This window comes from Saimiri boliviensis, chromosome 4 (assembly GCF_048565385.1).
Source record: "Saimiri boliviensis isolate mSaiBol1 chromosome 4, mSaiBol1.pri, whole genome shotgun sequence".
NCBI classification, from domain to species: Eukaryota; Metazoa; Chordata; class Mammalia; order Primates; family Cebidae; genus Saimiri; species Saimiri boliviensis.
This window is the reverse complement of record NC_133452.1, coordinates 75,493,164-75,781,521: the sequence shown is the minus strand read 5'-3', so window position 1 is coordinate 75,781,521 and position 288,358 is coordinate 75,493,164. Positions and strand designations below refer to the sequence as shown.

The 288,358-nt window shown below is 33.8% G+C and overlaps 1 protein-coding gene across 5 annotated transcripts; it reads right to left on the bottom strand.

Moving 5' to 3' along the window:
• Positions 1-57,305: 57,305 nt before the first annotated feature.
• EPHA7 (EPH receptor A7) lies at positions 57,306-242,152 on the bottom strand. Of its 5 annotated transcripts, none has more exons than XM_039467843.2 (17): positions 241,806-242,152; positions 237,290-237,354; positions 233,055-233,724; positions 179,059-179,214; positions 177,507-177,842; positions 92,961-93,085; positions 90,188-90,356; positions 85,285-85,393; positions 84,508-84,563; positions 80,002-80,115; positions 78,745-78,930; positions 78,108-78,169; positions 76,476-76,685; positions 75,306-75,455; positions 63,643-63,836; positions 62,389-62,544; positions 57,306-60,595 (listed from the first exon to the last, which is right to left on the bottom strand). In XM_039467843.2, the coding sequence occupies exons 1-17, from the start codon at positions 241,900-241,902 to the stop codon at positions 60,481-60,483; spliced, it is 2,970 nt and encodes a 989-aa protein (XP_039323777.1). In that variant the 5' UTR covers positions 241,903-242,152; the 3' UTR covers positions 57,306-60,480. The 5 variants fall into 5 exon arrangements, with proteins under 5 accessions (XP_039323777.1, XP_003922974.1, XP_010332079.1 ...); XM_003922925.3 differs by having other exon boundaries at positions 80,002-80,127; positions 90,173-90,356; positions 241,806-242,151; XM_010333777.3 differs by having other exon boundaries at positions 90,173-90,356; positions 241,806-242,151.
• Between the last annotated feature and the right edge of the window lie 46,206 nt (positions 242,153-288,358).

Here is a 288,358-nt window from a genome sequence, read left to right as displayed (position 1 = left end):
AGCCCCGTCTCCACACCGAACACTAGTGTGAGATACAAAGAAATGTCTTTGCCTTTGAGATTTCCCTATTGAAAAATAGGACAAAACACGCACACACACACACACACACACACAAACACAAAGCTTTTCAATTATGCTCTAGGGTATTCTAATATTTTTCACAGATTTAGAGCGATCAGCCACATTTATAAAAGGTTTGGACTTCTTTCCTCAGAAAAAAAATTCAATAAAATACCCAAAGCCAATTTTATTTTTTCCCGTCAGGCTTTTATAAAACAGGGTCAACACCTCACATGAGTACACATGCAGAAACTGGGAAACAAACCACACGTTTACACAGATATCTGGTGATTTCCATGCTTTCCTGAGTTATTTATTTAACTCAAACCACAACTGTGGTCATTGGCTTTGTTTGACTTTATGATTATTGCAACTCTAAGAACTGGGTACAAACACTTATGACAAAAATCCTCATTTTCTGTGGCTAATTAATGTTAAAATTCTGCCCCCACATCTCTTGGTCTAAACATAGTTTTAAAGGTCTCTCTACACAAATAGTTACATATTTTTTTGCATAACATAAACAATAGCATCTTAAACTACAAAAGTACCTATGAAGAAATACTAAATAAGTGTCCAAGACAAATTTTCTATATTATCTCAAGTGCCTGTGGTAGTTGCTTTAAATCGTGCAGGTGACATAAAGAGTTATGTACACTAAACAATTTGACAGTGACTTGTCAAACTGCCTGGCTATGGACTCACTTGACCTATCAAAGAAATAAAATTTTATGCTTTTTATTGCTATCTCTGTCAAATTCCTCTTACAAACACACATTATTCTTGAGCACAACCTCTCAGAGTGTCTTGTACACACCACTTTTGAGCAGCTGTACCCTGATCTTCACCTACGATCTGTCTTAATAAATCCTCTCTATATATCAATAGCCTGTGTCTATGGATCAACCACTATTATCAGTGCAACGAATATATTTTAAAAATAAGATGCATTTTTAGGCTCAAGGAAATCAGAATCTGTTTATGAAGAAAAAAATCACATATATAAAACAATTAAAGAGTGATAATTAAAATAGTATGTGGCCAATCCTCAATTATGTAGTTCAAACAGAAAATGTGTTGAGAATTTGGAAATGTGAGAGTTCTATAAAGAGCTTTTAACAATCTTTTCATTGATCCTAAGGGATCCAAAGTTGAGGTAGAGAAAAATTTCAATGTAAGTAGTTATGTGTATTGTTTAATGTAAATAACTGTCTGACTTATTCATCTAGGTCATGTTAAATAGAATATGCAAATTCCATGCTTTTCCTTTACAAACTTGCCTCTCTTCTTTTTTCTCTTCTCTTCTCCTCCTCCTCCCTTTCTCTTTCTCTTTCATTCCTTTCAGCTAACAGAAATTTGTCTAAGAATAGTTTAGAAACTTTGCTAGGCTGGATAATAAGGGTAGCACATTCTTTCAGAAAAATAATTTCAAAACCTTAAATGCTTAACTTTTCTCATATTAAGATGAAGTTTTATTTCATATACTTAAGACTTTACTATTGCATAAGGAACAAATTTCATAGAAAAAAACATTTTGAAGCATCTCTCTCATAAGGTCCATATGTGAAATATTAATCAAGCAAGGCAGTTTGAAAAGCCACATCTGTGGGAAAGAGAAGGGCAGAGGGAAAGGTATCAGAGACGGAGGGGAAAAACAGCTTTGCATGAAAGATGAAGAGAGAGACAATGGTGATTGAGAGCAAAGGTGGTACACTAAAGCAATCCTTTACAAACAAACAAAAAACTAAGAATAACCTCCCAAATTGCACAACTTGGGATTTTATAACTCCTTTAAGCTTAATTTATTTTATTGTGTTTGTTTCCTATTCTTACAAAAAATAATCATTATCAGCAAGAAGGCAGATCATTCTGTTTTCATTTGTTTATTTAATATTTTGTTTGTGTTTTGTTTTGGTTTTATGTTCAATGAAGGGAATGATATCCACTAGGACTCTGGCATAGAGCAGTTGGTTAAGAGCTGTGACACATAAAATTACTAAAAGTGTTTTTAATGTTAGCGAATAATTGACTGGAGATGAAAAAACATATGCTTACACTCCTTAATGCCTCAATGTCAGGTAATTTCAAACTCTTGCACATCAAAACCAAATAAATTGGCAGATATTTTATTTCTAAAATCAAATACTGACTTTCTTTTGATATCACAATTACTTGTGCCATAAAACGACAAGTGCTTTTGTTCTTCCCTTTCTTTGAAAGTTTCATTTCAGGTTTAGAGAAGCAAAAAAATCTAATAATTCTGCTTAATTATTTCTGTGTATTTATATTAAGAGTAATAAGTTATATTACCGTAGGCCTGGATACCAGTAAAACCAGGTAAAATTTCAGAGTGGGAGTCTGCTGGCACCTGAGAAATTTGAAATTTGTATTCAAAACATGCTGTTAAACAAAATAATAAAAATAAAACAAAATAAAATAAAAACAGAACTTGCTATTTCAAAAATAATATACCTACTGATAAATATAAAATAGAAAATGAAGTATATATTGGTGGTTAATGATTTAGTGTTTATCTTCATGATATCTACTAATAAATTAAACCTCATCTAATATTCAGTTTTAAGTAGTTCTTGGAATAGCATGCATCTACTCATCAATATATATTTTTAATTGTGTTGCCTTAGAAGAAAAAGTTAAGAAGGTTTTCTATATACAAGTTTAAAATACAGAAACTTGTCTTTTAAGAAAAGAAACTTTCACATTTGTCAGAGTAAGTTTTATGAGCATTTCATTTTCAAGTTAAAATATTGAAACACATATTCCTATAGAAGAATCAAGAAGCCATTTGGGAAGCCACCTACATAAATACTTTACACTGAAATATACCCAGAAAAAAGAATTGCAGAAGTTATAATGTTAGATATTTTTCTTTTCCATCATTTCTGCCAGCAGCATTAGCTTAGGGAGAAAACCTTTAACTAGAATTAAAAATATCAAATGTTCTATTAGGTGACATTAAGTGTAATGGAATATCAAGGTTGAATTAATTTTGTAGCTTCCTTTATCACTTTGAAGATTACTATCTCAATAATTGACATCAATAGTCAACAAAAGAAGACGTGAATAATTGGTGATCAATCATGACAATTGGGTGACCTCATCCTTTCCAAACTTTGGAAACTTAGAGATCTTATTGGGAAAAAATAAATTGGAAAACACACTACATGTGAGTTTAATTTGTCGGTTTGAAGGTACAGTCCAACCTTGCATTTCAAATTTTCATTATACTATGCTAATAAGCACATGAGAATTTTATGGGCTTGATAGTTACTCATTTAGGAATGTTTCATATCACCGAAAAGTAATATATTTAACTACTAGTCAAACAACCTCATAAAATTCTCAGAGATAAGATTTCATAAAACTTGGACAGCATTAAGGGATGAAAAAAATTATCTTAATGACTTTCCAAGACAGGCATCATATTTCCATGTGAAAGTTTCACATAGATTATACTTTATATCAAGTAATCTAAATTAGGATGAGTGCATCTTGGATCAGGAGCCCACCACTGAGGGGGCTTCAACAAATTCTCTTCTCAAGACCAGCCCTCTATGAAAATAAAAATATTTACACATCTATTTAGTCAGTGACAAACAGAGAGGAAACCATCTGGCCATTTGAATCAATGTAAATTGCCCAACCACTCTTGTGAAAAGAGAAAGCTAGTCAAATTAAATGCTTATTTTGTTTTGGAGCTAAACAATTGTCCTAAACTGTAATCATAAAATCCACATTTGCAGTATCAAATAAACAAAAGCAAATCAGTGAAGAAAACTTGTTTTTGTGTAGTAATTGGCAGGAGGATTAGCATTTCAGTGGATCCGATTTCCTAAACCTCCTCATTCCTGATAACAGCTTCAGCAGTGAGGTGACACACCAAAAAGCATAAATTATCTAAAGCTGGAGATAAGCAGAGGCCATTTGGGGGTTCTGAGTGTAATATAAATAGATGCAAAACAGTAGGAGAACCAGCCCATTCAAAATCTCTGAAGGATTAGCCGTGTGAGCTCTAACTTCTTTGCTGTTGTTAGCTGCGATTTATCATCAGACAGTAAGGAAGACTCAGCCTTATCTGTGATAATTCAATGGCTTAATGGCAGTACCTTTATCTGGAGGTCATAATTAAGCTTGTTTGATCAGGCTGAGAACAAGCACCTATGCTGTGCTGTAGCCCTAACTATTGCTTTTGGTGTCAGGGTTATAAATAATAAGAACATCGTTGGAAATGGCATTAGTAATTTTGTTCAAGTGCTGTAGCAAGTTATGACTTATCTATAAAACAGAATCATCCAAATGAGAGGAGAACAACAAGTTCCAAATTTAGAAACTTCTGTATAATATAAAGTTTACGAACACTAGGTAGCTTTGGTCTCAGGTGCTTGAACCTAAAACAAATTTGAATATAAAACTGAAAATAAAGAAATACTGTAACATTACTTTCTACTAATAAAAATTAATACTATTAAAAGCAAAAATGAACATTTATTTTACCCTACGATTGAAACATCTTAACTTATGTCACATTTCTTCAAAAGTAGAAAAAATTGTAGGCACTGACTAAAATAGATATAATAAATTCTCACAAATCTGGAACGATCGTATGGAAATTTTCTTTAATGCATTTTAGGTTTGGGGGTACATGTGAAGAACATGCAAGATTGTTGCATAGATACACTCGTGGCAGTGTGATTTGCTGCCTTCTTCCCCATCACCTATACCTGGCATTTCTCCCCATGCTATCTCTCTCCAACTCCCCAGCCCCTGCTGTCCCTCCCCCATTTCCCCCCAACAGACCCCAGTGTGTAGTGCTCCCCTCTCTGTGTCCACGTGTTCTCATTGTTCAATACCCACCTATGAGTGAGAACATGCGGTGTTTGATTTTCTGCTCTTGTGTCAGTTTGCTGAGAATGATGGTTTCCAGGTTCATCCATGTCCCTACAAAGGACACGAACTCATCGTTTTTGATGGCTGCATAGTATTCCATATGAGAATATTACTTGACTTTAGGAAATATCTACCATTAAATATTTTTAATGAATTACATTTTATTCCTTTAAAATCTTAACATCGTTTGAACTAGTTATGATATATTTCTATAAGGAGGTCAGGCATAAATTTATCAAAATTTGTTTGGATTTAGCAGTACCATTTGATAGTAAATAACGAGTAACGTCACAAAACACATGAAAGTTTATTCTTCAGTTTTGTAAAAGATATCACCTATGGTTATTTTACACACAATGCTCTTTTCTTATAAATGTGCATAGGTAAACTTTACCTAAACGAAATATAATTAACTACATATTCTAAATTAAAGAATTTTAAATTTATGATGTCTTTCAATATTTGATTTCACATTTTTGTCACTTCGGATTATTTTATGATATTAAATAAAAAAAAAAAACTTCTTAGGCTGGGCAGGGTGGCTTAAGCCTGTAATCCCAGCACTTTGAGAGGCCAAAGCAGGCAGATCACGAGGTCAAGAGATTGAGACCATCCTTGCTGACATGGTGAAAACACGTCTCTACTAAAATTATAAAAATTAGCTGGGCATAGTAGCAGGTGCCTGTAGTCCCAGTTGCTTGGGAAGCTGAGGCAGGAGAATCGCTTGAACCAGGGAGGGGGAGGTTATAGTGAGCCGAGATCCCACCACTGCACTCCAGCCTGATGACAGAGTGAGACTATTTCTCAAACAACAACAACAGCAACAACAACAAACAAAAAAACTTCTAAAGAATTTTCACATAAAACTGATTTGTTTTGACAGGTATGTGGTCCTAGCTCTCTTTAAATGTAATATGAACTTTTAAAAATGTTTTCCCCTACCAATGTTTAACAAACTCACATACACCCATACACACATGGCAAAGTCAGATGCTCAGAGTTCAAATCATAGTTCTATCTCACAGTATGTAATCTTGGGCAAATTATTTAATTGCTGTAAGTTTCAATTTTCTCTTCTGTAAAAGAAAGGTAACTGGAACATCTGATGGAAGTGTTCTGTGGCTTCTGTAAGAAAATTCATGTGGGTATTTTGTGCAGTGCCTGGCACATCGTAATTCACAATGAATGATAATTCTTAAATCACTCCTCCTTGTCCTGGTTATATTCACCTAGCCAAGAATATGGGACTAATTTCTTTAAAAACAAGGACAACAGGAACTTGGGAAAACTAGACGGTAAGACTGGGCGTACAGATGAGATAGTCAAGAAACAGTTAAAAGTAACTAACTACCATCTATTCTGCTGCTTAATAACCTATTTTAAGACTTTGAGTTTTCCTTTGATAGTCACAGATACCTCATTTTTTCCTGTCAATAATTACTTTTATAACTTTCTGGAGGAAATTATGTATATGAAATTTATATGTGCAGGGTATGTTAATATACATGCATATATGTGGATAGAATTTAGCCTGCTTTTTTTTAAACTAAATTTTATAAGGAGTTGTCCATGTCCTTAATAGAAGGTTGTAATTCATTATATATAATAGTTGTATACACACATATATGTATGTGTGTATGGGTGCCAGTATATGTAATACAGAGAAGTTGTTTGAATGGTGATATATGATTATTTGCTTTGAAAACTCCATTCTTGTCAGACTCCAAGTAAGCGTTCCAAAGTATAGTATCAGAGGGTTTTGTTATCTTTGTTCTTAGCAAAATACTTAAGTGTCATATGTATTCCTTTTTTGTGGACACATTGTCAAACCTCAGATCCTGTGCACCACTGTTCTCCAGTGTTCCAAAGGTTCTGAAGAGCCAAATAATCGCCTTTAGGAAGAGGTGTGATCTCTGAAGCAGGAGCCCAGTTGCCATATACTGAATGTCACAGCCACCTTCTGGGTTGTGCCTTTTTTGTGCCCCAGGACAGAGGCTGAGTCAGGAATACTGGAAAACAAAAAGAAGCAGGGGGGAGGTGAAAGGGAGATTCAGCTTGCACTATAACCAGTGTTTCAAGTCTCACATTTATAAGTATGATTTTAAGGTCATCTGTTCTATCTACCAGTCTAATAACCTGAATTTTTCTCTGCAAACCCCACCAGGTTACTATGCAACATGTTCTTGAACACTTCCAGTGATGTGTAGTTTTCCATCAAGTAAAGAAAGTCCTTCTCTCTTTGGACATTATTGCTAAAAATTTTTCCTATTTTTTTTCTGCAACTTCCATTTATTAGTACTGGTGTTCCCATAGAAGTCACAATATAATATCCCATCTAACATCTCTTTGAATATTTGAAATTATACAGCATGTTACACATGATATTTATCTGAGCAAGTCTAAATCATAGGCACAGTTTTGAAAGCCCATACAAAGTAAATCTGACAGATGAAAAATAACATTCTATTAAGTTTTAAAAATTAAGACGTCTAATTTAATATTAACTTTAAATATCACTAAATAGCTTAGATAAATTATTAAAATGTTTTAATTTTTAAAGTTTTAGTATGCTTATTGTCATTCTAATATTGTCTTCTGTGATTGCTTGTTCATATTTTTTCACCATATTTTTGGCTTACTTTAAAAAAAAATTGCCTGTAATCCCAGCACTTTGGGAGGCCGAGGCGGGTGGATCACAAGGTCAAGAGATCGAGACCAACATTATCAACATGGTGAAACCCCGTCTCTACTAAAAATACAAAAAATTAGCTGGGCATGGTGGTGCGTGCCTGTAATCCCAGCTACTCAGGAGGCTGAGGCAGGAGAATTGCCTGAACCCAGGAGGCGGAGGTTGCGGTGAGCCGAGATCGCGCCATTGCACTCCAGCCTGGGTAACAAGAGCGAAACTCCGTCTCAAAAAAAAAAAAAAAAAAAAAAAAAAAAAAAAAAAATTTGAAAATTCTACATTTTATTGATGTTGATTCTTTGATTATTTATATTACTAAAATTTTCTAGTTGTTACCTAATTTCAAATTTTTATTTTAAATGAAGTGCTTGATTTGTTATTGTAAAGTAAACTCAGATTTTTATTGCTTATGCTCTTGTGGCTTGTTTTAAAATTCCTTCTCTATTTCTAAAGAAAATTCACTTCTTCATGTTGTTGTTGGCCAATTTCTGAACATTAAATAACTCTCTATTTATCCAGCTCTTATATTGTGTCCCTTAATAGAATGTTAAATTAATTCTCAAACATTTATTGCACTTTTTCTATTACATTTTCTTTGATTGTTGCTGGTGTAGAGACATACCAAAATCAGCTGCTGCTGATTTGGAGTGACTTTTTTTGAATCCCGCAATCCGGCTGAAGTCTATTATTGGTTTTAAAAGCTTTTGTGTTTATCCTTCACACTTTTTTAAGATAAATTACCAAATTAGCTAGAAATAATGACAATATTGTCTTTTCTATCCATACAGCTTATTGTATTACTGTTGCCAGGACTTTCATAATATATTGTACAATACAGGCAACACCAATAAGTCATGCCCTCTTCCAGACTTTCAAGATGGTATCCCTATAGTTCCTCATACATTTGCTTTAGATTTTTCAGAGACAACTTTTATCAGGTTAAGAAATTTCCTGTCTATTCTTGGTTTGTGTGAGCTTTTAAGTGTTGAAGCTTTTCAAATTACTTTTCTGAGTGTATGGAGAAGTATATGATTTTCCCCCCATTACTGTGGTGGAAAATATTGAGTGGTATTCTTTTATTTAACTGTCCTTACACTTTCAAAGTAAAATTTTACTCAATTACAATGAATTGTTTTGTTAGTACCTTGCACTTTCTGATCAGCTAATATTAATTAAAAATTTTACACCTCTATTTATTTAAAATTTGCATATAATTTTGTTTTTTAGTTTAAGGATCAAGGTAATACTTAACATAGTTAAATGAATTGGACACTTTGCCTAATTTAATATATTGATTTAATTTGCAGAAGCATGTTTGGAAAGAGAAATAGAATCGGTTCCTCGACATTTTGATAATATTTACCTGTAATACCCTCTAGGCCTAGAACTATTTGAAGAGAATGCCTTTTTATTACACTCAAATTTCTTTATTGGTTATCAATCTTTTCAAATTTCTTACTTCCTTTTGAACCAACTTGGGCATTTCATTATTTGCCTCATATTTACCCACATTTTCAAGTTTATTGACATGTAATTGTACATAATATTCTTTGTGATTTTTATATATCTGTTTTACCTAAGGTTATTTCTCCTTTTTATTCAATATTTGGTCTATTAAGTCTGCTTTATGAGGTGCTTAGTGTATTAAATCTGCTTCATGGGGCATTCCATGGAATTTTTAATGTCTTTTTCATGATATTGACCTTCTTTGTGAGGCTGATTCTTGATTATAGGCTAATGTTCTGCAACAGTGTTATCCTATCCTGGCCTTTGGCCAACACATAAATGGCACATTAAGGAACAGGTTCGCTTTTAGGATACTGAAATTCCTTTGCTTTGGCAGCTAGTTCTCAGGAACGCTGCAATAAGGAAACCAACTTTCATCTGGTTTCTCCAAAGGCTTTGTAGTGTCCAACAGACATTTTACTTGCTGTGAATAATAGTAGCTTTGTCTGGCACATCCTGAGTTACTACTTGTTAAATAACCTTAGCATGGATCCAATGGCCAGTAGATATGAGCAATTCCTTCTCCTCTCTTTCCTTTAATGGTGTCAGTGGTTAAAAGTGGAGGGTGGGATCCTTGTACTCAGAGAACACTTGAGCACAGAACAGGACTTTACCTAGACCCTGTCAAACCTGTTAGAAATTAACCAGAACAAAATTATCTGAAATTGGCCAATGGATTCTAGACCAAAATATCTAGCCTCAGTAAGAATGTAGGCACTTTATTACATTTTTCTTTTTTCTTAATCAGTCTTCTGGTAAGTGCTTAGGGCTTTTTTTTCTGAAAAAATATTTTTCTTTCTTTTATGCTTATAAATCTTTTTAAAATTTATAAACCATTGATCCACAATTGCTAAGTTACAACTTATTTTATGAACGCATTCCCTAAGACTGTGCTGCTTAGGTCACATTCCATTAAGTAGGACAAATTTAGGTGTTGACCTTTGCTACAGCATCCCTACAATGTTGGCTCAGTTTAAATATCTTTTCTTTATGGCAGAAGTTACACTTTCAGAATATAGTCTATGCCAAATTGTACGTATATTTCCAAAACATCACTGTTTCCATTATAGTGTTAGCTTATGCCAAAACCTAGCTCAGGAGAAAGTCTGAGCTTTCTTAGATGATGTGTTCAGGAAATAGGGATAATCATATTTCACAGAACTCTGACAGTATTAGCATGTAACATTACAGAGCTTCAGCATTTTTAATAGCCTGAACTTTGGGCCATTGCCTTCTATACCACCCCTTTTTTAGTTGCTCTTCAATAATAACTGAAAATTTAATGTTGCAGAAAAATTCTAACAGATCTCTATTTTTGTTATATACCTATCACAGTTTATATGCCCAAGTGTTTTAAAGGTTTTTTTTTTTCATTTTCATGTTTATGTCTATATTCATTATAGTATTTCCAAGTCGATAGTTACTTCTGAAAATTTACAGTTGTCACTGCATAGTGAGAGGGTGATAATTGATTATCATCAAGGACGTGCAATCCAGGAGGATCACTAGAAAATCCCAAGTATGCCTAACATGGTAGCTTCTCAGTCCACAGTCATAGGTGTGCACCAGAATGTGTACTCCATGGAGCCAACAATTTTTGCCTCGTTTTGCATACACCTTTCTTTCTGGCATTTTCAACCATGCCTATAACAGAGTAGACATTCAACAAATATTTGCTGATAAAGCATCACTTTACTCTCTCTAATTCCACTTAAATGCTGATTTCAAATGAGATGGTTGAAAATTGAGCCTCATTCATGGTTAGCACTTCTCTACCTCTGTATTTTTATCGTGGGGCTGAGATCTATGCAGAGCCAAGTCATAAGTTGTTTCCTCTGAACTAATATTTTTTAAATGTTTAAAATATGCACATGGTCACAATGGAACTCAACTAAAGCTGAATACTTGTCAAGTTGAAATCTAGAAGATCTCTCTCTCCTCTCTGTGAATGCATGAGAAGAACTTTGGTGGAGCCTAGAATTAATGGGATTTAAAAAATGGGGAAGTCTTGGATCTATATCTAAAGAATGGGACAAAGAGGCCCTCCCCATGTAGACTGATATGGATGTCTACACAATTACTGCAACAGGAATGTGCTTATCACACAGATGATTGCATATCTTTTTAAAAATTATATTTGTCTATTTCTTTATAATAGGCAGAATAAAGAAACCTATGTGGTAGTTAACTGCTTCTTAAAGTTGAAAGATACAGTCTTGACCCAGTGAAAGTCAAAGAAGGTGATTTTTGACAGCTCTTTTTTTTTTTTTTTTTTTTTTTTCATTGCAAAATGTAGAAAGGAACAAGAACAAAGTGCTCTGGCACCTCTGAGAGAATAAAACATTCACAATTTACAAAATAAGTGCTTCAAGTGACCTATGACCAAACTGACAGCCTCTTTAAAAGATGATATAACTTGCTAAGATAGACAGAAAAGTTATGACCTGTTCAGAAAGATACAGGTCTCTAGCAGGAGGAGATGACATTTTTGACACCAGCAACATCAAAGGCATTGCCCTGAGAAAGGACCAGTTAGTTTCTCTAGAACATATCTAAATTCAAGTGAAATAATTGATTCACATCAGAACTTTCATTTTACATTAGAAATGCTGATATTTCATGAGTCAAAAATTTTAAAAAAGGAAAAGACAGGAATATATGGTTGAGATATTGCTGGGGACACTGAAATCGAGGGTGTTCTTTCCAAAGATTTTCTTTCTTTCTTTTTTTTTCTTTAAAGTTTTGTTTTGTTTTGTTTTGTTTTTTGAGACAGAATCTCTTTTATTTATTTATTTATTATTTTTTTAAGATGGTGTTTCTCCATGATGGCCAGGCTGGTCTTGAACTCCTGACCTCAGGTGATCCACCCACCTCGGCCTCCCAAAGTGCTAGGATTACAGGCGTGAGCCACCTTGCCCCGCCCCGAAGATTTTCTTGAGAAGAATGTTTAAAAATGTTTTCCCTGATGCTCGGTCAGTTAATGTGGGTAACACGTAAATCCATTCGACATATTCCAATTTGGTGGAATATCCGTATTCAATGAATAAGGGAAGTGCCATTTGAAGAAAAAGACGTAGAAGGAGGAGGAAAGAAAGGAAGACAAGGAGAAGGAAGAAAGGAAAGCAGGGAGGAATAAGAGGTGACAAATGAGAATACCACAATTACAATAAGATTAGGTTTTGAATTCGCTTTGTAAATATTAAAAGTAGAAGATGAGCTGTTACTCTGTTTTGAGGATCAATCTAGACAAATTAATTAAAATGGTAATATAAAATAAAATTAATGAATCTTCCATTTTTATATTGTTGGCTTAGATCTTTTCCTGTGAAATGATAGTAGAAAAGAAATTATGCTAATTATATTTGCTCCTATTATTTAAAGAAGACTAATTGCAAATGGCAAAATTGCTTCTTTGTATAGTCAAATTAGACTTTTGAAGAAAATTTTAATCATGAGAGTATTATTTCATTATTCTTTTCAAACAATGAATTCATAATTTGGATTTGAGTCCATGATTATTCTCCTTGTAGTCATGTACTCTGCAAGACCTGGCTTAAACGATTCTTCTCTTGACCAAAAATTCCAAATATTGGTATTCTTTTACATAAAAATCTTGGTAAGTAATATCAGTGCTATTTTCATTATTTTATACTAGAAATTCAAGCATGCATTTTTCTATAAAAGTTTTTTTTTTTCTTTTTTTTTTTTTCTCATGGAGTTTTACTCTACCACCTAGGCTGGAGTGCAATGGTGCAATCTCGGCTCACTTCAGGCTGTGAGTCCTGGACTCAAGCAGTTCTCATGCCTTGGCTTCCTAAGTACCAGGGATTACAGGTATCTGCCACCATGTCTAACTAATTTTTTCGTAGAGACAGGATTTCGCCATGTCGGCCAGGCTGATCTCAAACTCCTGACCTCAAGTAATCCACCCACCTCAGCCTCTGAAAGTGCTGGGATTACAGATGTGAGCCACTGTGCCTGGCCTAAGATGTGATCCATATAGAAGAAACGAAGAAAATATAAATGCCCCATTCGCTTCTACCATGCTGATTCCTTCGTACTCGTCAGAGGTAACCAATTCAAAATGGTTAAGTACCACCTTCTAGCACCTCTTCCTTTACTTTAATGCCTGCATACATGTGCAAACACACACACACACACACACACACACACACACAGATGTACATAAGTCTTTTTGCTTTTTTACACTATTTGGAAATACACTGTACTGTGTTAAGACGTTTCCATAGTTTTCTTGAGATCACTCCATATCAATATTTATAGATTCACATTCTTACTGTTTATTGTTTTCTATAATTCATTGTATAAATGTACTAAAATTTACATAACCATGCCCGTAAAGTCACAATTTTTTTTTCTGACATCAATGCTTCAAAGAGCATTTTTTTTTACACACATTTTTAGGAACACATTATTTAGGTTTTAACATTCAGAGAAAAGAGAAACCAAAGATGTAGATTTTGATGAAAACATGACTAAGTATATTTTCTCTTTTAATTTTATGAGAAAATGTAAGTATTTTAAAGTGAATTATTTATATATTTTGAACTCAATTTTGTAAAAAAATTATTACATGCTAATAAGTTATCTGTGTTTTAAAATAAGTATACAAACAACATTTAAAATTTAAATAATTTCATCTACTATAGTATGTAAAGAGTGCCCATACATCATTTTTAAACTAGTAGAACACCAGATATTATAAAAATTCAAGTTACAGGTTGAATAACTCTAATTCTGAAATCCAAAATCCTTAAAAATTAGAAACTTTCTGAGTGCATACATGAGACCAGGAGTGGAAAATATCATACCTGATCTCATATGACAAATGCACACAATTATTTAAAATACTGTATAAAATTACCTTTAGGCTAAATGTATAAGTTTCATATGAAACATAAATGAATTCACATTTAAATATGTGTTCCATCCCTATGATACTTCATTATGTATATACAAATATTTTAAATTTTTTTTACAAATATCTAAAATTTGAAACACTTCTGCTCCCAAGCATTTTGGATAAGGAATACTCAACCTGTCTTCTTATATTTTGCATTAATAATTGTAATATGTAAGCACATATTCAGGAACAGGCTGAAAGCAAATATTATTTTTTCAGCCAAAGAGTGAAGGATCAGAGTTATATTTATAAAGTTCCTGTTATGTGACAAGCACAGAACTCTTAATCTTCATATAAACGGTGCAATGTAGACATTTTTATACTGCTACATACCTGTGCCGGTTTTTCACTATTAAGTTTATTCTTATATCAAGAGTCCCTGATAGATTAAGAGAAAATATATTTGTATCACCTAAAATTTTTTAAATCTCCTTCCAACTTGGTATTAATCCATTAAATCTAGATTCTTAAGGAGTGTTTATTCAGTCAGTCTATATCCTTCTGATCTAGTTTCAAAGTAATGTGGAATACTGTGAAAAGCCCTGCTGAAATCAAGGTGTACTTTGCACATAGAATTCTCCTGATTTTCTTGTATCATAACTCAATGATAAAATGAACAAAGGCTGTTAACATGACTAGTCTAATTAGACATGTGTTAAGTATTTCCTTACTCTTAAGGACTGAAATCTAATCTCTAATTTTTCCCAGGGTTGTCACGGAGGGTGCAGAGTTTCTAAATTCTGCTGATGCCATTTTCTTTTGAATATTAAGAAGGAAGTTGGCATCTTTAGTCATCTGGCAGATTCCCATTCCCTATGACACTTCAAAGAGTAAAGATAATAATTTTGCAATCAAAATTACAAATAAAAGTACTTTGAGGGCAGGATCTTTATCTGCTTTACTCCTTGCTGTATGAGCAAACATTTACAGCAGTTCTTACACTTGGTAGGCACTCAATAAATATGTACTTAATAAATGAATTGTTACACTAAACTGGAATTTAATTTGTTTGTGCCTAAAGACATGAATTTAAAATATTTAATTGTTGTCTTATCATCATGCCTAACATTTTTTCTCTCCTAGCCTGAACTTAAATTCACTCTTAACCTGTTTTTCTATTTTAGTTTGAAGATTTCTTTTGTAGAAAAGACATGACACAGATGTTAATGACAACATGAAATCATGTGAGGAAGCTTTTAGGAAGACAACTTTTCCTAAAAGAATTTGCCTTCTCAGGTATTCTTCTAAGCAAAGCTTTCTCAGCCTCACATCTACACATGACTGGTTACTCTGAGCATTCTTTTAACTCTGCTTAGTTCAGTCGTAGAGATCAGGCCAGGGCCATTTATTTCAGACTTTCAAGAGGGGGTAAACTTAAATCTTCCCCTGCAGACTCTTGTCTAACCTTTAAACTAAAAGATTGTGGTGGCCCTGAATACAGGTGCAGCTTTCCCAGGAAGGGCGATCCTAGGGGAAAATATGCAGTGGCTCTTCAGGGCCCCTCCCTTCTTGTTATGTCACACAGAGATATTTCCTGTCATTTCAGGTCTTCTGTTCTCTATAAATGCCTTTAGAACCACATAGAAGGATTTGAAGTCATATAACCCAAAACAACTTTCAGATTTTTAAAGCTGGAAGGGATCTTAATCCAGGAAACCAGGATCAGACAGAAGAGCTATTTGTCTAATTATGAGGGTGATTAATTAACTCTATTATTTTCTAGGTAGAAGATTACGACAAATATAAAGAAAAATTAAAATGTACATGCTCACAATCTTTCCTCTTTCACACAAACACATGAACACACATATACATACACACAGCACTTTATTACATTGGAATTTTTACTGTTTTTGAAGGCAGAACCTTTTAGTCTATACCTATGAATCTGGTGGTGAGAAAATTTGAAAGAAGGCTGGAAAATCTCTATTGATTTCCATTAGAAGGCAGATACATCAAACCATATAGACAGAAAAAAGAGAAGAAAAGTTGGGGAGAAAAAGAGACACTCCTGCTCAGGATTTGTCTGGGGATAGTTCCAGGGCGGAGTGAGTGCTAGGTGGCTGGAACTGAGCTGAGCTACAAGAAGAGATTTGGAGAGATACATCAGTAGCGAATGGAATTCCTCTGTGGCATCTTTTATGTTTCTCTGTTAAATTTTCAGAATGGTTTTACATTCTGTTTTAAACACTAGATAATTTTTAGGTTTATATATGTTCATTTGTTTTGTTTTCTTAATCTAAAACAGATAAGAGACACTTTACCTAGACTAGTTAGAGGTGGGTGTTGTTTTCTAACATTAAGAGAAAAAGCCAAAATTTCCATTTCAAACCAAAATGGAATAACAGGAGACAAACTTATATATCTGCTGAAACAAAACCATTTTAAAAAGAAGAAATTTGAAACAACGAACTGCAAGATACTGGATGTTGGGCAGCAAAGAGCGATGATCCCTGAGGGACGGAAAACGAATAAGGTTATCCCTATAATTGCCTTAGCTTTAGGCTTCAGAGAGTTTCCAGGTTGTGGTTCAGCAAGGGGGATGTGAAGGAACCCCTCGGACTTTCTGATTTGCAAAGACAAAGCTGACAGTTTTGGGAGACCAAGGTGCTAGAGACTGTGGAAGAGAGTACTGGACAAGAGAGTGCTACACAGCCAGAGAACCATGGAGACTGGTGCTTCTTGATTATGCAGCCTAGTATAGCACATCTAAAAATGAGAAAGCTACCCAACACCAGGGAAAGAACTACCCGAAAAGGATTAGAGAGAACAGTTCTAGGAGCTCATCCAAGGCTGGGAAGAGTGCCTACTCCTATCAATCAAACTGGATATTCTTATAATTCATGAGGCATTGGGTGCAGTGGTCAGAGTGTTTTGTTTCGGCAATGAGGGAAAATTAAACTAAATACAGATCTGGTCCCTCTCAAAAAACTTAAAACCAAAAAATGAAAAAAAAATAGATTGTTTTCAGATAACTTAATTATATTCCAGCACAAAACTGAAATATATTCACAGGAATACAAAAGTATTCACAACCTTACCAAGAAAGTTTACAATGTTTGGCATTCAATCAGAAAATATGAGGATTGAAACAGGATTGTAGGATGTATAATGAGGAAAAAAATTAATCGATTGAAAACAACCCAGAATTGAAATATGTTAGAAATAGCAGACCAAATACATTAAAACAGCTATTACAACTGTTATCCACATTTGTATTGTCTGTGTCTCTACTTAACGTTCTGTAGTTCAAAAACTAAAGTAGAGACACGGACAATAAAAAAAGACTCTTCAAAATTTTGATGTGAAAACTATAACACCTGAAATTTAAAAATATATCAGATCAGATTAACAGCAGATTAGACATTACAGAAAAAATGATTAGTCATCTGACGACACCATAATAGGACCTATTCAAAATGAAACAAAGCCAAAACAGAATTTTTTAAAAAATGAATGAAGCATAAGAAAGCTATGGGCAGCACTAAATACAGCTTAACACATGTGTACCTAAAAGAGGAAGATGTGGACAAGAAAAATTTGAAGAGATAATGAATAAACATTTTCCAAATTTGGTAGAAACTATTACCCGCACAAAAATCCAAGCACAAGAAAGATAAGGAAAATTACACCAAGTCAACCATAATCAAATTGCTTAAAACCAATGATAAAGAGAAAACCTTGAGAACAAGCAGAGAAGAAACAACATATAACAGACATAGTAAGAACCGTGATTGAAACAATGCAAGTGAGAAGGGAAAGGAGAACCAGCTTTAAAGTAATGAAAGAAAAAGTTTTGTCCACTATAATTCAACATCTAGTGAAAATACATTTCAAAAATGAAGGAAAAAAAAGACATTTTTTGTTCTATAAAAGCTGAAAGAATTCATCATCAAAGATTTGCAGTCCAACAAAATTAAAGGCAGACGAAAGAAAAATAACACCATATGGAAATATTGTTCCTCAAAAGTAACAAAGAGCACCTGAAATTGTAACTATGAGAGCAAATATATAAGATTTCTATTGCTTTAAATATCTTTAAAAGATAGCTTTTTAAACAAATATAATGATAATAAGGTAATGTGGGGATCATAACATATTCAAAAGTGAATTATATAATCATAGCACAAAGACTGGGACAGGTAATAAAGTATACTAATGTTTTTTATAATAAATGTGAAGTAAAAGTTGAAAAGCTGAGTGTAAAATTCATATGGAAATGCAAATGAGTATCCAAAACACGTTTGTAGAGAAAGGACAAACTTGGAATACTAACGTTATCAAATTAAGACAATTATCAAGACAATATATTGTCTTGGCATAGAGATAGACAAATAGATCAATAGAACTAAATGAATAGTTTAGATACTGACCCATATAGATGGATGACTGAGTTTTGACAAAGGTTCAAACAAATTGAGTGAAGAAGATGGTCTTTTCAAAAGACATTATTGAAGTAATTATATATCTATATTAAAAAATTGAGACATAACTTCAACCACATAAAGTGTTAACGCAAAATGTGTTACCAACCTAAATGTAAAGCCCAAACTATAAAACATCTAGAAGAAAACACAAGAGAAAAATCTTTGTGACCTTGGGTTAAGCAACAATTTCTTAGCTATAACATCAAATAGAGTAATACATAAAAGAAAAACTTATAAATGGAACTTTATCAAAATTTAAAACTTCTGCTCTTCAAAAGACACTGTTAAGAGAATGATAAAACTGGGGAAAATATTTGCAAAATATGTAGCTGATAAAGGACTTTTATGTAGAATATATAAAGAACTTTCAAAACTGAACAAGAATGTTTTCCAATAAACAGGTGCAAAATTAGTTTGGAAGAATAAGTTCTGGTGTTCTATTTCACAGTACAGCGACTAAAACAAATGCAGCATATTTGTTAACAATGTGGTTATATTTCAAGATAGCTAGAAGAGAAGATTTTGAACGTTATCACCACAAAGAAATGATAAAATTTGTAAATCCTGGATATGGAAATTAGTCTGATTTTATTACTACAAAATGTATGCATATGTTGCAAATCCCCTTGTACCAGACAATTGTGTACAATTATGTATCAATTATAAAAAATTATTTTTAATTTATAATGAAATTTTTTTTTTTTTTTTTTTTTTTTTTTTTTTTTTTTTTGAGACGGAGTTTTGCTCTTGTTACCCAGGCTGGAGTGCAATGGCACGATCTCGGCTCACCGCAACCTCCGCCTCCTGGGTTCAGGCAATTCTCCTGCCTCAGCCTCCTGAGTAGCTGGGATTACAGGCACGCACCACCATGCCCAGCTAATTTTTTTTGTATTTTTAGTAGAGACGGGGTTTCACCATGTTGACCAGGATGGTCTCGATCTCTTGATCTCGTGATCCACCCGCCTCGGCCTCCCAAAGTGCTGGGATTACAGGCTTGAGCCACCGCGCCCGGCCATGAAAATTATTTTTAAAGTGAATAGTCTCAATACATTAAATAGGGCAAAGTTTTGAACAAATACTTCTTCAAAAAAGATTTATGGATGGCGAATATGCATACAAAATAAGCTACTACTACTACACACATATTACAATGTCTAAAATTTAAAAGGCTGATTATATTAAGTGTTTATGAGAATGTGAAGGGCCTAGAACTCTAATACATGGCTGTCAGTAACGTGAAATTGTACAAGCACTTTGAAAGACAATTTGATACTTTCTTGAAAAGTTAAACGTACTCTGACCATATGACCCATCTATTCTACTCTTGCTATTTACCCAAAGAAAAAGAAGGCTTACATTCATACAAATAATTGTATTCAATTATGCATAGTGCTTTATTTGCAATAGTAAAAACCTAGACAACTCAAATATCCCTAAACAAGCAAGTGAATAAAAAATTATGTTATATCCATCAATGAAATATTACATAAAAATAAACAGAAATGAACTATTGATATATTCAATATTATGGGTGAAAATCAAAAGAATTATGCTGAGTGATAGAAGCCAGACAAAAAGGAGTGCATCTTATATGTTTCCATTTTTATGAACTGCTAGAAAATGTGAATTTTTCTGTAGTGAAAACAGATAAGTGGTTGTCCGAAGACGACAGGTTGGGTGAGATTTTGAAGAGATTACAAAGATATATGAAAAAGCTTTTTGGAGTGAAGTGATGTTCATTATTTTTATTGTGGTGATGGTTTTGTGGATATATGTCACATTTCAAAACTCATCAAATTTTTACTTTAAGTAAGTACAATTTATTAGATGTAAATATTCTTTAATACAGCTGTTTTAAAAGAAATTATTATAAACTTTTAAAGCCTTCAAGCAATGTTAAAAAGAGGAGGAGGAGGAGGAGGAGGAAGAGGAGAAGGAGGAGGAGGAGGAGGAAGAGGGGGAGGAGGAACTAGAGGAGGAAGAGAAAGGAGGCCTAGAAACATAACACTTCAAACTCATTAAGGTCAATAATAGAATTTCTGACATTGTGCCTTCCAAATCCCAGGTGTCCTCCATTTATGCTAAACATACACTCTCTGCTCTCATAGTCTCATATTAGTAGTGCATCCCACAAGCTACTGAATCTTTGTGAGGTTTCACTCTGTAGAATTATCATAGCCTAGTCTTTTACCAGACCAAGGTAAAATGAGGATTGCTTTTAGATGGTATGCACATCAGTCTAGCATAGCAATATATAAAGTAGTCTTCATTTTTTCCTATTAATGGATGACATGGTGGAAAAGAAAATTCCAGTCAATACATCTTACACATTCTGATTTACTTTAGATAATAATAAACAATGCAGTTTTCAGAAGAAAATGACACAAAATAATATTAGGTTATAGAATTATCTAGTACAAAATAAAGAAAACAATTCATGCTATTTAGACGTTGAGCAACTGTGAATGAATCTTGTTCAACAGGGTTAAAAGACAAAAGCTTAAAACAGATTTTCTTTCATTCTCTGGTTGCTATAAAATGTTATCAAAATATTATCATTCCAAACAGAGGAAAGTGTTAACTTACTTGTGGCCATTTCATAGAAATATTCTCTTTAAACCCAAAATTGTGTTTTGTTTCTATGGTAAGTTTATACCATTGTATAAAGACATTATTCTAAATGTTACAAGTTGAGAAAAATTAAAAATCATGATGTGAAGTTACAAAATATATGTAGATATATGCTGAATACTGTGCATTTCACAGATTACTTGGCAATCTTCTGATTGTTAAAGTTTTGTCAGAAGTAAATGCAGATGGCTAAATTGTATAAAAAAACTTTTGGATCTCTCTTTTCATACAGAAGCTTGTAAATATTGTTTTACATCTTAGGATAACACTGTATACATTTTAGGTCAAGAAAAGACTTGAACTCATCTGCTTTAATCTGGTAATTCTTGTAGAATTTACCAGGTTTTTATTACATATCTTATTTCTAATATTTTATTACATTTGAGAGAAATTACAGAGGAGTAAGTTTTTGATGGAGCATTAAGCCGGCTTTTAGCATCTAAATTTTTTTCTTAAAAATAAGGTTCTCAGTATAATAAAAGTATCTCTTTTTAGATCGAGACCATCCTGGTCAACATGGTGAAACCCTGTCTCTACTAAAAATACAAAAAAGTTAGCTGGGCATGGTGGTGCGTGCCTGTAATCCCAGCTACTCAGGAGGCTGAGGCAGGAGAATTGCCTGAACCCAGGAGGTGGAGGTTGCGGTGAGCCGAGATCGCGCCATTGCACTCCAGCCTGGGTAACGAGAGTGAAACTCCGTCTCAAAATAAATAAATAAATAAATAAATAAATAAATAAATAAATAAATATAAATAAAAATAAAGTATCTTTTTTATTAAGAGCTAATTTTATGTCAATTGAAATAAGATATCATGAACTTTTTGGTAAGGCATTAAATAGCTTTGATATGTGGTAGAATTCAGGTATGAGGCACTATGGAGTGAAGGTTTTGGCCGGAACATCAAAGAGAGAGTGGCAGACTGTACTTTTCAAAGATGCTCACATCTCTATCTCCGAACTTCACTAGTCTTCTGCAGTGACACCTTGGCATTCTCATATTAAAAAAAAAAATGGTATCTATTTCTCCACTTCATTACCCACCAGAATGGTGGTCTTTGTGATTTCTTTGACTGATAGAATGCAGCAGATAATGCTGAGCCAGTTCTGAACATGGACCTGGAGCTTCTGCTTCTCTCCTTTTGGAAGCCATGTGTCATGCAAATAAGTGGTACTACCTGAGAACACCATGCTGTCAAAAGCCCAAGGCATGTGGGAAGTCCTTGGAGGAGGAGAAACCACAAGTGAAAGGGCGAGGAAAATTGAGACACCAGACAGATGAGTGAAGAGGCCATCTTGGAAGTTCATCTTCTGGCCCAGATGCTCCAAATGATCACATATAAATCAGTGACAAATCTCCCAATCAACTTTTTCCCAAGTTCCTGACATGCAAAGTTGTGAGCAAAGTAAACTGGGTGTTACAAGTCACTGATCTTTCACATAATTCTTTTTTTCCCAGCAATACATAATTAAAGCAGAATGTATGTCTCAAAATTAGGTCCCGCTGTAACAAAAAATGGAAACCAGTTAGCATTGCTTTGAGGCTGGAAGTTAGGTAGAAGACAGAAGAACCTCGAGAAGACTATTAGTAAAGAATGAAGGACATCATTATCAGAACTGTAAAAGAGGTGTCCTCTGTTATATCAAAGAAAGTTGGGTAATACTTATCTATGGAAAATAGAGTATGCCAACCTGCTGCTTTGGTTAAGGAGATTTCTAGGCAGAATGATGAAAGTAACACCTTTTTTTTTTTTTTCAAGGCAGATAAAGAGATTGGGAAAGGAGTTTAAGCTGGAATTGTAGAAGGCCCAGGATTGTTTTTCTAGCCAGTTAAAATTTCTCAAAGTAAGAAACAGACTCATGGTAAAGACAAAGTCAAGGGTGCAACTCTAAAATCCTTTATTGAGAGCTTAGAAAAATTTAAGGATGTGTTCAAAGACCCTCTAAGAAATAAACAATGAAACATCCATGAATCTTGAAGATGTATCTTTTCCAATTTCTTATTTTTTTTTTCTGAGTAGTCTTGAATGACCAAATTTTTAACTTGTTAGATATGTAATAGTTGTACATATTTATGCAATACATGTGATATTTTGATGTATACAATGTTCAATGATCAAATCCGGGTAATTGGAATATTCATCACCTTAAAGATTTCTTATTTCTTAGTATTACAATCTAATCCAATCTAACAACAATCTAAGTTCACTTTTCTAGTTCTTTTAAAATATACACAAATATTTATTAATATATACATAAATTGTTGTTAACTATAATTGTCCTATACTTAACAAACACTGTATCTTATATCTTCTAATTGTTTTTGTGTACCTATTAGTCAATCCTTCTTTCTCTCCCCATACCCACCATCCTTCCCAGTCTCTGGTAACCATCATTACACTCTCCGTCTCCGTGAGATCAATTTTTAGCTTTCACAGATGTGTGAGAACATGATATTTGTTTTCTGTACCTGGCTTACTTCATTTAACATATTGTCCTCTAGTTTCATTACATTGTTGCAAATCACACGATTTCATTCTTACTTAAGGCTAAATATTATTCCACTGTGTATATGTACCACTTTTTAAACTCGTTCATCTACTGATGTACATATACATTGATTTCATATCTTTGACATTGTGAACAGTGCTGCAATAAACATAGGAGTGTAAGTATCCCTTTAATATATTGATTCCTTTCCCTTTGGATATATATCCAGTAATAGATTGCTGGATCATATGGTAGTTCTATTTTTAATTTAGTGTTTTGTTTGGTTTGGTTTTGAGAAATTTTCATACTGTTTTCCATAGTGGCAATACTAATTTATGTTCCCACCAACAGCATATAACAGTTACCATTCCTCTCCATCCTCACCAGCATCTATTACTTTTTTGTTTTTCAGATAAGATGATATCTCATTATGGTTTTGATTTGCATTTCCCTGATGTGATGTCAAACATTTTTTCATGTACCTGTTGGCAATTTATATGTATTCTTTTGGGAAATACCTATTCAGAACGTTTAACCATTTTCTAACTGGATGCTTATTTTTTCTGCTATTGAGTTGTTTGAGTTCCTTATGTGCTCTGTTTGTTAATCCTTTGCCGATTGAATAATTTCCAAATAATTTCCTTCATTCTGTAGGTTGTAATGGCCATATAGAACAAACACACAGCTAGTATCACACTAAATAGGGGAAAAATGAAAGCCTTTCCTCTAAGATCTGGAACAAGACAAGTACACCCACTTTTACCATTTCTATTCAACATAGTACTAGAAGTCCTAGCCAGAACAATTAGACAAAAGAAGGAAATTGAATGCATCCAAATTGGAAATAAATAAATAAATTCATTCTTGCTTGCAGATGATACAATCTTAGATTTATAAAAACCTAAAGATGTCACCAAAAAATTGTTAACTGGATGAAGTTAGTAAAACTGCAGGATATGAAATCCACATACAAAAAAAATTAGCAGTGTTTCTGTATGCCAATAGGGAACAATGTGAAAAAGAAGCCAAACATATAATCCTATTGAAAATAGTTAATAATACAACAAAATTGTTTGGTTAAGGAATAAACTTAGCCAAAGAAGTGAAAGATCTCTACAATGAAAACCATAACATGTTAATGAAAGAAATTGAAGAGGACTCACAAAAATATTTTACGTTCATGGATTAGAAGGATTAATATTAAAATGTCCATAGTACCCAAAGCTATCTACAGATTCAATGAAATCCCTATCAAAATATCAATGACATTATTCACAGAAATAGAAAAAAATAACCTAAAATTTGTGTGGAACCACAAAGGACTCAGAACAGACAAATAAATCCTGAACAAAAAGAATGAAGATGGAGGCTTCACATTACCTGACTTCAAATTATGCTACAAAGCTGTAGTAACAAAAACGGCATGGTAGCTAAATGTGGGGACATGTGCCAATAGTCCTAGCTACTTGAGAGCCTGAAGGAGGAGAACCCCTTGAGCTCAGGAGTTTGAGACCAGCCTTGGCAATGTAGTGAGACTCACCTAGAAATAAATTTTTGAAACCCAGTATAGTACTGGCATAAACCCTGACACTGACCAAGGGAGAAAATAGAGAAGCCAGAAATAATTCCACACATTTATGGTCAACTTATTTTTGACAAAGCTACCAAGAACACATCAGGGAAAGGCCAGTCTCTTCCTTCGATAAATGGTGCTGGGTAAACTGGATATCCACATGCAGATGAAGGATGTGCTTTTTAGACATTCTGCTAGAGAAAATGACTTTTAAAAATTCTAAGGATGTTGTCCTTTAGCACCTTAACTGTCAGGGTAAAGAGGAAATTGGATCTAAGAGATCAACAGTCTGGCTTGTGTTTAATAGAGTGAACACTAATGTGATTGATAAGAAACTTATGAAGTTTGTAAGGAAATTTTACTTGCTAGCTTGGATTATAAAAGAAACAGTTTGTGGTTTCACTTATAAGTGGAAGCTAAATGATGAGAACACACAGACGCAAGGAGAACAAGGCACACTGGGGTCTTTCAGAGGGTGGAAGGTAGGAGGAGGGACAGGATGAGGAAAAATAATTAATGGGTACCACGCTTCATACCTAAGTGATGAAATAATCTGTACAACAAACCCCCACGACACAAGTTTACCTATGTCACAAACTTGTACTTATATCCCTGAACGTAAAATAAAAATTAAAAAAAGAGACAGTTTGACCAGGCACAATGGCTCATGCATGTAATCCCAGCACTCTGGGAGGCTGAGGCAGGTGGATCACCAGATCTGCAGATCGAGACCATCCTGGCAAACATGGAAAAACTCTGTCTCTACTAAAGTACAAAAAGTTAGTCGGGCATGGCGGTGGGCACCTGTAGTCACAGCTACTTGGGAGGCTGAGGCTGAGGCAGAGGACTCACTTGAACCTGGGAGGCAGAGGTTGCAGTAAGCCGAGATTGCACCACTGCACTCCAACCTGGTGACAGAGCAAGACTCAAAAAATAAATAAATAAATAAAATAAAGAGACAGTTCAAGTAGAGCAAAAACGAAATATATAATAGGAAGTAGGCTGAGAAAGCCACAAATACAGACCAAAAGTCCAAAGGACAGAGCCTAAAACATAGCATATCACTTCCATGGAACCGAATCAGGGGCAGATTTTTTTAAAAAAAGACATTATGTGCTTACCTAGAATTCAGAAATGCTTTGGACTGGTGACTGCTACATCCTTCCCATTACATATCATACTCATTAACTTTTTTCACTGAAGAGCTTATTGCATTTGTCCTATTTTTGCAATAAACTAATTGTATGGTGGGGTGAAGGAGCCAGCTAACTTGTCTCCTTAGTTCACAGGTTTCACAGAAAATAACTACACTTGAGAAACCTCTGTCCCACCAGGACCTGATTTAGATGATGAGCTGCTGGACTTTGAGCTCATGCTCTACTGGAATGAGAACATGTGGGTCTTGAAATGGAGATAAGCATATTTAGTATGTGGGAGAAATATGAACTGTAACAGCCACAGGCAAACTGTTTGGTACTCTTAGTCCCTATGCACATAGTGAGTCTCATATCAAGAGGTGGAGCCTAATGCACTTCTCTGTGCATAGGGACTTTCCTGGTAAATTACTTGACTAACAGAGTATAGTGAAAATAACTTTTGGGATTTTGAAGGCTGCATCATAAGAAGTCTTTTAGTTCTATCTGAGCCTCTTAGAATGCTTACTCTGGGGACATCTCTTTTGAAATCTCGGAGCCACATTGGCTAAAGCCCAAAGACACACGCAAAGTTCACATGCATGTGTTTCACTCACAGTCCTAAGGAAGCTCTCGGCTAGCAGCCTGCCCATACTGCCAGCCTTCTGAATGAGCCATCCTCAGTATTCAACCCAGTTGAGCCTTCATATGACTCTAGCTTCAACCAGCATCTGTCTGCAACACGGCAGACTCTGAGTAAGAGCTGCTCAGTCAATCCATGAATCATGAGACAGTAGAATGAATTGTTCTTTTAGGCCACTAAAGTTTAGGGTTGTTTGTGACACAACAGTAGGTAACCTATACAAAGTTTTGTATTTTGTCAGAAGAAAGGAGTTATTGCTACAGAGATGTGGCAGCTAAAACATGTCTACTTCTCAAGTTATCACTCGACATTCCTCCACTTCCTTTTCTAAATATAATTGACTAAGGAGTCAAATTCTTTGCAGTATGGAAGATAACACTCTCTCCAATAGAAAACAAAAAGATAACTAGTGAATTATTCACATGACTTGTAGTCTGGGTTGTGCAAATATTTGCATATTTAAAAAATAACAATGATAATATATTTTAAGGTCATCTCCTTGATTTTTATTTTAAAGTGAAATATGTATGGAAAACACATGGGGAAAATATTTGCAGTATAAGTTGTTGGAAAGGCAAATATTTTAATGCATACATTTTAAAAGAAACACCTTCCATTATCTACTTTTGAAATATGATAGATAAAAGGTTTTAGCATCTGTCCCACAGGGTGTTTCCAGCATATGAAAACTCTCCCAAGATGATTGCAGTTCTTTAGGAGTAAATCCAAACCAGCCTGAGGTAAAACATTTACTTTTTGTTTTCGGGATTCTTAGCAATTCTCGTGCTCCTAAAACTCCTGCTATCTTGGCAGTGCTCACATACACCGTCTATCCCATTACCTTTCCTTGTATTCGTCGCTATGCCCAACACTACGCTTCCTGCAGGCCACGGAACAGTGAGGAATCTGCTTCTTTGTATTCTTCACAGAAACTGGCCTAGTGATACGCTCAAAATAGCTGCTCAGATGGCTGCCGAATGACAACATATCTTCAAAGTACAGAGAATGGAAAGCCACACTGCATTTCATTTCTACCTTGGGCAAGGGTACTTTAGTTGTGCTATACCTGTCAGTCTCTGTTCCCAGAGAAGCATTTCACATTAGCAAGCATCATTACTTTCAAAGCAAATCCCCCGTGTTCATGACATAGTTCCACCTAAAGAACACAAATGAAGGTTACGAAGGAAAGTGACAGGAAGATGGCTGTTTGAGAGAAAGATTGGTTTGGCCACTGAGCTTAGAAGTCACACTTGTAATAAAAAAAAAAAAAAGCCTAGGAAGCAGAGATCCTGGAAGCAGAGATCAGAGTGTTAAGACACTGGCAGGAATGAGAAGTTAAGGAAAGCAAAGAGCCAGAACCTGGAGGATCATCCAGAGCCAGAGGAGGCATAGCAATAGAGGAAACCAGTACAGGAAGCTGGTTATGCAGGGAGGTTCCAAATTCATCATTCCACACTGCACGTATATCAACATTGCTGTGTATCCCATATTTATATACAATTATAATGTCAAAAATTAAATTAAAAATTAAAATAAACAAAACAAACACAGGAAAAAAAAAAGAAGCCAGAGTTGAGGAGTCTCAAATGGATCTCACAAGAAGTTCATGACAGATTTTGAAGTAGCATATCATGTGGCTAATGCCAATCAGCCAACCAACAAAAATGAACAACAACAAAATACCTTTCATTTCATCTCATCTATTCATATAAGCTATTTATCTATCAGCTATGATGGCCTTAGTGGGAGGGTGCTGGGGATAAAGACCTGTCTAGAAAGACCCAGTTACTCCTTTTACAGAGCTTACATTCTAGAGTGGAGATAATGAGTTGAGTGCATATCACCGGCCACACAGAGGTTGCACAGTTTCTTACAGGTAGCCAAAGAGAGTTCTTCTAGGGCAGTGACTTAGTTCCCCCCAAGTCAGGGGGCCATGCCACCTGCCTTTGTTCTCTCTAGAGATGACTGCTAAGAGACTTTCTAATTATGGAATTGGAATCCTCGTTTCCTGTAGCAGGAGCAAACTGAGGAGCCAGTGGAAGCCAAATAAAGATCCCTGGTTCCTGAGAGCTCGCACTGCACAATTTCAGAAAGTCACAAACATCTTAGTACATGCGGTTCTGCACCATCTGGCAGGAAGCACCCAATGCATGCTGACCTGGATTCAAATGGATGTTCTTATTAGAGTGTCAAAGAAGAACATTTTTTAGGAATTTTTAAACATGGAGCAGGAACATAAACATGGCGATGCCAAGTAATTTTGCCAAGTATGAGGAGAGCAGAGTTTGTTACCCTCTGTGAAAAGTGAACTAGGACTCTGCCTGATTCAGAGGTTCATTTTGTGGACCAAGTGTGCTTCCTAAGTCTCCTTTAAGCTCTTCACTCTGGTTTCAGAGCCTTCAGACAATAGCATTGCCCTCAGCATGTTACCATGCAGGCAGAGGCTGCTTCTACAGGAAGGAAAAAGGAGGGAGGCAGGGAAGGAAGGAAGAAAGGAAGGAAAGGAGGGAGGGAGGAAGGGACAGAGGGGGAGAGGGAGGGAGAGAGGGAGGGAGGCAGGGAGGGAGGGAGCTTATGAGCAACCAGCATTCACTGGCGTTTCTCACATACTCAGTTTATAATGACAGCCTTGCCTTCTTCCTGTGCATCATTTGGTAGCATCCTCTCATTGTCATCTGAATACTAATAAGAAATTTGTTCTCAACTTCACAGCAATAAAGAGAGAGTTTTTGAAATACAAATAGGGCACAGAAAGGGTAGCTGCCCGTAGTAAACAACATGTAAAATAATGAAATTGAAAGAAAGTTACTAAACAAAAATAAATGTGTACATTCTCATATTCTGTGTATGAAAAAGTGATGCTCTTCTTTCTATTTTTGTGTAACAATATATTAGCAAGCTGTTAAAGTTCTCATTGTGAGAAATAATTAGAATACGCTTGAATATGAAATCTGGAATCAGACCTGGATTTGAATCTGAGCTCTGCCAAATGCTAGCTGCATGAGTTTGAGCAAGATATTTAATCTTTTATGTCACAGATTTGCCATCTATAAAATAGAGGAAATCATCTTACTCTTCTTAGAGCAATTAATAATCATAATGTACAAAAGCCTCTGATACATATTAAGCCTTCAATAAACGGTAGTTAAGTTGCCATTTTAAGAGCAATTTGAGCTAGAACTAAAGGTAGCACTACCTGAATTGCATGTATTTTGCCTGATATCAGCAGCTGGCAGATGCAATGTGCAGAATCCCTCACAGAATACTGCCTTCAAAAGGCCTGCAGACCTGTCTGTGCTCTTACGCATCTTCTCATTACATGTCACACACTATCACCGTTCCCCAAACAGGCTATGAAGGAAATATTAGCATTTCCAGTTCCATATGTGTGCGTCTTAATAAACAAGCTGGAACATTTTAAAAAATAAATGCTGCTAATATTAATAGAGACTTGAATTGGCAGCTTTACTCCACAACTGCGTGCAGGACAGCCATGTGTCATGGAAGGTCGACAAGGAATTTGAGAAAAGGATAGGAGGTAGGATGTTGCACCCGCTGCTGCTCCGTTTGCTTTTAGCAATTTACAGTGTTTTCAGTTTACCTGTAGCCAATGACACGGATTTTTTATTCGTACAATCTACTTTTAACAAAACCAAGACTCACAAAGTAGACAAAGTCGACAGAGGACTTACTTTTTTATTTTATTTTTTTACAAAAGGAGATTGATTGTTGATAAAGATATTAACACCAGCACCAGAGAGAACATCAAGAAGGGTAGAGGTGAGGCCTCTATTGTGAGTCCCCTGCATGCCACCCAGTTTGACATCATAGCTGTTTCCTCTTCTGTGAGTGTGTCATGCATGGAGCTGCCCTTCTCTGGTCTTCCTTCAAGGAAGAGCTTGCTGTCAGGCTGCAAAAAGCACAGTGAGCTGACAGCTTGCGGGTATTCCTGCTGCATCATTTGCCTCTGTTCTACTCTGGCAGCCCGCAGCAAATGACTGATCATGGCCAGGTGCCTGGCCATTTCTAACCAACGTGGGTCTCCTCTAAGGGCAATCTTTTCTCTGGAGCTCCCTGCTGAGTTGGTGGAGACATTTTCAGATCTGCAGCTCAACCTGAGGCACCCTATGCCTAATCCTGCTTCTCCTCTCCTCTGTCCCTAGCTCTGTCTTCCCTTTACAACTGTCAGTGCTGCATTGCGTTGAGACCTAAAGATTTTTTTTCTTTCTTTTCTGTCTTGCTTTCTTCCTTTTTCATTGTTTACAGGTGTTATCATCCAATAAAACTCTTGAACTCCTAACTTCATCCCAGCATCTGCTTCCCACACAGCCTAAACAGCATAGTCAGGCCCAGAAAAATGTTTAAAAGCTGAAACGTGGGTTTCCACAGAAACTAAATTTTTATGGAGTGACTTCCTTTTTCTTTTGTTTATTTAGCTGTCTATTTTTGTTTCCTTGTACATTTAAGAATCAACATTCCACTTAAAATTTCAGTGCATATTTTCCACTGCTTAATAATACTTGTTGAACCTGTTTTCACATCACTGCTTAGAAAGAATCTTGATAGATTTATTATTAAAATATGTTTGTATGCTGCATTTTTATAATTCTTCCCTAACTTATCACCAAACTAATTTTTCGAAAGATAAATATTTTAAAAACTGATTCAATTCAATACTTACACGGAATTTTTACTCTGGACCAGGCACTGTGGGCTGTGATACGTGCAGTTAGCATGATAAGTGAGGTTTCCTGAATGTGTAATGCTTATATTCTGAGGGAGCCAGACAGGCAACAAACAAACCAATTGCCCTCCTGGAGTACTCCTTGTCAAACCCTCCCAAGGCTTGGGCCCTCACTTTGCTCTGGTCTTTGCTGCAATGTCACCTTTTGGGGGCCTTCGGTGGACACTCCATCTCAAATAGGTCTTTTCCTTTATATTGCTGGTTGTTTCTTCCTTGAACTTACTGTGTTTGAAATGACATTTGTGTATTGCTTCATTTGTATCCCCCACTATAATGTAAGCTTCATGAAGCCAGCGACGTTGAATCTCCAAGGCCTGGAACAGCATCTTTCACCTGTAGCAAAGCTCTTCCGCAGCATGTTAAGAGATAAAAATAGTGTCCATTTAGCTAGGTAAATGATTCTTAGAGCAAATAATAATAATATATAAGAAGCCTTTGATACATATTGGCTTCTGTAGCTGCTTCTGAAATGGAAGCTACTTAGGAAGCTGAGGCAAGAGAATTGCTTGAGCCCAGGAGTTTAAGACCAGCCTGGGCAACAACATAGCAAGACTCTGTCTAAAGAGAAAAGGAGAAGAGACAATTTGAGTAGAAGTTGTTTCATCCAAAATAAAATAGATTACTTGAAATATAAAATTGCTTTCATTATTAATATGCTAAGACTCTTTTTTTTTTAATTGTACTTCAAGTTCTGGACTACATGTGCAGATCTTGCAGGATTGTTGCATAGGTGCCATGCACACATGCCATGGTGGTGGCTAAGCCTCTTGCTAAGTGTGTGTTATATCTTGAGAAATTAGACAGTAGCAGTATAAAGCCATGACAAAGAGAAAATAATTATTATATCTTTGGGTCATTCCTTAAACTGCACACATTTGTCTGTGTTTCAGATGTCTCAATATTTTGAATCCAATCATCCACTAACGGGCACTTAGTTTAATCCCATGACTTTGCTATTGCAAACAGTACTGCAATAAACATACGAGTGTAGATGTCTTTTTTTATATAATGACTTTTGTTCGTTTGGGAAGGTACATAATAAAGGGATTGTGGAGTCAAACGGTAATTCTATTTTCAGTTCTTTGAGAAATCTCCATACTGTTTTCCATAAGGTTGTACTAATTTTCACAAACATTTCACAGTGAATAAGTGCTCCCTTCAAATCTTTCCCAACATTCATTGTTTTTAGACTTTTTAGTAATAGCCATTCTAACCGGTGTAAAATGGTATCTTATTGTGGTTTTAATTTGCATTTCTCTCATGATTGCTGATGTTGAGCATTTTTTCTATGTTTGTTGATAATTTGTGTATTTTCTTTTGAGAAATGTCTGTTCACATCCTTTGTCCACTTTTTAATGGGATTATTTGTTTTTTCTTGTGCAGTTGAGTTTCTTGAAGGTTCTGGATATTATTTCTTTGCCAGATGCACAGTTTGTAAATATTTTTTCTCATTCCATAGGATGTTTGTTTATTCTGTTGATTATTTCTTTCGTTGTTCAGAAACTTTTAGTTTAATTAAGTCTCATTTGTCTATTTTTATTTTTGTGCATTTGCTTTTATGGTCTTATTTACAAATTTTTTACTGAGGCCAATGTCCAGTAGAGTTTTCATGAGGCTTGCCTAGGCTTTTAAATGACATTTATAGTTTCAGGTCTCACATTTAAATTTTTAATTAATCTTGAGTTAATTTTTGCATATGATGAGAGATAGAAGCTCAGCTTCATTCTTCTATATATGACTGTCCAATTTTCCCAGCATCATTTATTGAATAGATTGTCTTTGTCCATTATTTAGTTTCGTTGACTGGGTCAAAGATAAGTTGGTTGTAGGTGTGTGGCTTTATTTCTGGGTTCTCTATTATGTTCAGTGATCTATGATTTCTGTATGAGTGGCATGCTGCTTTGCTTACTATACCCTTGTAGTACAACTTAAAGCCAAGTAATGTGATGCTTCCAGCTTTTTACTTTTTTAGGCTAATTGGGCTCAATTGTGATTCCCTATGAATTTCAGGATTGTTTTTTCAATTCTGTGAAAAATGACTGGTAATTTGATAGGAATTCCATTGAATCTGTAGATTGTTCGGGGCAGTGTAAAATTTTAATGATACTGATTTTCCCAATCCATGAGCCTGGGATGTTTTCCCCATTCATTACTTTCTTTCATCAGTGTTATGTAGTTCTCCTTGTAGAACTCTTTTTCCTCCTTTCTGTGTATTCACATTTTTTTTTTGTAGCTATTGTAAATGTGATTGTGCTCTTGATTTGGTTTTCAGCCTGAATGCTTTTGGTGTATAGAAATGCTGGTTTTTGTACATTGATTCTGTCTCTTGAAAGTTTACTGAAGTCATCAATCAATGCTAAGTCTTTTGCAGGAGGCTTTAGCATTTTCTAGGTTTCATATCATGTCATCAGCAAACAGAGATAATTTGACTTCCTTTTTTCCAAGATGGATGCATTTTATTTCTTTCTCTTGCTTAATTGCTCTGGTAAGGACTTCCAGTTCTATGTTGAATAGGATTGGTGAGAGTGGACATCCTTGTCTTGTTCTAGATCTTAGGGGGAATGCTTTCAACTTGTTTTCATTCAGTATGATGTTGACTGTGGGTTTATTACATGCGGCTATGTTCCTTCGATGCCTGGTTTGTGGAGGGTTTTCATCCGGAAGGGACGTTGAATTGCATCTAATGTTTATTCTGCATCTTTTAAAGGTAATCACATGGTTTTTGTTTTTCATTTTTTTTGTGTGATGAACCATATTTGTTGATACGCATATGTTGAACTATCTTTGCATCCCTGAAATAAAACCCCTACTTGATGGCATGTTATCTTTTTGATGTGCTGTTGGAGTTGGATTGCTCGTATTTTGTAAAGGATTTTTTTATTTCTGCTCATCAGGGATATTGAGCTGTAGTTTTCTTCTTTTGTTTTGTCTTTGGCTGATTTTTGTATAAGAGTGATACTGGTTCCGTAGAATGATTTATGGAAGAATCCCTCTTCTTTGACTTTTTGGAATAGTTTAGTAAGACAGGTATCAGCTGGGTTTTGTTTTTGTTGTGGTGGTTGTTTTTGAAAATCTGGTAAAATTCAGCTGTTAATCCTTCTGGTCCTGGGCTTTTTTGTTGTTGTTGGGAGATTTTAAATTATTGATTCAATTTCATTACTTGATATTGGTCTTTTCATAATATATTTCTTCCTGGCTCAGATTTATTTTCAGGAATTTATTCATTTCTTTTATGTTTTCTAGTTTGTACACATAGAGATGTTCATAGTAGTCACAGTGGTTTTAAATAAGATATTAAAAATCTGATATTTTAAAATTGTGCTGTGGCAATAATATATATGTATTTAAATTATCTATGTTTGCATCTATAAATTTCAGAAATACATAATGAAGTTATCATATAGCTTAATATCACCAGATATTTATGTTTTAAAATGTCTCTGTTAAAATTCCTGTAACCTATGTAATCGTAAATTTGTCTCCTCTTATAATTACTCTATGTGGAAAAATTCAAAACTTAAATGGAACAGTTTTGTGAAAAAAGTAAATATTCTTTCCCAAATTGCAGGGTTTGTTTTGTGTATGTTATTGAAATCCATCTGCTTGTACTAAAGTTAAAACCAAGTAGATTTCTAGGGACACATTGCTCAGAATAAATAGCCAACCTTCATTTGTCTGTCTGGTGATACATTGAACTCAAGCTTATGAATGTGTGTTACCAAAAATGCTCAACAATGGCTCGTTCTCAGCCATGACCCAACATTAGACATCTTGTAGATGCTATTGAAATACTAGCATTGCCAAATGAAACTGATACCCAGAAACCACAAAAAAGATTAGATTTTGTTCTACTTTATGAGACAAACCAGTCATGAAATCTGTAAAACAATACATCTCCAGAACTGATGGAATCTGGCCAGGATTTAATAAAAAATATATATACATATGGGTAGAAATGTTCCAACTAAATTATTTGCAAATTCCTGGGTGAAAAGCAATTTACCAGAGACGTTGAGATGAGCCAAGTAAGCACTAATACCAAAGAAAAATAAACCAGCCAAGGAATGTTCTTCTTACCCACCAATATTTTTAGGAACCAATCCAATGTATTGGCTAACATTTTGGCTCACAGATTAGAAGGTTATTTAATGGTGTGAATCAAAGAGTAGATTCTCATTCAGAAGGATAACATTATTAATAATTTTATTGCATGCCATACATCTCAATCATTGCAGGGGACGAAAAGACACAGATGTTTCATTAGATGTTATGAAGGAATTTATTAAATTAATTGCCATGTATGTTTTATATTTAGTAAAATGTCAAATAGCAAGTAAATCCTTTCAAAAGGGTAAAATATAACTTTCAAGGAGGAAACCTAACATCAGTACTCACTCTCCCCAATTTGTTTCTTCTAATTCTTCCTTGAATCTACTCCAATAAATATTTCACCTCACCACTCTGCTAGAGCTGCTGCTGTCAAGGGCTCATTGATTGATTCCCAGTCCGCATCTTATTCGACTCATCAGTGACCTTTGCCAAAGTTGATCCCTCTTTCCTATGAGAACACCCCCCTTTCCCCAATCTTCTAGAGCAACACTCTCTTCTGGCTTTCTTCCTACCCTCAGGAGCTGTACCTCTTTGCTTTCCATTGGTGGCTCCCCTTCCTCTGTTTGCACTCTGGAGTTTGTCTCTGTCTGCACTCATTCTTGATTATCACATTTAGTTTCCTGGCTTTACTTGTCGACCACATGCTGATAGTTTCCAAACTTGAATTCTAGCCTCAGCCTCTTTCCTAAACTCTGGGTCCACTTACCAAACTATTTCTTCTCACCTTCATAAGGATATCTAATAGCCGTGCAAAGTTACATTCTCCTAATAGAAACTGATTTCCACCTAGCTCCAAACTGATGTCTTTTCCGGGTTTCTCCCTCTGTTAATAGAACCCTTCTTTTCTTCCAGTTGTTCAGTCCTGACATCGAGCACTCTTTACTGCTCTGCCTCTTTAACTCACACTCCATTTTCAATCAGTATAAATTACATGGTCTCTACCTTTAACATATATCTGTAATCTAACTCTTTTCACCAAATCCACTACTACAACCTGCTTCAGTGTACTTCATCTCCCTCCTGGATGATAATTGTTTCATTGGGTTTTCATGCTGCCCTGCAGTATAGGATGTAGCAAGAATGGGACCAATGTCAAAAGGCAGGTAAGCAGTACCCAGAACTGTGCATGTTTTGAGGTTGCTGAGAACAGACAGCACATACACCAGGCTGAAGTGGTGTAGTATTTACTCACAGCAAGAGAAAAGAGTACTCAAAACACAGCCCCTTGCAATGAGTCGGCTCTGCATGGCTAGAGGATTCATTCCACAGCTAATAAGGTAGTGTGGCTGAATGCCCCCTACTTCATGCAGCAGAAAAGGGCCCCAACCCTTGCCTTACATGGCGGGGAATACAGAAAGTTGGGGGCATGTGTGAGAGCCACTGACATACACATGGCTAACAAATTCCAAGGAAGTTTTGCATGTACCTTCTACAGAGGAAACAGAGACATACAGACTGTGCTGTGAGTTTGTTGCACATAATATAATTTCTGAGCTTCCCAGCATATTCCGTACAGAGCACAAGGTTGTTAAAAACACAGCGGAGGTGTCAGGCTGTGCTCGGATCCTTTCCTCACAAAATTTTTGACTTTCTCATCTTCTTGATTCTCTTCTCCACAGAGCAGCGAAGTAGCCCTACAACACGGTATATAGGACCACACTTCTCTGTTCAACCCTCCAGTACCTCACTATCTTGCTCAAAATAAAAGCCAGTGCTGTTGCAATGGTCCAGAAAATTCTACTCACATTCACTTACAGTAGCCAGGTAGGTAGTTTGCCATGATTCCTCAGGCAGGAGCCACATACTCATCCTTGTGGCTAGTTGCATGGAGTTTTTGGATTGGTAGATCACTACAATCACAGAATAAGCAGCGATCAGCTACTCAAAGGAGGGACTCTTGTCCAGTATCACATATTTTACCAGGTGGGCAGGATGTGATGCCTGTATCTATTTGACCTTTGGCAAAAACATATGAATGATAATGACCAACATAATAACAGATTTAGTTAGGCTTTGAGATGCTTGGTTCATGGGTTCTCATGACAGTTTTAAACTGAGTGTATGTGTATTAATTGGATTATAGCGACATGGATGCAGCTGGAGGCCATTATCCTGAGTGAATTAATGCAGGAACAGAAAACTGAATGCCACAGTTTCTCACTTGTAAGTGGGAGCTAAATATTGAGTACACATGAGCATAAAAGGGGAACAAGACCTCAGTGGCCTTCATGAGTGGGAGGAAGATAAGGGTTAAAAGACCTATTATTGGCTGCTATGGCCACTACCTAAGTGACAAAATCATTTGTACACCAAAACCCAGAACCATGCAATTTACTCATGTAACAAATCGTCATGTGTCCCCTAAACCTAAAATAAAAGTTGAAAATAAAAAATTAAATTAAACTAACTAATTATAGAAAAGTGGGCCATGCTTGGGAGAATAAAATAAGTATATCAAAAGCCAAAGATCACAAGTAATCCAAACCTGTGTACCTAAGGTTCAAATAACACAATTAAATAAAAAAGTTTAGGTGAATAGAGCCTTATTCTTAGATGCCAACTTGAAGGGCATTCACTGCAGGGGTGGCTACTTGTCTGAAAGTGAGAGTATTTAAAAAAAATTTTTTTTTGAGATGGAGTCTCGCTCCATCACCCAGACCGGAGTACGCTGGCATGATCTCAGCTCACTGCAGCCTCCATCTCCCGGGTTCAAGTGATTCTTTTGCCTCAGCCTCCCAAGTAGCTGGGACTACAGGTGCCATGCCACCACACCTGGTTAATTTTTGTATTTTTAGTAGAGACAGATTTCACCATATTGGCCAGGCTGGTCTCGAACTCCTGACCTCGTGATCCACCCACTTCAGCGCCCAAAATGCTGGGATTACAGGCATGAGCCACTGTTTCTGGCCAAAAGTGAGATGGGTGGCCAATGAATGGTGGGTAGGCAATTGACAAATATTTACCATGGCAGGCTGTCACCAAGTGTTCCTCACTAGGGAAATTGGGCCATTCATAGTCAAAATATGTTTTTCTAAAACTGTGTTTTTCTTGCTGTGCTCTTGTCTTTACCTGTCCCAGGCCTAGGTATACTCTGAGCCACCATGCCTTCACTCACTGCTCTCTCTCTGGGTTGCTCAGGAGAACGCTCTACATAATGAGCCACATGTACACCTGTGTCTGTTAACTTTTGGTCTTTGAACCATACACATTATTTGCAGTTCTAAACTGAATATCTACACCATCTTAAATTAAGTCGATGACTATTCACAAAAATATGGGACAGCAAACTTTTCAGATATTTTTTTTTCCCTTTAACAGTAAAAAATCATAAAAACACATGCACACACAACTAGATTTACATTTTGACATATATGATTGACTAAAATGTGTGGCACTTTCCAAACTAGTCTAGTCTAGTTTAGAGGAATCTGCAAAAGGTTTTAAATTAGAAAGCACTCTTCTGATTCTCTACTTTGTTTAGTGTAAATTTGTTCTATGATAATTCTTACAATCGAGCCTTACAGTGTTTTGCCTCATGTGATGATAATTTAATAGTACATAAAATAGACACTGAGCAAGAGCAGAACTGTCATTACTCCTGCTACTCTTTGCTACTCGTACCACTGTACAGAGGTCAAAACCTACTGGTAACCAAGGGACATTTAAATAACTATGAGTCTGCCAACCTCTATCCTCATATCTGAAATTCACCAGAAATGAAACAATTCTTTTTTATGTCCTTTCATGATTTGTGGTACCATTGTTTGTAATAAGGAATTTCACTAACTACCTAGAAGAGGACGATTTAATGTCAAAGGCCGGAGGCAACACTATGATACCGAACTGTAAGAATCAGTGTCGAAGTCGGTACCCAGGGGTAAGAGTAGAGTACTGGAACGCCAAATCAAGCAGAAGGACATAAAACTGTGGTCGAGTGAGCATGGCTTTTTTAACTCTCTGACTTCCTACGAGGGTAGCATAGTTTACCACCCCACCCTGCTGGCTTGGCCAACCCAGCAAAAGACCAGATCAGTGAAAGTGTCACACCTGCCTCATGACATTAGGAAATTAAAACAAAACAAAACAAAACACTCTTATCCTGATGAGAAAGTGTTTTTGTTCCCCATATAGGGAAGACATGGTCTGAATTCAGGCACTGATAGGTGGTAGGGATTGAGTGAAAAGTGGGGAAAAGGGATGTAATATTTTCATATTGTGTATGTATGGAAAGATGACTTTGAATCTGCTGTGAGGAAACTGACCACAGCAATCTGAGCCCATAGCTGTTATGAGACAATAACCCTCTCCTATGTAAGTCTGCCCTTGGATTCCTCCTCTGGCTCTTTGCTGACAATTACTTGCTAAGTATAGCAGTAAGAGCTGGGTGACAGGAGAGCGCCTGAGATATCAGACAACTATATAACCTTGTCCCAGCCTCATGACTGCTAAAGAGCTCTTGTTGAACTTGTCTGTTTGAAAGGAAAAAAAGCATTATGGAACTGATATGTATACCCAGAACTCATATCAAAGCTGACACATCAGATACACATTCAAACTACTATGCTGTACTGTGATAATAATTATTCTGACTGTTGGTATCATTGTGTTCACACTATTACCCAGAAAAATTGCACCTTGAGATTGTTGTGTTGATTCAGATTTGAATCTATTCATGTCTAGAGCATAGAGAGATACCAAAATAATTTCAAAATCCATCCTCAGTAGAAGATACAATATCAGGCACATCTCTAAAGCAAGATTGAACTAAAGCATGATTGAACTGAAGCATAATTTAGTGACCCTGGGGGGTGGGGAAAAGAACTTAAGTTAAACTTGGGTTTTTTCCACTGCTCACTTTTTGAGGAAGTTATTTAATTTCTCAGTCTGCATTTCTGTTAATGTTAATAACAAGGACATTAGACACAAAACAGTAGGTTAGGTATTGGTTTCATTTTTCTAACAAGGTGTTGGAAAAGACTGAAGCTTCTCTATTAGGGTCCTTAGACTCTGTTTATATGATATGTTGCTACTATTATTTGTGCAATAAAAATGTAAAAATGTCATTTATTAGCTATATGGTTGGAGGAAAAATTAGGGAAATATTTTGAAATCTTCACTTAGAAAAAATTAGAATGTTAGACATAATAGCAAATGTAGAGATCATCTAATTTAGTGTTTCTTAAAGTGTAGTCCCTACCAGCAACACAGCCTCACTCAGCAACTTTTTAGACACATAATTCCTCCATCCAGCCTCAAACCCAGTGAAGCAGGAACTCTGGGTATGGAGTCTAGCAGTCTGTGCTTTAACAAGCCCTTCTGGTGATAGGGATGCCCACTAGAACTTGAAATCCACTGACCTGATTCAAGGTCTTCACTTGACAGATGAGGAAACCAGCCTCAGATGTTACCACATTCATGATATGGGTACTTAGATAAGATTAAAAACAAAGTCTTCTTTGTTTGTGTTATTCATTAATTTTGCCCCTAAGCATTTCCTTAAATTATCTGCTTAAGTCATGAATTAAGTAATCAGTTTCTTTAAAGACTAGCAGTGAGAATTTAGAGGCGTGACTAGCCTGCAGGGTGGAAGTAGAGAGGTGGAGCCACAGCTTCAGGACCACATGTTTCTTGAGAACTGTGGCTTAAATCATTATCAGATCACCTTATAGACCCAGGTATTACAGTGCAACCTTAGGGCACTAATAAGATAAATTTTAGATGTGTGTAATTCAGGACTTTAAAATTAATCTAGTCTTTTCTACTCTCCAACAATTTGTTTTTAAGTTGCATGGAGATTTTCTCATATTTTATGTCATTTATGCTCTTTTTTCTAAACAGTGTGAAGCGTCATGGCTCCCAGCACCTGAAAATTAGGCTTAGAAGTTTTTTACAGCACACACTGAGAAGATAGTTATTTTTATTGATTATTCGCAATTCTAAATTTTAAAAGATTGTCTATTACATTTTACTGATGTACTTATTTCAGTACCTTAAAACGGTTTTTTTTTTTAAATTGGAGAACTGCATTATGTTAATAATATTCTTTTCCTTTTTTTAATTGAAAGCTATTTTAAAAAATTAAGCCTGTCACTAGAAAAGCCTGAAATAAAGATCATATTGAATACAAGTATTTCTTAATTTAAACAGTTTTTATTTTTGGCTCTTTAATGAATGATGTAAAACATTCACATTTTATGGTTCTAGGAAACTATATGAAAAGATTCTGGAAATATATACTTGTATTTCTCTCCTGCTTAGATAGGAGACCATTTAGAACCAGGAAGGCAGAAATAAGCAAATAATTTTAGTTAATGTGGTATGCAGAGAAGAGTGTGGTGTTTCAGAGTCCAATATAGCCACTAAGGATATGTGACCTTGGATATGTTATAAACTGCTCTAGAACTTGGCTTTCCCATCTGTAGTCTGAGAAATCTGCCTCTTAAGTATATATATATATGTATATATACTTAAGAGGCAGATTATATATATATATATATATATATATATGTATATATACTTAAGAGGCAGATTTTATATATATATATATATATATATATGGAGAGAGAGAGAGAGAGAGAGAGTCTAGCAGTTAAACTCCTCTACAGATGGCTACAATGTAATAGCGTCATCAATAAATATCCTTCTCAGTTTAGCTATTAGCTTTATACATTTCTTTATTTTCTCATCAAAAGACTCTATAACCCTATGCTGTGTGTTTCTAATATGTGGATTTGTATGTGTGTGTTTGTATTTTCTGCACCCGTAACTATTCCCGCATCCTCTCTGGATTGGAGATAGTGGGATAGCTCATATCCCTGAAATTTAGCTTATGTTCATCAACAGTTCTGATATAGGTTTCTTTTCTTTTAGTTTTTTTGAGACAGAGTTTCACTCTGTCTCCCAGGCTGGAGTGCAGTGGCACAGTCATGGGTCACTGCAATCTCAAGCTCCTGTGCTCTCATTTCAGCCTCCTGAGTATCTGGGAGCACTGGTGTGCTCAAGCATGCTCAGCTAACTTTTAAAATGTTTTTGTGGAGACAGGGTCTTGCTATGCTGCCCAGGCTGGTCTTGAACTTCTGGCCTCAAGCAGTTCTTCCACCTCAGCCTCCCAAAGTGCTGAGATTACAGGCAACAGCAACCATGATTGGCCCTGATATAGCTTTTCAACCTGTACCAAAATGTAATGTATTGTTTTTAAAGGGTAACTCTTCTTAGAATTTATATACAGTTAGCTTATTAGACATTTCATCTAAAAATTATGTAATTTCTGTCTGCATTTATGAAATGACAATAATTTACAAAAGGAACTGCTGAGTTTTAGGCATTGCCTTAACACATCAGAGCATATATCACCTTGTCAATATTGCTGCTAGAAAACCCTCAAGGCTAGCTTGGGTTAATTATTTAAAGAATGTCCTTCAAAGGAAGCAGTTATGGGTTATTCTATTTGAGTTTGATGTGCTAAAGAGCCTGGCCCCTAATACTAGTGTGATTTTCAGATAATAAGAGGGTAAAGGGTAAAGAAGGAATATAAAGTTTATACTTCAAATGGGCAATGAGTATCCCCCTCCTATTTAATGTGTAAGCTCAGATAATATTTTAGAAAGAAAGCTTTACTAATTCATATCCAGATAGTTAACTCCAATTGAGTATTTAGTCTGCAAAATATTTATGGGTCTATTGTTAGTTGTCATCTCAAATTATATAAAAGGTAAGATTGCATGTGAGTGACACCTAGTATTTGGTTAACAATAAAATAAAATCAACATGCATTCATGTTCCTAAATATCTGGATAACAGATCTCATTGGCCAATAAAGAGTGGCCAATAAAGAGTGGCCAACAAAAGTTATAAAACTTTTCTGCAAAATATTTAAATGTTACATACCCAGCCATGATTTGGTATTAGTTTCATTACAATATATTAAACATGGATTCTGGAAATGATTCACCTTGTGGATCATTTTTAAAAATTTAAAAAATTTTAAATTTTATTTAAATTTAATTATTTTAAAAAATTTCAGTACTATGAAATCTCTGTGTGAATGCTGGATATCAGTTTACTTTCTCTATAATCTGGGAAAACCATTTAGCATCTCTAATTCTATATCCATATTTAGAAATTGAGTTAAAAATTTTTTTACCTTATTTAGTCTTAGAACACATAACTGAAATAATTCACATACCAGATTTAGCATATTCCTGGCAAAATGTTGTGATTCTGTTTATCAGTAACATTATTATTTAATAACACAAATTAACCATTATTATTTTTATTATAGCATGTTTAAATACATTTGAAAATAATATTTAGTTATTGCTAGTTAAATGAAGAAATCCAATAAGATCTAGAGCACCTGATATATTCAATAAATTAAGCCTACAATATTGATTATATATATCCAAGGAATATTTCAACTATTTAAACATCTAACATTATGTATGTAAAACATCTAATATTAAGATGTAAGACTGTTATTTTAAAAAATTTCAGTACTATGAAATCTCTGGAAATAACTATTTTTTGTTTTATTTTTAGCCTATGTAAAATGGACCTAACCATATTTACTTACCTCACCACTGTCCATTAAAAATTAAACTTCATAAACACCTTTTATATTTTGTTTTGTAAAGATGTTACAAAGTGCTATTATTATATGTTTGAAAATAACCAATTATTTTTAAGTCCCTCTGAGGCACTATAGTAAAAAATACTATCCATGAAGAAACCAAATCATGATTACTTTAACTAGAGTTAAATTGGTGTGCTCATATAGAATCACTTAAGATTCTGAAATAATACCATTCGGAAAAATAAAGTTTTAGCTTTTAGTATTCTACATAGTATAAAGTGACCCACAGGGAAATATACTGTTATTTCATGAATCTTTTACAAACCCGAAGGATATATTCAGATTACCCAAAACAATGTTATGGCAATGACAAACATATCTCTGTTGATGCAGAGGGAGGATCTCAACTTCCCATTTCTTGGCTAAGGAAGATTAACATAATTAAGATGAATAGTCTCTCTCAAACATTTCCTCATTGTAGACATGTCTAAAGTTTTATAAAAAATATGACACAGAGGTAACTGTTTTATTTTTTCCTGAGGTTATGAGGGGTGGGAGTGGAAAAGAGATTTGCAAGCAATTATCATTTATAAAATTTTCTTTAAGTGAGAAAAGAGCTGGAAGAGTGTTATTTAGTTCTGACCCAAAGCCTGTACACCATAGTCAAAATCAATGGTTTCTAAACTTTGCTACACAATAAAATCAACTGAATTAAAAAAAAAATCTTAATGTGCAGGTTGTACCCCAGACCAGTTGTGACACAATGTTCATGGTAGTAGCAAGACACGTATATTTTTTGAAGACACTTGGTTGATTCTAATGTGCATCAACTTTGGGACTCATCAGTATAAGTGTTCGCTTGTAGATTTGAATCCTAGATGTAGCTCTTTCTCTTCTTGTTTATAATATCAATTCACAAACTAAAGATTTTTACACTGGACGATGTCATAATACATTTTATAAGGCTTTCAAAAAATATTTTTACACTAAAGAAAACATTTAGGTGAAATCATTTGAGGCTGGCTGCTTTCAGTGATATCTAGCTTTTGAAGAAGTAATAAGAAAGTTGGAAATAATAATAATAATTAAAAGGATACTAGTATTAGACAAGATTTCAAACTTTGTGAACAAGATGATCAGGGCTAGTACAGAGGGTGTGGAGTACTAATATTTATAGGACCAACAAGATAATTAGAATGAATAGGTTTAGATTGCTCCTAAGAAAAGTAGGCTCTACATTGATAATCATATAAATATTTAACTTATACTTTATTAGGCAATGGAAACGTTGTTTTGAAATATAAATATGAAAGCTATTTTACTTAGAATTCTTTGAAGTAAAATTATTTCTTGTTTTAACTTCCAAGGTCTCTCAAGGTTTTTGACAAACGATTTCCAATCTGCTGATGGTGTGAGAAAGTGCTAGTTCTCATAGGAATTTGGACCAATTGTGCTTCTATTTATTTGTAAAGACTGATAAGAAATTTACAAATGATTCTTCATAGTACCATAAAAATTATGTGAGGAAAAGGTGGAAAGTGTACTTTTCTCAAGATGATCTTACGTTATTTAATACTAAGTTATGGGTTTATGTGATTATTTTTGTTTATTTAAGGGCCAACTTGCCCTCGTTTTCCTTTAAGATCCCTATAAGTAAATTAGTGGGGACTTTATCTGAGAAATAGATAAGACGCTAAACATTTTAAAAACAACAGTTATTGCAACTACTGTCCTCCAAATGAAAGAAATAAATTAGAAAATATTCAGCAGTGAAGTCTTGAAAAATCAGTGAAAATACTTCTAAATATAATGAAACTCATTATTGGAATTGGAATTTTACAATACAGAAGTCATGAAAACACTTAGTTTCAAATCCCTCCATAAAACAGAGAAGTCCAGCTCGTGGAAGTTGAAGACAACTTTTAAGCTTTCATAATATTTTAAATATCAGGCAAATGTGGATTTTGCCTGGTATACTAATTAGGCTAGGATTTAAATTCAATGACTGACTGTTATCTATTTAATAACTAGAGGTTTACATGCTCCTATTTTTAAAACCTTTCACATAAGGATGGGGGTATATATACTTTCTTGACTTGCTTTTGGTTACTTAAGTGTAGCTTTTTGCCTAGTTATTCAAATAGTTATCTTTTACATGCTGAACTAGGCATGAAGGCAAGATACTATTTTTCCTACCAGTGACACAATATAGAATGCATATGAAGATGAAGTCGAGGAAGAGTGTGCTTTTCTGTAATTTTCACGAATCTCTCGGTAGCTATTTAGAAAATAGGAAAGAAATGTGTTTTGTAAACCTGTGCAGTTTTAGAAAGGCAGATATACTTTCTTAAAAACTAGTCGCTAATAGGTCATGATAGTGAAAGGAAAGGGCATTTGGGCAAAAGGATAAATTAGGTTGTACAAATGGTAACTAGATATCTTTCTTTGGCTTATGTTTCTTCATTATTAAATTACATTGAGTTTGAGGCACACACTATTGCCTTATTCACACTAACTGAGGTATTGAATTGCATTATGATTACAAATGCTAGGGCATCATATATGCTCACAAACACCCCATTTTTATTTCCTGTATATGTGTGTTGCCGGGTGTATTACATCAACTCTTGGCTCATTTTTTGATTATTCTACTAATCTTACCTCTGATCCAACAACTAAATGACTTCTTATCTCTCTTTCTTTCTTCTTCCTTTTTTTTTTTTTTTACTTTTTTTTCTACTTAGATATGGTATATTTGTAATGTTAGTTAAGTTTTAGAATAACTTACTGTTAATTCTGAGTGATGTTAAATTTTAAAATTAAATTCTTAAAAAGTTGACATTCAAATTATATTCTGGGCTTGGAGGCCATTGGTAGAGACAAAAGGCTTTGCTTCTTAGATGTGGTGACAATAAAGGACAGCGGCTGCTTCATACCCTGGCTGCTCCTTTCTAAGGAGGCAATTTGAGGTGGGTCTAGATTGAAAAAAATCTCAGCTTTCTTGGGCAAAAGAGACTAACTGTGTTTCCATGTGCACTGTGAAGATACATGGTCACTACTACACTTGTCTTTGCTGCCAGGAGTTCTGTCCTTGGAAACAGATCCTGGTAGACCAAGGAAAAGGCGAACTGTATACCTCTGTGTGTCCTGTCAATCCCTTGGTTTGGTCAAGGGGAGGAAATTAAACATTTTATTATATTAGTAGACAGTGTGCTATATCTATTTTTTTTCTTCTTCTTAAAGCAGCAGTTCGAAGAGATACTTTAGGTCGATTTGGCTGGTGATGATACAGGTTCAAAATGTTTGAGAGGTAGCCTCAAAGTCACATTTATTGAATGGTCAAGGCTTCACTTAAGCAAAATGTGTCTTACTCTAATAAATGTGCAGCCACTGCAGGGGGAGATTTAAGAAATGTGTATTTCACATCTATGCACTAAGACAGTACATAAGCAGGCTTTCTTCCCTTTTCCTAGAATCCATGATTTGCTCTGGAAATCTCCATATTCAGGTAGATAGCCTTCTTTTAAAAGTTCTCTAAAAGATATTTTCTGGGTTCCCTACATCTTCCCTCATTTAGACCACCATAATCATACGGCGCTGAGGCCTAGTAAAATCCTTGACATTTAAGTTGTTCTCAGTGACTCTATTTGAATGCTTATAATGAACATATCCTTCGATAGGCTCCTGCCCTCTTAACTTATGAGGAATCTTTAGTCACAGAGCTTAATGATTAAAATAATTATACCCAGGCAGTCTTCTAAGAGCTTTCCTTATGTTAATTAGTTTATTTCTATCAGCACCCTTATGAAATGGGTACTACTTACCATTCTCATTTTTACAGAGGAGAAAATGAGGCAAGAATGTGGTTATAAAGCTAGTCTAAGGTCGTACCACCAGTAATTGGTGAACTGGGATTTGAAAGTAGAAACAAAGAGTTTCATATCTTTTTTATGGAAAAACATTACTAACCTTTTCCTCTAGCCAAGCTCAAGTATTTATGGATGTCTAGCTTGCTCAAACTGCCATCATTTGACTGAGAACTTAAGTGTCATATCTTGGATTCTTATGAAGGTAACAATTATACACATCTACTTTTGAAATTAAAACAAGGACTACCATAACCTTTGTCAACAAATTTTGTAAAGTTAAGTTGAGAAAAGATTCTGCTAACTTGATAAACAAAGATAAGAGGTTTAAGAACCAGAATTGCAATCTCTTTAGGAATCAGCAACATGTAAATCAAGATACAATATGCCATATATTATGAGAAATTATATGGATTTACACATATCAATAGTTATAACTTTATTGTCATAGTTGGAAAAACTACCAAGTAAGTCAAAGAGTTTATTTTAATAACTCTGAAATGCATTTCTTTTATGTCAATAGTGTTTATGTGCTTATTTATTCAGTTGCAATAGTTTTGAAATGGTTAGTTTCAAAGCATCGATATTTATACATACACATACACTTTTATCTTTGTCTGAAATACATTGAAATTAAAAAATCATTTTTCTTTTAAATGCAGTGAGACACCTGAAAAATCCAGAGTAACAAAAAAGTCTCAAAAATGTCATTTACCTTACATAATTCAAATAATCTGAGACCTGGAGAGAAGGGTCAGAACAGACCTGCCATGGCTGAATCTGATGTGATTATTTACATCCCAGTTAGAAGTTTCTAAAACTATATGGAGTCTAAAAGCAGTAGTGACCAAACCTCAGGCACGTGGCTTCAACTCTAGATGTTCTGCTCTAGTCCTATGGCTGACATTTCAAGATTAGCAAACCACTGATAATAGCATTACCTAACAGTCTGTGCAGTGCTAAACCAAACAAGCATAATTAGATATGCACATAAACAAGAATAAAATAGAGAAATCAAAATTTACCATACCCTGGAGCACTAGTGAATAAGCAAATATTATTTATTCATGCAGGAATTATAGTTGTTAAATCCAGACAGCTTACACAAGTACTGAGTAACACCCACATCCTGTAACCGAGGGGCCAACACGTAGAATTCATCATGGCCTAGAAACTGGAGGTAGGCTGTAAGGGTACATAAATAGTATGTAGTTTGGAGAGTAGAGAACATGACTCTAGAGTTTGTGGGATTAAGAGATCTTGCAGATTACATGTTGCAAGATCTCTAGAAGCTTTAGAAGCTACAAAGAAACATTTTGAATGGGGAGCCTGTGCTGGAGTGGAAGCAGTTGAAGCACCACAAAACAGTGGGTAGTGGGAAATTCTTGGGCTACGTAACATCCAAGTCATGAAGGTTGAGAAACCACAGGAAGTTAGAAAATATCATTCTAGATACAAAGAAAAGATACCAAAATGATTACTACATAAGAAAACATCAATATCTTTTCTTACAAACATATACTGGGATTTATCAGGGTAAACTGAAACGTATAAGAAGGCAATTGCCAAAGATCTCTTTTTTCCCAAAGAGAGAAAATCATCACAATGTTATTTTAATGTGCTTTATATTATTTTAAATGCAGTCATCTAATTTCATGTGATTTTCTTAAAGTCACTTGAGAAAAATAAGTCAAGACAAATGTCTCCAATCTCATGGATGCAGAAACTGAGTTTTATAGTTAAATTGTTCTCCCCAATATCAAGAAATCAGTAAATGGTTGAACCAGGACTAATATTTCTATTATTAAAATCTTCTAATTTTGAGAGCTTCTAACTTTTTTCTCTGTCTTCATTGTTTTTATGCTGTGTGAAGATTCTTTGTTGATATCAAACTTATATGAATTTATGCATGATGATAGTTCTAATGAATAGTCAAAACTAAGTTAGTATATTAAGTAAGTGAAAATTGTATTTCAGTTGCATTTGAAATGTATTGTATATTTTAGCCTCAAAGACAGATACGTAATTGTTTATTCACCAAAATCATTGATTATGTACCTACCATGTGTAAAGCAGTGTTTATTCAGCCTATATGCAGTGCCGAGTAAGTATATGAAACTGAAGATTCCTTATAGTAAGTCCATGGCCATAGCTCATGCAGAAAGACTCTCTGCAATACTATAATGGAAAGTTAAATCTTTATGCAAAACAAGCACATAGGAAACATGAAGATCCATTTAGTCCTAAATGGTACCAAAATTATGTCAATAATGCAAGTACTAGGATCAGACTTTGGTTCTTATTATTAGCACATGGAATGTATGAAGACTGTAGATGCAAACTTCTTTGGCTATCTTTTCAAATACATGGCAGATAGGAGTGTCTGCTACTGCTTTTGGGGCAGAGAATCAAGGTAGACTGAGAATTATAGCTGCACATGTTGATCTTATTTAACTGAAAATGCATAAATGAATAAAGTATAGAGGTGTGCACTTTAAGAATATTAAACTCAAGAAAAATGGGCTAAATAGTGAGTGTGACATTGCCTTATGTTAAGGATGTATAGACATTTCGCCAAAGGAGAGACGTGGCTACAAGGCTGGGAAAATACATACAGTATTTACCTTTATTATTTGGAAAAAGAGGGGGAGAAGAAATATATAGATGTTATGGCAGGGGCCATGTTTTTCTAGTATTGCTGTTTTGAACTGATGATGTCAAGTGCAGCTGAGTAATAAATGAAGAATGGCACAGTGCAGTATCTGGAAATCTTTTCTATTGTTGAGAAGAGACACTTCAGGAGTACAAGAGTGACGAAAATTCTCAGTTCTAGAAAATAGTCTTTTTGTATTAGGTTTGTATCTACTGCTAGAGTAGCAGAGAGTCCCTGGCTTGGAGAATCATGTGACAAATTCAGTTGTTCAATGCACACATATTAGGAATCTATAAGGTGACAGTCACTGTTCCAGGCGTTGGAATATAAATACGAGTTGAACAAAATGCTACTCACTATCCATGAGGCAACATAATTGACAGAGAAAGAAAACAATGTAAAGTATTATATAATTTGGTAATGGGAAATTAGGGGTTTTCTAACTTCCTGACAAGATAGCAGAATAAAGTCACGCAGAAATCTCCCCAGCACTTCTCCAACAATTAGCAATGAAAGATAAAATTTAAAACACATATTAAGATGAAAGAAAATATAAATTAGCATGCAATAGTTACAACTTTCTATTATACCTAAAATGTAATGTTTATTTAAAAAACAATGTTTTGTTTTATCACTTCTAGAGGTACATTCAAGTCATTGAAGGAGATATGAGAAAGTGAAGAAAAATAACATGGTGAAATCAACTATAAATTGAGTAGGAATTGTGTGTTTTTTCTCAAATGTAACCTTTTTTGTTCAGTAGAATGTTCCAAATAAAAGACATGTTTTAAAGATAATTACCTATTCTTGCATTAGGGGATAGGAATAGAAACCAACTTAGCCTTTAATTCTGTGTTGGGCATGGTGTTGGGCTCAGCATATACTAAAAGGAATAAAATACATTTGCTAATTCACCTCAGAGAACTCATAATTACAAGGGAATATAAAAGGACTATGCTGCAGGAGACGCCAGTAATTCAGTCCAGCAGGAGCATGGGTAAGAGAGGAGAATGGTTGAAGATCATGCCTGGGCAGGGTCCCAATTGCTGATGCTATGTTACATAATTGAGTGTGACTCTCTGATCTGTGAGGGGCCATCAAAGTCTTAAATGAGGCAATGGCATGATCAGATAAGTGTTAGAGAAATTACTCAGGAAGTCATAAGTAAAAAGGATTAGATAGAGGTAGAGAAACAGGTTTAGAGGATGTGACATTAATCTAGGTGAGAGATGATGAAAACCTAATTTAGGTCAGTGTCTGTGGGAATGGTGATAGACTCAAGGGATACTGAAGAGCCCAAATCAGCTGGCTGTGGTGAACAATTGTTTCGGGCCAGATTAATGAAGTTTGACTCTGTGTACTGAATTCAGAGTTGTGATTAATGATATTAAAAAACAAAACAAAACAAAAACTGAGTAAAGGATAAGGAAGAGGTTTGGAACAAAAACATAATTTACATTCTAAAATTTATTTGTGAGTTAGTTCTTCAGAATTCACAGCAGTGTATTTATAACTGTTTGCTAAAGAGATAGAAATGTAGACAAAAACATTACCGAAAGCAATAATTAGAGCTAACATGTGTTTCAGCACTCAATATTGTTACAAATACTTTCTGAGTATCAAGTAACAAATTAAAAACTCGTAAAGTAGGTAGGATTTTTGCCCATTTTACAGATAAGAGGAAGGATATGAAGAATTGAAATCATTTTCCCTGTATGACAAATGTAGTAATAAGAATAAATCAGACAGTGTCCGGCTTCGAAACTTCTGCAATCTCCCCACCACCCGATGCTACCTTTTTCATGATATAAATGCTAAGTAGACTCATAGGCTGGCCAACAACATTCTATTTCATTATATTTTTCTTAACTATAGAATTACTGATATTACCTTGAGTTTGGAAGATAGAGTGAGGGCAGTTTTTTCATTATAATAGAAGAAAAACCATTCGTCTTCATCTTGTCTAAATTTTAAAGTGGCCAAAGTCACATTTCACATAATTTTGCATATTACTGTTTACGCAAAAACATTCTTACCATGTCTCCACCTCATCAAAAGAAATATTGGTAAATAATACTTTATTGTTTCTCTCGTCAAGTCCAATTTCCTCCAGTTGATTTCAAATTATTTAATTATTCAATCTGGCCTTGCTGTTTGCATTGATACCACCTATTCTTTTTCAGTATCTAGAAGGTGCTGCTATTTGGTACATTCTGGTCTTGTTTACTAATCAGTTCCTTCCACCATCCTTTCTCTAGCAGGTTCACACCTCTGCTCCTCCTCTCAGTCCCCCTGGGCGTTCCTGCTTCCCCAGTCCATCACAGAAGCATCCATCCATGCTCTGAAATTAGTTTTCTCCCTCAACACCCATTTTCCTACCACCTTTACTGCACTTTGTTCATCCTTCAGAGCACCTGATCCTCGCTACTTTTTAAGAAGAAAACAATTTGAATTAATTTACACTTCAAGGATTCTAAAATATTTAGAGTGTCTACTGAGTGCCAGAAACTGCTAAGTCCCTAAGGACATAAAACAAAGATTTCCATTTGGCTTCTACCCTCGAAGAGCACTTGATCTAGTGGGAGAGACACACACAAATAATCTAACAGAACCAGGTAGGATAATAGTAGCACTAGCAGTGTAAGCAAAGCGCCAAAGAGAATTAATTCCGGGTTCCTGATGTCAGTGAAGACTTTCAGGAAATAACTTTTGAGTTATATCTTGGAGAGGGGGATTTCTCTCGTTTAAAAATGTGGGAGGGAGGCCAGGCGCAGTGGCCCACGCTTGTAATGCCAGCACACTTTGGGAGGTGGAAGCGGGCAGATCACCTGATGTCAGAAGTGTCAGAGCAGCCTGGCCAATATGGTGAAATCCTGTCTCTACTAAAAATACACAAATTAGCTGGATATTGTGGCCCATGCCTGTAATCCCAGCTACTCAGGAGGCTGAGGCGAGAGAATTGCTTGAGTCTGGGAGGTGGAGAGTGGGCTTAGATCAGACCACTACACTCCAGTTTGGATGAAAGAGTGAGATACTGTCTAAAAAAAAAAAGAGGAAGAAGAAAAAAAAGAAATGAAAGAAATGTGGGAGAAAATGTGAAGCTGTAGAGGAAAAGAATGGCAGCATGGAAGTACAGCCTGTTTCCAATTTTCCAATTTAGAATAGTTTCACTTATGATTTGTGGAGCTGACCATGGTGTAAAAGCCATTTGCATTCAGTAGAAGCCATAACGTCATCCTAAATTGTAAGGAGCTCCTCCACTTAGGGTGAGACTGTATCCTGATAACCCCAAACTAAAGTCAAAAAATTAAGCTGGGGACCCTCTGCTGTGTTGCTGGCATCAAATGCATTTCCTACTTACTATACTTTCAACTTACTATAGGTTTATGGGGATGTAACCCTATCATAAGTGAAGGAGCATATAATCTATTGATCTGATCCAGAAGCAGTCAGTAGTTAAGTTAACCTGTACTTCAGACACTATTGCTTTAAACTTCATTTCCACCAGATCTTTTTTCTGGCCAAAGTTGCCAATAGCTTTGTGATGCCTCTCCTATTAAACTCAATTTCTCCTACTTGACTTCCAAATTTTATGTAATTCATCTCTGCCTTTTCTATACAAATTTCTACACAATATTCCTTACTCATATTTAGTGTTTGCAGGTCTTGTTTTGTAAGCAGAGCAGAAGAGATTTAATTGCACCTTGTTCTGCTGGCTCCACGACAAACCTAACCAAACAGGGACTCCTTTATTATGAGAGAAGCCATCACGACAACAGCAGTAACTCAAGCATTAACCACATTCATTTCTCAGGTAAAACTAAGCATGACTGTTTGAAGTGTCAGGTTCCTGTAATTTCTATTAAGTGGGGTCCTGGTGAATTTGTGTGGAGCTCAGTGTGTAACTGGTGAGGCTCTAAGTGAAAACAAAGAATTACAATGGGCTGGAGATCCCAGCAGATCCCTGAAAACACTCCTGCAAATGTCAGGAATGAAGAAAGGCTTGGGTTTCTGTCATCTGGAAGGAATACATTTTAGTTTCATATTCTGTCTGGTTTTTAATGTAAACGGTGCGTATTTCTAGCAAATTGTAATTTGCTGTGGAGTCCATGTTATCAGTGTAATAAGTGTCTGCAGATTCATGTTGCATTTTAAAAGTGTTCTTAAATTGTTTCATTTCTATGAATTGATGTTTTAAAAATCCTATGATTTATTTCAACACATTCTGCATATGCAGTTTAATATTTTCTATTTGTTTTTCTATTGTTTGTTTTCTATTCATTTTATTTAGCTTCAGTTATGTGAAACGGTGAGATTTGAACAGTGTATTTGTCCTTTGCTAAACTAAAACCAGGCTTCTTAAGACAAAATTGCTCATTTTTTTTTCCTCTGAGCATCTTCAAATAAGATCTGTAATTAAACACACATTGAAAAACATATTGTACCTTCTTTAGTTATATATAAAATCTACAAATATGGCTAATTTGAATTTCAAGAGGGAGATAAAAATAATCTTCAGCAGTAGATAACTAGGACATTTAAAATAATGAAATGCAAGGTGCAGGTTATATCCGATGGAGCTTTATTTGCCATTAATGGAGGTTTAGAATAGACAACACCCCACTAATTTTTGTTGCCAAATTTATCAGATTTAGAAATTCCTACTACTGTTACATATCTACAAAACAGTTGGCCAGTGCATCACTACTTACTAAACTTTGTGTGATAGGTCCAATTAAATTGGATCAATTAATTACATTTATTTTAACCTCAAGGTCAATCAGAAGAGGTCTTTTATTGTTTTTAATTACAGATTTAATTACATTCAATCACTGAACTTGAAAAAAAATCCACCCCCTTACTGCACTTAACTCTAATGAGGCTCACAGAAGCATTCCTATTGAAATATTTTATTCTCTTGCCCATATTCTTCAAGCTATGCTTGAGATGCACTAGACAGAAGAATAAGAACAGCTGGTGGGAGTATCTAAGATACTGCAGGGACAGCAACACAAGGCCAAGAGGATGCTGTTCCCCAGCTTGAAAATTTGCCAGTCACCATGTTGTCTTTATACTTTTCTATCTGTAGTTACAGTTTTTGCATTTAGGAATTAGATAATCTCCTTGATTTGTGTGTTTCTTTCAGCAGCTTTCTTCAGAATTGACACTGAGTTTTCATTGCAGATAACAATATACAACAAAGGGTAAAAGTAGGAGATAAGTACTTCAACAAAAACATTGTTACTGATGACTACCATATTTAAATTTTAATTAAACATCTTAAATAATGGCTTATGATAGCTTATTTTTATAGAAGTTATAAATCGAATAGTTTAGAGATAATTTTATAATTTCTGGGATCTCCCTTACTGTTCCAGGATATATAATTATCACTGTATGAACTTAACAAGAATGTTGGTTTATGTCTTGACTCTTTGAGCAGCATTTTGTTCATATGCGTATCAGGTATGGGCAGGGGCAGGCCAGTATTTTAATTTGAATTTCAATCTGGTGTAGCCTGAGCCTCAGCACTTCAAGTATGAAAGCTAGCAACAGCACCTCATCTGACATTTGCCTATTATTCTCATTTTGGGGCGAATTTAAGAGGGTGATGCTTTAAGATAGGGAGTGCTTAGTTTTCATCATTTTAGGTGCAAGTTAAAATGATCACTGAGTCACTTTCTATGTTAAACAACTCAATCATTCAATCAAATCACTTTTTTTTTGATTTAACGTTTGCATTATCCAGTAGACTGAATGCAAAAACAATTCCAAGCTGATCAATCGTATCAAATGTTTAAAATATGAGAACATCCAACAACAAAGTGTTTCCTTTCTCATGGAAGTATTACTGTTAGTATTATGTAATAGTAGTTTCAGGAAGGAGCAAAAAAGATTTTAACTAAAATGTTTGGCAGTGTGGCTTTTAAGGCATCATCTTGTTATTTTGTAATAATTAGAGTGGAATTAAGTTAGTGTGCAAGAGAACAAAAGGAAGCAATGACTATTCATTTTTCTTCATATTCTGATTGGTCCACTGAACTATTTCAATAAAACCGTATCTCTTCTTATAATATTACATAGGAAAATAAGGAAAGGGTAAAGAATATAAAGGAATCCACCAATGATTGGAGACAGAATTTTCTTTACATTGTCTAATAGACTTGTTTATTATTTTAAGCTGGTAAAAAGAGACTTATGATTCGTGTTGAAGAAAGAGTTATTTGTGCTTGATACATTGAAGACACTGTTCAAAAGCAGTTTGTCCTTATAAAAGGATGACCCCTGTAGTATTTCTTAGGCAAGGAGGGACAAATTCATCCAACAAAAAGCACATCTCGCCCCGAGTTCCCCATGATTTCTCCACATATAGCAAAAAAAATACACATCAGTAATTTATTTGAACATGCACATCAGTGAGTAGCATAGTTCTAGGCTACTCAGGAAACAAAAGGGAGAATATCAGCATTACCTAAATAAAAAAAGAGAGGTGAATTACACCATTTTAATTGTCTTAAAAACACGGATAAGAAGAGCAATTAAAATATAGTCCTAAACAGTACTAGCTAATGTAGATTACATAAGTATACAATATGATTCAACTAATAGTGCTCTGACAAGCATAAACCACCAGTTCTAGGAAACAAGGCCCAGATCAGTTGCTGAGAAAATGTTAGATTCAAATGTAGTACAAGTTACTTTTATTTCAGTACTGAATGCAAAACACAGGTCAAGTGTGAGGACAGCGTTCTAAAAAAGGTGGCTCTATTAAAGCAAGGAGGCCATTTCCGTTTTCATTTTTTATAATTTTGGAATTCTATTTTTGACGTTCACTTTCTCTACTTTTCCTCCCCTGAGCACTAATTTATTTAAAAAAAAAAAAAAAGAGATTTCAAGGTGCAAGTTGTACATTCTTATCATTATACCATCTCATCTCTTTCTGGAAGAGAGTATTACAATCAGCATTACAATGTTAATTCTTTTTCTCTTAATATTTGTTTCACATACATGTATTTCAAAATCATAATGTTGATTAGGAAAAGAAACTTACAAACGAGAGAGTGATGTAATCATACACTTCCTATTGTGCTGTGTGTCTTTCCCATCCCTTCTCCCCTTTCCCTGTAAAGAGCTGTAAAAAATTTAAGGCAGATGAGGTATATTGCTGAAGGAAAAAGTCATTTTTGAAAAAAACTCAAAAAAACTTTTATTCTGCCCTTCTACTCAAGAAAGACTACTCAACTATAAATCTAGTGCTAGAAAAAAGCAGGAAAGACACCATTTGCATGTACCATACTATGTCTTCTATTTCTAGAATGGCTTTTTGTTAATTTAATTTTAATAGAAAAAATAAGCACCTTAAGCTATGAACAAGAAAAGAACTTCATTATTAGTGAGTCTAGAATCCAAAAGGAATTAAGAACACTCACTCAAACTCTTTCACTCATTCTCACAAAGGCCAATGCTACTGATTAGAATTGTAAAGTGCTGTACTTAGTATAAACACTTGTATACACTGCAGACACTGAAAAATAACCCTCAAGCACATTGTGTTATAGTTCCAAAAATATATTTACAGTCTATTACAAAGATTACAAATGGAAGTGTCTAGGTGACTGTATTATGCTAATTAAAATTATTTTTACAGATTACTTTTCCTTAGGGACAAAAAACATTTTAGTGAAATTAAAATGATTTTTCTAGTCAATCAAAAAATAAATTAAAATATCAAATAACACTGTACAGTGATTTAAAAGAAAAAAAAGGGTGGGGAGGGGTTTGGGAAGCAATCCATTTGAGTTTTTCTGTAGCCATCTTTGGTCCTAAATGTGGGAAAACACATTATGTAGCACTGAAAATACCTGTTCTTTTGTGATGCTCTGCAAGTAAAATAGAAAAATATAGTGCATTTTCAATGTATTCAGAGCCCACTACAGAGAAATGTGTGTACAAAACAAGACAGTATAAATAAAATTTACAAGTTTTACAAAGGAACATTTACAGATTTTGTTTCTGTTATTTGTTTGTTTGTGGATGCCCACATTACCAAACAAGACCAATTATGACCGATCCCTGGGATCTTTCTCTATTAAAATCATTATAAACAGCCCAATTCTCTTTGGAAGTACAACAGTTCAATTCTGGGGTAGTTCATGATTTTCATAACTTTTGAAAGCATTACTCACAATATGTATACATTCCTGCAATATCTATAAAGACACATTTAATTATTGCTTATGAAATTCTAACACAGTAATCAAATAATATGGTTTAATAAATAAAGCTTAAAAAACAAGCCAGATCCTTCACCTCTTCCTTCTAGGGTAAAGAGTCCTTTCATTTAACAAGTTTCTTGCATCAGTGTTCACAAATAAAAGACTTTTTGTTTTGTTTTGAACTGCAATGGTGATATTCTGTGCAGCAAATTTGTGTTTAAATGGTGAAAATTGTGAACTGCCCCTTTATCATGCTTCAGAGTTATAATATAAAACAATTATTTCCTTTCATGTTTGGACTGCATTGAACAGAAGAGGATATAAAATATATGTCAACTATTTATCCTAGATTTCCTAATGTCACGAGACTGAAAAAATCTTGATGTGCTCAGATTGAATTTTAGATAACACTGGATAGTTAGTTCTGCTTTCAGAGACTTGCCTTCACCAACATTCTTCAGATGAAGTGCCTCATCTTTTTTACATAGTCATAAACCTAAAATTCGAGTTTATTAAATTCTGTCTAGTAAAATCACTCTATAAACAATCTGTTAAAAGTGCCTTATAGTATTTATGGATCATTATTGCTTTTTTCATTGAAAAGATAGTGTGTTGTCTGATCTTTACAAAAAATTTCTTTTTAAAAAATATCAGAGCTCTTGGCAACTTGCATTTTCTTGACTACCTGCCAATTAGCAAACAATATCAAAACAGCACTGATTAAACAGAATAAAATGGCACAAAAAGGATACCAATGTTCTGACAGAGATGTATCTTCAATCATGCTATTTCTTTTGAAATCTGAGATTCTCTCAAAGGTACCCAGTGTAGTAATGTGTTACAGATTTAACACTAAAAAGGTCCAAAGTTATAAACAACTTTCTAAAACAAAGTCCTTATGAAGAATAAACACAAATGATTTTAAAAAGGAATAGTCTGAAATCACATATTCAAGGAAAATATTTCATTGATTTTAACAATAAGATCATGATTTTATTTGACAAATATATTCTTTCTTAAATTCTTTATGTACATTTTAAAAAGTCTATAAGACAAAAAGGAGGTTAGAGAGCTCAAGGTGTTTGGATGTTTTTCAGGTAGTACTTTGTTTATTGTCACTGCTATTTTCCTGGCCACCGATGGTGGATCCTAAATTCCCTTTTTATATATTCTGGTGGCACTTAGGAGTTCAAGTCTATAGGTGCTTCTTAAAATTTCTCTTCACTGTTGGAAGGACCCAGGACATCATCAACTGTCTTCTAGCAGCATTCTATGCATATACTGAAGGCCAGTACTGTTCTCTTGCAGTTTGTAATCTCCCCTACAAGGGAGAAATGCACATCACACTTGAATGCCAGTTCCATGTAAATGTAGCATTTGTGCTCTCATAGTCTGAATGCTGCTCATGATTTTCTTTTGATGGCCAACCAGTGTGATCCCTAAACTCATCACATCCCTGAAAAAGACAAATGCATTTTTTATTAGGTACCTTACAAAGAATTAATGTGGTATGAAACTGTCATCAACTGTTTCATTAAATATGTTATCTTAGCCAAACTGATCTTATCTTAGTGTTCTTGGGTATTATGATCATACTCTGGCATTGGAGCAGAATAGTAACTTACATCAACATTTTCCTTTGTAAAAACCTAACTGCTAAGGCTCTCAATTTACTCTCAATTTATTTTAAAGTGATTTAATATTTTATATAAGAAATTATTTAAGTCTTAAAATTATTATTAACTTAAGGAAAGGTTAGGAAATGTTATTTGAAATGTATTCTAGAACACAATAGAGGCTTAGAAACCTTTAACTGGAAGCTGGATATAGTATAATGAAAACATGTGCTGGGATCTGGTAGAAAAATTGGAAATCATCGATGATCATGCATAATTTTATCCTGAGTTTAATTAACATATGGTAGCTCTGAGCATATTATTGGTTACATACTTACTCCATTCAGTTCAATAATCTGATTATATGTTATAAAAACAATCTTTTAAAATATACAATCTCTATGTTTAATATATTAAATTTAAAATAAGAATTAAATTTGTGGTTTTTTTGCCTTTCCTAAGAGCTATATACATTGAGCTTATGTCTTTATAAGAAGCTAAAATATTGTAAAACTACAGAACTGCAGTTTTTCACTGGTGACTAAGAAACATGGTTTTTGAGGGGTATAGATTGCTTTTTGGACCCAAGTGTAAAATGCCAACTCCACCCACATAGTGACTAGGTGGACAAGACACTGAACAAGACAGTATGCACTGTCACTGAACAAGACGGCATGCACATACTTAAATTGATGTACATGACATTTCCTGGTATGTATTAGAAAAGAATATTTTTGATTGTTGGTCTTCATCTCATTGGAAAAATAATGACAGTACATAGTTTCCCCAAAATGGAAACTTGATTATTGTTTTCCATTTTCAAATACACTGACTGAGAGGAACTATGTCACCCATGAAAGTCATGCCACAGCCAAGTCAACTGAGATTCAGAGATTTTTACATTGTCCAGGACCCCATAATTAGTGATGGAGCCAGAGAGAAAAAGTGAGTTCCTTTAACTTCACGTTCATAGCAATTTCAAAAGTTCTTTTATCAGGTCATTTTTTTTTTCAGGTTAAAAAAAATCAATCAATAATACATCTTCCAAAAACTAAGTTAAACTCTTACTTTTCAGCTATGGTTAACTGAATTAAACTTCTTTTGATCTCTTCAGAAAGTAATAATCATATTGGATGCTCTAATGCATTTAGTATTGAGTATAAAATTCTGAGATTTTTCATGGTCAATACAACCACGGTGAAAGAAATTCTCCCTTGTTATGCATAAAGTTTCCTCAATGAATAGAATCTAAATAACACAGAGGTTAACTACAGAGGAAGCCTCATTGGATGGTGTTTAGAACACCAGCTATGGAGCCATATTAGTTATTACTTACTAGTTAAGTTGGCTTAGGGGAAATAGTTAAATTTTCTGAACTTTAGCCTTGTTAACCACAAAATAGGCATAAAACTATAGACTTAATAAAGATGTTGTGAAGGTTAAAAAGATAATGTGTTTAAATGTCTATTTAGTGTAATGCCTGGTACACAGTAAAAACTTGTTGAAGAAACATTTTTTTTTTTTTTTGATTTGGGGATTCAAATTAGTTTAATATAAAGAAGATAACCTAATGCATAAAGTATGGATTATACCTAATAAATCCTTAAATATAATTTTAAGAGTTTAAGCTTACTCAATAGTCATCCTGGCTACTGATTCAAGGGAATTGTAGCCAGCTGCCGTGAAGTTATCTTTGTATCTTTCCATCTTAATAGCTTGTAGCCATTCTCCAACTGAACAAAAGGTAGTGAAATCTGGAGTGTTTTGATCCAGAAGAGGACTTATTGGCCTAGATAAACATGAAACAGAAAAGCGATTATTATCATGAACTACCAAAGAAGTAATGCATTGGCCCATATAAAATTAGTGTAGAAAAAACAAAATTGGATGTTTTAATTGGTGTATATAATTAAAAATATACATAGATAAGCTAATAAAATCCTAAAGCATCTACATGTTTTAATTGATGTATATAATAAAAAATACATAGATATGCTAATAAAATCCTAAAGCACCCAGGTGGCCAGTAACTACAAACTCCTAAATTTATATTTTATTTAGATGTGATGACCACCTGGTTTTGTCCTCCATTATGTTTTTAAAAGTACAGCCAACAATATTTGGAATCAGCAAATAATTGTTCATTTGCTTTTCCAAAAGTAACTGGGAGTCAATGAAGCACATTTGCCTGTGTTCTAACTTGTTCAGGATCACAAGTGCGCTACAGAGATACTGCGCATCTGCTTTGCTAATGGCACTCTTGTGAAGGCCTGGGGAGTTAGCATACCTCCAAAAGAGCCTAACTTACTACCAGTATAAACCAGAGCAGCAGACTTACCTGGCATCTGAAGCTGAATAACTACTAATATGCATTACAATCAAGCAAGCCAAGTGCAAATAATGAATAGACTCTTTTTAATGAGTACACTTCTTTAATCATGTATTGAATTTCTTTTATCAACTTTAACATCATTGAATCATTTATTAAAAGGCTTGAAGGAAAACAACTAAATAGGTAATATGCATATAACACAAAACAAGGACAACAGTAATAAAAACTCATGTAATAATAATAATATTGGTCTGAAAATATGAACTGCTATCTTATCACAAAAATCCAGTTTATAAAGTGTTTTTGACAAAAGCAGCTAGTGATATATTTATAACTTAAAAAAATACAATATAACTAATACATTCTCTTTAAACACTAATTAAAGTAAGCTTAACTGAAAAGAAAAAAATATACTTCTGTAAATACAATACATTTAATATGAGTTTATACTTCAACACACAAGTCAATTTGCCATTGGGGTGTGGTTGAAGAGATAAAAGGTTTCTGTGACTGTTTTAATTTCTCCCAGATTCCATTCCCTTAGGCATTTCTTACCTACTACAAGTTCCCAGGGGAGTTTTCAGACTATTTGGGTTTCGAATCATTTTGTCTAGAATTCCAACTATCTGTTCAAATTTTGGCCTTTCAGCACGCTCTTTTTGCCAACAGTCCAACATGAGCTGGTGAAGACCAGCTGGGCAGTCCATGGGTGCTGGTAAACGATAACCTTCTTCTATTGCTTTTATAACCTAATAGCCAAAAGGACATTACAAATATTACTGATTTAGGTTCAATTATAATAACAAATTTACTGGTAGGTGAAATTATTTATCCTGACAAGAATAAGGCACACTGCTTCACAAAAGACTTACTTTTTTTCCAAAATTTCCATGAATATTAAGCCTGCTATTAAGGAGTACATGAAGTGCAGGATATGATGACATTTCCTAGTTAATTCAGCAATAGGGAACAGCAATTAAGTTCATCCAGGATGCAATAGATGGAAACACTTTTAACATCATCCCAAAAGTTTTCAAAAGGGAGTATGTTATGGAACTATCTTCCTTGTATATAATTGTGAGTATACATATAGTCCATACATTTAAAAATTCTGTAAGTTGTAAAAGGAAACTGAGTTACCCAGAATCAGCCAAAAATGATTCACTATTAAACAGGATATCAAAATAATGTGAATGTACTATGATGAAAAATATTACCAAGCACACGACTCTTTTAAATAACAGGAAGCTTACTGTTAGTGTTATAAGACAGTGGTGTGCTGGAATGAGGTTGTACTGGTTTATGAGTGGCGGCTGCCTCCCTTCCTGACTCCAAGCTCCATTATCTCACACTGGGAGATTGAAATCAGCCTGGAGGAAAGGTTACAGTAGGAAATTGGGAAAAGTTACAAATTAGGGCTTTCCCAGTCAGAGAGCTGGTTTTTATTTTATTTTTTTAATCAGCATACCACTGCCTATTTATATCTAATAACAGTCACAAATACTGTTTATATGAAGATTTGAATGTTAATGAAAATAGTCCCCTATAAACATTTGTATATGGCAATCAGAAAAATTATTTATCATGTAGACTTGGGTTTTTTATATGAAAGGCAAAAATAGATCTTAAAAACTCAAAAAAGTTCCAAATCTGAGCAGCAAAGAGAAGAGAACAAGAAGGCAAACAGCAGAAATAAGAAGGGCTTGGAAAATATAAAAATAGTATTCAAGCGGGAAGAACAAGTCATTTGATACTGACTGATATAATGGTAGAAATGTTAGAAAAAATGACCCTATGGGAGAAAAAAAGTATCTTTGAGTTTTTGAAGAAAATAAGGCCAAAGGTAGGCAGACAAAAAGCTGACTTTACAAAATGTTGATGACCTTAATACTTTTAGGGAAACACATCCTTAAGATGCATACTGACATTCAAAAATAGCATCTTAATATGTAAAAGTTTGTAGGATAGGGTGTAATGAGTACAGTGCCTGGCATCACCAATGTTTGAAAGAAAAATTCTTTTGTATAAGAGAAAAAAAATAAAAGTCTACATTTTTTCTTTAAGAAAAATCTCTAAGTCAAATTAAGTTTAGAAAGTAAATAGATGGACTTAGTTATAGTAACTTTTGAAAATTTATATAAGTATAAAATGTAAGACCAAACTGTCTCCTAATCACTAGATTGTATTTCCATCAGTTTATTAAACTCTTGATCTGAATTTTCCATAGTTACCTTCACTCTATATGTTTAAAACTGAATGTATCACATCCCATCCTAATCTTTTATTATTCAATTAACAGCACTTACAGTCGCAGTCAAAAAGCTGAAAAGTGTCACAGACTCTTTCATTCTCTCTCTCTCTCCCTCTCTCTCTCTCTCTCTCTCTCTCTCTCTCTCTCTCGTTTATTTATTTATTTATTTTTATTTTAAAGACAGAGCCTTGCTCTGTCATCCAGGCTGGAGTGCAGTGACACAATCACAGTTCACTGCAGTGCTGAACTCCAGGGCTCACCTGATCCTACTGCCTCACATCCTCTTATACACACTATTAGTCACCACTTTCTGATGACTACTTCCTGAATACACTATATGCTAAAATACTAGAAAAAGTATTTTTCCATATCTATATCCACATTTATATCGCTCTCTCTATATATACATCTCCCTGAAGTGACGGAGTAATTATTTCATAATTAAGTCTTTACAAAGTTTCACACTGAGGTGTTTCTTTAAGTACTTCCTTTTGAACAACAATTATGGAGAAAATACCTTGGCCTTCAGTGGCCTTAATCAGTGTTGGTACTGAATGCAGTGGATGTCATATGACAGAACTTAAAAATTTCCTTTTATGATCCTATAATTACAAATGTTGGATATCACTGAAAACATTCCTCTAAAATATCCCTGTTGGAAGCTATACATCAAACAAACATACACAAATGGTAACTCTGTAAAGATCATAAATTTATAAGTATAGATTTTATAGATATATGAAATATACACACACACACATATATATACACATACATATACATACACACATATATATGGTATATATAATTTTTTACTTGAGATGAAGCCTCACTCTGTTGTCCAGGCTGAGTGCAGTGGCACGATCTCCACCACCTCTGCCTCCCTGGTTAAAGCAATTCCCTGCCTCAGCCTTGCAAGTAGCAGGGATTACAGGCGCCCACCAGCATGCCTGGTTAATTATTCTATTATTAGTAGAGACGAGGTTTCATCATCTTGGCCAGGCTGGTCTTAAATTCCTGACCTCCTCTTCCACCCACCTCGGCCTCCCAAAGTGCTGGGATTATAGGCATGAGCCACTGTGCCTGGCTGAAATTATATTTTTAAAAAATCATTTTAAATGCAAAAAATTTCCAGTGGTTTTGTACAATATTCCACTAATAGCACTGTACTTGAATTAGAAAATGCTATGTTATAGAAATAAAGGGTATTCAATTAGCAAAGGAGGAAGTCAAGTTGTCTCTATTTGCAGACGACGTGATTGTATATTTAGAAGACCCCATCGTCTCAGCCCCAAATCTTCTGAAACTGATAAGCAACTTCAACAAAGTCTCAGAATACAAAATCAATATGCAGAAATCACAAGCATTACTATACACCAATAACAGACTTACAGAGAGCCAAATCAAGAACTGCCATTCACAACTGCTACAAAGAGAGTAAAATACCTAGGAATACAACTAACAAAGGATGTAAAGGACTCTTCAAGGAGAACTACAAACCACTGCTCAAGGAAATAAGAGAGGACACAAACAGATGGAAAAGCATTCCATGGTCATGGTTAGGAAGAATCAATATTGTGAAAATGGCCATACTGCCCAAAGCAATTTACAGATTCAACACTATCCCCATCATGTTACCTGTGACCCTCTTCACAGAACTGGAAAAAAACACTTTAAACTTCATATGGAACCAAAAGAGAGCCCGCAATGTGGGCCCTTTTTGAATTTTTTTTTTCTCTTTTTGAGTTTTTAAGATCTATTTTTGCCTTTCATATAAAAAACCCAAGTCAATTCTAAGCAAAAAGAACAAAGCTGGAGGCATCATGCTACCTGACTTCAAATTATACTACAAGGCTACAGTAATCAAAATAGCATGGTACTGGTACCAAAACAGAGATATAGACCAATGAAACAGAACAGAGGCCTTGGAGGCAACGCCACACATCTACAACCATCTGATCTTTGACAAACCTGACAAAAACAAGCAATGGGGAAAAGGTTCCCTGTTTAATAAATGGTGCTGGGAAAACTGGCCAGCGATGTGCAGAAAGCAGAAACTGGATCCCTTCCAGACACCTTACACTAAAATTAACTCCAGATGGATTAAAGCAGGGGTCCCCAAACTTTTTACACAGGGGGCCAGTTCACTGTCCCTCAGACTGTTGGAGGGCTGGACTATGCAAGGTGTGGCACCCTTCACACCAGCACCGCTGCCTCCACTATCCCAGACAGCGGTACACAGGGTCACAGGCCCAGCACCGCCTCCAGTGCTGTATACAGGGATGGCGGTGATCAGCCTGTGACACTGTGTATACAGCATCCTGGACATCTGCAGCAGCGCTGGGCCTCTTCTGTGGGAAGCCTGCTGCTGCATGTTTCCCCTATTATAAGACACCTCCTAACAATAAGACAGCCCCCGTCTTTTGGGGGTAAAATTAATATAAGACAGGGTCTTATAATAGGGTAAACAGGGTGTGTAGTAATGTGGGGAGAGACTTTTGGGCAAAGGGAGGTTATAGGGGCCATTATGTTGTTGTACATTTTGGGGAGTATGGGGGCCATCGTACTGTGTAGTAATGGTTATAGTGCTTTGCCTTTCTTCCTACTTCTGTTATCTAACACTGCTTCCGGTGATGTGGGGCGCTGCAGCCGCAGACCGGATGTGCGTCATATGACGTGCTTCCGGAGCCGTTACGCATGTGTCCCGCATCACTGGAAGTAGTATTGTACATGAGGGACGCTGCGCTTTGCGGCGCTGCCACATACAGTAGTCCAGGAGCACAGGATGCATCTGCATCCTGTGCTCCTCTCACTGACCACCAATGAAAGAGGTGCCCCTTCCTGAAGTGCAGCGGGGGCTGGATAAATAGCCTCAGGGGGCCGCATGCGGCCTGCGGGCCATAGTTTGGGGACCCTTGGATTAAAGACTTAAACATAAGACCTAACATCATAGAAACCCTAGAAGAAAACCTAGGCAAAACCATTCAGGACATAGGCATAGGTAAGGACTTCATGACTAAAACACCAAAAGCATTGGAAACAAAAGCCAAAATAGACAAATAGGATCTAATTAAACTCCAGAGCTTCTGCACAGCAAAGGAAACAATCATTAGAGTGATCTTGCAACCAACAGAATGGGAAAAAATTTTAGCTATCTACCCATCTGACAAAGGGCTAATATTCAGAATCTGCAAAGAACTAAAACAGATTTACAAGAAAGAAACAAACAAACCCATTCAAAAGTGGGTGAAGGATATGAACAGACACTTTTCAAAAGAAGACATATATGAGGCCAACAAACATATGAAAAAATGTTCATTATCACTGGTCATTAGAGAAATGCAAATCAAAACCACACTGAGATATCACCTCACGCCAGTTTGAATGGTGAACATTAAAAAATCTGGAGACAGCAGATGCTGGAGAGTATGTGGAGAAATAGGAACACTTTCACACTGTTGGTGGGAATGTAAATTAGTTCAACCATTGTGGAAGACAGTGTGGCGATTCCTCAAGGATCTAGAAATAGAATTTGTCCCAGCAACCCCATTACTGGGTATATATCCAAAGATTATAAATCATTCTATTATAAAGACACATGCACATGTATGCTCATTGTGGCACTGTTTACAATAGCAAAGACTTGGAACCAACCCAAATGCCCATCGATGATAGACTGGACAAGGAAAATGTGGCACAAATATACCATGGAATACTATGCAGCCATAAAAAACAATGAGTTTGTGTCCCTTCTAGGGACATGGATGAATCTGAAAACCATCATTATCAGCAAACTGACACAAGAACAGAAAATCAAACACAGCATGTTGTCACTCATAGGCAGTGTTGAACAATGAGAACACATGGGCACAGGGAGGGGAGCATCACATATTGGGATCTGTTGGCCAGGGGTGGGGGGACTATGGGAGGGCTAGTTGTGGGTAGGGAGTTGGGGAGGGATAACATGGGGAGAAATGCCAGATATAGGTTACGGGGGGATGGAGGCAGCAAACCACCTTGCTGTGTATGTACCTATGCAACAATCCTACATGTTCTGCATATGTAACCCAAAACCTAAAGTGCAATAAAAAAAAAAATGTGGATAAAAGTAAAAGTAATGTACGTTTAGAAACGTGGGTTAAATTATTTAAATAGAAGGTCAATCTGTGAATAAATAAATAACTTCTAACATTTTAAATATTCCAAGTGACCACACAATAAGCAATTACATATGTTTGTTTCATTGATAAATGACTGGCTTTTTGTATTTGAGGTTGCTTCTATTTAAACATGTGCAGTTTATTTCTGATTTGACATGACTCCATTCTAATACTCCTAACATCCATTCAGTCCTCATGATTTCCCACCACCTCCTCAATTATTTCCCTGCTTATAGCTTATCTTCAGGTGTCCTGAAAGGAACAATGTAAGTAGAGTGAACTTTCCTTTTTTCTTTCCCTCCAAATAATGTTTTAAAATGTAAATTTAAATCTTATCATGCCCTCTTGACATAATACTCTTCAATAGCACTCCAAGCTTTCAGAAGAACACTTACAATTCTTGATTCATTAGCTTTCAACACAATATATTCCTAAGTCTTTATATCAGTGAACACAGAAGCATTAAAGAATTATTACAAAAAAATGAGTTAATGAACCTCTGTAGTAGTTGTCCTACTGCATTATAGAAATTTAGTGATTCCTATTGTTTCTGCAGAGAAATAACACTGATCTCACTTCAAAGTGAAACTCTCAGCTATATTCAAAAATACTGTGGTTTACATATTTATAAAGGAATACCAAGATATAACATTCAAAATAAGAAACACTGGTACTTTAATACTCTCATTAATAGTCACACCCCTATGGATATAAACACTTAAGGTACTTGCTGGAAACTCTTCGACCTTTATAGAGCAGTTTGGCATAATCCAAGATACACCCTTTGAAAGGAAACCAGCCAATAGGAGCTAATTTAGGCACAAACTGAACCTTGAGGTTCTGCAGTTTTCATTTATTAACCTAGCAGTAAAACAGTTTCTCTGTTAAAGATGCAACTAATAATCATTGTTAATATTTAATAAATGCTTACAATATGATTGGCATGATTTTAAACTTGAATTATCTTATTTGATTCTTACAAAAACCTTATGAGATTAAGTATCATTATTACACTTTTTCTAGAGATAAACAATGTGTGGCACACAGAAATAAAAGGAAGAGCCCATCACTATCACATAGCTGTTGGTAGAAAAGGCAGAATTTGACATAGGCTATTGGACCAGAGCCCATGCTATTAAGAATGGCATTATACTTCCAATGCAACAATAGGTACCACCTTCAAATAAATTTTCTTGGAAAAACAATGAACAGAGGTAGGATTGCTGACCCTCCACTTCTTAGAGGATTATATAATTGTTCACTGAATTCATTTAAAATATATTTTTATGAAATTACTAGAAACTCCTTGTATTAGCCTTAGTATTTTAATAAAATTAAAAAAATTCATAACCAATTCTATATCTAAACAATTCCCAGAGGAACCGGAAGTGATTTGGGTAAATTAAATTTTTTAAAAGATCTCTGGGACACAACAGAACCAATTCTTTGGCAAATGCTGTAAAACAATACTTGGAAATAAAAACAAAACTTACTGAGAAGTGTATCGATATTATTACAGTATGACCACTGAAATTAAGAAAAAAAGGAACACAATAGACCCCATTAATGAGCCTGTAATAACTCAAAATGGGATATGACATGATTGGCTTCTGTCCTCTGCTCAATGCTCATTTTCATTTCATTAACATCATAATAATATGATCCAAATTTTATGCAATTAAATATGTTGGACTTGACTTGTGGGACTATGGTAAAGTTTTACATAAAACAACATCATAATTTTGTTTCTATCTTAACATGAAAAACATAAATAAGTAGTGACTTTTAAAAGAAAACATGAATCAGTAGTGACTTTTAAAAGAAAACATGAAGTCTCACAATTTAGCTGAGACTACACTTAGGAGTACATTATGTTTTCAAAGCTCTTAAATAACTTTTCATATATGACTTTAAGGAATCATCTTTATGTCTCATATCTTTATGAAAGCTTAAATTTTTAAATATCCCTAATATCTACCTACTAGGAAAATTAACAATTTATTGGCCTAGCTTTATATAGGAAAAAGATAATTTCTTATATTAAGTATTTTTTTAATTTTTTTTTATGTTAATTAAGATACTAAATTTACTACATAGATTTTATTCTTTTTATGCTAGTAGTATTTTTTCTTATATTACAATATATTAAAATACTAATGTAAGAAAGAATACTACTAGAAGAAAAAAAAATCTATGTAGTAAAAAAACTTCAAATTTCATAACTTGAGGGTAAAAATTTGATTTGGAGGAATCAAGATATAAAATGCATTTAAAAGACAGCTTCTATGAAAACCAAAAGGATATTTTCAATTTCCACAATATTTCTTATATTTGACTGCATTTACATACATAAAGATTTTTCTTTGAAAAGTCATTAACGGAAAGAGCTAAATTTCTGTAGATTTTTTCAGAAGAATGAAAGTTGGAAATTTATTTGGAAAGCTTTACCTCTTGGTTTTAATTGCAAATAACTGAATCTGACTGTTTTCATTTCAGTTAAAATTTAAGAAAATAATACACACATTAAAATATAAAATGAATGCCCATTCAAGAGTTAACTAAGGGATAACCTATTTGAGTATGATTCTGGTCATGTGTATGTATATTAAGTTTTCCTAGGTTTTGCTTGTTCACTGCCTTGTCCAGAGTTACATAAAGTGTCCAGATAGTCCAGAACTCTCTCACTCATGAGCTTCTACATCACTCTTTTGTATCTCTTCAGGTTACAAAAACCTTACCTTATCTAGCATTCAGCCTGGAACTGTGTGGACTTAAGTAGAAATGTCACCATCAATTTGCATCTTGTATTCTAGGGTCTTATAAAAAGTCTTTTAAAATCTGAGGCATTTAAAATTTGAGGGCTTTCTAAAATCCCTGACAAGTTCCTAGCAACTAAATTTAAATAATGTAAAGTTAATTGATTAACTTCATACATCCATCTAAGATAATTAAAAAACAATGAATACTTGAAATAAATTTAAAAATATGAATACTGATAATTAAAAAAAATGAACACTGAAAATCTGATGAAGGCATCCTTCCCAGAAAAAGTAATATATTCGCACATAAACAACAGTTTTCTCATGTATTAGGGGTTCACAGATCTAAGTCTCTTCATGAACTCCTACCACAGAGTCCTAGTAAAAAAGCTTTTATCTAGAAAATTTTATCTCAGAATGGAAATCATTATCCTACATTATCCAATTTTTCTCCATTTGCATATCAAAAATTAAAAATATAATTGCTGAAATAGCACTTTACTGGCATAATTATGAAATAATATTATCTAATAAGAAGAATATGAATATCAATTTCACTGTACAAACTGACCTGTCTAGGTAATTTCTCACTGCTAAACAAACCTGTGTCCACATTTTTCAATTATTTTAGACCTTCTAAATAAAAAAAAAAAAAGAAAGATGGTGCCAAATATTTTAGGGTAGAACTAAATTGCTCAATAGACACTATTATGTCATTTGACTAATAAACTATTTTTTAATCCTTGGTATAGTCAGGCTATATTCATGATGTTCATTTTTAAGAAAAACAAAAAACAATACTTAAGACATTTCAAAATTTAAGATTGGATATATTAATTTTTTTCTTAACCATTTCCATTATTTGTTTTTGGAAGTTAAGTGAACTCTGAATTTGTCAGTTCTGTCAGCCCCTTTATGTTTGCATCCAGTACAGAAGGAAGGTGTCAAAAGAAATGAAACTCCACTGAGTGTCTAGGGAATGTAAATATTTCTCTTTCTCTGCCCTAAGGATTTGTTTGTCCAAATTCTGACAGTCCATGAAATCTTTGACACTGAGACCTGTCAAATATTAACAACTTTGCTTCTGCCAAACAGACTCATCATTTAGACTTTCATCTTTGAAAAACAAAAACAAAACAAAAAGCAAATGAAAAAGTTTTATGTCATCATCCAATTCAAACTATCAAAAGATGTAACTGATATAAAGCCTTCCTATTTTCAGACTGGGAACTTTTCTGGTAATGCAAAAATCTGTACGTAAATTATCAAAAATTACCTTACTAACAACATATAAAACAGTCTACATGTTAGTTGTCTAAAAATAACTATCGTAAGTTTTAAAACCCATAGCGGCCGGGCGCGGTGGCTCAAGCCTGTAATCCCAGCACTTTGGGAGGCCGAGGCGGGTGGATCATGAGGTCAAGAGATCGAGACCATCCAGGTCAACATGGTGAAACCCCGTCTCTACTAAAAATACAAAAAAAAATTAGCTGGGCATGGTGGCACGTGCCTGTAATCCCAGCTACTCAGGAGGCTGAGGCAGGAGAATTGCCTGAGCCCAGGAGGCGGAGGTTGCAGTGAGCCGAGATTGCGCCATTGCACTCCAGCCTGGGTAACAAGAGCGAAACTCCGTCTCAAAAAAAAAAAAAAAAAAAAAAAAAAAACCCATAGCAACTTGATATCGGAAATTCTAAAGTTCAAATCAAAGTTACTGATTTAATATAACAATTTGCATGATCTCTTTTTAAAAAGATAACTCAGATGTAACTGCAGTAGTCAGCTTCTATTGCTATCTCTGTTTATACCTCAAGCTTTAACTACTGCAAACCAGTTTGCTAGTCACATCCTTGTTCTAAATGGCAGTGTAGACTTTCCTTAAGCACTACTTATTTTTTCACCCCACACTCCCAAGAATTTGCACTTGTATAATTTCCAGACTCTTTAAAAAACTCCTTCATCAATCTGTCCAAACCTACATCTTAATTTCTAATTACCACAAATGTACTGCATCTCTGTTATAGAAAAGTTAGTCCATCTGATTGGTCTCCCTACACCTTGCTAAACCTTAACCTCTCAACTTTCCAGTGTGCTTCCTTAGAGAATTTGCTCATCAGCTTGAACCAAGGTATCCTTTAGATTTCTAGTACAATCCAGGATACAGTCCTAGATTTCATACTGGCTCTACAGTTACCTAAATTTCATTCACATTTCAATAGGTGGAACTATAAACGCTCTTGGGCTATAAAATGGCAATTTTATAAAACTCAACCTAATAAAAGCATTTTTTTTTCTGCACTTTCGTCACATTGTTTGACAAATGGTCTCTTGGTGTGATATGTATACCATCACATGAACTACCATCAGTTTCATTTCTCAATGAATAACAGTAAGTTTTATGTCTTAGTATGTCCTCATGGCAAAGGGTATATACATTTAAAAATATACTTTTTAAAATGAATTTCCAAGGATATTCTCATTGTGATTAAATTCTAAAGTATCACTATGAAACATTTACTAATATTGATCACAAAATCTAGATTGTCCCATGAAACTAAAATTTAGTTAAACCAATCAACAGTAGATAATTTAAATAAATTTTCTTAGAACACTAAAAGAAAAAGAAGCGTCAAAGACAAAACAAAACATAACAACTTTCTTCCTTTTACTCATGTGGTACTCCCACACCAGCTGTGCAAGTGTGGAAATATTATCTTTATTAAGGTGGAAATATCATTAGTAAGCTTCTATTTTGTCCATAGAACTTATATTATAAAAAGAGAAAGTGATTATTCAAAATGAAAGCCAAAATAATAAAATTAGTAGAACCACTAATTTATGGCAATTAGTGTGGTAATTTGTGGTAGCAATTGTGGAAAACTGTATTTTTAAAATTCTTGTTATCATTTATTTTTACATATTTTTATATATTTAGCTAAAGAATTACTTTATAATTCTTTAAAAGACTTAGTGAGTCTTTACCTACATGTTCCAGTAATAGTGAATATTAACGTATTAAATCCTTTTAGTTTAAATAAATGTAACACCTACATCTTGATTTGACATGTCCCAATAAGGTCTTTCTCCATATGACATAACTTCCCACATGACTATTCCATAGCTCCACACATCACTGGCTGATGTGAACTTCCGGTACTGGATTGCTTCGGGTGCTGTCCACCTTACTGGAATTTTTCCACCCTGTTATAAAAAGAAATGAACATTTTAAATATGTATAATAACTTATATATCATTTATGGCAATATCAGATATACATATGTGCATTTTTGGTTAGAAGTTCAGCAGCATCAGGTCTACCCATCTTGAATCTCTAAGTGTATTTAAAGTTACTAATCTGATTTTTAGAATCCCATTACAAGTTTCCTCCGATGAAGTTTACAAGGCATCTCAACTGAATGAGCTATGTGTCGTGTTAGGACAGGAGTATACTGATAAAACAATGATAGGCCAGGTTTGGTGGCTCACACCTGTAATCCCAGCACTTTGGGAGGCCGAGGCGGGTGGATCATCTGAGGCCAGGAGTTCGAGACCCAGCCTGGCCAACATGGTGAAACTCCGTCTCTACTAAAAATACAGAAACATTTGGTGGGCATGGTGGTGGGCGCCTGTTATACTGGCTACTCAGGCGGCTGAGGCAGGAGCATTGCTTGAACCTGGGAGGCAGAGGCTGCAGTGAGCAAGATTGTGCCACTGCACTCCAGCCTGGGCAACAAGAGCAAAACTCCATGTCAACAACAACAATATCAACAAAGACAAATTAGGCAAAATTACTATGAAAATGGAATAAAATATGGATAATTTAAATAAATCTCATGTTTTCTTTTTTTCTAATCTCACAAAAGTTATCAGGATCAGCATAGTTAATATTCTTATAAATATTTAAAATGTGATTATAGTTTTCTACAAATATGAATGATAGTAACTAGATGTTGTTGTATGTAACTATATTCTATTTATATGAATCTCCCAACGTAAGATAGTCATATTATCATCACTTTCCTTCTTAGCCTATCTATATATATTGTAAAAATAATGATTCTTCCAGAAAAACAAAAAACAAAAAACAAAAAAACAGCAACCTTAAAATGCTTAGCCCAACCTACTTCATTTCTTCTGTTTAGTTTTACATCATTAGACCTTGCTTTCCTGGTAGAAAAATCTTAAGAATGTGAAGAAGTGCAGCAAATGACTTTTTCTTACAGTAGTTGTGTAGACAGCTTCTGGATCATCCTCTATAACTCGGGACAGGCCAAAATCTGACACTTTACAAACGAGATTGCTGTTGACAAGAATATTGCGAGCTGCAAGGTCCCTGTGAACATATCCCATATCAGCCAAATATCTCATTCCAGCAGCAATTCCTCTCAGCATTCCTACTAACTGAATGACTGTAAATTGCCCATCATGTTTCTGCAGGAAGACAAAAATAAAAGCCCAGTTAACTGCATACATTAAAAGAGACAAAAATAACCATGAAAAATATCTGCATGCTAGCTATTTACTATTGCATAACAGGAATTGTTAATTTTTTTACATAATATGGATACCTGTGGGGAATAAAACCATAACATGCTCATTTAGCTGATAGCCAAGTAAGAGAATTATGGTAATCATGTAGTTACTTGTATTATTTTTGTAAAATACTAACTAATAACAGTTTGAGATTACACAAGTCCAAAAGTACATGCTAATTTTTAAGTGTGGAAATGGAAAATCTAAAAAAATACCAACAGCTAAGTGTTTCCCTATATGCCAAAAAAGTCTAAATAATGTAAAGTTATATAAACAAATACACATATAATAAGGCATGTTTTCCTCTAAATGCTAAAAAAGAGAAAGGGGGGACATATTAAAGCCAAAATGAAGAGAAATTAATATGTAGAAAGTGATTGTAGTGGCTTTGTTTTCAGTTCATTTTTCTTTGTTTTGCTACCAATAGGAGCATTACTTATAACAGGGATTCTCTAGGACAGATGTACTTAGCAAATGGGATTGAGAACTGTTTGCAATCAGACTGCCCACTGCACATTTCTAACCCTTTTAACCCCCAAATTACTCCAGCTGAATATAAACATGTTGCAGGAAGGATGTTAGTCTGAGCTGATGAATCTCCTAGTTGATACTTATATCATGGTGCTGCTGCAATAAAAGTTTCTCTAAATCTTAGGATTGCTTATATGTCTAGGTTAAATATGATTCTAGATCACATTAAACAACTTAGCGTGTTCTCTTTTTCTTTAGATTATTTTCTCTTTGCCATTTGGAAAAATGTTCACATGTTCATATTCTTTCTTAGTTAAAAAGCCTCTGAGTAAATTATCTATGTTTATATATTTTGGATTTCTATGTCATTTACAAATAAATCACATAACATTAATTTGAAAAATAATGTTAATAATCATATATTTAACGCTTGGTGTTCACCTAACAATAAAATAGAAATGGTTCTACAGAGCAGAATTGTGATCATAGAGTCAACAAAGAATGGTTATCTTACCTTTTAGTCTTTTCCATGTATCTCTATATTTCATTTACAATTATATATGTTGTTTTATACCATGAATTCAAATTAAGGGCTTCAGGTATCCTCCTTACCTCAGGCAATAATATTAACAGAAACCATTTCTTGACCACACTGTATCACTTAAATGCTCAAAATATTCTATTTTAATCTAGTCTTGAACTCTGAGTATTAATCTGATTTTCAAAGACAATTTTCTAACCTCTTACTATTTTACAATGTTCTCATTTTACATTGCAAAAAAAGTTCATAAAATTATATTGGTAGCAAGCATAGTATATTTAGATTAAGTGGGTAACATTGGCACTTACCCTGAGAAATGCATCTAGGGCTCCATTCTCCATGAATTCTATTACAATCATGACTGGTTTCCCTAAAATAAAAGAAAAAAAAGTTTCAGAAGCCATAACTTGAACTTTAGAATAATTTCCTTTCTCATGTTCCAGTAAAACATATAGTGCTCTTTTGAAGGAATGAATGTGTGAAATCTGAGCATTTCTAATGTTTTTAGTGTTGCTGCTAAGCTCAAAAAGTCATTATATATCTGCTTGGAATATGGTTATGATTCATAAAATTAAACCACATAAATAAAAGTCAATGTGTTCTTCTGACTTCTGCTTTGTGAGTAAAACTCAAAGAAAATTACATTTTATGTAAAATGGAAAGACTATATTGCATAATTATCATGGCTCTTGAAAAGAAAAATATTTATCATTCATTCCATCTATCAGAGTCTTCAACTCTAATCTGGCATTCATTTTTTTCTGTTTTTATTTTTCTTGAGGTGATAACATAAAGGAAGAATTTTTTGATTAGTTACATACCAAGAAAATACATTCATTTAGATTATGCAACATTATTTCATAATTTGATTGTTTTATTACATACATAATACTAATTTCTGACTATCAGTATATTTGATAAAATAAAGATATAACCAGTGTCTACCTCTTGTGACAACCCCTTCCAAATGGACAACATTTGGGTGGTCAAACTGCCCCATGATGCTTGCTTCGCATAAAAAGTCTCTCCTTTGTTTTTCTGTGTAACCAACTTTCAGGGTTTTTATGGCTACTGCAACATCTCTTTTCCCTGGAAGTTTCAAACGGCCACTGCAGACTTCACCAAATTCTCCTGAAGTAACAGAACAAGCAGGCATATTTCAGTTTCTAAATATTTTAATTTTCTTTTAAAAGTAAATGTATTGAATTATTTTTATTAGTAAATTATTTTAAGCATTTAAAAATATTTTCATAAAATACTTGGCACAGACCTGTAAGTTACACTGAACACATTCCCATAGATAGGGGAGTCTAATTCTTAGACAAAAAAGTTGTTTATGAAAATAATAGCATAAACGAAATTAAAACTTGAAGATACAATTCAGAACTCCTTCAAGAAAGCCTTTAACTCCTTACATGCTTTCCTAAATTGTTTGTTAAACAGGGTACTATTTTTCAGTTGAATTACCCAACACTCAGGGTCAACATTTAGATTTGAATTATGCTATTATATATTATATATATTTAAAATTATTATACATATTATATTAATATATAACCTAGACTACCTACTAAAGCATGAGGACACATTAGCAAATTCTAAACATTGTTATGCTTTTAAGTTTGAGAAGAAAATATTTATTAAAGATTTAAATCTGGAATTTATATGCATTATGTCTTCTGGATTTAAGGGAATTAGACTCAAATGCATAATTATTATAAAAATACATGCAAATAGAAAATAATATTTCCTTTAAATAATTCACACACATTAATTTTCTACATGAATTTAAAGTACAATGGCTAATGCCTACAAATACAAGAAAAAAGATAAAAATGAAAGTTTTGTAAGACGACAGTAAATCAAGTAAATGCCCAGAAAATTCTGGAAATTTCTGATCTTTGAAAAATACTAAGTCATTTCATAAATGATAGGACAGAGCTATTATAAAATAGCTTTTAATAGAACAATCTTAAAAATCCAACAGAAAACCAAAACTATATGGATTTTTTGTGCCTCATGCTAGTTTTTCACATTTTTTCATAAGATTTCATAAACAAGGACAGCCTCACTGCTTCCAACAGTTCAGGTAAATGCAAAAGTACTATACTTGAGGGATAATTATTTGCCTGTCATTATGATGTATGACTTTCGATCTTGGCTAAATGGAACAGCTGAACAAGGAAGCTACAATAGCCTTACCTGCACCAATCACACGCTCAATTTTAATACAGGAGGCATCTAGCTCCTTGGCGAATTGATGGACAGCTCTATTTGGGTCCTCATAGGTTTCAGGGTCAATGTAGGTTTTGGTGCCTGGAAATTTAACTGTAATGATGTAAGAAAGCATGACTGTGATGAAGCAAAGCACTTATTGTGCAGTCAGCCCAGGAATTTCATTATGCAGAGTGCTCCTTGGAACAGTGAACTTGCTTCCACATCACCTGATTCACAGGAGTTTTAACAGCCTACTTCAGTCTGCTGGCGTATAGGTATTATCTGCAAGCTTCTATAGGTAACATAGGATCCAGCTGATAGGTTACTAACTGAATTGCTTTTCCAGTAAATCAACAAAAGACATTTCACCAAAATTTCTGACATGCCTATCAGACTGGAGGTTTAATTAAATTCACTGCTATCATGGCATAGTTCAAGCCATATTGAGGTTTGTAATGGACTTGGAAACACATTTGTAAATCTACCAGTCAGTCAATCAATCAAATTAATACACTGGGAAAAGAAGACATTTCATTTACAGGTAGCCTACTACACTGACAGCAATATTAAAAACATTTAGACATCTTACTGGTTCTTTTGATTTATTTTTTTAAAGACCATCCACCTTTGACATATACATAAAAATTAATACAAGATGTGAGGGACTTCCATCACAGAATCAAAGAAATATCTTCTAAAGACAGTTTCATCTTCACCTTCAAGGGCAATAGAGGCCAGATATACAAAGTGCAGAGTAAAGTTAGAAAATTTACAATGTTCCTGGGATCTGTTAACCAAGTATGACAGCGATTTGAAAGAGGAATCATTTATACGAACTTTCAATTATAAGGCTCTGGAAGATCTTAACTGCTGAAGAGGTAGCCAATATGCCTCACGAAAGGTAGTCAAAATGCAAACAACATAGAATCATCTTAAAAGTTAAAATCTTCTTAAAATGCACCCAGAAGCATGCAGGTAACAGATAATGCTATGTCAACTTTAAATCAAATTCAATTACAATAATGTATTCCAAATCTAATCATTTGGTAAAAGACAAAGATAAGATAGATAGGCATATATTTGGTTATATTAATGCAATAAAAAAATTACACTATATCCTCAAAAAAAAAACTTTATTGTTTTAACAAAGCCACTGAACAATCTTCATCAAATCTTACTATTTGGAGAACAATATATTTCTTTATATATTACACTGCAGCCTAACTGTGCTTATGTCATCACATTAAAATTATATTTTAAAAATAAACACATAACAAAAAGAAGCAGAATGTATAAAGGAAAATGGGATTTAAAAATCTTGATTTATTCTGCTGTAGTTGATTGTTTATCCAAAATTGATTGTCTTAAACAATTATTGTTGCAGTTTATAAAACTGACAGATGCTCATTTGTTACTAAAGCTGAACATGAAAAAAAAAAACACACGAGAAGAAAAGAGAGAGGGGATAGAAGGAGAAAAGAGAGAAGGAGTATAGGGAAAGGGGGAAGAGAAAAAGAGAGAAGGGAAGAAAACAATAGGTTAACCTCCTAGATTGGCAGGCAGATGGAGAATGAGCCATCTTCTCCCTTTTTATTCTTTCTTTCTTTCTTTCATATTTTTTATTTTGTTTTGATAAGGGAGCTAGATTGGAGGTAACCTTCTGCATCTCAAATGGTCTCTGATGGTTCCTTATTCAAGCTGTCATAAAACATTTTGACAGGCCAGAGCTATTTTGGCATAAAAACATGAAATACTGCCCAGCTTGGATTTGAAGACATTGTTAGAAGAAATGGTAGGAGGAAACAAAATGTAAATTGGAACTGCTTCACTAAATTCCTCCATTGTGTTTATATCTTTCAATGTAGCACTTGGGGCCATGGTGAGTTAAGGGCACCTGATACAAATGACTGGACATTCTGTTAAATTCGGTGCTCTAAAAGCCAGTTAAATGGTTGTTTTCAAGTTTCTGTGAAAATGCAGTCTGGTGTTTTAGCACCTGGGAAAATTGTCCATGTACTAAACAGAGGAATAAAAACACACCAAGTTGTAAACAGCTGGTTACCACAGTATTATACTTTCTACATTCAGTAATCATAAAATCAAACCAAATACTTGGTTTTAATCAAACGACTAGAAAAGATATCCTTGGAAAATGATGATTCAAAATATTAAGAATTAACCAGGATAGGATATGTTAAGTGTACTTTTCTCATTATTCATTTAAAATGAACGTTTTAAAATAAGGACAATATTGATGTTATATCTAAATATTATGATGACCATAAGTTGAGTATGAGCTTTTGCATTTAAAAATATTATTTCCATTTCTCATGAAAGTTAAACATCTTTAAACCACCATTGCTACTTTTCTCTAAAGATGAAAACTGTTCATATACAGCAAGCTTATCTTGTCTATATCAGCAAGTAAGGCATGCAATTATATATTTTCTAATTACAAACTGGATGTGGAATGTGACAAAAGTTAATGGCATATAAAAATATTAAAACTGAGTGATGACAATTAAGTATAAGGCAATACAACAAATTTTGGATAAGCCATGTTTCAACTGAACTTCTATATTAACCTGCAAGTTAAAAACAAATAAACTGCTCTATGTGATCATTTGGGTCTCAAATATGCTCAATAAATAAAAGAAGAGTGGCATACTGATTATGGTAATATTAAATAATTGTGCCATTAAATTATTCGCATATGGGCAGGACCAGGGATTCTAGGAACTACAGTCTTATGTTACTCTTCTATGTACATTCTACACTAGGAATAAAATTTAGGCATTCAAGTTTTGATCCACTCCTTCCTGTTTGGGGAAGAGTTAAACATGTTCTCACATGCCATTAAATAGAAACAAAAAAGGGTAACCTCCACTTTTTCCTATATTTCCTCTGGCTATAAACTACCTATGCTGCTCTCTTCACTGAGGCTTGTCACAGAAAAATTAATGCCAGATTAGCAAAAGGAAGTTCCAACACTGGGGGCATATCAAATAATCCCAAGTGGGGTATAGAAACACACATCTTCAGTCATAATCAGGGATATATTTAAGTTTTTTGAGGCTTAACCGTTATACAGTTTGGGATACTTTTTTAGGGAAAGGAATACATGATCATATAGGCAAAATTGCTATGGCACTCCTAGGGCCTAAAAATGGCCCGTGAAAGTGAGGCCTTGAATATTAAACTTTATAATAAAGTCACTTCTGGGCCTACCATTAACTTTAATTTGTAATAAATTGTACTACCCTACATGCTCTTCCTGCCATGAGTGATTGAGATTCAAGAGAATTTCTTATTCAATTTAGATTTGTATTATGTAAAACCACTTCTATTTGAAAACAAAAGGGAACAGTGGGTTCAAAAATACAAACACATTAAGAAAATCTAGGAATAAGAGCTTTTACAATTTTTGTATTTAAACCACACATTGTCATTTATTTGAGGTTTTTTTTAAAGAATCACAAAGAAATTCTAAAATTAATTAGAAACTCTTGATGGAGGCTTTATAATCTTACAACCTTAGGCTTTTATAATCTTATGACTACAGGACAGTATCTTCATAGATATTGACACAAGAATCTAATAAATAGCACAATAAAAGATACAATTCTTATGTTTTATGTCATGGGAAATTTATCTACACACAAGAACATTTGCTAAAGATATAGGTACTACAGAATAACAATAAACTTGGCTTTTAATATTTTCAAGGATAAACATGGGAAAATGGATTTGGGTCAGACCATCATTAATTATCAGAACTGAAGTCATTTGGTTGTTAGGTTTCGGTTTTGCCTACATAAAGTAATCACATTTACTCTCAGTGCTTTTATTTTCACATGCCATCCTTATTGCAACAAAAATAAGATTAATGCAGATAGACATCTACTTTCTTTGGGTCCCTAAGCTTTCTTCTAAATATGATTTCTAAAATGAATTTTTAAGAATAGGCTAACTCAAATCCATGGAAAACAACAGAGGTTTGAATCTTATTATTATACTATTTATGTCCTGTGAAATATCTATCCGGGATAGGTAGTTAATAATAGCTGAAGAGAAAGAGGATCCTTAATTTAGCCCTTCATAGTGGCATAACTCATTGGATTAAAAAAAGGGCCTATCCTTGTAATCTGAAATGACATTCCTTAGCTAGAGAATGGGCACATGCAACATTTAGCGTATTATTATTAGGATGGTAAGAAACATTTGGGCAAAGTTTGCAAAAGGAAACATTGTGATGTAAAAGCAGCAGAATATCCTGCAGTTATATGACATTTCTGAATATATTTTATTTTTTCGAATTCACATCACACGAATTTAATTCTAAACATCTTATTCAAATGCTTTAACGCAACATTCTGAGCTCATGGTATAATTTCAAGTATGACGCATGAGGACTTTGTTAATGTCAATGCTAATAACCATATTTTTCTATTAATAGGGGTACATTATAATAAAGAAAAGCCAAACACTTACAATGAAAGTAAAGCTCTTCATCCCCTTCTTGGTCAGCTTTGCTATAACCACAGTGCCTGTAGGAAAGCAAATTCATGACAAACTCAGTGATCTCACTTTATATATTTAAAATTCAGTACAATGTACCTTAGTTACTTAGCAACTTACTAGAGTTGTAAATTAAATATAAAAATTTACTGTTCATAGTTAATGAATCCATTTAGTAATAACATAGCAATTCACACGATTACAAAATACACTGCAGGAAGCAAAGACTTTTTGTGATGCAATGCAAAAGAAACACTAAAAAATAAATTTAGATTGAATATACAAATTCAATATATGATTTGAATCCACAAAGTTCAATTCACAAAAATATTCATGAGTCACAAATATTCACAAGTGAATGTTTACTTCTATTTCTTTTTGGAAAAAAACAGATTTTAAATGTTTTCCACAAACATTTATTTTAGTAACTAAAAGAGTAAATTCTACAGGTATATTCTATATTTACGATGGTGTATTCTACATTTACTATGAAAACTTAACTCTGAAAATGAGCAATAAAAATTCACCCAATTAAAACTGTAATACTCATTCCCTTAAACTAAAGGCAGTAATCAAACTTATATTCCATTTTGATCTTGAAAGAATGACACGTTACTGACCTTTAATGTTTTATATCAAAGTATGTTTGCTTTTACTATTTAAAATTCTATTACACTAAGTAATAGGCTGACATAATTCTCAAAAAGCAATACATTTTATGTTAAAGATTAGAACAACTTGGTGTTCTACCTTCTCCCAATGATGAAGCCAAAGACCATGAACACCAAAATGATGGTCCCAGCCACAGCAACCACAGCAATGATAATGACAGGATTCTGTTCACTGGAGACAGCTGTAGCTGTAAACAGAGGAAATAGGCTCAGAAATACTTGATACCATGCAAGAACTTGAGAGGTTAAATAAAATTAGAGATATCTTTTCTATTTAATTCATTCTAATTTTAAATAAATGCATATTCTAAAAATGTGCATGTAAATAAATGTTTATTTCTGCATTTTTAAAGAACTGGTAAGGAGAATACTTTCATACGTTTTCCATTTATCAATTATAAAAGAAACCAATAAATGTCTTATTGATTGACTACATTCCTACTTAGTGTTGAAAGCTTAGTTATAAATCAAGAGATAGACACGTCTGACCTGAAAGTGCTATTAAATCCTTATTTTTCCCTCAGCAAGGCATTTGATTGTGGTCCCTTTGTGTCTTCTTTTTTTTTTTTTTTTTTTTTCCTGGTATGTGAAATTAGAACCAAAATACATACCTCGTGTATTTTTTAAAGTACCTTAATACATATTAAATGCTTTATCTCTCATATCAATTTAAATAGAAAGCATCATGTAATCACAGTTAAACATCATGAATTTATAGTCCACTGTAATTCAGGAAAAAGATGAGCCATATTATCTGTGTTAATTGTCATAAAGTATGTAGTAAACACACTGCACAGTTTAAGAATACAAAGTAGCTAGTCTATTTTAGAAAAAGCAAACTTTCTGCAAGTACTTTAAAAAACACTATCATTATCTAATTGCAGACACTTCCTGTATAATACTAAACGATTCTTCCGTGCTCATTAGGGCAAATTCAGCTGAACCTTTCTGATAGTCTCTTTGGGAACAAATACATGTTGCATGTCTTTTAAACACCCGCTTAAACATAGAATTTTTGTATTTATCACTTCCAGTTTTCCAAACTGGTGATTCACAATTGTCATTTTTTCCCAGTCTTTTATTTTTAGTAGCAATGCAGCCTTTATAAAATCATCAAATGCCTATGAAACAATGAAAATGAATATTCCAATAAATGACACAGTTGTAAATATCATATATAATGTCAAACTAACATAATTTGCTTACTCTGAAACAATCAACAGCTGCAATCTTTAAAGCAGGATGGAAAATACCATTCCTTCTTGTTAATGGCAAGGGACTAGATCGCTGGAGTAGTAAATCATAGGAAGGCAAAACATATCTTGCCACAATAGGAAGTATAAAGTTTTTTCAGATTGGCCTTTCTCCAGTTTATCTGTCTATCTCCCTTTGACAATTTATATCTTAATTTCATAAAACTATGCTAACAAGAGGTAGCTCCTGTACTGAAAAACAGTAAAAATAGCTCTGGTCTAATAGATACTTTCTGAACAAAGAAGATTATACACATTCTCTAATTTATCACCTACTGAATTGCTCCCTGAGGGAACTTTAAAAGGTTAAAAAAACAAAACAAAACAAAACAAAACAAAAAAACAGAAGAAAACAACTTTCAAATACTAATTTCTGAATTACACCCTATTATCACACAACAGAGATAAAAGATGAGTTCAAGTATTTAAAAAAATTTGCGTTTTTTTTTTTAAATCTGCTTTGTATACACGATTTAAGATAGGAAAATAATGGAGTAGTTCTAGTTGTAAGGAAGAAAAAATTATACCACATATGTTATGAAATTCTTTCCATTTAATCAATGTGTCCCATGGGCCTAACTCTGTTTGTCTTAGGCTCAGTTTTTCCCTTCGCTTCAGAAACAGAACCCTAATGAGAAAAATGAACTCAGGTGAATGATGAATCAGAATTTGTGAATATTTATTTATACATTTTTTTATATTGTCAGGGTCATTCTTTTTAATCTTTCCATAGATGACATTATGCTTAATATTTCCATCTATTTCATGGGCAATACATTTTAAAAGTAATTTGCTAAGGTTATAGTCAGAATACCATAGTTTAAAAACTCTAAAAAGTAGATTTGATACTGCATAGATGGGCATTTTAGAAGGTATGTGCAATGGGAGGGATGGTCAAATTTCTCTTTACACAGTACTCAAGTGACTTCTTTTAGGCTGCATCTTCCCTTCTGCCCGGCTTTCTGGCACAGCGAGTCACTGCTCCCTGACATGGTGATAACATTGGACCACGCATTCCACCAGTGCTTAACTGTGTGGCCAGAATATGTGTACCTGCCCCTTTCTTTCAATAAACTTTCCATAAAGATCATGAACTGTGTGTTTCTGTGCCTGCTTAATTCTTAGCATAGAAGCTTGTGCTGACTCAGTGGTTCTCAAAGAGTAGTCTGGGAAACCCTGAGAGTCCTCAAGAACTTTTCATAGAGTCTGCAAGTTCAATATCATTTCCATACAATATGAAGGCGTTATTTGCCTTTTTTACACTCATTTGCTTGCAAGTGTTCAGTTAAGATTTTCAGAAGGTGTATGGCATGATCATACCATGACTCTGATAGCTAATAACATGTGTTTGTGTGTTCTTGTGTTTTTAAAGTTTCCACTTTAATTTCTAAAGTGGTGAATAGTAACAATTTCTATAACTAATATAAAATATTTTTTGATATCCATAATATTTTTTTAATAGTAAAAGGGCTACAGGGATGGAAAAGTTTGAGAAAGGCTGTGTTTAATAAGAGCTTAAACTTGAGACTTTCCATGTTAGGGACTATCTTTGATACTTTGTATATATTAACTTAATTAATCCTCAGAATATTTTGTGAGTTGAGTAGTATTATTCTAGAAATTAGGGTACAGAGATCTGTACCTCTGTCCCTCGCTCATCCAAACTGGATGTGGCAGAGCAGAGACTTGAAACCAGGCATCTCTCTACTGGCACGGATTGATACTAATAATTCATTCTCTGTTGATCAGTGTGAAGTATTCATTTATTGCTAATTTACTGAGTGCCTTGTGTCCCTGAAACCATAGTGGGCACTGGCAAGACAACAGTAAGAAAAAAAGACATGGCTTCTTCTTTCATCAACTTTATATTCCAGTGGGAGAGAATATATGGATAGCAAAAATCACCAAATTCTAATGCGAAAATCCATTCTTAGTATACATTTCATGTGATCTTTCGGGTTTCACTATTTTAACTAATCTCTGAGTCTTGGTTACTTCTTGTTTAAATAACAAAAACAGTATCTAGGAATATCAGCATTCATTAAATAATAGTTTGGTCTAATATTCTCAATTTAGAGACAAAGTCAGAAAAAGGCATAAATTCATCTTGAAACTTTTGAAATCTAAAAGTGTTTTTAAATAATAAGAAATGGTTAGGTAAATATGAGATAACTGACATTTGAACTTTAAACTATTTACTAAAATATGGAAAAAACATAATTTGAATTATCTTATTACATTTGAATTAACAAGGTGATATCTTCATCTAGATCTGAGCTGAAAACCTCTAGAGCCCATTTTAACACTAACCACTCAAATGTTTAAATGTTAAAATCTTAACTTAAAATGCTTTAATGTTTTAGGGAACACTAAACTTTGATACTCTGATTCTTAATCTTTCGTAATTATTTAAAAAGAATAATTATGAATAATGATATGTTCACATCAAATTATGCAGCAAATTTTTAAATTGATGCCTTTATGTCTACAATTCTATATGAATGATTTATATGTCAAAATGATTTCAACATACATTTTATTATTTGTGGCTATGAGAGTTATAGATTCCTTTTAAAGGTAACAAAATAAGTGGAAGAATAACACTGTTAGCATTAGTTAATTCAAAGGATATTTATAAATTTACTCCACCTTTTAAAAGATCTGTACAATTCTTTCTTCAAAGTCAAAATAACTCTATAATCAAACTTGTCCTGATCTAATTTGTTTAAATTTTTTTAACTAAGAAAAGTCACATAACGTTTTCCAAATGATGTTTGATTAGAATTTTGGAGGAATGCTGGGTTGGCAAGGAGAACAGGTAACAGCTGGATAAACCATGTGCCTGAGCAGTAACATCAGGAGGAATCAAAACTCCAAAATACAGAAACACGTACTGAGACCTGAGCCCTGCTGAGGAGCAACCCGCATCGTATTCAGGGTGTTCTGAATTTGCACTCTTACAGCAAATGGGTACATGCATCCCAAGATACATGTACGTACTTCTTTTACACTATATACACATGCAATTTTACTATAATCTTGATGCATTATAAAACACAAAATGATAAAAGGGCTTACAAGTACTGGTTATGTTCTATTTTTAAGATGAGTGGTGGGCATATAGATATTCCTCTAATTATCTCCCTTATATTTTATATATACTTTAAATATATTCTTTAGTATGCATGAATATTCCATAACAAAAATGAACAATGTCAAAAATAAAAACAAATATAAGTTCTAAGATCTTCCTAAACTCTAATTTTTGAAATCATTGCTAAAAGGCAATTAATACAGGTTCTTAGATACAATCTTTATCTTGTCAACCTCATTACACATTCTGGCTTTATTTGTGGGTCTCTGTGAAGTAGCAGCCTTGATGGACACACTTAAAATATGATTGTTTTGAGGTCGACAAAAACATCTTGTGTCAATACACAAATTGAATCAGTCCTGCTTCTGTTTTTAATTTCACCATTTTCAAAAAATAAATCCAGTATGCATTAAATAAAATCACAGGGTTCTAAAATTGCTAAACAAAACAACAATTATTAAATTATTATTAGGAACTTTTATGAAATACATGTATATGCACACATGTTTATTTTTATATGTAAAAATCATGAAGATGCAAATGATCACTACAATACTAAGTAAATATTAATATATGCTAGAGTTATTGAGTATAAGAATCCAAACCAAAGGCATAATTACCTTCAAACATTTTACCTGTAGCTTCCTCTAGTGTAGCAACGTCAAGTCTGGGGCTGTAATTTCCATAACCAGCAGCAGTAAAAGCTCGAATCTGGAAAACATACACTGTTCCTGGTTTCAGATTATTAATGGAAGCTGAAGTAGACTTGGTTTTTACTGTTGAGTAGGTCCGTTCCCTTTGATCCTAGAAACAATATTTAGAGGAAATATTTAATTGTGATTGCAACCAGACAATTTGACAGCCAACTGTTTCAATTTAATTCAATTTGTTCCATTGTTTTTACAGAGGCAACATTGTACTTTGTGGAATATTATAACATTAAGCTGCTTCTAAGGTAATATAAAATGAAAATGTGAAACACATGGCTTTGTTATATAAATTTAGGGAGAAATGATTTAGTTTAAACACTTATGGTGTTTTTAGCTTTTGCACAGGTGACATGTGACAAGAACTATTTAGCCATAATATAATAAAATATCCTACTAGTCAAAGAGTGGGTACACCTGTAGAGTCTATAGTTTAGTAGAGGTTATCACATCATACTGCAGTTCTCTTAAGTTTTTTCTGAATGCCATTCAGCAAGCAAAAGAAAAAGGATGCTAAAAACACAGAAAAGTATTAAATCAAGAAATTCAGTTTACACTGCCACTATACTAACATGCTGCCACTATACTACCAATTTTTTAAAATAAACTTGAATTTCTCACAGAACAAACCACTCTGCAAAATAGTATTTCATGAAATATTTTCACAGAATTATAAATATTAAAGTTTAAATATATATGATTAATGGTTTGACAATATTTTAAACAATGATTAATTTCATTTTTTCATATTTCAGATATAAAAACATGCAGAGTTTACTAAAATAACTGTTACATGTTTCTCAACAATTTTTTATTCTATCACCATCAAACACATTTTATGTGAATACATAATAAGGAAATAATTGTAAAAACTCAAGCATATAAAAACTCCATCAAAATAAATGAAAATTTAAGTCTTCATTGATGTGATTCTCATAGGCTATTTATGAATAAAGTTGTAAAAATTATACTTCAAAATATACAATTTTAGAGAGTTCTTTGGTCTATAATAAATACTTGTGTTCAACTTTGGCAATGAAATTCTTCATAGAAATCTTAAAATATCAATCTAGTTGTTTGATTTGCCTTCACACTGAGATTTGCAAAAGTATAAATAAATACATATTTAAACTTGATTTACTCAAACTGATCTGTGATTGTCTTCATTCTAATCATTTATAAAAATAATAGTTTGTATTATACATATTTCTCTCAAATGAAAGACCTAGGCATAACTCAGGTGACACAAACATCATGCATGCGTGTATATACATTACAATATAATACAACACAATACTATTATTGTCTTTTAATTGCATAATATGCAAGTTTAGTGAATGTAGACATTTTTTCTGTCATGCAAAAAAAAATTAACTATTTGAATAGATTTATTCTAGAGAAAGGATTTGCAAAATATTCAGATTTGTATTATGAGAAACTTTAATCTTACCACCTATGTGTTTCATTGCTTTTGAATTTGACACAATTTCAGCTGGGACTATAACTGTTAGCACTCGTGGGAAAACAGATATAACAAAAACAGCATTAAATACAATAATCCCCTCTAAAACATATTTGATGGAACAAAAAATTAAGTATATAAAATACAACCTTAGCCATGAAGTCATAAATTCGTCATGTAAGTAACAAGCAACAATATTGTAAACTTTATCTGAGTATCAAAACAAAAGTATATTTTAAACTACTTTTTCTTCCAAAAAACCCCAATGTATTTATTGCCAATGTACTATATACATTTCCATTTATTTAATCACGTCAACTCAACTGCAAAGTTTTCTCAGAGATTTAGGCTCCTATTTTCTAATTCTATTGTCTAAATAGTTAAAAGCGTTATGTGTATTATAGTACTTCAGGTAACTCAGTAAAGCCAAAAATAGTAATATTTATTACTATTACTGTTAGTAATAGCAATGGTTTCCATGTTTCAAACCTTGCACCGAGTCTTTTTGTGAGGTGGAGTTTTAAATCATGATCTGTGAACATGGTTTATATAAACATTTTTCTCTCTTTCCAAGTGAGATAGAAATAAATATACTCATATGCTCAGATATATCACTATTTACTAAAATTTAGTCATTATAGGGAGATTAAAAAGGCAGCAGTTGTGTTTTAGCCATACTACTTTTTCTGGAAGGAGAGGTGTAAATAAGTAACATGATTATTAAAACATATATGAAAAAACTTCAGGAGGAATTTAAAGGAGTGAAATAACATCATCTGATTTTTAAGTCTGAAGAACTACATATTTATTATACAAAATATTCTCATTATTTCAAATTACTAAATTATTTGAGGGCATCATCATCACTTAAACCACATAAATTAAATAAATCATTAAGGGCCCAGACATACTAAAGAAAATATTTTTCAAAAATGCATTGGGCTGTGTGGTTTCTGTGGGACAAAAATGTCCTACATCTAAGTATTACAATATCAAAACTGGAATAAATAAATATAAATGCTACAAATGGGATACTTTAGTTTGTGTAACATAGAAACTTAATACACAGAAATCACAGTTATAATGATGAGCCAGAGATTCACAGAGATGGCTAAAATTAACTACAAAGTTTGAAGTAGCTCCAAATTGTTGGCATAATGACCAACTTTAGTCTACAGTACCGTAGGATGACATGAGACACACAGCACGTTGTACATTTCAGGTGCTCTTAGCACTTACTTTCTCGTAATACTTGATTTCATATTCTGTGATGACTCCATTGGGATGCTCTGGTTCCTGCCAGGAAAGCTCGACACTCCGCTGCAGCACTCTCTCCTTCATTACTCCGCTCACTTGCGAGGGAGCTGTTTGGACAAGATGTGTCAATAAACAATGAGAAAATTCACTGGATGCCTCAAATCAAATGTCACAACTGATCAGTCCCATGCTGTGCCAGTTTCATTAAGGTAAAAGAAAGCACCTTTTCATAGCTCACAATTCAGAAGCTAATGAATATTCAAACAGGACCTTATTACTGTTCATAAACCTTAATAGAAATTTAAATTAAAGTGCAAACAGCAGAAGATAGCATTGTTCAAGTTAGTGAAAAATGGAAATGATGGGGCTGCGAATGACAATTAAGCAAATGAATGCTAATTAAGGCTAGAAAATATGATTTCAGATTAATCTTCAGTGATAAACTAAATCCAAATATTTATTTCACATGCAACAGCAATACACTTTTTAAAAGAAAAAAATAATTTAATAGTATGAAAGAAAAAGTGTATGAAATGGCTACTTTGATCTTCAATGAAAGGAATCATATTTATAAAAATGTTTCATGTTTCACTTGGTATGTTTGTACTCCCAACGAACTCCAAACAACCTTGGAAAACATTTTTATACTTTATTAGGTCAAGATGCAAGAAAATGCAAAGGCTGCTGGCTACTTAAAATATGTGCACTAACACACATACATATACATGGACTCCTGCATGTGTAATTTATACCTACGTAACCTAGGCTTCAAGCTTTGAAAGGAGCAATTCAAAGCCACAATCTTGCTTTCTCTTTCTATATAGATAATAATATGCTTAGCGTTCTTTCACTCTAATTAGTGACATATACTCTTTTTGGTAGCTAAGCCTGTGGAATGCAGCAAACTAATTTGCTCTGTCTAATTTGCTCAGTGATGATTAACTAGTTGTCTACTCTGTATAAATGAGTAGCTGCACTGGCTTGGCTGAATTTCAGTGGGGTCATTATGTTTCATGTATCATGCTCTATCTCATTCTGTAAAATATTTTCAGGCTGTTAATTTAATTTTCAGATGTCTGAAATTGTTAATAATCCTGCTGACAGGAAAGCAATTATATAGGACCAAGCCGTTTAAGCAACCTTCCGATGTTTATCCCTTTGGCTTTATTTTGTTTCTTCCTACTTAATATTTTCTTGTATCAATCTCTAAAAAACACATTTTTCACTTCTCTCCAGCTTGGTGATTTTTGAAGGAAGGATATGGAAGATGCACGACTCTCATTTCCTCCCAGATTAGTAACAAAAGCGTAACTAGAGCAGATTAAGTGGGACAACTTTTCCTCGAAGGGGATGTCACCGAAGTGCTCAACAAGCTGTATTTACAGTCTAAATGCATTTCTGATATGTTTTCGATGAAGCTAATTTCTAATAAGAAATCTTATTTTTGTCTCAACTTTTGAAACCTGAACATACCCAGTAAACAAGAACTTATCTCCAAAGTGACAAGTCTCTCTACTCAGAACATGCTTAGCATATCTTAGTAGATTGCAATGTTCAAGAGGCTGCGACCTTAGGCCACAGGCTTAGGAATCCAACTCCAACTAATTGTGACACGAGATTCTACTTAACAAATAATCTCTGAAGTATAATTTACTTAACAAAATCATTCCAACAACAATTATATTTTAGTGAAAAACAGACTGCAGCACAGGTGAGAATACTGCAATGGTCAACACATTGAGTCACCCAGGAGTGCTGCTGGTCTCTGATCAGGCACACATAAATATATGTTAGCTAGAAATAGGTTACAGAGTTTGTATATGTAAATCTCTAGGCTTTTTCAGATAACCTAACCTAATGTGATTTTCAGTATAAGTCAAACACTAAGACATTTTGCTTGGTTTCTATCCCGAAGTATCACTTTGCTTGGTGTGATAAAGGAGGCAGGAGACTCTAAATTCTTCAGGTTATGGAAAAGATTTGGGTTATACATCTACCCTATTTAGTTTCTGATTCATTGAAACAAGATCTAAATATAAAATGAGATAATTTTTGCAAGTAATACACTAAAATTACATTCATTATTTCATCCTGGAAAATAATTTTTACCAATAAAATTGTAGCAACTGGGGACTAGGAAGAAAAGGTGCTAAAATGTATTTGAAATATATAATATTTTAAAATTCATATCACAGTGCTGACAGTGAAGTATGCTACAACGTGTTTTCCCTTTTGCACAGGAGCCATATCTGTAAGTGAATATACTCCTGAATTCTTCTATATTTCTTTTTTTTCTTGTATCCCTTGCTAATACTATATCAAGTCACACATTTTAAGAGGGTCAGAAATGGAAGCACTAGCACATGGCCCTTGAGAATGGATAAACTGCATGATAGGAAAAATCTTTCTCTGTCTTATGTCCTTCAAATACAACATTTGGTACAGAAAACGTGATTATATTTTCCCCCGAGCTTCAGTATCTTAGGTATAAAGGATACACAACTCACAGTATATATGGCTTATAAACAAAAACATCTCTAGCCTACTTAGATTCTAACAAGGTGATTATTAAAAGTTACAAGTTAAAGTAAAATTAAAGTGGCATAAAGTATGTTAATCTTAAAACACAATGATTTCTATGGTTAATATATTTGATTTACTAAACTACTGTTATTGTAACAATCTCACTAAGAATATCCGGACTCTTACACCAAAATATTCAATTAACTACAATCTACAGTTCATTTCTGAAAAGGAAATAATATACAAATGAATCGTACAAATGAAATATACAAATTACAATATACAAATGAATTACATGCATTAAGAACCAATTAGGTGCTACAACATTTAAATTATAATTTCCATAATTATCAAAATGAAATTAGATGTTGTAACTGGAATTGATATGAAGGTGAAAAATAGCAACCAACAATAAAAAAGCTTGTGATTTAAAAGATGTAGGAAAACAAATATTCTATATAAAAGAGCTTCTTCACATAAATATTTCCTAGGGTTTCTAACAAATAATTACCAGATTAATTTTTCACTTAAGTTTCTAGAAATATTCAGATATAAAATTTAATTTCAACTGAAAAAACAGACGGAATTTCCTTTTCCCTTAAAGATCTTCAAGTCTTACCAGGGATGGAAGATATAACAAATAAATAAAATATAAAACAGACTAAGCCATGAAGCACATTATTAATGATATTCGGAATCTTCACAGGTGACAATGAGAAGATCTTCGGAAATTCAAAATTTGTTTCCAGAGTTCAAAGTGGTAAATCTCAACAGCATAAAAACAAAATTGATAAACTTGATGAAAGAGGAAAGTAGAAGTCTAATGACAGGCAGAAAAGTAAATTTGTGGAATGGATTTGTTAGTATAGTTTTAAATTGAAAAATAATCAGTAACAAGAATAGTGGGTTTATGTACAGACCTGAACCAATCAGCATTTTACAGATTTTGAGCTTTAAGCACTCATATGTGATCTTTGATCTTAATCAATTTCCAACTAAAATCCAATTACAAAAAAAAATATTTAAATTACAGAATGGAATTTATTTGTAAGGTCTACATATTGCCCCCTTCTATTCCCTGCCAACATGTTAAGCATAACTATTCCTACAGGAAAATTTCTTAGCATGAACGGGGAACAAGACAATTTAAAAACACAGCATCTTAGACAGAGTTATCCCACAAAGATATCCATACCCTAGCCTCTGAAATATGTAAATATGTAAATTCCATGCAAAAAGGGTACTGCAAATGTAATTAAGGTTTCAGATGTTAAAGAGATTATTCTGAATTTTTCCCAGTGGGCCCTATCCAGTCATATGAGCCCTTAAGAGCAAACAGAGATGCTATAGAAGTCAGAGAAATTTCAGTTGTGGGAGGAGCCAACCTGCCATAGGAAACAGGGAAAGATGAGGGCAGCCTTTAGGGTCAGACTGGCCTTGGATGACTAGCATAGAAATCCGTACTTCAGTCCTATCAGAGCAAAGAATTTGAATTCTTCCAACAACAGGAATGAGCTTGGAAGTGGATCTTCCCCAGACCTTTCAAGTAAGAGCCAAGACCAGCTGACAACTTGATTTCAGCCTGTGAGGCTGTCAGTTGAACCTTGCTTTGTCCCGACTTGTAACCCACAGAACTGTGAGATAATAAATGAGTGTTTTAAATTGTTCAGTGTTTGTGGTAATCTGTTATGGCAGCTATAAAAAACGAATATATAGAGTAAGGAAAAAAGTAGACATACTGAAATTTTTATGAAGTTATGAAAAAAGGCTTGTGATTCCATATTATAAAAACATGATATTAAATTTTATGTTGAAATAGCATGGAATCAAGAAATATTGACCTTGATTCAGTCTCAAAACACAACGTTTCATAGAAGAACTTAATCAAAATAATGAATTTCATTTGGATTTAAAAAGTTCTTTATTTATATCATTCATTTTTCTACACTTACATGTTTCTAACTGAATTTAAATGAAGTATGAGATGGAAAAATATATCGGTATTTTAAACAATGCAATGGGGTAAGATGGGTCAACAAACATGGAGACATTTCATCAAACATATCAAGTTTTAAAATCCACTGAAATTTGTTATGTATCCGTTAGGTAAACACAAAAAGTAAAAATAAAGAGATCTTTGGAATACAGTTAAGGAAAACCTGCTAGTAATAGGATGATAGTCTTTCATGGAACACTTTTGCTGTTACACATTATCAGTATGAAATTTATTTTTAGAAATCCTTTGAATTAACAAATGCGTGTATTATTATGAGCTTAGTATTTTGAAATACCCAACTTTTAGCTTTCTCACTCTTCCCCAAAGTGTTTCATTTTTGCACTACAGGAAAAACATATAAAAATACATACAAGTTTGTTTAAATAACAAAATACTTGGCCATAATTACACATGCAGTGCAGTGCATGTAACAAAGCAATTCTGTTTCTAAAGTATGTAGATATATGTATAAAATGCTAACACATAATTTTATAAAATTTCAATTTATTGACTGTGGAAAAAATGGTCACTAATAATACTAATACATATATAATTTTAGATTTAAAAAAGTACAGGAACTAAGGGTAATTGAACTTGTGGCAATTATGAGCAATCCTTTTGTGATAGCCGTCTGTCAAATTATCTTTGGCTGGAGAGAAGAATGATCCGTAGTTAAAACAAATATAAATTTTCATTCTACAATAAGTAGTTGAAAACAACTGGTGGAAGTAGAATGATCTTTTTTCAAAATTAAATTATGTTATTTGCATTGCTATATATTTAACATGCCTGTTAGGATAATGTTTTTCAAAATGTAAAATATACAGTATAATAAGATATATAACAGAATGAATTTCTAAGTAAATTCAAGAAACAGTTACTAAAAAGACAACTTGACTAAGAAATAAGATTTGAAAAGTTCTGAAAAAAACATGATGTTGACCTGAAAAAGTAGGACAATAAAAGCATCCTGCATAGGGTCCCCAGTCAGGTATACATGTGAATTAAATTAACATAATTTCAGTATGGTCATAAAATATGTAATAAAAACTACAAAAGTCACCACCCCACAATTTGAGGAACCAAGAACAATTCTGTCCTTCAAGCAAGGATTGTAAAAATGATCTGACAATATATCTTTCTCAGAATAAAGTTTTCCTCTGTTGTTGTTAGATAATTGGCAACCAATTGTTTGGAAATTTAATTAATTACTAAAGGAGTTAGCATTTCTCAGGAAAATCTCTAAGTACAAGGCTTTAAGGGTCATGGATTGGTCACTGCTTTTAAACACATACTAGGACTCTTCCTAGTCTCTCCTGAAGTACTGACTAAAATGTCAACTGTTGAAAGGTTAATGTGTAACTCTTCATAAATTTTTATTTTAATAGAATTCCACTTAATGTAAAAAAGATAAAATTTTGAACACAGTAGGTATGAATCAGGCAAATTCCCTGAACTAGCTGTCCTATTCATACCAGTCTTACAAAGGAGTAACTCAATAATGACCTAATATGATACTTTATAATGGTTAAGGAGTTCCTGACAGTAAGTCACATGTTACCTATCAATCAAGAGGTAATACTGGTTTAGTTTTTTACTGGTTTAGTTCTATTCAACAAATACTTGTTTGGCATTTACTATCCACAAGTCATTGTGAATTTTAACAGTTACCTAGAATTTGCAACATTAGATAGAGATAGATAGATGATTGATAGATAGATAGATAGATAGATAGATAGATAGATAGATAGATAGACAGATTATTTCTTCCCTCTAAAGCACTATGAGATAAACACTGTTTTTCTTGCTGGTTTATTTTATTTTATTTTATTTTGGATGAAGAAGCTGAGCCTTAAAAAATTAAGTAGCATCATCTCAGAGGCATTTTAAAAAATTTAATCCATGTTTTAAAGCCCTAATTCCCAACTTTTTTTCAAGTGCACTGCAAAATTCTAGGCTCTGACACTTCCTGAGCAGAAACTAGCAAAAGAAAATCCAAGCAGTCATTCATTCATTTAATATTTATTTAGAATATCCATGATGTGCCAGGACATTAGGTTTTGAGAATATAAGGATCAAAAGACCCACAGGGATCTGCTCAATAGGCAGTAGAAGTCTCAGAAGCTGCAGATACTAGAAGAGATGAGTATCTGCAGCTTCTGAGACTGCTACTGCCTATTAGCTGAGCAGAGATTTCAGTCTCGTTTTAAAATGGCCAATATATGTATATGCTACAAAATTCAAAAATACTAAACCATGAAAACTGACACTCCCTCTCAACCTGCCCCCATGTAACTAATACTTTTCTCTAAAGCAACCACTCTCAGCAATTTATTTGATACCCTTCCAGAAACAGTCTAGGTAAACACAACTATTTGTATTTTTGCATCAATGGTATTTTTTGATTTATGATGTATTTTATATCATTTCACATATATAGATCCACATCACTCTTTTATCAGCTTTGCTGTATTCCATTACATATAAGCGCCATGATTTATTTGACCAGTCATTTATCAATAAGCATGGTCCTTTCCCACCTTTTTCTCTTACATAGTATGATCTAATGAAACTAATGGCTAACTGGTATCTAATTAATTAATCTTCAAAGGAGAGTAATATATTTCATAGTAGTCTAGTGTCCACAGGTGAAACGAGGTAGGTAAAGTTACAGGGACTGAATAGGCAAAATGTGGTCGTTGTTAAAACTCATTTAGAGGTTTTGCTTTAGTAAAGAAAATGAGCACTTTATTTAGTTATTATTATTTAAAATATTCTAGAGCAGTGCCACTCAAAGTGCAGGCCGGCTACTCAAAACGCAGCTGCAAGTTGTTGGGGTATGAGAGGAACTTGTGTCAGATGTACATCAACTACATCAGTAAGCACTTTTTGTAGCTCAGCTGACGTTTTTTTCTTAGTAAGATTTCTTGATGAAAGAAGCATTTCTTTTTCTTTGCAGCTTCCTTGATCATTTTCTTTCTGGTGCTAGCTACTTATCTTTCATATACTGGTATTTTGAGTAGCAGTGACTTTTAAAAGTACACTAGCATTAGTCTTAAATACCCTTCACTGTAACACTAAAATGCCCAAAATGTAAGATTAAAATAATATTTTTACTGATTTCTGATGAAAACTCATTTCGTTCATACCTTAAATATATAATTTCTCATAAGTGATTATAGTATAAAGAGTTGTATGAATTGCAAAGATAATGATGTCTCAGTTCTTACCTTCCAGGGGATTTAAATCCAGAAAACATGTTAGAATATGAATGTGCACAAACAATCTAAATGCAAAACTAAATAGATGAAATATAAATCAAGTGACAACATATTCCTGGGAGGCAGTAAAGAGTAATCACACAAAATATTTCCCTGTTGTCAACCCAATTTGTAATTCAGCATTTGATTGGTATATAGCCATGCACTGAAACAGCTTATCAAGGCTGTTGGCATTGTATCTACAATCAGCAAGTGATAACTTTGTATCAGTTAGATATTAAACTCAGTTTCAAGACTGGGCACATATTTTTTCTGTCTAGTGGCCTCCACCAATAAGCCACAATTCCTTGAATCATTCTTCTTTTGCTTCAGCTAATACAGACTTCGTTTTTTTTTGTTGATAGTTGAGTGGCTTCACAATGTGTCATTCAATTACATTATACCTATACACCTTCTCAGTTATTGTGATGCTCCTTAAAGGTGGAAAACTTAGAGAAGCAGACGAGTACAGGAACGAAGAGCATGGGCCAAAGAGCTAATTCATGACTTATTTCCTGTGTGACTTTGAGCAGGAAATTGAACCTCTCTGTGCCTCAGTTTTCTCAGCTTTAAAATAAGAATAATTAGAATACCTACATCATAAATAGAATTGTTACAGAAATCAAATGTGTAAATAAATGTTAAATACTTAAAATCATTCCTAGCATGTGGTAAGAATTCAAAAAAATGTATTATTATTTTATGCTGACTTGGTTTGTATTAAAATTACTGATACCTGGGACCCATTCCAGAATACTCTGATTCTAAGAGCAGATTCAGGCCTTTGTATTTTTCAAATGCTCCACTGATAAAGCTGATGGGCAGCTGAGTTTGAGAATATTTCCTTTAAAACTTTGACAGGAACATAAATTGCTATTCTAAGGCAGGATACCAGTACTCTCCATAATAAATGCCGATTTTGAAATCTTACATCGATAATTTTTATAAAATAAACATTTCAGTAAATAATCCATTTATATAATTTATACTGTTTTATATGCACAAGCAGACTAGAAAAGGAAATCATCAATGTTAAGTCACTTAGAACGAATACATCATTGAAACAAAATGAAGTAATGACCAAAATGAGATGAAGACCAACAACACACACTCTTCAAAATTTAATAACACATATTGAGTAACGAGAAATATACAGATGAAGTAAATTCTGTTTTGATTGGAGAGGAAACTAATACTTTGAATGATTTATTTTAAACTACTTTCATACTTTTACAGTCAGTAAACTGGTTCCATCTCTAATTTCCTATGAATTCACAGCCAAAGGGCACTTTCTTTATAAGGTCATCTACATAAATGTGGTTTTGCTCTCATGATGGAGTAATCACAGAAATGATTTATCAGAAAGTATGAGACAGCTATGGCCCAAAACCAGACTCCTTTTTAATAAGGACAGTAAGACTTTAACTAGAATATGTGTATATATATCTGCACACACACACGCACACACACACGCACATGCACACACGCACCCACACACGCGCGCGCACACACGCACACACACGCGCACACGCACACGCGCACACACGCGCACATGCACGCACACACACGTGCACATGCACGCACGCACACACACACACACACACAGTTAATGGCCTCCCTTGCAGGTCGTCAGAGTAACATTTTCAGTTGTGCACTTTTTCTTTGATCTTAGAACTTTTTCTTAAATAAGGAGAGAAACATATTGTATTCCAATTGCAAAAAATATTATAATGTCAGTTGACAATTTTTGACATAACTTAGCCTAATGCGATGTTATGGATATCTATAAATTTTCATAGCTATCTATTTAAATTTATTACAATATGGATTTCTTTATTACAGAGGTAAATTATTTTAAATTTGATACACTATATTTTCTTACAACATGCATATCAGTGTACTCCTTCATATAGATAAGGTTAATTTATATATTATATATTTTATAAAATGTATGAATAATTTTATGTAATACATAAAATTTTACATAAATTTATATATGTCACTATGTGCTTAAGTAAGTTCATTAGTTCTTCTTCCAAAGTATGTACACAATGTTTATAACATTGTCTTGTACATAATACTGTGGAAATCCACAGATTTGGTTTGCTTTTAAGAGAAATGCAAATCAAAACCACATTGAGATACCATCTCATGCAAGTTAGAATGGTGATCATTAAAAAATCTGGAGACAAGAGATGCTGGAGAGGATGTGGAGAAACAGGAACACTTTTACAATGATGGTGGGAGTGTAAATTAGTTCAACCATTGTGGAAAACAGTGTGGCAATTCCTCAAGTATCTAGAACTAGAAATTCCATTTGACCCAGCAATCCTGTTACTGGGTATATACCCAAAGGATTATAAATTGTTCTATCATAAAGACACGTGCACACATATGTTCATTGCAGCACTGCTTACAATAGCAAAGACCTGGAACCAACTCAAATGCCCACCAATGATAGACTGGACAAAGAAAATGTGGCACATATACACCATGGAATACTTAGCAGTCATAAAAAATGATGAGTTCATGTCTTTTGTAGGGACATGGATGAAGCTGGAAACCATCGTTCTCAGCAAACTGACACAAGAACAGAAAACCAAACACTGCATGTTCTCACTCATAGGCTAGTGTTGAATAATAAGAACACGTGAACACAGGGAGGGGAGCATCACACACTGGGGTCTGTTGGCGGGGGAGGGGAGGGACAGCGGTGGGTAGGGAGGTTTGGGAGGGATAACATGGGGAGAAACGTTCAGATATAGGTGATAGGGGGATGGAAGCAGTAAACCACCTTGCCATGCAGGTACCTATGCAACAATCTTGCATGATCTGCACATGAACCCCAGAACCTAAAGTACAATAAGAAAAAAAAGAGGGAAACAGTAAATCATATATTCAACAACATATCGGTTGTTTATTAAGCACAGGGTCCTTGAGAAGAAAATTAAAGAAAAAGGGGGTATGAGATTTGTCTTTAAGGCACAAATACACATTTTGCTAATCATACACATTCGTAATAAATCATATTTATCCATTTAAATAAAACTTGAATTACTTAACACTATGTGCTTAATAGGTGACTACACTGTGTTTATAATTTTCCCAATACTTTTGCATTATACCAGTATTTTTCATTATTGTGAACTCAATGAATGGACGGCAACCAAAGTTTTAAAAAATAAATTAATTAGAATAAAAATTGAGTTCATTGCAGATAGTAATACAGCTTCATAAAACCTTTATTTCATATGCGTCTGTGCACTGGATAAAGGAGACTAAAGATATATAATATGCATCTACAAATTACTACGAATACATTTAAAAGTTTTGAAAATCACTATATTACATTAAATATAATCAAGGGTATATCTATTCATAAAGTGATACTCACTTAAGCTGATAAAATACAAAACATAACATAGCAAAAATGTTCGATAGTTCCACATTATACCATTAATTTACTTCATCCCAAAGTTCTCAATAATGTTTGAAGAGAATGACCAATTTCATTATATTTTGGCTGCTATCAGTATAATATTTTTTTCCTATTTCATTATATCTTTTCATTTTATTTTTCTCCTTTGCTTCTTCTACATAGTATGGATTGTTTTGACTGTATTTTTTCCAGGCCTAAAAGCCATATGCATCAAACACCAATTGACTGTCTTAAACATGATTTAACAATGTTAGTTTTTGCATATATTGTTCCTTGTTAGTGGCTTTGTTCATTTATTTATTTTTGTTTTCAAAACCATCACTCTGGTGTTCCTCAGAGTGATAATCTGTAAGTGGATTATCCTAGAAGGGGAAGAAGAAAAGAAACAGGAAAGAAAGGAGGGAGAACAGAACAAGGAGGAGGAGCAGGAGCAGGAGGAGAAGAAAGTGAAAGGAAGAAAAGCTAATGTGGCTGGAGACTCACTAATATTACCTCATTTAAAATGTGCAATTAGAAAAGTTATCATCTCAGTTGCTTCAGGTACTCTGAATACGTTTTATCTCAAAAGTGCATGAACTTAAGAAATTCATATTGCTTAATAATAAGTTCTCATTACCAGCCAAGATTTACCACTTTATTGCAAGAATCTGTTACAAACTAAGCACTTAAGTTTAATATTTTCTGCTAAATATATTTTGATTAGCTTTGCAACTTGTATTTTAAAGTTGTTGTTTTACAAGGTGGCATTAATTTATTATATGACATTTTACTACCAAGAGACAATTAACACAGCTAATCAATACCCAAGAATCACTTTTATGCACTTGGAAGATCTGGCTTACAATGAATAATTATACAGAGTGAGAGTTACCAATTTATGAATAAGTTTGGTTCCAAAAGTTAATTTGTAATTCAGTTGTTTGTAATTTGGACTTAATTTACCACAGAAACAACTGCTAGGCCAGCCAACTAACATGTATTTGACCCAGAATGTCATTAAAGTATTGTAAATTTGCACAGAAAAGGAGTTGAAAACAATTCTGTTTTAATATTAGTAACTATGCAAAAGAGAAAAACCAAGACAATGAATAAAATGTGTCATTACTACTGATGCAAGTGCTTCATTTACAGGAATTAAGATATTCCTGACTTCTCTCCACATTCTGATATCTCTTAGCCAAGGACAGAAACTTTTGCTTGCTGTCTGCCCCTCTCCTCTTGCCACATACGAAGTTCCGGCTTTATTCTTAAATAGTCTCCAGCCAGCAGGAAATAAAGAACCCAAACAAACGAGGACATAAATATAAAGTAGATAACGCACCGAGTTTCATCTTTTTTCAGTTAGAGCTGGTGTCTGTGGCCCATGGGCCATATCTGGCTAGCCTCCTGTTTTTGTAATAAAGTTTCATTGAAATACAGCGGCACTTTTTTTTTTTTTTTTCACATATTCTCTCTAGCTGCCGTTATGCTAAAACATGAGTGCTGAGGAATTCTAACACAGAAAACATGGCTTGCAGAATGTGAAATATTTATTATCTGGTCCTTTTTAGAAAAAGTTTGCCTTTGTCTGAGTTAGAGTCTGTTTGCCTCAACTAAGAAAACTAAAAAAATCCTAGTAATTTGATTGTTCTTAGTGTTTTTCCTTGCATACACACACAGACACACAGACACACACACACACAGACACACACACACACACACACACACACTTATTCTACAGATGGGCATTTGCTATGTTTTATTCAGTTGTTCAAGGCTGTACAGATGATTCTCATGGCCTTTCCCTCTTGGCTGCTGCTAGCACACACATGACATCTATATTGCAGACATAGGGAAGGCGAAGCAATGTGGAATGCTCAGCACCTAAATTAGGAAAGCCAAAGTTTCCGGCAAGCTCTTGAAATCTTCTGTTTGCATCTCATTCCCTAGGCTGGGAAATTGATTTTTAAAATGTAATCTGGGTGTACTGCTGCACTAAAAAAAGACAGTAAATAAGAAGAAAGAAGTTATTAGGGGGAAAAGTAGCAGTGTTTGTCACCCTCCTCATCCCAGTAGCAGAGGAGACTGAGATCACACACTTAACCTGACGCTCCCTCCTCCCGATTAATTTCCTTTCTGAATATAGAACAGAACAAACCAAAGGAACTGATTCAGATTTCCTAAGTGAAGGCACTAGATAATGGACAAAAATGATACTTTTTCAAACTAGGACTTGGAAGAGTATTTATGTTAGCATTAAACCTTCATTCGTCAGGTTTAAAAGTAGCAGGTAGGAAAAATAGTTTTTGCTTGTATCTGGGAGTTTTCAGGTGAAGCCTTCCCTGCAGGACCAGATAGTTGTAGGGACCCTAAACAGGGCATAAGTTCGGTCTGAAATAGCCACATCAGATGATTTAAACATATTTCCAGTGAGAGAAGTCATTTACTAGATGGCATGAATAATATGTTAAGTAGAAGAATTTAGTACTTTTAAAAAGACTAACTTTCAATAACATTTAATTTCACCATTTTGTATTTGAGAAATATTTATTTGGAAAAGTCTTAAACTGATTCACAGTACTAGCAAAAAAGTACTCTGCCATGCATATTTTTGGCACTTGCTATATGCTAAATAAATGAATGATGGGTGTGATACTACAAATTACCTTCTCTCTTTCATATAAACCAGTGTCTTCTTCTCGGTTGGATTCTTCCTGAAAAATTCTGTGTAAACTCTCCCATGAAAATAAAATTGTTTCTCAAGCCTATAACCCTTTCCATCTGCTGGAAAATCTCTTTTCTTCACTGTATAGCCAAATATGAAAAAAAAAATTGTCCATATTCTTTTTCAACTCATTTCATGTTTCAACCTTCTGTAGTCTGGCTTCAGTCCACTTCATTCCATTAAATGAGTTACTGATAAGGTTACCAATGACCACATCTTACCACCCTGAAGTGCTTTTTAAAATCCCTATCTTTCTTGGACTCTCAAAAGCATTAATATTTTTAATGTCTCTGTCCTTTTTATTCTTGGCTTTTTGTGACACATTCTCCTCTAGTTTTTCTCCTGTCTGCTGATTTTTTTTTTTTTAATTTTTATTTTTAGTTCAAGGGTACGTGGGCAGGATTGTTATACATAGGTAAACTTGTGTCATGGGGGTTTGTTGTACAGATTATTTTGTCACTCAAGTATTAAGCCTAGTACCCATTAGTTGCTTTTCCTGATCCTCTTCCTCCTCCCACCTTCCACCCTCCGAAAAGTCCCAGTGTGTGTTGTTCCCTCTGTGTGTCCACATATTCTCATCATTTAGCTTCTACTTTGTTTGCTTTGCAAGCCCCTTCTCTTTAAGCAACAGTCAAATTTCCTTAAGGCCATATGAAAACATCTTCATTGTTATTAGTGATTAGAAAAATGCAAATTAAAACCACAGTAAGATCTCACTTGACACCCAACGAGAATGACTATTATTTAAAAAAATCGAGATAATAACAAGTGTTGGCAAGAATGTGAAAAGAATAAAATTCTTTACACGTTGTTCGTAGAAATACAAAGAAGTGCAGCCACTATGTAAAAGCAGTTTTTCTTTTTTATGAGACAGAGTCTTGCTCCGCCTGGAGTGCAGTGGCATGATCTCGGCTCACTGCAACCTCCGCCTCCTGGTTTCAAGCAATTCTGCCTCAGCCTCCCAAGCAGCTGGGACTACACACGCACGCCACCATGCCCAGCTAATTTTTGTATTTTTTTTTTTTTTTTTTTTTTTTTTTTTTTTTTTTAGTAGAGACGGGTTTCACCATGTTGGCCAGGATGGTCTCGATCTTGACCTCGTGATCCACCCGCCTCAGCCTCCCAACGTGCTGGGATTACAGGCCTGAGCCACCGCGCCCAGCCAGTTTTCTTTTTTTTTAAAAAGATTTAAATATAAAGTTATCATATGACGTAGCAATTTCACTCTCAGTTATCTATCAGCAAGAAATGAAAACAGAGGTCCATACAAAGATTTAAATGTGAATGTTTACAGCAACATTATTCATACAGCCCAAGAGTGGAAACAACCTAAAGGTTCATAAACTAGTGAACAAATAAGGTTGAAGTATAAAGAAACAGAATCGCTCAATACAAATGGATGGATAGGCTATACAGTACAACACAGAAGGACCTTAAAAATTAGGCTAGGTGAAATAAGTCAGAAGTATTAGATCTATATTGTATGATCTTACTTATATGAAATGCCTAGAGAAGACAATTTTAGACAGACACAAAGCAGATTCGTGGTTGCCTAGGTCTAGAAGTGAGAATGGGAACAAATGTAAATGGGCAGAAGGGATTGAATGGGGTAATAGAAATGCTCTAATACTGGATTGTGGTGGTGATTGCAAAACCCAGTAAATTTATTAAAATCACTGAATTATACATTTGAACTGGGTGAATTTTATCCTATGCAAATGAAACTTAATAAAAGCTGTTTAAAATACTTCATTTTGCATGACTTTTAGAGTAAGAAACAAAATCATCACCATGAATTCCTGTTGAGCCCCATGTATTTTTGCAGCTTCACCATGCTTAAGTCTCCCCTCACTCTGTGCACCTTATACTCTTTTCTGCTGCTTAGCTGTGCCAAGCTGCTTTTCACACCAAGTTGAGATGTTATTCTGACTTTTCTTTTCTTGAAGTGACTTTCCTAACTTCTCTTAGTAAAATCCACCTCTTATGTGTTCTCGTGGAATTAGGAAATATCTTTTACAATACTTCACAGCTGAAAATGGGCATGCATTTGTATGGTTATTTGATGATTCTTTGTTTTCCCCACTAGACTGCAAGCACCATAAAGTGGTGGGGGGCCACATTTGGTTTTGCTAACCAACATGTTCCCATTATTTATCACAGCATGCAACTGTAGACATATACTAAATTCTGTTTAAATGAATGAATAACAACTATCACTAAATTCTGTTTCAATGAATGAATAACAACTATCAGTTATCTAAAATTTCCCTCTTGGATAGGAAGCTTCCCTCCCCCCACCTTTAGGCTCTAGTTTAATTATCTTGATAAGTACTAAAATATCTTATTAAAGCTCGTAAAATTGTACACACACCTTAAGATCAGACTTTTTATTTCTGACTAGTGCTTACAATGTATATTTCAGTTCTCTAAGAGGGAAACATCTTTAAATCTCAAATGATAGAGAAGCAAATTAGTGATACCATGTATAGTCAGAATAACAACCTCTAAGTTGGAAAATATTTTTTTGATAATTTTTAATAGACCACTAAGATAAATTTTGATAACAGTGAATTAAAACTATTAATCCATAGCTTATAAATTGATAGCTTTTAAAAGCACGTAGAATAATTTTGCTAACAATAAATTCTTGATCTTACTTTAAACAAATACTCCAAATGCAACCCGGTTCTCTCATTACATTTTGTCTGCATGCCTGAACAGGAGTTTGGAGATTAAGTAGGACATATGAAATCATTGGTTATATAAAACATACTTAAAAACTTACTTAAAACATACTTACTAATAAAACAAACCCTATCAAAATGATAGTGTCAGTTCCCCGTATTTTCATTTAAATTGTCATTACGATGAAAGATTTTAGTTTGTGCATAGTCCCTTGACCTTAAAACTGTTTTGGATGGACAAACAAAATATGAACAAATTATTAAGGAACAATTTTTATCTAAACTGATATATCCTCTATTTTATATACATAATGCATCTTAATATTTATTGTAATTTTCCATGTAATAATGCTTATAATTCTTAATTTATAGTATCTAAGTCAAGAGTTTCATTTTAATCATATACATGTATACGTGCATAAATATATACTTATGTAATGACATCTATGTAAAAACTTCTTCATATTTATAGTCAAAAGCAATTTATGACAAACATATTTTGGTAATTCTATGACTAGTGAATTCCATAATATGATAACTACAGAAAAGTATTATGTAACAAATGACTTGTACCTTCTTGAAGATATTTCTCATTTTCTGTACTGCAGTCATGGAAATTATATTGGCTCATATTCTCTAAAAATGAACTCTATATATAATAACTGTATAAGATTGACAAGGTTTCAGCTCTCATTCAAATGACAGGCAATACAGACAAAATGACATTGGAAGTTTCTCCAACTCTGTGAAGCAATTTGCAAGGTCTAATACGAAGAGACTGGAATTAGTCTCTAGAAGTCTGATAACTTTCAATTACCTAAAATCTTCCTCTGGAATAGAAAGAATTTCTCCCTTCTTTCCTTTCTTTCTCTCCTTTAATTTTAGTTTTAGGTTAATTATTCAGTTTTAGATCTCTTTTGTTTAAACCATTAGATTATATACAAACTATAATTAAGGCTTGGCAGCAATGTTTGCTTCCTGTGATGTGAAGCAACACAAGCTATGAGTACCTTCCATTACAGGACTTCTCACTCAACATTACAGCAAAGCTCTTCTGAATGCCCAGTGTCCTAGCATTTTAAGATCTGTTGCCCAATAAAAAGTCACATAAATGATTCATTAAAAGGCAATCCTACTTTTATAGTTAATGTAAATAGTTAAAGGTTAATGTAAATGTTAACCATTAACTAAGTTAATTTAAATAGATTCTGCATTTCATCATCATCAAACAGCAAACAAAAATACAACTGCAAACAATGAATACAACATTGAAACAGATCCTAATAGTTTATGTTGCAAATATTACTCTGTAGATGTTCACTTAATATTTGCAATCCACTGACCAACAAATGCTGAATGGTTCTTTAAAATGAGTAAATTTTTTATTTTATCAGTAATAAAATTTGTTCAGTTGTACCCATCTCTGAAAAACCCCATTATACTTATGAATACATCCCTGATTTCTGTCCTAAACTGTCTTGGATGGCAAACAAAAGCACTTTTGTAACATATTTTGTTTAGAAAGTACTACATATCAATGCGAAATGAAAGGTATACCCTCTACAGTTTGTACTCACTAAAATTTTATTTTGAATGCAAAGTTCCTTATGAGATGTTTCAAAGTAAGAATTTTTGAATTTAATAAAGTTCTAGGGCTTTTTTTGTTTTGTTTTTTTAGTCAAAGACCAAACAGAATCATCATTAAGCATTTAATCACATAGGCAAAGAAAATATTTGACAAAAGCTGCAAAATTGATTAATCTTTCATCACTAAACAAGAGACAAAAAAAAAAAAAAAAAACTTTTCTGGTACCAGATTACCAGACTATGTGTTCAAGAAACAAGATCTATTTGTTAGTATTCACATCTCTATTTTCAATGCTATCTAATATATTAATTTTACCCTAGAATTTTAAATACCTCTGTCCAAACTTTTGATACCAGTTAGAAAAACAATAGGAGATATGCTTGTTATTGGAAAACTGATAATTTAGGAAAAGACAGGCAGAAATGCGCACTCTTATTGTATGGAAAAGTTTTTACATGTAAGTATATGTAAGTATAATATGTATCATCCTAAGAAACTATGGTTATATTAATTATAACTTACCAGTTCTCAGAATTAACTATTATATCTCTGTTTATTATTTGAATGCATTTTGACAGGTCAGATGCTAACCTGATACTTACAAATGTGCAGCAGCAATAAGTGAGCATCACAAAAGTTTATTTTATTTATTTATTTATTTTGGTCATTCAGTTAAGATGTCTTGCTACATGACAAAGCTGACCCAGATAAACGGTTATGGAGTACTAATGTATTATGCTGTTAATACCTATTGCTTTAGATCAATATCCAAGAAATTCCCTGCTGTTTTTACAAATTCGGCATATGAAAGTATGCATAAAAAATAAGTTACTTTACACTAACAATAACCGACAGACAAGTAACTTAACATCATAGGACAACTTTTCATTTTGTAGTATTAATATAACAGGATCCTTACACTTTCTGTAAATACTAGAGAGAAAGACAAACAACCCACTGAACTACAGGTGATAGCAGCAGAAGATAGTGATGGAGAGGGATTAAAGATAAATTTATGCTCCGGCCAACTGCTCCATTTCTAATTGTTGGTGCTCATTTTGGAGAAGATATAAATGCTTTATATTCGTGCTGGTCTGGGGGAGCAGAGAAGGTAAGAAAGACATTATTCTTTTAAGTTAGAAGATATTTGTAAATGATAAAGATGAGAAATAATTTGAGGCCTTGTAAAATTCCAAAGAAATAATAAATTATTTTTTCTAACAATGTTACAGATTTTTAAAAATATTGAAAACATTATATACATTTAAGAATTAGATTATTAAAAATCAGGTTATATATAAAAAAGACTATGTAAACCCATATATATACAAATATATATATATTTGTAATTTTTTGATATTCATAATTTAGTTTGTAAAATATTCAATCTGGTACCATTTAATCTTATTTAGGAATTTTTAAAATTTAAAACAATCAAATTTTAATTATAATTTCATAATTATTTTCAGCATATTTAGGTATTTTAGTATTAAGAGATTATTAATGAATTCTGAAATATTTTCCTTTGGTTTAAAATGCAAGTGTTTCACAATATGAGATAAGCTTCAGAAAAATATGTAAAGACAAATAAACTATTTAGGGAAATTAGATATAAAGGTTTATCTGTCATGTTTTTATGGTTAGTACTTGCTCCCAAGATCATCATTATGAAATCCCCTGTTTCTTTCTTTGACATTTGAAAGAAAATATCGTCATTCTTATGTCTTTTTAAAACCAATCTGTTGACACTGGTATCAAATAACTTGAACTGATGTTGAGTTGTGTAACAAGTAACAATATAAACTCCCAAGACAACCAAAATGCTTGCTTCATGAATGCATTTTGACAGGTCAGACACTAACCTGATACTTACAAATGTGCAGCAGCAATAGGTGAGCATCACAAATACTAAAGAAAAGCTTCAATTTCCTTGGAAGACATATTTATATTCTCTGGAAAAATGTTATATGTTAATTATGGTTCCTTTGTCTTGTCTTTGTTATGATTCAGCCCTAGCATTGTATTTCTCAATAGTAAAATGTTTGCAACCTGCTTATGGATAAAAACTGGCCCGTAGGTACTGCTGTTTGTAAATGACTCCCAAAGGCAACAAGACATCATTTTTCCCAGGTGGGCTACTCATTTACTTTCTGTTTTCTTTCTCCCACTATTCATCTATGCTGACAAGTGTCAATTATGGACAGGAGATTTATGGAACGGGAAAGATAAAGCTCAATTTACAAATCATTTCCCGTGCAAGCAGACAGGTGCAATGACAGAGCTGGCTTGCTGTAATTGAATTCTTGCTGCTATCTACTCAGTCACAAGAAGATGTCAACTTCAAGGATGTTAGCTGTGAAAAAAGTCTTAATACACTATGATTTTAAATGTGAAGATGACATTATAGCCAGGTTTTAATTATGGACTCTGAATGGAGTATACTAGAATAAATTTTTTTTCATGTAATAAGGATTATTTTTGCCCTTTAAATGGGTAGTGTATCAGGAACAATGTGACAAGGTAGTCTAAATTTAAGTCCCATGACAATTATGGTTAAAATGCCTACTCTGATGTTTCAAAAGTTGGTTCATATATAACTACTAATATACTAGACCTGAAGAGGAATATTTACGAGAGAAATATATTTTTTGATGAGTAATTACACTGATCCTTATTAAGGAGAATGTTCCTTAACACATATTTTTCAAAAAGAAAAAAAATCTATATTTCTGGTTTTTCTTTTTAACAAACAGAACAATGTCATAAATTGGTAGTTAAATGTTGCATTGTTTCAACAAATATTTAAGTATAATATGTATAATCATAAGAAACTATGGTTATATTAATTATAACTTACCAGTTCTCAAAATTAACTATATCTCTGTTTATTATTTTTACATGCTCAGCTTAAATTCTACTTTTTCAATGCATTCATTAATAGGTATAGATTCACATATGGCATTGCTAAGTCAAAATTTTGGAGGGCTATAGAAAGTAGAATAAAATCAATAATTTTGCTTTGCTTATATATTTTTACTTAATTTATCTGAAATATATAACAGTTATATTAAAACCAGATTGGCTTGTTTAATGATCTTCTTAAATATTAATATTTAAAAGTTTTGTATTGACTTTTTCAAAGAAAAATTTCCAAATCACAGAGCGTGTTTACTTTTTGAAATTGAAGGGGAAGGGAAGAAGAGGAAAAGGGAGAGAGAGAAAGAGATAAAGAGAAAGAGGAAAGGAAGAAGGAACAGAGAGGAGGGACAAAGACAGGGAGAATGGGGAGAGAGAGAGAGAGAGAGGTTAACTATTTTCGAACTTTGTGTGGATGTGTACACTAGAATTTCAGTAGTAAGATAATTTTCAGTTTGATAAATATTGCTACATTACTTCTAGGCAGGTTTACATATTTGTAGTTCAACCAGAAATTTATGAAATTTCCCATTTGTATGTGTTTGAGATGACCTTTAACATGATGCTATATTTTCAGTTAATATTTTGCAATTCTTGATTATATCTAAAGTGATCTTTCATTGCTCCATATTTGTAGTTTCTGTAATTTTATGGATTTACTAGACTTTCTTTTTCCTTTAGTTTCACAAATTTGATTAGATTGTTTATTTCTGTCTTAGGGTTTTGTGGTTTTCTTTTTAAAAAATACATACTAGATATTTCTTTAAAAAACTAATTATACTTAAATAAAATGACAAATATATATGACATTGTCTACCACTGTGTGTCTTATATTTTTATAGTCAATGTTATCAAGATGGTCTATATGGACTGGGTTTTCTGGAATTTTTTCTCTAATGAAAGGTCATGAAGATAGTATATATTTTCTTTGAAAGTGTTTATTTTTATTCCCTATAGAATTGTCTTCATGGAACTGGTTTTATTTACTATATACGATATTATATATGTATGTCACCTCTGTAACATATATCTCCATTGTTTGAGATTTCTGCCCTATTTATACTACTTATCTTTCTGCTTACAATGCATTTTCTGAATTTCATGGCTTTAAAATACATCCTATCTTTTTTCTCAAAATTATTTTAGCTATTTCTAGCCATTTTTGCTCTTCCATTTAATTCAGCAGACATATAAAGACATACCACTTCCTACTGGAAGTTGTATCATACTCTTATTTAATTAATAAATTAATTTAAGGAGGCTTTATATATTTAAAATATTAATACTTCCAATCAATAAATATTTTATGCCTTTCTATATTTTGAGTTCTTCTTGGTGCCATTTGAAAATGTTTTGTAGTTTTCTATATAAAAACTTACATAGTACACGGCCCCTACAGATTTTCATCTGTTGGTTTTTACAACAGATGAAATGTTCCTCAGAGGAACATTTGTTTCATTTGGGTAGGAACATTGATCGCAGCAGCTGTTGTGGAAAATAATATGGAGGTTCCTACAGGAATTAAAATCAGATATACCACATGACCCAGCAATCCCTCTTCTGGAACTATGCCCAAAGGGAATGAAATTACTACCTTGTTAAAATGTCTGTACTCCCCTATTCATTGAAACATTATTTAAAATTGTCAAGGCAAGGAAATAACCTAAGCATCTGTTGATGACTGGATAAAGAAACTATACATATATAATGAAGAATTAAATATATACACAATTGAATATTAGTCAGTCTTAAACAAGGAGATCCTGCCATTTGCCTCTACATAGATGAATCTAGAGGACATTACGCTAAGAGAAATAAGCCAGGCACAGAAAGAAAAATATTGCATGATCTTACTTACATGTGGAATCTAAGAAAAAATCAGATACACAGAGATAAAGAATAAAATAATGATGAGCAGGGATGAGAAGGGGGTGAGGAGTAAATGGCAAGATACAGGTCAGAGGCTATAAAGCAGCAGACATGCCGAATGAACAAGTCTAGAGTTCTAATATACAAGATGAGAATGGTTAACAAAATTGTACCGTGTGTGGATTCTTGCTAAATGAGTAGATTTTACCTGCTTCTGTCACAAAACCAAACAAACAAGTCACTATATGAAATGATGGCTATGTTAATATGCTTCACTATAGTAATCATTTTATTATCTAAATGTATTCCACAACATCATATTGTGTAACTTAAATAAATAAAATAGAATTTACTTAAAAAATAAGAATATAATCATGCTTTTTCATCAGTCACCATTCATTTCTCAACTACTGCATACTGCAAACAGAAAAGCACTCTATAACACCCAATTTAGTCCTCAAAACTGTCTTCACAGAAGGCATTTTCATAATCTTATAGATAGGATATAGATTAAAAGAATTTAAGTGACTTTCTCAAGGTCACCAAACCTGTGACATTAAAGCTGACAACTACAGTGTAGACTCTACATGAACTTGGCATAGCTTATTTTTTTTCTGAGGAAAGGAATTTACTTATTTGCAGGTTATTGTGTTTTGACCTTAAGTAAAGGCATACTTTTAAACCAAAGTTCTTTTGCTCAATATAGTCATAAAGACAACACACCACAGTTCAAAAGAATACGTTTTGGTTTTCTGTCTCAACTCAAAAACTCCTTTTCTTTGATGTCTTATTTAGTCATTTGTTTATAATTGTTCTACTATCCTTGAGGTGTCTGCAATTCTGTATAGCCGTTCTGAACCAAAAAAGAATTTTGAGAAATGGAAGGTTCTTTATAAGTGCCAGTTGCCACTGGTTATTAAAATAAAAGCTTTCTCATACACAACCTTGTCAGCAATAGCACTTAGTGACCTCCAGGGCAGCTATTTACTAAAAACAGGAACTCAATGTAATTGAGGCCCATGTATACTATATCTCCAAGTCTGCACCAAGACATAGTACAAAGGCTTGAGCTAATTGCTTTTTTAAGCCACTGAAGTTTCTACTTCTGCCCAAAATACCTGAGACAGCCCTTATTTCCATTATTATATTTTATATGTAATTGCCCATTGATGAGAAATGGAATTATCCTTAGTTTGGGTAGAAAGAAAATTAGTCCTCAATGAAACAAACTTTAGCTTTAAATATGTATTATTTCAGAGATTCTTTCAAGGAAATGTTTGGTATATCAATATCAGTTAAACAGATAATCTACGATAAGTAAAACAATATCATATTAGCCACAAAATAAATAATGAAGAATTAAATAAGACTAGAAAGTCTAGAAACAGGCTTTAGTCTCTACCTGGCCTCAGGAAAAAAATTATTAGTTTTTCAAGATACTGTCACTGTGGGAAGGATGTGTTTTATAATAAAAGTATCAACGTGACTGAATGGATTAGTGGAACCCGAGAAACAAAAATACCTGGACATTGTACACAAAACATAATCATGATAAAATAAAATTTAACATAAAATTTAAGCCATTTAACAAAAAATGAACACAGAAATAAATATTTTCCTAACTTTGTTATGGATAAGGCTTTCAAAGCATATCAAAGCCATAAACCACTAAGTAAATGTTGGACATGGATGAAGCTGGAAACCGTAATTCTCAGTAAACCAACACAAGAACAGAAAATCAAATACCGCATGTTCTCACTCATAGGCCGGTGATGAACAATGAGAATACATGGACACAGGGAGGGGAGCATCACACACTGGGGTCTGTTGTTGGGGGGCAATGGAGGGGCAGCCAGTGGATGGGGAGGTTGGGGAGGGATAACATGGGGAGAAATGCAATATGTAGGTGACGGGGGGATGCAGGCAGCAAACCACCTTGCCATGTATGTACCTATGCAACAACCCTGTGTGATCTGCACATGTACCCCAGAGCCTAAAGTACAATTAAAAAATGCAAAAAGTCACATATATAAAATTAAATGGCAACAAATTATAAATGTTTATATTTGTATCACTTTTCATATATATATATGTGTATATATATATATATATATATATATATATATATATATGGAGTTCACAGCCATTTTTGATGAATAGTAGAGGATCCTAATTTTTAAATCAGAAAAGAGGCCTAAAAAAGACTGATACATACTTACATACATTGCCAATAAGCATATGAAAAATACTAAGCCTTAAACCAAGTAGTAATCACCTTTCAGATGAGATATTATTTTGCCTATCACATTGGCAAAGATTGAAAACCAAAAGACAATGCTCAGTTTTGGCAAGGGCTCTTGGCAGTTCAGTATTTCTGGAGGTCAGTGTGAATATCTATAACAAAATTCCAACACTTTGTAGCCAAACAAGTCTATTTCTGAAAATTTATTATTAAAAAAATCAAAGATAGGCATAGTGATTTCTAATTGTGTTTATTTGGATCTTTTCTCTTTTCTGCTCTATTAGTAGAATATCCAGCATTCATAAGGAACTTAAACAAATTTACAAGAAACAAAACAACCCCATTAAAAAGTGGGCATAGGAAATGAACATACGTTTTTCAACAGAAGACATACATGTGGCTAACAAGCTTATGAAAAAAACTCTTGACATTACTGATCATTAGAGAAATGTAAATCAAAACTACAATAAGATACCATCTCATGACAGTCAGATTAGTTATTATTAAAAAGACAAAAAATAACAGATGCTGGCAAGGTTGCAGAGAAAAGGGAATATTTATACACTGTTGGCAGGAGTATAAGTTAGTTCAACCATTCTGGAAAGCAGTGTGGCAATTCCTCAAAGACCTAAAAACAGAACTACCATGTAGCAATCTGATTACTGGTTACGTATCCAGAGGAATATAAATCATTCTTTTTTTTTTTTTTTTTTTTTTTTTTGAGGCGGAGTTTCGCTCTTGTTACCCAGGCTGGAGTGCAATGGCGCGATCTCGGCTCACTGCAACCTCCGCCTCCTGGGTTCAGGCAATTCTCCTGCCTCAGCCTCCTGAGTAGCTGGAATTACAGGCACGCGCCACCATGCCCAGCTAATTTTTTGTATTTTTAGTAGAGACGGGGTTTCACCATGTTGACCAGGATGGTCTCGATCTCTCGACCTCGTGATCCACCCGCCTCGGCCTCCCAAAGTGCTGGGATTATAGGCTTGAGCCACCGCGCCCGGCCAAATCATTCTACCATAAAGACACATGCACATAAATGTTCACTGCAGCACTATTCACAATAGCAATGACATGGACTCAACCTAATTGCACATCAATGAAGACTGGATTAAAAAAAGTGGTACATACACACCATGGAATATTATGCAGCCATAAAAAGAATGAGATCACATCTTTCATGAGAACGTGTATGGAGGACATTATCCTGAGCAAAGCAGCAGAGGAACAGAAAAGTGAATACTACATGTTCTCACTTGTGAGTGGGAGCTAAAGTTTAGAACTCATGGATACAAAGAAGGGAGCAGAAGACTCTGGAGCCTACTTGAAGACAGAAGGTGGAAAGAGGAAGAGGAACAGAAAAATAACTACTGGGTAGGAGGCTTAGTACCTGGGTGATGAAATAGTATGTACAACAAATCCCTGTGACACGAGTTTACCTATATAACAAATCTTCACATGTACTCCTGAACCGAAAGTTAAAGAAAAAAAAAAAAAACGAAAACAAAATAGGTATAGTGATTTAAACACAGATTGTTTCTCATATGAGAAGCACCAGTTAATAACTGTCTAAATATGCATGATGATTAAAATAATAACGTTACAATCAGGCTAGAATTCAGTGATAGTTGAAATCATGCATTCGGATAATAGCTACAAACATTTGTGGCAACATGCTGATGATATTGTTGAATAAAAATAAGACAACATATTCAGTATAATCTAAATTTTATCAAAAATAATTAACAACATATATAAAAATACAGGCATAGTAGAGAGCCATATGGGACACACCTGGAGAAATGTAAGGAATACATGAAGATTTATGACAATTTTCATTTTCTTATAATTTTTTATAATTTTATGAATATCTGGACAGGCATAATTTTTTAAAAAAATTATAAATACAATAATAAAGAGTCCTCAATGTTTAGTCAAATTTTGCTAATACTTAATCTGTAATTTCTAAAGCTATAACCCAAATAACTATGAAAACTCTCCCAATTGACCTTTATGTTTTAATAATGCATTCAATAAATATTTCAAATTTATTTAGATATGTTAGAAAACATAAGGGAATATTGTTTAATTTGTTTTTTAAAGTCTCTTAATTTGTTCTGTTGCATGAAACTAATATACATTCGTGCACTGCTTAACGATAGGAATACATTCTGGATAATGCATCATTCGGTGATTTCATCATTATGCAAACATTATTGAGTGTACCTACACAAACCTAGATAGGACAGCCTATTACACAGTTAGGCTGTGGGGTCTACTACTCCTAGGCTACAACCCTGTATAGCATGTTACTGTACTGAATACTGAAGGCAGTTGTAACACAATGGTAAGTATTTGTGTATCTAAACACATGTACACACAGAAAAGGGAGAATAAACATATGGTATTACAATCTAATGGGCAACTTTTGTGTCTGTGGTCTGTCCTTGACCAAATAGTCATTAAGTAGCACATGACTATATCCCTCATATAGTTGATTAAGTGACCCTCAGAATTTAAGTATCTGGCCACAATAAATATATTGTCTACTCTGGTCTAAAATGTATTTTCTTTTAAGTTTCTTTTTATTTTTTAAAATTGATATCTTATAATTGTACATATTTTGAGGGTACATGTAAAATTTTGATACATGTACAAAACGTGTAATGATCAAATAAGAGTAACTGAAATAGAAATGTATCACCTAAAACATTTTTGTGTTGGAAACATGACAGTTCTTCTCCTCTAGCTATTCTGAAATATTTAAGAAACTTAAAATATATTTTCCACTGTAAAAAAACTGATCTTACAATTTGGGAAATGCAAATAATATTTAAACGTAAAATCTGTATACATCCATTCAAAACAAAGTTATTAGTTTATAAACGTTTAAATAATAAATTTATATTGATATTTTCACAGACAAATATAAACCAGTTCAAATCATATTCTCTAGTAAAAATGTTATCGTTATCACCAGCTCCCAATAATAGTAGCTGTCCATCATCTCCACATCAGAAAAGTAATGACAGAGGAGCCAAAGTTCTGTGTAATCCTTGAAAAACCCTTGCCTCTCTTGCTCCCTATACTTGCAGCATAGTGAACGCAATCTTTCTCAAAGACAATCATAATCCCTCCATGTCTTTTGTCCGTGATACATCAGTCACCCCAACTATCCAGGACTACCAAATCATTGCTTGTCATCTGAATTATCATCTCCACACAAATCTGCACCCATAAGAATATAATCACATGCCTCACTCTATCCTAGGTCATCAGCAAAATCCTCACACTTTTGTTCAACATGCCCTATTCTCTCTTGCTCTAACATCCACACAGAATCTTGCTTACTTCTGAGCACACATAGCTTCTCTGGAAGCCCTTTTAAATGAGGTTGGTTGTTCTTCCACCTTCCCCATCACTGGGCCTGAAAGTGGGTAATTCTCTCTGCTCTTCTCTTCCATAATCTTAAAAGTCACACTACTTCTTCACTTCCACATAAAATCCCATAACTATGATGCTTATGCCAACTGATTATGTGACTTCTCTCCCTCTAAGCTGTTGCTATTCAGACTCCAGTTCAGTCCTTCTCACTCCTTGAAGATTTTAGCCCCTAGCTCACTGAAATTTTCACTGATGCTATTGCTGTCATGATATTTATGAATAGCAATGTTCAGGTTGATCATTCTTACTGAACTATAACTCCTGGGTTCCTTGACCTCTAACTAGAGGTCACTGAAGAACTTTAAGCATTCCTGTCTCCAAATATACCAACCATCCCCTCCCAAGGTAGAGCCTAGACCTCATCATTACTCTTCATACTTAAAATTTTCAGAGTGTCACTCTCTATTACTTCCTATTATTGTAACCTCACTCCCTCTGTTACCTGGGCTGTTGGAATTCTTCAACTGATGAGCACATATAATTATCTGGGATGCAGACTGCTCTACCTTTTATCTCTACTTGCAAATTTCATAAATCTGGATACAAAAACAGCAACATATATGTGAAAGAGAGAGAATTTAATTTATCAAGTTGTTTATGCAGATGTTAGAAGAGCTGACAAGCCTCAGGAAAGTGGAGATGTTTCACCGGAGAGGGAAAAGGAGAAGGCAAAGTTACTGTTACTGGGCAGGAATAAATCAGCACAAACTGGAACTGCATGGAGGGACCTAGAGTCATGGCCGAGAAGTAGCTGCTAATGGAAACCACAGTTAAAGCACAGAAAAAAAGGAAGAAATACTTGCCTTTTTGCCTCTGCCTTCCAAGCTCCAGCCAGTTCTTAATAGAGGCCACAGCTGCCAAAAGGTAGCTGACAATATAACCTGGGAAACACTACCTGCAGGGGTGAAGACCTGCCATATGCATAGAGCAAGGCAATCATGAAGAATGGATCAGGAAGTACAAGGCCATATACTATGTAGGCATACAATAGTTGTCTCACACTGAGCACATGCAAAATCTAAGTGTTGATGTTTACCCATGATCCTACCTTGCTCACAATTAGTGCTGTCTCAGTGGAAACTTCATCTTTACATTTGCTCAGACCAGAGAACATGAAGTTATACTGAACACCTCTCTGTCTATTACACCAAATCCTGCTGGCTCAATATTCAAAATACAGCCAGTGTCAACCACTTCTCACTACCTCTCATAGCTTGCTAAACTATCTCCTTGCTTCTGTATTTGCCCGTTTCGGTCTCTTTCCAGAAGAGTCCAGGAAGCTTATATTCTAATAGGGATGGAAAGGGTGTAGACAGAAAACATGGCGAAGAAGAAAAACATATGCTTTGTTAATAGTGAGAAGCAATAAAGAGAAAAAAATCAAGCTGGATGTAGAGATGGGAATGTTCACTGATGGCTGCATTTTTAGATCTAGCATGCATATTACCTTAAGCAGTCCATCTTACCATATATTCATTTCTAAGAAACAACATGGAAATAAATGAAGACAATGGCATACATGTGATCATACGGATCAGCATAGTATCTGCTCTGTTTTAAAATTAAATTAATTAATCTTTCACTGGAGGTTTTTAATGTATTTTCATCAGTAGATAGGTGATTCATTACGCTGTAAAAATTAAAGGTGAAGTTATATTTCTGAAGTATGAAAAAGGAAGGCCAGTGAAGGCTCTTTATTCTGTGAATGTCCACAGACATCTATTAGCCACCTTTTCCCATGAATTTTTCCCCGATTTTTCTTTGATTGAATTGTCAAGCATTATCGGTGGAAACCTTTCTTCTTTTACATGACTAGCACTTAATATGCTTCTCACATGCTGCAAGACATAAATGTCTGAGAAATGAATAGGAGAAACATGATTTTGCATCTGTTGTTAAAGACAGCCTTCACTGCACTCAAATGAAGAAGACATTGGACAGTTTTCTCTTTAAATCACAAGATCTGCTAAAACAAAGTGTAAAGGAATAGTAGGCATTCTAGGACAGATTGGCTGTTATGAGTAATTCCTAAATTTGTATATTTGCTCAGATTCTGAAAGACAATACAGATGCACTTGATGATTTGTGATTTATTCTGGGTTCCGGATTGAAGACAGGAGGGCAGCTTCTATTGGACTGTTTGTATTTACAAGGTAAACTAATGGAATTGTGCAGAAAAGGTTTCTGCAGCTGCCAATGCTGGCAGCAATGCTTATTTTATCTGTTCTGCTCCAGTCTCCTAAACCAAATCAATAATTCTCTACTGAATGCCACTACACCACCTACTTAATTCTAGATGCTATAGGGGATATAAAAGGATTGATTAGATCTCATGCCCTTGACTAAAAGGAGCATATAATCAGGTTAGGAAAGTAAGAAGTCAGTTCAGGAAGTTAGATAAAAATGATGGCCTTAATGAAGGCCATTGTTTTTTAGGAGGAGAATTCTTTCAAACCACAGTTGGACTATGTCACTCCTCTGCTGAAATTCTCCAATGGTTTCTCACGTGTCTCAGTAAAAAAGCCCAAGTCCCGACAGGAGTTACATGAATTCACTGCCTACTCTCTTTCCCTTGCCTTTTCAGCATTGACTTCCGTACCATTACCAGAACTCAACAAACATGCTCCAGCCTCATGGCTCACAGACGGTGTTCTGTCTGGAAGATTCTTTCCTTAGATATGCACATGGTTTGCTCCCTTTTCTCTTCTACATAATGAAATGTCACCCTCTCACTGTTACTTAAAATTGTCAGTCAACCTCTATCTCACCACCCCATTTCTACTTCCGTTCCTGTTTATCACCTTCTAAAATATAATGTAGATTATTAATTTATTTTATCTGCCACACCTGACTAGAATGCAAGTTTTATAAGCTTTTATATTAGCAATTTTTCTTCCTGCACAACTATTTCTGTAGCTTCCCTGTGACTTCCTGGTACAAAATACATGTGTGCAGAATCAATGCACAACTGAAAGTGTTCATGGAAGGAAAGCATAAATTAGACCTTACAGGATGCAGAAAGATTTGATTAAGCAGGGTGAACAGTAAAAAAACAAAGTAAAAGTAAAAGACGGTAATAGTGAAAGGAGAAATTATGAAAATAAAAGTTCAAGAAAAAACATGTAAGAGGCTGAAGCAGTTCTGCTATCCAGAATTTGGTGGGTTAAAATTTCTTAATAATACCATGATGCTCTATATTGGTTATACATCATTTTTTAAAAGAAATCATTCCTCCTACCCTACATTTCTCTATAAACATTAAAAGCCACTCAGGCAATTCCAATCTAAAGAGCCGATGTGAGAAAGAAATATTTCCTGGTAACCAAAGAAGCAAAATACATACAATTAAGGGACCAACAACTACTGCATCTGAGAGTGGCTTTCCTTCTCATTCTTCAATAAAATTTAATGTTTGTTTAGATTTATTAAACATATTTAGGTTACTGTGAAAATAATATAGACTAAACTACCTAGTAAATGAAAACCATAGGTAATTAATGGAATAAATTTTTTTGGGTTGCTATTGTCAATATCTCCGCTAGAGCCACCTTTACAAACGTATGTCAGAAGAAAATAAAAATATTTAATTATTTTTTGCTGTCATATATTCTGCATGTTCACACAGATAAAACAGTATTTAATACAGTCACTATTATTCTCATTAAGTGACATTCAGTTATTACCTAGAAACTCCTGGCTTTAAATTAAATCAATCTGTATAATGGATATCACAATAAAATATCAGAATATATTTTGCTTTGGTCTAAGAAGTGGAAATAATTGTTAATATTTTTACATAAAAGAAAAGATAGTGTGAAAATCACTATTTATGCAAGGATCATACTTATTTCAACTAAATTAGTCCAAACATATCTCTAACTCTAAAAGGATTTTTAAAAATACAATTTGACTGCAAAATTTTGTAAGCAGCCTACAATTTTTCTCTACTTTTATAAAGTCACCAAGAAATCCCAGGCGAATGACTTTTTATTTTGCTGATATGCCAGAGAATATATTGAGAAGTTTACATTTTATCTCACTTAATAGGATAAGGGTACTATAATGTTAGCTTCGATGGGAGTGAAAATATTAAAAAATGTCCTCAGGGACTTTGCCAAGAATCATGCTTGCACAAAGTACTAAAAGTTTTAAGAATATATTTCTTAAATATCCAAATGGATTAATTAAAACAAATAATTTCTATTGAACTAGCCAACCCCAAAAATGTGTGTGCATGGGACAGTATGATGGACTTAAAAATGACTAAATCAAGACTCAGAGTAAAACAAAGACCTAAAGCTAGGTAATGCTTCATGTAAACTATGTTGTACTCAACTAAATGTACATTTTAATGTAAAACTAATTCCTATGTTTAACAAAATGGTCTGTTTGCTTTCACTTTTCTTGATTTCAAAACAAAATCCCATGTTCAGTTCAAATGAATTTATCATGGAGTATGTAAATAATACATATCTGATATAATCTAATTAAATTTTCCAAAGCATTACACTATCATTCCTCAGTTTTATTTTCACTGTGCTAAAATTTGAACCGAATTATGACCTAGTATGAGAATGCTAAGTTTTGGGTATCATGTGAAATAAATAAATTCCCTCTGGAAGGAGGAAAAACTCTCTTTATGAAGATGGATGAAATAAGTTCTTTGCTTTAGTAACAATTACAATTAATTTAACAGAAAATATCACAGTAGATTGACACAATTAAAGAATTGCTCATAACTACATTTAATCATGGAATACTATTGAATAAAATAAGTATAATTATAATATAATATTTGAATATAAGACCTAAATATAACTGCTAATAAGAATAAAATCAGACTATACATTATCAAATCCATCTAAACTGCATCTCTTTATAAAGACTACTTAAATAATAATACCAATTATTGCATCAAACAAATGTTGGATAGTCTGTATTTTCTTAGAAAAATCAACCAATGTGACAATATGTGGTACCAAAAAGAAAAAAAAAATTACCATGCTAGCAAACATAAATACAAAATTCTAGTTAAAAGATGCTGTCCTTATGTTAGTTTGCTGAAAATGATGGTTTCCAGCTTCATCTGTGTCCCTGCAAAGGACATGAACTCATCCTTTTTTATGGCTGCATAGTATTCCAGGGTGTATATATGCCACATTTTCTTTATTCAGTCTATCACTGATGGGCATTTGGGTTGGTTCCAAGTCTTTGCTCTTGTTTACAGTGCTGCAATAAACGTACATGTGCGTATGTCTTTATAGTAGAATGATTTACAATTCTTTGGGCATATAACCAGTAATGGGATTGCTGGGTCAAAAAACACTGCATATTCTCATTCATAAGTGGGAGTTGAACAATGAGAATACATGGACACAGGGAGGGGAACATCACACACTGGAGCCTGTCAGGGGCTTTAAGGTTAGGAAAGGAATAGCATTAGGAGAAATATATATTGTAGATGACAGGTTGATGGGTGCAGCAAACCACCATGGCACATGTATACCTATGTAACAAACCTGCATGTTCTGCACATGTATCCCAGAACTTAAAGTATAATAAAAAATTTTTAAAGACACTGTCCACGTCATTTAAGAGAAATAAATGAAAAATAAGAAAGCTTAGAATCTATCTAGGTAACAGTTGTTCTGACACTGATAACAGACATTGAATAAGCCCTAAGCAGTAATTTCTAGCTTTCTCTGGGCTAAACCATTTCCACAATCCTTTAAAGAATAGGTATTGTGTAAAATAAAAAGAACAATTTAATACCACTTTTTTCTTCCCAAAATAGACAGTTTCTAAGGATTGAATCTATTCAATGAAAACTAAAAAATAATTTCTAAGTTTTACACTCTAAAGTATGCAATTTTGAACCAAGCATATTTGCAGTCCCCTTAGGCTGATTAATACAGATTAAATCTCATGATGTTCAGATCAAGTAGTTAGCAGACAGTGGAAAAATAATTATGGTAAAATATGTATGCATATATATTACATATTCATACACACCAATCATTATTTTATGTTCTAAATCCCTGATGAGTGGATAAACATGTACTGTCCTCTTCATTTTGAGGATAGTACTACTCATCCATACATTGAGCTTGGGAGAAACTGGAAGATTTAGTAATAATGAAAGTAACTTCTACTGTTACTCAAAAATAGTGAAAGTAGTAAACAATTTCTACTTAGTTCTCAAATATCAAGACTTTTTTCTGATGAATATGGATTTGCGCATTTTTGTTCAGATGTCATCACTGTCAGAATAAAGAGAGAATATCCTGAATTCTCTCATTTGCAGTGTTCTTGGTGCAGGTTGTATGTAGGCTGGGAGACGTGCTAGTGAGCAGGATAAGCTAACAGCAGCAGAGTAACTGTGTCAGTCACTGAAAACTGACACTGTCCAAACAGAAAGCATATTCTTTGTATCTCATGAGATGTTGACCATTTTTAATCTCTTGAGGTTTAATCACTCTTGAGTGACATGCTTACATGATAATTCAAACTGTCTCAGGCTCTAACTGTCAGCATCCCCTCTTGCTTGGGATACCAGGATTTTTTCTTTGTAGTCTGATGATCGGAGTACACTGGCCTTTCAACACCGGCTCTGGCTACTGAAGAATAGACTTCAATATACCAAAGAAAATATGTTATTTTTGCTGTCACAATTAGAATCAATGCATTATTTATTTATTTATTTTTAGAGCCTTGATCTAAAAGCCATTAGGCATGATACCTTTAAAAACATGGTGTTTATGAAGGACTGGTAAATGTTGGACCTAAAATTCTCTGCTGTAAGATTCACTTAATATGTTAGTATATCCCTTTCTGAGATGTACACAGAAAGGAAACACCATCTTATTTATATGCTGATTTTCAAAGGAAAGACATCTCTGAAATTCCTTTGTTAAAAGGTGTTTAAATTATTTATAAATAATTGTCAAACTGGTTGGGGCTTTTAAAATCTACACGTAGGTATTCAACTATGCAGTTAAGAGTTAATAGCTAGTTAGGAATATAATAACATACTAAGTGAATCCACAGCAGATAAATGTAGGTCCAACATTTCCCAGTCCTACATAAATACCACATTTTGAAAGGCATTTTTAAAGGTTTCATTCCTAATGGCTTTTAAATTAGGGTTCTAAACTCGACACACAGGTGTTCAGCTATATAGTTAAGATAGCTATTTGAATACCTATGTGTAGATTTTAAAAGCTCCAACTAGTTTGACACTTATAAATAATTCAAACATCTTTTAATAAAGAAATTTCATAGATGTCTTTCGTTTGAAAAGCAACATATAAATAAGACTTTATTTCTGAAATTATTCATGTTATGAAGGCTAATTTCAAAATGTTCTACACATATACTGTACCATATGAAATGCTAAATATGAAGAAATTACTAAGTCATCTAAGTTCTAAAATGTTTCTGGGCACATTTTTTTTCACCGCTTATCACAATCATAATTAAAAAGCTAAACTTGATATAAAACAATGACTTATAAAGAAAATTTCACTTTTAATTAAATATTGCAAAAAGTATCTGTTGTCCAATAAGGCTAATTAAAATATCTTTATTACATATGCTATTGAAATAAATCTATTTTTTGAATTTCACAAACTGTGATCCTATGTGTAATATATATTATTCCACATAATGGTGTGAGAAAATAAATTCATACCCATCCAAATATTATAACATTACAAAATATTTTATTATAAAACATTTTATACTTGAGATCAACACATGTGAAGAAGAAAATCAATGTTCACACAGAGACTAGCAAGTAAAACCATTAACACAACTTCTGATGTTAAAGGCCACGAGTAGTTGCACAGTTAAATGAACAAATTGTTAAGTGTTCTGTTAAAGCTCTAATATCAGAAAATAACATTTTTCAATTTTGACTTTTTAAAATGGCAAATAAAGTGAGATCAGAAGCATGAAGAATTCATTTTTAAGAAGTGGATTTTAATCAGTTTAGTCATTTTATATTTGGTTCACAGTCCTTAATTCTTTGACAGTTTAATTGCTTTATCAGGCATCTAGCAAGTACATTTTAGAAGAATAAGACTAAAAAGAGGTATGTTTTTGAACAGTCTTCAATAAAGATGAATTATTTAAATTAACTTAATTTTCATGGTACTAAAAGGTTTTGGAATAAATTACTTGGCCTATGACATGAGTCAAGTTCATATAAACTTCAGTTATGACCTCAACGGAGAAAGTTGTACTGCCAACCCCCACAAGTGATTTTTCAGTTTTATTGTGATAATCATTGAAAATTAAATTAAAAAGCAATGAAAAAATCCCCCAAATAGATGACATAAATTTTTTGCACAGAGTTTCACTTTATAGTTTCATAAAAGTTAAAAAACAAAAGACAGAAAACCATACAGAAGGTTCTAGATGCAGTGTAGAGTTAAATATCCCCTTTGTAAGGCTATTTAACAATAAATACCAAGTCTCTGACTACATAATTCAACTTGTGTAAATGTTTCCTAAATAGATGCCAATGTTGTAAAAAATTATCTTTAGGAAATAGAGCTGGGTATGGTGGCGTGTGCCTGTGGTTGCAATTAATTGGGAGGCTGAGGTAGGGGGACTGCCACTGCACTCCAGCCTGGGCAACTTAGCAAGAGGCTGTCTCTACCACACACACACACAAACACACACACACACACACACACACACACACACACACGCACGCACCACACACACACAAAGTAAAGTTAAAAAAAGGAAAAATATAGGAACAGATTATCATATGTCACATGATATTCTGCATGTCGTATTGCAGGTCTGGTTCTAGACCACTGCAATAAGGCAAATATTTTAATAAGGTGAGTCACATGAATGTTTTGCTTTTCCAATGTATATAAAAGTTATGTTTACATAATACTGTAGTCTATTAAGTAACAGAAATATGTCTAAAATCTTAATTAACAAATAATTCATTACTAAAAGCTACTAAGGATCCTCTGAACCTTCAGTGATCCATAATCTTTTTGCTGATAGCAGGGAGGAGGGGCTTGCCTTGATGTTGATGGCTACTGGATGATCAGGTAGTAGCTGAAGGTTGGGGAGGCTGTCATAATTTCTTAAAACACCAGTGATGTTTGCTGCTTTTATGAAATAATTCTCTGTAGCATGTGATGCTGTGTTGTTTTGTTTTTTTGAGAGTCTTGCTACAGTGGCGTGATCACAGCTCTCTGCAACCTTGACTTCCTGGGTTCAAGGGATCCTCCCATCTCAGTCTCTGAAGTAGTTGGGACTACAAGCATGTGAATCATGCCCGGCAAATTTTTTATTTTTATTTTTATTTTTAAAGACATAGGGGTCTCATGATGTTACTCAGGTTGGTCTTGAACTCCTGGCTCAAGTGATCCAACAGCCTCGGGCTCCCAAAGAGCTGGGATTACTGGTGTGAGTCAGACCTGTGATGCTATTTGATAACAATTTACTCATAGTAGAAGTTCCTTCAAAATTGGAGTTGATCTTTCAAACCCTGCCACTGCTTTATCAGTTAAGTTTATATGAGTAATATTCTAAGTCCTTCTTTGTCATTTCAACAATATTCAAAGAATCTCCATGAGGACTATAATTGTTCTCCAGAAACCACTTTCTTTGTTCATCCATAAGGAGCAGCTCCTAATCCACTGCAGTTTTATCTTGAGATTGTGGTAATTCAGTCACATCTTCAGTGTCCACTTCTAATTCCAGTTTTCTTGTAATTTTCACCACATCTGCAGTTACTTCTTCAATGGAAGTCTTGAACCCCTAACTGTCATCCACAAGGGTTGGAATCAACTTGTTCCAATTCCTTTTGATGTTGAAAATTTGACCTCCTTTCAAGAATCATGAATGTCCTTAATGGCATATGGAATGGTGAATCTTTTCCAGAACAGTTTTCAATTTACTTTGCCCAGATCTATCAAAGGACTCACTATCTATTGAAGCTATAGCCTTAGGAAATGTATTTCTTAAAAAAGACTTGAAAGATGAAATTATTCTTTGATCTATGGGCCGTAGAATAAATATAGGTTAGCAGGTACGACAATAACATTAATCTATATCTCCATCAGAGGTCTTGGGTGGACCAGGCGCATTGCCAATCAGCAGTAATATTTAAAATGCATTTCCACCCCTAAGCAGTAGGTCTCAACAGTGGGCTTAAAACACTCAGCAAACCATGCTGTAAACATATGTTTTGTTATCAAGGCTTTTTTGAGCCACTAATAGAACACAGGCAGAGTAAAGCTAGCATGATGTAAGGGCCCTAAGATTTCTGGATGTTAAATGAGCCGTGTCTTCAACCTCAAATAGCCAGGTGCATTAGCTCCTAACAAAGGGGGTCAGCTTCTCCTTCAAATCTTTGAATCCAGACATTGATTTCTCCTCTCTAGATACCAAGTTTTGGATGGCATATTTTTTTGCAATAAAAGGCTGTTTCATCTACACTGAAAATTTGTTCTTTAGAGTAGTCATCTTCATCAGTTGTCTTAGCTAGACCTTTTAGATAGCTACCTACAGTTTCTATATCAAGAACTGTTTCATCTTGCACTCTCATGTTATGGAGATGGCTCCCCTTTTTTAACTCTCATGAACCAATCTTTGCTAACATCTAACTTGCCTTCTGAGATTCCTCACCTCTCTTAGCCCTCATTAACTTGATGAGAGCTAGACCTTTGCTCCTGATAAGGTTTTAGATTAAGAAAATGTTATGGGTGGTTTGATCTTACACCCAGTTCCCTAAAGCTTTTTCCACATCAGCAATAAGGCTGCTCCACTTCCTTATCATTCCTGTATTCACTCGAGTAGCACTTTTGATTTCTTTCAAGTACTTTTCCTTTAAATTCGCAACTTGGCTAATGGTATAGTGCAAGAGTTCTAGCTTTTGGCCTATCTCAGCTTCCCACGTGCCTTCAATTATTTCTATCTTTTGATTTAAAGTGAGAGACTTGCAACTCTTTCTTGCACTTGGATACTTAGAAGCCACTTTAGAGTTATTAAATGGCTTTATTTCAATATTGTTCTGTCTCAGGGAATAAAAAAGCCCACGGAGAAGGAGAGAGAGAGGGAAATAGTTGGTGGAGCAGTCGGAACACACACAGAATTTATGAATTAAGTTTGCTATTTTACAGTCTTGTACAGGCATGGCTTGTGGTGCTCCCAAACAATTACAATAGTAATCTCAAAGATTATTATAACATAAAAGTTATAATAATAATGAAAAAAAATGGAAATAAAATGTGATACAAAGTAAGTACATGCTGTTGGAAAACTGATGCAGATAGACTAGATCAATGCAGGATGGCCAAAGCCTTCAATTCTTAAAAAATATGATATCTGATATCTGCAAAACAGAATAAAACCAATACTATGTAGTATAGTGGTCAAGAGTTGAAGACAACTTAAGCATCCTTCAAATGTTAATATTATAAAAACACTGGTGGTAATGTTTTAAAAAAAGATTTCATTTTGTGAGAAAATGATACTATGCGGTATTAAGGAAAAAGTAGCATATAGGATTAAATATATACTATTGATGAAAACTTAGAAAAATTTTAATAGCTGGTGATTATTTTCTTTCTTGTTTTTAAATTGTGCATACCTGGATTTTCCATTTTCTTCAGGAAACACTGTTTTTACAGTCAGAAACAATAAATGTTTAAAAGAAGCTCATATATTAAAAATCCTTATTTTGTATAAAAATATATAAACAAAATTTAATATGTATAACTAAACAGAATAAAATACATTCTATTTTTAAAACAATTACTAAGTAAAAAAATGTTAAGATTAAATTAGACCCAAGATATTTTTCATATGATTTCTGGTTTGAAAATATAAAAATAAATAAGTATTAACCATTAAGGTTAAGTTTTCTTAAAAGATATGACACAAGCAACATAAAGATTCAAGCAGAAAGTTCTTTACCCTGTAATGAGGTGATGATTAAGAAATAGGACCAGACTAAGGACGGTGGTCTTAGGCTAGGAAAGAGAAAAATCTGGGGCAACAGTACCATGGCCTAGCACTAACTGGTAGACAGACATAAGATGGTAGCAAGTTCATTAGGGATAATGAGGAGTTCAAAGATGGTATCTCTCTTCTCTCTCCTTTTTCATCTTTTCTACTCCTGTGGTATATTATACAATTTCACTCTTTTCATTTTTCTTCTCTCTTTCAATTCTTCTATGTCTTATAATCCACAGTATTTTCTCCTATATTTTTCTATGTCTGTAACCTCCTTATCTCTCTTCTCATCCATTTATTTCGATTGTCTTGTTTTTATAAGGTATTAGTTCTACTTAACAAAGCTGTCTCAATATGCAGTTTAGGCTACTTAGAATGTTTTCAAAAATAGTCATATTGAAACAATATTATGATGTTTACTTTTTCCTAAGGTAAATATATCCATAGGAAATACGCCTACTGAGAAAAATATATAAAATAGTTTTTTTTTTTTAAATACCATACAAAATAAATTACAACTGAAAATAAATGTCAAGAAGTTTCAGTTTGGCTAAACTACTTTTTTTCCTTTTAGGAAGTATTATATGGCAAAAATGCTATATAGTACACTCATTACCACAACTCTTATTATATTGTCTAATATTAATTGTTTTATGTATTATTTAACTAGCATAGTAATCATCCTTATTGCTGTTGTGATTACAACTGCAGAGATGAAGAATCTCAGACTTGGATGAGTATTTAACAAAGTAGCATAAACATATTTGACTGCAAAGAGGCTGACCCTTTCACTGACAGGCCTGACCATTTTTTATTTCTTTTTTTTTTTTAATTGACTGAGTAGCTTTATTTTTTTGTCTTTTTCTTTTTTTAAATTATACTTTAAGTTCTGGGGTACATGTGCAGAACATGCAGGTTTGTTACACAGGTATACACGTGTCATGGTGGTTTGCTGCATCCATCAACCCATTATTTACATCAGGTATTTCTCCTAATGCTACCCCTCTCCATGTCACTCACACCCTGCCAGGCCCCCATGTGTGATGTTCTCCTCCCTGTGTCCTTGTATTCTCAATGTTTGACTCCCACTTATGAGTGAGAACATGTGGTGTTTGGTTTTCTGTTCTTGTGTCAGTTTGCTGAGAATGATGGTTTCCAGCTTCATCCATGTCCCTGCAAAGGACATGAACTCATTGTTTTTATGGCTGCATAGTATTCCATGGTGTATATATGCCACATTTTCTTTACCCAGTGTATCGTTGATGAGCATTTGGGTTGGTTCCAAGTGTTTGCTATGTGAACAGTGCCACATTAAACATATGAACATTTCTTTTAACTTGCCTCACAATCCTTAAGTAAAGGATTAAAAATCTACTGACCACTTGCAGGGCTCTTAGTTCAGCTAAGAGTCAAAATCCACCTTACATACAGGACCTACAACTACGACCAAAGGTGAAAGCCATAGTAGAAGGCATTATTCTGACAAATACAACCAATTTTGGTGGAATATAAAAAAATAAAATATTTACTCAAGAAACTAAATTTATACTTCATTATTTAGCTGATAATTATCTGGAATTGAACTATAAATTTCCTTAGGTATTATTTTTACTGAATAAATAATGTTGCTTGTAAATTTTAAAAATGTTAAGTTACTATATTTATATATTAAAAATTTGAAAATTAACATTAAGACTAACATTAGAATTTTCTAAAATAAAATGCATTAAGTGATTTGTAAGTAAATATGTATTATCAAAATCTGATAAACCAGAATATTAGATGATCCCATTGGGTGTAAATCTCTGATTAAAATATGTACCTCTTAGGTTTTCACACTTAACAAAAACTAGGATAATTTCTTCTAAGCTGTGTGTCAAATATCTCAGAGATGTAAACTATAGAATAAAGAGTATAACTATATGAATACGTAGCAGTTGTGCAATCTATCTTTGTCTTCAAAGGTTCCAAATCACACAAATCTATGACAAATTTAAAGAGAAAATACTTAATATGTAACAATTCAAATGACAAAAGTTCATCCCCCTTTATATAAAAGCTTACTCTCATTTCAGCTGATATCTGATTTGATTTCTGCTGAATATTTTTCAAAATGCCCATCACTGAACTCTAAAACCAACACATTCACTCTGCTGATCTTTTTTCCTTGGTCAACTTTTAACTAAGAAATACTGTGTTTTGTCTTTTCAATTTCATGGCCTATGAAACTATTTGATCTTCTCACAGTGCGTTATTTTACTTATGCTGAAAGTGCTAATAATTCACTCCCAGTTTTTGATCCTCTCTTTAGAGATCCATAGTTTATGTTTTATTATCAGAATCTAGTTGTAGGACTAGACCTCCTGGAGTATGCACCCTAAACTATACTTCTGATAGATGGGGAAAAGTTAATTTCATTGTTCCTGTTGTAGAAAGTAAATTTCCTCTAAGTCAAAGAAATGGCTCAGCTAAGCTCCTTTGGTTTTTGAACGTGGTAAGAGGGTACAATGAGAACATAATATTGGAAAAAAAAGCAAATGATATAGCTGTGCTAACACAGGAAGGGCCTGCACTGCTGTAGTTACAATAATAACAGAGTGAAGCTGACAGATCTTTAGAATGAGCCTACTTTACTCTCTCAAACCACAACTGGTAAGACAGGAAGGAGTGATTCCTAAAAATCCTCGTATTTAATAAAGCATATGCAGGAGATTATCTTTGTTTAAGAATAATTGCATAACACCCCCTTTCTAACTTCCTAACAATGTTTAAAATTATATCAAGTTTTTCATTTTGCTAAACTGAATATGTCAATTAGCTTATAACATTAGAATTTACCTTGTAGAATCAACCTAAAAATATCTATGGGTTTTCCCTGTGGAGTTATAGATGTTTTCAGAGACTTTGAAAGCTACTTCTTTAATATTGTTTGCATTATATTACATACTGAAATTATAGAATTTCTAGATTATGTGTAACACTATTTCCATGAAAACATCTATACTTTTAAAGCAACATCTCCTCTTCTGCGTGTCTTACCTATTAGATGCAAACTGCTTATGGGATATGCAATAAACTATGTATAAAATATCAATTGTGCAGATAAATTACTCTCTGTACTAACTAGTAAAAATAATTAAGTAAACCTAAGGCAAAAGTGTTTACTATATCTGATAATATTTCAGAAGGATTATATATTTTCAAGAATGTCCTGTTGAAATTGAGTTTCTACATTATATAAATTAATAGTATTCATTATTAGATTATCTGAATACATTCCATATATGCTTGTTTTTTAACTATAGAAGTGAGATAACAATACAAACAAATATTGAAAACATTTAGAAGCCAGCTGGAAAATAATAATTAGCCTTGACAAGAGGAAAACTAAACTACAGTCCTAAGATAGAACATAGTAATTTCAGTTTGTACGTTTAGTAAAACTACCTGCTGTACTAACAAGGGTCACTTCTCCCTGGCTGCTCTTTCCTAAACATATAATAACATGCTCAACATTTTGAATTTCCTCTCTTTTCTTCTCATTCTTTCTTTCTTCTAGGATGTAAGCAAACTTATAGGCAGATGCTCTTGAGGGCTTTATTCTCTAGTATATAAGTGGTGTGTTTTGCCTCGGTAGATATAAAATATTCTTGCAGAAACCCCACAACTTTCTGACTTTGGAATTTACTATAGAGATTTTAAAGAAGATTTACTATTTTAATTATGTCTTAAATAAGCTAATGTGAAAATGAATTCACATTTCCCATACATAACATGTGGGAGCATGTCCTAGTAATGCATGGTATAAAAAGCAATAGAAGCTAGCTGAGAAAAAAACAGTTTTTCAACGAGTAAAGGTATTAAATTGGGGGAACACATTTCTATAGGACCCAGTTTGTGATGGTCTTGGTATTTTTACATATGCATTATAGCCATAGTTAATTCTTAAACACATTTTTCAGGTCATTCAATTTTAACATTAGCAAAGGAATTAATTATTAATTTTCTTTTTTATGAGGCCTTGACATATAAAGATTCAGTCTTAAAGTGCATTTAAACTTGGTCACAGAATTAAACATAATCACAACAAACTTAGATATTAACTGCTTGAGCAGAACCCATTTTGCCTGAATTATAAGACAGTTGAGTAGTATCCTCCCTCCATATCAAACCAACCCACCTCCAACCCCTTCAGCTGTTTTAAAGGCAGAAATCCTTGGCTGTGTCTAGCACCTACAATATGTGAAACTGGCTCCTGCTGCCATCACAGCAGGCTTACGAACTCCTTGGAGAGTCATTAGCTCCTGAAAGAGGTAAAGCAGCTTATCTAATGAGGTTACATGTAAGTTAGAACTCTTCATCCTCCTTCACGTCAGCCATCCAGTAATCATAACTCTCATTCTCACCTTAACACCTTCTTCATAATCATTTACTGTATTTGGAAAGCTCTATCATTTCCTTTTGACAGAAATACTATACTGCACGAAGTTCAAACGACTAATCCAATTATGGCATTACCCTTCTAAAAAGAAAAAAATGTACTTGTAAGGCAAGACATACTGTACTCCTATGGGTTAACATATCTCTCTTGCTAATTCAAAGATTTCTTGAATAAAATAATGTATATGAAAACACTAACACAGAACTTGGTATATAATATGGCTCTCAAAAGTGTTAGTTTCCTTCTCTTGCATTTATTTTGCCCACAAATTCTAGCACAGTTTTTAGTCCATGGCAGAGTAAATTGGCCTGCATGTCTCCATAGCTTGCCACTATGCTGCCATCTGCTTGGTGAGAAAGTGAAAGATGCACAGAAAGAAGCTACTTGGAACTAGGCATTCTGAAGCCAGCGAGTTCCCTAATTCATTGTAACTAAATGGAGGTTTGCAGGTAAGTACAATTTCTTGATGTAGTTTTCACCTGATATGAGGAAAAGACAGATAACGCAATAAATTATGCATTTTTAACAAAGGTAAATATATTTAATTTTAAATATTGTCTTAACCTTAAAATTATATTTTCTGCTCAGTTTGTAAACACAACTGCTTTTAAGAAACAGCAGAGATAAAAGTACTATGGGTTTTCTTTTTTTTTTTTTTTTTTTTGCTTTGTTGTCTATGATATGACCATTTTGGCAATGATATCATAATGAGATTCATTATTAGAACTTCCTCTAGTTTTTATGAAAAATAACAAAACTTTAAAAGGAGGCAGCAATAACTTGTCAGCTTTATCTTCTTAAAAATTTTTTTTCCTTAATTTTAAAGTTACCTCAAATTCTAGAATCAGGAAACTATTACTGTGGCTGAAAGGAAAAGGAAAATAATGGTGTTTTCTGAAAAATACAACAAATTTTTTCTGGCGTTTCAACTTATGAACCTTTGCTGTCACTTAAAATTAGATTTCAATATGCATTTAATAATTTATCTTCCTGCTACTGTTACAAACTAGAATTCAATTCAACTCTGTTTAACACATATTTATTAAGGGGCTCCAAGTGTTTTGGAAGTAAAATCAAAGAAAAGAAACATCTATATCCTAGTAAAACATAAATTTTCCCCCCAAAAAAGATGAAAAAATAAAGTTAACAACTAAGAAAACTGTACAGTGGGGAAGGTCTTCCTCTAGACAGAAAAAAAAAAAGAGTAGGGTTGGGGGTCAGAAATGCTGAGAAGTTACACAAGTTGTTATATTAAGAAAAGTTGTTTGTGCCATCATTGAGCATGCAGAGTTTGAACAATGATTTGATGGAGATGAGTTTGGGAGCCAAACAGATATCCAGGGAAAGATAATTTTAAGGGAGGGGGAATAGCTAGAACAAAGATAGGAACACTTCTGGTGTGTGTTAAGAATTTAGCATGGCTGGAATACATGAGTGAGGGTTAACTGTAGGAGATGAGACTAGAGACACTGAAAAAGTAGGGTAGGAAACAGATCACATAAAGCCTGGAAGACTTCTACTCTTGCTCTGAGTGAGATGTGGAGTCACAGCAGCTTTCTGAGCAGAGAAACAAAATGGTCTATGCTTTAAAAAAGATATAACTGCTGTGATTGAGAACTGACTGTAAAGGGTCAAGTATAGAACAAGGGAGACCTATTAAAAAGTTTTGCAGTAATCCAGGTAAGAAATGCTGGGGGCTAGACAGCTGTGGAAGTGAAGAAAGTGGTCATATTCCATATGTATGTTTGTTAAATATTTGGAAGGTAGATTCAATAGGATTTTCTGAAAGACTGTATATATTCATAATCAAATATTATAATCTTTGCGTAGTAATCAATAACTGACAATAATAAATTCACATGGAAAATAAAAGTTGATTTTATATATGTTTTTCAATTTTTGTGGTAAGCTGAAAAATATTCTATGCTGAGGCTCCTTTTTACTAGTACACATTTACTAGATATTTAGGAATAAATTGGATAAAATGTTATAATAAGAAAGTATGATAGATAATTAAAGATGTGACTCGGTGGTGAAATGTCTAGTATGTATTGTGTGCTGGAATTAATGGGCTGCTCATTTAAGGAAGAGAAATCACTGATCCATTTCATTGATTAGCTAACCTCCTTGTAAAACTGTAGAAATTGTATCTGATATTATATTTTCATGACTCGTTTTATTTTACTCAGAAATACTTTAATAAATGTCGTATTTTAATACTAAGAAGCTTCAGCATGATGTTGGAATATTCTGCAGATTTTACAAAAGCTTAGCAAAGCATTTTAATATATAAGTAAATTTCAAATAAGGATTCAGTATATTAGTTCTTTCATTCCAAAAGAGAACTCTTTAAAATTAACATTATATTACAATGATAAGCAAAGTGATTAGAGACTAAATATGCTTCGCTATTTTAAAAGAATACAATCATTAGCACAAAATGATTTGTAGTGCAATTTTACTTCACTTGGGAGAAAAACAATTCCCTTTCATATTTACTAAATATACTTAAGAATGTAGCTAGAAAAAAAAGGTGATGTGGTAGTATAACGCTTAGTATTCCTTTTAATGGTTTTAAAAGATGCTATTAGACACAGGTCAGATGTGCAATTAAAGCTAAGGGAAATATATTTTATAATAAAGAAATTTATTGCAACTTTGATAACATATGAAATTTCATAAGCATTAGTGGGAAAATATAATTTGGAAAATTATATTTAAAGCTTACACAGCTTTGCTAGTATTTAATGCTTTAGAGACAAGATGGCCCAACACAATTAGCCAAGTCCTGAGGCAGCATTAAAATGCTGAAATATGGGATTACAGGAGCTTACCAAGTCAGAAAATTTCAAAAATAATTTTGAATCATTGAAATATAATTTCACTTATAAAATGTTACATGGTTTACTAAATAATTTGTGTATATTTTGTACCATGTAATAATTGCTAAATAAAATAGCAGTAACTTCAACATACTTATTCCATTGTTATCAGGAGGCCTTATAAAAAGCTCTACAATATACAATTCATACCCTTGATAAGATATATGAATTAGTATTTTTATATATCTCTGTTAAATCAGTCTATCTCAATATCTAGTATTTGTATTAAAATCATGAGAATCACCTGCATACTTATAAAAATGTATATAACTGGTCTCCACTGCAGTTTGTCTACAGAATCAAAACTTCCTGAGTGTGGGTCTCAGTATTTGCATTATAACAACCACATACTATCAACTTTGAGAACATAATATTTTGAGAACAGAAGAGTCAAGTAGTAGCCAACAGTAATATATTATTTATTGATGATGTGTATATCAATCACAATAGGTGAGGCATTGATCCCAGGAGCATTCCCCATAAAATTTCTTCATATGTATCTCTGTCTCAGAGTCTATTTATCCTTGGAACTCAACCTGCAATGTCTGCGTATGACTGAACTCACTAATTAGGGCCCTTCTTATTTCCTGTCTATGTATTTGTTTTGTTTGACATAATTAAGGTGCTTTTTGTTTATTAAGTTTGATTATAAGACAAAAATTGTACCTGAAGTTTCACTGACAAATTTACATTTCTGGCTTGACTTCTGGAATTGACATTTCTGGCCCTAATGGGCATGTATGCATCTTCAGCAAGAACAGGGAAGCGACTACTACTTATAAAGGAGATATTCCCTCTCCAGGTGCCTGTGGTCCACACAACTCCACACTGCATCAACATTCATTGATCAGTTCTACAGGAATTTGTTAAACTAACTGGTCAGATACTCAGGTAAATGTCTAAACTATCACTTTCTGAGATTAATGTTGGCTTTTAGAAATAAGAAAATTAGAAAAAGCCATTAGCCATTATGATTAAGAGCACAATTTGGGGTTTGATTACTGCCACTGTACAACCGTAGGTTATTCAAACTCTTTGTACTTTCATTTCTTCATATTTATAATGAGCACATTAACGCTACTTACATTATACAGCATTGTAAAGATTGATTGAATTAATGACTGAATAATGAAGGTAAAAAAACAATACAAGGCTCAGTATGTCGGAAGTTAAGCACAGACTTTCACACTATACAGATGCATACACTCACATATTTTATAAACATATGCAAATATGTATGTATACACATATACAGATACAGATGTATATAATTTACAGTGCATATACTTTATTATTTATCTGTAATGTATACTATATATAATTTACATTGCCGGAAAGTGATATAAAACAAAGTTTAAGATGGAATTTGAAGAAAAAATGTAGCATTAATTACTATTCTTTTTAAAATTTAAGAAGAAATATTCAATAAAAACTTACAGGGAAATCAAAAGAAAGTAACTTTTATAATCTACTGCAAGCAATTCCTTTTTTGTCTTGTTTTACAAAATATAAAGCTCCCCAGGAAGGGCAAAAGATTTACTATTTCATAGAAGGGTGCTTTTCTGATAAATACACTGGAGTTTTGCAGATGAACACTCTTCACTAATTAATTTCTCAGTCTGGATTTACTAAATCATGCTCCTAAGGAACATGCTTTTCCCAGCCTTAGTTTTTGGTAAGGGAATATTTTGAAGCAGTGCATTTAAGTCAGGTTGTATCAGTAACTGAATTAGAGAAGCATACTAGTGACTATCTAACTCTGATTATACCTTCAAAATCAGGACCATCATCATTATGAAGTTATTGTATCAAATAAGAATTAAATATTCTCTTTGGATTTAGTGATTCAAATAAATCCCTAAGGGAAGCCTTCCAAGAGTCACCTATGGATAATTTTACTCACTATGGGAAGCATTCTGCAGTTTCAGGAAGCATTCTGTCCCACACCTTGTGCTTTACATGTCTGTACTTTACTAGCAGTATGAATACTTATGTCAGTTATTATTTTCTGAGAATCATATAGAATAGCATTTAATCAAATAGGACATTTTCAGTGGACTTAATTTAAAAGTTTGAATGATAATTTTGTTAATATGGTATACAAAAGGGAAGCCTAACAAAAAACAAGATGTGAAAACTTTTTGCTTTTGCTCAATTGCTTTCAATTAAAATAAACAACTTCAAATGTATAATATAGAATTTTTTGACTACACATATCTAAGCATTTTAACAAAATAATTTATTTCTAAATATTCATTCTTTATGAAATAAATGAATAAGCAGACTATATTATTCAACTAAATGTGCAGACTCTAAAATTTAGGAGTAAACATATTATTCCTTACTAAGCCGTCCTTTTATCCATCTCAGTGGGGACTTAAATACTGGAATCCAATGGGGTAAAATGTTTTCAAATGTATTTAGGACACTTGTCATTCTTCAACAAATTATTTCCTTCTTCTATTAATAGTCTGCTCAATTATCATCCACCACTTCTTACAGTTTAGCTCAAGAAACCAAAATAATGATATCAAATGTATAGAATATAAAGTTCTGGGAAATGTGCATGTTTATTGTGCACTTAGAAGTATATACTATTCATTAGGTACTAAATTTTAGCACACAAACTAGCATGTTTTTCCTGGCCTACTATAATCAAGATTTTGGAAAGGCAGATGTTTGACAATTTTATTTACATTTTCTCAGATTATATTTTTAAAATTAAAAATTCCATTTGGATTAAAATGTATTTCTACAAGGTTAGGAAATACAAGATGAAAGAACTCTACCCCTAACCGATCATACTGGCTTTCATACAGTGCTGCTCTTTAGCATCTTTCAGTTTGATATCATTTTTGGATGTAGCTAAATGCCAGATACCCTGACAAACATATATTCTACCAGCTGGATCTCCATCTGCTCAACTAAACATTTTCACACCAAATCTGTATAAAAAGCTATGTTTTCAAAGAGAGTTATCTACAACTGAAATATTAAAATCTTAACTCCAGGAGTCCGTCCATTACATATTTCACATGCATTTAATCATGAATACAAAACTACCTCCAAGTATTATCAGTGGTCTGCTTTTTGTTGCCAAAAGTTATCTTAAAACATCCATGAAGGGGCAGTCAGACGCTTTGGAGCACAACAAATATTTTTGAGATTTTTTTTGCTAAGGCAGAAGTATTGCTACTATCTTTTGATGTGTTTCCTTAGAAAAATACTGCAAAATTAGTGTTAATGGATAGAATGATTTTTTAAAAATCTGCATTAAGTTTATCCTGGGTAACTTCTTTTATCAACATATGAGTATATTAACTAACATAAAATATGCTTACAATTAAATCCTCATAATATTCATCAGAATCTTTTCAGTTGAGCTCTGATTACACAAGCGTAGCAAAGAAAATCTCAGGTAATTTTTTAAAGTTTCTATCTGAAAATAAATTTGGTCCTCAGTGGGGCTAAGGAGTATTTCATAAACTTCAGTGCTATTCAATTTTCTAGCTTGTGGAATTAATCTATAAACCATTATTATATTTTTGTAAACCCAAAGGCAGACTAAAGGCATAAAGTACAATAATCTAGCAGGACTGGCATTGAGGCAAAAATGGGATTACAAAACTCATACAACATGTAAGTGAACAATAGGGTAAGTCTGGAAGAAGAAAACCAGACCCTCTCAACATGTGTATCCTACCTCTTGAATAACATTGGTTGCCACACTCTAAAAAAACTATGCATGTAAGTATGCCAGGGGAAGTAGGGGATGTTCCGTTCTCTGAGACTGAAGAAACATGATCAAGAAAAGAAGGAATCAAGGGTGCCTTTAACATGTATACAGAGAAAGACACATCCTTTACTACATATCACCTAGGCAAGCAAATATGACAGCATTTAGAACTTCATAATTTTTTACAAATCAAGGCCTTGGTCAGGAAGCCGAGTAAAATGTTTCTGTGTGTTCGTAGCAAGAGTAGAAGCAAAAGACGTTCATATTGTAGAGGGCAGAAAGGATATATGCAAGCCTTTTATTGATAGATTTTTCACTCACCATTTTTTTTGTACTTATTAATAACAATAATGAAAAAAGGTATTTTTTTTTCTAGTGAACATACTTTTCTAAAGCTGGGGCTATGTAGTATAAAAAATGAGAGTGCATGGGAGGAGAATGAGAGGGGGCGGGTATACAGATAGAGACAGAACGAATATTCTAGCAGCTGAAGAAATATTTAGAGTTGCCCAGAATAATACAGGCATATAGGAAAATACTTGTTATAAAATTAGGTATAGCTCAATTTTAACCCTAAATTCATAGGAGACTATCAACAGAATTCAGAAAGAATTGGTCCTAAGTGCTTTTAATATCATAGAAACTTCAGCATTATCTCACTTATCCTAATAAATAAAATCATTTAAGTGAGAAGCTCATTGCCAAGTTCTTCTAAAAATATATATGCCTCTATATCAAAACAAAAGCCAGGCCTGCTTAGCTACACGATAATATAGGCCAAACCAGTGACAGGTAAGTGACATAAAATAAACATTTCCTATGATAAAGTGTCTAAAATTTTCTGTAATCGTAAGCTTTGTTTAAAATAGTAAAATTTAGGATATATCATCCAACTATACTCCCCTCCTTCCCACCCTCTACATCTACTCCTAATCTTACCAAGACATATCTACCTAGAGAATCAAGGTAAAAATAATAGATAAGATAAATGAAGGGAATTTTAAAAATTCCAACTGCCAAGCTGTAGTTAAAAAAAAAAAAAAAAAAAAAAAAAAAACCTACCATTTTAGCTACTACTACAAGTTGTAGTTAAAATGACTACCACTTTTCTTAGTACTAAAAACAGGTGTACATTTAACCAATGCTAAATGCAGTAAAATATTGTTATGAATCTACTGGTATGCTTAATATTTTATACTTACCCAGACACACTTTGAAGTATCTGAATATATTTAAGTGGCTCAAAAGAAGGACTTTGTATCTTGGAAATCTCATGAAAGAACTTGCTTAATTCAAACATTTGCCAAGAAAAATGGTTATCATCAAACACAGGATATTAAATAATTATCTGTTTGCTGTGCTGGCTCAAGATAGATGCAGAGCTGAAGCCCACGCTTACTGAAACAAATGACACAACATCCTCTCTTTGCCATCAATGAGATCTAACAAAGAGTCAAGAATAATAATTCTAGATTTATAAACTGCCTGCTGTATTCACCAAACATTAGCTATATAGCAGATGATTCTATTCATAGTCTAAGATTCACGTAACAAAATCTCATAAGACAAGTGAAGAATGATGCCCTGGAAAGAGTGGGAAGTAAAAAGAAGAGACTAAAATCTCTCTCTCCCTGTAGTATAAGTCCTATGAGAGGCTATGTGCATTTCGACACTGAATATCCAGACCCCAGCAAATTACCGGGCACACAGTAAGCACTCAATAAATAAAACAGAGTGAAATAACAACCCACATCTCAATAAATCACTGCACAACATTCAGTGTCATCTTAGTATGTTAAAGAGTGATTTTAAATGCTCTATTTATATAAAATGTATGAAGATAGTTTCTTAGGAGTGTTAACTGTTAAGTATTTAATAAATAGCATTAGAACTTACTTAGAAGAAACGCCGACTAGCAAGTGACCTAAAATTATATGTGAAGACTTCTAGTTTCACTGAAAATTATAAGTAGAAGCAAGTCTTAAAACCAACAAATTATTTGTTCATTGAAACTTAAAGGTAAGATCTCTCCTCATCATCATGTTTAGCAAGTGAGTTTCCTGCTAATGCAGGAATAGATCCTGAGATCCCATCATGGCATGTGACATGTTTGGACTAAAATCTTTCAGAGAAAGTATTCTGTGAACACAGGAATCTTGTCCTGGTTTCATACTACCACACCTGCAGCAGTTAGCATAATGACTCATGACAGGTGCTTAATATTTATTAAATACATCAATGAATGGGCAGAAACAACAGAAAGACATATTGTAACTGAATATAAGAAAGAACTTTCTAAGATATAAAGCTGCAATTTTTTTTTGAAGATTATTGTTGTATCTTCTTAGTTTTCTCCAAGTTAGACAAACTCATTCTTTCAACTGGTATCCATCTTACATGACTATGAGTTCTCTTATATTTCCCATCACTTTAAAATATACTTATATGACTGTTAACTTGTGGTATCTAGAATTGGGCACAATATTCCCAGTTGGAAGTGACATGTGCCAACTGGGAATATTGACTTAGCAGAGCTGAGTATCAGCCACCTTTAGTCTATAAATCAGTGAAGTCTAAGACATATGAGATGTTCTGATGGCTACTAGACTCATAGTAAATTGATTATATCCAAAGTTCAGTTCTCACTCTTCACCCTGCAGAGCTATCAACATTTGGGACAGATCATTGCCTCCTCCTTGAAATAACTTTCTTTGCTTTCTGGGCATCAATTTGAATTTTTCCATTATCTCAATGGCCATTCATTCTCTGTCACTTTTCCTGATTGTTCTTCATCTTCCAGTGCCCTGGGACTCACATCTCAACCCTGTTTTTTAAAATCTATTCATACTCACTTCCTTTTATCTCATTTAGTTCCTGACTTTAAATTCCCTGTCTATGCTGAAAACTCCAAATGTACTAATTAACACCAATATCACACATGAACTAGAGGCAACCATGGAATCTTAAACACAGCATGCCAAAAATTGAGTTCCTACCTTCAAACCTGTCTCTCCCACAAATTTTTCTGAGTTACTAGTTATTTCATCTTTCCAAAAGTTTCACAAGTTAAAAATACCCAAGGCTACCCTTGGTCACTGTCTTTCTGTCATATTCCATATTCAGTGAGCTAACTTGTTCACTCTATATTCAAAACTTATTCAGAATTCACTACTCCTTGCAATTCCATTGCTACCACCGTAGTGAAAGCCACCTTGTAGATTATTGCAATAGCCTCCTAATCTCCTGCTCCTACCCTAGAACCCGTCTTATCTATTCTTAACACAGCATCTAACTGAGATTGTTAATGGAAGTATATTCATGCCATTCTTCTGTTTAAATCTCCCAATGGCTTTCCATCTTCACCTAAAGTCAGTGGTTGTAACAACTTGCAAGGTCTAACAAAATGTGCCCTTGCAACCCTGTTAACACACAACTTCCATTTCTTCTACTCTCCTCTTTTCTTCCTCCACACTGGATTACACCCATCTCCTCCACTGAACATGCTGAACATGCTCTTCCCTTGGGACCGGAACTGACTGTTGTATCTGTCCAGAACACTCCTTCTCTCTTTGGTTTTACTTTCATATCTCACTCAGGCCTTTATTCAAACATCATCTCAATAGAGCCTTTCCTGACAATTTTTAAAAACTGCAATTCCCTGACACTCCATTCATGGCTTTCCTATGTATGTTGTTTGGACATCATCTAATTTTTTATATTTTACACATTTAGTATATTACTGTCTGTTCTACTTGCACCTCACTACTACTAGAAACATTTTAAGGACAGACATTTCTTTTTTTGTCTATAGCTTTTCCCAGCATCTAGAGTAATGTATAAAACATGTGAAATGCTGAATAAATATCTCTGAATGATACAACAATATATGAGAGTTTTAAGGGAAAACATTCACTGGTGAATGTTCAAGTATCAGCCAGCTGGAAAGTGTTTGGCATGATGGAATCCACACTTTTCTAAAATGCATCGTAAGTCACACCTTTCCTCATCCAAAATGAGGTAATCTGGTCTTTCTTACCTGACTTTATTATCTTTGGATACCAAGATTTCTCCTAGGACATTGGTTTCTGAGTTATGGCAATTTTAATGCATCAAAGGGGCACTATTCAATCTGGGTAACAATACATTCTCATCTGTGAATTCCCATAGAAGCCCTGCATAATCAATGTGCCCCCTCTAAGCACACATCTTAAATAATAAGGAGAAAGAGGAACAAAATAAAAAGACCACATGGACAAAATAAAACTTTGATTATACAGTAAAATAAACAACATATGAATAATACTATTTTCTAATTTAAAGATAACATTATTAAGAAGGAAAGAGAAAAACAGCAAGTCAAGGTCACATTCTGTAGAATGAATTGACCAAAACTGCATTATAAAAATCCATATTCATCTTTCATTATTAAAAATAACTTTAACAATGACATGCACACGCACAAATAACTTCTCAGGGAACTAAAGTGAATGAAGTAATGTAGGGTGTTTTTTTCATTACCAATAACTTTTAACTTTTGTTTCCTTTAAGAATTTTCTTCAGATCTGCATAGTAATGATATAAGCAATACACACCAAAAGTAACTGCAGAATATGACCCGCAAGTTCTGAATGAGACACTGGCCACTGAACATTTATCATACTTTTAAAATCAGAAGTAACTGAACCATTTAATTGTCAATTGTTATTTATTTCAATCAGAAAGGTTAAAGCTTTTGCTAATATCTAAGCCAGCTTATAAGCAATATTAATGTAAATATGAAAATATAATTATCATTTTTAGACATGCTAACTAGCAACAGCATATGGTCCAAGAGTTGTTCCAAGAATTTTACCTCACACCTAGTAAAAAATGTGAATGCTATGCCATGAACTGTATATGAATCCTGACATATTTGATTTTTCAAATACTTTTCCAACACAACTTTTCTTTGTGCACTTTTTTTTTTTTTAAAAAAAAAAGAAAAGGAGACATCTCTTAAAGAATACATTTCATCCATTATAGGGTATGGCTGACTAAAAAAACTTAGTAACTTCATTGATTTTTCTCAAATATTCTTATTGTCTCTTATTTTTGATTATGTTTTGTATAAATAATTTTGTTATACATATGTTCTGTTTTATACAAGGAGACTGTGGCAGAACTGGAAAGCACAGCCAGGTCTCTGGCTTATCTTCTTTCCATTACATTCATCAGCTGAAGTAAAATTAAACAAAATGAAGACTCATTCTTGGAGCAGAAGATACTGAACAAGAATACTAATTAAATTATTAGCAATGTAAAGTCTCACCTAAAGTATAAGCAGGTTTATCCTTTTACACTAGTTAGAAGAAAAACTATATTTGGGAGAAATTGAGAAAAATATCATAGTCAGCGGAATGAAGAGAGGAGATGACTAAGGAAATTGAAGTAATTCTTATCATACAGCATTAAACATAGCAAATAAACTGTTTTGAAACAGTACACGAAATGGTAATCATCAAAAGAAAATGTCTCTTTTTAATTGACACATATTAATCTTCCATATTTATGGACGACATAGTGATATTTTGATACAAGTATGCCATGTGCAACGATGAAATTAGGGTGATTAGCATATCTATTACCTCAAACATTTGTTAATTTCATTTCTTTGTTCCGGGAACATTCAGAATCCTCTTTTCTCTAGCTATTTGAAAATACAACATAAATTATTGTTACACCCTATTGTACCATAGAACATTATAGCTTATCCGTCCTAGATAGCTATAATTTTGTATATATGAACCAAGCTCTCACCATCCTCCCCTCTCTCCTCCCTTCTCAGTAACCACTATTCTACTGTCTACTTTTATTAAATTAAAGTTTTTAGCTCTTACATATAGTGAGAACATGTAGTACTTATATTTCTATATCTGCCTTATTTCACTTAACATAATGTCCTCCAGGCTCAAAATATTGCTACAAATGACAAGATTTCTTTCTATGGCTGAAGAGTATTCCATTGTGTATATATGTACCACATTTAAAAAATCTATTTACATGTTGATCAACACTGAGGTTGATTTAATATCTTGGCTATTGTGAATGGTGCTGTAATAAACATGTGGGTACAGATAGCTCTTCAATATGCTGATTTCCTTTCTAAATGTTGCTCTTTATTCAAGGCAATCAACAGCATTTTCTCCAAGGGCAAAATGTTTACTTTTCTCTTTCTTATGTTAGCTTGGGTATCAGCTAAGGATCAGCTCAAAAGATACAAAGCATTTATTAACTCCTTACTTTATAACTGATCCTAAGACTTTGCTGTTTGGAGAACATGTACACCTAGTCACAATTGAACATTTCTTAATTGGCTTTTCAATAGATGATCTGTCTGTTTAGGTTCACAGTCAAGACTGGGCATATATGTCAAACTTTTTGATAAACCAAGTACTATTTGGAGAAAAGTACTGCAGATGCTGAAGTGTAAAATTAGCAACACGGAAATGCAGTAAATCTGTAAGAGTGTAGTTATAACTTTGGCAAAGTGTATAAATTACAATGCTACAAATGAAGGATATCACTGTATTTTAAGAAAGGTAAACAGAAATGGCCTGATTCTTCCTAGTTTTATTTTCCACATGTATAATCACATCACTATAACAAAACCATGTTTTTAAGCTGTACAATAATATCTTTCTTGCTAAACACAAAGGTCTTTTCTCAGTTTTCTTCATCTTTAATCCCTTTCCAAATATTGCAACTCCTGAACACAAGCCTTTCTGAAATATACAGTTTATATATTTAGAAGAAAAATATAAAAAATATTCCAGAGTTTTAAAAAAATCATACCTAGATATCAATCTTATTTTTGCATTTATAACTTATTTAGAAACAGAGAGTCTGTCTAGAATGCATTCTAAATTTACTTCATGTACACACATAAACATTTTTTCCAAGAAATGATCATGGAGAGTTAAGGAAATCATCTGAATAAGGAAAAACAATTACTTTACATGAAATATACGAAACAATTGAGGCAATGTTGCTTTCTCATCCAATACCTTCCCCATGTAATTCATATATGTGTGGAAAATATTCAATTCAACCACATTATACCTTGTTTAGTTTATCAATTATTTCTTCAAAGGTATGTATTCTCTATTTTTCAGCTACCACTGTAAACCACTATGTCATTTATCTCTCTATGGCATCCACAAGCAAAGGCTGAATGAATAGCCTTTCATTATATAACCCTGCTTTATGGCAAACATAGACAACATGCTACATTGCCTCACACAGTTGAATTCAATAAAAATTAATATATTAATCTAGTTTCTCAACAAAATATGTATTATGCAATTACTATACAAGTGACATTGTTAAGTGCTTGACTATTCTGTTGTTCACTGAGATCACAGGAAACAAGTTACTTGACTTTTGAAAAGACTTTTAATAATAGCACTTGTTGAAAAATATTCTCACAGAATTGGTTTCAAAGTATATTTACAGTGAAGCTCAATTGCTTGTCAGCCTCATGGCTAAGATTAAGTGTAGCACAGTGAAGCTCAGTGGACCTGGTGGAAGGTGAGGAGCAGAACTGAATGAAGCAAGCAAAATTAAACAAAAAATCTTGAGAAAATTAATAATTTAATAATAATGTTTATAAAATAAGTACAGTAATGGTAAGTATAATGCCTTTCACCTCAATTCTGGCAAATTATGTTTCTAGTAACTACTGTAAATAATGAACAGTTATCTATTGAACATGAGCTTTGTATATCTGTAATCTTTTTTTTTCTAAGTGGCATATATATTTTATACGCAATTTATAGGAATTCAATTATGTTAAACAAGTTTAATTTTTGTGCTATATTGTAATATATATGACAAAAGTAAGCAAGTTTATATAAACATTAGAATTCTTTATTGTGCACATTGCATTAATATACCTCAAATTCTGAAGACAAAAGACCTATTTCAGAAAATGCCTTAAGATTTCAATATAATTAAGTAAAAAATACGATTCAGAATATTTTTGAATTTAAAATTTCAAATAAACAGATATGGTCAACAATGTAATATGGTAGATTTAAAGCAATTAATTTGTGCAGGATGTTAATTTAAACATAAAAAGTGCTGGCTCTAATTCATCAAAATAATAGAAATTAATTTCATATTTCTTTTTATGTTAATTTTATACTTTTAGATTCAGGGGTACATGTGCAAGTGTGTCATCTAGGTAAATTTTGGGTCACGGTTGTTTGGTGTACAGATTATTTCATTATCCAGGTCATAAGCATAGTAATGGACAGGTATTTTTTCTGATCCTCTTCCTCCTCTGAAGCTCTACCCTCAAGAAGGCTGATGTTTGTTGTTCCTTCTTTGTGTCCCTGTGTATTCAATATTCAGTTTTCAAGTGAACACAAGCAGGATTTGGTTTTCTGTTCCTGCATTAATGTTTTTAGAATTATGGCCTCCAGCTTCATCCATGTTGCTTCAAAGGACACGATCTCATTCTTTTTTAAGGCTATGTAGTATTCCATAGTGTTTACATGGCACATTTTCTTAATGCAGTCTCTACCACTGATAGGCATTTAGATTAATTCCATGACTTTGCTACTGTAAATAGTGCTGTGATGAACATACACGTGCATGTGTCTTTACAGGAGAATGATTTATACTCCTTTGGGTACATACCCAATAATGGAATTGCTGGATCAAATGATAGTTCTGTTTTAAGTTCTTTGAGAAATTACCACACTGCTTTTCCTAATGGCTGAACTAATTTCCATTCCCACCAGCAGTGTATAAGTTTTCCCTTTTCTCCACAATCTCACCACACCTGTTACTTTTTAACTTTTTAATAATTGCCATTCTGACTGGTGTGAGACCTCATCGCAGTTCTGATTTGCATTTCTCTAATGATTCGTGATGCTCAGCATTTTCTAATGTGCTTGTTGGCCACATGTATGTCCTCTTTTAAAAAACATCTCTTTGTGTACTTTGCCCACTTTTTAATAGGATTGTTTAATACTGCAAACCAGGCAAGTGAAAGATCTGTACAATGAGAATTAGTAAACACTGCTGAAAGAAGTCAGAGATGACACAAGCAAATGGGAAAACATTCCTTGCTCATGGATAGGAAAAAAATCAATATTGTTAAAATGACCATATTGCTCAAAGCAATTTACAGATTCAGTGTTACTCCTATCAAACTACCAAGGATGTTCTTCACATAATTAGAAAATATGATTTTAAAATTCATTTGAACCAAAAAAGAGCTCAGTTACTCAGGACAATTCTAGGCATTGTGTTACTGGACTTCAGTCTATACTATAATGCTACCTTAACCAAATGGCATAATATTGGTACAAAAATAGACACATAGACGAACAGAACAATATAGAGAGCCTGGAAATACAGCTGCACAACTACAACCATCTGATCTTTGACAAAGTTAACAAAAAAAAGCAGTGGGGAATGAACTATCTATTCAATAAGTGGTGCTCAGATAAGAGACTAGTAGAGAATTGCAGTTGGACCCCCTCCTTACACCATATATAGAAATAAACTCACTATGGATTAAAGACTTAAATATAAAACCTAAAACTATAAAACACTGGAAGATAACTGAAGAACTGCCATTCCAGACATAGGCCCTGGCAAAGATTTCATGTTGAAGATGCCAAAAGCAACTGCAACAAAAAAAATTGACAAATAGAAGGTAATTAAAGTAAAGAGCTTATGCACAGTAAAAGAAACTATCAACAGAGTGAACAGACAACCTACAGAATCGAAGTAAATATTTGTAAATTATGCATCCAACAAAATTCTAATAGCCAGAATCTGTAAGGAACTTAAACTAATTTTTTATTTCTGAAGATAATTCTCTAACCTGCATATACAATATCTACAATCTGAAACACTTTCCAACTACTAGAGAACAAACTTAACGTATAATGTTAGAAAAAAAGTATGTCCAAGGAAGCATATTAAGACGTTAGCATTTCTGCTACTATGCATAGAAAACTGTATCCCCATGGCTTTTCCATGCATTATAACTAGGATATTCTGACTCAAATGCACAAATATCAGGTTAAAACTGTGATGCAAATCCATTTCACTCTCTGATAACCATGAATATATTTGCATGTTTCACTTTTAAACTAGTATAGATTGTGATGTGTAACTCATATTTTAAAATTTTCCAGTATTAGTATGCATCACGTTTATTAGAATTATTTTTTTTTCCAAAAATAGGACAATGCAACTGTGAAAATCAAGGACAGGAAAAAATAAATAACCTAGAAAACAAGAGGACAGGCCACAGACCCATATAACTTCAGAGGTTGTCTCACCCAGCACAAGTGTATAGGCCTTATCAGTACCCTCAGCAATTTGTTTAACTTCTCTCTGAATTTGAAATAATAACATGTTCCTCACAAAACTGTTGCAAGTTTGATTCCTAGAGGGTCATTTAAGTGTTAACAGATCAGAGTGTATACTTCAATAAATTTTATGTAAGTCCAGTTCTACTTTTTCTGCTTCCAACAACAGGGGATATTCAAAAAATATTATAAAAATTCTTCTACTTCTGTTTTTAGTGAATGAAATGAGACTTTTCATCTAATGTAAAGCATAATCATCAACATATGTGATACATTATCTGTGTAGGGTTGTAATGTAAGCTTTTTGCCCTGACCAAACCTGAGACAATAATTATATTTCAAATTTTACAATTTCATTGGTATTTATATTATAATTCCACAGGATTTGTTAAAGTTCTGGGTGTCATTAAGGACATAAGGAATTACTTTTAAAAAGAGTGAAGTGATTATATTTTTAAAAAGCACCTGTGTTTTATAAGGGAGACCACCAGCAAAGATGTAAAATAGTAGGGGAAAAACAGAGCATAAAGGAAAAACCTGTTAGAACCATAAGTCAGCCAGTAATTGATGATATTTCAACAATCATCCAGTTTTTTTTTAAATTTTGTATCCCATGCCTATCTATCTATAGCAATTAAAATAAAGACATGAAAACTATATGCTTTGAATCCTTATTAATTTCTTATGAGCTATGGATAACCATAAATTACATTATTTTCTCTTTATTTTATGAAAACTTAAATGGAGAGATGGAAATGTTTCTATTTAGCAAAAGAGAGTATTAACATTCAAATCACACATAGTAAAATTCCCTGTTCATCTCTTGGACTACTCCAGAAATGGCTCCATAGAGATCTGAACATATATTGAATATATGAGAGACATATAATGCATCTTTCTTGCTATAACCTAAAAGAGAGGCATAACTATTATCCTTTTTACACAATACATATTGAATAATGTTTCATCATAATTGATGTACCTTTAAAACTATATTTAAAGTGGTATTTTAAAAGAAAAAAATATGAAGTTTAAAGTGTTTTTTTCTAGTTCTGAGAAGAAGGTCATTGGTAGCTTGATGGGGATAGCGTTGAATCTGTAAATTACTTTGGGCAGTATGGCCATTTTCACGATATTGATTCTTCCTAATCATGAGCATGGAATGTTTCTCCATCTGTTTGTGTCCTCTCTTATTTCGTTGAGCAGTGGTTTGTAGTTCTCCTTGAAGAGGTCCTTTACATCCTTTATTATCACTGGTCATTAGAGAAATGCAAATAAAAACCACACTGAGATATCATCTCACACCAGTTAGAATGGCGATCATTAAAAAATTGGGAGACAACAGATTCTGGAGAGGATGTGGAGAAACAGGAACACTCTTACACAGCTGGTGGGAGTGTAAATTAGTTCAACCATTGTGGAAGACAGTGTGGCGATTTCTCAAGGAACTAGAAGTAGAAATTCCATTTGACCCAGCAATCCCACTATTGGGTATATATCCAAAGAACTATAAATCATTCTACTATAAAGACACATGCACGTGTATGTTCATTGCGGCCCTGTGTACAATAGCAAAGACCTGGAACCAACCCACATGCCCATCAATGATGGACTGGACAAAGAAAATGTGGTACATATACACTATGGAATACTACGCAGCCATAAAAAACGATGAGTTTGTGTCCTTTGTAGGGACTTGGATGAATCTGGAAACCATGATTCTCAGCAAACTGACCCAAGAACAGAAAGCCAAGTACCGTATATACTGACTCATTGGTGGGTGTTGAACAACGAGACTACATGAACTCAGGGAGAGGAGTATCACACACAGGGGACAGTTGGGGTGGTTGGGGAGAGACAATGGGGGGTCAGGGAGGAAAGGAGGGTGGTGAGGGATAACATGGGGAGAAATGCCAGATATAGTATGCACCTAAAGCAAAATAAATAAATTATAAAAGAAAAAAGAAAAAAAATAGTTCATGTAGTATATTGAGTAATAAAACTTTCAAGCCTACTACGACACTACTACTACTACTACAAAAGCCTTTTAATTTAAGAAAGAAAAATCATATACAATCATCACATAACTTTATGTACATCAATGCACTTGAATTTTAAGGTTGCCCATTGAAATATTTCTCACAATCTCTTCAATGAGTTTAGCATCATAAAACCAGGCAAATGCAAGGTATACAAGAAAGTTTCAAATTCTATTCATATTTCGTATGTTACAAATTGCTTGGAATTCATGTGTATCTCACTTTGAAAGTATATTGTGCAGTCAGATGGATAACTGTTCAAAGCCTTTTACGCTTTTAAGAACAGAAGTGAATACTTCATAGCAGCCACTGCTCCAGTAACCAAGAGTAACCTCTTGGTTTGAATGGCATCCTTCTTCCAACTTAACAATTTTACCATAAATTTGAAGGATGAGTACAGTAATATAAATTAGATAGTTTACAAAATATTATTTTTGTAAACAAAAAAAGGAAAAACAAAGACGTTTATATCAGCCAACCTATTTCTTTTGTTTGCCCACTATAGGAGTGGCAGTTCATAGTAGTTAGGAAAAAGACATAAAAATGAAGTATCAATGAGTACTTAAAAGTGGCTGCTGGTTTTGTTTTACTGTATTTGGTTGAATGTGCAGTTAGTATAGTGAGAATCTACACAGAATATGCCTTAAACAACAGAAGAGTGTATTGTTGCTGCTTTCAAATAAAAAATTCAAAGTTGTACTTATCTCCCATGGGAGACTGACCAAGAACACTGAAGAAAGATCCACAAGGAAAAGGTTGCTCAATAATGTCAAAGATTACCAGTGATCAAAAGCAAGGTTCCAGTGACTGCACACCATTTCTAAAAAGGTCAGAATCACAAGTTATTTTAGTAAGTAATTGTATTTACACACTGACTAAACAAGGCTGTAACAAAATACTAATTTTATTCTTTGGAATATATTTTAGAAATGAGACCTAATTTTCTGTGAATTTTTTAAAACTAATTCTACCCTTGGAAAAAAAGCTGCCTGTAAAAACATAAAATCAGTTTGGGTACTTTGCTGCATTTTGTTTACAAGAATGTATAAATGTCAAAGGAAAGAAAATCTGTTTTCAAAGAGCTTCAAATAACTACTTTAAAAGAAACTTACTCAGATTTGTTGAAATGTATTCAGTAGATAATTGAGAGATTTCTCTCATAGAGAGGTGGCAGAAAAAGAAAATATTCCAATACTTTTCTATATGAAACAGCAGAGTATCACAGACGAGCCTGTTGTTCTCACCACTGATCTCAAACCTGAAGCTCTCAAGTTAGCTATACCTCAGAAAGAGAAGTAAATATCACAGGATGGAAAAAGCGGCAGAATCCTGGAGGCAGAGAAACGAATTACGAGGGAACAACTCGCTGTTTGTTCACCGTTTATATGACTCTTGTGACACTGGAATAATTTCACACTGTAGCATGTTTTTCCCTCTGCACTTAGTTCCTTATCATCAAAACAAACAGGAAGAAATGGAGTGAGGATGGAGGGAGGTAAGGAAAAGAGGGGAAAAGGGAAAGAAAGGGAGGGAGAGAGAGAGGGAAAAAGGAGGGCTGGGAGGGACAGAAAAAAGGGAGGTAACTCATCAAACAGTATAAAAGTCTTGAAGCAAAAGCCTAAGAATACCATCATGTCGACCCAAATCCCCGCCAGCAGCCCCTGGGAGTAGAAATGTAAAAGAAAAAAAATAATTTTGGGGGGTTAAGGAAGGTCTGGGACTGTTGTCATTCATAGGCAACTCCATCCAAATTCAGAGCGCATGTGGAAACCACAGCCTTCTCTTTTCTCCCTCTTTTCTTGTGTTTTACATTCTTCAGCTTCCTAATTCTCGCTTTTTAAATTTAATAGTTTGAAATAGTCTAAGCAGGATGTATGTGTTAGTGTGTGCATACAATAACTTGAAAGCAATCGAATATATTAAATAAGAGGAAGACTTTCAGGTACCTTGGAAGCTCCTACAAAGTTACGCAAGGGGATATTCTGCTTGTGATTTTTATGCCACCTCTGCAACACTAAAATTCAACTTTCTCTCCAAATCAGCATTCCAATAAATCTTATTTCTTTTTTGCCCAGTTTGGCTATAAATGGGCTTAAATTTCAAAAACAGATGTTCAGAGATATTTAAAATTTCCTTAAAGTTATCAATTATACCTAAATATTTAATAGTGAATTTTATTTGCTTATATGTTTAATGGAGGTGGGATACAGAATATACCTTAAAAACTTAAACAGCTACAGAGTGTTAATCTTTAGAATCTTTTCAGTGTTACTCCTATAAAATAATTCTCTTCCAAAGTTATACTGTCTTACCCTCAAAACACAATATAAATTGAGTGCAATGATGGAAGAGATTCTGTAGTCTGACAGAGAAGAAAATCATATATATTATATATTATAATACATATTAAATATCTCTATATTATACCTCTCTCATTATAGCCATATCTGTGTATAGAGATATTATCTCTATATTATACATCCCTCTTTATAGCTATATCTGTATCTATGCCTAGAGAGATAATCAAATTTTATGTTAAATTAAATGAATATTAAATTTTGTACATATATACATACACATATAATACTGTAACTATATTTTATCAAATAATGATCTCTCAAAGTGCACAGGAATAAAATATTTCATGAACATTTAGCACCATTTTCTAAAAACATAATACAAAAACTGGCAATGAAAATAAGTTTTTAATTTATTGGGAGACAGTGTCTTCAGAATTCAAAGTTCATTTTTATAAACTGATTACATCTAATACAACTCATTAATTCCTGAAATTTTGCCCAACAATTGGTTTTTTAAAACATCAACATTACTTGTTTAGCGAATAGTCAATGATTTATTATTCTTTTGTAGTCCTGGTTATTGAGAGGGCTACATATTTTGAGAGTGAAGACAACATTAATCTTGTATAATAATCTGCATTATTTTGTTAATTTTTCTGAAACTGTACTTTGTCACAGTTAAATTTATAGCATATAATACAATTCTACTACATCAATACCACTGACCCACAACTGCATGAAGTTTTTATTTTATAAAACACTTTTGCATGTATTGCTTCATCTAATACTGAGATTAACTAATAAGATAGAAAGATTGTATTACTTGCCCAAGGTCAAAAAACAACGTGTTCAATCTGGTATTGAAACATTTTGATTCTAAATCCAGTGTCCAATTTCTCTGATATATCTTTTATGTCTTTCTTTCTTTAGATTCATTATTACATAGAAACTGATTTTATTGTGATATAGAAAAATATTCCACTGGGCTCGGTATATTTACTCACTATGTAAACCAGTCCAGGCAATACATATTTTTGGCATGTCAATACATTGAAAAAAACATATGTCTAAAGAATATATATGAGAAAAGTAAAATAACTTTGGGGATGTTTCTGGTTAACAAGTAATCCCTAAGTACTAAACTAGACCCTATTTATTTACTATGGAATGTACAAATAATCTTTTCCTTTATATACAGTAGATTAATTAAATTTGCCATATTTAAATTCAAAATGGTGTTACAGGGAACAATAACAATCACTGAGAAATATAAATTCTTGTGATTCAAAGATTCCAAAGGGAACTAAACATAGAGGCAGATGTTAATGAGCCATAAACTCTTTGTTTAGATATATGTCTGATTATTAGGGGAAGTATACGTCATACTATATAAACAAATAAGTTTCTTTAAAAATGTATAATATGAATTCATATGTATTTATACCACATGATATATACATATCTGCATGTCTGTATATATATATATATATATATATATATATATATATGTCTATATGTGTGTGTATGTGTGCACATAAAGTTTACTGCAGAATTCACAATATTAGATCATTCAGCAATGAATCTTCCTGGCCAATTTAAATTCTGATTTTACCTAGTGTGTGGTTTGTATACAATAATATATCTAATCAAAATATTAAATTAGCACATCTTCATTCCAGAAATATTATGGGTACAGGTTGAGAATACCCAATCTAAAACTTAAAATCCAAAATGCTGCAGAATTAAAAAATTTTGAGCACTGATATGATGCTCAAAAGAAATGCTCATTGGATCATTTATGGACTTTGTACTTTTAGACTGGGAATGCTAGACCAGTAAATATAATACAAATATTCCAAAAATCCAAAAAAAATTCAAAATCTGAAACACGTCTGGTCTCAAGCATTATGAATAAGGGATACTCAATTTGTAGTAAAATGTTCCTATATATAATTGCACCTAAACCAGTTTTAAAAAATTCAATATTTATTTCTAAATGACAAGGGAAACTAATAACTTAGATAGAAAAATTCCATGTGATTTGTACAAAGAAATGTTAACTGTCTTAGGAATCCATATTACGTGTTCCATTAAAATGTGTTCAATTATTTTTGTAAAAAATAAAAGGTCAAGTTAAAGTTATACCTTAAGAGAGAGAAAAAAAAAAAAAACAACCAAAGTTAGCTGTGTAAAGTTTGATAGTGGAACACTTATAAATGCAATCACAATCTATAGTCTTGTGGAGATACAGGCAGTAGTTTGTGAGAGAACTCAGAGAAAGGGGCAGAGATCCATGGCCTTACCTGTGTGGGGTGACAGTGGAAACTGAAAAAGTACTTGTTCTTTCTCCTAGTACCATCAGTCCAAATTTTCCAAAATTCTTGCTGTGTAAACATTACAACCTATTTAGTCCATTGAAGATTAGACTGCCTTCCCTTCTGTAAATCAGACAATCTATAGCTTAAAATAATGTCAGATATTTAGATCACTTTCAAACAGCCAATCCATCTACTCTATATTTTAATTTGACTTTCTGAGAACCATCAGGATTTCTTAAAATATTCTCAGAGAAGTAAAATGCTACACATACAGTTAATCATAATTTCCAAATCTAAAAACCGTAAAACATTTACGCATTTTTGCACAAGATGATAAAACAGACTACAACAGAAAGGCACATTTTATGTTTCAAAATTATTTTGAGAGAGAGAGACAGAAAGAGAGAGACTCTGTGTGTGTGTGTGTGTGTGTGTGTGTGTGTGTGTGTGTGTGTAAACTAAGTTGTTAAGATCACTAACCTTTGACATTAATCAGTGTGGGAAATTAAGAAGTAAAAATTATGAAAATCAAAAGATGGAAATATAAAAAGTGAGGTATCTGATAATTCAGAAGAAACAAAGTTGTAGAAAACAGAGTATATAATTTAAGTTAAAACGCACAAGGCTAATTGTAAATATATCTAATTTTATCTAACCATCTTTACCTCTAATTCACCTGAATTCATATAAACCTAAAATTCTGAACTAAACCAACATGCTGACGTTTAGGTGGTAGCTGTCGCAAATTTACACCAACAAACTGATACAGATGTTAGTTATAGTTAATAATTCAGCACAGATCCTCTACATATAAAATGACACGCAGATTGGTTACACCCAGAAGGGAAAGGTGACTCAATTTTAATATCATTTTCATGATTACAAAAATCTATAGATTTGATTATGGAACTATATTTGTGATATCAAATATAATGTATTCACAATATCTAAGAGAAAAAATTCATAGGCATACTTTCAAGATTTGGAAGGCCTCAGATCTCTTTCAGGGGCTGCCTGGTGAAAAAGACCCAATATCCATTCAAGCACACATAGTTCTGAAGGCCTGCCTGCCAGCAATAAAGACCGAAATTGGATACTTGGTGAGATTAATTACCTAGATAAGGCTTGATAATGCAAGTCAAATGGGAATGTAATTAAAGTGCACCTTCCATGAAAATTATTCATTGCTGATGGATCAGGTGACAGATAAATCAAAAGGCATTTTTTAAAAGCCTTACAGGTTAACTTGAAGCAAGTCTTTCCTCTTTTTAAAACTCTGTAATTGCAGGTGTGGAATTCAGTCTTGCTGTCCTCTCCTCATCATGATACCGTAAGACAAAAAGGTAGATTGTAATGTAATCTATTAGAAACATAAGCCAATAGAAAAACCATTGGGACCACAGTTACAAACAAAAGGTCAGCTAGACTGGAACCAGTTGGCTGGCAGCTTTCAGAAGAGAGTATCACTCTATGCTCATACTATAATGGGAATTGCAACCATAAAAGAAGACAAGTGATGAATTAATAAGTTTACTAGTCCCTAGGGTGCAATTCTTACAGATAAAGGCATGCTGGAGTAATCAAATACAGTTATAAATTAGATAAATTGAATGGCACAAGAAGTATTTTACATTGTCATTATTAAATAAAGTCTTCCTGAATGTACTGTTAATTCTTTATTGCCAATATATTTATTTACACTGTACGAACAATAAAAAAACAGTTTTATCAGGATGGCCGGGTAATTTCAGTTACCCAGAAGGATACTAACTCTAATTTCTATGTTGAGTTATCTTATATCTGATTATTATGCAACTAAGAGCAGAAAGATGAAACAAAAAGTCCAATTAAATTAAAGGTATTAGAAAATATGGCTTTACATGTTATTCATTTGCCTTCTCTAACTAATGAACATGTCTTGTCTTTACTGATATATATATATATATATATATATATATATATAAAATGCATATTGTCTGCAAGAGCAAACTTTATGCTGAACAAAACAACCATGTCATCCAGCATATGGCATATGGAATTCACAAAAAATCAATTACTATTAGAAGAAATAATAATAACCTAAACATAAAGGTTGAACAATTTTTGTTCCTTGGAAAATTTTCAATAATACTGATTTACTACAAACCTTCAAATAGTTGTTTGACTTTTCCAAAAATGTATACTTTTTAATTTGAACTTGAAAAACATCCAAAATTTGAACTCAAATTCCTTCAACAATCTATCCCAGGATCACATAAAAATACTTCAAATTAAAACATAATCAAATTTGCTTAATTACATGCAATTAAAAAAATAATTGCAAATGTTTTAACCTGATTCTAAGAAAGAAATATTTCTAAAATTGTTTTAAATAAAAATTTTACATAGTAGCTCTTTCTACACAGTGAAAAGTCCAGAAATAAAAAAATGCAAACACATGATGTAGATTTTAGATATGTAAATTGGATACACAGGGTTTGTGTTTGAAGTGCTATAAATTTAAGTGTATAAAAATACGTCTGTCAGGGAATTATCAGTTTATAGTTCTTCATTCCTAAAGGTTATGAATTAAAATTGAAAACAGCCATAGCAAACACCCAGTGCATATTATCAGGGGACACTGCTCTTCACACTCCCTTCAGGTTCCAGTTAGTAACTTAATCCCAGCCAAACTATCAAGTAAACTGTTCATGATTTGTCAGATTAGCTGATGCTTGTCCAGAAAAATGGTCTGCAAAAAAGAGTCACCAGGACACTATAATTAAGATCCATTCATCCATTTCATCCTTGGATTGAAGAAAATAATGAAACATCAAAGAAGGCAGACAGCAGTCTAGAGGAGGTCAGCTAGCATATTTTCAAATATAACACCAGTGTTTAATGCAGCAGGTGTAGCAGAAGTCACTTACAAATTATATTAATATCCAATGTTTGTTGAAATAAGATTACAGCTCTCTGTTCTTTGTACACATAATTTTCAAAGATATAGGACATATGACTAAAAATAAAAGATTTATCAGTATTAACAAATATTGAACATAGCAAAAATAAAATTTCCAAATTTTTAGGTGGTTATACTTTTTTTTATTGGCAAGTACATGATTTGAGACATATAATTTAAAATCTACTGGAGAATGAAGAAGAGATATATGTGTATCCATCTATCATCTATCTATCATAATAGTCTCTCTATGAGAGGTGTATAAACAGTCATGGGATTTTACAGCTTTTAATATTAATGATACTACATTAGAGGAGAGATAGTTATAAACTCAGTTTATCTTTGTAGAATTAACATCTTTCCTTTTATGACCTTTATTTTTGAGTTTATCAGGTTATCAACACCGAAATTTATGTGAGGCTCTGTTTGGGTACTTGGTGATGTCAGGGATGTGAGAAAACAGGATGAGATGTCAAAACAAGGAGAAAACAAGGTTATGATAATGTATCAGTAAAGAACGAAGGCAGTAATTTTTTCCAAACAAAATTCAGACTCATTCTCTGTCTTAAAGCCTTTACCAGTCTGATAAATGTTGTATGAAATCAGCATAAAAAGTAATCTATTACAATTCAATTCAGCCATTATTGAGCTGAATATTACGTATGCCATAGTGTCAGGCTTTGATTTGACCATGGTAAATATCATTATGATATTTTTTTCCTCAAGTTATCTAGCAAAAACTGTTTCTCAGGGCTCCAAATTTTCAAATCCAATGGATCTTCTCATGTCTTCATTCTATCAACCTCCTGTGACACTTGATTCTATGATTAGCTTAATGAGAAAATTTCCCTTCCTTTGGTAACTGTGACAGCCCTCTTAGTCAACTGGCCTGGCCACCCATCATTGGTTTTTGTCATGTGCTTCTGAAATTCTTCCAATTCTTAACTAGCGGTTTTCTCAAAACTTTTTTGTCAAATTTTTAAATTATATCTTCACTCCTCTTCTCAGGAAAGGGCACTCATTAATTCACCGTCTATAGGCATATAATTCCTAAATCTGTAACATTTAAGCCCTACCGTGATTCTGATGCCCATTCTCTTAGGAATACATATGTACTCATAAAATGTATGAAGTTAAAGAACATGTACTTATTACTGTCTATATATGTCTATACGCATACATACATCAGCTCACAGTGATATAGTCTGACATAACTGGAGTTAAGGGTGTTAAGAGTATTAGCAATATTTGAATAATGCAATAGTGATATGGCTTAACTGGTTTTGTTTTTATTATCATATACAATTTCCATTATGAATGCTATGCTCAGACAATGTTCTGCATCTTTCTATATGCTGAAGTTAATGACAAAATATTAAAAATTAAGACACCAATTATCTGATGTCAACATGCTATGGATAATTAAGAACTGCATGCTCTACAGCTAGGCTAATTGTTTTTCACAAATCTTCCTCTGTAGTCCTTGGGTCTTAAACAAGGCAAGCAGCTACACGTCTGTATGTACCTCTCTGCCATGTACTTTGTCACAGAACATACATCATCTGCTCTGCCTTGTCCTTGATTAATTTTGTTGGGTTGAAGCAATTATCTCTCCCTTTGTGACTGACCTATTTGTAAATTAAGTGCAGGAAATTTGGGTAATTTTTTTCCCAGGGTTTTTAACCTCTTAATTGATCTTTATTTATTGCTTACACTAGTACAAAGGGAACCAAAGTCGTAAAAACAGTTACAATTCAAGCAAGCAACAATCTTGATTTTGCAGTTGTAACTGACAGATCTGAAAAGCAAGATCTTGATAGTGTTCTCTCCTTTACCCTATTACTTGGATCAGTTGGTTAAAACTGTTAATGATTCCTGTGGATCAATGTCTTTTCCTTGTAGCTCTAATGTACTGCACTGGTGGATTAGCACAGATGTTTTTTTTTTGGGGGATGGCTCTGCATCATTCCACCAGATTGCTTGTCTGGATCAAATTTGCTTCAATTCATCACCAAGGAAGCAAGGGATAAAATAATCAACATTTATTCCCTCTGAACACATGTACTGAAAACAGAACAACAACTAAATTCTTGTCCAAATTTAAAGACAATCTCCTTTTGCCTACATTTCATAGCTGTCAAGGCTATGACCCTTAGCTGATTCAGGGCTGAAAATGGTATATGTGATTGACAGTAGCAGTGCATAGGAATTGGGACTGGGAGGAAACCTACATATGCTTTAAACTTATTGAAGCGCATTTTTACTACTGTTGTCATCATTATTACCAATTCATATTATGTGCCTTTGTCTTTACATGAATAATGTATGAAATTACTATCCATTGGCTTTTCATTCTCTGAAATGCAGTTTATTGATTTCTTGTTCTTAGATGAAATTTTTCTGAGTGTATCTGTCTACACCAAGCTACTGCTTCAGTAACACTTAGAGAAATGGGCATGATAGCTGGCTACATAAAGACGAATTCATGACTCATGGATCAAAACCTGTTTTTACAATGGAACCAAGCAAATCAGCTAACTGGTTTCTGTCAAGGAAGGATGACCCCAAAACACTTCTTTAGTCAACGTATACTGGAAACCTATTACAAATGTGTTAGCTTGTATTTCTGGCACAGTATTACCACAACACAACATACTCATTATTTTTTATAATTTACAATTGTTTGGTACCTCCTGAAAAGGACACTGAATTCAATGTATATTTACCTAAGGTTATGCCCTGAAAAAACTTGTGTATTTTATTTAAGTCTCTCCTGTTAAACTGCTTTTTAAATTTTCCCCCTAAAAGTAAAGAACAGGTCATCTGATTAGTGACATTTTACTTAAAACAGAGTATGTATATCTCACTTGAATAAACTTCTTTACCCTAAAGGCAAAGTGGCGATTTGTTTGGAAATATTACTCTAGTAGATGAATATTCACCTCACTTACAATGTCTACCCCATAAACTTGCAATTGCAAAATAAAGGATCTTCTATTAAGGGCAATATATGTAATAAGAATTACTTTATATAATTCCATCATTATGGACTATTCCAGGATAATGATCCTAATGGGAAGTCATATTTTTTGAAGAGGATGCTTAAATTTAGCAAATTACAAATTTACGTCTCCAAAACATAGAGCTATAAGCGCTTTTTCCTAAGAAAATCCTGAAATGGTACTCATTTCTTAATCATGCAGAATTTGCTGGTTTAAAATTGCCAAGAATTTGACAAACTTGCCCAAGCTTCAAAATGTAGGAACAAAATTTATAACAAATTTTGTATTGGATATTCTGTTACCATCAATGTTCTGTCACTTTCTACAATTTATTAGATGATTAACCGGCTCTGTTAAAACATAAAAACCTGTCTTGGACATTGAAAATAAAACATTACTATTGATCATTCTGGTACTTACAAAGATACTGCACTAAACAAGTTTAGTACATTTTTTGAGGTGAAAAATCATAGAAATGCATAAAATTTCTACAACTGTCATTTCCTGCCCCATAAATAAAAGTTTACATGCCTTAGCTGTCCTCATGCGTATGGAAAACAAAGACTTTTCTTTAAAATAATAGGATGGAATCACATTATCAAGGATCAGTATTAGTCTTCATCTGCATTGGTTTCTATAAGAAAATACCACAGACTGAGGGGCTTAAACAGAAATCTGTTTTCTCACAGTTCTGAGGACTAGAAGTCCCCAGTCAATGTCCAGCAGATTTTAGTTTCTGCTGAAGCCTCTCTTTCTGGCTTGTGGATGGTCATCTTCTTGCTATGTGCTCACACGGCCTTTCTCAGTGTATGTGGAGGAGAGTCGAGAATACAGTCACATTGAGGGTTAGGGCTTCAGCATATGAATTTTGGGAGGACACAGTTCCATCGCAGCAGAAGAATAACTGGGTTATTGCCAAAAATGAACTCTTACTTCCCAGGTATGTAAACATCGTTATTTGCAAAGTAGCAATTCAAAGATCAAAGAATTTAAGAAGCCTTAAATCGGAAATATATGAGAAGCAACTTAAAACACCCGATACTAGGATTGTATCAAGTGTCTACAAAAAGCATGTCCATTAAACAGTATGCAGATCAATTTGTCATCATAACCTTAAGAAAAGCCTAAATATTTCATTACAAATATTAACAATATTAGAAAAGGACAGATTCAGCAACTCAGAAAGATATTTGGACTGGAGATCAGGGAGTTGAGGGGGCAGGATTAAAGTGTGGGGATGAGAAGAAAGGTTGTTTAGACGCATTTCCTTATGTACGATCTCATTGAGTAGTGTCATAGCACAGCCATGCTGTAAAGCTGTCACAAAGCCAAAAAATACAAAAATATTAAAACCTAAATATACCAAACTACAAAAAATACTAAACTAATGTATGAAAAGCTAGTATTATGTTCCCAGGTACTAATGAAATCATCCCCAATCTGGATCTCTGTGCTTTTACATATTCAATGTTATATAAAAGATATAAATTCATTATACGTTCAGCAAGCTTTCAAAATATGAAGCATTACAAAAGTTTTCAAAGTTAAGGGTTATTTATACTTTTGTTTCATATTTCTGCCTAAATACTCCATTATGGCTGTAAACAGTTTATGATTTTAAATATATTTACAGTTTTAGGACAAAATTACAGAATGTATATCCTTCAAATTATTAGCTTATGTACTCATTGCATAATTTAAGTAATATTATTTCATTTGAATTAAACTAATGTCTTCTATAACCACCTAGATAGCCTAAGAAATTCACTATTCATATTAGAGTATACAAAGAATTTATGTATTCAATCAACAAATATTTACTAATCATCTACCCTGGGCCCAACATGTTAATGGGGTTAGAGAATATGATCAAAGGTACCACCATTTTCTTATAACATGAAGCCTAATAGGAAAGATAAACTTTTCACAAGTAATACGTGAAGAATGTTACAAATATGATACACTTACTGTAAGACCTTATCGCAGAAACGTAATTTTCTCTCAAACTTCCCTTATATGTTTGAAATGTGAAGATGCTGTGCAAGCATATGGGCCTTTATGTGTAAAAGAATCAACATGTATTATAGTAAGCACTACATAAGTTCTGGTTATTAGTATTAATGTCAACACGGTAGTCTATTACCTAATTAAAATTTTATTAAAACACTATGTAAAACATCAACCTTTTGTATGTTTTAATTACCTACAGCCACTAAATAAAAATGTAAGTGTATCTATATATATGTTTTCATATTTATGGTGTCAAAAAATACTTAAATATTAAATAATTAAATTTCTAACACTCTAAAATTACACCTTGTTTAAGCAAAGGATGTGAACTACTAAAATATCATGCCCTGTAGCATGAATGAGAATTACTAAATCTTGCACTTTTAAATGCCTCAGGTTTATAAAATGTCAAGATATTACAGAAACACATATTTTGAACAATTTACTGTTAAAGGTAACTCATTCCACTGATTTTCTGCTGCAGATGCTGTAGATGTGCCTATGAATGTATGTTTTAATAACAGTAACATTATCTCTACAAAATGGTTCCTGTTTTTGCATTTATATCTTTTTTAACCTAGTGATGAAACAATTATATTTCTGTTTCACCCTGTAGAGAATGTTGTGTTTAATATTATTTTATATCATCAGTAAATGTTCTCAAATAAGAAAATATGTTTTCTTATCATGTTGCTTTAAAATATAAATCAATCTTATAAATTCATAACAAGTATAAAAATATACAAACTTAAGTGTTATTTGTTAAAAGACATATAACTTGATGTGTGCCCACGAAATCATTGAAAAGAGACGATCTAAGTTAATTTATGAGAAAACAGTCACAGTCGAGTCACATTAATTAATGTGAATGAAGCTATATCTGACAAAGAAAATGACTGTTGGTTTTGTCTTTTGGGGGATAATTTTGCTTTATATAATGCTATATCATACGACTCAGGTTATATTTCATCTGGTACATTATATAAACATTACAAATCAAATTAAAGTGAATACTAAAGCAAATCTTTATTTTGGCTGAGAAATTAGATCTGGGTATTGAAAAACAGGAAAATTAGTTAATTAAAAATATGCAGGGCTGTTTTTAAAGTTTCCTGAAGAAGTGTAATAAAATAATAATGAGAAGACAAATGCTACATTTAGCAATGCTATCCGACAAAGATCACATTTATTAATATTCTCAGGAAATAATACTTCTTAGTAGGTCTCCTTTTCACTTAGCAGCTCTTATCACTGACCATTAAACCAATCTGCAAGTTCTCATGTAATGGATTATGGAGGTACATATTTAAAGATAGCACTCTATGATAAGATTGCATAAACACAATAATTTTGAGGTAAGAAGTGTACTTGATTGCAATCATTTGGGGCATCACTATATAATTTACTGTGTGAACTTTGTAAAGTCACACAATCGAACCCTCAACATTTTACTTTTAAAATAATATCAGTTCTTAACAACTCCACACATTTTGTTTAAATTTTAACATAATCTGTGTGATTGTCATATAGATCATTCATCCATACACAACAAAACTGATGATGAGGAAAAAAGTTCTTTTTGAGAGACTTCAAATAGATCTTTGAAGATAATTAAGATGTAACATACCTGTATGTTCTGCACATGTACCCCAGAACTTAAAGTGTTAAATACTTTAATGCTTTCTTAATGTATTAAAAACTTGAAGTATTGAATAAACAAAAAGATGTCTCCACATCATAATGGCAGATTCTTTGAAGCTTTCTCATATTTTAGAAAATATATTTTTTTGTAAATATTTTTCATAGTAATTAAGACTAGGCAGGAGAATTTTTTTTAAACAAAGTACTATATGTAATATGTCAAATGTGGAAGATACACAAAAATTAAACCAGGGTCAATCACGTTACTTGCCTGTTCAAAAACACTCAGGTTTCCCCCACTGTCTATCTAGAAAAGTCTCTTTTGCTAAAAAATAAAATTTCCCAAAAATCTTTATTCATCTAGTTCATACCATTATTCTATAAACACACCCTGAATGCTGCCCCTCTTATTCTTTTGCATGATTTAACTACCTACACTAGATGGTGTGATGGGCTGATCACATTCCTCTTAGAAAAGGAATGAAGAAATTATTTGCCCAGCTGCCGAGATATTTGCCGGAAAACAGACCTCAGTTCCCTCCCTCATTTAGAATTTCCTTTCTGAAAAATAACACCTTGTTCCTTCCTAGGGAAAACTGCAACAAATGTCTGGACAACACAGACGTATAAAACTGTCATCTAGGGACAACCTGAGGGTTGATTACAGGTAGAGAGCTCCCCAAGAAGTTGGCTGAGGATTTCAATGAGATTGCATCACAGCTCAGCTCTGCTCTGCTCAGTTCTGCTTCCTTCTCTTCTGTCTGATGGTATTGATCCCAAAAATTCTTCCTAATAAAACTTGTGCATACTAATCTCCATCTAAGTATTTGCTTCCTGAGGAGCCCAACTTGAGAAACTATCACTAACCTCTTTCAAGAGGTTTCAGTTTTCATCCTAACTCCTTCCCAGTGCTTTCCAGAGCATTATAAAAGTTATTCCCATTAAAAGCTATAGTACATGTATACTATTACTCAGATATTAAGAGTGTGCAGTGAATAGTGTAGCACAGTGTTGTACCAAACACTGAGTTATTACTTTGTGTGTTTAGTTATGGACATATGAGGAGCTCTGAGAGGTCTTCTGTCTCAAATCTCTCAGTTGCCTATGGGGACTACATGAGGCCAAAAAAAGTTAGGTGGCTTATCTTTGACACTCTTTTCATGTACTTTTTACATTTCAAAAAATACCAGGAACATAGTAAGTGTTCAATAAATAGTAATTTTTAAGTTATTGCTCTTACTACTATAATTGCTTCAGTACTGTAACATACCTTTTTATTTTGATAAATGTGCCTGAAATTAAGCTATTAGCTCAACTTTTACAATATGTGGAGTCAAATAGTGTACCACTTGAGAAAATTCTAGTATAAAGAGGTAAAGTAACTTGTCTAAAAAAAATGTAATTATGTCATCTAATATCAAATAATATGTCTTTTCTATTAATGCCTAAATGCTTTCACTCTAGTATAATGATTTAATTTTTCCAGTTTTCCCACTGGCCTTAATTTCAAAACATTTTTTTTTTACAGCTAGTATGCAGAGAGGACTGTACTTGATGGTGGTGACACAGATAAACATGACACAGTTTCTGATTTGAAGGATAATTGCTAAGTCCTCTATGTCCCTTTGAGGAGAAACCACATATTATAATTGCTTAAATAATCCCAGAGTGAATGAAGTATTAAAGAAACAGCATTTTTTGAGTGATCTGTTTTTATTAACTTTCATACTTCTGCATACTATTTCTATGCTACCATACTTACTCTCAGGATGGAAGGTAGTGGCAATTACCATGCTCTGATTAGAGAAGAGGGGTAGCATTATTCAGGGCCTGGAATAGGACTTACTTTTATACTCCTACTTTTATATCTGGCAAAGTCACATCCATTCTGAAACTCTAGATTGACTGGCATCTTTTCAGTAAGGGCTTTTATTTGTTCTCTGTTTATTTTATTTTATTTTATTTTATTTCTCTTTTTTTCTTTATTTTCATTTGTTCTCTGAATGAAGCATTCTTTCTTCAGTGCTTTTGTATTTTTTTCCCAATGTTGTTCTACAACATGTGTCACATTATAGTAAGGTGTTCTATTATTAGATATTTAAGAAGAGAACTATTTTTTGCCTTCCTATCCTTAGCATCCCCTGTAGTGCTTGACATGTACTACATGCTTAATATAATTGGCCAAACTAATATTAAAAAGCAGCATTTAAATAGTGCTTAAGAATAGAATACTATGCAACCATAAAAAAGAACAAGATCACATCCTTCGGAATGACATGGATGGAGCAGAAGGCCATTATTGTTAGCAAACTAACATAGGACCAGAAAACCAAGTATCACATGTTCTCACTTATAAGTAGGAGCTAAATGATGAGAACACATGGACACACAGAGGGAACAACATATACTGGGTTCTATTAGGGGGTGGAGGGTGACAGGAGGGAGAAGATTAGGAAAAATAACTAAGGACTACTAGGCTTAACACCTGCATGATGAAATAATCTACTCAACAAAGTCCCATGACAAAAGTTTACCTATGTAACAAACCTGCACATGTACTACTGAACTTAACATAAAAGGTTAAAAGAGGACATTTTTTAAAGAAAGCATTTAAATATATGGAAGAATAAGGATTATACTATCGTAAATTAAATACACATTTTCTCCCTACTTCCTCGTCTAAAATAAAAAATCTCCCTTGTACATAAGTTCATCTCTGTGACTTCAGTCTTAATAGGTCAATATAATTATTAACAAAACAACAAGAACAAAAAATGTATGCTTCAGCCATCTTGTGTATGGTATGTTCATAATAAGTAAATATAAAAATTATATAAATATGAACATTAAAATATCATGTTTTTCAATACAAGTCTATGTTAAAGCTAAAATCATTAGTTTACATAAGAACATCAACTACAAGATAACTGATAACTAGGTAACAGTCATATTTTTTACAGGCCAAACAAAATTAATTTCTCCCTCTTCCCAAGTTATAATACCTAACTGCCAATTCTGCACTTCCATTATTTTCCCTCATGCTGCTGCAGATAAAGAAATTGGTGCATTTTGCCTTGACAGGTTCCCAAAGAGTTACATAAAAAGAGGACTAATTGGCATTCATTTGCTATTTACTGCATTAGCATTTTTATGCCAATTTATGAGTTTTCTCTAATATCATCTCACTTAAAAGGATATACAAGAAGGTAGATATTATTTTATTCCCACTTTTTTTTTTCATGTGGAACTTTAGTGGTCCACCCAAAATATATATACCGCATAGTAGTAGAAACTAGAACTCAAGGCTTTTAATACTAATGGCCTGATTCCTCCCTTGTGCAAGGGAGAAAAGATGTTCAATATACTTCTACTCACACAAACACTGGTATAGGGTTTTGTGTTCTAAACCCTAAACATAAAAGGAACTACAAAGTGCACATACTACCTTTCTAGCACTGGCTGATTATGTGTTATCCTGACTCTCTAAGCTTTCCCAGAAACAGAAAATTCTCTTCATAAACCCTTTTGTACTAGGCATTAGTGGACTGCTGAGGAGGAGGAGAACTAACCAGAAATATAGACTTAAATTCATTGTTGAAGTGATTGTAGCATAAACTAGTTCAGAAGGGATGCTATTTGTTTAATGGATAATGATAAGTTCAAGGGTTTTATAGGGTTCCTTTGATAGTTAGGAACTATCACCCCTCTTTAGGAAGATCAAAAACATGGTAACAGGGGGAAGTGAGTATACTCATGTAATAGAACAATAATTACGAATAGATTCTAAATTTCCTCTGTTAGAAAAAGCTAACTGTAAATTCATGAGTTTTAGCATTTGAGATGTAGTGAAGACTAAGCAATCATCAATTAGTATTTTAATATAAAAGTACAAACCTAGTTTTTAAACCTTTATTTTGTATTTGTTATTTAATAAAATTATATGTATTCTTTTAACCATTTTTGGTTTTTATTGAGGTATAATTTGAATACTATAAAATGTATTCATTTTTAAATATGTGATTAAGTGGTTTTAGCATATTTACAGGGTTGTACAACCATCACAATATATTTTTTGTACAATTAAATCAACCTCCTCAACAAATAAAGCAACAAAAATACGTCCAGCCAACCTAGTTTGTTCTTAACCAGAAGAGAATCAACATCCAAAGCCATTTTACATAACATCTGTGAGATATTTGATTCAAGAAATTTACAGAAAATTGATAATGTATTTAGCCTATATATTAACTTGAGAAATTAAACAATAGATACTTTAGAAACATGAAAAGACATCTGCAAAGTCACCAATTTGGCAAACACTATTTCAGCATCTCCTGGTTATATTAAAAAAAAAATGTCACTTCTTGATATTAGCAGAAATAAAACATCATTCTAGCATAGAACTAAGTTTCTATTAATACTTACACAAAAAAAGAAAAAATAATAAAAAAACAAAGCAAACAAAATACTTACAAAAGCAGCTCTTATGTCAAAATCATAAAACTAAAATGTTTTAGATCTATTCACTGCAAAGTTTTGATGACAAATTTAAATATAAAACAACACAAGTGGAACTATCTAATGACAACAGTATTTTAAAAGAAATAGTTTAAATATTGCTAATAAAAGAGGTCAGTCCAAAGCAAAATACGTAAGTCCAGGTAATTGGTTAAATCAGTTATTTTTTGCCTAATTATTAAAGATTTACATTTCTAAGTTTTACCTTCAGATATCTACTCTTAAATAGGAGTTCTGATTGAAAGAGCCTTTAAAATAAGCATGAGAATGAAACCTTTAGAATAAAAACCCACTAATCTATTCAAAGTGGTAAGCCTGAGATGATATACATAGTTTTCATTATGTAGATATAATTTAAATAGATAACAGTTTGTTAAAATTGGCATGGAAAGGAAGAATAGATCAGTCTGTGCCCAGGAATTTAGGATAATACTGATTGCTTTTAGACAGCCAGCCAAAGACCAAGGGGACCCCATTATAAGCTTATTACATTGTTCACACAACACAATACTCTAGTCAAGGCCCGATTTTAATATTGTTGATAAAATAGCACTTGATTGCATTTACTACATAGCATCTATCTTCAGCAATAAGAATTTTTCAAAAGATTGAGAAAACCCCTAATTTATGAGATTTTCTACAGTAATAAGATTTTTCTGAAGGTTTAGAAAGTTTCCAATTTGTATTTTCCAAAACACACTTAACCACAGCAAAGAATAATTAAGGAGGGCTTCTCAAGCGCCAGTGAGGAAAAAGTGAAAACTGCTTTTCAGCTAAGCTAGAAGTTTACAATTATAACGGTTATGCCATTTCTTCTGAAATCTTCATGAAATCTGCCATTTATTCTAATATAAAAACAAAAATTAATATGATTACAAGTCTACTGATGAACTTAAAATTCCCTCATGCAAATTTAAATGCACACTTGTCATATACTACAAAGATCATAGTCTAGGTAGTAAAAAATTGGAAACATTATTGTGAGACAATGAAGCCAAGTCTTTCACTATTCCTAATTATAATGTAGATTATGATCACGAGCATACCAAACAAAAAGGTAAAAGTGTGTATATATCCTTATTTCATTTTGACCAATATTTTTACTACCCTCATCAAGATCTTTCAATGGAGTTATCTTATAGCAGTCTTAAGGGTTTACAATTTTATCTTTTTTTTTGAGGACGGAGTCTCACCCTGTTGCCCAGGCTGGCATGCAGTGGTCCCAGGCTGGAGTGCAGTGGTGCAATCTCAGCACACTGCAACCTCCGCCTCCTGGGTTCAAGTGATTCTCCTGCGTCAGCCTCCCAAATAGCTGGGATTACAGATGCATACCACCATGCCTGGCTAACTTTTGTATTTTTACTAAAGACGGGCTTTCACTATGCTGGCCAGGCTGCTCTTGAATTCCTGACCTCATGATCTGCTCACCTCAGCCATCCAAAGTGCTGGGATTACAGGTGTAAGCCACCATACCCAGCCAATTTCATCTCCTTTTGTTTACAGATCTCTGAAGATGTTAATGAGTATGCTAATAATTTAACAAGCAACAAGAAAAGTTAAAGCTATAAATAACCAACAAACTGGAAATATCAAGTTCTGTGTAGAGAAACTAAATATTCAAGCAAGACACCTCACGTAAGCAGTCACATTCCATTCAGTGAAGATAAGCGTAAGACATACCTGCTTGACCAGTGGTGATACTGACAGCCGCAAAGAGCCTCTGGGATCGGCTTAAGTCAGAAACTCCATTTACAGCTTCAACTTCAAAAGTATAATTAGCGTGGGCTAGCAGGTCCATGACAGTGACATAGTTGTCCTCTAATCCAGTCTGCTGGGGCATGTATCCAATGTTACTCCCACAGGGAACACATTCACCCTGCTCCCAGCTGCACCGCTTACACAGTATTCTGTAGGTCACATCATTTCTTCCCCCATTGTCTGCAGGAGGACTCCATTCCAAACTTACTGTGGTTTGGTTGATGTTGAAAATGAGGTTCTGTGGTGCAGATGGAGGCCCTTGGGAAACCAAGAATAAATAAATAAATAAGCAAAAGTAGGAAAAAAAAACCATACAAACAGAAAGAACACAAGGATCTGTATGGGGAATTATGTTTAGTGGCTCAATTACCAAAGAGAAATGAGTTGAAATGCTGTCTTTCACATAAACATTTCATTACCTTTACTAGAGAAGCTGTATAAAAAGCCTTCTTAAAGAGGCTTTATTTATTTTCCTTTTAATATGTCAAAATGAAAACAGGATAACAACTGTCTTTGTACTTTTGCCACAGTCTAGCTATTTTTCTTCCAAGCAATTAAAACAGTACTGTTAATGCACCTAAAAAAACAGCTGTTCAGTAGTTTAAAAATAGTTCTCCTTTTAACCATAAAACGGAGAATACATTTATTCATTTTAATATACTCAAGAATGATTTATACCAATGTCTGAGATTGGCTTTAGATTTGGGTCTCAAACATTCATTAATTGAAAAAGCAAGATGTGAGATTTGCTCTGTTTTGTGAGATCTGTTCTATTTAGTGATGGAATTTTAATTCGGAAACCATTACTTTTTAATAACATTTAATATCCATGCAAGACCCTAATAACTTTTTTCTTCAATGGGCTTTCCTTCTTGTTGTCCAGGCTGGAGTGCAATGGCACAATCTCAGCTCACTGCAACCTCCGCCTCCCAGGTAGGTTCAAGTGATTCTTGTCCCTCAGCCTCCCAAGTAGCTGGGATTACAGGCAGACACCACCACGCCCAGCTAATTTTTGTATTTTTAGTAGAGACCGGGTTTCACCATGTTGGCCAGACTGGTCTCAAAATCCTGACCTCAGGTGATCCACTGGCCTCCGGCTCCCAAAATGCTGGGATTACAGGCATGAACCACTGTGCCCAGCCAACTCCAGTAACTCTTAATTTTATTTTTTATCCCTTTTAGACATGTGAAAGATAGTGTTAAAATGTATCATAATTTAGCAGACATGGAAATAACACTGAAGATGATGTAAAATATATTTATATTATTAACCTTACCTGTTTATGAAAAAGTATTTTATATCTTAATATTTAAAATATTTAAAAATATCTTAAAATTTAAATTTAACAACATTCAATATTTAAGTATAATTAAGAATGAACTACAAATTCAATATCTATTTCAATGATGTCACAACAGTAAAATGAGTAGAAAGGATTGGAAAGTCCTTCTTTACTTTCATAGTACAACTCACTTGTGCATGCAACGTACGGTGGGTCAGATGGAGCCCTGTAATACCCATCTTCACATTCACATCTGGAGGAGCCCTCTTTATCAGAAAAACTATGAGTTGGGCAACGAGAGCACTGAAGATCTTGAGAGGATGACTTGTAGAACCCACGGCCACAGGCTGGGTATGTAAAAGAAAGTAAAAATGGAGACATGAGAGCAAATAGATCTTTAAAGAAAATTTGTATTATTTAGCAAGGAATCAAATATCAAATCTGACATATGAAAAACAAACTCTTTATGATAAAATATTCATTTTAGGGTATATCGATAGCCAAATGTTATGACAGTTCATTTTAAAACAAAATAATACCAACAAAGTAATACAGCAAACTTGCATCTCCAGTTGGCATCAGGCCAAAGTCTAGAGCAGTAAACTGAATACAAGCATAATTTACTTAGATAAAACCTTAGAATATTTAATTCAGATATATAATTCAAATTTAACTTTGATTTCAACATAATTAACTTGTTTGTTGATCTGCATTAGACTATTTCAAGTTATGCTTTCTTAATCTAATGTAGCTTTAAACTAACTTTTTACATGTTGATTTGGTTCATGTTGAAAAATATTAATGTAACTCTAATTACCAGACTAGAAATAATAGTGATGTAAAAATTTTCACCAGAAAATGATAGAACTATATTTCTCCAAATTTTCAGGATACTCCAAGTTATAATTTCAACAAATTTAAGTTATAAGGCAGGCTGGTTTCCACTAAGTAAACTTCTTTGATACTAAAAATAATGAAATCCTATGAATAGGAGATTGCTGCACCACCAGAAACAAGGGAAAGTCATCAACAGCAAGTAGATTATGGCCCTGTTTCTCCTCTGCTGAGGGAGGGTTAGGGTGCAATCACACTAATATAGCAACTGCTCTCAGCAATGAACAGAGATAGAGAGCATTTCTGCCACCTCCTAATGAAGTTGCTCTTTTTCACTTAGATTATGTAATTAAATCCAGTAACAGCATACCATTTAATAACACCGGACATTTCATATATTTTTATTTATCTTCAATTAAATTTAGCAAGTTATTTTTCATTATTTCAATAACTTTTATTAATTGATATTATATATTGAATGAATTCAATCTATCCTTCATATGTATTAAATATCTACTTAAATTTTAATAACCTTTACATTTAGCAAAAATAAAATCGTATCTTTGAAGAAAAGTTAGTGAATACTTAAATAAAAATTCAGCATTTAATATATTGGCCGAAAGTTCATTTAATATTCTCCACTTGGGTATTATACAGAAAATTAATTACAATTTTCACTTGGGTCAGGGGCACAGAAGGAAGGAACAATCCTAACTTACTGAGATGGCAGAGTTCTGAAAAAACAGTTGAGTCATCTCTTACTTCTGTTCAAATGCTGAATTTTAATGCACAATTTTGAATATATTTGGGAGCTTAAATACTTTGGGAGGCTTCAACATAGTAGTTATAAATTAAGGACTCAATTTAAAGGTATGTTATGTAGTGAATATAGATCAATAGATGACAGATAGATGATTGATAGATGATAGATGGATAGATAGACAAATAGATCCATCCATCCATACATAGATTTATACAGGGATACAACCACCTCATTGTAAATTTATGACCTGCTACTGCCCTCAGAAGCCAGTTTGCTATGTTGTCTTTAGTTGGCTTCTCAATTAACACAAGAGAAAAGCAGTTACAGAAACATTAGGCAAAGAAGCACAAGGCATCTTTCCATGTTCTGAGTAGAAATTATTACAAACATATGGCACAGAGAGAACAATGAAACTGATTACTAAATACCGTCACAAAAATATAAAATCTTAAAATGTTTCTAAAGATAGGATCTTGCCACATTAAAAAATGTGGTTAACAGAAAGGATAAAGGGTTTAGCTTTGATTTCTCAGGATGGAATGTCTTATTTTTTAAAATATTTGTTCTCTCTTGCTCTATGTATTATCTGTAATTCAAAGATCAGAGACAATATTTTGTAAAACAGAGAAGGCAATGCTTTACTCCCAACTTGCTGTCTGAGACATTAAGGCCTGAAGAAGTAAAACAAACAAACAAGGCAGACATCCAGACAAAGAAGAGCTGTGTGCTGACAAGTTTTTGATATCATATGTATGTTTACTGTTCTACAGGACAAAGGGGTTATGGGGGGACAATGGCAACGTGATTTAACATTTCCAAAATAATGCCTACTAGTGGAATTCTCCTCACAATTCTCATTCTTCTGTTGCAAATAAAAGCCTCTAAATAAAGGCTTATTCCCCTTTTCCCACAAATGAGGTGCATTCCTTGCTTGACTTACATGATTTCAAGAATATATATGATACCTAATGCACAGAAATTTAAAAGTTTATCACTTAACTTTCAAATTACATTGAATTCTGTTACCATTTTAACGGATGGAAAAACAGATTTAAAGCAAAAGTAACCTGTGTTCTTCAAATAATTCTGTTTGTCTAGGATACAACTGTATTTAAACCACAGGACTACTGACACTCAGCCATATGCTATTCTACCACCATTTACTATTAAATGAGCCAAAGTTTGACACTTAAGTAATGGATCTCAAGGGCTTTAGCTATCCTAAAACTTAATTTTCAACAGATCCTTATTATTTGTATTATACATTTTTAGTAATTGAAAGCTAATACTTTAACTTAGAAAGCTATGAAATAATATCGTAACATAACTTAAGAAGAGATATTAAACAGATAGTCTCAGTTTCACTATGAATTTTGACACTGATGATACCTGCACAATTACGGAATATATGTATGACTATCATTAAATAGACAAAGGCAATACCAGAAAAATGTGATCATAAAAGTCTTAACATTTTTTCTTTGAAGTAATATTCGGTCTCAGTTCAGTTAATATTGAAAATAATAAGTTGTGGCAAGCCAATTTACATTTGATCTATAAGGAAACTACCAATTCAGAGTTATTAAAAGTAAGTACAAAGTCTTTGGAGCAACGGTGTTGAGAGTAAAGCCAAGAACATGCAAAAATAAAAGTGGTACCTCTTAGGGTAACAGTGATCCACAGGGTGGGAAAAGCTTGGGAAAGCAGTAACAGATGCTCTTAAAATTAGAAATAGTGATAAGATATCTACACGAAATAACCTCAAGTTAAATATTCAATGAGATAAAGAAGAGTAAAGTGGCATATCTGAGAGATACACACATACCAGAGAGTTAGACAAGCTCACCAACTACTCCCTGAGAAGCTACATGGAAAGGCAGGCAATTTCTCCTGTTTCTAAATGCAGCTGGTCTTCTGGAAACTACTAGTAAAAAGTCTTCAGAGGTAAATGCCTTCTGAAACCTTAAAGATAAATTCCTTTCATTTATAATGATGAAACATGGAACAATAACTTTCTAGGAATTGTGCAACAGCAGTTTTATAAATTTTTCTTCTGTTTTATTTCTCAAAGTGTTCAATAGCACATGAACTCAAAACAAACTGTGATTGATACAGTATGTAGCCTTTGATACAGTATGTGCTCTGTGGTTAAAGTTAGTTACATTAAGAAATATCGCGCCATTGCACTCCAGCCTGCATAACAAGAGCGAAACTCCGTCTCAAAAAAAAAAAAAAAAAGAAAAAAAGGAATATCACACACTGGGGCCTGGGGGGTGGGGGACTAGGGGAGGAATAGCAGGGGGTGGGAGGATTGGGGAGGGAAGCATTAGGAGAAATATCTAATGTAGATGACGGGGTGATGGATGCAGAAAAACACTACGACGTCATGCATACCTATGTAACAAACCTGCGCGATCTGCACATGTATCCCAGAACTTAAAGTATAATAAATAAATAAATAAAAAGAAATGTACCATTTTAACTTTGTGTCTGTCGATGTTTTGATTTTTCTAACTGAACATAGTTTAAAAAGTAGTTTTACTCTATTGATTAATCAGAGATACATATAAAATTTGTTTTAAATATTTAATTACTTTTGTAAAAAAAATCTTTCACGTCTTATTTTAATAATAGTATTTTTCCATGAAACCATGAAGAGCTAGGATTGATTCTTTTGACTGTTCTTTTAGCCCTTAGGGCCTTAATGAATAAAATAAGTTCATTATCCTAGAGTTAAAAACTGTTAATCTTGTCAGATTTCATATGTTAAGCAAGGTTTTGCTTAGTCTTTTCTTTAAATGCAAAACCACCAAAGAAAAGGGAAATCTAGAAAACACATGAAACTTTTATATACCATATTATTTACTGCAATATAGCTACTAAATTATAACACATTATAAGATCTGCCATATTATTTACTGTTAAGAAATAAATGCAGTTTATTATAATTAATTTCAACTATTTAAATAATATATTATCCCACAAAATTGATTTAAATAATATTTTTAATTTAAAATTTTTAACAAAGAACATAAATGGCAATCAGATTTCCCATTTATAAATTAATTAAGAATTAAAAAGCACCAAAATTCTGAAATCAAATATATTTAAATATAGAAGAGAGCTGATACCAATTCCTTGTTTGCTGATTCTCCATTAAATTCTCCAAACAATTACAGATTCCATAGTTGTCTTCAATAGACATTTTTTAAAGCAATGGGATGCCAAGCATTTGAGTTTATACTTGCATTATGCAGTCAGTGGAACAATCAGGGTACTGGTATAACAATTGTAAATGAACAATCATAAAGGCCACCCAAAAGGCATATATTTCCATGCTGTTTTAATAGCTTAAGCAATTAGGTAGAATGTAATGTATCCTTTTCCCGAATGGGGGTGCAGATACCCATACTTGGTCCAGTTCTTTAGGTTTATGACCTATAGGGGCGTGCTTGGAAGAAATCTTATCCAATTATATTTCTAAGAATACTCCTTCCCAAAATTGTGTTGTTAGAAAATCCACCTACTCTAAAGTTCTTTTACAGTCAAAAAAGATCTCCTGATCCTTAATGGGCTCATTTTTTGGAACTCTTAAGCACCCACTTTTATCTCAGACATACTTCACACCATCCTGAACATTAGGCACTGAGCATCCATATCTTACTTGGCTATCTGCAATGGCTGCACATTAGGAAAGCTTTGATAGGAAACTAAAGTCTTAACTCTATCACAGTAATTGAAACATTATTAGGGCCTAGACTTTTCTATATTTAAAAAAAAGTCTTATGGGTGTTCAGAACCAATATCCTTGAGATTCCAAGTATTTTCTTAGACTATCAAAGTCTCTAAAGAATACATAATAATAAAATATCTCCCCTTACAACATTGATGAGGTAAAAATAGATATTATCATTTAAAATATTAAAATGCAAAAATTAAAATCCATTAATAAGCCAATAAAAAATAGGCAAGCAATCTGAATTGATGTTTCTCCATGCAAGCTATACAAATGAATAATATGGACATAATAATGATGTGCCAATGGCTACTGAGCACTTGAAAAGATATTCAACATCGTAAGTGATTAGGAGAATGGAAATCAAAACCATAAATACAGAAGGATGGCTATAACCAAAAAGATAACAAGTGTTGGTGAAAACATGGAGGAATTAGAACCTTCCTACACTGCTTGTAGGAAGGCAAAATGGTGTAGCCACTTTAAAAAGACTCCCAGTTCATCTAAAGAATAAACATTGTTAGTACATGATTCAGCAATTCCACTCTTAGGTATATACTCAAGATAAATGAAAACATATATGCACACAAAAACCTGCACATTAATGTTGATAGTAGAATTATTCCTAATAGCAAAAAAGTGGAAATAATCTAAAGTCCATCAACTACTGAATGAATTAAAACAATGGAATATCATCCAATTAAAAGGAGTTAAATACAGACACATAATACAACATGGATGAATCTTTAAAACATGCTACATATGATAATCCAATCATAAAAGACTACCTATTGTATGATTCCATTTATATGAAAAACCTAAATAGGCAAATATACAGATATAGAAAGTAGAATTAGTAGCTTTTGGGGGATAGGGTGGTGAGCAAAAAACGGCACATGACTGTTGATAGATACAAGGTTTACATTTGAGTAATTACAATGTTCTAAAATTAATTTGCAGTGATAGTTGTACAAATCTGGGACAATAATAAAACCCATATATTATACTTTAATGAGTGAATTGTATGATATATGAATTATATCTTAATAAAGCTCTTATTATAGAATCCATCAATGCTGGGCACAGTAGCTCATGCCTGCAATCCCAGCACTTTGGGAGGCCCAGGCAGGCAGATCACCTGAGGTCAGGAGTTTGAGACCATCCTGGCCAACAAGGCAAAACCTGTCTCTACTAAAAATCCAAAAATTAGTCCAGCATGGAGGCAGGCACCTGTAACCCCAGCCACTCGGGAGGCTGAGGCAGCAAAATCACTTAAACCTGAGAGGCAGAGGTTGTAGTGAACTAAGATGATGCCACTGCACTCCATCCACTGTGGGGCCTGGGTGACAAGAGCAAAACTCTGTCTCAAAACAAACAAACAAACAAACAAAATGAATCCATCAATAATGATCTTTAAATCCGAACACTTAAATAGGCAAACATTAATTAAAAACAGCATTGCCGGGTGCAGTGGCTCAAGCCTGTAATCCCAGCACTTTGGGAGGCCGAGGCAGGTGGATCACGAGGTCGAGAGATCGAGACCATCCTGGTCAACATGGTGAAACCCCGTCTCTACTAAAAATACAAAAAATTAGCTGGGCATGGTGGCACGTGCCTGTAATCCCAGCTACTCAGGAGGCTGAGGCAGAAGAATTGCCTGAACCCAGGAGGCGGAGGTTGCGGTGAGCCGAGATCGCGCCATTGCACTCCAGCCTGGGTAACAAGAGCGAAACTCCGTCTCAAAAAAACAAAACAAAACAAAACAAAACAAAACAAAAAAAAACCAGCAAATTTTATTTGCTTACATTAGTTTATTTTTCTAACAAATATACTTTATATGTATCAAATTTTATAAAGTTTCATTTAGGTATAAGAAATTACCTATGTACAACTGCTATGTACTCAAAAAAATGAAAAACTAAAAAAAGAAATTACCTATAGATTACTTTTAAGACTACTAGAAATCTATTATCAATATATTCTCTTAACCCCTTTGTTAATTTAATACGTATTTTTAGAGTTTCATAAATAATAGCTTATCTTTTATCTGAGGAGTAGTACTTTTAACACTTACAAATAGTCTTATCAAACCCAAGCTTATATGTAGTGGAAATTTTTGATACTTTTTATACAAATGTTTGTGATTAAATTTCTGAAAAGATATTAAATATTCTTATTTTTTCACCCCCATTACTTTGCCTGATGAGGGTTGGTTTCCTTCTCCCACCTCTCCTCTTCTCCCCCATTAGCTAATTGAATTCAACTTGACTCAGCTTCCTCAGATCTTACTCCATTTCCACTCCTGTGATTTTAAGCACAATTGAACTTTTTCTGAAGGAATTATGTATGTCTGTGTGTAAAATGTAAGGTTTTGCAGATGTTTCCGGCCACAGTTACGCAGCTGCAAAGAGTTTATTAATTATGAACTATAAGTAGATTGTTCTGTAATTGAAACTTTCTGTGCTTTAACATTATTGTAAAATCTACATACAAATGTAGTTAGAATTCTAATGAATGCTGTTATTTTATTTGTTGCAGATGGATATTTATCTTCATTCAGGCAAAGCCAGTCTGTTTCCATAGGAGCTTTCAAATATTAGTGTCTATTAATATCTACACTTCTACAAGGCAAAGGGGAAAGCACAGCTTATAGACATAGTACTCCCACTGCTCAAAGGACTGACCCCATCTGGGATGGACAGATCCAGAATCTGTATTTTAATCCTATTGACTGTGCCTCAGTGGGAATAATTACAAAAGTCTGCCTAAAATACAGATCTCCTGTCACTAATACGCTATGATTTTTCACGTTGAGAATGAACAGCGGGCAGGGAAGATAAAAACAACATGATGTAATGAGTATATTATGGTTTGTGAAACACCATCCCTACCACCCTGAACTAACATGCAAGAGTTTAGAAAAAATACCATACAGAATATAAACTTTTCCATAACAGGTACTTAAGTGCTTGATGATAATATGGGGATTTTTAAAACTCACAAGAAAAACTAATTTCAAGGCATGATACGTGTGTGTGTGTGTGTGTGTGTGTGTGTGTGTGTGTGTGTGTGTTTATTTGATTATTTGATGTTTTATTAATACCATAATGAAAAAAAAAACATGTAAAATAAGAAGCCTTAAAATTTTTGTTTTTAAAGTATAGAATGTAAAATGAAATAAAACAAAGTATTATATTAACACATCTTTACTTAAATTATCAGCTTGGAATATGTTAAGAATTAGCCTGAAGTCTGCAGTTTATTACTCTTTATTTCACCAAAAGATCACTAAAATTCTGATGTCATTGCCCAAATGATATAAAAGAGAGAAAAAATGTCAAGTTAGAATATTCTAGAATTCTTTTGTCTTATTATGCATTCTTCTTTACAAATATGAGCCTATCCTAAAGAGTTACTATGATACAGGGAAAGAGATTCAGATTTTAATTCAAAGGATCTGTGTTCAAATCCACTCCACCACTTACTAGCACACTATTGGAGCAAAGTCAGTCACTTCACATTAGGCTTCTACTTTCTTATTTCCTTGGTAACTCTAAATTGTTACAGACACGGTGGTTATTTTTTTATATCTCTGTCTGCAAATGGTTGTTTATAATGATAACACCGTAATCAAGTGTCTAGCTGCTGAACTACCCTCCAACTGTTTTAACTTAAATGCTATCTTTAAAAAAATTAATGTTTCTACCATCATCAGCCCAACCACCCTTTTAAATATACCATATACAAATGCACAGTACACCCACTTAGTCTTTCAGCGATGCCTTAGCAGTCAACAATATAAAAAATAGGTTCTACAAGGGCTGTCCTGCATTTGCATGGCATCCCAGATAGTGCTTAATTCTCATCAGAGATCTGTCTGACTACTGGTTTACTTCTAGCTTTTACCGTGCCATTGTTGCTGAACCCTGTCTGTGTGTCCAAAGATGTGCACACTCATTTTGGTTCATGCAGATAAGGATCCAGAAATAGAATTTTTATATCATGTAAATTACTAAAAAGAATCAACTTGTGCAAAAAAGGAAATATTCAAAGTGAAATGCAAACCCTTCTGGATCTCACTCAAAAATGTCCTCATAGGTTTACTCTGAGAGTTCACTCTATATACTTAAACAAAACAAAGTAAAACAAAACAAAACAAAATAAAACAAATGAACTATGAAATCTAAGGATCTAGTAACTGAACAAGAAACACATTAAAATAAAGTATTTTTAGCTCTAATTCAAGTCTGTGACAAAACAGTATTATTACGGGGTTCTCATGGACTAAAAATTACTTAAATTAGGGGAAGTTAGCTTAACAAACCCAAATATATTACTTATTTGTAGGAACTTAAACATGTGGCTTATTTCTGACAGAGTACTACTTTATCCTACTAATAAACTTCTTTGAGGACATGCCTTTATGAACAAGAGGTGGCAATTAGGAGAGTTCTTACCCCACAAGTAGTGTTTGGAAGATTTCAGACAGGAGGCACAATTTTCAACATTTATGCCACTGCCAAGTTTATTTTCAAATAGTTCTCTTATATTTACTAAAGTACCATAAATTTTGCATACCTGTTTTATTATTCGTTCTCATTATGAAAACATACTGAGAAAGGTCAGCTACTGTATGCTCTACATTAAAACTATTATGAGTGATAATTCCTCTTTTTAAGTATCATTACACTTAATTTTACATAATCAATTTAACACATTTATCAAAAGATAAAATTCATATTTTGAATGATAGACACTGTCAATCTCACTACATATGGGCTCATTTCAATGATCCTAAAAAGGCAAGATGTCTTGTCCTTTATACCAATTATAAGACTGGCTGCTGTCCTAGTATATATTAGGTTTGTCGCCTTTACAAATTTGCTCAAGCTCCAAGTCCAGTTTTCTGATATATAAAATGGAGAAAAAATATTAAGACTATCTTGTAAGAATGTTATGAATTACAGTACATAGTTCTTGTGAAGAACTTAGCAGCTGCCTGGCATAGACAAAGCACTCAATAAATAGATAACTACTGTGAATATTTCGCAATGTCAATTTCCAAGCAAAGTTTTGATTCCACTATAGTTCCTATCCCAGATAACCTCTGAATCACTTTTTCCATTACCAAATGTGTAAGCAAATAAGAAATGCAAATTTATTATTAACCAAATATGGCCCAGTATTCATTCCTCAAACAAATAAGTATTATTTCCATACTGTGTATCTATTACTGTGTTGGGCAGGCAATGGACCAAAAAGGTATATCAACTAACAAAAGCAAATACTCAGGATCTCTAAATACTACATTTATCTTTTTGACCACTAGCTTCAAATGGTATGACTATTCAGTTGATTATAAGCTTAAGCTAATTAAATTTCTCATATTTAATAGTAAATTACTTATATAAATCATAAATATTATACCTTAATTTGTATTTCTTACAGCACACCCAATTATCTCCTATTTCAGAGGTGACTAGAAACTCTAAAGTCACCTTTCCTGCCAAAGCTGTAGTATTTCATCAGTGTAAAATGAGAAAACTACTCAGCACAGGTAGACACACAGGAAGTGTGTAGCGACACATTATTGACCAATTATATATAAACTGGAGAGCTAGCTGTGGCAGTTATTGGCTTGATTTTCCATGAGGCTAATGACAGATCTGGCAATATCAGAATATTCTATAAGGGCAGGTTACTTCAAGTTCATAAAAACTGTGACTTTAGTCCAATTCAAAGGATTAATAGTAGACTATTTTGTGAGTAACTTGTCAATTATTAATCTTTCTCCCATAATATATTTAAATCTATATATTTGTAGAAAAAAAGCCTTGAAAAATCCACAGCTAAAAATGAGAGAATTAATTTCATCTTAATTTCCTAACATAAATAGCTGTACTTCTATGCAAAGCAGTCTACACATGGGTTTTTCACTATCAGTTTTCTGTAGTAATTTTAAAAATGATTAAAGCAAAATCATCAGTTAAAGCAATCTTTCTAGCTATTTGGTGAAGACTCTGTTTCCGTATTTAGTCAGTTGTAAAATGTGGATCAATACTAAGTCTTGTGAAGTAAATAACCCTAAAGCAGTTTAAGGCAGTTTGAACATGTGGGGAAATAAATAATCATTTCTGTTATGTCAGTGTACAATTTTCTGGAGATCATAAAGAAATCAGTTTACCCTGAAGCATGACATATTAAATAGAGGCATCAGGACAATGAGAGGATTCATTCAATCCTTAAGTCTTAGAAATAAAAGAAAATACCAAGCAGAATAAATCATTATAAAATTGTTGTTGAGCTCAATCCTTTTAAACAAAAATGGAGCAGGCAAAGGGAAGGAAGGAAGGAAGGAAGGAAGGAGAGAGAGAGAAAGGAAGGAGGGAGGGAGGGACGGAGAGGGGGAGGGGAGGAAAGGGAGGGAAAAGAAAAAGGGAAAGGCCAGCTGCGCATGTGCACACACACACACACAGAGTTGCAAGATCTATAGAATTGTTAGAGAGATACAAACTAGTAAGAATTCTGACTGGATTTTCACACTTTCTACTCCTTCATGATAGAACGCCAGTTAATTAATTAATTTACCTCCATACCCAACCAAATAATTTGCCACAGCTCTCTCTATCCATATCCTACGAACTTTACATTCATAGCATTTTGCAAAAAGACAAAGTAGGCACTAGCAGTATATCATTTAATTATGTTTTTCAAAACAAACTCTTCAGAAAAAGTAGCTACATATGTAAAGAAACACCCTATACAGTTTTCATTCTTTTTAAACGAATAATATCCAGTTTTCATGAATCAGTTAAAAGCTTTACCTCCTCCATATTTTCTGACCTCTTAAGGCTACTTAGGAGAACAGTTTCACTCAATACAATATACCACCATTATGACATTCACACTGCCATAAATATTTCTTTGCATGTGTCCTCTAACTCACTATGAACCCCTCAAGTTCAGGGAATATAATACATGTGTCCATGGATTCCCAAAGCTTAGCACAATGTCTAGCACATAGCAGGAGGTTAACCTATGTCTGTTGAATGGATGAATGAAGGAGTTTTATTCATCCTCCAGCATTATGCATCTGGCAACACCATCCCACTTACTACAGGTTAATTCACTGACACCACTTAGTAAATTTTTCACAGTAATCAGAACAATTGTACTGATGTGGCACGCTCTTAGTAAAGGGCAATGCAGCCTTGGCTACAGAAGTAAGGAGAGACATTTCACTGGCTTTCAGTCTTCAAGCCTCCTTGTTATGCTGCACAGGAAGACAACTGCACAGCCATGTTTAGATTAATGCATTAGATGATTTTTACATGATTCTATAAGCATGCTTAACACAGTAACATGAGAAAGTATATGAATGAGATGAAAAGCATTTTAGGAGCACATAATTGACTACTTTCTCTGAACACAGGAGAGAAAAGGCCCAAAAGAAGGAAAATAGCTAAGTAAGAATTATAAATTATAACAAACTATCATTGCAGGGTTGTTTCCAAGGCAAAAATTTAAAGAATAATAGTGTTTTCCTGCTCTGGATTATTTAAAAAGCTATTTTTCTTTAAATACATGACTCATCAAAACTCAAAAAGGTAATATTCTATTAGATTACTGAGAATTGCCATACAATGAGTACACAATACTTTCATTTCTGTTGGTAATTTGGAACTAGAAAGGGCACTATTAAAATAAATTCTTGTAATTAACACTTCTATTGGAAAACAGAAACATCACTGATTTTCTTATGAAGAATAATTTCAATTTATTTCTTACTGCCTCTCTTTTAAATCTTTAAACAACTGTAGAGTAAGCAAAAAAACTAATTTAAAAACAATGGGATATTACATATTTTGTTTTCTTTTACTATGAGCATAAATACATATATATATATATATATATATATATATATATATATATATATTCACACACCCTTCTATACATTTGTTTTCCCATTAAATTTCAAATATCTCTAAGATAATGTTAATTCATTTGATCTATGACTTATGGAGGGGCACAACAAAACTAAAGATGGAAGCATATTTATATGTATACATACTAGTTTACTTTTTTCAAGTTATAAACTAGACAAAACTATAAAGTACCTTTATATTCAGAGTGATCTCTGAAAACGTACAGTCAACTCTCCATATCCACCGATTCTGCATCCATGGATTCAACCAACCATTTTTTGTTATTTTATTGGGGATAAAATAACAAAAAAATTATACAACAATGAAAACAATACAAATTTTAATAACAACACACATATAACAACTACATGCCCAGAATTTACATTGTATTAAATACTATAAGTAATCTAGAGATTATTTAAAGTATAGAAAAGGATGTGCATAGTTTATATGCAAATATTATGTATGCCATTTTATACAACGGACTTTAGTATCTGTGGATGTTAATAACCAAGGGGATCCTGGAACATATCCCACCTTGATACTGAGAGTCAACTGTAATGACAAGCACCACAAAGTACTAGACTCAACACCTATATGTGCATATATTTCAGTCTGAAATAATTTAGAAGTACAACACTGTTTTCTCATAGGATATGATAATAAAATTAATGTGTACATTTCCAAATAAAAATGTATTGGAAGTTCTTACAAAGGAAAGGAAAATCTAGAATATAATGATTGATTTTATCTCTATATTAATGGTGCTATAAAAGAATATGTATAGAGAGTTGATAGTACATTACATCTTCCTAATTAATTAGTATTAAATCATCCCAAAACCTCACTAAAGATTTGAAAACGTCAATTTATACTAACCAGAACACAGCAAATAAGGAAGGAAAAAAATCAATTCAAAGACTGTATCCAAATGAAGTGGTTAAGAACATACAGAATAAAGGCAGACAGATTGTGAAGACATACTGTCACAGATGGATACCAGGTGGAATGGATCAGACAATATTTTTAGAATAGATTTTTTTTCAACATTTAAGTTAAATTACCCTTTGGGTAAATGTTCAACAAAAGACTGATAGGAAAACTAGTTTTACATGCATCTAAATAAACAGAATATATAAACGCCAAGGGACAAATGATTTATTTTTGTATTACTTAGGGATAATCAAGCATTGTATAAGAACTTTTAAAACAAACATTTTGTGAATGGATGAACACCAATGATAAAGGAGGTATCTGATACTTGAACATTTCCTTTGTGCTTTCATTTCATTGCACCATAATGAGCATACTGCCTGTGGCACAGTAAAACAAGGGGTAATACTTGCCAAATGCCAGCAATTACACAAAGGAGAGTCACAACCTTGTAAGAGTATGACTATTCCTTTTGCCATTTCTCAACATGATTATTTCATAGTTTGGTTTAAATAAGAGGATAGAAAGTGAATCTTCTCATGCTACAGATGTTAAAAGATAATGTCTAGCATAGAGTCAATAAAGTTTTAAGGTTTTGGATTTTTGCAGATGGAAATCCTACTCTTATCACATATTACTGTTAAATGCTATAAAATATTCCACAAAATTAGAATTTAGAGAAAACAATTTTTAGCAAAATGCATTGCTTTTTGCTTATTTCCATTACATCTTTGCTTTATAACTTTTCCTTTTAAAAGATGTCCTCAAATGGCATAGTTGTCCAAACTTTTAAATAGTTTTCTGTTCATTGATGAAATGTGTTGAGTGACTAACTGCAAAGCATTGTGCTGGCAGCTTTAACAGCCTAAATGCCATTTAATATGATTAAACATTTCACTTTCCACATAAAAAAAATATAGTTAAGCTTATACACTGGCTTTGCCTTAACATCTAGATCATGATTTCATTAATTTTTTAGTAAATTACCTCTTCCACTACCCTTTTAAATAAAGTTAAATTACAAAGAAATGGAAAGTTCTGAAAATGTAGTACTTCCTTCTAAATTACGGTACACACACAATTTAGAGTGCATATGTCTTAAACAATTGTCAGAATCATTGTTTAGATTAAAATACATACATTTTCCATTCAAATATTTAATTGTGATACATGATTATATAATTAAAGATGTATTTGTATTTTTACATATAGTAAATAATTACAGTAATATATCTTTGGAATTAACCAATAGAAATCCCTACTTCTCTTTATATTTAATTGTATTTATATAATCACAAATTCTACTTTATTACTTCAATATCAAGAAACAAAGTTAACAGACATCTCCAAGAGCAATAATTCTGGACCTTTTCTTAAAATCTTAACGTTTTGTGTAAAGTAATTGTTCAAGAATTTGGTCAAGTGAAAAAAAGACTTGATTCAAGTATAAAATAGAAGCTCTGACTTCACAGTAATGGTGAATTCCACAGGGCAGGGCAGGAAACCTTGCATGTAATTAAGTACCTTTACATTACATTTCTTATATTGAGTATCATTTGTGAAAATTGTAAGGAATAGGTTCTTAGTCTTGCCATTAAGTTCTACTCTTGATTCTCTGAAATCTGCTATTTCATGGATTCGTCAGCTGTTTACTATATAGGATTATAACATAGCATTATGTGAAACGATTTAATTAGAGAGCTTTTAGATGATGGTATCAAAATTAGTATTATCTTTAGCTCTCAGGATTCACCAACATCTCCCAAGTTATTTCTGTAGAATGAAAAAGGTTTGCCGGGCGCGGTGGCTCACGCCTGTAATCCCAGCACTTTGGGAGGCCGAGGCGGGTGGATCACGAGGTCAAGAGATTGAGACCATCCTGGTCAACACGGTGAAGCCCCGTCTCTACTAAAAATACAAAAAATTAGCTGGGCATGGTGGCACGTGTCTGTAATCCCAGCTACTCAGGAGGCTGAGGCAGGAGAATTGCCTGAACCCAGGAGGCGGAGGTTGGCGGTGAGCCGAGATCGCGCCATTGCACTCCAGCCTGGGTAACAAGAGTGAAACTCTGCCTCAAAAAAAGAAGACGACAAAGGTTTGTGCACTGTTTTTCACTCTTTCTTTTTTCTGGTGTATTCTCTTTTGAATAATCACAAGCTTAACATAAGCGTGTCATTTACTAATGGATTAGTATATTGTTGCGTGTTTTAAGCAATGTAAAAAAAAATTCACTTCAAAGCTCATTTGATGTATCATACTAGTAAAGAAATAAAGCCTTTCACAGTATACCTCATGTTTCTTAACTATATCAATTAATTTTCAGAGAAATAAACCACAACAATAAACGAATCAAAAATGTATAATATGCCAGAAGAATTAATAAGAATATAAGAGAATATAAAATTCCTATCCAACAGAGAGCCCCAAAATAACATGGAGTCACACTAAAGGTATTTAACTAGAACTTTTTAAAAAAATAGTCAGGTGAAATCTAGAGATAGTTCTATCAAGGCATATACTAATATACATTGCAGGAATATTTTCTAAATTTCCAAACCACATCACCTCCTTAGTGAACCCATATCTGACCTCTGGTTTAGGTAATTGAGTCCCTCATTTGTCTTACCATTCCTCTATTTCAGCACCACAGAAAAGAATAGAGATATGAATTTATACACATAGGCAGACTATCTATCTTTGTATCTCCCTATCATCCGTCTAGCTCATGCTGAGTACTTTATACCCTCACTAAAATCTTGCTACAACATATTTTTCTAACTAAATGTAAAGCATCAAATATATTACCTTTATATTTCACAGTTTAATTTTTGAAGTCTTCCTTTGAAGTTTCACACCTTACTAGTGAATCTTTGACACTGCCAAGTATGTTGGTGTTTTACGTATATTTATATTCATTGTAATTTTCATAATGATGGTTAAGAAAAAAATTAAAGAACAGTGGAGAATAGTCCTTCAGACTGCAGGCTATGGAGCCAAATACCTTGAGTTCAACTCCTGAGTTCAAGCGCTAGAACTACCATTAGACCACCAACAGGAAACTGCCTTGGTTTCCTCATCTGTAATACAGGAATAATAGTGACACTTTCCTAATAGGATCGCTATGACAATTAAATAAAAGAACATATAAGTGTGTCTGGCACACAGGAAGTAATTTACACATATCAGCTAATATTATCATCATAATTATAACATAAAGAATATCATTTTTTAAAATAAGATAATATTGCTTCCTCCATAACATATAAACATTTCTGAATAGTCTATAACATTTTTGCAGACAATCTGTTTAACTGCCACATTATATAAACCAGGTAGCTAAATGTCTGAAAGTTTCAACTTAGAAATTCCTTTAAAAATAAAGTGCAAAAAAAAAAAAAAAAAAAAAAAGAAATTCCTTTAATAGTTTCAACAAGTAAGGAAATAATGTATACTGGATCTTTAAATAATAACATTTTCAAAAACTCTTCATTTGAAAATAAGCCTGTTTTCCTCCTATTATTGATCTCAATAGACTTACTTTAACATGTTATTTTGGTAGAAGTAAAACTCTACCCTCTACAATGGAAGGAAACATGCCAAACTCATGTTCCAATATGTGTAGCTTGAAATTTATAACCAAACAACAGCATAACAAAAATTGATAAAAACTCAAGAGGGGCCAAGCATGGTGGCTTATACTTGTAATCCCAGCACTTTGGGAGGCCAAAGTGGGCAGATGGCTTGAGCTCAGGAGTTTGAGACAAACCCAGGCAACATGGTGAAACTCTTTATCTACAAAAAATACAAGAAAAATAGTGAGATGTGATGGTGTTTGCCTGTAGTTGCAGCTACTCCAGAGGCTGATGCAGGAGGATCACTTAGGCCTGGGACGTAGAAGTTACAGTGAGCTAAGATGATGCCATTGCACTCCCACATGGGCAACAGAGACAAACAAAAAGACTGCAAGATTTGGAAGGCTAAAACAAACAAACAAACAAACAAACAAACAAAAAAAAAACAACCAACCAAACAAAACCCTCCTAATAGGCAGCTAGTATAAAGTTCACTAATCAAAAAAGTTCTAATTGATTCACTAACCAAAAAAGTTATAATTGATTTGCTAATCAAAACAGAGTTCTGTGAAAATACAACTTACATTTGAAGTCAGTTCATGCTTTTCCTTTGCTACCCTAAACAGTGATGTAAGTCTCTATATACAATTTGCTATTAATCTGCTTCCCACCTAACCTGAAGAATCTGACAATTTTTTTCTAAAGACAACTAAAAAAACCAAAAGCTCCTATTTTCCTTGTTCATGATCACAAAAGGAAAATATTTTAGGGTTTCTTCCATTGTTATTTCTCCTAGCCAGTGCGTCCACAGAAACTTAATTATAAAAGATTTATGACATGTGGACATGATAGAAGGCAGACAAAAGGTGATGTGGTTGGTCATCTCATCATTAATGAGTCTGAAAATAAGCAAGAGAGAAAGAAAGAGGACACACTACTATACTGTCCCCAGTAATTATCAGGCGTGCATTTTTTTGTGTGCGGTTTCATTTTCTTTTGCATTTTTTGAGACAGGATCTCATTCTGTCACCCAGGAGGAGTACAGTAATGTGATCACTATTCACTGTAACCTCAACCACCAAGGCTCAAGTGATTCTCCCACCTCAGCCTACTGAGTAGCTAGTACCACAAACATGAGTCACCACACTAGCTAATTTTTAACATTATTTATGGAGACAAAGTCTTGTTATATTGCTCAGGCTCGTCTCAAATTCCTGGACTCAAGCCTCAGCTTCCCAAAGTGATGGAATTACAGGCATAAGCCACCACACCTGGCCCATTTTCATAAGCCAATTTGTCACTGAAAGTCTGCCACTAAATAACTGACACAAAAGCTTTGAGAACATATCCGATCATCATAATATATGAGAATAGAGGCAGAAGATGCTTCTTCCAACTCCAGAAATACGTGTAGCTGATTTTCTAGAAAATCATAAGGTAACATTGAATATCTTCCATAACAATGTATTTCAACAAAAATAAAGTAGGACATGCATAAATGAATGCCCTATAACTGAAGCCCCACATTTAGGGGAATGTAAGAGCTCTTTGACTCTTCAGCCATGGGCTTCAAGTTAAAAATTTGGGCAGACTCAGGTGCTTTCTCCTTCCATTTTTGGGGAAGACCCTTAAAACATAAATTACTTGTCTTATTTTCTTAAGTTATCATCACCTACTCTTTTGCTTGAGTGTCTTTGTTTCCTGTGACAAGCAGCACAGGGTCCCTAGCAGTTCTACATTTCTGGAAGTATCTGAAAGTAATCACCTTAATGCTTCACATTTTACATGTGACCACAGTGAGGAAATAAAAGATCTATACAAAATTTACACGAGAATTACAAGGCTCCAACACTTCACAAATTGTCTTATCTATGGAATATAATTTCTAACTCTCCAGAGCAACAGTTTTCAAATGAATGTGAGTCTGCCCCGTAGGAAACATTTGGCAATGTCTGCAGACATTTTTGATGATCATAACTGGGTTTGGAGGGGGTCTGTTACTGGTATCTAGTAGGCAGACATCAAGCATGCTGCTAAAGATCTTATATTCTTTCTACAACAAAGAATGATCCTGTACAAAATGTCAATAGGGCTACTGTTAAGAAATTCTGCTTTACTACAAACAGGCATCAATTTTACTTCCAGGCTCCAGGTATCTCCCTGTAACAGAGCCCATCTAACTAAATGAAATAAATAATGCTTATTGCTTTTTTTTTCAAAATATTTATACAGAAGTAAACATAATTTTATTAGAAAAGTTAGTTTCATCCTTTAAAATATTAGTTTTTGAAAACTTACCTAGATGATTTGCTTAGAAATGAACTTTGAAATAATTCTGTAAAATAATTTTAAAAACTTTGAAAAACTACAAAAAAAGTGCTATATAGATTTAAGTTGACAGACCTATTGTTATTACCACCATCCCTTCTCTTATATCAATGTCCCTATTTCAAATGTCAAAAGGAAAAGCAGAAGAAAATCTCTCTCTGAACTTGTCATTCCTTTAACAACAGAAAACTTAAAAGTTTCTACTTTCTTCTACCTCTAGTTAATCAATTCCTGTTCATTATTCTTTTGACCCTCTTATTACAGTAACTGTCAAATCGTAATTAAACCTTACCTCATTTACGATCCTATATTCCTGATTTGTTTCAGTCATTTGCTAATTCATTCAACACATATTCTGGGTACTTCTTATGTGCTTATTATGCTAAGAACTAGACCCCTTGTAGGAAGAAAAATAGACACAGTTCCTGCCCTCATAGAGCTCTCCCTTTGTAGAAAGCCAATAAAAAAATAAACCATTCTAATCAAGCATTAGGTGTTATGAAAGGAGATCACTGTAGAAACGTAAGTAGGTGGCGTCTTTGGTATTACTGAAACATGTAGAAAAAGCAAGAGATATTCAAGAGACTGGAAGGAGACATGGTCAAATAACTAGTAGAGAGAAAAAAGATCATGGCACTTCTAAGACAATGATCATGGTGCCTTGGAGGCAATGTCAAATGGCTGAAGTGCCACATGCAAGTCGAAGAGAAGCAAAGGTCAGAGCTGGAAAAAGAGACAGGAAAAGGAGGTACAATGTTGTTATTTCTAAGTGGAAAATAAATACATTGAAGAATTTTTAAAAGATAGTGTTATGATAAGACTTCCATTTGGAAAGATTACTGTAGCCACATTGGATTAGCAGGAGGCAGAAAAAGAAACTAAAGGCACAGCTTCATTGGTAATGCAAGGTGACCTGTAAGAAGATGACAGCCAACTGAGGCAGTATGCATCAATTAGTCTAGCGGGAACTGGACATTGAGAAAATCTTTGAGAAGGAAAATCAAGAGATGTTTAATATATATTCTCTAGTCTCTATTCTTATACTTTTCAGTTATCCAGCATACACCAGCAGATTCCATTTTAAAACACTGGAACTTAAAATGCAGTTTGATTTACAATTGCAAATGGGGTCCTCAAGCATGATATGAGATAGGCAAGACAGGTAAGATTCCCTCATTAGACAGATTACAAAAGTAGAGGCTCAGAGAGATTAAGTAACTTACTCAATGTTGAAATGTTGCTACGTAGTAAAAATAGGCTTAGAACCCAGTCATTCATTTCTGAATTCATTTCTGTTTTTAGTAAAATATGCTGCTTCAGGATTTAGAATTCTAGATTCTAGATTCTGCTTCTAAACTTCTGTAAGTCTTGTGTTGTTTGGTGTATACTGTATAATCTGATACCTGATTACTGTCAAGTACAATTTTCTAACCATTTCATAAATGTGTATATTTATTCACTAGCCATTCCAAATAGAAATGGAGATGAAAAACATAAACGTATATTGAATATGGCTTGAATGAATAAAATTATAAACAAGTATTTATATTAATATAAGTAATATTTTAAAAAGAAATACATTAGCATTTTTCAAGCAAAAATTATGTTACACATGGGGTGTCTGGCACTATGATCAGAACATAAATATATAACAAACTATAAAAATCAAATTTGCCTTAGCACAGGCTTATGCTAAATGCACGTTAATTCCAGTTGATTGAAGGAAAAATAAAAAAGCTGAATTGTCTCTTCCTCCAAACCATAATTTTTTTCTACTTAATTAAATTTGACATGTAATTCTATAAAATGCTTTATATTTTCAGCTCTAGATTTAGCTCCAAAAATTATACTTAGTCATTTTTCTATTATGAAATATGATTATCTGAGTCACAGTTTAATAACTTAATTTTAGAGAATTATAATAACTTTTGTTAGTGAATGTAATTATCAGTTACCTGAACATCAATTTAATTTGGGATATGATGTAACAATAACTTTTATTATTATTATTATACTTTAAGTTCCAGGGTACAGGTGCAGAACGTGCAGGTTTGTTACATAGGTATACACATGCCATGGTGGTTTGCTGCATCCACCACTCCTTCATCTACATTAGGTGTTTCTCCTAATGCTATCTCTCCTCTATCTCTCCACCCCCTTGCTATCCCTCCCCTAGCCCCCCCAACAACAAGCCCTGGTGTGTGACCTTCCCCTCCCTGTGTCCATGTGTTCTCAACAATAAATTCTTATATTTAAAAAGCTAAACTATGCAGGAATATACTTAGAAAAGTAATTGTTTTAGAAACATAAAATATGTGGAAAGAGAAATCCAAAGCTTTATATGGCCAGTGATTATATAATCAAACCAGGACCCTTTCAAGAATGAAAGAAGAGGAATTAATAATAGCAGAATGAATGTCCCCTTAATCACTAAAATAACAATGAAGGGAAATAAAAGTGTTCTTGAAATTACAGTGATGAGTGCATTAGTAAAATTCACTCAATATAAAAACTGAAGACATACATGTAGACATACCGCTGGCATACTCTATACAACAACTTAGACACACACAAAAATTTTAAAACTTAGAGAATTTGTGAAATATTTTTTACATGCAGTTCCTTTTCCAATGCTTTAAGGAGTTAGAATCAATGTGTTTCTTAGTATGAATCTGCTCAAAACCAAGTTTAAAACTGTGAAAAGTTTTTCTTTCTTTGTTTTTAACATTCCTCCATACTAACTAAAGCACCCTGATTTAGTGCTAAGAATCTGGGTTTCTTGCCTCAGTGACAAAACAGATTTCATTCCCCAGTCATTTTTTTAAAATCTACTATTAATCCATTTAACCATTTTCAATCTGTAGGAGCAGTACTCAATTTTCTTAGAAAAGCAGAGTAAAGACCAAACACATCAAATCCAATAAAACCTCTCATAATTCCTGCACTTCAGTTCCAAAGTGCCACAAGACAAATATTTTAGCAGGGGGAAAATAAAATATAGTTTAACTCAAACTGTTAAAGCCATGAAATGTGAATAATAACCACTTACAGTATATAATACAAAAGCAATATGTGACCATAAAAGCATTCTTCCATGGTAACAGGTATTTTAATCCATTTTTGTAAAGAACAAGAGGTATTAAAGAGTTGAAACAGAATTTTTTAAGATGTCCAGAGAAAGAAATATCCATTAGTAAGTGGCATTCTCACTGGGATTGCATTTCCTGAATATTCTCCATCAAGAAGATGAGAATATCAGTTTTTACACATTAGTCCAGGAAAGTGATAGTCTGAAATTAGAGCTGCTAAAAACAGGCAGGTACTGTGAAATTCAAGGAAATGCTGCATCAAAAAGCTAAAGGAATGAAAAAAGGATAAAATTCTCTTTATCCTTACAAAATTGGCACATTATTCCAAGTGAGGTAACAGGCAGAACCTCACAGTAGATTAAAAGGAATTTGAGGACAAATGTTTCATTCAGTAGGCCTTTCTATATAGCAGATAAATTTCCACCCAGTAAACAAGAGCCTTGTCTTTTATTAACTCCATTTGAAGGTTTGTGTTACTATTAAAAACCCTCGTTTTTCACTTACTCATGAATGTATTGGCAAGTACCTCTGCATCACTCATAAAATTCAACATGGCAGGTGGTCCTTAATTTTTCACCAAAACTATTAAAAGCTCTGCAGACGGTGACTGCCTGGTTTCCATTTGCTTTGCATTTGTTTCAGCTGCCATTAAGCAATGCCTCCTGAATATTTTCAGAGATATCTTCTATAAAAATAACAAAGTCCTCTTTAGACACAATATATAATAGTATTTTCTGAAATGTTTTTAGTTATCAGGTGTATTTATTTCAAAGGGTTTATATTTGCTATTTTAAAATGTATCTATTTTTAGTGCTCCTTGTACATCTGTCCTTGACAACACAAATACAAACTGAGAAAATTTAGTGCAGTAAGTTTTCACCTGAAAGGAAAAAAAGCAGTAACAGTTATTATTTTAAGTTATTATATAATTAAATGATACATACCTCATTTTCATAGATCTAGGACTGAAGTTATGGTGGAGAAGACAAATATGATCTAATGCAATATGTCTCTAAAAGATCATACTGTATTTTACTACATTATCTGAAATAAACTAAAGTTTTCTATTTTGGAAAATCTTTTTCATTTAAAATATGGCTCTTAAAAACTAGGATTTTTGAGTTATTCTATACAGCAAATTAGCTGCTTCTTTTGGTGTCATAATTAACACATGTATCTATTAATTCTAACAAATGGGTAATAAATAGCAAATTAGTCACAAATTCAATTAATCAGAAATTTAAAAGTTTACAAACTTGATGTCAATGGTTGTTGGAACAGACAAACTAACAAGTTAGGAGAGAAGACAATTACATTCTGGAATTCTGTGACAGAGATTTCTTTCCTTCTTCCTTTTTCCCTCCTTTTACAACTGTGATCCTCTCATCCCAATTCCTCTGCTCAGTCTTTTGGAGACACAAACTGATAGCATTTCCTTCTGTCAACAAGCACAGCCATTCTTAACTCATCATCAGCAATCGAATTTCATTTCCAGACACAAATTCTGAAATCTGAAATTCCTCACTTTGATCTTAGCCTTTTACCTTGTTCTTGTTACACTTTAATCCAACTTTTTTTTTTTTTTTTTTTTTTTTTTTGAGACGGAGTTTCGCTCTTGTTACCCAGGCTGGAGTGCAATGGCACGATGTCGGCTCACCGCAACCTCCGCCTCCTGGGTTCAGGCAATTCTCCTGCCTCAGCCTCCTGAGTAGCTGGGATTATAGGCACGGGCCATCATGTCCAGCTAATTTTTTGTATTTTTAGTAGAGACGGGGTTTCACCATGTTGACCAGGTTGGTCTCGATCTCTCGACCTTGTGATCCACCCGCCTCGGCCTCCCAAAGTGCTGGGATTACAGGCTTGAGCCACCGCGCCTGGCCAACTTTAATCCAACTTTCTATGCCTAGATGGCCATTTTCCCAATGCATCCACAAAAATTGCTCCAAATACCACTAAGAATTATATAAATAGAATTTGATCTAAAGTCAACTGTACACATTCTATCAATCCAATAAGTTTAGAAAACTTTGGATAGAAAAATTCTTTAACACTAAACTGTCAATGTTTTTATCTCACATTATAAAGCCTCCAAAGAAGGTAGAGCCCTTATTACGTAGAAGAGTGGTCTCATAATTTTTTGTGCCAGGGACCAGTTTCAGGGAAGACAATTTTTCCACAATGGGAGTAGGGGTGGGGGTTGGGTAGAAGGGATGTTTTCGGGATGGAACTGTTCCACCTCGGATCATCGGGCATTAGTTAGAATCTCATTTGCAGGTCCCTCACATGCGCAATCCTGGTAGGGTTTGTACTCCTACCAGAATATAATGTTGATGATGATATAACAGGAAAAGGAGCGCAGGTGGTAATGCGCCTGCCTGCCCCTCACCTCCTGCTGCTCAGCCCAGGTCATAACAGGCCAGTGATCAGCACCCGTCTGCAGCTAGGGTTTGGGGTTGCCAGCTATAGACAATGTAAACAATTTAAAAATAAACTTTTTATTCACTCTGCTAAAAAGTTTGCTTTGTCATTTTTCTTCTTTCTTCATGACAACTCTCTATTCTTATTACAGCTATTTTCCCCCTTTCCGATTCAGTCCCTGGTTTCTTGAATGAGGTTTTTGCCCTCACCACTGTTTAGGTGATAGAATGAGATACTACCTGTTCCATGTGGGTTTCCCTGAAACTCTCCCACCAGAATTTAATCTAACCTGTCTTTCTGTCTTTTTCTACCACTACTCTTTTAAAAAATATCCCTGAAAAGGTCCCAACATACCCAAGTCATTTTCAAGAGGTATCACTATCATCCCACACAGCACTATCAAGAGACACATTCATTCTAAGAAAATCTGATTTTCTGACTGACCAAAGAGGAGATTTTAAGGAAAGAGAGTATTCGAAACTACTTCTGTCTCTGTCCACTGAACCCAATTAACAAGTCTTTATTCTGTTTTAAGAGCCTGCTCTGTTTTGAGGGCTTAATTTGATGGGGCCATTATTCAAAAGGAAAGTCTTTATTCCCCACTGCCTTAAATATTCTAGATAATTCAAAAATAATCTCTCATGACACTTAATTAACATTTACCAAATACTTATTTTGTTCCAAGGACATTACTCAGCTGTGTGTGTGTGTGTGTGTGTGTGCGCGCGCATGTGTGTGTGTGTATAATATATATATTATATATACAATAACATATATTGGAACTTTGTGTGTGTGTGTGTGTGTGTGTGTGTGTGTGTGTGCATAATTTAGTTTAATGTTGATAATAATCTTGGATGCCACTCACTGCATAGATTCTATCATGGCTCCTTAATTTAAGATGAGGAAACCTAAAGTTATATAAGATTAAGTAGCTCACCCAAAATCACAACTGGTAAGTAGTAAAAAGTGGTCCCTGAGCTCTTGTACTTCACCACAAAAATGTAATTCTAAGGTCTTGCACTTAGGATTACATTAAATTACACTGCCAAAATGCCAAAATATAATATCTTAGGCAATAACTTATTTGTCATAAAAATAAAAAAAATAAAATATTCTCAGACTTCTAAGAAAGAAGAGATGAGTTTTGACCACAAAAATCAGAGAAGGCTCCCTGGAAGAGTAATAGTTGAGGTTTTTATATTTTTCTTTTCTTTTTTTTTTTTTTATAAACAATGTCTTTCTGTCACCCAGCTGATGACAGCCATACTATCATAGCTAACTGTAGCCTCAAATTCCTGGGCTTAAGCCATCTGCCCACTTCAGCTTTCACAGTAGCTGTGGCTACAGAAGTGTCAGTGTGCCTGGTTAATGTTTTTTTTATAGACAGGGTCTTGCTTTGTTGCACAGGCTGATCTTGAACTCCTAGCTTCAAGGGATCCTCCTGCCTCCGCCTCCCAAATTGCTGGTATTACAGGTATGAGCCACCATGCTTCACCAACATGAGTTTTTGAATGACTCATAATATATAAGCATTTTAGAAGAAGATGGATGAAAATGAGTATCAGGAAAGTAAAATGAGCACTCTCAAAAATATTAAAAGTATTGACCAAGTTAGTTTGGCTGAAGTGAATTTAACTTAAAAAAAATAGTTGAAAAGTAAACTCACAAACCTACTGTCATGTGTTACCCTTAATATACCTCACTGTTTTACGAAGCTCTAGTTCTACCTCCATAATGTGTCCCTACATACCTCGCTCCTCTTCCCTCTCATTTTCAGCAACAGGGTCCTAGCTCAGAGTCTTTGCCTAAAGTTTTTTCAAAAGATGTTGTTGCCTTCAGTCTCTCCCATATCTAATCCAGTCTTCAACTTCCTTTAAAGTTATTACTACAGCCCAAATTTAGTTATTATGCCCTTCTTAAGAATTCTTGACCATTGTTACATAACTAGAAAGTGTAGGACAAATTCTTTGGTACAACATAGAAAATCCTCCAGAATTTAATTTTTCTACTTTCCTAGCTTTATCACTATAATCCTTCTCACACAAGCCCCAGCTAACTGATCATCAAATAAGAGCTGCAATTCTATATGTTCCCCACATTTGCTCATCATGCTCACTGTGCTTAGAAGTGCCCTCACAGGATCTCACATTCATCTATTAAACTCGATGTACATATTATCTCCTGGAAGACCTTATTTGTTCCCTCCTTGAAATTTATTACCTCACCTAATCAGAATTCATTTCTGACTTATACTGTAACTCATCATTGGATGTTTTGACTTCTTAAAATATTTCCTGTAGTCTAGCATAAAAATGAGTATTAATTCCTTAAAACAAACCTACTGAATGGTGTGAAGGCAAAAAATTATATCACTGTATTTTCAATGGAAGGAAGAAACTCAGAGATTTGGAATATGAACTAAAAGACAATCAAAAACTGGTGGCACTACAAAGACAAGTATGTGTGTATATACAGGCTATGACAAAATTTATGCCATTGAAGAAGACTGTAGCAATGTATTCACTCCCTTTTATTAGTTATATAATTAATTTGGTTACCTTTTGGGGATTAATATGCTATTATATAACAATCTCTTTCTTAAATAAAATAATCTCTTTCTTACATAAAATGGCACATTTACTTTTGGGGAATTAATATATGAAACCTATTAGAATTCATGCTACTCATTTGCAGGTTGTTCTATAAAAAAAAAAAATTCCCCCAAAGTGATGCAATTGATTGCAAATGTATAATGGTTTACTAGTAACAGCTATAGCTCAAGAACGAGTAATATATTAATAGAAGAGAAAATAATGTATGTATGTGTATACATATAACTATATATAATAGAGATATTTATATATTATGTAATACAGAGTGTCTAAATAATCCACCTCCATGTCATCTAGTAGTCAGAAAGAAATAATGAAAATCAAATGTTTAATATTTTTAATTCCTACAAAATCTGTTTTCCCGGCCGGGCGCGGTGCCTCATGCCTGTAATCCCAGCACTTTGGGAGGCCGAGGCGGGTGGATCACGAGGTTGAGAGATCGAGACCATCATGGTCAACATGGTGAAACCCCGTCTCTACTAAAAATACAAAAAAACTAGCTGGGCGTGGTGGCGCATGCCTGTAATCCCAGCTACTCAGGAGGCTGAGGCAGGAGAATTGCCTGAGCCCAGGAGGCGGAGGTTGTGGTGAGCCGAGATCGCGCCATTGCACTCCAGCCTGGGTAACAAGAGCGAAACTCCATCTCAAAAAAAAAAAAATCTGTTTTCCCTCTACATTTATAGTAGTATATTAATTAAATTTGTCAAGATTGTATTTTTAAATTTATACAGAAACATCCCTGAAAATAAAGAACCCTATGTTAATTAACTACAATGGTATCCCATATTTTCCTTTAACAACAACCAAAAAAAGTACCTGTGCCCCACATATTAATGAGACTGAAGAACACAACAAAGATGGGTAATTTTGTCTTGTTCTACTCCCATGAGCCTTTTCCTGTGTAAAAGTAGATATATATAGAGATGGTGATGCGTGGATGGGTGGATGAATGGATAGATTAGATAAACAGTATATTTTCATTCTGCTATGAAGAAATACACAAGATTGGGTAATTTATAAAGGTAAGAGGTTTAATTGAATCACAGTTCTGCATAACTGGGGATGTCTCAGGAAATTTGCAATCATGGTGGAAGGGGAAGCAAACACGTTCTTCTTCACATGGCAGCAGGAGAGAGCTGTGCAGAGTGGAGTCGAGGAAACCTTTATAAAACCACCAGATCTCAAAACAACTCACTCAATATCACAAGAACAGCATGGGGGGAGGGGTGTACTGTCACCATGACCTAATCACCTCCCATGAGGTCCCTAACCCAACACATGGGGATTACAATTCCAATTACAACTCAAGATGAGATTTGCACGGGGACACAGAGCCAGACCACATCATTCCACCCTGAGCCCCTCCCAAATTTCATCTTTCTCAAATTTTGTAACACAATTATGTCTTCTCAACAGTTCCCCAAAGACTTAACTCATTCTGGCTTTAACCTAAAAGTCCAAGTCCAAAGTCTCATCTGAAACAAGGTAAGTCCTTTCTGACTATGAGCCTACAAAATCAAAAGCAAGTCAGGTACTTTTTAGATACAATGGGGTTACAGGCATTTGGTAAATACACCCATTCCAAATGGAAGAAAATGGCAAAAATAAAGAAGCTACAGGCCACCTGCAGGTCCAAAATCCAACAGGGCAGTCACTAAACCTTAAAGTTCCAGAATGATCTCTTTTGATTCCATGTCTTACATCCGGTCATGCTGATGCAAGACGGGAGCTCTGCTTTCTCCGCTGCTTCCATGAGCTAGCATTGAGTGCCTGTGGCTTTTCTAGATGCAAAGTGCAATGGAAGATCATGGATCTTCCATTCTGGATGAAGGATGGTGGCCCTATTCTCCCAGCCTCACTAGGCATTGCCCCAGTGGGGAGTCAGTGTGGGAGTGCGAATCCACATTTCCCTTCTTCACTACCTTAGCAGAGGTTCTCCAAGAGAGTTCTACACATGCAGCAAACTTCTGCATGAACATCTAGACATTTCCATACATCACCTGACATCTAGGAGGAGGTTCCCAGACTTCAGTTCTTGACTTTTGTGCACCTGCAGGACCAGTGCCACATAGGAGTTGCCAAGGCTTGGGGCCTACATCCTCCAAAGCCAGGGCCTGAGCTGTACCTTCACCCCTTTTAGCCAGGGATGGAGGGGCTGGCATGCAGGGCACCAAGTCCCTAGGCTGCACACAACAGGGGGTCCCTGGACCTGGTCTACAAAACTAGTTTTTCCTCCTAGGCCTCTGGGCCTGTGATAAAAAGGGACGCTGTGAAGATCTCTGACATACTCTGGAGATATTTCCCCCATTGTCGTGGCAACTAACATTTGGCTCCTCATTACTTACGCACATTTCTGCAGCCAGATTGAATTTCTCCCCAGAAAAGTGTTTTCTTTCTTTTCTATCACATCAGTAAGCTGCAAATTTTCCAAACTTGTATGCTCTGCTTCCTATTGAACGCTTTGGTACTTGGAAATTTCTTCTGCCAGATACCCTAAATCCTCTCTCTTAATTTCAAAGTTCCACCAGGAACTTTGCACTTCTAGGGAAGGAGCAAAATGCCACCAGTCTCTTTGCTAAAGGATTGCCAAAGTCACATTTGCTCCAATTCCCAAGAATTTCCTCCTCTCCATCTGCAGCCACCTCATCCTGGACTTCATAGTCCATATCATTACCTCTCCATCTGCAGCCACCTCATCCTGGACTTCATAGTCCATATCACTATCAGCATTTTGGTCAAAGCTGTTCAAGGAGTCTCCAGGAAGTTCCAAACTTTCCCACATCTTCCTGTCTTCTAAGCCCTCCAAACTGTTCCAACCTTTGCCTGTTACCCATTTCCAAAGTCATTTCCACATTTTCACGTATCCTGATAGCAGCATCCCACTACCTGACACCAATTTACTGTTTCAGTCCATTTTCACAGCGTAATGAAGAAATACCTCAAACTGAGTAATTTATACAGGAAAGGCGTTTAATTGACTTACAGTTATGCATGGCTTGGGAGGCCTCAGGAGACATAGTCATGGCAGAAGGACAAGCAGACATGTCCTTCTTCACATGGGAGCAGGAGAGAGAATTGCAAAGTGAAGGTGGGAAAACCCCTTATAAAAGCATCAGATCTCATGATAGCTCACTTGCTGTCACAAGAACAGCATGAAGGAACCACCTCCATCATCTAATCACCTCCCATGAGGTCCCTCCCCCAGTACTTGGGTATTACAGTTTTGATTACAAATCAAGATGAGATTTGGTTGGTGACAGAGAGCCAGGCCATATCAGATAGATAGATAGATAGATAGATAGATATAGACATACACACAGAGGCTTACATATGTACATATAGCAATTCATGATCCATGTAAGAAATATAGATAGATAGATAGGTAGGTAGGTAGGTAGGTAGATAGATATAGATATAGATATACACAAAGAGACATACATATGTACATATGGAAATTCATGATCCATGCAGGAAATATAAAGAACATAGAGTAATCCAAATAGTCCACCAGGCAAAGGTGACCCACATAAACATTATCCCACGTATTCTTTCAGTCTTTTCCTAAAAATATATATTACTTTTGACACTTCTTTTTTCCTTAGTCTAATATTTATTATTAACATTTTTTCCATGTAAGCAAATATAATTTAATGACATAATTTAAGATTTTCAATGACATCTCACCATGAGGATATTGATCAGTTTTAATCCCCTATTCTTGGATATTTAAACTGACATCTCCTTTTCAAGAGTCAAAGGACATTTTCTTGCTCTGGAAGAGACTCCCTCTTATTATCAATATTACCATCATCAAAATCATTTGTTTGTACTTCATTACATTTTGGATAAAGACATATAATCTCTGCTTCCTGCTTTACAGAAGTTAACTAAATGACTTCACTTACATGTGTAATCATTCTTCTATTTACTGACTAGGTAAGTAAGACAGGCAGGGTGCTAAATGTGAAGGATATAAAGAAATGCCATTATTTTATATTAACCTATAATCTAATGGGACACATTACAGTAAAGTGGGTACATATTAAAAACCTATCTGACAAAAATGACTCTGGGCTTGTTCAGAAGGACATGGGGAGAAGAGTTCAGGATGATAAGCTTAGAAGGATGTTCCATAAAGAGATTACAATTCAGGCAGAAAATTACAGCCTATTATAATCACAGGGGAAATAAAACATTTAGGATTCTTATTCAGTGTCATTAGATGATGCACAAAAAAAATAAGCAAAGGTAAGTAAAAAATGATTTTGATAAAATGTTAAGGAAGAACTCAGAAACTATGAGAGGAAATGATGTATTTTGAAGAAAATCATAACATGATTGCAATTTAAAAAAATGACTCTGGAGAGTGAGTAGAACAAATAATGAAGGGGATCAAGATCAAATGCACACAAATAAATTAGGAGCCTACTGATACTCTGTGAGATAGAGAGGACACAGACTTAAACCAAAATAGTGGCAATAGGATGTTAAAAACTTAACAGAATAGATTGGAGAGACAATTGGAGAGAGAATCAGTAAGATTTCTGGATCATTTCTGGCCGCATTTCCTAAAATACAAACCCGGAAAGCAATTCTTAGATTAACAATTGTAGCTAACATTTATTGATATCTTACCATGAGTTGGACAGTGTGTTAAATGCTTTATAAGCATCATCTCATTTTTATGCATATTTATTGTTCATTTTCTATGTGTTAGTACTTTGTGTATATCAGATCATTTGATCCTCACATAACCTCTTGAAATAGATACTGATAATAGTTCCTACTCTGAAAATAAGAGACAAAGGTCTTAAGAGATTAAATATGTTTCCCTTTCACACAGCTAATCAAGTGGTAGACTATGGACTGGCACCACTGTCGGCCTCTCATCTGGAAGAAATATTCGTGATCATTATTTTCTTAATTGAATAGGATTATGCTGTCAATCTACTCTGATATCTGTCTTGAAAAGTCTCCTAAAAGTGCAATAGTATTTACTCATGACAAAAGATACATAAAAGTAAAGCATTGTTAAAGTTCTCATCAGAGAAAAAAATAAGTAAAAATAGGACAAAGGTTGGAATAAATTAACTATGATTTCAATCCTAAAACTTATGAACTGACATAAAAACAAAAGAATATTTAATTTCACCCTTCTTCAACAGAAATTAAAAAGATCAGAGTTTTCTAAAAAAAAAATTAAAAAAAATGATATTCGAATCTCAGTCCATAGCACTATTCAATGATAACAACCACAAGAATTTGGGACTAGAAAAAGAAAAAAATTTTCTTACAGACTAAAACAATAAATACAGAAGGAATAAGAGCATAAAAAATGAACAGTTTGTAACTATCAATGTAACAAATGATTCTAGTTGACATCATCAATTGATGATAGAGCACTGGGTAAAAGATTGTCAGAGAATTAGAAAATTTCAGTGTCCCCAAATATCAATGATAATGGTAAATTTATAATACAGGGTTCTGGCATACACAACCTTCATCAAATCACTAAACTTTACCATCAGAAAAAAGAAGACAAAGCAGCATGATGTCACACAATGGAAAGTAAACCACATCAACCATATTGTAACCCCTGCCCCAAAATTTAATTTGAATCTAATAGTGAAATAAATAAATAAGGATATCTAGAACATGGAATATTCTAAGAGGTGACTGGTCTGGATTCTTCAAAAAAAAAATCAGTAAAGTGAAAACAAAAGGTGAGTAAAAGTTTTAGATTAGACAGAAGAAAAAAGTATGGCAACAAAACAAATATGAAATCCTTCATTGGATCATGAATTGAAAAAAAAAATCATCTACAAAATGGGCAGTTTGAGGTAAGTTGGAAACTGGCATATAGACCACACATTAAGATAAATTCTGAAATCAATGTCAAATTTCCTGTATTTTAAATATGGCATTGTGTTTATGCAGGAGAACATCTTCATTTTGAGAAAATATGCTCGTGTCTTTAGGCATTAACTGTCATAATGTCTATAACTTATTTTCAAATGGTTCAGCCAGGCCAAAAATAAATAGTTTTTACACATACAGGGATGGGGGGAGTTGGGATATAAATGTAGAAAAAATTTAATAATTAGAGAGTCCGAAGTCCATTAGGGTGTTTGTTATACTATTCTTTCTACTTTCCTGTGACTTTGGCATTTTAAAAGGAAAAAATGAAAAAAAAATTAATTTCTCAAGTGGAATTGAAAATGCATTGCTGGATTGTTAACATGATTAGTTTTAAGTATTTTTGGCAATCTATAAACTCATGCAGGTTTATCTCTCCCTCCAAAATTTATCACAGTTAATCTGTAAACAAAAAGCACTCAAGAAGTGTTTATTGAACTAAATTGAATTGCTTTTATATTCCAAACATTTTCCCCAACAGCCTTTTTAGTACTGAATTCTAGTTAATGCCAGTATTTCTGCTGTGTTTGATCTTCTATTCTCCATGCAGCACTGCAGAATTCCTAATCCCCCAATATATTATATTCCTGTCAGTTTCATCATTTTCACTCATTAAAATGCATTACTTTTTTAAATAATTTAAATTGTCAACAAGTATTTAAATCTAGTCTAATAGTCTTTGTAGCCTTGTTATGAGTGTATTCTGAAAAGTACAATCCTTTCAGAATTTTCTACGAGGTGCTAGCTCTCCAGAGATTCATAGAGATTCTGAAATATGAAACTTGGTAGCAAGAGAGGTCATTAGAGATATAAATGTGGAAATGGAAACTTACGTGCCATCTTTATTTGAGAAACCACTAACATGATATCACCATCTAAGAAATAAACCAAAACATACAACTGGCAAGAGAGGAAAAGAAAACTGAAAAATACTCCTTAATATTCAAACTTTGAAACATAATTATATGGTATTACCAAGAACAAATTGTTCTTGTAAATGGAAATGACCTCTTCTTATGTGGATATTTATGTTTCTGCAGAAAAGGACAGAGATTGACCTAAGGCAAAGAGCCTGAACATGGCAAAACTCAAAAACTATTTCTTCAGTCACAAAGAAAAGATACAGATAAGGAAATGATTTGCTACAGAACTTCTTGACCTAAGAAAATTATACACATATATATTTATGAATATATGTTTATAAACTATTATATTTATGAATGTAAATGAAAGAAAGGTAGAAGGATGAGAGGGAGAAACAGAGGAAGGGAAAGCAAGTTAATTAGTTAACCAGCTAAACGTCAAGGGCAACAGAAAAAAAAATCCACTTTCTAACCTATTGCTTCCTAATTTAACTTCCAACTACTTAAAAATAGAATAAAAGTTAAACTCTTCATGGTTTAGTAGATTAAAAAATACATATAAATATAAAATCTGAATTGTAGTTGGTTTTTGACTCATTATAGTGTTAATACTTTCAAGCATATCAGACAGCGTTAGACTCAGTTTCCTTAAATAAAATGGTGTAATCTAAAATTTTTAAGTCATATAGTACAATCTAAATTTATAAAATATTATATGGTATATTCTCCTGCTCTACAAAAGAAAGCAATTTTTACACCCAATTCCTTCCATCTCAGGATTCTTTCACAACTGCCGAAGAAAGCCACAGCTATGCTGACAAAGCAGTGCAGAGTAAACTCCCAATCTGCACATAACTCCAGAGATCTACAGGCACAGAAACTGAAAATCACCCACTTTTCCTGACAGCAAACACAGGTCAAGCCTCTCCAGATATCCTTGACCCCTATAGCACAATAAGAATCAGGAGCAAAATCAACTGTGGTCTCAAAGGGATGGCTACCTTTTTAGTTGTCCTGTCTGCTTTTGCCTGGCTGCCTTAACAGGAAAAGGTGGGAAATGTCAAACCAGGTATAGGAACTGCTGTTTTATTTTTCCCTCCAGATTGACACCAAGGAAAAGAATAGCAACTTCCATGGCTCTCAGTTACAGATGTCACTACTCACACGATGATACTGTAACTGATTATATGACAAAAACAATTTACCAAATTTTAAAATATATTTTTAAACAGAAAAAAAAAACAAGTAAAATGCATTTAAAACTGCTTACTATCCACTTATCTTACTTTTCTACAAATAGTTCCTTAAAGATACAAAGTAACATTTAGTATACTTTAACATAGCACAGAAAATTGCTACCAAAGAATAGGTTGATTTTAATGGCTTAAATGCAAAATAATTTCTTTCATATTGAAAAATATATGCACATCAAACCTATCCATTATACAATAAAACACCATTTATTATTTAAAAGCAATAAACATAATGACTATTTTGATATATTTTTAGGTGATAGCTTTACAAAAACATAAAATATAAAATCAATAATTTTCTTAAATATTTTTCAATATTTCTTTGAAAATGAGTATAAACAGAAATTATTTTTTGGGAATAACTGTTTAACATTTACATAAACTTATTTATTAAATAAATTACAGAAGTATCTTACTTTTCATAGCATCATAAAACCAAAACTAGTTTAGAAAAATATCTCATTTCATTTAATAATATGTGGCAGTAATTGTAATCAACTTTGAATAACAGTGCTTCAATTCTAGGGTCTGACTGCTTTTAAAGATTTTTGATTCTCTTTTTAAGACCTGTTTTAGCCCACCACAATTCATACTGAAGAGGTGTGATTTGTTTACGCATCCTTAATAACCCTCTATTGGCATTTTTTTCTCAAACCATACTACTTTATGGTTTGAGCTATTCTACTATATGATCTCAGCTACTATAGCTTTCTGACCAGAACCTAGGAATCCCATTGACTTTAGGAATTGTTTGGCTAGTAAAAATCTGAAATATAAATCAATATCATATGTGAATACAGTACCTGAATAATCTTGAGAAATGTAGTTCAATCAATGATTAAATTAGTATATGAATGAATATTTAATATACCTTTAGTCTTAGAAGTTTCCATCAAAAAAATAATGCCTCTAAGAATAAACTGAGAGGTCCAGTGAGAAGATACAAGTGGTTCAAATGATTCAATAAGGCATAATCTTAGAAAGCTAACAGAAGACTTTATGATTCCAAATATACTGATTAACATATTTTTTAAAATGCTATCTTGGGCTAGGAGGTCTGAACTGGACTGAACTCTCTAAGCTCCCAGGGCAAAGGAGTAGAAAGTTACTTGACAGCAGCATGAAATGCCACTTTGGTTTCTAAACCTCAGTGTTACTAATCTAGTATGACTTCTGCAGATCATAAAATACAATTGGTCCTTTCAATTTAGATTCGGACACCTGGCTAAATCCATTAACCAGTGATTCCATGAAGCCAAATCCATTGCCTTTTAGCCAAATCATACTTTTTTCCCTGCTCTTTTATGGAAACTCTTTGAATGAGGTTTCTGAACAAAAATTCATGACAAAATAATGTAAAAAATGCACAAAAAATTATATCTGTACTCCAGACAGCTTTTTCATAAATTTTTATGAGGAGAGTTAAACTAGACTGTGTAGATCACTTATACAAAATTATCTCCATAATAGGAGGCTCCTGTCATTTCTGAGTGTATATGTTTGCATGTAATTGTGTCCATTGAATTTATCTTGACTTTTTAGACAAACTATTGCAATTCAAAAGATTTGAAAATTAGCTCAATTTAATACAACACCACAACCTCCATCATCATGACTAACAATAACAAAACTTCTTAAGTTATTCTTTGTTATGGTACTACTTCAAAAATAATGGCTTCATTGGCTAAATTTAATATCTGTATGTGTAGATATTGCATATAATTTATAAGCAAAGCTACAACTCAAATACTTGCCTTTTATATATATCATAGCTTAATCCTACTGAGGATAAACAACTGATGAGAGAGAGAAAAGTCAGAACTCACTGAAGTTACTACCAACACAGATAATATCTCTGTGGTCTACGGCACCATCTTACTTAGAAAGGTGCTTAGCTTAGATTTAGACAAATGTGGGAGGAAAATAAGAAGAATTGACTAAACACATGTTTAGTGTATATATGATTAGTTTCAGGAACAATGCCAGGAGGAAACTACGTACGATCTCATCTGATTTTAGTTACTTGTCAAAAAAGAACTAAGAAGAGAATATCTTACTGATCAGATGCTGTCTTTTTAAGTTTGGCAGAACAAAAAACAAGTTCACTCCTTTAATAAGTACAAATAAACAAGATTCTTGAGGTGAACAAAAATCAATCCACAGATTCCAAAAATTCTGCAACTGTTTATTTTCAGTTCAAACATGATTGATGTCAATTAGATGCAGATCCGTCCTGGTGATTCTCAGGAAATCTACCATGTCAGATAATCACCTTCCAAGAAACTCAGAAAATCCAAAGCTATGCTTTAACCTATCTTTTCCGTAAATCCTCAAATTCCATATATTCTTTAAAATTAATTTTTTATCACAACTGTTTTTCATTTTTGTTAATGTTAACATTTTACTTACAACATACACCAAATACTAAATTTTTTTGATGTAAAGATTTGTCTTATTACTGGTATATTTTAAACCTTATTTTTGTAATAATTTTTTACAGTACTATGGAAAATCCTTCCAAATGAGAAATGCGTACTATGCAATTTAAAATATAATTGTCATTAAGCAAAGCATGAAATCTTGATTTAAATACTGAGAGACTATTAGATTTTAACAGAATTACTAACTAAAAAAGAGATTTTAGAGAATGCTTTAAAAATGGTTTAAAAAAAGCCTTTTTATTTGCTAACAATACCAGTATATGTTTTCATAATGTGAAAGATGTATATACTGCTTCATTATGTTTGACTGTAAACTGGTAATTCAGAATTGTCTTTGAAATTTACAGCTTTTATTAGTAGAAACTGAATCTTCTCTTTCTGTGACTAGGCACTGCATTTAGAGACAGAAGGAAGCCAAACTAGTTTGTTCTGCAGCACAGTCAAGTTCTGCATGTAAAATGTCATGACATGTAAATGAAAATAATGCAAACTTAAATTTCTGTCAAAATGGTAAAACTGTGTTTATTGTAAAAATCAACTAAAAATATAAAGGAGATAAGGATATTACTTTACTTATTTGACCAACACACACATAGACACACACATCTGTCCATCACTCACTTTTTGAAGTGTCAGATAACATTATTTCTCAAATGACACATAGGGCTTCATTTGCTATGCATAAGGTCAGTGAATATTAGCTTCATTTACACTTGGCTGAGAATCGGTTGGTGTCAACAGAAGAGGCTTAGTTCCTCCACTAAACAGGGTCAGAATCTGACAGAAAGCTGCCACCGAAGAAGATGGATGATCTTTCCTTGCTGACCCTTCTCTGAAAGTGTCATAGTTTGGGTCTCTTTCTATCTCTACAACAAAAGACCCTCTCTGAGCTTTCCAGTGGCCTTCAGTTTTATTGGTGCTAACAGGTCCAGACGTTTTCATCGACTGGATTCTCTACCTTTTTAAACACAAGAGCGTGCCCTTTTTGGCTAGCTAAACCTTGGCACAGATGCCTTTTTTTGGTAATTGTGTCGCTGCTGTCTATTGGAAAGGATGCAACCAGACAGGCAAACATCATGTCAGCACAGAAAATCCTAAACTATTTATCTCAGTTTCCCAATGTCATTTTAATGAAAGTGATATGTCATTTATCTGTCAAAATTATCCTTGGATAATCTACTAGCATATTTCTATGTAAAAAATCAAAATCTCATGCCGTTTTGATGACTAACGTGTAAAAGACAATTGTACAGAACTATTCAGTAGGCAGAAAAAATGTACTTTTCATTTTATATAAAGTTATCAACACCCATATTTTAAAATGTACGTAAGTGAAAAAAATTCTACATAATCTTCAGAAATATATTTTGCTTTTTATTAGTGGCTGACATTGTGATATAGATCCTAGCCTGACTAAAAACATATAAAACATTTAATACCTAACAAAGATGCTATAATGATAAATTACATGCTGCCTGAGATCCTGGCTGTGAGCTATTTTAATACGTTCGAGATTTGTTACTGATACTTGAATAATGTGAAAGAAATGACATAACCTCAAATTCCAATTTTCAAAAACACATATGCTAAAATGATAAAATGTTTTTATAAATAGATTTACATGTAACACATTTTAGGATAAATGACTATTTGGAATACATGTCGATTTGTAACTCAGCTCTAAAATACCATAATATACAGCTGTCACAATTATTCCATACAAAATATAATATATTTGCACATCTGGAATTACAGAGTTAGCCAACAAATATATGATGTGTGTGTGTGTGTGTGTGTGTGTGTGTGTGTGTGTGTCTGTGACAATCCCCAGTACAAATGAGGAAATAAAAATAAAAGATTTCACTCAAAATGAAAATAGGAATTACTAATTCAAACTCATGTTAACCCTTTTTTAGACTGTAGAGAAAAATGTATGATATTATATGCAGTCTCAAATAGAAATGATTTTTGAGCTTGAAATATTCTGAAATTCTGCATGTTATTTTTAGTGTCACTATTTTCACTAAAATTGAGAAAATTATCAAATTTTAAGTTGAAAACAACTATCGATAAAAATTTCTTCAGTCAAACACTTTGTTCTAGATATATCATTAACAGCAATCACTAAAATAAGTATCCTTATTAAAGTGGAGAAGCCCATTAAAAACATACAATACCAACACTTGTAAGAACACACAGTTTCCTACTATATTTAATGTCATATAGGGTATACACCAGTGATGCTTAATTTTTATTCTCTCAAGTAAATAGTATTTTTTCAAGTTCCAATAATTTCAAATATGTATATAAAAAGCAATTATCAAGTTTTATTTAGAATTTTCTTTCTATAAAACAGAGTGAACAAAATCAAAATACTTCCTCCAATCTTGGAGCCAGAAGCACCAGGAACCCAGTTTTTCTTTACATCAAATAAATCATTACTCTTATTTGATAAATATGGTTCTAAAACTCTAAAGTAATCTTAAGAATTATATGAATTCTTAATAATATGCAATTTTTTAAGAATTAAAAAAAGAACAAAATTTATCACCCCCAGAGCTGTGTCAAGGATAGTTTTATGTGTTCAACTGACCTAAGCAGTCTACCTATGAATATTCTCATGAGTATGTCCATCAAAGGATGTCAACATTCCATCAGATTCCTTCCTGTCTGACTGGCAAGTGACACTCAGTTATCTATTGATATGAATGAATCCCATGCCCTTTAGGTTTATATGAATATAATATACATTGTTTTCTGTGTAATTTACCCTATATTCAAAAGCAGACTTGGTTTTGTTGTTTCTTTCCTCATACATCAGGAGGTGGTTTTTTAAAAAGGTAGAAAAACAAAGTGGCAGGAATAAAAAATGTGTGCTTAACGTGAACTGTTAAATATCAGTGCTTTGTTTTTCTAATCAACCTTGTCTCACTTTGTAACATATAAGCTTAAATGAGTTGTATTCACAGATTCCTGAATATTTATGCTCTTTTACAGATCTAACGTGTAGTCTGTTGTCTCTGCAACAGAGTATGTAATGACAGAAAACCCTTAAAAACTAAAGATCAGAACAAGTTGTGTCAATATTATAACCTTGTTCCCTCTTATCTCCTCACCTTTAATCTGTCTTCCTGGCAGCAAATACTACATATAACAAGTATATGTAGGAGATATTATGAAACATATTTAAAATGCATTAGATTTATATATAATTGTTATATGTCTCCATTTCTGTTTCTCAAGTTAAAACACACCATAACAGAACTACTCCAGCTTTTAGAAAAAATAAGGATCAAGAATTTTAACTCATTAGGCACTCTTATAAACACCTTGACTGAGTTCCTTTACAGTATTGACTAACAGTGATAATTCTGGAATTGTATAAGTACAGTCCAAATGCTACAAAAAGGACTATAACCTTACACATGGATCAAACTGTGATTTATTTTCCTAGCTCTATACAAGAGGCCAGAATTCAAATCATGAAAGATTTAAATTTCATTTATCATTTGTCAGTTAATATGCATAATACTGAATTATCATATGTAATGTCATTGTTACCTACGAAAGGTAAAATGTGAGCTATGCACCTATATTTCAATTAAAAAAAAGAATGAGAAAATAGATGTACTTTCACTATTCTAATTCATTTGGTAGATGGGAAGGTACGTTTTTAAATGTTTTAAATCAAGAAATAGTGTAGAATGTTCTGAAACATAAATAAAAGCTAATGCCAAAATCTAAAACACTGTAAGAGAAGATGGAGAAGGAAAAAAAAAGAAATCAGAGGGAACAGGGATGGAAACGAACATACACTTTATTTAAATGAAGGATGAGGTATATTAGAGGATGTATACATACACAGTGATGACCTAGTAAATAATCTTGAAAATCAATGAGAGAGCTGTTTGAAATTGAAGTGAGTAGTCATACTGTCTCATTGGAAAAATTTACAAAGAAGGGAAATGATCAAATTGTTATGTTCAGCTCTGAAAAACACAGTTCTTTTGTACACAATGTTTGTACAGAATAAACATTAGACACAGTAAAGAGCATGTGCTAAACAGTGAACTTTAAAATTTCCCATCAGGTTTATTTTGCAAACTAAAACACTGTCTCAACATAACTGAGGAGCTACATGTTTTCTCTCCAGCTCATAGCCTGAATGTCTAAGCTTAACGTGTTAATTTTAAAAGTCAGTTTTGAGAAATAGATTTGACAGAAGTCTGATTACCCCTTTTCCCTTGCAAGGGTGGAGAAGCTAAAGTTTAAAGGTTTCTCAGAGGAGATCTGGTCAGAAATCACATGGTAAAACAACGAAACCTCTGCTCCTGCCCAAATCTTCAGTTTCTGACAGTGTAAGAGGTGCCCACTGTTCTAATTTTAAAATACATTTCCTAATTACCAATTGCTAAAATTTGTGCTTTTTTTGTTCTAAATACCACAGAAATTTAGAGGTATGTAAAAAGTGAAGTTATCTTTCTCTTCTCTTCCCAGATATAAATAGCCTTCAGGTATTCCATATGATAAAGGAAACCTGAATATCTACTTGAAAATAAAGAAAAGTTTGTTTATATAGTTGTTTCTTTGTGAAACAATATTTAAAATATTACTAAAGTAGCTTTATTTTATAACTTTTAAAATATAAAAGAATTCAAGAATATTCTATAGGAATTTTCAGCCTCTTTTGAATTGTGGATTGAGATTTCCATAGAGAAGAAATCTTAACTATTCAGTGCTCCCAAATTAAGTGATTAATGCAGAAATCTGGAAATCTAAAAATGACTCAAGAAAATACTTTGTTTTCTTGCTTCACTATTTTGCCTCATGCTTCTCCCTCTTCTTGGCTGCGTGTGTGTGTGTGTGTGTGTGTGTGTGTGCATGAACATACATATATGAGCACATTGATATATATGTGCTTTTAGATATATGTGGTTATGTGTGTGTATGTATTATGTGTGTGTACTGTCAAAGGAGAAAGGAAACTAGAAAGACTAAGATGTGACTTACTTTTGAATCTGTCATTAATGAACTGTTAGGACTATAAATGAGGACTTTAGTTGTCCCATTTATTTAAAAATATAAAGACTAAAAAAACCCTCTAATTTATCTTTGATGATCTTTAAGGCAGACTCAAACTCCAAGAATTTATAATATTAATTGTCTTGAAAGAGATTATACCCTAAAGGAGTACAAGAATGCCCAAAGAACATTTGTGTTATAAAGAGCTTATCACATTTGACTGAGTGAGGGGCACATCCCACCTCACATCTCTCTTCAAGGATATAACTACTTTATAGGAAACTGTCAACTAAAATATGAACATTATATAGTATAAGTCCTTTATTTTACTGATAAAAATTGTAAGAGAGATTATGAAACATATTTAAAATCCATTAGATTTATTTAATCTACATATTAATGTCATTAGGTAAGCTAATGCCATTTGGTATTATTTTCTACATGGGAGCTAGTTTAGCAAATAATGGTAGTGAACTACTGTTAAACAGGGAACATAAACATCACTAGAAAATATAGGATACTACAGTGAATATACTAATCTTTCATTTATTTTTCTCAGAATAAGCTTTTATCAAGCAACTCCATATATTCAAGTATTTTTTAGATGTATTGTAGCCCTCTGTACCAATCCATTCCCATCCTAATCCTTCTCCTATTCCAACTCTCATTTAGAAAGAATGATTCCTCCCCTGCTTTTTTGTTTGTTTAGAAACAAGTTCTAACTGTCACCCAGTCTGGAGTGCAGTGGCACCATCATAATGCACTGCTCACTGAGACCTCAATCTCCTGAGTTTGAGTGATCCTCCCAACTCGGCCTCCTGAATAGCTGAGACTACAGATGCACACCACTACACCTGACTAACTTTTAAATTTTTTTGCAGAGCTGGGATCTGGCTATGTTGCTCAGGCTGGTCTCAAACTTCTAGCCTAAAGCAATTGTCCTACCTCAGCCTCCCAAACTGCTGGGATTACAGGTATCAGCTGCTGCACCTAGCAAGGATGATTGCTTAAAAAGTAGACTAGTGACAGAGCAAGACTCTGTCTCAAAAAAAAAAAAAAAAAGTGGACTAGGTTATACTAATAGATTGTTGAATCATCCAACTTAAAATGATAGATTTATGATTTGTAGTTAATATTGTATCAGATTTATATTATGCTTCATTCATAAAAGCATTCTGGTGTTCTATTCTCCAGACCTAGGTTTTCTCTACAAGGTTGTAATTCAGTGTTAATGGGGTCAGAATAGGTTTGAGGCTACCACCACCACAGGCCATGGGCTAAACTAGGTGTTAATTGGGTGACATATGAAACAAAATATTAAACACAGTATGTGTCCTTTCAAAGCCACCTGATTTTCGAATACATTAGGAGCAACAGATAATATAATCATCAGCAGTAAATAATTTAAGTGACTAACATGAAAAAAATTCAAAATCCACACCATATAAAATATAACCATTAAAAAACTTCCAAACTATTACACTCAGAATGCATTTTCTCTGGGTTTCTTTGTACTTATGTCATTCATCGACACTAAATAAAGGAAATTAAATAATAAACCTTTCATACTTCTTAACAAAATCAAAGAAGGTACAAAAATTAAATGCACATTTGTTTCAGCTGATGTATTACTTTAGCTTCCTGGAAAATGCTATCATTCGAGATTAATACTGAAACATAAAACTTCAGATTCTATAACTTTAACCAAAGTGTGTAACAGGGGTAGAAAATCAAAAGTAACATCTATAACTCATTAATTTCAATTAAATTCTAAATTGAGTTGTTTTTGCTACCAGATTGAAAAGTAAAAACCTATGGTGCCTGTGACCATCTACTTTTCACATATTAACTTATGTGACTATTCTAATGAATACTTTCATCCATAAAACTAAATATGTGAGAAATTTTGCAGGGGATGGGGTAACTTAAAGTTATTTAATGTGAGGAAAACTGCAACAAAAAGATTTTCCGGAATCTTTCCTCTGTGATTCATGTATCATATTTGTATGTACATAGAGAAAAATATCAAGTACATAGTTGTGTCAGAATCCTCCTATGAAAATATTATTTGTACAAAATAACTAATTATAGACAATATCATCATGAATATTTCATGTATCAGTGATTATCTTAGAGAAAATAGCTACAAATTACACAGAAAAATCAGATCAAATGCAAAATTTTAAGCATAATTGTATTATAACACTGCCTGCCAGAAATTGATGCCAATTTAAACTTCCACTAGAAATATAAAATAGTGACAATGAACTTCCCAACGCTGTTAATTAGAAATACTCTGAAGTCTTTAGTAATACACTAAACTTACAAACCACAGAAAACTAATCAAACATATTAATTTCCCATTTCCTTCCATCTTTCCTTACTTTCTCCTCCCTTCCATCAGTTCTTTCTATCCTTTATTTACTGAGTAAGTACCGTTAAATGCACTATGAGTACAAAGAGGATCAAAGATAGGTAAAAAAAAGTATGATCTCAAATAAAATCTACAGTGTTCTAATTGGAAACTGTGACATGATTCGAATTTTAAGCACCAGAATGATACTTTTCCACATTTTTTTAAAAAGAACAATTATCTTTGCAAAGTACACAAGAAACTAATAACAGTAGTTGTACCTGGGAAAATATACTGTGGAACTGGGTGACAGGGATGACATCTGTTCCAGATCTACAAATGTTACCTATCCAAAAATGTCTTAAAACAAGTATTTTGAGTTTCTGAGTGTAAATAATTTAATAAAGAGTGTAAGAAATTGTAAAGGTAATATATGTAGTTGTAACTCAAATAGGAGAAATACGTTTTGACATTAGATGGAATTTACGTAATTTCTCCCTTATAAAATAGAGACAATAGGGTAATATTAGCTTGGGGATGATTATCATGCTTTTTTTTTACTTCTGTTATTTTTTGTTTTGTAATTAAAACGAGTATTTATAATATATAATTTGGAAGCAAAACAATTTAATTTTATAGAAAAGTTGCTTTCCCATATAATATAAACGTAAACACACTTTAAGACCTTCTAAATATAGAAAATGTTATCAGGCTCTTAGATCTCTCTTTCTTAAGACATAAATAATGATAAAAATGGTGAAATGCCTTTTGTTTCCTGAGAGGAAGGAAAGGGAGAAATTGAAAAGACACATAAAGACAGTAAGAGAGAATGAGAATGTGACAATAAGTAAGTGTAACAGTTATATTATCTTCACACAAATAAATTTCTCAAATCCAGAAGAGAGTCCTGTTCATGTTTGCTAATTATTAGTATTTTATCCTTTTATTTGCTATGAGGAAAATGGAATATAGTTAAGCATTCCCATCCTCACACAGTTTAAGACTACTCATACAGACTAGCCATATACAAGATATTAAATTAATTGCATTGAAACTAATTTAATTTCATTGAATTAAATGAATTTAGAGAAATAAAATATTTGCTTTGGTAGTGGGTAGTTTATGGGTAAACCTTTAAGAAATTTCATAAATATTTATTGGAAAGCTAAAGTAGTGTAAGAAATTGCTAGGTACCATGGTGGGTAGGTTAAAAAATTCACAAGGTTTAGTTGTTTAAAAACATTAGAATTTGTAAAAGGAAAAGACAGTGAATAAAATTAGATAGCATGCAATGATTCCCCTAGGGAAAGGGCAAAGTAAAGTATTCAAAAGGAGAAGCCAGGCATAGTGGCAGGTGCCTGTAGCTCCAACTACTTGGGAGGTTGAGGCAGAGAGGATTGCTTGAGGCCAGGAGCTCCAGGCTGCAGTGGTAGTGCAACCATAGTAGACTGTGATATACTATGGTTGCCCCTGTGAATAGCCAATTCACTTTTGCCTGGCAACATGGCAACACCCATCTCAGAAAAGAAAGAAGAGAAAGAGAGAAAGAGAGAGAAAAAGAAAGAAAGAAAGAAAGAAAGAAAGAAAGAAAGAAAGAAAGAAAGAAAGAAAGAAAGAAAGAAAGAAAGAAAGGAAAATAAGAGAAGAGAAAAGAAAAGAAAAAGAGAGAAAGAAGGGAGGGAGGGAGGGAGGGAAGGAAGGGATCACCTAACAGGATATATGTGGTATTTAAATTGTTACTGTAAGGAAAGGCAGAATTTCTACAACAGGGAGACCATAAGAAAAGATATGATAGCTATGCAGATAAAAGCAAGATAGGTTAAGAATAAGGAGAATGGTACTGCCAGTAACCAACATCAGAATTTGAAAAAAAAGCTATGGAAGCCTCATCACGAATGCATATAATTAAGGTATAATTGAAAATTGTGAGAGATATAATTGTTATTTTTTTTTCTGTTTATTTGAGGCCAAATGAAACATCATAGAAATATCTATGGGTATGCTTAGAGTGAGAAAACAGTACCAGGCAGAGGGAGCAGGGGCTTCAACTGTGATAAAAATGTGACTGAAAGTTAGAGGTGAAGATAAGGAAATTTAAATGGCAGCTTAAAAAACAAATAATTTTTATAGGTAATTAAAAGTCTGGAGCTTTCTGAATAATGATACTTCGTTGTGTTTTGCAAAATACATTCTGATGGCCATTTAGAGAAAGAATTGGAATTGAAAAGAGAATGGCAAAGTAAGTGAAATATTTAGGATGTTAGGAAAGGTAGAAACATAAAATTTGAAATTATTATAAATGAAAGAAAATTTTCAGGTTTGCATCATCTTTTAAGATGTTCTGGAAAAAAGTTTATGTTCATAAAAGACTTTGCAATAGATAAAATGTTCCTCTATAAAGATGTGATCCCGGGTATTGGTTAAGAATAAAAATTCTGAAGCGAGACTAGCTTGATTAAACAGCAATTTACCACTGTGTGATCATAAATACTTAACCCACCATCACTATGCTTCAGTTTTCTTACATTATGAATGTCTCTATCTATGAATTTATATATATACATATATACAAACATATATATGTACACATATAAAATCATTTATGTATATATATATAAAATCACATATATGTTTGTATACAGACAGAGGGAGAAAGAGAGAGACACATATTATACGTTTTACAATAAGAGTATTTTTTCTCTTTTAATCTGGGTAATAATAGTCTCACTCTACTGGATTAAATTAGTAACGCCTTTTAAGGTTAAATTTTGTTAATACAACCAAGTACATAAAATAGGACTTGGTATTTATTAACAACTAAAAATGAACAAAATCTATGAGCTATATTTACTGAATGCCTTCTATGAATATCTTCAGCCTTTTATATAATTTAAATCACACTTGCCACTTACTACTGCTATATTACCTGGGACCTGTTTTAATACAGAAACAAACTTAATTTAAAAATCCACATTTTGGAGACACAATTCAATTTGTCTTTGTATGAACTACCTGTTTACTTAAAACTTAAAGTTACAGTGTACTAAAATAAAAGTTAATGTTCAAGATGTTTTAAATTATGGACAGAACAAAAGATCATCCACAATCCCACCAAAGGGATACACTGTTAGACTACCATCTGTTCTTTTCCTTACATATATTTTGCATAATTCTAAATGTCATTGTACACAAATTTTTGTTTTTTCATTCAAAATTATTAATACAAATTCAAAATTCATTTATAGCATCATTGATATTTTATAGACTAAATTCCATCAAGGTGATATACCTTAACTTTGAACATTATGGTATTTTCAATAATTTAAATTATATACATTGCTGGTGAAAAAAGTGTTATGTAAAAGTTATTTTCTTTTATTGAAAATCCTTCTTAGATAAATTAAGAGGTGTGAAATTACTTGCTTAAAAGATACTTAACTATTTGTGGCCTGTGAGATATATGTTTATTTGTTCATTACCATGAGGTTTCTTTACTTAGCAAATTTCTTGTTGCATTACTAATAACAAGCATTCATTGATTATTTGCTATGTCCCACATATTATTCTTAGGGTTTTTACATATATTACTTCATTAAATTTTGACAAGAACCCTATGAGGGAGGTACTATTTTTATTAGCCCCATTTTATACTTACGGAAATTAAGGTTTAGAGAAATTGTCCTACTTTATATACCTAGTAAGTTGTAAAACCAGCATTTTGAAACTCTGTGACTCCAGCACCTGAGCTATTAACCCACTGGTGTTTCCTACATTTCTGTATATATATATGAGTATAAATACTATATATTTTAAAGACTCATTTATTATGAAAATTTAATGGTATTAATTATACGCTATTTGTCTACAAAAATAAAGCAGTTTTCAAAAACTCTGATCAAGAAACAGAGTTTAAATATTGCTAATGCTATAAAACTGAATGAATTGTTTCATTTATTAAATTATATGTTATCTGTTCATCAATTATATATTATTAAAATAATGATAGACCTCTTAACATTGAAAGAAAATAGTAAAAAGCCGCTGTTAGGAAAATTTCTTATAAATATTACAAATGTATGATTACTTGAATTCCCCTTTACATAAAATCATCAGAAAGAAAAATTTTACAAATTTGCTTTCAGAAAATTTAAATTAAGAAATATAAGTAATGTAAGTCACATTTCTATATTCTGATATATGTGCATGTAAATCTTATGTCTTTGAATTTTTTACATCCAAATGAGAAGAGTTTTTTACAAGTAGGATTATCATCCAAATCAGAAAAACAACAACAACAAAAAAAAACACTTTCAAAGCAAAAAGAAGCAGTGTTAATTAAAAAAACAATTATGCCAGGCATACTGGGCATATGGTCACCCTACATAGAATAAAGTCTGATTAGTTCTTTAGTAACTAAAATCTACTGGGTAAAGTCCAGAACAAATTTTAGGGAGGTAGTAGAGTGGGGAAAAATGACTTGAATTTGTAAACAGGATTTTTGAATTCTCATCAAATTTTGTTACTTATTAATATCACTGAGCTTCAGTTTCTTCATATGTTGAAGGAAAAATAATACTTTCTACCTCTTTGTGATGTGGAGAGGTTTAAATGAGAAAGTGAATGTGACTGTTCAGTATAAACTGCAAACTCCCTATACAAATCATAGTTAAAATATCCAGTTCCACACTTTGGCAAACACTATTTAACTTTCTAAATGGAATAAAATTGTGCATAAGTCACAAAAATTGAGATATACTTCAGTAGATTTATCAGTTGTCCCAAAATATTTATAATATGTAAAATATAACATGATCTCTCAATTTTAAAAATAACTATACTTTTCATCCAAGAAAATATATTGATTAGTTTGCATGAAAGTTGTTACATAACTATTAAAATTTTTAAAAGATCTTTGACAATAAAAGTATGCTAAATGAAATTATATATTCTTAAATCACTATAAAGAGATACCCTCATAAAAATACTATATTTAAGAATTGGACAGACATTCCCCATATATTAATAGACATGAGAAACATTTGATTTTCAACATTGAACTATTTTTTCAGTTATGAAGAAAAACTCTTACATCAACTGACCAAACCTATAATCAGTTGTTTATAGTTACTCATATTTCATATTGTCTTCTAGCAAATATCACAATGGGCTGCCACTTCAAAATGTGCCCAGATAAACTTGCCTTTAAGTGGCTAACCACTCTCGTTTGGCTAGGGACTCACTAGCATCCTCTCCCAAACACATTAGTTTTCCTCAATATGGGACTGAAATTTGTTTTCAAACTCTTAACAGGATCATCAAAAGGAAACAGAAAGAATACTATAAAGGCAAGCCTGGAGTGATTCCAGAGGCAAGTACTCCTGCAGCAATGCATTGGAGTTACGCCAAGGAGGGAAATACTTTTGCAAATGAACATAGTTCCACGGTTAAGGAGAAGGTATTTAATTATTTTGTCAACATCACCAAGGCTAAAATTTAAGAAAGTTATGTCATAAGCAATTTACTTGACTTATAACAACATACACATATTCTTTCAGTTAAACCATAAGAAGCATATTGCCTCCTTTAACTATGTTTTTAAAATTAACGCTTCCTATAATATTAATACCTAATTTCAAGTATTCAAGGGCAGAATTAATGAAGATGACAGCGGAGCAATTTTACTTTATTTTTAAATACCTTGGTATAGTTTACAGGTTAACAATAATTTCGGTAGTTAAATGTTTCAATTTTTGCAACTGAAATTGATGAATGTAATTAACTTTATTTTTTTATTATACTTTTATATGTATTTCTACTTTATTTTTCCCATTTTAATAGTGCAAAAGTTTTAAGTTCCTTTTTCAGATCAATCAAGATCTTCATAATATTGAAACTGCTGCTTTCACAGCTAAGGTGCAATAATGTTCCTAAAAATTTTTCTAACAGTTACTACTGAATCCAACATCACTTTCAAGTAACTGTTAACTTCTAGTCAATAGGAATGCTCCCTTCCATTGACTTGATTAGTTCACTAAGAATATTTCTATACTTACCAAGCGGAATTGCATTTTGCCTACAAGCAGGGATAAACCTTCATCAGTTTTTGATTTCCACATATAGGGAAACTGCAGGATTTTCTACTCAATTAAAAATACTGCCAGTGAGGGACAGGGAAGGAGGATAATGGGAGACAGGTTTGACTCACTAAGGGGCATAAAAGGAGGTTGCTAAACTGGCCTACTGGACCTGAACCTATATCATCTCCATTTGTTTTGCTCAGAGTTCACTTCATAATGTCACCTCTCATGAAGATGATAATTGAGTGCAGAGCCGTAGGTACTTTACACGCTTAGCAGTCATCCACATTAAGTATTTAACTCTTCAAATAGCACAAAATATATATTTGCTCAGTTACTCCATCTGAAAAGCATATCCAATATAAATATAATGTGAGCCATAAATGCAATTTTAAAATTTCTACCCACACTAAGAGTAAATGAAAGTTGAAATTAATTTTAATATTATCCTGTATCTAGCCCAGCATATCTAAAATATGATTATTTCAACATGCAATCAACATTCAAAAATTGTTAAAGATGTTACTTTTTTGTTTGTTTGTTTTGCACTATGGTTTTGAAATCCAGTGTGCAAATTAAAATTACAGCAAATCTCAATTTAGAATAGCCACTTTTCAAAACCTAAAGAGCCACATGTGGCTGCTGGCTATAGTACTTAGTAGCACAGGTCTAATTTTTTTTTAAGTATTTAATTTTAAGAATATTCTACTGGAATAAGAATTCTATGGAGAAGCAATCCAATTGATACTCGTATATGAGGTACCAAAACACTATGAGCTAGACATTTAAGTTCCGCCATGAAATGCAGTATTTGCTAGGATTCTCCTTGCTTTGTGATTAAAACTAGGGCAATATTGTTGCTAAAAGCCTAGGCTCTAAAGTCAGAATGCCTGAAGTTAGGATTTAAGCTAAGACAAATATTACTAAAGTAACTGCAAGCAAGCTATTTACTCTTGATAGCCTCAATTTTTTATTGTTTAAAATAGAAATGATAATGTTACCTACCTCATTAAGTAAGATTGTCTATGTAAAGGAAATGGAGGCGTGTCTGCATATAGTAAGCTATCAAGAAAATTTAGTTATAGTAGTTATTATTATCAGTGGTCCCCTTGAGCTCAACTAAGAATTGTACATATAAAAATTGTGCTTCTGGCTTTGCATTTGCATATATATATGTTATTTTTGAATGTATTATGTTTTATACATCGTAAGTTAAAAAGGGGTACTAATCATGTAACTTCATAATTTATTTTCGTGATACCTAGAAACACAATATCTACTAATCTGGAAGACCCATATGACATAGTTCTAAATATCTGGCCACATAATGCTAGGAAAGAGAGAAAAAACGTTTTTATAAAACAAAGAAAAAGGTTTACTAATTCATATGCAATTGTTTCAAAACAAATAGAAAACACACAGTTGATGTACTATAATAACTAGATCTTTACTTTGGCCCACTTCTACAAAAATATGCAGAGGACTTTTGTAGAAGTAACCACAGAGATTTAGTGAGTGACATTTGACAATTTTGTATCAAAGTTATAGTATTTATAAAATATAATTCTAAAAGTTTGCAATTTTATTTGTTTATGCTCTGCCTGTCATTAGAGCTCTTATTCACACCACGCTTAGCCTCCTATTTACTGCTACTCACGGGCCCAGACAATAAGGGTTTAAAAACAGGAGGAATGGCATCTCATTAAATCCTGTTACATGTCACCTCAGTCTTGCCAGGCTGTATATCCAACTACCCAGTCTCTTCTCTAAACCCCTTGGCCCAACGTGCAACTATTAACTTCCGTGTTAAACACAGGAGGACACATTAAATTTTAGTAACAAATATAGTTTCTCCCATATTGATTACATACACTTAGTGCAGATGCTACTGTGGGGCAATCATTAAGTTCAAATGTGACTTTGTTTAATATCTACTGAATTATGCTTCTGGTACAGAGCAGATTCACATATTCAAATAACTATTAATGTTTAAATATCTGATATTGAAATTTAAAAAGCCAAAGTAGAGTTTTAATAGGACATATTACTTACGTTCACAAGTGTCCCCTTTTTGCTGGTAGCCCGCTTTGCAGATACACTTTCCAATGGGCACTAACCATTCTCCTTCTGCACTGCAGTGCATCCTGGGGGAGTTTTCCGCCTCTTCCTCTGCACTGCTGACACATGTCCCTCGAACCTCGACTAGAGAGGAAAATTCTGAACCAGTCACTGTATCTGGAAAGATAGCTAAGTTCTCAATAATGGACCAGCACTTCTTGTAGTACACTTTGACAGAAACCAAAGCTATGCAAGCCCCTACATCCTGAAAGGCAAGATAGAATCCCTTTTTGGACAAAGGTCCAATCTCTCTCACCTCAGTGTTAAGCTTCATCTTTCTTTCACCAAGGTCACCTTGGGTAAAACTTTCATCTGCCGCAATGGTGTCTATTTTTACATAGAGGTTTTCTCTTATATTCCTGCCAGTGTCATAGTCTGTTTCATAATAGTACAAATTAAATGTTTCCTTGCAAGTTCCCAGTACTCCAGGAAGACTGTTACAATCCCTCAGGGTGAATTTCAATTCTACAAAAATCCTTTGTGCATTGCCTTTTGAAATCCAGTTAGTCCGCAGCCAGTTGTTTTGGTTGGGCTCCATGACTTGGCACACCTGGTATGTTCGTATGGGGGTATAATTCTCATCCAAACCACTGATTTCTTCCCACTGTAAAATTTTTAAAAAAAGGTCATCAGTCATTCAGCAAAAAATAACATTTCGCTTTTGAAAATGCAAGTACTTCACAAACACGGATCTTCGAAAAAGTTAGGCTGATTCCTATCTTGGCAAACACTATAAACCAGAGAATGTAAGATTCCAGGTTCTGCTTCATCCTGGTGGTGGAACACACTTATGCTTCTTGCTTTGTGTATACATACAATAAATATTTCATTTTGTTTAATATCTGTTTGCCAGTGTATTAGCGTTTCTTTTTTACATGTTTGCTTATGTTTATGTTCTCCATTGAGATTATAATTTTCATAGACTAAAGCTCACAATTATTTAAATTATCAGTGTAAGTATATACATATGGATGCCTGGCAGAATTTTTGATAACTCAGTTGACATTTTAAGTGTCCATATTATACTTACGATTACAGAGTACTTAGAAACATGAAGAAGAAAATGCCAGGAGTAAGTACTCTGAAACGTAAAAGCATTTAACAACATGTTGATATTTATAATCTGGAGTATTTTACAATCTTTTCAAAATGACATATAAGGAAATAACATTTTACAGAGCTATTTATTTTTTCCAGTATTATATATAATATTGTATACAAAGCCACATAACTATAAATAAGTATGAGAGTATGATTCATTTTTATAAATAAATTGCTTTCAATAGACAATCAAATGTACATGGTAAATCAGTATGTAATAAGCTGTCTGAAAGGAAAAATATCCGATGTTTTAAAATGTTCCTTTATATGCTGATATAATGTATACTACAAACCAAACACGTATTAAATATTTTCCCACAAAAGGAAAAAATAGTTCATTTGTCAGAATTTAGAACAATTTTAAACTATTAAATCATACATAATAGTCTCTACTACTCATTAATCAATAAAATCACTTCACCTCATGACTTTAAAAGCCTAAATTAATAGTAGTGTATGAGTTTTGCTTAAAATTATTAAAAACTTTCCCACTTTATATTTATAATGTCTTAATAATGAAATTTTCATCTGTTAATATTAATTTCCCAAATAAAAATGCCAAATATAAAACATTTGTGTTCAAGTTCAAAGTCGCATAGCATCCAATATTTAAACTATTGTTTCAATAAAAGAAGATAAGAAAATAAAGTAAAAATCATGTGGTAAATAAGTTTATTTTTAAAACCTTATTAGAGTACTGATTTATTTAAATGTTCTGTACAATGTTAATATATACTTTTAAAAACAGTCCTTAGAAAATGAACAACACTGACATTAACAATATAATATAATTAAGAAAATTTTTTTGGTGATATTATATATTTGCTATGATTTTGTTATACACAACCTAATATCATCAAAGGCACTCAAATATAGCAAATAACCCATTTTAATATTTAGTTTTTACTCAGTTCAACTTGCATTTGTGACTAGTTAACAGAGTGCCTATTTCCCTTTGTTTCAGTTAGCTGCCTAAAATCTGAATGGCATTTAGCCAAATATAACTAAATTCATCCATTTGGATGGGTATATTTTAGTCTCTTAATTAGATTGAAATTCCCAAAACTAGTAAATCTAGTAATGATATCTATCAAAAAATCAAAAGCTTGAAAGATGTGCTCTTTTAAACAACTAGAGTTTGAAGAAACCAAAGCTAATTATTTTGAAAGAATATATCCCAAGAATTCCTTTATCTAACTTCAAGGACAATTACATTCTTTTATTCTGTATAAGAAAAATCAATTTTACTACCCTTGAAACCCAATTATTGTCTATTTTTACTTAAAATTTTATTCTAGTGGTGAGCGCTTCAGGAAAACTATGATGTAGCTTGCAAATATTCAGACTACATAAATTCATTTAACACAACTGTTGTTATGTTATCTCACTTTCTAAGACACTATGAACATTTCCACAAATGACACCATTGGGAAAAATATCTTCATACAGACACTGCATTTTTCTAATATGCTTATAGAAGTATTTTCTCAAAACTTATGTCCTGGGAACATTTTCTTTACACTTAGATATTTAGTCACATGTGAGCTAATCTATTGCACACATATAGAAAATATTGTCGATCATTATTTTCTAATATTATGTGTTGATGGCCACAGATATGTAGGGTTAACTGTTAACTCAAGATACTTTGGACTGATAGAATGCCTATTTGAGTCCAAGATAACACTGACAGTCATAATTTGTCATTTTGTGTATTACATGGATGAAATACTACAATCATATATCAGTTTACTTCTCCTCAGAGATAAAACCATCTTCTGTCTCTATTTGTTTTAATTGATGAATGGTAGAAAATGGGCTACATCTGTCATTGGCAAGAAAGGTGTTTCATTTTTTATCATGAATGGCTGTCTATAATGTATATTATTTTACTCACAGAAACCACTTCTCTCAAGAAAGGTATTATATTCATACCTCCAACTCATGGAATTTTTATATTTTAATCTGTCAAATGGTTGTCATTGCTTTATAATTTATTGTATCCAATACAGATAACCACAATATGAATGAAAGAACTCTCTTAGAAATTTAATTTAATGAAAACTCTGAATATTTTAAACAGATTTGTTTTGTTCACATTTTACATTATTAAACTGACTTTCAGTTCCTCACTATGCTGATTTTATGATCTCAACAATCTATTTCAAACTTTCATTCTCCTCTTTGCAAAATCTGCTACAGTTTTTATATCATAGCTTACATTCCACACTTTTGACTTCAGATTTTTTAATGTGCCAAAGATAAACTTAAATAACAATACAGTATCTTTTCCTTTCTCAGAGCCCTCTTCCTTAATAAGGAATAAAGAATGTGCCCTCTCTCACAATAAAAATAAGATCTGAAGACATGGATATTGAACTAAATTTACATATGAAAAATAATGGTAAGTGTTTTTGAAGACTTACTAATATTTTTGGTAGATTATTATTGGACAATTTTCACTCATACCTATTCCAGATTTTTACTGTAATGTGTGTAAGCTTTGCCATCACTTCTGATTAATAACAGCAGATAGCACATAATATAAATTTGGAGAATCTCTGTTTTATAGCAAATTGTATACAAAAATGTTAAGCATAGTACATTTTAGTTACACTTTAAAGCATATTTTGAATGATGCTAAAACTGTTTTTAAAAGAGGAAAACAGATTACATACCATTTTAAAGAATTACATATGACCGACCTGGTGATTATACTACAGAAATATAAAGCAACTAAGTAGGTTTAAGTGAGTTTGTGAAAGGAATGTTCCCTGGAATTAGTTAGCATTTATAGCCTGGACCCTGAGGTATGATTCCACATAATAAGAACTCAAAAGACTATGGTTATAAGAATTTGTTTTTCCCATTTCCCCAAGTTTTAAGTACACCTTTTCTACTCAGAGAACTCAATGTCTCATTATAAACACAACATAATATTGGATAAAATACTTGGAATTAAAAGAGTTTATACATGAAGAGTGTGAAAATTATCCAGAAGGGAAAGGAAAAGTTTTGTTTCTTATTTACAAAATAAATAGTGATATTTTATGATGAAAAGAACTTACCCCATTAGGTGGAGAGGAAATCCACTCCAACTCTGTTTGTTGTGCTTTAGAATCCAGCAGTAGTACTGAAAAAGAAAGTCGTATTTCCAGATGTTACATGAAACACTTAAGCATATATGTAAACATTTTTAAGGTGAGTCTTTTTATATAATCATCATTTTATGACTTGCAATCTATAGATAGTAAATGAGTGGAAAAATGACCGGCCTCCTGATACAACTATATTCCACTTGCTTAGAGGAAAAAAATATTAAGTCAACAATATTATATTTGGTACACTTTAATTACAATATTAAATCTTAAAATACAATATTAGAATAAAAGTGAGGGTAGAAATTTTATATGTGATATAGTAATTCTACTGTAATTATATATTGTAGTTTTGTAAACCATTGAGCCCTTCAAACGTTGTCAAATATAATAACATGAACATAATAAGATGTCATTCCTATATTACTCTTGATCCAGTCATTAATTCCAAATATTCTGCCAACAGCACTTTCTTTTGTTTTGAGAACTAGAGTTTATCTTTTTAAAAAAATATTTTCACATACTGTGTCTTTTCTTAAGCTAAAATGAATACAAAAATGTTAAAAACTATGTTAAGCAAAGTTATCATCAGAAAAATTAATTGCCTATTATTTACAAGATATATCTTTGAGTTAGTCAAACATCAGCTTTTTCAGCATTTTTTATTTCTAAATTCTCAAAGTGTAAGCTAATTCTCAAAATGGCATAAACTCTGAGTTGACTTCTAAACACTTATATTTCACTTTTATGCTATCAGAAAGGATAATGTGATTAATTTAACATTTTAAAGTATTATAAATGTTCCTGATAGTATCAATATGAGAATGCGTTAGAACGTCATATACTAATGCACATATTTCGAATTTGATACATTTTATTGTCTTTTAGAACAATTAGTTTGCTAAAGCACTCATTCTTTTGATCAAACTGGTTTCAGAGTTACATGAGTTTTTGCACTTTAAAAATATTTATCTGACTCTATATCATTTTGACAAATGCATCAATTTGTCCAGAAATAATTGTGAATATATTTTAAGTATGTCAATAGGCTTAGCATCAGCCTCAGTAAAATGTTAAATTTTTGACTTAAAATACCTGACTATATGAACTTTTAATAATTATGCAACAATCACTAGGGATAAAATAAATATCTATTTGAAAGACAATTTAAATATCCGTTAGGATAAGAAAACAAAGAACAGTTGATTATGTGTTCAAAGGATCAGTTGATTTTGTGTTTAACTCCTTCACACTAGTAAAGGTTATTAACTGTAAATGAAAATAGATACAGAATCACTAGGATTTTTGTTTTCTCATTTCTTTGTTTAACATTTTACACTTAAGACTCCCAGAAAGACTTCGACAGGAAAAGAAAAACTTGTTCACAAATATTTGACTCCCTTTCAAATGAGAAACGAACACACAACATTTATAAAATGTCAATTTGTATTTTAACTTATAACATCGATAAATCTTTGGACTAGCGAATTTACATAGAAAGTAGTAGTTTTTAAAGTTTATTTTTATCCCCAACCTTTGAGATGAAGCACAAGGAAACAATGTGGGTGCCAGGTACTCTTTAATTTTTTTGAGATGCTTTTTTCTTTTTCTTTTTTTTTTTGTTATTTTTTTCTTGTGTGCTGAATATAGACAACAGGATTTTAAATCCAAGTGACCTTCTTGGGTCATTTCCGAGAGTGAAATAAACATTGCAAGATTACTGTTTATTGCCATTCCGCTACCCTTCAGCTCAGTCTGGGGGTGGAAGCTAGGGACCTAAGCAGAGCAGTGATGGGCAACAAGTTAAGAGAGAAACAAACGAACAAATTAAAACAAAACAGAACCCGGCCCTAGAATGTTTAATTACAAGCCGCTCTCAAGTGATCAGTGCGTCTCTCTTCTGGTCTGTCTGCTCTCTGGTTAAACCCTCAAGTGAGCGCGTTTCCCTTCCCGCTCGGAACAGAGTGCCAAGCTCCCTTTGCGCCCTCGGAGGCGCAGTCCCTGGGCTCACCCGAGCGCTGGGGCGCAGGCAGGGGACTCCGGGGCTCCGCGCCCCGCTGTGAGGGCCGGGAAGGTGATGGGAGAGGGGCTAGATGCAGGGCGCTCCCTGGCCGACCCGGGCCAGGACCGCGCGGGCAAAGGCTGCCGTCCCCGGGCTTGGGCGGGGCCGTCGGCGGGGCGGGGCGGGGGCTGCCAGACGGGCGCGCCCGCTGCGCCAAGCATCCATTACGCCTCGGCCAGACCTGGGCACTCCAGGGAGCCAGTGGCGCCCGCGCTCGCGAAAGAGCTGGGAAGAGGAGAGTGGCTTTCGGGAAGCGTCTGCTCTGAGGGGAGGCGGCGGCGGCGGCGGCATTTACGGAGAGAAAAAGTAGCAGCTGTACTTTGCCTCCAAGCGTCAGACTCTGACAAGCGCTCCCTGTAGCCATGATAACTGACCTACCCGAGAGAACGTGCACAAGGAAAGTGAGGGGAGGGGGTTTCTTATCTTCCTCCAGCCGCCCGCAAATACCCCAGGAGGTCCGGCACCTGCTCCAAGAGGTTCCCAGCGCTACCCTTGGGTGCCGTGGGATGCCTCGGGGCTTGTGAGCTCCTAGAAGGCCAACTCTCGGTCGCCGCCGAGCCCTAGAAACGTCGCCGCCTAGAACCCGGACGCATTCGCCTCCCGCCAGCCACCGACCAACACCCACCCTCCCATTTCCCCGGCGCCTTTGATACATCTCACTTCTGCATCTAAAGAAATCAGGCTCCAGAATCAGAATCCTCTTCACGTAGCTTGCACCCAGAAGAGCAAAGCCAGCGAGGCATTCTAGCTGCAGGAACCTCTCCCCCTAGTGATGCAGTTATTTATAGCCCAAACTCCAGCCAGAGTCTGCGTGTGTTCGCGCTCCGGGCTTCGCCGCGGCGGTGCAAACTTTTCCTCTGGTCCGCTATTCCAGAGGAATCACAGGGTGCCAGGGCTGAATGTTTCTGATCGCTAACATCAGGGGGTAGAAATGCGGTTTTGGTGGGGATGAGTGTGCGTTTCTAGCAGATGTCCGTCCATCTGCAAACACGTAACCATCAGGTTGGAGGCCTGGGGTTCTCTGAATGGGTTCAGCATCTAAACAGGTTGCAGATGTGGAAAGTGGGGTCAGAAGGTCAGGCTGAATGAAGGACTAGAATGTGACGCCGGGCTGGATGGCGGCTTGAGTGAACTAAGAGGGGTGAACGGTGAGAATAAAGAAAAGCCGCACTAAGTTTTTAGGAATAGATAAAGCAAGGACCTATATGTAATCCCCCATCCGAACCCCCGCCCAATAACCACCATGACCTAAATTCGGTAACAGATTTTTCCCCATCTACACTTAAGAAATAAGTCATTATTTCGATTCTGCTTTTAACGGATCAAAAAATGAAACTTAGATATATAGCCTGGAGGACCGGGGGCGAGGGGATGAGGGGGGCTGAGGGTAGGATTGTGACATTGCTCAAAAGCAAGACACTTCTATTGACAGGGTTTATTTTTCCCCAGCTCCAACTACAGGCACCGAAAGGTATTTTACCTTCCGTCAAAGGTTCAAAGGCGAAGGAAAACATAACCACATACAGGCGTATCTATAATAGCTGGCCAAATAAAACCTGCCTTCTCCTACCAGAACCAACCCTCAGGGTCTAGGTCTTTGGCAAGGTTTGGCCATTCGGATTCCTCAATTGCTGGACTCTGGGGCAAATAATTGGGGACTTCGGGTCGCCCAGGCGGCTTCTCCTCACAAAGTGCACGGCTCCAGCCCGCCCCCTGCCTCCGCGGCCCGAGCACGCCCGCCGGGCTGCCGCTGCGCCCAAGGCCGTTGGGCCGGACGCGCAGCGCGCGCTGAATGGAGACGTGCCCGGCCCGCGGGGCGCGAGCCGCTTCACCTCCCCGGCGTTATTGTTCCGCGCCGGCGGCCGAGAGCCCACCGCAGGACCGCGCCGCCGCCTCCGACGCAGTGAGCACTTCATTAGTAACCCGAGCTCTCCAAAGTCCCGGTCCCTCTGGGAAGGCTCCGGGCTCCCGCCACTCGCCGGCGGGCTGGCGGGGACGCTAGGGGCTGCACTCCCGGGGCTCCAACCCAACTCCGGCCGCAGCTCCCACAGAAGGCGAACGCGGAGGGAAGGAAGACAGAGCGATGTGACCCGCCTGGGGCCCTACGAAATCAGCTCGCCGGCCGTTCCTCCAGCCCTACCCCACCTGCGCTGCTGCTCACGCCCTCCGGACCGCCCGCGCCAGAAATCCCGCACCCGTCGGACGGACGGCCCCGGGCACCGGGCTGCGGGCGGCTCGGAGCGGCCCTGGCTCGCGCTCGCAGTTCCGCCTGGAGCGGCCCGAGCGGTGAGGGGGCGGGGAGCCGGCGGGGGAGGGTCGCCCGGCGCCGGAGGCGCGGCCGGCAGCGCCGCGGACGAGCTGGCTCGTGCAGGTAGGCAGCTAAATAAATAAGTCAGAACAAACTTTGCTTTCCCATCACCTTACCTTCCTTCGCAGCCTGCGCCTCCCCCGTGTGTGCAAAGCGGAGCAGCCAGATGTAGCATAAAATAATCCATGAAGGGTACCGAGTTTGAAAAACCATGGTGCATGAGCAGGTTTTATTTTAGGTTTCAATTATCTTGAGCCGTGGATTTTTAAGTGCTGTTTGTTCCGAAGTGGCTTTTGTTTTATTGCGCTCCTTGCATCGATTCCCCTTCTTGGCCCCCGACCGGCTGCTCCACGTTTAGCCTTTTTTATTCGCCCCCCCCTTCCTGTTCGCTTGCACCGTGTTTGCTGCCTGCAAGTCTCCGACTGCAGACCGGCCGCTTGCTCCACACTCCAATAATATCAATTAGGGGGGAGGGGGCGGGGCTCCGAGCCGAGAGCCTCCGCCACTCGGGCTGAGTGGCAGGCACAGCCGGCCTGCCAGGAGGCGATTCCCAGGGCCAAGGGGCGGGCCCTGGCGAAATGGCCGCCCCGGCCTCGGGGGCGGGGTCCGAGGCAGGAGCCAATCGGAGCCGAGCGGAGTCAGGTTGCTTGTCCAGGATTCCCTCCAGGTTCTGAGCTCGCGCTGGGTGTTCGGAGGAGGAGGAGGAGGATGGCAGCCGAGGTGTGTGCTGCTTTGGACGCTCTGCGTTTAGCAACCGCAGCTTTCGTGGAGCAGGGTAAATCCGAGAATAACGCTCTTAACTTACACGCTGGTCGATAGCTGTACTCCTCGCGATCCTTTAGAAACCAGAGGCGAAGCAGCGTTGTCTCAGCTACCAAGCACGGAGCCCGGACGGTGAAATGAGCTGTGCCTTTAAGTAAAGTTCCTTTTACATTTTTTGTTGTTAGAACCTCCGCGGGCAGGGTAACTTTGTTTTTTGCCTTGTTGAAAAGTTTCTTTTTTGTTATTTCAAGAGCAGTCAACTTTGAGTACCACCCACCACAATTCCTGTAAAAAAAAGCAACCAAATGTATTAAGTTTAAACAATGTTTCCAAGAGTTTGCAACAAGCTCTGGCAAAAGAAACAGAGGGAAAGGGAGTGGGAAAAGGAAGTCTTTTGTTTCAAGCGCCCCTTCACCTCCACCTATCTTTTCACCGTAGTTTGTTGAACGAAGTGGAACATCAGGAGAGAATCGTCTGAGGGTTGCGTACCGTTTTTCCTATGCATGTATCATTTTTTAAGGTTTTTCTTGGATTGCCCACACTCTGATAGTTTTCCATTTCGCTGCATAAATTATACTTAATATTAAAGAACGTCATTACGTATTAAATTCATAACACGCAAGACCTTTCTCTTTCACAAGTATTTACCATTTTCAGGTATTATTCAATACTTATCTTTCAAAGAGAAACTAGAATTAAAAAAAAAATACGCAGTATCTCTAGTTGAATTCATTCAACCCGAACAGCAAGGAAGACTGCGTAGAGAAATCTGATTTCTATTAGGTAGTTTTGGACACTTTGTATTCAAGAGGTGGGTAATAAGAGGAAGAACTTTAAAATTTTAATTGCCAAATCATCCATTTCAAAGGTCACACAGAGTAACTTGATCACATGTTTAAGATGAACTTCTTTTTTTTTTTTTTTTTTTGTTCTCTATCATTTATGATTTCCTTTTACTTCTGATAGGTACAAAGTTTGATCTCACATAAGGCTCCAAACTTTTTCCACCCTTTCTATCTGGAAATACAAAGTAAATTGAGTTGTTTCTGGTGTTTATAGTAGAGACTTCTCAAAGATGACAGCCTCGGATATTTTTATTTTATGGTAAATTGTCTCCTGTAGTTTTGATTTGCCTAATAAAATAATGTGAAAGAGAAATATGAAATTTCCTTTTTAAACCTCTCTTGATTCTGTAGTTTCTGTAACATTTCTTAAATGTTACATATTCCTAGCCATTATGCCTATTTACTCTTTGCATCAAAAGGCATCTTAAGTGCCCATTAAAGGATGCATAGAAAATGTAAATGAGTAATAGATTAGCCTTGGAAAGAGACTATATATATATATATATATATATATATATATATATATGGAGAACACATTTGTTTTCGAGAAGATGACGCGGTATTTACACAATTAGAAGATTTAAGAAAGAAACTTGTAAAGTAAAACATTAGAGTTAAAAATAAATCTCCATAATTAGTCTTTAAAATGCACAGAGCTACAAACTCACAAATATTAAAACACTTCTAATAGTTAAAATTAATTTTCCAGTATTTCAACACTTTCCCCAGGATTTCATCCCCACTTCCTAAAATGACACTAAGGTAGCCTTTAAAGTTTAAAATATTCCTTTCATCTATTGAATGACTAATACTCAGTGATGTGAATACAAATACTTTTCCATTAAAACCAGGAAACCAAAGAAGTAACATCCTTCACTCCTCTGATGAGTGTAGGTGGTGTAGTGAGCCCTCTTTTTGTGTCCCTCCCTTCTCTCTGTCAGACACAGGGGCATGCGTAGCCTTACTCTTATTTTTAGAGACAAGAAGCTTCACATTAAATGCACATGTGCCAGGTTGCTGACAGTTCTCCCTGCATAGCTGCACAGTGATTCTCATTTTTAGGTTTTTCAACCTTCTCTTCTTTCTTTCGTAGTATCTAGATGTATTGATAAAGAATTTGCAGTACTTAAATAAAAATAAATGACAGCCAAGAAGACAATGTTCAGAATACAGTATATTTTAATATATAAATTTACACTCGACTATTCGACTAATGATAAAGCATGTAAACTTATTTGTACATGAAGTCACTGACATAAAAAAATCAGTATATAAAAACTTTCTCATTTTAAAATAACATATAATGGTGAATTTCCTCACACCATTACAGTTTATTTTGGCTTCATTTCTATGATTTAAGCATATTATTTCTAGAGCAATTAGTTTTAATAATGTGACATGTTTGTATATAAAGTGAATTCAAAAGGAACTCGTCTTCCTGAGCAATACCAAATAGTGTATGAGACCAATACATGTGAGCCAAAGCAGGAATTCTGAAAACTAGTTTTAAATTTTTATGCATTCATTGTACACTTATGTTGATGGCAATAGAGTAATTCACATATATTTAGTGAATTTTAAATAAATGCAAAAAGAAGCTAAGGCCTTAATATTTTTATTTTATATCCTTGCTGTTGAACCATCTATCATAAATGTGTAGTGGAAAGATGAACATGCCTCTCTTAAGTTGCAAACAAGATATACCCAATTTTAATGCACTTTGTATTATTTTATTTGTATAATTGCCAATAATCACATGACTGTACATGTAAGAAAATGCACAAATTCAGAACACACATTCCAAATGAGGATACAGCTGTTATTTTAACTTGCTACAGCACTAATATTTACCTCACTGTTTACCTCTGGGAAATATTCTCTAATTTTAAGAGAGAAATAGGAGTAAATTATAATGACTTCAGAGAATAAGTTGTAAGAATTTTCAAATAAAAGGCTATGATGTATGTGTCTAGTACTCAGGCCTTTTTAGGGTAGAGAAACAATTGGAGATTTCTGTATGTTCAAATCCGAAACTGTCAGGCTAAATAGTTACCAGCAACAACAACAATGAAATCAAAGGGCTGTTTCTGCACTCACTACTTTTGTACTTACCATAAAATGCATTCACAGCTGGCAAATGTAAAAATGCAAGTTCATCACAGAAAAAGGGTAATTTAAACTGAATTAGAAAAGGTACCGTGCAGAAGAAATTGATTATAAACAGGAAAGAAGCATTATGTCTCAGTTAATAGATACTACAGAAAATTGGGTTCTGTGATTTCAGTCAAAATATAAACAATCTTTCGACTGTGTAGGAAAATCATTTACATATTTACATTAGCATGATTTATGTAGTGTATATAAAATATTTATTTGCAGCCTAATGTAAAAAATGTACCTAGGCTAAACTCATTAAAAACATACTAATTCACTAATTTTTCTAAGCTCAGATTTAGCTGAAAGTATAGGAATTCAGAGGTCAGAAATCAAATAATAAGTCAAGGATGTATTTTTTGCTTTTGTAAAATTTCAGTCACTTTTGTTAGGTCAAATGAATAACTAAAGTTCAGAAGATTACAATTTTAATTCTTTATAATTACCAAGTTAAGACAGTTTAACAAATAAAAATACAATTTCTATCTAAATTATGAGTCCATTTGAATACTGCTAAGGTACCACTGAAATTTTCCAATCACTTAAAATACTCAAAAGTGTTCAAATTACTCTTATTTTTTTGAGTAACAAAATGTAGCTTCAAAAATGTAGCACTTTATACTTAAAATCAAGTAGCATATGTTCAGTGCTTTTAGTGGACTTTTATTTTTTTCAACTTGATTTTGCGTGGGGAGGGTCTTTTCTTCCATTACTTATACTTCATTTTGCCATAAATCATCAGGACTGATATGATGAACTGGCTTAAATTATGCAAATTACTTCTACATGCTTCCATGGTTTCTCATGTTGTAATTTTTAAGCTCTTCACCCAGAGGATTTTTAAGTATCAAGATCTGTGATACTTCAGTGACCACAAGGGGGCAACAGGACTTTTGGGTGTCCTGGCCAATCAAGTCCACAACAAACGAGGTAAAGATAAGTTAATTGTCAAATTTTATGTGTATACATTTGTGCATATCTATGTACATAAAATATGAACGTGTATTATTTGACTCATTGATTACTTTTAAGTTTCTTTTTCTCTCTGTACCTACGCCAGCCTACTAAATGCCTTCATAAAAATTTTTGAGATGTCCTTTGACCTGTTTTAGTCTATAGAGGCCAAGTTAAATGAATAGGCTTAAAGGCACCTTAGAAAGTGAGTTATTTTTTGGAAAGTCTTGCTCAAGTTTTATTTTTGTTTTTAATTTTTTTTCTTTAGCTAAACCAAATAATTTTGAGTTTCCAGAGAAACCTCAGATATTCTCTTCCTTAGTCTGTTCCCACTTACATTAGTCTTTTACCTGAGAAATAGGGCCAGGCTGTTGTGGAGCATGGTCTGGGACTTGACAGTCCAGAGATTTTAAGGATCATCTGAAGTTCCCAGAGAACTTTCCGGGTTTAGGAATAGTTTAGATACCACTCCTTATCCTGGTCTTCTGCTATGGTTAATACTAAAAATGAAATTCTGTCAAAATTTGCCTGACTAATCTCAAAAAGTTCTAAGAAGAGGTCTAAAAAATATGAGTTTTTATGTATTGAATAATTTAGAATTTCTGTTTTAGAGAATGAAATGCATGAGTAATGCCCCCTAGTTGTGAAATTTTAAAGCTGTGGACATTCTCTCCATTGAGGAAGGGTAAAATTCTATACACAACAAAGGTGATGTCTTATAATACCTCTAGACTTTGCATACAGTTGTTCTCTGTGAAGAAAAGGCAAATTTGTATAAGAGACAATGACCTTCCTGGGATGAGAGGATCCCAAATCAATCCCATTTGAGTTTTAACAATATTAGAAACTCTGAAAGATTAGAATGGTTTTGACTGAGAAAGAAATGAGCCCGAGTACTACAAAGAAATGCTCACTGTGAGGGAAATAGAATTGAGCTTAAAATTTGTTGGGTGAAGACATTTGCTGATATTCAAAGGCCTCAGAACCCAGCAACCTAGCTATGGTATTTATGCTGATTTTGCAAGTATGAACTAAAAAAGCTGTGCCATTTTAGCTCAAAGGCAAAGTGACATTATAGCATGGAGGGATATATAGAACAAGGTATCATTGTAGCAATACTAAGTACAGCCAATTATTAAAAGGTATGCAGTATGACAGTGATGAAGATAAAGTCAGTAGTGCACTGAACAATGTAAACACCTGGACAAAATATGATCTCTTTGGAATGAGTGTATGCCTAGAGATTCATAGTAGGAATTAAGGACAGCAGAAGCCCTCAAAAGGGAGATGCTAGATTTGCCCATTTGGACAAGTAAACTTAAAAAAGATAAGTGACAGTATTTATTCTTGATAGTGTGGATCGAACTGATTAAAGATTCACAATCTGACTGTCATAATATTCCAGAAAGAGAATGGTAACCAAAGCCGTTATCAACAGTAGGCTTTTCATGTATTTATTAAATATAAAAAGGCACTGGGGACATATGCGGATGAATAAATCATAACCCAACAGTCAAAAGACCTAACACCCATCATGATGCCTTTATGACTTGTTTCTTTTTGAAAACAGGGAGAATATCATATACTTTGAGAAATAGGCAACCATTCAGTTTTTCTGTTGATTTCAACAGTGATGATATCTTTAGAATTGCACTATTGACCATAAACTGCAAGAAATTCAATGCACAGTAAGGATTTCTATCATCTGACTCGTCTAAAGTTTTCTTTTCCCCTCCCTGCACTCATATCAGATAGAAAATTTCATAAAATTTTTACATCATCTCAGATTCTATGTGGTTATTATTATCATTGTTTGGTTTCATAGGCGCATTGCTGTAGATAAGCTACAGAATTAACCTGGCACATTCTTTATTTGATTTTAGATTGATGAAATGACTGAGGTCAATCTCAGTTTAATTAAGTATTTTAATATCTGATAATCACTCTTTCCGCAGTCTTTTAACAAGCAGGCTTTGGTGGCAAAGTCTGTGAAACTTAAAAACATGAAAATTCCGGCAGAAACTTGCTTCATTTAAGATAGATGATAACCATAAAAAACAAAACCTACTTTATCTGCCTCACAAGTACAGAGAAAAGAGACATTATCCTGCATTTCAATAAAGGACAATAAAGGACATCTATAGTATGTTTGCATATATCTTTGATTTAAACTTTTGAGGGAACAATTACTTTCTAAGTTTGAGTAAACAAATGCAGTACAATAATAACATGCATGCCCTTTGAGAAAGCCAAGTGGACCATCACATTTTAGATAAAGGGCAGTTCTGTCCATTTCAGAGAATGACCAGCTCTGGCCCAATCAGTTATACTTGGTCACAAGGCTATAAAACAGGGAGGAGAACAATAACTGAATGAAAAGGAAAGGAAAGTAATAATGCATTAGAATCAATGTTAGACTTTTACCTATTCAAATATCTTAAAATATGATGAATATATAAAAGCAAATGTTCTGTATTTAGCCATTTTAATTTTTAATCAAGTTTAAGACTTAAATAGATCAATTTTTTGATCAGAGAATGAAAGTATGAATTTTATATAAATTGTACTGCTAGAGCTATATTATAAATGTCTTTAAAGTTACAGTTGAAATTTGAGTAAGATAATATATTTTGTGTATAATTGTCCAAAATGTGTAATTTTGCATTTTTTATGTTTTATAAATTAGTCTGAAATGTATTCTCTAGTAATATTTGTAATTCAAAATGTAAAATTTTCAAGGCTTACCATTATAAGGCATTTAGCGCAATGCTAAAAGTAAATACTTAAAATGTATTTCTTTAATGGTGTCTGATTCATCATCAACATAGATCCAGAAATATTTATGTATTCAAATACACATATCTATCATTTCGAAGATCTATGTGACTCAAAGATTTTGCATATTTCTCTCCAGCCAGTAGAAGCCATCTTAGTCTCTGTCTAAACTAAGCCTAGCCTTAGGAAGGCAACATTCAAAGATCATGAATTAAATACTCAGAGGACCATTGTTTAATTTTTGAATTAAAGTGTATGTCTGGTTTTCTAAATTTGCTATTCAAATCTCTTAAGAACCACAGTGTGTGTTCCACAGGTAAACTTTTCACTTCCCCATCCCACTAATGGGATCCTTGTCCAGAACCTGGCCTATGCCTTAGGCCATGTTACTTCCTGATACATCATCTTGATGTGGACAACTGACATATGCCTGGATGTGAACTGCTGGTCAATGCCTGACTCTGCCTGCCACCTTTTAGACAACTGCTACTATGTTTTTTTGAATTTGTCTGATGTTAACCATTTGCAGGTAGCACCAGTCTTCCTGTCAAAATATTTATTGGACAATACACAACCTGCCTTTCTTGGCTACTTCTAACACCTACAGATACTAGCATTTCCCTTAGAAAACCTAGAGTCATCATATTCCAGCCCTGACCTTTTCCATTTTATCCCATTCTGCAACATTTAGCCTGCAGTATATTCTCTGCTGCATGATGAGACACTGAAGAATTCATTCAGATTTTAGAGCATCATATTGTAGTTACCACACTGTATTTGAAAAATTACTGGTTTTAGAGTTATTTGTTCTTTTCTTTTTCCTTTCTTTGCTTCTTCCCTCTTTTATTGTTTATTTCCCTTTACTCATCACGCTTTAGAAATACATTCTACTCTCTAGGTTTTTGCTAGGTATTGGCATGCAAAAATGACTAGGAAATGTTCTCTCTTACGGTCCTCTAGAAATGCTTATTTTAGTATATGGCAGACATACGCCATTAACAGATACTGCCTTTTAATTGAGATAGGTAAATATCTGATAGATATATTCAGAGCAATAAATAAAACTGGAGAGCTACTTATTAGGGACTGACATTGTAGACTGAACTTGAGTTGCAAATAATAGGTGATCTGACAAAGGAGAATAGGGGAAAGGAAATTTCAGAGAGCAAGATAATATATAAAGGGTGAAGCAGAGAGTTTATAAGTTACACTTTGTTGATGAAAGAATACCCTAGGTATTTTAAGCTGAATAAATTTAATGTGGAAAATTATCTTCTCAGAAAATTTTTTGAAAATTATTGTACTGGTCACAGAACTACATAACAAATTAACCCAAAAGTCAGAGGCTTAACAAAACCAGAATTTATTATCTCAGTTTTTGTGGGTCAGGAATCCAGTGCAACTTAGCTGAGTCCTCTGGCTCAGGGTCTTCCACAAAGTCACAATTCAGATATCAGTCTGCACTGGAATCATCTCAAAGCTGAAGGGGAGGATTGGCTTTCTAGCACACAAGTGACTATTAGGTATCAAAAGATCCACTTCCAAGATCACACAACATGACAGTGGCAGCCTCACTTCTCACTGTCTGCAAACTGAGTTGTCAGTTCCTTGCCACACAGACCTCTGCATAGGATTACTCACAACCTAGCAGTTTGTTTACCTCCAGAGCCAGGACCACAAGAAAAAAAAAAAAAAAAAGAAAGGCACAAGTAAGATAAATGTCACCCTTTTTTGTAACTTAATCTCAGAAGTGATACCTGTATTTTTCTGTCCTTTGCAAGCCAATTAGTAGGTCCTGTTCGTACACAAGAGGAGAATGATACACAAGGACTTGAGTACCAGGATTCAGGGTCATTGAGGCCATCTTAGGGGCTGCCACCCTTGAGGCTGAAGAAACAGGCTTTAGACTAGTCCTCCAGGAATGATCACCAGATCAGTGCGTAACCTTTTGACACTTCTGCACTTGAAACCACCTGTGGAATGAGTTCAGAATGCATCTCTGGAGCAGCAGTTCTGGAATCAGGAAGCTGAACACAAGAACTCTTACCCCTGCAGCTATCATTGCTGCCACGGTTCTCACCAACCAATAAGCTGAAGGAAAGTCAGTAGAAGACTGCTGCCAAAACCACAAGATATTTCCATGGTCTTTCTTGCCAGACTATAAAGCTAAAAGAAGGGAGGTAGCTGTGGCTTAACTCCACTTCCAAGTCTTACATGATTTCAAGACTTTGAGCAATAAAGTTCATTAATATTTCTCAATGATAAGAGGCACTCTTATCATTTAGAAATTAAAAAGATTTTTATGGGCGCATAATGCATACAAGGAAAATGTACTTTTTATAAGCATACAGTTTGATTGATTTTTACAAAGTGAACACATTGTGTAACAAGTAGTGGAACTGTGAAACAGGGCATTAACAACTTCCAGAAATCCCCCCTGTTATCGAGTCTCAATCTCTACTTCCAATAAAATGTTTTTTCCATTTTGTGTACGTTATGTGAACTGAATCAGTCACATTATGTAATTTGTGTCTTTTGTAGTTGCTCAACAATATGGATTTGTCCATATTGTTGAGCATAGTGCATGCAGTTGTGGTTTCTTTATTTTCATTGTTGTGTAGAATTCCACTGCAGAATATGCCAAATTTATTAGTTTATTCTACTGTTAAAAATACATTTATTTATTTCTTGCTCTTGAAAATTATAAATGATATGTTCCATAATTCTTATTTTGATGACCATATGCTAAGACTGAATGTTTGTGCCTTCCAAATATTCAATGTTGAAACCTGAATGTTTGTGGGCTCCAAAAATTCAATATTGAAGTCACAATATAGTAGTATTCGGAAGTGGGAGCTTTGTGAGTAATTAGGTCATGAGGATAGAACCCTGATGGATGGATTTAGTGCTCTTATGAGAAGAGAAAGGAGAGATGATCTCTGTCAGGTGAAGATACAGTGGGAAGATGGCCATCTGCAAAGCAGAAAATGAGCCATCACCATAATCCAACTATGCCAGCACCCTGATCTCAGATGTCCTACCTTCTAGAACTGTGAGAAATACATCTCTGTTGTTTGAGTCAATGAATCTATGGTCTTTTTTCGTAGAAGCCCAAAGTAATACACCATATTATGTGCATTTTATTGGATGTAGTCTTAGGAGTTGAAATACTGCTTCACAGAGTTCATATGTACCGTTGGGAAGAATCTGTTCAAAATTTTTTTTTTTTTTTTGCCTTTTTGAGTTGTCTGTTTTTTTATCATAAATTGTAAGAGTTCTTTATATCTAGATATGCATAATTTGCCAGATACACCTATCTTGCCACACCTTGTGGTTTGCCTTTTCACTATTAATGGTTTCTTTTGATAAATACTAATTCTACTATAATCCAATTTATTATTATTTTCTTCTGTGATTAGCAATTATGGTATACTGCTCAAGAAATTGTTGCCTAATCCAAGCCACAAAGATATTTTCTTACGTTTTCCTCTAAATTTATTATTTTTTCCCTTTCATATTTATATCTGTAACTCATGTAAAATTAATTTTTGTATATTTTATGAGTTAGAGGTCAAGATTCATTTTTTCCCTTAGATATATCCAATGAAACCAGCATAATTTCTCAGAAAGACTCACTCTTCTGCATTGCACTACAGTGGTGCTTTAGTCATGAATCCAGTGGATGACAGTATGTGTGCAAGATCCTACTAAGGTTTTGAGAAAATTCTATTCTCAAAGAAACCATGATAGTCAGGAATCTGGCATATTTATCTTATTTTTTATAAGAGGGAAAAATGATTTTTTAAATTTATGCCATCAAATGTCTATATAAAAATTCTGATTTTATTGATAAAACTTCAAAACATTTACTCTCTATTCTAGAGCTTGAATGTGTCCTCTAAAATTCATGTTAAAATTTAATTGCCATTGTGGTGTATTAAGAGGTGGGACCAGCCAGGTGCAGGGGCTCATGCCTGTAATTCCAGCACTTTGGGAGGCTGAGGCAGGTGGGTCATCTGAGGTCAGGAGTTCAAGACCAGCCTTGCCAACATGGCAAAACCCCATCTCTACTAAAAACATAAAAATTAGCTGGGTGTGGTGGCAGGCACCTGTAATTCCAGCTACCTGGGAAGCTGAGGAAGGAGAATTGGTTGAACTCAGAAGGCAGACGTTACAGTGAACTGAGATCGTGCCATTGCACTCCAGCCTGGGCAACAAAAGTGAAAATTCATCTCAGAAAATAAATAAACAAATAAATAAATAAAAAGATGGCACATTTAAGTGGTGATGACATTATGAGGGATCTGACCTTATGAATGGCTTAATGCCATTATTGTGGGACCAGGTTAGTTATTGTGGGATTAGGCTCCTGATGAAAGGATGAGTTCTATCTAATTTCTTCTCTGTGTCTCACATATCTACTTATACTTCTGCCTTCTGCCCTGGCGTGATGCCCCATGAAGGCCCTTGCCAGATGCCAGCGCCATGCTCTTGCACTTCCCAGCATCCAGAAGTACAAGCCAAGTAAACTTCTATTATTAATATATTATCTAGTTTCTGAGATTCTGCTATGGCAGCAGAAAATGGACTAAGGCACTCTAAATATTTGTAACTTAGAAATTTGGATATAAAGCACAGCATTTAAATTTAAAATACTTTACTTGTCTCTCAGATTTTGGATTAGCATGTGAACTGGGCTCTCTGACTGTAACAGTGCCTGTCCATCTAGAGTAATCCTTTAAAAATATATGTCATAATATCTAACTTCTGCCCTGGAAACTCTCCGGTGACTCCCATCTCATTAACAGCTCACATTGTCACCAAACTGATACTGTCTCTCCTGCTCCCTATCATTTTCTCACCTTTTCTTGTCACACTCACTTCCAGCTCTTCCAAGAGGCCAGGCATTCTTCTGCCTCAGGACCTTTGAATTCCCTCTGCTAGGAATGTAATTTCTCTCCACATTTGCATGGATCATTCTTTCACTTCCCTCAGATCTACTCAATTGTCTTTTCTCACAAAGATATTTTTTTGAGCTTCTCTATTCACATTGTTCTTTTCCACAGATTTTACCATCACTCAATATATAGTATCTTAACTTATAGCTTGTTCAATGTCTCTCCAAACTAGAATTTAGAACTAATGAAGATAGAGAGTTTTTAAATTCTGCTTTCCTGGTGGCTAGAGCAGTGCTTAAATATATACTAGGTACTCAGTTATCGAACGAATTGATGAATAGTTTTCAATTAGTTTGATCACATGTTTTATTTTCACTTTTATTTTGTTTTTGTACTTTAGATTCTGAGTACATGTGCAGATCATGCAGGATTATTGCATAGGTACGTACATGGCAAGGTGGTTTGCTGCCTCTATCCCCCTGTCACCTATATGTGGCATTTCTCCCCATGTTATCCCTCCCCAACTTCCCCACCCGCCACTGTCCCTCCCTTACTGCCCACCAACAGACCCCCGTATGTGATGCTCCCCTCCCTGTGCTCATGTGTTCTCATTGCTCAACACTCGCGGTGTTTGGCTTGCTGTTTTTGTTCAGTTCACTGAGAATGATGGTTTCCAGATTCATCCATGTCCCTACAAAGGACATGAACTCATCATTTTTTTATGGCTGCATAGTATTCCATGGAGCATATGTGCCACATTTTCTTTGTCCAGTCTACCATTGATGGACATTTGGGTTGGTTCCAGGTCTCTGCTATTGTAAATAGTGCCATAATGAACATACATGTGCATGTGTCTTTATAATAGAGTGATTTATAATCCCTTGGATATCTACCCAGTAATGATATTGCTGGATCAAATATTTCTAGGTCCTTGAGGAATCGCCACACTGCCTTCCACAATAGTTGTACTAACTTACACTCCCACCAACAGTGTAAAAGTATTCCTTTTTCTCCACATCCTGACCATGTGTTTTATAATTAGATGTATGAGGTTATTTTTAGAGAAACTTCTACAAGGACATTTCTTGCAGTTTAGGTTATCTGGAGGCAAGATTTTTTGGGAGTGCCATTAGTAATCACAATTCAAATCTTTGAAGAGTATTAGAATAGTTAATATATAAAATTCAAAAGAGGAAAAATATATCAGAGGATGTATATTCATTTTTAAAGAGAGCTATAAATATTAAAACACAGCAGATAATTATTAGGGAAATAGGCAGAATTAAGCAGGATGAATTCTCATTATACATGCTAAGTAAATAAAAAAAAATTATCTCTAGCAGGATCAAGATGGGCAGCTCACCATAGCCCTAGCATTTCTACTTGGAAATGAAATGTCATAATAAAAAGTGTATAAGGACATAAATTTTAAAAATCTGTGAAACCCAAATAACTTAAAGTGAATCATATAGAAGCCTCGGAATAGGGATTTGTTAAAAATATCTTGAAATTATATGCAAATCTTGTACTAATATGCATTTTTCTGGGGGAGAGTTTTCCGAATCCAATTGTTGAAAGAATCCACCTCCCCCTCCGCCCAAATTAAGAACACTACCTTATATCAGTGATTCTGAAACCTGGTAGCACATTAAAATAATCTAGGAAAGGTTTTAAAATTATCAAGGCCAGAGCTGCATAATCAATAATTTTATATATTTAATATGAGGTGAGTATAGATACTAGCACATTTTTAAGCTCCTTGGGTAATTCTGCTGTATACTCAGAGCTGAGAATAATTGCTCTAGAGCAGTGCTGTTCAATAAACATATAATATGAGATAAATATGTAACTTTAAATTTTATAGTAGCCACATTAAAAATGAAAGTGAAATTCATTTTAGTGATACATTTTGTTTAATCTAATATATAAAAATATCATAATTTCAACATGTAGCACTAGCTGCATTTCATGTGCCCAGTAGCAGTATCTGCTAATTACTACTCTACTGGACAGTGTTATGGTTTGAATGTTCCCTCCAAAATTTACATTGAAACTTAATACCTAATGTGACAATATTAAGAGGTGAGACCTTTAAGAAGTGGTGGGATCATTAGGGGTCTGCACTATGAATGGATGTATCAATTAATGGGTTAATAGATTAATGGGTTATCAAGGGAAGGGAACTACTTTCTTTATAAGAAAAGAAAGGAAAAGCTGAGCCAGCACTTAAGCATCCTCAGCTTTTTTGCCGTGTGATACAGTGTGCCATCTTGGAATGCCACAGAAAGTCCCTACAAACAAGAAGTCTCTCACCAGACACACTCCCTCAATGTTGGACTTCACAGCCTCCATAACTGTAAGAAATAAATTTATTTTCTTTATAAATTATCCAATTTCAAGTATTCTATTATAAGCAACAGAAAATGGACTAAGACAGACAGTATACTTTCTATGTTTAATGTAGCCACTCCATGATCAAGAGACAAAATTGTTCCATCACCTCAAAATTCACATGTGCTACCCCTTTATTGTCATACCCACATCCTCTCCCCAACCATCCTAATGTCTGTCAACCACTAATATCTTTTTCATCTTTCTCATTTTGTTATGTGAAGAATGTTTTACAAGTCATGTAGTAAGTGACCTTTTGAGATTGGCTGTTTTCAATCAGTATAGTATTCCAGAGTTTCATCCAAGTTGTTGAGTATATCAATAGCTCAATCTTTTTTTTTTTTTTGAGATGGAGTTTCGCTCTTGTTACCCAGGCTGGAGTGCAATGGCGTGATCTCGGCTCACCGCAACCTCCGCCTCCTGGGTTCAGGCAATTCTCCTGCCTCAGCCTCCTGAGTAGCTGGGATTACAGGCACGTGCCACCATGCCCAGCTATTTTTTGTATTTTTATTAGAGACGGGGTTTCACCATGTTGACCAGGATGGTCTCGATCTTTTGACCTCATGATCCACCCACCTCAGCCTCCCAAAGTGCTGGGATTACAGGCTTGAGCCACCGTGCCCGGCAATAGCTCATTCTTTTTATTTACAAGTAGTATTCCATTGTCTGAATATACCACAGTTCACTTGCCCATTCACTCATTGAAGAATATTTGGATTGTTTCCAAGTTTTGACTATTACAAATAAAGTTGCTATGAATGTTTTGGACAGGTTTTTGTATGATCACCTTTTAATTTCTCTGGAATATTTTCCAGTAGTACAATTTCTGGGTCACATGTAAGCACAAGATCAATTTTGCAAAATACTGAGACTTCTATACTCTTTTTCAAAGTAGCTGCTCCATTTTATATTACTTCTAGAATATATAAGGAACTTTCAAAATTAAACAGTAAATAAGACAAAAATCAAATTGGATAATGGTAAAAGATGTAGAGACATTTCACCAAAGAGGATGTACAGGTGGCAAGTAATTGCGTGAGAAAATATTTATAATCATTATCTATTACCAAAATGTAAACTGAAACCACAATTACAAATCACTATAAACCTAAATGGTGGCTAAAATTTAAAAATCATGATAACAGCAAATGCTGGCAATGATAGAAACTAGATAACTCGTACATTGCCAAACAGAAAGTAAAACTGTAGCTTTTCATCCTCTTCACAAGATCTTCCACAGGAAAAAAAAACTTTTCGATTTTGGGGAGACCCAATTTATCAGCTGTTTTTGTTTTGTGGATTGTACCTTTGTTTTCAAGTCTAAAAACTCCTGCTTACCCTATACACTAAAGACTTTCTTTTTTTTTTTTTTTTAACAGAAAGTTTGATATTAGCACTTTTTACATTTAAGTCTGTGATTTATTTTGGGTTTATTTTTCTTATGGTCACGAGCGTTAGGTACAGTTTCTTTTCCTTCCCCCCCCCCTTTTGTGTATACTCCAATTGCTGCAGCACCGTTTCCCTGCAAAGTTCGAAGTCATTGCAAACTTTGTCAGATTAATGTCTCTCCATGCATTTACCTCCCTATTCTGGTGCATTCTACAAATAATTAAGAAATGGGTTTCAAGTGCTTCAGTTTCAAATTTACTAACCCATCCTGGGTTTGGCTAATTCAGGTAGTCTGGGTTGAAGTTCAGATAAATAAATACATTTTTTCACTTTCATCTCCATTTCTCCTTCCCTCTTTTCCTCTTCCTCTTTATTTTTCTTTCTCTCTTCTCTTCTTCTCAGCAAGATTCAGTTGTAAATACTGAGGACGTAGCAGTGAACAAGTCATACTTGTCTTCATGGAGTTTACATTCTGTATGAAGGAGAAAAATCATGTGAGCAAACAAAAATGAATATGGGGTCAGAGAATAATAAGTGAGGACTAGTAAATGTTGGTAATACAGTTGATTAGATATCGTTCATTAGAAAACTACTTTAAATCAAGGTGTAAGCAAAGTCCTTTTTCATGAAGTGATATTCATGGCAAATCTTGAATAATGAGATGGAAGGAAGGAATTAGGGATAAAATCAGGAGAAAAAAGTGTCCCAAGCTGAAGAAACTATTGATACAAGGTCAGTATTTTGTCAATAAACTTGATAAGTTGTTTGCTTGTTTGTTTTAAGAACACAGAGAAGGTCAGTCTAGCTACAGCTGGGAAGGATAGTTTGCTTCTATTTTGAGTTTAGTTCATGAAAGGCCAGATCATACGAGTTCTTGCAGACCCTGTTTTGAAGTTTGAATTTTATTTCCATTTCCACGAAAATCTTTTGGTAGTCTCTAAACAGAGAAGTAATATGATTCACATTTTTAAAAATAATCATTTAGGCTGTTTTTTTTAAAGCCATGTTGGAAACAGGAAAAACACTCAGAAGGTTTTTTAAGAAATATCAGTGACAGATGATAGTGATGCAGACCAACCAGGTCAATAGCAATAGAGACAGGGTGAAGTACTTGGATTCCAATCACATTGTGAGGGAGAGCCAACAAAACTTATAAATGTAGTAGATGCAGGGGATGAGCATGAAAAAAGAATCAAAGATAAATTTTTCCATCTCAGAAATTTGGTGAATAATGTTATAATTTCCTGAAACAGGTAAAACTAGAAGAAAAATGGTTTATAAAGGTAATGAATATGGAGTGTCTGTTTCAAACTTGTTAATTTTTAGACTCTTGAAATATTCATCCTAGTTGAGAGGCCAATTAGGCAAATGGAAATAAACATCTGGAGACTGAGGGAGGGGTCATATACAAAGACAAATTTGTAAGATTAATCCTTAAAGCCTCAAATATGATTAAATCACATCAGAAAACTATAAGTATAGAGGAGGGATCAAGGGAATTCCAATGTTTAGAGATTGTCAAGGAGTGGAGGAGTCAGTGAAGAAGGAAGCAAAGTTGCAAAATACAAAAGGGGGAATGTATTTCAAGGAGTGGTCAGCTCTGTGAAATGCTAACAAGGAGTCAAGCATAATCAGAATTTGAGTCAAAAAGAGAAGTGGTCTTGGGTGTCTTTCATAGGATGGAGTTTGTTAATGACATTAGCAAAGCTGATTTTCTTTATATACCAAAGAGGCACAGAAACTTTGGTGAATTGCTTAAGGCTACAAAAATATTAAATGGAAGAGCTGTAAACTCAGCCCCATTATTTCCTGATTTTGAAGGCTGTTTGGAACTGAAGGAAGAGGCTTTATGCATAGGCACTTTATGATGAGGGAAATGTGATGGCAATCTTTTTGTTTCTCTGGTCCTACTGCCTGCAGGTGAGATAAAAGCTGAAGATGAAGAATTTGACTTTATGATAACGTCTGTGATATTGTGGCATACGTAGAGTTGGAAAGTGACTGCAACACTATTTAGTTGAAAATACATTGGTTCATATACAAATTTTAAGAACTGGGATTGGTTTTAAGATCAACTGGAGTTGAGGAATCAGTCACTCTAAGGCTCTCTCTTCCCATGTCTTATCTTTGCCTAGTGCCTTGTTGGATGGAACTTACTTCTGAGAGTGCTATATTTTTTGGAGGTTCTTGGAACTAGCTGGGGAAAGGCAGTTGCAGAGAGGCAGAATTTCTGCAGGAGTGGATGGGGACAATAACCAGGATAATATGGGTTACAATGAATTCAATAAACACATATTTTCTGCTATTTTTACTTCCATCCATAAAAAAGACTGCTGGGGAGTGGGGCTGTATTATCCCCATTATGTACATGAAAATGTTCATATGAATGAACAAATATTGTATATAGCATATGAATAGATGGATATAGATGTCAAAATGGTTTTTTTACATTAAAATACAGACGTTTTAGAAAAGTAAATAGCAATACTGTTCTAGTAAGTGCCTAAATTGCCTCTGAAAAAGAGTAGGCAATGATGTTTTTAATATGAAGCAAATCACAGGAACACATCCAGGGCCAGACTTAGGGAACTTTTACAGTAGACTGCATATCCTTCTTCTTTTTTTTTTTTTTTTTTTTTTTTTTTTTTTTTTTGAGACAGAGTCTCGCTCTGTCACCAGGCACCAGGCTGGAGTGCAGTGGTGCGACCTCGGCTCACTGCAACTTCCGCCTCCCGAGTTCAAGCAATTCTTCTGCCTCAGCCTTCCGAGTAGCTGGGACACTGACGTGCGCCACCATGCCCAGCTAATTTTTTAAATATATATTTTAGTAGAGGTAGGTGGTGTTTTACTATTTGGCCAGGATAGTCTCGATCTCTTGACCTCGTGATCCACCCCCCTCGGCCTCCTAAAGTGCTGGGATTACAGGTGTGAGCCACTGCACCCAGCCGCATATCCTTCTGATATAAATCTAGGTTTACTTTTTAGTGCTCAAACTTCTCATAATAAACCATCACGTGCTCCTTGATCACCGTTTTCAACATGTCATGAAATAGGTTAAAAAACAAAACAGGACAAAATGTAATCCACTACAACAAAAGCAGTTAACAAAAGTAGTTACAAAACTGAAAACATATTGTTATTTTAAATGACATTAAACCCAATTCTTAGGTCCTAACTAAGCCCTTCTTGAGGTAAAGGATGGCCAGATGCCACTGACAAACTCCCTTTGCATCTGCCATGACATGACTGAAGTTCCTTGCAATGAAAACATCTTAAAAGGAAATGCGCAAGTTTGTAGTTTCTAACAGAGTTCCCTGTCAGAGATTGATGGGCCAAGTTCCTTTTAGTCTGTTACAGAAGCATGTGCCTTGGTAGAAGTCATGTATATTTGTGTGTGTATGTTTGTGTTTGTGCATGTATGTATATATATGTGTGTGTATATATATGTGTGTATATATGTATGTGTGTACATATACACATATATACATGTATATTTACACACATGCATACACATATGTAGGTGTATATATACATATATGCACACACATATACACATATGTGCAGATATACACATACAACATATATAGACATATATACATTATATATATATATATATATATATATATATAAAATATTGTTGAGCAGAGAAACACATTCCATGTACTTTTAATAGGTTCAACTTTTCTTTATACCCGAAAAGCTACCCATAAACAATTTCTCTGTATGTATTGCTGATCCTACAGTTTATGAGTCATTTTTAATATCCTTATCTGAACTCAGTTGGACAGGAAAATAAAGCTACAAGTATTATAAATGTATCTTTCTTTTAAAGACAAAGAGACTTTTACTTGTGAGAAAAGAAATTATTAAATCAACTCGTGATCTGCCATGTATACTATATGATAAATCTGGAGGAAAAAAAGTACTGTTTTAATATCATGTCCCTAGCAGGGTTTATGGGTTTTGGTGTAAATATTTTGGTAGTATGTTTGATGTTTTCTCAAATAAAAAGAAGCTTTCATATAGCAGTTCTCTGTTTGTCTCTTCCTCAGGTATATCTTTTTCTGGTTGTATCATAACATAACTTCAAATACTTCATTACGCTTTTTGGGCACTGGCTCTATTTTTATGTCACCATGATTTTAAAAAAATAATTAATTTTCTATTCTATGTAATTATTCACTTTAATCAATTTTCCTTGAGAGTTTTCAATAACTATAGCTTCAATATCTCAGACCTGCCTAAGTTCTAAGATCATATTGTTAGAAAAATTGTACGAATGGAAAGAATCGATGGTGCCTGTTTGCTAATTGAATGTGATTTTTGTATTAAGTCAAGAGCTTAGTTTTAGGCATGTATCTTGGAAATAAATAATATTCAGGGAGCATATTAAAATGTCAATTACAGTCTTACTCTAGAGTGCATTTTTTGTATAATATATAATGATACAGGCATGCATATCAATAGTTAAATCCCAGTCCCCTTCATATTTGCTTTGTGATTTAGGGTGGGTACCTTATACTTGTTGAGTATTGGTTTCCTTGCCTGTGTAACCGAGGTGAAAATATGTGTCTACTAGAGATACAATATAAAATTATGTATATGACTCACTTAACACAGTGCAATGCAGATAATAATCTTTACATTTTACAGATGTTATTCAGCAAAGAATCTAACAAGTCAGCAGCTTTCTATCAAATTATTTTTAATATTAAATATTGCCTTATTACTATGGACTACTTCCTAGCCTAATTGATTTGTAAAACAATTTGATAAGTGGGCCCAAGTTCTACCTCAATTCCCACAATTCCTACTGAGTGCCTTGTTCTCTCCAGTCTCTCCTCCCTGTCACTTGGAACCAGTTACAGATATTTGCTCTTCTGCAACTCTCAGTGTTTCTGTGGTAGGACTGTCTCAGTCTCTGAATGCTTCCATGGAATGGACACTGGGTTGATCTGTACCATTCTGCCTAAATCTCCTAAGATATTGGTCTTACAAATTTATCTAAATGGTGTTGGTCTGTCGAGTGGTGAGAATGTCCTATGATCTCAATTCTGGCATAGGCCTAGTAGATGCTTTATTTTTTCCTCCAAGTTCATATTTCTAATGGCTTCTCCTCAGTCCTAATCTTCTACTGTAATGTTTCTTAAGGCACACTTCTGTTTTTGAAGGATTTACAATGTATTATTTTATTTTCTTGTAAATTTATTTTCAAATAATACAAAAAGTAACATGAATTCACTGTATCTAGTTAAATAATGCAATGATAGATAAAGAAACATTGATAATTTCCCATTACGTTCTTTATTACTTCTCATTTCCCAGTTTGATCCCATGTAAACATGTTAACAATTTGGTGTGTATCTAACCACAGTTTTATCCATCCTCTTACAATACGGTCATTTCCCTAGGTTTACAAAATTGCTTAAAGCAATCGTAATGTCTGAATCTACAACTTGTTTTGTCACGTAATTCATCAATGGGATATCTTCATTTCCATAAAGTGTTCTTATAAATGATCTCTAAAATTTAAACACCGAATGCATTCCAAATTAATTTTGCATGTGGTGAGCTCCATCTTTATTTCATTCATTAAATTTTATTCATTCATTCTCTCATTCTTGCTAGTCCCTGATCCCTCTTTCCTCATGCCTTTTCTCTACTACTGCTGAAGCTTTCCACTGTTTCCCTGCTAATATTGGTGGTACATAGTGAGTAAGTTTCTCATCCTTTATGAGAGTTTCCCCACCTTGGCACCTTAAGGGATAATCCCTAGAGGATATCACTCCTGAAACTGAATGTTTTCAGCACCACATACCTCAGCCTCAACAGATGGAATCAGTGTCCTCCTTCCTTCCAACCGTGTCTTTTGGAACACAAATCTTCTACACACACACACACACACAAACACACACACGCACACACATTTTTGTTTTTTCTTGTGTTTATCATTGCCTATACAGCTACTTAGTGTTGTGAGACATTATATATACTGATCTACTTTTGGATTCTCTGTTATGTGTCACTGATTTTTTATTTCCCATGCCCAAACTATATTTTATTACAAAGGTTTTTTAGTGAGAAGTTTGGTATTTAGGAAAACTAGTATTTTTAAATATTTTTCTTCTACTCATTATGCTCTCTCTTAATTTTGCTAGCTCTTCATGGGCTATTATTCAATGTACATATCGAATGTTTTTCACATTTAAAATTGTGTGGAAAATCTGATTGGACTTATATTAAGTTAATAAACATAATATGAAATATTCTTACCAAGAGAAAAAAATCTGTTTCTCTAATTTTTCAGGTATTGTCTTTTTAAAAATAATATAATTTCTCTCACACAGATGCTATTTTTAAAAGCTCATTTCTTGTATTTCATAATTTTAAAATTGTAAATGGAACATTTATTTTTCAGTCCTATTAACTTATTATTGGGAATTATCAATGAAACTTTGCATGCTTATTAGGTATCTACCCAACTTAACTGAATTTTATTTTCAATTCTTCAGTTTTTCTGGATATATCCTCAATATTATATAAATATAGTTTTTTATTCTTCTAGTATTTAAAAAAATCATTGTTCTATCTGACTGCATTAACTAAACTTTCCAAAATAATTTTCTGTCACAACAGTTGGTACAGGTATTCTTGTTTTGACTTATGAAATGATTTAACATTTCAGCATTCACTATAATGGTAAGTTTTTGATAAATATCTGTTATAAAAATTTATCAAAGTAAAATTATTTTCTTCTAGTTACATTGTATTTAGAATTTTTATTAATATTACTTATTAATAATCAAATATTTATATTGCTTGTAAGGCACCCGGTTTACGGTATTTTTGTTATAGGAGCCTAATTGACTAAGACAGTAATTTTATGCATTTGTTACTTAAATAGATATCCTAATCTTGATCATCCTTTCTGGAAGGAGCCCTATTTGACCATGGTTCATTATCTGTTTTTCTGTTTCTTTGTTTTGAGATGAAATTCACATGACATAGAACTGACCATTTTAAGTGAATAATTTAGTATATTCACAATATTGCTTAACCATCACCTTTATCAAATTTCAAAACATTTTCAACACTCAAAGTGAAATCTATGAAGCAATTACTACCCATTACCATTCTCCCCTCCTCCTACAGGCTGGCAATCACCAGCTGCTTTCTGTGTCTATGGATTTTACCTATTCTAGTTATTACACATAAGTGAAATCATGCAATATGTGATTATTGTGACTGGCTTCTGTTTCACCTTGCCTAATGTTTTCGAGGTTCATCCAAGTCATAGCAAGTTTAAATATTATATTCATTCTTTTTTATGGATAAATATTGTACTGTATACCAAATTCATTATCCATTCATATTTTGGTGGACATTTGGGTTGTTTTCATCTTTTAGCTATTATGAACAGTGCTGCTCTGAACTTACATATATGTATTTTTTTGAGTATCTGTTTCCATTTCTGTTTTGTATATACTGTATGGATTTGGATTTGCTGGGTTGTATGGTAGTCTATATTTAACTTTTTAAGGAATTGCCAAACTATTTTCCATAGGACCTTATCCATTTTACTTTCCCACAAGCAATGTATAAGAGTTTTAATTACTCCACAACTTTCCCAACAATTTTTTTTTTTTTTTGGTAATTGTCATCCTAGAGAGTGTGAAGTCATAGGTCATTGTGAATTTGATTTGCATTTCCCTAATGACTAAGATATTGTCTATCTTTTCATGTGCCTGTTGGCCATTTGTATATCTTCTTTGGAGAAATGTTTATTAAAGCCCTTTGCTCATTTTTTTGGATTGGGTGTTCGCCTTTTTTGTTGTTGACTTGTAGGAGTTTTTAATTTCTTTGTAATATTAATCCCTTATCAGATATATAGTTTGAAAATATTTCTTCTATTATGTGTTTTTTTTTTTTCACTTTCTTGATAATGTCCTTTGATATAGAACAGTTTTTAATTTTTAGGAAGTCCTACTCGTCTGTTTTTTACTTGGTTGCATGTGTTTTGATGTTATATCTAAGAATCCACTGCTAAATTCAAGGTCATAAAGATACATCAGTATGTCTTCTAAAATTTTATGGTTTTAGCTTTTATGAAAATAGATTATTGATCTATTTTGGGTCATTTTGTATATGGTAACATAGAGGTCCAGATTTATTTATATTTGCATTTGAATATCTAGCTATCCTAGCACTATTCTTTTGCCTGTGGATATCGTAGACTATTCTTTCTTCAATAAATAGTCTTGGCATTCTTACTGAAAATTTATTGACCATAAGTGTATGGGTTTATTTTCGAACTTTCAATTCTATCCCATTAGATTAGATGTCTGTCCTCATGCCAGTACTACACTGCTTTGATTACTGTAGATTTGTAGTAGGTTTTGAAATCAAGAAGTGTTAGTCCTCCAACTTGGTCTTTGTTTTTAATACTGTTTTAGCCATTCAGGGGTCCAATTTGGAGTTGTAATTCCAAACGAAGTAAAAATAAGCTTTTCAATATCTGTAAAATAAGAGGCCATTGGAATTTTGATAGAGATTGCCTTGAAAGTCAAGATATCTTTGTATAATATTTCCTCTTAGCAATATTAAGTTTCCCATCTGTGAAAACAGGATGTCTTTTCATTTATTTAGGTATTTAATTCCTTTTAGCAAAACTTTGTGTTTTAGTGGAGCCTTTCACCTCCTCGATTAAATCTATTCACAGGTAGTTTATTCTTTTGGATGCTATTATACATCAAATTGATTTTAAGACCTTTCAAATTACTATTGCTGCTATATAGAAATAAAACTGAATTTTGTATGTTAATCTTGTATACTGCAACTTTGCTGAGTATATTTATTAGCTCTAGTTGTTGTTTTTTTTTATTTTTTTTAATAAAAATATTGTTAAATATTTATATTTTGTTTTATTTCAGTTTGGTTTATGTGTGTGTTTGTTTATATTTTGGAATTTTCTATATATAGAGTATGTCATTTTTAAATGAAGATAATTATTTTGCTGTTTTCTTTCCAATTTGATGCTTTTTATAATTTTTTTTTTTTTTGGCTTAATTGCCCTGGCTAAAACTGCCAGTACACTGTTGAATAGCAATAGTAAATGTGGGCATCCTTGTATTTCCCCTCCAGTCTTCTGTCTTTCCCCGTGGTTATGATGTTACTTAGGGGTTTATCATAAAGTATTTATCATGTTGAGGAAGTTCTCTTCTTTTTCTAGATTTCTCAGTGTTTGTATCAAGAAACGGTGTCTGATTTTGCCAAGCACTTTCTCTATAGCAATTGAGATGGTGAGGTGTTTTTTTTTTTTTTTTTTTTTTTTTTAGTTTGGTGTATTTATTTTTCTTATGTTGATTGAATTCCTGAGATAAATCCTACTTGATAATAGCATGTAATTTTTTTTTTTTTTTTTTTTGAGATGGAGTAATTTTTTTTTTTTTTTTTTTTTTTTTTTTTTTGAGCTTTGTTGCCCAGGCTGGAGTGGAGTACATTGGTGCAATCTCGGCTCAGTGCAACCTCTGCCTCCTGAGTTCAAGCGATTCTCTTGCCTCAGCCTCCCAAGTAGCTGGGATTACAGGCGCACACCGCTACACCTGGCCAAATTCTGTATTTTTAGTAGAGACAGGGTTTCATCTATTGGTCAGGCTGGTCTCGATCTCCTGACCTCGTGATCTGCTCTCCTTGGCCTTCCAAAGTGCTGGGATTACAGACGAGCCACCGCACCCAGCCGCGTGTAATTATTTTATTATGCTGCTGACTTCTGTTTGTTAATGTATTGTTAAGGATATTTACATCAGTATTTATCAGAGATATACATCTGTAGTTTTCCTGTCTTGTAATGTCTTTGTCTGGCTTTAGTATCTGGATAACCCTGGTAACATAACATGAGTTAGGAAGAATTTCCTTTTCTTTCAGTTTGGGACAAGTTTGAGGACTCGTGTTAATCTTTTTTTAATATTTGGTAGGATTCACCAGTAAAGCAATGGTCCTTGAGTTTTCTCTGTTGGGAGGTTTTTGATTGTAACTTAATTTATTATACACGTGTTCATATTTTCTATTTCTCCTTAAGTAGTCAGTTTTAGTCATTTGTTTGTTTCTTGGAATTTTTACATTTCATTTAGGTTATCTAATTAGTTGGTGTACTTTTTTTGTAGTATTCTTTTATTTTTATTTCTGTAAAGTTAGTAGTAAATTTGCTGTTCTGATTTCAGTTATTTGTATCTTCATTTTTTTCTACTCAATCTAATTAAGATTTTTTTAATTTTTGTGTATGTTTACAAATAATTATTTTTTTGTTCCTTCATTATCTTTACTGTTTTCCTAGCTCTGTTTTAGTTATCTCTTCTCTAGTCTTTACTATTTCCTTCTTTCTGCTAACTTTGATTTTTGTCGAGTATTCTTTTTCTGATTTCTTAAGGTATAATTTTAAGACATGATTTGAAATCTTTCTTTTAATTACCCTTGTGCTGTTTTCTTTGACTAACTAGTTGTTTAAGTGTATTGTATGTTGATTGATTTCTGCATATTTGTGGATTTTCTAGTTTTCCTTCTGTTACTGATTTCTAGCTTCATTCTCTTACTGTTGGAGAATATACTTCAATATCGTTTAAAACTTACTGAGATTTATTTTTTGGCCTAACATATGATCTATCCTAGGGAATGTTCCATGTGCACTTGAGAATAATGTGCATTCTTTTCTTGTTGGGTGGAGTGTTCTATACATATTTGTTAGATTTAGTTGGTTTAAAGTGTTATTCAAATAATCTATTTCCTTATTGATTTTCTGTCCAGATCTTCTATCCATTGTTGACAGTGGGGTATTGATGTCTCCAAATATTATTATAGAACTGTTTGTATCTCCCTTCAATTCTGTCAATGTTTGATTCATATATTTTGGGTTTTCTTTTGTTTGGTGAATGTATGTTTATAAATGTTATAGTTTCTAGATGAAATGTCTTTTTAAACACTCTGTGTGTGTGTGTGTGTGTGTGTGTGTGTGTATGCATGTGTGTGTTATTCCTTATCATTGTAACAAATTTTGAACTTAAAGTCCATTTTGTCCAGTATGAGTATAGCAACCCCAACTTTCTATAAGTGTCTATTTACATGGAATATATATATTTTTTCATTTGCTTACTCTCAATCTATTGTGGTCCCCAAAGCAGAATACAGGAGCATGGTCCCTTCCCTCTTTCTTCTTTTCTTCCTCCAAAGACAGAGGGTAAATACAAAAATAACATTATCAAACACTTTCATTGTGCTATTTAACAGATGTTGTTCTAAGCATGTTTGTCTCTTAAAAATTCTAGGACTTAGGTACAATTATTATCTCCACTATTTTATTAAATTTTGGTATCTATTCTTATAAGCAAAATTGTCTCACAGTGTTCATTCTGCATTATGACACATTCATAAATTATATTGAAATGTGTTCCTGTTTTGAATAGTTTAAATAACATTGCCATTATTGTTTCTACCATGGTTATCTAGAATTCAGTCTCTCTAGAATTAAACTGGATTTTCTATGTGTTTTTGTATTTACTCCATGACCCCTTTTGATGCTGCTGACACATTTTCTTCTTAAATTCCTGCTAGCTCCTGCCAGCTCTCTTAGAATGGATCAATAACTCCCAACTTTCTGTGGGCCATTGCCACCAGTCAGTGTGCTCCCATGTTATTAAAAATTCATTTTGAAACTCTAAGACTCACACTATAAATGCTTTATAAATTTTCCTTTTATCCTTTACAAAATTTCTCCATTCCTGATAACTATAATTTCTATACTTTTTTTCTGTTAATAATTCCTCTACTCTAATCTTTAGAGAAATGACTGAAGGCTTTAATATGATAGCTCTAGAATTCCTCAGACAAACTTCAGCTTGCCTATAATTTTAAAATAGTTGCTTTTTCCTCTCAACTACTCTATTTCAGCCCCCTCAGTTCTCCAAAAACTGCAATATCCTCCATGTATCTCAGTGTCTAGCTGGTTATTAGCAAGGATGGATTTTATAATGTAAGCAAATAAGCTTTGGTCTTGATCACAGGAGCTAACCTGTCAGGATTCTATTCTCAGCCTGTGACTGTACAAGTCACCTCACTACTCTGTGGCTCAGTTTCCATACCCACAAAGTGGAGATAATCATTGTACCTAACCAATGTAATTATTAAGAGACAAATGTGCTTAGAACAGCATCTATCACATAGCACAGTGAAAGTGTTTGATAACGTTATTCTTGTATTTACTCTCTGTCTTTGAGGGAGGTAAGAAGGAGCAGAGAGAAAGAGAGAGACAGAGAGTCTCTCCTGTGTTCTGCCTTGGGGCCCATATTGTCAACTGTATTAGTCCATTGTCATACTACTGATAAAGACCCACCTGAGATTGGGAAATTTAAAAAAGAAAGGTTTAATTGGACTTACAATTCCACATGGTTGAGAAGCCTCACAATCATGTAAGAAGGCAAGGAGGAGCAAGTCACGTCTTACATTGATGGCAACAGGCAAAGGGACAGAATGAGAGCCAAGTGAAATTGATTTCCCTGTATCAAACCATCAGACATTATGAGATTTATTCAGTACCATGAGAACAGTATGGGAGAAATTATCTCATGATTTATTTATCTCCCACTGGGTCCCTCCCACAACATGTGGGAATTATGGGAATTATAATTTAAGATAAGATCTGGGTGTGGACACAGAGAAAAACCATACCATCAACCAACCAGATGAGCACGCTTCTTATCTTACACTTCAAAATACCTCATTTAAAGAAAAGTGATAAGTTCTGTATACCAAGCCCCTTCAACTGAGTCCTAGTCAGTCTCTGGATATACATTTTATAAATTACTTCTAATAAGCATTAAATCAGAACTGAGTGCTACAAATACATAAGTCTCACTATTGATTTTCTTAATATATGTTGTAGTGCCAATGTAGAAACGGTATGATCAGAAACATTTAATATATGCACCATTGAATGAATTCCCCTTCTATTTAAACCTTTCATTTGCTAATTATGTTTTAAAGTGAAATATAAACACTTTCAGGAAAAAACGGGCTTCCTAGGTCTGAAAGTGACCAGAAATCTTGATGAAAGATGAAAGAAAGGAAAAAAGAGAGTGAAATATAAGCAAACTGTATGATATGCCAGAATGTGGGTTTGCTCTGTCTCTCATATTTATTTTCCAGTTTGTTCACATGTGGCCGCGCTTGAGATAATTTGACCTACTCTTACTGCCATTCCTACTGGTATTACTACTCTTCAGTTCTCTATTAAGATATTTATTAAATACCCTTCTCTCTTTCATATTTTTATTGGCCCAGAAGAATTCTGTTACAATGCAATGTGTTCCACAAGCAGGAAATGCTGATTAACTTAAATTTTGTTCTTGTTCTGACACTAATGGTTCAGTAGGCCTCTCAGATATTCAAATTCCTCAAGAAGCTAAACCCGCTGCTTATGTATACCACAACTGGGTTATCAGTTAAAGAGCAGTATGAATTTGATCTTCAGCTTGATATTCTGTTGGCAATGGATTCTGTGAGCCTCCGAAGGACTGGCTCATTTTTACCACGCTTCTGTACCTTTAGATTGGCAACTGTTATTTCAGCAATTACAGGGGTAAAAATATAAGGTAGTCAATGAGCCTTTAGTACATGACTAAATAACTCTTTTTTTTTTTTTAAACAATGTCTTGCTCTGTCACCAGGCTGGAGTACAGTGGTGCAATCTCGGTTCACTGCAACTTCTGACTCCCTTGTTCAAGTAATTCTACTGCCTCAGCTTCCCTAGTAGCTGGTATTACATGCATGCACCACCATACCCAGCTTTTTTTTTTTTTAATTTTATTTAGTAGAGATGGGTTTTCGCCTTGTTGGCCAGGATGGTCTTGATCTCCTGACCTTGTGATCCACCCACCTCAGCCTCCCAAAGTGATGGGATTACAGGCATGATTCACTGCACCCAGCCGATAACTCTTAAGCACATAATGAGGATGATAAATCCAAATGTCATGGACATCCCAGAAAGTGAGACTACAAACAGGGCAGGTACAGTATGTCACAGTGTACCATAGTCTTCCAGGAAATGTGAAGAATTCTTTTTTTTTTTTTTTTTTTTTTTTTTTGCAAAAATTTGCACCAGAGTAGAAGTATGCTACTTAAAAAAACACAAAACAAACAAATAAAATACCATTTCAGAATGAATATGTCTATTTTTTTTTAATTTCCAGGAATTCAGAATAATTTTGCATTAAGAGCCATTATATATACACTTTCTCTGTCTTAAAAAGCTTTAATGTCCTCTTTGTAAGTTATCATGGAGAAAAAAATTAGTAAGTTACTTCTTGATCATGTGAAAGTAGGTCTCCTTTGTGAAGTTGCCTTTTTTTACATGAAGGAAAAACTTCATGTTCCATCAGGCTAGACTAGAGCTAATAGAAAAGAGGATATTTCTAACTACATGTGGGTGTAGACAGGAGGCAGTATCACCTCTCAGGTGTTTGAAACTTTCTATAATTTACTCTCTCTTATCAGGAGAGAGTAATTTTATTGCTTGACTCGTTTCCATTCTGGGCCGAAAGTTAGTGTAAAATTTTATTTTGCTTCCAACGCTTACCATTTGAAAATTCTCACTTCCAGCTCACTCTCCATTCTGTTTCTTAAAGGGATGTATCACTTACTTTCAGATTCCACACCTTAAAGTACAGTTAAACAGAATGTATACAGATTTTAAGCAAATTTTGCACACTTAAAAAATTTTAAGTTTTTCTTACTTCTAATTATTTTCTTTTAAAGCAACATTGCATTTCTAATTCAGTAATTCAAATATGAATTGTTGCCCTCCAATTTTTCATTCCCCCAAATTGGTAGTTATTGAAGAAATATTTATTGTAATATATGCTACCAGGTAAAAATTCATATTTGAACAACTGTATGCATAAGAAGTTCAAAATAAGGCTAGATTTTTAAAGTAGATAATATGAGTCTTAAATGTTACTTTTGGGTCTGCATGTGATGGATAATTTTCCTCCATTGTCATATTTTAATGATATTTATAATATATGCCTGCATTTTTGCCTTTTTCCTTTGATTTAGCTGAAACTTTCAAATAGGATTCTAGATAACTAATGCCAGGTTTGGAGAAAAAAAAAAAAAAAAAAGGAGTACTAATCCAGTAATGTTTTGCTGAGCTAGAACAAGAAGCTCTTCTGAACATAAATAATTCAATTAGTTGAAATCAAAGTTATACTACTTTCAGTGTTAGGTAAAACTAATATATAACAATAAGAATAAGATCAGTGTAAACTTGCAAATAGTAGAAGAGATGAGCTTTATACCAATTATTTAATGCAGTCCAGAAAGCAAATCCCAAACCATTATCAGACATGAAGAGAAATAAATGAAGGAAAACTGAATGATTAAATGCTTTCATCTGGAAATTTGATTTCAATAATCAGAAACCTTACAATTCTCCTAATTCATCATGGTCTTTGTTTATTACTAATAAATTAACGTGCTGATGGAAAGAATTCATTACCCTTTCTATACACTTCACTAGTTGCAGGTCATTTATTAATCTCTGTTATCTGGTGAGACTAAAACAGCTGTAATTACATTGTTAAACATTGATTAATAAGCCACTCTCATAACTAATAAAAGAAACATGTAAAATGTGTATTCTTTCAAGTATTTAGCTTAAAGTTTTACTCTCCTCTTGGAAATAAGAAATTTCAGAATGTCATTAATATTCTTTCTGAGCACACTTGATTTGCTTTTGCAGCTGCTTCCAGTCACACCTATGAAACCTGATTACCAAAAAGAATTCAATTACAGTAAAGAAACTCATCTGGTTCATGAAACAATATTAATTTTCTAAAGTTAACATCCAAAATTGAAGTATATTTTTATGATTTTTAGTTATTTTTCTTTAATTTAATGTCAAAAGGCTGCTCAATCAAAGTTGTGATTTTATTTCCTCTATTTTCATTATACAATCTAATACACATCCATTTGTGGTTTGGAATTTAAATATTTTACAGATTGGCAGTACTTCAACAGCCAGAAGCATATTAAAAATTTCTTTAGTTACTGTTTATTAAGCTTCCAGTATAATCAGTTTGATTAAAGTGTTACCAGAACGTTATTACATGTCAGATACTTTGATTATCATGAACAGTAAATAAGCACACTACCTCTGACACATGAGCAAATTATGTAACTTCCTTTCCATCAATACCGTAGAAAATAAAATAGTAATGTTAAGAAATGGTTTTCTAGTAGATGTTTTAAGCATAATCCAATCAAATTCATGACTTCTTAATAAAGTGCCTCTTGTGCTGTCAAAAATTCATCCTGAAATTTGAGGTGCCATATAGTTTCTTGTACGTTTGTCACCGAACAGACTCCTGCCACTGATTTTCTCACATTCATATATGAGTGTCAAGATCTGTAAAGAGGTAGCTGTCATTTTTTAGGCAGGGTGGTGGTATCGCAGGAACTGACGGTAGACGTTACATGTTCAAATCCCAGTTTTGTCACTAAATAGCCCTGACTGGAGAAAGTTGCCTAAACTCTCTTTTTATGAGAACAAAAGGACATTTTTTTTTTTTTAAAAAAAGGGCTAGCATAGCGCTGTTGATTTAGAATAGACACATGTAACATGTTATTTTCCTGCCTTCCCTTGCATCAAGATTTGTAATCAGAATAGACCATAGTTTTAGATTTTTAGACTGCCAGGATGGTCTTCCTGTTCCCCAAAAATCTCCATTAACAGCTGGCTTCTGACCTTTGAAAATCTATTGTTTATTGTATCAAGCTTCTATCAGTTATTCTTGTCTAAGTTAATTTAATAAAATTTTCCCAAAGATTAGGACTGAACTAATATGCTACTAATAAAAATCCTACTAATAAAAAAAATAACTGGAGAAAGAAAGAGGAAGAGTCAGGTCAAAGAGAGGATTAGGTAAGGGGATCGTGTGACTGAATAAAGAGAACAGGACAAACCTGGACAGATCCAGGGGACAGAAGCAAACAGAAGACTTCACCTGCTCTTTGGGAGAACCAGGTATCATCCAGCTTGCAGCTCAAAGCTGCAACTAGGAACCATACATGTTATGATGCTCTTGGGTATAAATAACAGAAGCCAACAAGTGCATTTATTGCGAGAATTTTCAGAACATATGTAATTGCAGAGAAGCTGGAAGGCTAGTGTAGAGGAATGAATTGAGCTGAACACTTCCTAGTAGTAAAAATACAGGAAGCACTACAAGTGTTTTTAGCAGGGATAACCTGGCAGGCTACTGCTACTGCTGCTGCTAAGGAAATGAGAACAACTTCCTCTGTCTAGAATAAATCCGAACTCTAGTTACTTTTGCTTATATCTTCCAAGTTTAGTGTCTTGGGAGGGGCACATCTCAGTGCTCTTAGGTCCAGAGATTTACCTTACTAGTCAAAAGGCAGGAAGAAGGAAAGTTTATTCTCTGACTTGCACTGGCCTTCAATCCTAGGCAGGAGTTCTTTCCCCAACATCCCCACGGAGACAATAAACAATGGGGAGTTTCTTCAAAATAAAAAGAGGTTAGATGCTGTGAAAACAAACAAACTACTGTGCCATAGCACCTGCCTGATGCGCAAGACTCCAAACAGCAAGAGACAAAATGAGGCATGACTACTGTTGGGGTAGAGGATATATCTCATTGTTGCTTGGAGAAATTGCTGTAATGTAGGGCCTGGAAAACTTGCTGAAAGAGAGATATCTTTCCGCTCTTTGTCTACTTTGCTCTGTGCTAGGGGAGCTAACTTCTATGGGCACATCCACTGGTCTCCTTCAACTTCTGGTTAGCCTCAGAATATGGGAGACAACAGCCAAAAATTGGAGATCAAGAAGACAATGAATTTGAGTTACTTATTCTCTTAGCTCACTTAGTGTCTGGCTTTAGGTTGGCTGTTGTTATTGTCTCTGGAAGGCCACAGATCCCGTCCTGCTCCTTTTCAAACAGTGAAATGTTTACTTGAGTTCTCTAAATATTTCCTCTCCTTACATACTCAGGCCTAGGGCTGAGCCTTCTTTCCACTATCAGGAGCCCTTAGATGCTTCGCTGTTCTTTTATGTTTTCCTTTAACTATGTTGAAGCCTTTGTGCAACAGTCCCTTCTGTAAACTCTTTTCAATCACATACTCCTTTTGAGTATGTCTTTGCTTTCATGCACGAAGCAGACTGATACAGGTGGGCTGCAGAACACGTCATTGGCTATAAATGGACTTACTGCTGTTCCACAAATGAATTTTTAAAATATTGAGTGAGATAATAAGTTTATATAAACCTTGGGCATTATACATGCTTTCACTAGTATTTCTCTAAATTTTCTAATATTCCCCTAAATAAGGAGAAATCAGAGTCAGGTCAGAAAATTACCACAGCGTTAATTTGGTTTATTTCAAGTCCTCATCTATCCTCATATTCAAGCAACATTCTAAAACAAAGTCCGAGACATTTTTCTCTTCACCAATCCATTTTCTCATTTGATGTGTGCCTTCCAAAGATAACATTTAAAGTCAAGTAATAAGAATTTATAATTTAGGACATTGATTTCTGATGTTTTACAAACCTTTAAATGTAAAACATTTTCAAAATCATTTTTAGAATGCATTCTGTTAATTTAATTACTTTTCAAAAAAGCCAAAATCACTAAAAGATTTTTTTTTTAATATTTTGCTGCTCTTTTCTCATTTTCCATTCTTCTTACTGTACTGCCTGCAATCTGACCCCTATTGAAACAACATGATCTCCAAAATTCCAAATTTCTTTGAACCAAACCTTTTGACTGAATGGGATTTTTCATGTCTTTATTGGAAATTTCTCCTCCTTTGGCTTTCATGACAGCATACTCTCAGTTTTCTTACTTACTTTACAATCCTTATAATCCTTTTCTGTTACTCCTTTCTCTTCCAAATTCTTTAATACTTTTCAGGGCAAACATTCTTCTCCTTTCCTCCCTTTCCCCTCCCATTTCTTCTCCTCGTCTCTTCTTATTTCTTTATCTTTCTCAGTTGTACTCCCCTCTTCTCCTCTTCTGTAAGTGCTTTCATTAACTACAAAAGCTTTGACTGCAAATAAAAAGATCAACAGGTGCTCACAGGTAATATAAATGAGCAAGGCAGATGGAGATAATCATTTGTGTGTCTTTTAATGAGCAGGGTAGTAAAAGAGGTTGCCAATCTCTTCCAAAGGGGCAGCCCTCACTTAGCAAGTGGAATTTTTGTTATGTGGTACTTTGGTGCAGGGTTCTTTGAACTTAGAGTATTTTGAGAAGAGTAGAAATTAGTCTCCAAATGTTTCAGCATTTATTCAGAAAACTATTTTAACATGGTACACGTTAAAAAAAACAGCTATAAACCAAATTTGGCTTAAATGTGGCTACATTTTTGTTTTAAATTTTGTTTTTAATTTTTGAGGGTACATAATAGTTGTATATGTTTGTGGGCTACATGACATGTTTTGATACAGATATACAATGCATAATAATTACATAAGTGTAAATGGGGGCATCTATCATAAAGGTGGCTAATTTTTGGTTCTTCATCTAAACGTTTATTTTTGGAATTCTATACCTGATTTTATATCATTTCTCTGGACGTCTCTACTTACATGTATGGCCTACTTGTAAAAACCCAGTATGTTCCCAAACTGTTAACATTACCTTCATTCCCAACCCTTCCTCTTGATTTTCAACACTACTATCATGACTGAGATCCATTTTCCAAGATAAAAATCTTGAAATCATCCTTGTATTCTTATTTTTCCTTTCCCAATGTTTTCAGACACTAGATATTGCATTTCTTGAATCAGTTCTCTTTTCTTCCTTATCACTGTCCCTATTATGACTAATATTTGGGTGGCCTCTCTAACATCAAAGTACTTCCTTCTGGTAAATTTACCTTTGTGTGTATATATGTATACGTGTATATATACACGTATACATATATACACACAAAGGTATATATGTATATATACCAGTGGCGTGGTTTTGGCTCACTGCAACCTCTGCCTCCTAGGTTCAAGCAATTCTCCTGTCTTAGCTTCCCAAGTAGTTGGGATTACAAGTACATGCCACCACATCCACTGTGTGTGTGTGTGTATATATACACACACACACACACTGCCTTGTGGGACTTTTCAAATCTGCCTTTAAAGCTTGCCGGGGAGGGCATGCTTTCTTGGATTATGTAAAAAAGTTTTAGGCGCTCTAAAATAGCTATGGCTGATCATGCTCTAGTATTCACTTTACTAATTTGTAACTGGGTCAAAACATCTCTTTCATATTATTACAAACAAATTAATAGAATAAAATTATTAATTTTCACAATAATGTACAATGTTTTAACATTTATTTATTTTTTGTCTGGAGCAGATTACTACTTCATATATTACTGATGGACTTATGAGGGTACCAACTCACTATCTGCTCTCTGTATTATAATTTTGGCAGAAAGGTTGAAAATTATTATCTTAAAGACAAAATTCTAGCTACTTATTTTTGTGTTTGAAAAGTCTTTATAATTTTTTCATAATTCATCTTTTCTGTCTCATCTGAATCTTTCACTTTCAGTCACACTGTCCATATCATTCTTAGCTTTTTGCGGTTTCCCAAAAGAGCTTCTCACTTCTTGATTCTGCACATGTTCTCTACCTTATCTAGGGTAATTCTTCTTGTGTCAGGTCAAAAGTTAGCTTTTTGTGAAGACTTCCCAGTTCTGAGGTCTTTAACCACTTTTCACTTACATTGTATTCTAATTACTTGCTAAATTTGTCTCTTTCATTACACCATGAATTTCTGGAAAGCAGAGACCTCCTTTTTAATCCCTAGTGTCTAGCAGAGTGCATGTTAATGATTGAAAAAAAAAATGAATGATGAAACTAGCTGTTGAATATATTAATTTTTAAAAAGTATGTGTGTGAACAAAACTGCAGAAAATATCTCTTCTAATTTTGATTTAGTGATAAGATTTGTGTTAAGCTAGACTGTGAACTTTGTCAATAATGATCATAGAAATTAGAAATAATTTAGCAACTACTTGTTGGTTGTAATTAGTAATACTACTCAATAAATTTTATGATTTAAACACATCGCATATTAGTTCAGGAGAAACATTTTTAACTATATATTTTTGGTTTGCTCTTCTAGATCTTCTGATATTCCTTCTCTACCCTGCTGTTTGAGAAAATGTAACAACTTAAACTGCAGCAATAGGGCTTTTGTGTCTGGCCAGTGGGGAGCCCCGTGGAAGATCTGAGGGCAGAAAGAGAATGAAGTTGGTATTTATTCTCTTGGCTCTCTCCCTGGAATGGTCCAGTAACTGCCCCCTCTCTTCTCTCTGAGATCAGGGGACAGCAGCTCCGTAGTTACTACCAAGCCAGAGGTGCGGCACTGTCCTTTGTGCTTCCCTTACACCTCATCTCTGTAAATTGCCTCCTATTTGAGTAGTTTGTTGAATTATCCAGATTTGAGTGTATCCTGATTTGATCTGTTTCTTGTTGGGAACTTGACTCACGTAATCCTCTTCTATTTCCATGATTTCTTCTTCCAAATTTAAAATGAATAAGAATGGCTCTTTCTTTCCCTTCCCTCCCTTCCCCTTCCCTTTCCCCTTCCTTTTCCCCTTCCCCTTCCCTCTTTCTTTCTTTCTTTCTTTCTTTCTTTCTTTCTTTCTTTCTCTCCTACTTTATAGTGATAAGATTTGTCTGCCCTTTGGCATGTCTGTGTTCAAGACTAGCTTTAAAATGAACAATGAATAAAGTCAACAATGGCTTGCTTTTGCAAAATGTATTTTAATTCCAAGCCATAGTTCAGAAATATGTAGATTGATGTTGAATAGCACTTATATTTTAAGAAAATGTCCTATATTCAAGAACATAAATCAAGTTAAAATACATTAAAATATGTCTCAGGGTAAATAAGGTTATAAAAAGCTTTCATGAAAATTTTGTTCCTAAAACAATTAAAATCTAATTTTAAACTTTCTGTGACTAATAGCTAATATCAACAGGAAGAATGTTATTAGCAATTTAGATAATGTAAAAATATTTTACCTATAATTAGAAGTTAAAAAGTAAGGATATAACCAATAATGATATAATTATAAAATATTAATATTTAAGAGTATAAAATAAAGAATTATTTTAGCATTCTTGCCATGGATTTTATTTTATTTTATTTTATTTTATTTTATTTTGAGACTGAGTTTCTCTGTCACCCTCACTCGGACTGGAGTTCAGTGGCATGGTTTTGGCTCACTGCAACCTCTGCCTCCTAGGTTCAAGCAATTCTCCTGCCTTAGCTTCCCAAGTAGTTAGGGTTACAAGTGCATGCCACCACATCCAGTTAATTTTTGTATTTTTAGTTGAGATAGGGTTTCACCATTTTGGCCAAGCTTGTCTCAAACTCCTGGCCTCAAGTGATCCACCGTCATAGTCTCCCAAACACCTGTGATTATAGGCGTGAGCCACGGCACCTAGCCACTCACCATGATTCTTAATGTAATATGTTTAAATTCTTGAACAATTTTTTCTAGTTTTTGTCCAAAGTATTAAATTACAAATATATCAGAACTTTGCTAAAACACTATGCCCACGGTTCATGCTGTGAGACTGCCTGTAGGTGAAATCATTTTAAGATCCTATTGGTATTTTCCTGAATAATCCTTCTCCAGATGATGCCCAAATATAGTTGCTTCTCTTATAATACGCTTTACAGTGAAAAACATGGCAGTGAAGTTTCCACACACAACCGATTAAGATTAAATCCATCATGTTCAAAAGTAACTTTAAAGTGCATATTAATACAGAAAAAAATTGAAAATGAAGATAAACTTTTAACCTATTTTATATGAATATTTTTCCTACACTCAGCCCTCTTCCTTTCATTTTTTTAACTTGTCAAATGTGTTCCACAAATTTTACACACTATATTTTAACCTTCCCAAATAATTGACCACATTCCACTATCTCAAGTTTAGTGACTCTGGCTTGTAATTTTTCTGTTAAGTATGGCCTGTAGGTAAAAGTGATTGAATCTTCCTGGAATCCAGTGTGAGTTTTGTTTTGTTTTTCTTTGTGACACTTTTATATACTAAAGAAGTTTTGACAGCACTGGTACTCTTGTTTTGGGGGAATACTTTGAGTTTGCTAAGAATAACACAAGTCTTCAAAATACTAACCCATGATCTGACATTCTAATGAATGTTATCTAAAAGTCTGTCTGCAAGAAGAAATGTAGGTGACTGTAAATCATTTGGTGTAGTCTTGTTGGAGGTATGAACTAACAGAGAACCTGAAGACAACCAACACACTGAATCAGCCACACTAGAGAATCTCATGGGCTGCTGTCCCCAAATTCTAACCACCTCCTACACCTGATGCTGAATCTTTTCTATTAATCAATTTCTATTCTGCCTTGTCTCACAGCACCTACCTCCGTTCTCTTACTCTTCTATTCTAAACTCAGCTAATGAAACTGATACCTGTCCAGTACCCCTTGGCAGTTCCCCACATTTAAGACCATCCTGCTTAGGAAAGAACTACTGAGCACCTTACACAAATCTGATGACATTTAGCCTTAACTACTCTTCTAGTCAGAGGCTCTGGAATGTGTACCTCACAGTCAAACTTACTATCTCTAGGGGATGCAGTTCCCCCACAAGGGCTAATTAATAATTCAGTTCATTTTAGCCTGTCTCCTTTTCTGCTCCTTTCTAGTTGAACAAAAGTGTTGCTTCTAAACATTCATCTACTAATTGGGCCCTTATTTTCCACCTACAAACCAGTTTCTGAATAGAGACCTTTTTTTTTTTTCTTCCGAAATTTCCTGAGCCATCAACCAGATTATAGCTGTGCCCTGCTTTCCTGCTGGGATCTAACACCTGCTCTTACAAACCCCTGTTTGACTTTTGTCTGACTCCAAATTGAGTTTATCACATTCTTTGTACATTGTTCATGGCTCATACAACTTCCTACACCCCTTCCTCTTTCAACTGCACTTTGTAGTTAGTCTCACAATAAAGCTAACTATCGTACCCTAAACATAATCTCTACACCTGTTCTTCCCTGGTGGGTTTAGATTAATGTCTGAGTAGCTTCAACTTTTCCACTCTTTGTTTGCCTGATCAGAACTTCACTTCTCACACTCCAGTCCCGTCTGTGACAGAAGCCATTCCCTATGATTCCTTCCTCCTTCAGTCAACTCCACAGCATATTCTGTGTTATTCTAAGCTTCCTGACCTCTCTACTTCTGCTGCCAGCCTGCTCATCATTGCTAAACAAACAAACAAAAAGTAAAAGTCACAAGACTGCTAAGGTAATCAACTTCAAATTCATTGTTACTCTTCAGACGGACTTCGAGGGTGATTTTTTTTTTTATCACTAAGAGACTGTTTCACACTTGTTTATTCCCTTCTAGCTTTAAAGAACACTTCTGTTTCCATTTCCATCCCCTTCAGTCTTCTCTCCCTATGCTACAACCTCTTTTTATTTATTTATTTTTTTTTTTGAGATGGAGTTTTTCACTCTTGTTACCCAGGCTGGAGTGCAATGGCACGATCTTGGCTCACCGCAACCTCCACCTCCTGGGTTCAAGCAATTCTTCTGCCTCTGTCTCCCAAGTAGGTGAGACTACAGGCCTAAGCTACCATGCCCAGCTAATTTTTTTTTATATTTTTAGTAGAGACAGGGATTCACCATGTTGACCAGGATGGTCTCGATCTCTTGACCTCATGATCCACCCACTGCAGCCTCCCAAAGTGCTGGGATCATAGGCATGAGCCACCACACCCGGCCACCCTACAACCTCTTGATCTTATTCTCAGCAAATAATAAGCATACCTCTTATTTTTGCGAACAGAACCATGGGCATCCAATCCAAAAGGAAATCCCTGAAATACATTTATCTTCTCCTAATATTTCTCAAAATTAGCTCATTTTTATGTTTTTTTTTCTGAAAAAATATGAAGTGTCTACCACCATTCCTAAGCACAATTTATTTATAATTCTCCAATTTTCCTTTTGTCACATCTGTATCCCTAGAACTACTATGGAAACTATTCCCCTCACCACTGAGAAGGACTTTAATTTTTCACTCATTCTCCTTTTAACTTTTTACATCTCAGCTGCTTAACATTTTTTCTTTATGTATTATAACCTGTAAACGAAAAAAAATTATATAACTACCTAAAAATGCAGTAAGCATACATATGCCCTTCCAGTTCAAGAAATAGATGATTACCAATATCATTGAATAGGCGTCTGACAATTGCCTCCATTTCTTCTGTCCTAGAGTAAACTGCTATCCTGAATTTTGTGAGAATAATATTTTTTTCTTTATATTTCTACTTTGTGTATGTATGAGTGTGTGTGTGTGTGTGTGTATCCTTAGTTGTTTATATTAATGCAACACGTGTCACAATCTTTTTTCCCCCAGCAGACACTCCTTTGCTATGGTTTTAGAGCCCCTGTGCTTCCTACCATAGCATTTATCACATTTACTTATTGCCAATCCCTTAGACAATGAGCTCTTTGTACGTTTTATTTCTTTATTCCCAGAACTTAATCAGTGCCCAGAACATAGTAGGGATTCCATAAATACTAGTTAAATGAATTAGTAAAAGAAGAAATTGGGGGCACAACCTCCTTACTGGTTCAGAGTTCCTATATTTTTATATTAAAATATTTGAGTAGATGAATACCTTTTGAGCAGAAAGATTTTCAATCACAGGGATTGAAACAAAAAGCTTGTTCTAGTTAAATTTCTCTTAAATAATCCCAGTTCTGTCACTAATTGACTGCCACCTTGGGCCATTTACTTAACCTCCTGGTCCTCTGTTACCTAATCTATAAAATGAGGTTGGACTAAATGATCTCCAAGGTCTTTTTCCAGCTGTGAAATTCTATGATTGTCATCAATGATCATACAAATAAAAAATTCAATTAACAAGAACATCTTAATCCCTAAGCATTATCATTAAATTGAGATTTTACTTTTTCAAAGAGCAATTATTTTATATACACAGTAGGATAAGAAAGTGTTCATGTCTTTCTTTCTAGCTACAATTCAACTTCATCGGCAAATTCCTTTTTACATAATGTGAACAATGTTTTCCCTAGTCTAATACGGGAACTTCTCTTCCTTTGAAGATGTATCATTGAGAAGTATCTTCTTTATTTAATCAATTGATTCATTACCTAGCTCAGAATACATGTCATTTGTGTTACCCCGATCTAATGAAATCAGCTAGGCTCTCCTCAAAAATCAAATGAGACACTGAAGATGACCTGCCTGGGAGAATTTCTGAGACCTTGGACTATGGACTTCAGCCTTCATGTGCCCCTGGACCATTCCAAACCTATTTTCTACAGCTAACCTGTGATATTTCTTTCTCCTCCTGACTGTTGTTACCGTCTTCCCTCCTATGCCTATATTCTATGGGGAAATTTTGGGTAATGTACACTGCCTTATTGACCCACTTAGGACTTCCCTCTGCAAACCTCTCCCTTGAGGGCAACTCTTCACATTACTGCTACAAGGTAAGAATCTGCACACATGTATAATATAATCACAGAATAAAGAAAACCACTTAAATATGAACAGTTATACATGGTCATTCTAAAATATTTAACAGCTTTATTGTAGTGTAAATGACATAAGGCAAGCTTTACATATGTAAAATGTGATTTGCTTAATTTTCACTTAAGTATATACTTGTGAACCCATCAACATAATTCAGATACTGAATATATCTTTCATTCCCTAAGCTGATCTCATCACCATTTACAATTCTTATTTTCCACCCTTCCCCACACTCCTCTCACATTCCCCCCAAACCCCACAGTTCCATCTACTTTTTAAATACTATAGATTTTATTACATTTTCTAGAATTGTATATCATTTGAATAGTTTGAACAATGAGAACATATGGACACAGGGAGGGGAGCACTACACACTGGGGTCTGTTGGGGGGAAATAGGGGAGGGACAGCGGGGGGTGGAGAGTTGGGGAGAGATAGCATGGGGAGAAATGCCAGGTATAGGTGATGGGGAGGAAGGCAGCAAATCACACTGCCACGTGTGTGCCTATGCAACAATCTTGCATGTTCTTCACATGTACCCCAAAACCTAAAATGTAATAATAAAAATACCTTCAAAATTGAATATCTAGCCTCTTTTGCTCAGCATAATTATTTCGAGAGTTATCCATGTCATTGCATGTATTAGTAAATACTAAAGAGTTTGTTGTTGAGTAGTATTCTATTGTATGAAATTATCAAAATTTATTTGCCTATTTCTCTGTTGATGGACATTTGGGTTATTTCCAGTTTTTGGCTATTACAAGGTTCTATGAACATTCCTGTTCAAGTATTTGTGCAGATATATGCTTTTGTTTCTTTGGGATAAATACTAAGGGTGGTATGGCTGGAATACATGGTAAATTTTTTTTCTAGTACCAAACTATTTTCCCAAGCAGTTGTACTATTTTGCCAGCAGCAGTATATGTGAGTTCCAGGTTCTCTACATGCTCCTAACAGTTTCGTCAGTCATTTTACTACAGCCATTCTAAAAGATGTGTAGTGGTACCTCAATATGTGCTTATTATTTAGAATGCACAAATAAAATTAAAACTTCAGTAGTAAAAAGACAAGTGACTCAAAAATGAGGAAATGTTTAAATGGACACTTCATCAAACAATATATACTAATGGAAAATATGCATATAAAATGATACTCACCATCATTAGTCATTAAGAAAGTGCAAATTGTAGATATTTTGATTTATAAAATAATCAATGAACATGAACTGTTAAGCTGTACATAGTTCATATCATTATATGTAACTTAAGTGTGCTTTTTTATTCTAATGTAGCATGAAACAATTTAATGCATAAATATTTATGTTTTAGATTATGTCCCTATTACGACAGATGACCAAGAATAAAATCTGTATATTAATACATATTTTCAAATTACTTTCCATAAACAATTTCTATCAATGCATGAGACTTAACTCGTTTCACAAACGTGTAAAAGTATTAACTTCTAAATTAGATTTAATTTTAATTAAAATATTTTTTATTACTCTGGATAATCAGCTTTTTAATGTATTTATTATATAAAATTCCTTTTTTTATGAATTGTCTCTCATATTCTTTACTCATTTACCTATTGTAGCAGTTTTTTTCCTTGAGTGCTCATGTGAACTCTATGCATTAGTCATTAAATCTTTTTCCATTGTTAACAATTCTCCAGTTTATCTTTTAATAATGTTTGTGATACTCTTGATATTCAGCTTTAACTTTTTATGTTCCCAGCATATAAACTGTATCCTTTATGATTTATCACAATTACTTTAAACTTAAGAAATTTTTATTATCGTTGTTAGTTTTTTATAGCTTTATCCTTTATATTTAAAAACTTAATCTATAATGACTTTGGCATATGGTATAAAGGATCTTATTTCATGTTATTCTATTACTGACCATTTGTTCAAGAATGTTGGTTGATTAATTTCTTATTCCTTCATTTTTTCTCCATATTTTTATTTACATATTTCTTTTTATGAACTAGTTTCTATTTGGGGGCTATTCATTCTGTCTATTCAATTTACCTATTTTATGGAAATTCCACAATGAATTATAATACCTTTTAGAAATATTTTAATCTCTCAAACACATCTTCTGTTATTACTCTAAAATTACTAAAAATTGTTTTCTCTCTGGTTGTCCACAAACTTTATAATTATTTTTGTTCAAATTAAGATACAATCTCTTTAAAGTTTGAATTTAAATTGTATTACAAACTCAAAGTAGGTTGAAAAGAATTTTGCATTATATATTGTATTCTTACACAAAAATATTACATGTCTTCTAATTTATTTAAATATTTCTTCATTGCTTTCAGGAAATATAGAGCTTATTTTATTTATATCCCATATATTTCTTATTCCTTTTCTTACTAGTGCCTCATATTTGAATATTAGTATATATTTTTGTGTGTATATAGTATGTGCATGTAGGTATGTATGAGCATGGTGTTGTATTTTAGTAGGCATTATAAGCAATCTAGAGATAATTTAAAGTATACAGGATAAGATGTGTAGGTAATGTACAAATAGTACACCATTTTATATGAAGAAGTTAACCATCCATGGATTTCAAGATCTGAAGATTCTGGAACCAATCCTCCATGGCTATCCAGGAACCACTATACTTCCAGTGATTTAAGAATCATATTCTGAGAAGCTATAACATTTTGTATATTTATTTTGTTTTCAGCCACCTTATTGAATTTTCTTATTAATTTTAGTAGTGTTTCTATTGATTATTTTGAATTTCCTAGCTGTACAACATATTCAGAAAAATAATCTTTGTTTACATTGCCATAATTAGACTTTTACTTCATAAATTTTACTTCGTAAATATTTATTTTTGATTAATTGTATTGGTTAAAACTTCCAAAGGCATTTCAAATTATAACAGTTTTATATTTAAAACTTTTTAAAAATATGTGTTTAAATATGTGTTTTTTCCTAATTTTATTAGTTTCAAATTTAGTATGAAGTTAGTCAAATTTTATATCTCCTTTTAAATTTTTTAATGAATATTAATATTTGAAAACTAGTATTAAGAGTTTACTCCAAATAACCTGAAATATCGAAATTCTTCCTCACTTGATCAGAAAGTGATTCTCTAAACATAATGTGAAGGTAACAAAAAGAATTATAGTATTATAAAATGTCTCTTATGGTCCAGACATGGTGGCTCATGCCTGTAATTCCATCACTTTGGGAGGCTGAGGTGGGCAGATCATGAGGTCAAGAGATCCAGACCATCCTGGCCAACATGGTGAAACCCTGTCTCTACTAAAAATACAAAAATTAGCTGAGCGTGGTAGTGTGCATGTAGTCCCAGCTACTGGAGAAGGCAGGAGAATCATTTCGACGTGGGAGGTGGAGATTGCAGTCAGCCGATACTGCACCACTGCACTCCAGCTTGGGGATAGAGTGAGACTCTGTCTAAAAAAAAAAAAGTCAATTAGGTTTCCTCAAATTACTATTACTTTCACAAATTAATTAATTATTTTAAATCACATCTATAATATGGTCAGATAATTAATGGATACATTAAAGTAACAAAATTGTTATTTTCTCTTTGTATGCAGAGTTATGAGCATCTACTGCCCTACAATTCTTACAACAGATGCTTGGAAATGAAAAGAATTGTGGTCTTTGCCTTTTAGAATTGGTAAGTCAATTCACCCCTCTGTGTAACTAGGTCATTGAATCCTATATATGTTTTTAATTAAAGTGTGCGGGATGCTTAGTTGGCAGTCAATATATTTGCAAATTTGAGCAGTTTACTTCAGTTCCTAGTGTTCTTCCTTCATTTATTTATAAGGGAGTCAAGATAGCTTATTTCTATGTATTCGTTCAGTCTCAGACTGCTAACAAAGAC

Coding starts and splice junctions, on each gene's coding strand:
- EPHA7 (XM_003922925.3), bottom strand. CDS start 241,902: ATGGTTTTTCAAACTCGGTACCCTTCATGGATTATTTTATGCTACATC. Junction 85,394..90,172: donor TACAGGTAAAATGTTTGAAG/GTAATTATGCCT, acceptor CTCTGTTTACAG/CTACAGCTGTCTCCAGTGAA. Junction 78,931..80,001: donor TGAGCGTGTGATTGGTGCAG/GTAAGGCTATTG, acceptor CTGTTACTTCAG/GAGAATTTGGTGAAGTCTGC.